Source organism: Macaca mulatta, chromosome 8 (genome assembly GCF_049350105.2).
Source record: "Macaca mulatta isolate MMU2019108-1 chromosome 8, T2T-MMU8v2.0, whole genome shotgun sequence".
In the NCBI taxonomy this organism is placed as follows: Eukaryota; Metazoa; Chordata; class Mammalia; order Primates; family Cercopithecidae; genus Macaca; species Macaca mulatta.
Window position 1 is genome coordinate 64,249,521 of NC_133413.1, and position 243,793 is coordinate 64,493,313.

The window sequence follows — 243,793 nt, forward strand, 5'->3', positions numbered from 1 at the left end:
AATACTACACTCTCTGGCATACGCAGCTTGGCGCTTTTTTTTTTTTTTTTTGAGATAGCGTCTTGCTCTGTCACCCAGGCTGGAGTGCAGTGGTGCGATCCCAGCTCACTGCAACCTTTGCCTCCCAGGTTCAAGTGATTCTCCTGCCTCAGCCTCCTGAGTAGCTGGGACTACAGGCTACAGGCACACGCCAACACGCCCAGCTAATTTTTGCATTTTTAGTTGAGACAGGGTTTCACCATATTGGCCAGGCTGGTCTTGAACTCCTGATCTCGTGATCCCCTGCCTTGGCCTCCCAAAGTGCTGGGATTACTGGCATGAGCCACTGCACCCAGCCTGCAGCTTGGTAGTTTTTAATAGCAGATAAAAGAGCACACTGCATGGCTTGTCTTATAATGCAAATTTGCCAAGCTCGTGGCCTCAGCCTCCGGGAAATCTATCGTTTCAGAAAAGTCTTTCTTCGTTCTTGAGAATGATAGTGACTTCATGTGTTGCATCCAGATATCTCTCTTGGTCACCTTGCAGCTTCCTTGTCCCTGGCTCAACCTGTCTTTGGCCATCATTCCTCCTGTCCACAAATCAGCCTTAAACAAATAAAGCTCTATTTTGAGGGATATTGCAGGAAAAGTCTACCAAGTTGCTTTATGAGGAAAATGCCAGCAAATAATGATTTAGATAAATTTCTTAAAACGGGACTGTAGACAATTTTGCACTCAAAAATGTTAGGGAAAGAGGGGGAATAGGGGCCAAGGGGAAGATCTCTAGGAAAGGATTTTCACTGGCCAACCCCTCCAGGACCTCTGCGATTAAACGGACACCCAACTCAAGTTGACACGTGGACCGCCTCCCTCAACATTCGTGAGTTTCTCCGAGTACCTTCAGGACATGGGGTGCTACTGCAGAAAGCACAAAGGAAAGGCTTCATTAAATCACAGCCTTTGAAAGTGACTGGGGAATGTAGAGACCATCCATCCAAACCCTTCATGTCACTGGTAGGGAAACAGGTGTAGAGAGGTAAAGAGACTCACCCAAGGCCACAGAAGTAACTGGAAAAGATCATAGATGTGAGTTTCATCTTGACCGTAGGGGTTGGAAGCTCTGCCGAGCCACCTACACATTGCCAGACTCAATTCATTTCAGTTGCACTTTAGCTCAGCTACAGCTCCCAGCAGCAACTTGGTAGCACCTGGGAGAAACAGAGAGAAGCTAGCAGAGATTACCACCCCCTCCCCCGCCATCGTCTACCAAAGTCAGCCAAACTCTTAGAATAGAGTCCAGAGGATTGCACCTGTTTTTCCTTGTTTTTTTAGACATCCACTGTTTGACCTAATATTTTCTGAAATGGCTGTATTTTATCTCTGTCCTTTCTCATTCTCTTCGGTGAGGTCACTGAGGCTGTCAACTGGATCACAGCACCTTTCTGTGAACACTTAGCACACAGTGTGGAGGAAGGAAGAAGTGCTTGTGACTCTGAGCCACCCTAGCAAATGGGCAGTGCTCTAACTCAGAAGTCCAGAAATAAGTGAAATTTGAAGACCACAGAAAGTGGCCCAAGGAGAAGGACAAACATAATTGGAAGGAAATGAGCCAGCTGAGAACAGTCGGAGAAAATGGGGAGTGCTCTATTCTCTATTGAAATATCAGAGCCTACAAGGACTCCAATAAATGCCTCCAAGTTGTATTGATGGTAATGGGAAGCTATTTCTCACTCCACTAAGAACGAAGATAGAGATGTGAAAAGAAATAGGAACTGAGATGAAGAGGGAGAGAGGACTGAATGGAGCCGTATGTCTGTGTCTGTTTAGAGTGGTTTTAAAGCTGGCTGCTACAGCGATTTGGAAACTATTGCCCTGGTTTCAGAAGTGAAGGAGGTCAAGCTCCAGGGCATGCTGTATTAACCTAGACTCAGAGCCAGCCCTGGCTCAGCAGCTCAGCACCCAACGCCTTCTGGAATCTGTCAGCTGAATTCGTCCTGCTGCTCCACGCTATGCACTTAGTCTCTCTCTCTCTCAGTCTCTCTCTCTCTCTCAATCTCTCAATCTCTATCTCTCTCTCTCTTTTTCTCTCTCTCTCTCCCTCTCACCCCCCAACACACACACACACATACACACACACACACACACACATGCTCCTTGGAAACTGTTGCATAAGAATAACAGAATAAATTCTATTTTTCTGAATTGTATTTTTAAAGACACAGGAAAAAAGATAAGATTCGGGTACTTTTATATCCAACAAGTGATTTTATAAAGAGTCAAAATAAAAATGAAATGATTTTCAAGAAGAAATATCTGATGGAATGAATGAATTAGAAGGGAATTGCCAAAGGAAATGCTGATTAGAACGATCCCCTAAATCCAGGAGCGGAAATAATTAGCCAAGATATGAGCTGAGGTAGCTCCATTGGGAGATTCAGTTCATAGTCACGAGAAAGTACACAGGGGTCGAGAGCTCAGTATCACCACCCAGGTTGGCATATTCTTGGAGAAATGGAAAAAGTGGTGAGGAAACAAGGATAGAAAATCTCAGATTTAGAAACAGAGTGTTGACGCGGCAGTTGACATTTTCACTTTTGATGACTAACTTGAGCCACGTGTCATGAGCAGGGTGGGCTGTTAACACATCTATCTGTAGGTTTGTTTTTAATTTTTTTCTTCAATTCTTGCATCAAAGGCTTATCAGAAAGTAGTATTTGATTAATATGTGTCATTTCAGTAAAGATGCTTATTTTCCTGGAAAAAACAGGACCCCCGTTGGTCTCAGTTACTGTCCTGAATTGAGCCTACCTCGGAGCTCACACATGGCAGGAAGGGCACCAGCACTATGCCCCACGTGCAAGCTGGTCACCCACCACAGCTGGAAGGAGAGAGCACTAAACAGTGGTGTTTTCTGGAACAGTTTTCTTCCTTCACTCTGCTCAGCTAAATTAGACTCACCCTTCCAACTCCAAGCAAGTCCCACCTTTCCCAGAAGTGTTTCCACTCCGGCACACATTGAACCTTCTTTCTGTAAACCTCAATACACGTACGAAACTCAGAATGTCCTGGGAATGCTTAGCTGTGAGGAATCTCATCTTCCCCTCAGTAAGCCAGTTCCCTCAAAAGGCAGCGACCAGTCTTACTGATTCTTATACCCCTTGAGTATCTCCCATGGAACATGGCCTGGTGCCGAACCTGTGAATTCACAGTGAACACACACCAGATATACAGACAATACACACACCACACACAAGACTCAACACATCACATACACACCACACACCCCATATATACACACAATACACACACACCACATACACACAATATATACACACAATACACACACCACATACACACCATATATATACACAATACACACACCACATACACAACACACATCACACCAAATATACACAACACACACTATACACACAACACACACAACACACAACACACAAGACACATCACATACACACCACACAAGAATAAGACACATCACACACACCACATACACAACACACAAGACACACCACAACAACCACCACAAAAGACACATCATACCACATACACATCGCACACACCATATATATACAAAATACACACACCACACAAGAACAAGATACATCACACACACCGTATATACCCACACACTATATACACACCACACAAGACACATCAAACCACATACAACACATACCATATATACACACAATATACACACATCATATACACACCACACAAAACAAAGTGCACTGCATACACACCACACACACCATATATACACACACCACACAGAAGACATACACACCACACAAGACATATCACATCATACACACACCATGCATACCACATATACACACAACACATACATACCACACAAGACACATCACACCACACAGACCATATAAACACACAACACATACACACCACATATACACCACAAAAGACACACCGTACTACATACATACCACGCATACCATATACACACACAGCACATACACACCAAGCCAGACACATCATACCCCCTACACACCACACACCATATATACACACAACACATACACACCACATACACATCACACAAGACACATCACACCTCATGCACACCATACACACCATATATACACACAACACATGTAACACATACACATCACACAAGACACATCACACCACATACACACCACACATCATATACACACCCATAGCACATACACACCAAACAAGACACATCGCACCCCATACACACTATATGTACACACAACACACACAGCACATACACATCACACAAGACACATCACATCGCATATACACCACACACCATATATACACACAACACATACAACACATACACATCACACAAGACACATCACACCACACACACACCACATACACCATATATACACAATACACGCACACCACATACACACAACACAAGACACATCACACCACACACACAATACATACAATACACCACACATACCTACACATAACATGCACAACACACCACCTACAAACCCACACAACACATACGCACACTACACAAAACATACATGTCCACACACACCAGCCACACACATACACTCATCACACACACAAACACAGCAATGCCCCACCCCCAGTGGCTGTGATGGTTCCTGCATTTCTCTTTAGTCTGGTGCAGCCATGCAGCCCTGCAACCGGTCCTGAGCCTTACCCAGCCAAGAGATAACAGACCTGATGCCTCCGCCTCCAGCCCAGCCCTACCAACCCCAGGCAATCTCCTCAGGCCCTGATCCTGCTCCAGGAGCCCGGCCCCAGGCGGGCCGTGTAACCCCCAAGGCCCCACCGATACGGCGCTGAGCCCCAAGGCGCTCCCGACAGCCGTGCCCGCTTGGCCAGATGCAGGTGCCTACCCTCCGTGGACCCTGGGGTTGGCATGGAGGGCCCCACCTGGGCAAACTCGTTCCCCACAGTCCAGTCCCAAGCGTGATGGGGCCCAGTTCCTTCCCGGCCGGGGGCGCCAGCTCCCGCCTTGCCCTGCAGCTCGGCACCCCAAGGACAGCATCGCTCAGACGCCCGGGTCCGATGGGCTGGGCTCATCTTAGAGAAATTGCCCAGCCAGCCCCACCCCATGCGGACAGGAAATCAGGCACTGCGGCGGCGGCGCGTGACTGGTGGATGCCGTGGACGTGAAGGCGACAAGGCACGGGTGACGAGTTCCCTGGTGTCGGAAAGGATTGCTCCGCTCACGCCTGATGGCTGTGCTGCGCTCTTGCAGCCAAGCTTCCCAGCCTTGGGGGTGCGGGTCTGCCTGCGATTGCCTCTGCCCACTCGGATCCTTCTTGAAGGCCAACCTCGCCAGCACTGGAAGCATCCTGAGCACGATGGAGTAAGGGATGAACCCAGCCAGGAAGCTTAGGACTCTTGGTCCAGCTTAGCTGGCGCTCCTCTGCTCAGCCTGCCCTCACTCTAGGCAGGGAGGTCCCCAAAGCTGCGGTCTGCTGCGCACGGCCTATTTGACAGCTCTTCCTGTGCCCTGGAGAGTCACCCCATGCCCAGTATTTCCGGCCATCAGAGAGAGGGCCTGCCCCTCAGGGCAGTGTGCACCAGCCCCAACCCCCGCATCCCAGTGCTGCCCACTCCACGCCCCGCTAGTGCAGACCTCCTGAGCTGAATCCCTTCCTGAATCAGGCCCTCATCCCCCAGCTTTCTCAGATGGTTCTACTCGTCCAGTCTCTGTTGGGCCCTGCCTTTTCTCCCATTCTCAGTGGCTGTGCATCTGGGCAGCACCTCAGCTGCAAGGACAGGGGAGAGCAATATGGTAGAGGCTCTGGCTCTGAGCTCAGACCTCTGGGGTACAAATCCTGGATCAACTAAATAATTCTCACTGTGTTGATTTGGGCAAACCATATAAACTCTCTAGATATCAGTATCCTGCAAAATAGAAGTATTAATAGTACCAACTCCATTGAGTTATTGTATAAATTAAACCATCAAATTCACATAGAGCATTCAGCCCTGATAACTAGTACTGTTATCACCAGCTACATCTTGACTTGGGGCACACTAATGTCTGTTTTTATCCCTTTCTCTCCCTTTCTTCGCCTGCTTGTATGTCCCCATGGCCAGGCCTCCCTGTTAATGTCCCCATGCCCTGGATCTTTCAAGAAATCCACCCCCACAGTATAAATGACCTGCTCAGAACCTGACCCTCTCACATCCTGTCCTGTGCTGTTTTCTTCTTAGCTGATAAGTGGACCTCCAATGAGGACGTTCATGGCTGACGACAGAATGTTCTGATCTGCAGTATTTTCAGCTAAAGAAGTGCCCGAATGAGCCATAACATCGTCACCCTGGCTGCGTGTTGGCCCCATCTGGAAACTCTTAAAAGCATGGATGACTGGGTTGTAGCTGCAATTTGCAAGTTCATTGGTATGGATAGCAGCCAAAGTGTCAGTAATTTTAAAGATTCCTCAGGAGCTTCTAATATGCAACCGAAGTTGAGAACCTGTACCTTAGCTCAGAGGGTGGATCACCTGGAAAAGAATTCTGAGCACAGTGGTAGCTGGGCAGGGTAATATCCCTTCCAGGCCATGAGTGTGCAGGGGAAAGGTTTGGTATCGGGAGACCTGGCTCTTAATCTGCTTCTGTTAATTATGAACAAGTTACTTCAGCTATCCAAGCCTCAATGTTCTCATCTAGAAATGGGACAGTAACACACACTTCATTAGAGTTTGGGGAGGTTGCATTGAGCTGATGCACACGAAGTGCCTGGCATGGTGCGTGGGCCTGAGTGGTCTCTGGAATATAGTAATTTTTTTACTTTTTCCCTTCTCCTACAAGCCACATGATTGCAGCAATGCCATCTCTATGAAGGTTGCAAGAGCCAGTCCACAGGATTTGAGGTCTAGTATGCTAATCCATGGGAAAATAGACTTCACCCTTGTTTCTTGCCATTTGGCCCTCACTGCCTGCAGGACCACGCTGTGACTTTACTGCTCATGGCCGTGCTCTCCTTCCCCATCTGATACTTCTTAGACTAACTTGTGTTCATCTAAAGATGGTCCCCTGTCCACTCATCTACCATTGCACATCAATCATTCTTTTCCTTCCTACAGTCCAAACTTTCCCTCCCATGATTTACAGCACACTTTCTGACAAGTGCACTGTCAATCAATTGTCAAAACTCACAAAGACAGACAATCTGTGTCTTTGTTTGTGCTGCTATAACAAAACACTGAAGACTGAGTCATCCATAAATAATAGAAATTTATTTCTCACAGTTTTAGAGTCTGCAAAATCCAAGATCTAGGAACCAGAAGGTCCAGTGTTTGGGGAAGGGCTGTTTTCTGCTTCCAAGAAAGTGCCCTGAATGTTGCCTCCTGACAGGGCAGAAAAGCAGAAGAGAGTGAACCCATTCCCTCCAGTCCCCCCACCCCCACCCCGCCTCAGCTTTTTTTTTTTTTTTTTTTTTTTTTTTTTTTTTTTTTTTTTTTTTTTTTTTTTATTGAGACAGAGTCTCGCTCTGTCATGAAGGCTGGAGTGCAGTGGCATGATCTCGGCTCACTGCAACCTCCACCTCCTCCACCTCCCAGGTTCAAGCGATTCTCCTGCCTCAGCCTCCCAAGTAGCTGGGACTACAGGCATGCACCACCATGCCCCACTAATTTTTTGTATTTTAGTGGAGACAGGGTTTCACCGTGTTTCCTGGGGTAGTCTTGAACTCCGGAGCTCAGGCAATCCACCCACCTTCGCCTACCAAAGTGCTAGGATTACAGGTGGGAGCCACTGCACCCGGCCTCCTCAAGCCCTTTTATAAGGGCCCTAATCCCATCATGAGGGCTCCGCCTTCATGACTTATTTATCTTCTAAAGGCTCCACCTCTTAATACTATCATCTTAATGATAACATTTCAACATATGAATTTTGGAGGACACATTCTGAGAGAGAGGATTTGCCTGGTTCACGGGCAATGTCTACCAAGTATCTTTTCTCTTGCCTTTCCCTGACTTTGCTTGTTACTTAGAAGAGAAACTATGCATGATTCATCGGGAACACCCTCACCTAACCAATTCCCTGCTGTAAGGTGGGAGGCTGGCTTCCACTTCTGGGCATGGGGATCACCTGCTGACCTCCAGAATCCTGTCCCACTGTCACCTCCAATCTCTCTCTCCTGCCTCTGACTTCTCTCTCCTGCTTTGAACCTTCCATCAAACCTCACACAAGCTCGATTACCCACCATCTTCAAAACGCTTTCTCCTCATCCTCTCTGCTTTCTTCCCTTTGCTTTCAAACATCTTAAGGGCACAGTCTTTCTGCTCCCTCCCTCCTCTTTCTCACTTCCTAGCTACTTCTCTATCCTTAGATTCAGGTATTTGTACCCACAAATGAAACTGTTTTCAAAAAATTCACTAAAAAAACTTTCTAGCTGCCAAACCTGATGCATAATCCTGCATTTTGGCATTTGAGCTATTGCTCATGCAGATGGGCAGAAACTTCGCAGTCGTTTTCTCTTGCATGGAGTAAGCCCTTATGGTAGGAAGAGCCAGACAGAGGCCACTGAAACTGCCCCCTCCCAGCCAAGATAATAAACCGGAAGCAATACTCTGGTTGACCATCCCCAGCCTATCCCTATTTAACTCACTTGCATGGCCCCTGCAAAAGTCAGAAAAAGTAAGGTGAGAATGGTGTGTGTCTCAGTCTGTTTGTGCTGCTATAACAAAATACCTGAGACTGGACAATTTATTCTCTTAAAAATAGAAATTTATTTCTCACAGTTCTGGAGGCTGGAAATTCAAGATGACGGCACCAGTAGGGTTGGGGTCTGATGAGGACTTGGTCTCTGCTTGTTGCTGCATCCTCTGGAGGGGATAAACTCTGTGTCCTCACATGGCAGAAGGATGGATGGGCAGAAGGGGACTAACTGGTTCCCTCCAGCCCTTTTATAAGGTTGTTAATCCCATTCATGACTCCTCTGCCCTCATGACTTAATCTCCTGAAGGCCCTATGTCTTAAAACCATTGCTTTGGGGACTGAGCTTCAAGTTGAATTTTGGAGGGAATACAAACATTAAACATTAGCAGCACACTACCATGAACTTAAGCAATAGCCCTCATCATTGTTGCTGGGCCAGATATAGCATATTTACTTAAATTGCACAGCCTCTGGCAGTTAGTACACAGCTATGGTCCAGATGAATGTGTTCTTTTCAGTCTTCACGACTAAAGGAGACCAAAGGTCATTGACATTCATGGTAATGACAGAAGTGCACATACATTCTCTTGCCCCAGGTCTGGGTGAGCTCTCCTGGCCTATCCCAAAATACTTCACAGGGACCTGGATCACCTGACGATCCACATAGCTTCTCAAGGTCCACTACATTGGCGAAATCATACTTACTGTACCTGGTGCACAGGAGTGGCAAAGCTGTAAGGGCAATGATAAGAAACATGCATTCCATAGTGTGAGAGATAAACCTCAAAGAAACTCAGGGTTCTCCCACATCTGTGATGCTTTCAGGGGTCCAGTAGCCTGGAGAAAGATCAAAGATAAGTCATTGCCTCCCATACCACTAAGAAAGAGGCCTAGAACTTGATTTAGATTTTGGAGGAAACATATACTGCACTTGAGCATTCAATTTCAGTCTCTATATTAGGTGCTCCCGGAAGGCGGCCAAGCCACAAGGGTTCTGTAGAAAGTCCAAGCTCCAGGGTCAATTCCCAAAGCAAACCATGACCTGACAAATCCAAATGGGCTAGAGGTCTCCAAGGCAGATTAGGAGACCACAAGGAGTCTCTACCAGGCCCCACTAGGAAAATCATAGCAGAGATCCCAGGCATCTGGAATAAGGCCATGCAGAGGACTTCAAAAAGCATCCCCTGTGTATCACTGGGACCTACTAAGGAGTGAGCACCTATCCACACAAACAATTGGAGCTGCCCATCATGAGCTAGGTGTTGTTGGTATTTGTTACACAGCAATAGCCATGTTTCAGTTATCTATTAGTATGTAACAAAGTCTGGCACCAAACCCTTTCTCCACCCACATCTCCTGATGTTCTCCACACTTTTCACAAAAAGCCACACTAAACTTGCCCTGTTTCCTGACAGTACATACCCCCTAAGGCCATGTCACTTGAATTTACTACTCCTTTTTCTGGAATATCCTTGCTTTAACTCTCCCCCTATAACATTCCCCAGCCCCTTTAAGACCTGTGTTAGCAATCTATGTCTGTTAGCAAACAAGTTGTCACAAATGTAACAGCTTGAAGGTGCACCCATTTATAATATTATTCCAGCACTGGATTCCAGATAGGGATCCAGATATGGCTTAGGTGCATCCTCTGCTCCAGGGTACTTCACTAGCTGCAATCAAGGTATTGGCTAGGGCTGCAGCCTCATCTCAAGGCTCAACCAGGGAAAGATCTGCTTCCAAGCTCCTGCGATTGTTGGCAGAATTCAGTTCCTTGCAGGCTATTGGAGGAGGACCTAAGTTTTTTTTGCCAGCAGTCAGCTAGAAGCCACCTTCAGCTCCTGGACACATGGGCCTCTCCACAGGGCAACTCACAACATGGCATCTTTCGTCACAAAAGCCAGCAAGAGAGAGTCTGCTTGCAAGACACAAATCATACTCTGATGTGACATAATCACAGAAATGCCATCCTATCACTTGCCATGTTCTATTCACTAGAAACGAGTCACAGGTCCTGCCTACATTCAAGGGGAGGAGACAGAGGGGCATGGACACCAAGAGCTAGGGGGCGTTGAGACCCTGTTAGTGTCCCCAACCATAGGCCCTGATTGTACCATCACTGGTATCTCCCTGAGCCACTCTGTCTTGCATCTTTACACCACATGTCTCAGATGTAGTCTTTTTATTATTATTATTATACTTTTTTTTATTATAGTTTAAGTTCTAGGGTACATGTGCACAAAGTGCAGGTTTGTTACATATGTATACATGTGCGATGTTGATGTGCTGCACCCATCAACTCATCATTTACATTAGGTATATCTCCTAATGCTATCCCTCCAGCCTCCCCGCTCCCCCACAATAGGCCCCAGTATGTGATGTTCCCCTTCCTGTGTCCAAGTGATCATTGTTCAGTTCCCACCTATGAGTAAGAACATGTGGTGTTTGGTTTTCTGTTCTTGCGATAGTGTGCTGAGAATGATGGTTTCCAGCTGCATCCATGTCCCTACAAAGGACACAAACTCATCCTTTTTTATGGCTGCATAGTATTCCACAGTGTATATGTGCCACATTTTTTTAATCCAGTCTGTCACTAATGGACATTTGGGTTGATTCCAAGTCTTTGCTATTGTGAATAGTGCTGCAATAAACATATGTGTGCATGTGTCTTTATCGCAGCATGACTTATAATCCTTTCGGTATATACCCAGTAATGGGATGGCTGGGTCAAATGGTATTTCTAGTTCTAGATCCTTGAGGAATCGCCACACTGTTTTCCACAATGGTTGAACTAGTTTACAGTCCCACCAACAGTGTAAAAGTGTTCCTATTTCTCCACATCATCTCCAATACCTGTTGTTTCCTGACTTTTTAATGATCGCCATTCTAACGGGCGTGAGATGGCATCTCATTGTGGTTTTGATTTGCATTTCTCTGATGGCCAGTGATGATGAGCATTTTTTCATGTGTCTGTTGGCTGTATGAATGTCTTCTTTTGAGAAGTGTCTCTTCATATCCTTTGCCCACTTTTTGATGGGGTTGTTTGTTTTTTTCTTGTAAATTTGTTTGAGTTCTTTGTAGGTTCTGGATATTAGCCCTTTGTCAGATGAATAGATTGCAAAAATTTTCTCCCATTCTGTAGGTTGCCTGTTCACTCTGATGGTAGTTTCCTTTGCTGTGCAGAAGCTATTTAGTTTAATGAGATCCCATTTGTCAATTTTGGCTTTTGTTGCTGTTGCTTTTGGTGTTTTAGACATGAAGTCCTTGCCCATGCCTATGTCCTGAATGGTATTACCTAGGTTTTCTTCTAGGGTTTTTATGGTTTTAGCTCTAACATTTAAGTCTCTAATCCATCTTGAATTAATTTTTGTATAAGGAGTAAGGAAAGGATCCAGTTTCAGCTTTCTACTTATGGCTAGCCAGTTTTCCCAGCACCATTTATTAAATAGGGAATCCTTTCCCCATTTCTTGTTTCTCTCAGGTTTGTCAAAGATCAGATGGCTGTAGACGTGTGGTATTATATCTGAGGGCTCTGTTCTGTTCCATTGGTCTATATCTCTGTTTTGGTACCAGTACCATGCTGTTTTGGTTACTGTAGCCTTGTAGTATAGTTTGAAGTCAGGTAGCATGTTCTCCAGCTTTGTTCTTTTGGCTTAGGATTGTCTTGGCAATGTGGGCTCTTTTTTGCTTCCATATGAACTTTAAAGTAGTTTTTTCCAATTCTGTGAAGAAAGTCATTGGTAGCTTAATGGGGATGGCATTGAATCTATAAATTACCTTGGGCAGTATGGCCATTTTCACAATATTGATTCTTCCTATCCATGAGCATGGTATGTTCTTCCATTTGTTTGTATCCTCTTTTATTTCACTGAGCAGTGGTTTGTAGTTCTCCTTGAAAAGGTCCTTTACATCCCTTGTAAGTTGGATTCCTAGGTATTTGATTCTCTTTGAAGCTAGTGTGAATGGGAGTTCATTCATGATTTGGCTCTCTGTTTGTCTGTTACAGGTGTATAAGAATGCTTGTGATTTTTGCACATTAATTTTGTCTCCTGAGACTTGGCTGAAGTTCCTTATCAGCTTAAGGAGATTTTGGGCTGAGATGATGGGGTTTTCTAAATATACAATCATGTCATTTGCAAGCAGGGACAATTTGACTTCTTCTTTTCCTAACTGAATACCCTTGATTTCTTTCTCTTGCCTGATTGCCCTAGCCAGAACTTCCAACACTAGGTTGAATAGGAGTGGTGAGAGAGGGCACCCCTGTCTTGGGCCAGTTTTCAAAGGGAATGCTTCCAGTTTTTGCCCATTCAGTATGATATTGGCTGTGGGTTTGTCATAAACAGCTCTTATTATTTTGAGATACATTTGATCAATACTGAATTTATTGAGAGTTTTTAGCATGAAGGGCTGTTGAATTTTGTCAAAGGCCTTTACTGCATCTATTGAGAAAATCATCTGGTTTTTGTCTTGGTTCTGTTTATATGCTGGATTACGTTAATTGATTTGCGTATATTGAACCAGCCTTGCATCCCAGGGCTGAAGCCCACTTGATCATGGTGGATAAGCTTTTTGATGTGCTGCTGGATTTGGTTTGCCAGTATTTTATTGAGGATTTTTGCATCGATGTTCATCAGGGATATTGGTCTAAAATTCTCTTTGTTTTGTTGCCAGGCTTTGGTATCAGGATGATGTTGGCCTCATAAAATGAGTTAGGGAGGATTCCCTCTTTTTCTATTGATTGAAATAGTTTCAGAAGGAATGGTACCACCTCCTCCTTGTACCTCTGGTAGAATTCGGCTGTGAATCCGTCTAGTCCTGGACTTTCTTTGGTTGGTAGGCTATTAATTATTGCCTCAATTTCAGAGCCTGCTATTGGTCTATTCAGGGATTCAACTTCTTCCTGATTTAGTCTGGGGAGAGTGTAAGTGTCCAGGAAATTATCCATTTCTTCTAGGTTTTCTAGTTTATTTGCATAGAGGGGTTTATAGTATTCTCTGATGGCAGTTTGTATTTCTGTGGGGTTGGTGGTGATATCCCCTTTATCATTTTTTATTGCATCCTTTTTATTCTTCTCTCTTTTCTTCTTTATTAGTCCTGCTAGCAGTCTATCAATTTTGTTGATCTTTTCAAAAAACCAACTCCTGGATTCATTGATTTTTTTGGAGGGTTTTTTGTGTCTCTATCTCCTTCAGTTCTGCTCTGATCTTAGTTAATTCTTGCCTTCTGCTAACTTTTGAATGTGTTTGCTCTTGCTTCTCTAGTTCCTTTAATTGTGATGTTAGGGTGTCAATTTTAGATCTTTTCTGCTTTCTCTTGTGGGCATTTAGTGCTAAAAATTTCCCTCTACACACTGCTTCAAATGTGTCCCAGAGATTCTGGTATGTTGTATCTTTGTTCTCATTAGTTTCAAAGAACATCTTTATTTCTGCCTTCATTTCGTTATGGACCCAGTAGTCATTCAGGAGCAGGTTATTCAGTTTCCATGTAGTTGAGCGGTTTTGATTGAGTTTCTTAGTCCTGAGTTCTAGTTTGATTGCACTGTGGTCAGAGAGATAGTTTGTTATAATTTCTGTTCTTGTACATTTGCTGAGGAGTGCTTTACTTCCAACTATGTGGTCAATTTTGGAATAAGTACGATGTGGTGCTGAGAAGAATGTATATTCTGTTGATTTGGGGTGGAGAGTTCTGTAGATGTCTATTAGGTCCCCTTGGTGCAGAGTTGAGTTCAATTCCTGGATATCCTTGTTAACTTTCTGTCTCGTTGATCTGTCTAATGTTGACAGTGGAGTGTTGAAGTCTCCCATTATTATCGTATGGGAGTCTAAGTCTCTTTGTAAGTCTCTAAGGACTTGCTTTATGAATCTGGGTGCTCCTGTATTGGGTGCATATATATTTAGGATAGTTAGCTCTTCCTGTTGAATTGATCCCTTTACCATTATGTAATGGCCTTCTTTGTCTCTTTTCATCTTTGATGGTTTAAAGTCTGTTTTATCAGAGACTAGGATTGCAAACTCTGCTTTTTTGTTTTGTTTTGTTTTCCATTTGCTTGATAGATCTTCCTCCATCTCTTTATTTTGAGCCTATGTGTGTCTCTGCATGTGAGATGGGTCTTCTGAATACAGCAAACTGATGGGTCTTGACTCTTTATCCAATTTGCCAGTCTGTGTCTTTTCATTGGACCATTTAGTCCATTTACATTTAAAGTTAGTATTGTTATGTGTGAACTTGATCTCGTCATTATGATAATAGCTGGTTATTTTGCTCATTAGTTGATGGAGTTTCTTCCTAGCATCAATGGTCTTTACATTTTGGCATGTTTTTGCAATGGCTGGTACCTGTTGTTCCTTTCCATGTTTAGTGCTTCCTTCAGGATCTCTTGTAGGGCAGGCCTGGTGGTGACAAAATCTCTCAGCATTTGTTTGTCTGTAAAGGATTTTATTTCTCCTTATGAAACTTAGTTTGACTGGATATGAAATGCTGGGTTGCAAATTCTTTCCTTTAAGAATGTTGAATATTGGCCCCCACTCTCTTCTGGCTTGTAGAGTTTCTGCCCAGAGATCTGCTGTTAGTCTGATGGGCTTCCCTTTGTGGGTAACCCAACTTTCTCCCTGGCTGCCCTTAACAGTTTTTCCTTCATTTCAACTTTGGTGAATCTGACAATTATGTGTCTTGAAGTTGCTCTTCTTGAGGAGTATCTTTGTGGCGTTCTCTGTATTTCCTGAGTTTGAATGTTGGCCTGCCTTACTAGGTCGGGAAAGTTCTCCTGGATGATATCCTGCAGAGTGTTTTCCAACTTGGTTCCATTTTGCCCATCACTTTCAGGCACACCAATCAGACATAGATTTGGTCTTTTCACATAATCCCATATTTCTTGGAGGTTTTGTTCATTTCTTTTTACTCTTTTTTCTCTACATTTTTCTTCTCACTTCATTTCATTCATTTGATCTTCAATCACTGATACTCTTTCTTCCAGATGATCAAGTCGGTTACTGAAGCTTGTGCATTTGTCATGTATTTCTTGTGTCATGGTTTTCATTTCTATCAGTTAATTTATGATCTTCTCTGCATTGATCATTCTAGTTGTCCATTCCTCCATTCTTTTTTCATGGTTTTTAGTTTTTGTGCTGGGTACATAGTTCATCCTTTAGCTCTGAGAAGTTTGATCGACTGAAGCCTTCTTCTCTCAACTCACCAAAGTCATTCTCTGTCCAGCATTGTACCATTGCTGGCGATGAGCTATGTTGCTTTGGAGGGGGAGATGTGCTCTGATATTTTGAATTTCCAGCTTTTCTGCATTGCTTTTTCCCCATCTTTGTGGTTTTATCTGCCTTTGGTCTTTGATGATGGTGACGTACTGATGGCGTTTTGGTGTGGGTGTCCTTTCTGTTTGTTAGTTTTCCTTCTAACAGACAAGACTCTCAGCTGCAGTTCTGTTGGAGTTTGCTTGAGGTCCACTGCAGACCATGTTTGCCTGGGTATCAGCAACGGAGGCTGCAGAAGATAGAATATTGCTGAACAGCATGTGTTGCTGTCTGGTTCTTGCTCTGGAAGCTTCATCTCAGAGGCGTACTCAGCAGTGTGAGGTGTGAGGTGTTGGTCTGCACCTAGTTGGGAATGTCTCCCAGTTAGGCTACTCAGAGGTCAGGGGCCCACTTGAGCGGGCAGTCTGTCCATTCTCAGATCTCAACCTCTGTACTGGGAGAACCACTGCTCTTTTCAAAGCTGTCAGACAGGGACATTTACATCTGCAGAGGTTTCTGCTGCTCTTTTTTTAGCTATGCCATGTCCCCAGAGGTGGAGTCTATAGAGGCAGGCAGGCCTCCTTGAACTGCAGTGGACTCCACCCAATTTGAGCTTCACGGGGGCTTTGTTTACCTACTTAAGCCTCAGCAATGGTGGGTGCCCCTCCCCCAGCCTCACTGCCAACTCGCAGTTAGATTTCAGACTGCTGTGCTAGCAATGAGGGAGGCTCCGTGGGCATGGTGTGGGATATAATCTCCCGGTGTGCCATTTGCTAAGACCTTTGGAAAAGCACAGTATTAGGGGAGTTACCCAATTTTCCAAGTGTTGTGTGTCTCAGTTTCCCTTGGCTAGGAAAAGGAATTCCCTTCCCCCTTGTGCTTCCCAGGTGAGGTGATGCCTCACCCTGCTTCAGCTCTCACTGGTCGGGTTGCATCTGCTGACCAGCACTGATAGTCCAACACACCCCAGTGAAATGAACCCAGTACCTCAGTTGAAAATGCAGAAATCACCTGTCTTCTGTGTCGCTCATGCTTGGAGCTGGAGGCTGGAGCTGTTCCTATTCGGCCATCTTGGGTGCCCCTCAGGCTATTATTCTGTTTCTATTATTATACTTTAAGTTCTAAGGTACATGTGCACAACATGCAGGTTTGTTACATATGTATACACGTGTCATGTTTGTGTGCTGCACCCATTAACTCATCATTTACATTAGCTATACCTCCTAATGCTATCCCTCCCCCCTGCCCCCACCCCAAGACAGACTCCATTGTGTGATGTTCCCCTTCCTGTGTAGAAGTGTTCTCATTGTTCAATTCCCACCTATGAGTGAGAACACACGGTTGGCTAGATGCAGTCTTATGTAAGCACTCTCATGGCATTCCTGGCAAAAATCCCTCAGCAGGCATCTTTCTGCTCACTGTAGATATCCTGCACAGTGGCTTTTCATGTTAGGGCAGGGAGGACGCTGGTACAACCACCCTCTTCCAGGTATGCCTTCACTTTCCAGAGCAGGAGTGGATGAGAGGTTTACAAAGGTGGATTTCTATAAATTTATAGAAATAAATTTTTTTATAGCTTTCTGCTTCTCATAAGAAAAATACTTGTAGATTAGACAATCCAACCAAAAAATTATTCTGTTTGAAACTGAAATCAAGGTTTAGGTTTTATCAGTACATAGTATCATGTAACTTACATGCCAAAACATGTAACTTACATGCCAAAACAATTTTAGCCATTCTTTCCACTGAAATTTTTAGCCAAGGGAAAATAGATGTCATGAATTTCTGTGCACAATACTTCAAATCGCCATGAACTCCCTGTAGAATAAGCATTATTGCCTCTATTTTGCAGATGAGAAAATGGAAGCTCAGTTTAACTAATTTGTTCTTGACAGAATCAGAACTCAACATTTGAGTCCCAGATCCTTCCATCATTATACCTGCCTCATACTCAGTGCCTATTAGCGGCTCAAGGTCAGGGGGTGCATGCCCCCACCCTGCTTCTCCACGAATGCATACATACCTGTAGCCATTAACTGCAACACAATCTCCCATGGCTCCTCCAGCCACCATTGGAGTATTGTTGCCAGCAGACTGGGAACATCTCAGCCCCTCCAGCACAGCAGGTGCATTACCTCAAAGGGCCAGAAAACAGCCATGAGCCTGAGTTAGAGTGTGCAGCTCAGGAGTGCTGAGCTAAGCCTTGGCCCCCTGAAACCATCCAGAAACAAAGCCAACCAACTAAAGCCAACTTATACCAGTTAAACCCTCAAGGGCATAAAAGAATATAAAAGCAAAAAGCCCCATCCAAAGAACAGCAACTTCAAAGATTAGAGAAACATCATCCCACAGAGATGATTAAGAACCAGTGCAAGAATTCTGGAAACTGTAAAAGCCAGAGTGCCTTCTTACCTCCAAACAACCACACTAGCTCCCTTGCTATGACTTTTAACCAGATTGAAATGGCTGAAATGACAGACATAGAATTCAGAATCTGAATGACAAGGAAGCTCAACAAGATACAGGAGAAGGTTGAAATCCAATACAAGGAAACCAGTAAAACAATCCAAGAGTTGAAAGACAACATAGCCATTTTAAGGAAGAACAAAACTGAATTTTTGGAAATGAAAAATTAAGTAAAAGAATTTCATAATGCAATTGGAAGCATTAACAACAGAATAGACCAAGCTGAGAAAATAATCTCAGAGCTCAAAGACTGCTCTTTCAAATCAAGACAGGTAGACAAAAATATAGAAAAAAGGATTTTTTTAAATGAACAAAACCTCAAAGAAATATGGAATTATGTAAAGAGGCCAAACCTACAACTCATTTATATACCTGAAAGAGATGGAGAGAAAGCAAGCAACTTGGAAAACATATCTGAGGATATTATCCACAAAAATTTTCTCAACCTCATTAAGAGAAGTCAACGTGCAAATTCAAAAAATTCAGAGAACCCCTTCAAGATACCGTACAAGACGTCCATCCCCAAGACACATAGTCATCAGATTCTCCAAGGTCAATGTGAAAGAAAAACTCTTAAAGGCAGCTAGAAAAAAAGGGCATGTCACATACAAAGGGAACCACACCACGCTAACAGAACTCTCAGCAGAAACCCTACAAGACAGAAAAGATTGGGGGCTATGTTTAACATTCCTAAAGAGAAGAAACTGCAACCAATAATTCCATATCCAGCCAAATTAGGCTTCATAAGAGAAGGAGAAATAAGATCCCTTTCGGACAAGCAATGCTAAGGGAATTTGTTACCACCAGACCTACCTTCTAAAAGGTCTTTAAGGGAGTGCTAAACGTGGAAATGAAAGACCAATACCTGCCACCACAGAAACATACTTAAGTACAGAACCCTCTGACACTAAAGCAACTATACAGTTAAGTCTATATAACAACCAACTAACATGATGACAGAATCAAATCCTCACATATCAATATTGACCTTGAAAGTAACAGGTTAAATGCCACTTAAAGGCACAGAGTGGCAAGTTGGATATAAAGCAAAATGTAACTGTATGCTGTCTTCAAGAGACCCATCTCACATGAAATGACACACATAGACCCAAAGTAAAGGGATAGAGAAATATCTATGAAGCAAATGGAAAGCAAAAAAGAGCAGAGGTTGCTATTCTTTGCTATTCTTATTTCAAACAAAACAGACTTTAAACCAACAACAATCAAAAGAGGCAAAGAAGGGCATTACGCCATGTTAAAGGGTTCAATTCAACAAGAAGACTTAACTATTCTAAATATATATGCACCCAACATTGGAGCACCAGGATTCATAAAAATAGTTCTTAGAGACCTGTGAAGAGACTTAGTTAACCACACAATAATAGTGGGAGACTTCAACACCCCACTGACAGTGTTAGACAGATCATTGAGGCAGAAAACTAAAGAAGATATTCAGGACTTAAACTCAACACTTGACCATTTGAACCTAACATATATCTACAGAATAATCCACCCCACAACAACAGAATATACATTCTTCTCATCTACACACAGCACCTACTTTAAAATCAACCACATGCTCAGCCATAAAGCAATTCTCAACAAATTCAACAAAACTGAAATCACACCAACCACGTTCTTGGATCACAGTGCATTAAAAATATAAATCAATACCAAAAAGACTTCTCAAAACCATGTAATTACATAGAAATTAAACAACCTTACCCTGAATGACCTTTGGGTAAAGAATGAAATTAAGGCAGAAATCAAAAACTTATTTGAAAACAATGAAAACAAAGATATAACATACCAAAAATCTCTGGGACACACTAAAGCAGTATTAAGAGGAAAGATTATAACACTAAGTTTCTATATCAAGAAGTTAGAAAGATTTCAAACTGACAACCTAACATCGTGCCTAGAGAAACTAGAAAAACAAGAGAAAACCAACTCCAAAGCTAGCAGAAGAAAAGAAATGACCAAAACCAGAGCTGCCCTGGGCAAAATCGAGACAAAAAAATCCACACTAAAGATCAATGAAGCCAAAAGCTTGTTATTTGAAAAAATAAACAAGATTAATAGACTGCTAGCTAGATTAATAAACAGAAAAAAAATTAGCTCCAAATAAACATAATCAGAAATGACCGAGGTGACATTACCACCAATTCCCCAGAAATACAAAAAACCCTCAGAGATTATTATGAACAACTTTATGATTAGAAACTAGAAAACCTAGAAGAAATGGATAAATGCCTGAAAACATAAAACCTCACAAGATTGAACCAAAAAGAAATTAACACCCTGAACAGATCAATAACAAGTTCTGAAACTGAATCCATGACAAAACACCTATCAATCAGAAAAAGCCCTGGACCAGATGGATTCACAACCAAATTGTACCAGACATTCAAAGAAGAGCTGGTATCAATCCTAGTGAAGTTATTCCAAAAAATTAAGAAGGGACTCCTCCCCAACTCATTCTATGAGGCCAACATTATTCTGATACCAAAGCCTGGCAGAGACACAATAAAAAAAGAAAAATTCAGACCAATATCCCTGATAAACATAGATGTAAAAATCCTCAATAATACACTAGCAAACCAAATCCAGCAGCACAAGAAAAAGCTAATCCACTGGGATCAAGTAGGCTTTATTTCTGGAATGCAAGGTTGTCTCAATGTATGCAAATCAACAAATGTGATTCATCACAAAAACAGAACTAAAAACAAAAACCATATGATCATCTCAATAGATGGAGAAAAAGCTTTTGATAAAATTCAACATCTCTTTATGTCAAAATCCCTCAATAAACTAGGAACAAAAGGAATATACATCACAATAATAAGAGCCATCTATGACAAACCAACAGCCAACGTCATACTGAACAGCAAAAGCTAGAAGCATTCCCCTTGAGAACCAGAGCAAGACAACAATGCACACTGTCACCACTCCTATTCACCACAGTATTGGAAGTCCTGTCCAGGGCAATAAGGCAACATAAATAAATAAAAGGCATCCAAATAGGAAGAGGGGAAGTCAAACTATCTCCCTTTGCAGATGATATTATTTTTACCTAGAAAACCCCGTAGTCTCTGCCCAAAGACTCCTAGGAAACCAGTAAAACAATCCAAGAGTTGAAAGATGACATAGCCCTTTTAAGAAAGAACCAAACTGAACTTCTGATAAACAACTTAAGTAAAGTTTCAGGATACAAAATCAATAGACAAAAATCAGTAGCATTTCTATACATCAATAAAGTCCAAGCTGAAAGCCAAAACAAGAATGCAATCTCATTCACAATAGTCACAAAAAGAATAAAATATGTAGGAATACAGTTAACCAGGGAAATGAAAGATCTCTACAATGAGAATTATAAAACACTGTTGTAAAAGAAAAAATGGAAAAATCATTTCATGCTCATGGATAGGAAGAATCAATATTGTTAAAGTGGTTCTACTGCCCAAAACAATTTACAGATTCAGTGCTATTCCTATCAAACTACCAGCCTTATTTTTCACAGGATTAGAAAAAAACTATCCTAAAATTCATGTAGAACCATAGAAGGGCCCAAGTTGGCAAAGGAATCCTAAGTAAAAAGAGCCAAGTTGGTGGCATCACATTATCCAACTTCAAACTATACTATAAGACTATAGTAACCAAAACAGCATGGTACTGGTGCAAAAACAGACCCATAGACAAATGGAACAGGTTAGAGAGCCCAGAAATAAAGCCACACACCTACAACCATCTGATTGTCAGCAAGGTTGACAATAACAAGCAATGGAGAAAGGACTTTACTCAATAAATGGTGCTGGGATAACTGGCTAGCCAAACACAGAAGAATGAAACACGACCCCTTCTTTTCACCATGTAAAAGACTTAAATGTAAGACCTAAAACTATTAAAAACCCTGGAAGAAAACCTAGGAAACACCAATCTGGACATAAGAACTGGCAAAGATTCCATGATGAAGTCTCCAAAAGCAACTGCAACGAAAACAAAAATTGACAAGTGGGACTTAACTAAACTGAAGAGCTTCTCAGAGAAAAAAAAAATTATCAAGAAAGTAAACAACCTACAATATGTAAGAAAATATTCATAAACTATGCATACAACAAAGAATCTTCAAGGACTTAAATCAACAACCAAAAAGAAGCAAACCCATTAGAAAATGGGTAAAAGACATGAACAGACACTTCTCAAAAGAATATATACATGCAGCCAAGAAGTATATGAAAAAAGTGTTCAGCATCACTAATTATTAGAGAAATGCAAATCAGAACCATAATGAGATACCACCTTGTATCAGTCAGAATGCCTATTAGTAAAAAGTCACAAAATAACAGGTATTGGTAAGATTGTGGAGAAAGGGAATATTTAGACACTGCTGGTGGGAATGTAAATTCATTCAGTCACTGTGGAAAGTAGTTTGGAGATTTCTCTAAGAACTTAAAACAGAACTACCATTTGACCTGGCAATCTCACTACTGGGTATACACCCAAAGGAATATAAATCATTCTACCAAAAAGACATATGCACCCATATGTTCATCACAGCACTATCCACAATAGCAAGACATGGAATCAAACTAGGTGCCCATGAATAGTGGACTGGATAAAGAAAATGTGGCACATATATACCATGGAATACCATGCACTGTGGAAAAGAAATCGCATCCTTTCCAGCAACATGGATGCACCTGGAGGCCATTATCCTAAGGGAATTAATGTAGGAACAGAAAACCAAATATTGCCTATTCTCACTGATAAGTGGGAGATGAACACTGAGTTCACATGGACACAAAGATGGGGACTACTTGAGTGGGGAGGGTGGGAGGAGGAGGGTGAGGATCAAAAAACTACCTATTGAGTATTATGCTCACTACCTGGATGAGGAAATCATTTTTACTCCAAACCCCAGCAACACACAATTTACCCAGGTAACAAACATGCACATGTGCCCCCTGAATCTAAAATAAAAGTTGGAGAAAGAAAAACGATCAGAGGGTGGCTGCTGGACAAGGAGGGGAGCTCCCAGGCAGCTCTGATTCCACATCCAGGCAAACGTGCAGCATGGTGGCTTTTAGCTCCAGAAGCTTCTCCCTGGGAGCTCAGCCGCCCCATCTGGCGGGGCGGAGTGGCCTCAGGTGTAGCCACAGGGCCAGCGAGGACACTGCAAGGGGAAGCCAGGGCAAAACTCGGGGTCTAGAGAACTGTCACTTGATTAGCTTAAGAGCTCCTCTAATATCCCAGGTGCTAAATCAACGTAAGAACTCTCACCAAATGAAAATTTCCTTGAAAGCCTGCTTTAGTCAACTGCATTCATGACATCTGTGTGGCTTCCCCATTTTGCCTCAAAGACAATCACTTTCCTCAAAAATGCCCAATTACATGCAAAATCCTGGCAACTACCAATTTACTGTATTCAGGATCCTCCTCTTGGCAACCCCAACTCTAACAATCAAATCACATTCCTGTGAGTCTACCAGGAGAAGCAGGAGACACGGAGCCTCATCTCCTTCAGGGGGATTTCACAGCCAGTGGGTGGTGAGGGCCACTGGGCATGGGGTCTTTCTGGGACAGAAGAAGGCAAGGGAGCCCTCAACAATAATGTGATTAACCTAGGCTCTGTCTCTAAGTATTATCCCATAGAACTCGGTTTACCACTATCAGAAAAATTTTGTTTTGTGTAAAATGCCCTCACATGTCACTAGTTCATTTGTGAATGATTCATTTTTTTCAAAAATGAATCCTTACTGCATGCCTGCTTTTCCCCAGGGCTCTCTTCCATCACAGACTTCCATCATCTTCAAGTTCCCTCCCTGATGAAGGGGTGTGATGTACTAGAAAGTGCAACAAACCATTCTTCAAAGTCTCCACTAACAAGGTGCACGGCTCTAACTCTAACGCGCTTATTTCAGTTCTCCTGGCCTTAGGACAATGAGAGGAGGGAGAGAGAATAGATGGTCCCAGGGTTCGTTTCCACTCCTGAAGGGAAGTAAATTGAATAATCTTTAAGCAGCTTATTTTACCAGCTTTAAATATGACTTTTACTAACTTGCCTTGGATTAAGTCCCTCCAGGAGGGCACTTGAAAAAAGAAGCAGCAGCATAACTGGGCACAGTGGCCTGGGCCTGTAATCCCAGCTACTCAGGAGGCCCTGGAGGGAGGGACACTTGAGCCCAGGAGTTCAAGACCAGCCTGGGCAACATAGTGAGGCCCCCATCTCTAAACAAAATTAAAATATAAAACAACAACAACAACAACAAAACAAACATAAGAAATAAACAAGCTTAGCCTTTTCTTCAGAAATCCCATGTCATTTCTCCCAAATTGTTTCTGTTTTATGGGTACCAAAACCACCTGTCAGTGTGTCCTCTGGGCTGACTGTAAGTATGCTCAGCCAAAGTATTTATAACACACAGTATCTTTCAACATTACTTCCCCTACTCTTATTGTCTTGTCCCCTAATTTCGTCTTTTATCTTACATTTCTAAGCCCCCACAAGACAGGTAATAAAGTATTTTATCCAAAAAAAGAAAAAAGAAAGAAAGAAAGAAATCCCATGTCATTGGGAGTAGCTGAAACTGGTCTCTCTCAAAAATGAATGAAATAGGTTTGTATGAACTCTAAGGACGGGCTGGGCTTGGCGAACCCTGCCCCAGCGCTGTGCTTTGCTCACACCAGAGACTTGAGGGAGCCCTGGAGCAGCGCCCCAGGAGCGCAGGGCACAGCCCCACACACGCTGGGCGTTCGGTAGCATTCCTTCCACACAGACCCTGCACCAGTGACATGCGCGGGTCGCTGCTTTGCTCTCCAGAGAGAATCCCAGAGGCCTAGAGAGAACCCGAGCCACTCCGCTGAGGCGGGCGAGACCTCGATCCTTTGTCTTCAAACTGCAGTTCTGGAAATGTTCACCTAAAAAGACGAGGATCCTGGGAGTGAACCCTGCAAAGCCAGGGAACCTGGCAGTGTCCGCGGGTGCACGATGTACGAAGAGCCTCTGTGCCCCACTACCTGCCGCCCAACGCCAGATTCACGAGCTCATCTGCAGCCCAGGTCATGCATTACCCTGGAGCATGAAGGGGCCAAGGGGTCAGGAGAGATGGCTCTGGGTCCGTGGTGACCTGACTTTCTGAGGCATGGGAGACAGTCCCAATGTCACAGCAAGAAGCTCCTCAGGCCACTCACCCTGAAGAGGGAAACGGCTCCTAAGGGAGAAAAAAAAGGAAAAGTCAGTTAGGTAAATAGTTAAGACTGGGCCCTGAGAAGCTGCCTACCTGAAAAGTCGCAGCTGCTGCAGCTGCACAGATAAGCTGGGACAGGTAAGCTGGGCCGGATAAGGAGCCAGCAAAGCACAGAAGCCTTTTATTCTTTGTATAATTAGTGAGCTCCCAGGAAAAAGTTTCCTCCCTTTTTCAGGAATATACACGGTGGGCACTGTGGGAACTTTCACAGGGAGGAGGGGGCTTACCTAAAACAAACCCACAGTTACACAAACCAACACAAAAAGCTGCACTTTGTACTTGCCTAGAGACATACCCACAGCAGCATAAGGGGAGGTGCACAGACAGTTTTACTGGTAAGAGAAGTTACTCAAACTGCTAGAGATGAGAAGAGTTTCTTATAAAAGTTTTTGAATTCAGCAGTAACCCAGCAATCCACTCAGACTCCCTTCTTCACTGAGGAGAGCTGTCTTCTTTTGCTTATTCAACTTTCGCTCTAAACCCCTCCTTGTGTCTGCACTCCTTAATTTTCTTGGACATAGGACAAAGAATCCCAGGTACTAGTTCAGACAATGAGAAACTGCTACATTAAGGTGCATTGGCCAGACTCACTGTGTCCCCAGCTCCAGCTCAGGGAGCATCCAGGGAGCCAGCCTTCTCAGCTTTTTCCCTTCCCAACCACAGACATTGAGAACATGCCTCAACTCTGTGCCTCTGCTTCTGCATCTACAAATGGGAGTCATAACAGCCTGATTACAGTAAGAGTTGCATAATTCAACATGCATGACATGCTAGGGACAGAGTCTGCAACACAGACTGTGCTCAAAGCCTGTTCGCTGGTGCCTGGTGGCACTGTCCAGGGAACCTCCAGGAGCGGGGAGTCCGGGCACCACTGAGAACAGGCAGAAACATAGTGTCTGTTGGATACTGTGGTTTCATCTTACCCCATTTCCATGAAAAATGTTAGCCATTAGGAAAATGCCCCCAACCCCCAATGGGGGAATTAAAATTGCTGTCATTAATCCTAGAGTTCCAAGAAAAGAAACAGAACTGGCATCCATGCACCCAAACTTAGCGTCAAAACCTTAGCTCCCAGGGAATCTGTGATCCAAAGTTCTCTGACCAAGCAACAGTTTCACTGCTTCTGTCTAATCCTAGGTACAGATATTGTATTTATTGAACAAAATGACTAATCAGTTTATTTCCTTAATAGGCATAGTAAATGGCCAACAAATATTTATTAATTAAATCAAATAAAAGAAATCAATGGATACTTGGTGTTTTTGCAAGGTATTTGGAGGGAATAAAATTTAGAGAGACAGAAACAATGTGTAATCTATTTGGAAAATAAAATTTAATATATAACCAGAGATTATATCTGGAAAGACCCTTGAGTTTCATAATGTAGTCTTTACCTCTCCCCCCAAATTAGTTTAAACTATTTTAAAGATTGTTGGGAACAGGCCCCCAGATCTGGCCATAAATTGGCCCTGAAACTGGCCAGAAACAAAACCTCTGCAGTACTGTGACATGCTCGTGATGGCCATGACGCCCACACTGAAGGTTGTGGGTTTACCAGAATGAGGACAAGGAACACCTGGCCCACCCAGGGTGGAAAACTGCTTAAGGTGTTCTTAAACCACAAACAATAGCATGAGCGATCTGTACCTTAAGGACATGTTCCTGCTGCAGATAACTAGCTAGAGCCCATCCCTTTATTTTGGTCCATCCCTTTGTTTCCCGTAAGAAATACTTTTAGTTAATCTATAATCTATAGAAACAATGCTTATCACTGGCTTGCTGTCAATAAATATGTGGGTAAATCTCTGTTCGAGGCTCTCAGCTCTGAAGGCTGTGAGACCCCTGATTTCCCACTCCATACTCTATATTTCTGTGTGTATGTATTTAATTCTATTCACACTGCTGAGTTAGGGTCTCCACAACCAAGCTGGTCTCAGCAAAAGATGTAAGCATGTTCAACACACCATAAACACATTTGTCCTCTGGATTGGGAAGACTGCAAGTTGGTGAGTGGGGACACACAGAGGGGACACACTGGGCACAGAAGCTATGGGTTTGCTGAACTCCAGAACTGAAAGCAGACAGAAGCAGCCAGGCATTCTATCACTGCAGGGTCAGCTAGAACCAAAATAGTTCCCTGCATGGCTATTCCCAGAGCCATGCCCCTCATAAGAAACCAGGAGCTGAAATAAGAATTCCACCCCTAAGAAATGATACCAACATATCTGCAGCAATCGCTGCCCATGGCTGTGCCTAAATAGAATCAAACTAAATAGAACCAAACTGGGATCAAACCTCTCATTTCTCAATCTATGATCTCTCCCACATCAGCCCCAGGCAAGGATCCCAAAGCCGCCAATACAACAGCTGGTTGCAGACCAGGCTTCCAGGGAGATGAGAGGAGGCAACCGCACAATAGCCTCTTAGAGAGAAGAAAATTTCCCACTCAGGATAAAGCTACAAATCAAACCTCCAAAGCGCATAAGAAAACATTTGTAAGAGACAGCCAGCAAATGCAACAATCATGATATAAATTTACTGCTCTTAAAATCCAAGTAGAACAACCCAAAAATGACTTTAAATAAGTATAGGTAATATTCTTAATAGTAACATAGAATAATAAAAATATGATTAAAATAAAGTTATAATTAAGAACAGATGGATATGAAAAATGTGAAAATAGAAATTCTGAAAGTAAAAATCAGAAACATTAAAATAAATGGCCCAAACAATAAAAAGAAAATAAATAAAAAGATAGAAAAAAAATCTTTAAAAGAAAGAAAAAAATAATAAATAATAAATGCCTCATTAGCCAGCCATGTCTAGACTGGATTCAATAAAATAGAGAATTAAAGTTTACATAAAGACAACATATACTCCAGTGTTAAGTGATATTGACTAGAAAGACTATCAGAGCCCAGAGAAGGGAGAGATCTCTGTGGATTGAAGTAGCTTCAGGGAGTTTCTGGAAGAAGTTACTTGAACAAGTCCTAGATGCTCCTAACAGAAAGGCTCCTAAAACTGAATGAATTACAGGTCTATGTTCCAGAATGCTGCCTGCCATCCCAACCATGGTTTCACAGATCCTTTGCAAAAAATCCTCTAAGTTCAAAAAGCAAGAACACTCCTTAAATTAGAAAAGAAAATGCACAGAAGTTTAGGAAAAATTGGAACCCTGTGCATTGCTGGTGAGAATGTAAAAAGGTACAACCACTATGGAAAACAATATGACAGTTGCTGAAAAATATTAAACATCAATCACCACATGATGCAGCAATTCCACTTCTGGGCATACACCCAAAAGAATGTTAAGCATCAACATAAAGAGATATTTGCATGCCAGTGTTTATAACAGCATTGTTCACAATAGACAAAAGTTGGAAACAATCCAAATGTCCATCAACACATGACTGGGTAAACAGCATGTGGTATACATACAAAGGAATATTGCATAAAAGGAAGGAAATTCTGACACATGATATAACATGAGTGAACCTTGAAGACACTATGTTAAATGAAAAAAAAGAAACAGATACAAAAGAACAAATATTCCACTTATATGAGGTATGTAGAGTAGTCAAATTCATAGAGACATAAAGTAGAATGATGGCTGCCAGGGATGGGGAGTTGGTGTTTAATGGTACAGAGCTTCAGTTTGGGAAAATGAAAAAGTTCTGGAGGTGAATGGTGGTGATGGTTGCACCACAGTGTGAATATACTTAATGCCACTCAAAATGTATATTTAAAAATATAAATACACTGGGCCAGGTGCAGTGGCTCACACCTATAAACTCAACAATTTGGAAGGCCACGGCAGTAGGATTGCTTGAGGCCAGAAGTTTATGACCAGCCTGGGCAACATAGGAGACCCCCCATCTCTACAAAAACAAAATTGTTGTAATTAGTCTGGTGTTGTGGTGTGTTCATGTAGTATTAGCTACTCGGGAGACTGCGGCTGGAGGCTGCAGTGAGTTATGATTATGCCACTGCACTCCAGCATGGGTGACAGAGAAAGACCCAGCCTCTAAAAAACAAAAAAAGAAAGAAAAAAATGTACACTTAATATACACTTAAAATGGCTAAAATGGTAAATTTTATGTTATTTATATTGTACCACAATTGTGCAAAAAAAAAAAAAAAGAAAATAGAAAATGCCCACAAAAAATCACTAGATCACAAATAATTCTAAGTGATGTGCACCGAGCTACCTCCCTCATCTGCCTCAGCGGTCTCATGTTCATGAACCTGACTTGCATCTCACTTAAGCCAGCATCAGTGAAACATTTACTGTTACAATAAATGTCAAAGGAGGCCATATGTGAAAAAGCCTGCTACAGTGTGGAATCTTAACACTTAGTTATAAGATAACAGGTAGAATCTTAAAATTTAATATGATATTCAACACTTGTATAAATTTTTATTACATACAGTGTGTACATATTTATACCTCATATCCTGGACATGCACAGTCTAAAATAAAAATGAAAGTTTATTTTTGGGCAGAAAAATAAAAATAGATGTGCTAGATATTGTATATAAAAGGTAGATTATTCTTTAAGATTGTAACCAGGACAATTGTGGCACAGTGAACAGAACTGTCTGGAAGCAGCTCTGAGCGCTCACTCTGAACCACAGCCAGCTGGAACCTGGAACTCTCCCTTCCCCCAGACAGAGGGGTCAGAGGTCAAGCTTAGCTTCCCACATGCCATCAACTGGGTGCTGGTGCCCCTCCAAAATTCCTCTGTTGCCATTCTAACCCCCAAAGCGATGGTATTAGGAGGTGAGTCCTGTGGGAGGGGATTAGGTCATAACGGTGGAGCCTTCATGGATAGAATCGGTGTTCTCATAAGCCTCCAGAGAGCCAGCCAGCCCTCTCTCAACTAGGCTAAGATGCAATGAGAAGGCAGCCATCTGTGAACCAGGAACAGGGCTCTCCCCAGGACTCAACCCTGCTGGTACCCCGATCTTGGACATGCAGCCTCCAGAACTCTGATAAGTGTTGGAATCCCGCTCAGCCTATGGTCTTCAATAATAGCAGCCAAAACATACCAATACACCAGAGAATCAGTGGCTCCTGTCTGCCAGCAAATGACCTGCTCATTCCCAAGGACACTGCAGACTCCAGTTTCTGGATAGCTAGTAATCCAGATGATAATCACTGGGGAAATTCACAGACCTCAAGCTTATCCTCTAAAAAGGTCAAATAAAAGGGTAAAATCCCTCCCCTGAAACACAAACCCAGCCTGGAAAACGCACTGCGGGCCCAACTCGCTGAGGAATGAGAGGACACACAGGTCTCTTCTTTTCTTGCTGGGCCTTGGTCTATTCACACATCCCTTTCTCCTAATCTGCACCTCGTGACCGCGGAGCTCCTCCCACTCCCAGTGTGTGATGCTGAGCTTTTTGGCCCTTGACTCTCTCCTCTGTCAGTATTATAGGTTGGGTTCAGAGACAAGGAGGGACACTGTGAGAAGAAGTCCTGCAAGACAGCCACATCCCTGCTTGCAACTTGCTGAATCTAACACACACTCACTTGGCATTATAATTACACCAGAACTTGAAGAGAATACTAATAATCTCAAATTCCAACATAATTACTGCCGACTCCTCTCCTACTTTTCCTTTACTTGCCATCAGGCTTAAAATTAAGAATATATTGAAATAAACATACCATGGCTCCTAAGAAGAAGGGAGAAAGACCAGAAAAAAAGAAAATATTGACTATTAATTATAAGTCAAAAAGTAAGACATATTTTCATTATTTCTTTGTTACTAGTTATAACATATATGCAGAAAGGCACATAACAGAATAGCAGTTTAAAGAACAAGCTGTTTCTTTAAACTGTAAATACTGTATACTATATAATATATAAACTGTAACCTGTAAATATCCAGCTTAAATAATAATCATAAAGCAAATCCCTCTGTAACTAACACCAGGTCAAGCAATCCTGTGCCAGGGCCCAGAGCTGCCCCTCCCTCCTGCGTCCTTCCTAGATGACCACTGCTGTCTTCTTTCCCTTTGGAGGTTGCCCTCCCACTAACTGTTATGATAATGGCTTTAGTTTTACCACTTCTGTATATATCTGTAAATAAGGTACTCCAATTTTGCCTGGTTTTGAATGTTATATAAATGGAATCGTACCGTGTGAGTTTTTTGGGTGTGCTTGTGTTCCTATGTGTCTTGCTAGTTTAACATGGTATTATGTTTATACATTCATCCATGTTGCATTCATATGGTTTATTTCTTAACTATGTAATATTTCATTGGAGAAATCTATGAATGAATTTGGATCTTAGATATGAATATATTGAACTCCAGTAACCAATGATAAATTATTTTTCATAGTAGTTGCATACATGTTGCCCATCATTCAGCAGTGTATGAAGTTGTTTCATAATCTCATCAACACTTGGAATTGTCAGTTATTTTAATGTTGCCCATCTGGTGGGTATGTAACGGAATCTTACTGTGGTTTGAATCTGCATTTTCCTGATTCCCAAAAAGTTGGATTTACTTTAGTCTCTACTGGTTATTTGCATATCCTCTTTTATAAAATATCTATTCAAGTCGTTTGCCCATCTTTTCTTTGGCTTTTCTTTCTTTTTCCTTTTCTTTTTTTTTTTTTTTTTAAATTGAAACAGAGTCTTGCTCTGTCGCCCAGCTGGAGTGCAGTGTCATGATCTGGGCTCACTGCAACCTCTGCCTCCTGGGTTCAAGCAATTCAATTCTTCTGCCTCAGCCTCCCAAGTAGCTGTGATTACAGGCGCCCACCACCAAGCCTGGCTAATTTTTGTATTTTTAGTAAAGACAGGGTTTCCTCATATTGGCTAGGCTGGTCTTGAACTCCTGATCTCAGGTGATCTGCCTGCCTTGGCCTCCCAAAGTGCTGAGATTACAGGAGAGAGTCACCTCACCTAGCCTCCTTTGGGTTTTCTATCTACTGATTTGCAGGAGCTCATTACATATTCTTGATACAAGAATATATAATGATAACGATATAAGTTCTTTCTCAGATAACATATGTCACAAATATCTTCTACTGGCTTATCTTTTCAGTCTCTTTAATGGATTCTTTTGACGAAATTTGCACCGAATTTTTGTGCATTTATTTTATTTTATTTTTTGAGACAGGGACTTTCTCTGTCACCCAGGCTGGAGAGCAGTGGCACAATCATAGCTCACTGCAGCCTCGAACTCCTGAGTTCAAGGGATCCTCATACCTCAGCCTCCCAAGTAGCTGGGACTGCAAGTGCACACTACTGTGGCTGGCTAATTTTTAACTTTTTTGTAGACACAGGATCTTGCTATGTTGCCCAGGCTGGTTTCAAACTCCTGGCCTCAAGCAATCCTCTTGCATCAGCCTCCCCAAGTGCTGGGATTACAGATGTGAGCCACCACATCCAGCCTTTTTACTAAGGTAAATTTTATTTACCAATACTTTCCTTTATGGCTAGTGGATTTTGTGAAATTTTTTATGAAATTATTAAAAAAAAAACTTTTTATGAAATTATTCCCTGTGTCCTGGGTTATGAAGATTCTCACTTAAGATTATTTTTGACCCTTTTTTTTTTTTTTTTGCTTTTTTCATTTTGTTGTTTAACCAACCCAGAATTTATTTTTCGAATATGGTGTGAGTTGGAGTCCACTGGGCTATCCAACTGCCCCAGCATTATTTGCTAAAAACAATGTTCTTTCCCCACTGCTGTGTAGTACCAACTCTGTCATGTATCAAGTGTCCATAGTGCCTTGGTCTCTTTCTGAGCCCCCTAAGTCTAATTTTTACCCCAAGCCTGACCCTGCACTGACACTTTCCTTACCACTTACTGTGCCTTTATAATCTCCTAACATCTGGTAGGGCCAGTCACTCCACCTCCTCTGCTTCTCCATGTGTGTCTTAGCTATTCTTGATTTTTGCATTTGTTATGAATCTCAGAATCAGCTTGCCAAATTAAAAAAAAACTTCTGCTATATTTTTATTACAATTACTCCAACCCTGTATCAATATTGCGTCTTCTGATCCACAGCTGTAGCATATCTTCCCTCTGATCTAAGTCACTTTGGACCATGTCTCATACTTTTCTGCATGGAGGTCCCCCACATCTGTTGCTGGATTTATTTAAGTGCCTTCACACTCTTAATACTTTGACATATGACACTCTTTGTTATTTAATTTTCCAACTCTTTAATCTGGTAGAGAGAAAATAATTGATCTTTAGAACTGTATTTCATATGCCAGGAACTTTGAAAACCTTCTATTTCTGATGATTATTGTTAGATAAAATGTTCTCTCATAAACACAATAAAAATATATGAACAGCTATATACATAATTTGTTTTTAATATGATGGAAGGTGCTAGCTTTAACTAGTAAGTCTCCTGATGGTCTAATGATGCCAAGGCTAATGTGCTACATTGTTAACCACTTTCACAAAAATGTCAGGTTACATACACATATCACATCTTACATAATTTAACTTTTCTTTATAATGAATGTGGCCTGCTAATCAGCTTTTTATAATAATTGAGCATTCTTCCCCACCTGGCAACCATAGTTCATTTGGAGGGTTGGTAGAACAAGCATCAACTGAGAGCCTATGATATGCCAGGGACATCGCATGCCTCCTCTCATTTAATTTTAACAACAATCAGACGAGGAAGCAACAATAAGATGAAATACATTTATGAGTAAAGAAATTGAGGCTCAGAGTTAGAATATAACTTGCTTAATGCCTCAAAGCTAGTAAGTGGCTAGGTAGGATTTCAGCTACTAATAGCCCTAATCCTCTTCCACCATCATGAGCCTCAGAGGAGATGGCACCTATCAGCTCCTTGGCAGACCAAGGCAGAGCCGCTGTGCCCAGCTCCCTGCCCCACTTTCTGGATGCACTGCTGCATGTCAGTCTTTCTACACGAGGTATTAAAGGACATGCTAACTTTGAATGGTATTTCAATGTCCTATCCCTTGAGAGAGAGAGAGAGAGAGAGAGAGAGAGAGAGAGATGTATAAAATGATGTTTGAACTTAAGTGTAGGTTTCATTATTATTCAGGTATAGTGAGGTCAATAGACCAGGAGATGATTGCCATTGAAAAGGTAGTTTATTACTCACAGACCCCAAGAGGAGGGGGAACACCACCATGGGGTGGGGATGGGCCACAGGAGGAGGCACCAGGGTGGGCCAGGAGGCAGAGGGAGAAGGAAACTGTGGGTAAGAGTCTTTACTGTGGTTTCCAGAGGAATGAATGAGAGAGGCAGCATAAGCAGGCTGAGGATTGGCTGACTTGAATAATTTCGGTGGACTCTGGGGCATAGAGGCTGTCCTTTGTTGTCTGTTACCTGGCCCACAAAAAAAAAAAAAAAAAAAAAAAAAAAAAAAAAAAAAAAAAAAAAAAAATTTTATTGTGTTTCTTTACGAGAGAACATTTTATCTAACAATAATCATTAGAAAAAGGTTTTCGGCCGGGCGCGGTGGCTCAAGCCTGTAATCCCAGCACTTTGGGAGGCCGAGACGGGTGGATCACTAGGTCAGGAGATCGAGACCATCCTGGCTAACACGGTGAAACCCCGTCTCTACTAAAAAATACAAAAAACTAGCCGGGCGAGGTGGCGGGCGCCTGTAGTCCCAGCTACTCAGGAGGCTGAGACAGGAGAATGGCCCAAACCCGGGAGGCGGAGCTTGCAGTGAGCTGAGATCCGGCCACTGCACTCCAGCCTGGGCGACAGAGCGAGACTCCGTCTCAAAAAAAAAAAAAAAAGAAAGAAAGAAAAAGGTTTTCAAGGTTCCTGGCATATTAAATACACTTCTAAAGATCAATTATTTTCTCTACCAGATTAGGATAGGGGAATAGTGGCCCAGAGTATAAGAGCTCAGTAAAGGATGTGATTGGGGTGTGGGCACTGGATTGGTTAGCTTGCATATGAAGAGCGAGCTTGCAAGTGAGTCCTTTACTCTTTCTAGGAATTGGCTACCCTAAGAGGAGCAGTCTGTCCAGAGTCAGCAAGACTCCAGATGTGTCAAAGCATTAAAGCATCAGCCAGAAACACAGGATTACTGCAGGTTTATACGCAGAAAAGGGTTACCATAGTAGGCCTGACTGCTGTCCTTTGAAAGATCTGCTTATGAGATTGGCCCTCAGCTGGTTTCTGAGAACTTGGATTTTAGGGAAGTCAGGGTTCCCATTGCCCTAATTAATAAGGGATCACTGTGGACCACTGTACAATGTGGTTTGTGTGGAATACCTGCTTTCCTTTTAGAAGTCTGAGATTTTGACATGTGCTAGGCAGCACATGAACACCCTGGACACTGAGTCTCTAGTGAGCTTCCCTGGTAGGCAACACTTTACATGTGTTGTCATAAAGCATCATAAAGGGGAGTTAAGTGCATCCCCCATGACTCCACTGGGACAGGATTCCTGGAAGCTCATGCCTGCTTTCCCCAAAATGTTGCCCCATATGCCTTTTCCTTTTGATGATTTTACATTGATCCTTTCACTGTAATCCATTATAGTCACGAGTATCACTGTATATGATGTGAGTCCTCCTAGGAATCAGAACCCAGGGATGATCTGGGAAACCCGCAACATAGCCTGTGTTTCCATCCAGGGAATATTGAAGCACAATTGTATTAGTCCATTTTCATACTGCTATGAAGAAACACTCAAGACTGGGTAATTTATAAAGAAAATGAGTTTTAATGGACTCAGTTCCGCAAGGCTGGGGAGGCCTCACAATCATGATGAAAGGTGAAGGGGAGAAAGTCACATCTTTCATGGTGGCAGGCAAGAGAGCAAGTGCAGGGGAACTCCGCTGTATAAAACCATCAGATTTGTGAGACTTATTCACCATCATGAGAACAGCATGGGAAAAACCCACCCCCATGAGTAAATTACCTCCCACCAAGTATCTCTCATGACATGTGGAGATTATGGGTGCTACATGCAAGATGAAATTTGGGTGGGGACACAGCCAAAGCATATCACCAATATATTTGTTAGTGTCTTTGTTTCTAAAGAATCAGGGTTGTTTGTTTGTTTGTTTCTGAGACAAGGTCTCTCTCTGTCACCCAGGCTGGAATGCAGTGGTGCTATCATGGCTCACTGCAGCTTCGACCTCCCAGGCTCAAGCAATCCTCTTGCCTCAGCCTCCCTGTGGGAGTGCCTGTGGGACTACAGACACACTCCACCATGCCCAGCTAATTTTTAGATTTTTGTAGAGATGAGGTCTCACTATGTTGCCCAGGCTGGTCGTGAACTCCTGAGCTCAAGGGATCCTCCTGCCTTGGACTCCCAAAGTGCTAGGATTGCAGGGGGTGAGCCACCATTAAACCCGTCGTAGAATCAGGGTTTTTTAAACGATAGCCACCATTAAATTTTTGATGTATGAAATAAAGGTTACTCTTCCGACAGGCTAACCTGTGAGGGGTCGTAGTGCTTATTCAGTACACGTTGCCCCTACATCTGTTTTGAAGGCAGGTTTAGCTTTCTTGTGTCAGAGGCAGGGCTCAGTCACCCCCAAAACAGTCCTCAGCTCTGCACCACACCCAAATGGCCTTAGCCGGTGGTCAGAGATGAGAACACAATGGCAGGTCTTCCACCTAGTGGACTGGCTCCTGGCTTTCCCCACCACTCTCTTTAAAGGCTCCATTTGAGCATTTGCCTGTGAACATACCATGACCCACACCCTGTTCCCCAGTATATACTGCTAGTTGCCACACCTTTTCCCTCTGTCTCCCTGCCTGTGCTCCCAGCATGCAGTGTATGTCCCATGGGCCATAAGTACTGGAAACTCTTAAACTTTCCTATTGCTGTTGTGTCATTCAAGCTATGCCTGCCATCCAACTCCTGCCAGCAAGACCACCCCAAAGGGGCCCATGCAGGTGGATCCCCTCCTGAGGCTCTTAAAGAGTTTCAATCAAAGCCACCACATAGCATGATGAAGCCGTTGTCCAGCTCTCTGAAGCCTTAGCTTTTATCCTTCATTAAGCAACTCAAGGGAGTTCCTTTCATGCCCCTTCTCTCACAGCCTCCTTTGCTCCATCCACACTTTTCTCACATCTCTGGACTTTGTAGAATGTTAGTTGACTTTTAAATGTTTTTCTGATTCTTTGTCTATCTCTTTTCAGATAACTATATACTCTCATGCAGTTCTAAGACATAATACAGAGAGGCCCCTTTTACCCTTTATCCAGTTTCCCCCAGTAGTAACATTCTGCAAAACTGTAATACAATATCACAGTCAGTATCTTGACCCTGATAGAATCCACTGATCTTATTCAAATTTCCCTAGTTTAATTCGGACTCTGTGTGAGTATTAAATCCTATGCATTTATATCACCATTATAGGTTTGTGTATCCACAATTACCAAACAGTTCCAACTCCACAAGAACCCCTTGTGTTGTCCGTTTATAACCATGTCAATTTCTCTTCTCTGGCAACTATTAATCTGTTCGCCATTTGTGAACTGTTATACAGCATGTAACCTCAGACAGTATGTAATCTTTTACATTCAGTATACTTCATGAAAATTCATCCAGGTTGTTTCATGTATCAATACTTCATGCTTTCCTTGCTAAATAGTATTTCGTGGTACAGCTGGACCACACCATTCACCTACAGAAGGACATCAGGTTCATTCCAGTTTGGGCACTTAGAAAGAAAACTCCTTTGAACATTTGTGTGCAGACTTTTGTGTGAATACGCATTTTCATATCTCTAGATAACTGCCCAGGAGTACAATTACTGGGTCAGACCGAAGTTGCAGGTGTCATTTGCTGAGAAGCCGCCAGGCTATTTTTCCAGTGGGAGTGATCCACTTACTTCTCCTATTGACTTTTAGACCAGATTTCCATTTTGAGTGACTATGGAGGTAGTTACAAGACACCCCAAAACCGTGTTCCTCCTCTTGAAAACTTACCTAAGTGCTTCTAAATGGGTCTAACATAAATATAGAACACAAGATACCATGACCTCTCCCATGCCATTGCAAACACCATCTTTCTATTTCCTCTCTGCCCCCACAAATCCTTGACCATTGCTTCCTACAGGGAACTGTCTGAGACCCCTTAGACCAGGTGAGATGTTTCAACTCTGCCCCACCTGTCCTCACACAGCATTGCCCCTTCTATTGGAATTATTGAATTAATCGTCTTCTTTATCACACTTCAAATTCTCTGAAAGCAAGGACTGGGATGTTCTATCTGCTATCACACCCTCAATGTCTAACTTGGCACCTACACATAGTAGGTCCTCAATTAATATTTTTGTGGCTGAATGTGCAATCTGAAAAGCCCATTCAATATAGTATTCCAGGTACCCCTTGCTAATTAAAGTTGAAAGACTAGGTCAATAAGAAGGCAACATTCACTAATTGTGGTTGACATGAATCAATGTCTTTTAAATATTTCCAACTAATACATGTTAATGAATTAATCATTTCTAGAAGAGCAAATGGGCTTATTGTGTGCCTTGTTTTGCTTGCTGTGAGAAAATCAACCCTTTATTACGATTACAGATGCAGACAGAATCTGAATACATTCACACATTGACCTGCAATGCTTAGAGCTCCACGCATGCTCTAATAACCTAATTTAACTGCTTTTTAAAAGTCCCTAGAATTAGTAATTTCTAACACAATTGTTGCCTGGATTTTCATACCCCATTTTATGTTATTAAGTTCCTTTTAATGCTAGGAGACATTCTTATATTTCCAAAGGAAATAATTCAATATCGCCCTAGAGGTGTACATAATTGAATGCACAATCTAATTTCTTCCCAGGGACTTGGACACTTCTAATTAGTCTGAGTTTCTAAACCCCAGGCCAGTAGTTCATCCAAGGCAAGATCGGGCCAGGCCGCTACCTATGCCTTCCAGAGAGGGCTGTGTCCTCCCTCTCTCCACTGATCCCAGAAGGTCTCAGATCCCTGTTAGGGTAAGATGAGCTAATACCCACAAAGTACCTAAAAACTGACCGGAAGATAGTAAGCGTGTGTATTCATCTGGGGTCTCCAGAGAACCAGAACCAATAGAATGTGAATATAAACAGGGAGATTAGTTTTAAATAACTGGCTCATGTAATTGTTGGGCTGAGAAGTCTGAATCTGCAGGATAGACCAGCTGGCTGGAGACCTAGGGAAAATTTGATGCTGCAGCTCAAGTGTGGAGGCAGAAGTTCCTGTTCCTCTGGGACCTCAGACTTTTCTTTTAAGGCCTTCACCTGATTGGATAAGGCCCATCCACACTATGGAGGGTAATCTACTCAAAGTATACTGATTAAGACATTATTCACATCTTTAAAAATATCTTCACAGCAACATGTAGGCTGGTGTTTGACCAAACACAAGATACCATGGCCTAGCCAAGTTAACATCAAATTAATCCACACACCATGGTATAGGTGTAAGCAAGTGATATCTTTCCTGTGGGATTCTCTGGGCATACAATTTGCTATAGGTCTCAAAGTCCTAAATTTTTTTTTGCACTAAGGTATCTACATTTGTAGTTAACTGTATAAATATGTACTATTTGATTTATAAACTGAGGTTGGGATGCATATTTTATTAACCTGTATAGCCATCAAAAGCTTAGTTTCTAACACAACACACATCATTGAAATAACTGTAGTTCCCTCTTTTTCACTCTTTTTTAAGACCTTTTTTTTCTTTTTTTTCTTTTTCTTTTTTCTTTTTTTTTTTTTACTTTAAGCTAGGCATACATGTGCAGAATGTGGAGGTTTGTTACACAGGTATACATGTGCCATGATGGTTTGCTGCACCTATCAACCCGTCATCTAGGTTTTAAGCCCTGCATGCATTAGCTATTTGTCCTAATGCTCTCCCTCCCCTCACCTTCCCCCCTCCCACCCACTGACAGGCCCCAGTGTGTATTGTTCTCCTCCCTGTGTCCATGTGTTTTCATTGTTCAATTCCCACTTATGAGGGACAACATGCAGTGTTTGATTTTCTGTTCCTATGTTAGTTTGCTGAGAATGATGGGTTCCAGCTTCATCCATGTCCCTGCAAAGGACATGATCTCATTCCTTTTTGTGGCTGCATAGTATTCTGTAGTGTATTTTCTTTATCCACCCTATCATCGATGGGCATTTGAGTTGGTTCTATATCTTTTCTATTGTGAATAGTGCTGCAATAAATATACGTGTACATGTGTCCTTATAGTAGAATGATTTATATTCCTTTGGGTATATACTCAGTAACGGGATTGCTGAGTCAAATAGTATTTCTGGTTTTAGATCCTTGAGGAATCACCACACTGTCTTCCACAATGGTTGAACTAATTTACATTCCCACCAACAATGTAAAAGCATTCCTAATTCTCCACTGCCTCGCCAGCATCTGTTGTTTCTTGACTTTTTAATAATCGCCACTCTGACTGGCATGAGGTGGTATCTCATTGTGGTTTTAATTTGCATTTCTCTAATGATCAGTGATGTTGAGTTTTTTTCATGTTTCTTGGGCACATAAATGTCTTCTTTTGAGAAGTGTTTGTTCATATCCTTTGCCCACTTTTTGATGGGATTATTAATTTGGTTTTTTTCTTGTAAAGTTGTTTAAGTCCTTGTAAATTCTGGATATTAGACCTTTGTCAGATGGATAGATTGCAAAAATTTTCTCCCATTCTGTAGGTTGCTTATTCACTCTGATGATAGTTTCTTTTTCTGTGCAGAAACTCTTCAGTTTAATTAGATCCCATTTGTCAATTTTAGCTTTTGTTGTAATTGCTTTTAGCGATTTCATCATAAAATCTTTGCCTAGGCCTATGTCTTCAATGGCATTGCCTAGCTTTTTTTCTAGGGTTTTTGTAGCTTGTGGCTTTAAGTCTTTAATCTATCTTGAGTTAATTTTTGTATAAGGTGTAAGGAAGGGGTCCAGTTTTGGTTTTCTGCATATGGCTAGCCAGTTTTCCTAGCACTATTTATTAAATAGGGAGTCCTTTCCGCATTTTGCTTGTTTTGTCAGGTTTGTTGAAGATCAAAGGGTTGTAGATGTGTGGTCTTATTTCTGAGGTCTCTGTTCTGTTGTGTTGGCCTATATGCCTGTTTTGGTACCAGCACCCTGCTGTTTTGGTTACTGTAGCCTTGTAGCATAGTTTGAAGTCGGGTAGCATGATGCCTCCAGCTTTGTTCTTTTTGCTTAGGATTGTCTTGGCTATGTGGGCTCTTTTTTGGTTTTATATGAATTTTAAAGCAGTTTTTAACAATTCTGTGAAAAATGTCAATAGTAGCTTGATGGGAATAGCATTGAATCTATAAATTATTTTGGGCATTTTCACAATATTGATTCTTTCTATCCATGAGGATGGAATGTTTTTCCATTTGTTTGTGTCCTCTCTTATTTCCTTGAGCAGTAGTTTGCAATTCTCCTTGAAGAGGTCTTTCACATCCTTTGTTAGCTGTATTCCTAGGTATTTTATTCCCTTTGTAGCAATTGTGACTGGGAGTTCATTCATGTTCTGGCTCTCTGTTTGTCTATTATTGGTGTATAGGAATGCTTGTAATTTTTGCACATTGATTTTGTATCCCGAGACTTTACTGAAGTTGCTTATTAGCTTAAGGAGCTTTGGGGTTGAGATGATGGGGTTTCTAAATATAGTATCACATCATCTGCAAACAGAGGCATTTTGATTTAATCTCTTCCTATTTGAATACCCTTTATTTTTTTCTCATGTCTGTTTGCCCTAGCCAGAATTTCCAACACTATGTTGAATACGAGTCATGAGAGAGGGCATCCTTGTCTTGTGCCGGTTTTCAAAGGGGATGCTTCCAGCTTGTGCCCATTCAGTATGACACTGGCTGTGGGTTTGTCATAAATAGCTATCATTATTTTGAGATATGTTCCATCAACATCTAGTTTGAGAGTTTTTCATGTGAAGGGATGTTGAATTTTATTGAAGGCCTTTTCTGAATCTTTTGAGATAATCAAGTGGTTTTTGTCATTGGTTTTGCTTATGTGATAGATGACATTTATTGATTTATGAATGTTGAACCAGCCTTGCACCCCAGGGATGAAGCCGGCTTGATGGTGGTGGATAAGCTTTTTGATGTGCTGCTGGGTTCGGTTTGCCAGTATTTTATGGAAGATTTTCTCATCGATGGTCATCAGAGATATTGGCCTGAAATTTTCTTTTTTTGTTGTATCTCTGCCAGGTTTTGGTATCAAGTTGATGCTAGCCTCATGAAATAAGTTAGGGAGAGTTCCTCCTTTGCAGTTGTTTGGAATTGTTTCTGAAGGAATGGTATCAGCTCCTTTTTGTACCTCTGGTATAATTTGGCTGTGAATCCATCTGGTCCTGGGCTTTCTTTCATTGGTAGGGTATTTATTACTGCCTCAATTTCAGAACCTGTTATTGGTCTATTCAGGGATTTGACTTCTTCCTGGTTTAGTCTTGGGAGGGTGTATGTGTCCAGGAATTTACCCATTTCTTCCAGATTTTCTAATTTATTTGTGTAGAGGTGTTTATAGTATTCTCTGATGGTACTTTGTATTTCTATGAGGTCAGTGGTGATATCCCCTTTATCATTTTTTATTGTATCTATTTGATTCTTCTCTCTTCTCTTCTTTATTAGTCTAGCAAGTGGTCTATCTATATTATTAATTTTTTCAAAAAAAACAGATGCTGGATTCATTGATTTTTTTAAGGGTTTTTCATGTCTCTATCTCCTTCAATTCTGCTCTTATCTTAGTTATTTCTTGTCTTCTGCTAGCTTTTGGACTGGTTTGCTCTTGCTTCTCTAGTTCCTTTAATTGGATTTTTAGGGTGTCAATTTGAGATCTTTCTAGCTTTCTGATGTGGGCATTTAGTGCTATAAATTTTGCTCTTAATGCCACTTTAGCTGCATCCCAGAGATTCTGGTATGTTGCCTCTTTGTTCTCATTGGTTTCAAAGAACTTCTTGGTTTCCACTTTAATTTCATTATTTACCCAGGAGTCATTCAGGAGCAGGTTGCTTAATTTCCATGCAGTTGTGTGGTTTTGAGTGAGTTTCTTAATACTGAATTCTAATTTGATTGCCCTGTGATCTGAGAGACTTTGTTATGACTTCAGTTCTTTTTCATTTGCTGAGGAGTGTTTTATTTCCAATTATGTGGTCAATTTTAGAGTAAGTGCCATGTGGCACTGAGAAGAATGTATATTCTGCTGTTTTGGGGTGGAGAGTTCTGTAGATATCTATTAGGTTCACTTGATCCAGTGCTGAGTTCAAGTTCTGAATATACTTGTTAATTTTCTGTCTCATCGATCTGTCTAATATTGACAGTGGAGTGTTAATGTCTCCCACTATTATTGTGTGGGAGTCTAAGTCTCTTTGTAGGTCTCTCAGAACTTGTTTTATGAATCTGGGTGCTCCTGTATTGGGTGCATATATATTTAGGATAGGTAGCTCTTCCTGTTGCATTGATCCCTTTATCATTATGTAATACCCTTCTTAGTCTTTTTTACCTTTGTTGGTTTATAGTTTGTTTTGTCAGAGATGAGGATGGCAAACCCTGCTTTTTTCTGCTTTCCATTTGCTTCGTAAATTTTTCCTCCATCCCTTTATTTTGAGTCTATGTGTGTCTTTGCACATGAGATGGGTCTCTTGAATACAGCACACTGATGGGTCTGGATTCCATCCAATTTGCCAGTCTGTGTCTTTTAATTGGGGCATTTGGCCCATTTACATTTAAGGTTAATATTGTTATGTGTGAATTTGATCCTGTCATCATGATGCTAGCTGGTTATTTCACACACTAGTCAATGCCATTTTTTCATAGTGTCATTGGTCTTTATATTTTCATGTGTTTTGTAGTAGCTGGTACTGGTTTTTCCTTTCCACATTTAGTGCTTCCTTCAGGAGCTCTTGCAAGACAGGCCTGGTGGTGATGAATTCCCTCAGCATTTGCTTGTCTGAAAAGGATTTTACTTCTCCTTGGCCTATGAAGCTTATTTTGGCAGGATATAAATTCTGGGTTGAAAATTCCTTTTTTTAAGAATGTTGAATATTGTCCCCTTCCTCTCTTCTGGCTTGTAGGATTTCTGCTGAGAGATCTGCTATTAGTCTGATATGCTTCCATTTGTAGGTGACCTGGCCTTTCTCTCTGGCTGCCCTTAACATTTTTTCCTTCATTTAGACCTTGGAGAATCTGATGATTATGTGTCTTGGGGTTGATCTTCTCTTGGAGTATCTTAGTTGTGTTCTCTGGATTTCCTGAATTTGAATGTTGGTCTATCTTGCTAGGTTGGGGAAGTTCTCCTGGATAATACTTTCAAGTATGTTTTCCAACTTGCTTCCATTATCCCTATCTCTTTCAGGTGCTCCTATCAGTCATAGGTTTGGTCTTTTTACATAGTGCCATATTTCTCAGAGGTTTCATTTGTTCCCTTTCATTCTTTTTTGAAAGACAAGATTCTAATCTTGTCTACCTGCTTTATTTCAGCAAGATAGTTTTCCATCTCTGATATTCTTTCATCCGCTTGGTCGATTCAAGCAGCTATTGATACTTGTCTATGATTCACGAAGTTCTCGTGCTGCGTTTTTCAGCTCCATCAGGTTACTTATGTTCCTCTCTAAACTCATTATTCTAGTTAGCCGCTCCTGTGACCTTTTATCAAGGTTCTTCGCTTCTTTGCATTGGGTTATAACATGCTCCTTTACCTCAGCAAAGTTCTTTATTACCCACCTTCTGAAGCCTACTTCTGTCAGTTCGTCCATCTCATACTCCATCCAGTTCTGTGCCCTTACTGGAGAAGTGTTGTGATCATTTGGAGGAGAAGAGGCACTCTGGCCTTTCGGGTTTTCACCATTTTTTCATTGTTTCTTTCTCATCTTCATGAGTTTGTCTAGTTTCAGTCTTTGAGACTGCTTGGATGAGGTTTTTGTGGGGACTTTTTTTGTTGATGCTGTCATTGCTTCCTGTTTGTTTGTTCTTTCAATAGGCAGGTCTCTCTTCTGTAGGGCTGCGGCGGTTTGCTGGGGGTTCACTTCAGGCCCTATTCATCTGGTTCGCTCCCACACCTGGAGATGTCACTCAAGAAGGCTGGAGAACAGCAAAATGGGTGCCTGCTTCTTCCTCTGGGATCTCTGACCTTGAGGGGCACCCAGCTGATGCCAGGAGGAATGCTTCTGTATAGGATGTCTGACAGCCCCTGTTGGGGGGTCTCCCCCAGTTGCGTGGCACGGGAAGCAAGACCCATTTAACAAAGCACTTTGGCTGTCCCCTGGTGGAGGGCGTGTGCTGCGCTGGGGGGAAACCTAGGCATCTGGGCTGCCCGGATTCCTCAGAGCTAGCAAGAGGAAAGACTAAGTCTGCTGGTCCGCTGAGACTAGAGCCACCCCTCCCTCTAGGGGCTCAGGCCCAGGGAATCATAGTTCTGTCTCTGAGTCCCCGACTGGAGTTGCAGTTGGTGCAGGGAGACCCTGCAGCAGCACTGTTGGCTGCAGCCCCTCCCCAAAGGAGTTGGGGATGGTTTAAACCACAGGCAGCTGCAGCTGTGGTGATGGGCGCCCCTACACCAGGGGAATTCGGCAGGCTTAGGCCGATTCTAGCCCAGAGGCTGATGAGAATCTGTGCAGCTCTGTGATTGAGACCCAAGGCCCCAATAACATGGCCTCCCAAGTGGGATCTTCCGATCCATGGGTTGCACAATTCCGTGGAAAAAGCAGGGTTTCCCAGGCTGGGTAGCACGCTCATGCGCCGCCTCCTTTGGCTGGGGGCTCCCTTGTCCTGTGTGACTCTCAGGTGGGCTGCAGCACCACACTGCTCTTCTTTCGTCTGGGGTCACGCCAGCCGCCTAGTCAGTCCTGGTGTCAGAACCTGGATACCTCGGTTTCCGGAGCAGGATTCGCATGCTGTTGTGGATCTTTTCCTTGGGAGCCTCTGACCGCAGCTGCTTCTAGTCAGCCATCTTGTCCCTGCCCCTCTGTCCTGAATTTTATACTCCTAACCCAACTTCCCTCAGCTCTCCTCTCCCCAAGACCTTTCCACCAGCCCCCTACTCCAAAGCAAATAAACACCAGTAAATCCATTGTCCAAAGTCTCCCGTCCCCACCTTTTCTCCACTGAGTCCCAGCTCCCCTGGTAATCCCCCCAACAGGCCTCTGTGTCATTCCTGTGTGTGCGCCAGTGCCCCACAGGCCTGCAGTGGGGGATGCCTGAGCCTTCTCTGTCACTCCTCTCCCAGGCTGAGACTCCCCCACCCTCAGTGAAAAGCCTTCTTTCTTTTAGGTTCCTGCTATTCAGCTATACCACCTCCTCCCTCCACCCCAAAGATTTTTTTTTTTTTTAGATTGAAGGGGTGGCATGTGCAGGTTTCTTATGTGGGCATATGGTGGAATGCTGAAGTTTGGCCTTCTAATTATCCCATTGTGCCAATAGGGAGCATAGTACCTGACAGACCGTTTTTCAACCCTTGCCCCACTCCCTGCCTCCTCCTTTTAGAGTCTGCAGTGTCTACTGTTTCTATCTGTGTCCATGTATAGCCATTGTTTAGCTTATAAGTGAGGATATGTGGCATTTGTTTTTCTGTTTCTGCATTAATTTGCTTAGGATAATGGGCTCCAGCTGCATCCATGTTGCTGCAAAGGACATGATTTTATTCTTTTTTATGGCTGTGTAGTATTCCATCCAGTTTATGTACCACATTTTCTTTACAAAGATTGAGACATGAGCTCAGAACCTCTCTTAACCTCAGCCCCTCCATCCTGCTGTACCTCATGCTGTGGGTGTGCACGAGGCCAGCCATCGGCAGGCTTCTCAGTACTCTAACCTCCTAATTCCCAGCCCTTCCCTCTTCTTCCACTGCCATCCGCATGAGAATTGTCGACACTTGAGACAATCCTTCTTTGGAACTGTAGATTGATTAGAAGTTCTGACGGTGTGAACTTCATCTCCATTATTTCCACTGCACCTCCAGGATGCTAACCGCTTTCACTTTAATCCAGTCAATGAATCCCCTGCCAGCTTCAGCCCCTTCTTTGTCCAGCCACATCCTTATTTCAACCCCTCTGCTGTAGCTCCACCATCTCCCTCCTTCCCCATTCTTAGCTGCCTGCCTTCCCTCACCTGCTGAGACAGAGCCACCACAGGGACGTCCCTCGCCTCACCTGGCCCTGCAGCCCTGCCTGGGGGAGCTGTGTGCGTGCCCTATTTGCACAAGATGCAACTGATTCATGTTTCTCTTGCCCAGTTTTCCATTTGCATAGATTCTTTGTTGATGTACTGTTTTTAAGTTATATTTCTCTCATTTTTAGAAGTTTTGTTTATCTGCTTATCACTGTTGATTGTTTATGAAATTTGGTGTCTAATAGAAACACGCTGAATTCTCCCTAAGTCAATTATCAATTCCAAGTGAGAAATTAAGAACATCTGGCAAGCTCAGGGTCCCAGAGTTTCAATTTAACACATTATCATGTTACAATGTAGCCTTGTACAGGACAGCCACACTTTCTCTGGTTGACTCCACATGTGGAAAATTTAAGTTGGGAACAGAAATTGGGAGGGAGGGAGAGCAAGCAAAATGTGTTGCAAAGTTACATAAAAATGTAAAGTTGCCAAACTATCCAAAGCATTGCAATTATTCTGCTGTTGTCGCCCATGGTCCTTTCTGTAGAATCTGAGGAAATGATTAACCTTGAGAACTCTGATAAACTCACAAAAGATGAAAAAGCTCATAGGTAGTATATCAAAGCTACATGAATATTTGAAGATAAGTATCACCAGGACTACTGTAATTAGAGCAATCAAAAGAAATACCCCATCTGCAAGAAGAAAGAACTATCTGATGTGCTTCAAGGGCAGTGAAAATATCCAGGTAAAGTATTTTACAAGAGTTCTCGCTCTCTCTCTGTCCCTCTCTCTCCCTTTCCCTCTCCCTCTCCCTGTCTCTTTCTCTCTCTCTAGATTTTTCAGCCAGAAATCGCATCTGTTTTGGGCAGGAGGCAGCACTACACAGTTTCCACAGGATGGAATGGCCTTTACACTCCTGATGAAATGGGCGCGAAATTTGCTCTCAACGTAGCAGGTTGTGTTTCCTGAATCTAGAGGATGCCAATAGGAGGTATAATTCCCACAGGGGTTAGTAAGCAGAAACCAGACTCTTGCATTTTCATGGCCGTAGTCACCCACTCCTGGTGATGGGCCGGTCTGCCCATGACCTTGCTCCCTCCAGCGGGGCTTGCTCCAGCTGTGCTGCTCACAGCTCTCAATTCTGTCTCTATAGAGAGTGGGTTCTTCTCACACTGTGAAAATGCCTCCCGTAGCCTGTAAGACAGCAGACACCCATGGGTCATATGAATATGACCTCCTGAATTATTTGTAAATCATAGAAATGGACTTTCTCTAATTCAGAAGGAATTTAGCAAATGACATTGAGATATTCAAAATGTCTCTCGGGGTCTAGAAAGCCAGCGGCTGAGGTTACATAGCCAGGCAAAATTACAGCACAAACTTGCCCTAGGGAGCCCTCCCCGCTACCATCTCCAACTCCAGACTGTGGACACTGTGCTAGAGGTCCCTCCCCCAACCAGCTGTCCCCAAGAGTGGTCACCACCCTTGCTGTTGTCCTCAGCAGTAAGGAGTCCCTGCAGCCCCTGCTTCTTTAAGACACCAGCTCCTGAGCCAAGGCTACGCAGGTGCTTCTGATGAAGGGAACTGGGTCACTGTGATGGACAAGTTTGCTGTGAACTGGCCAGGCTACAGTACCCATTTCAGTACCTGCTCAAACACCATCTATAACAGATGTTGCCTTGAAGGTATTTTTTACATGTGATTAACATTTAAATCAGTAGAGTTTGAGTCAAACAGATCACCCTTAATCACATGGACGGGCCTCATCCAACCTGCTGCAGGCCTTCAAAGATGAAGGTTCCCCGAATATGAAAGAATTCTGCCTCCAGACTGCAAAGTAAAAATTCTGCCTGAGTGTCCAGCCTTCACACTCAAGACAGCAACCTCAGCTCTTACACGAATCTACAGCTAGTGCAATCAGTTGAGCCAATTCCTTAAATTAAATCTCAGTCTCTCTCTCTCTCTCTCTTTCTTTCTCCCTCTGTATAACCTATTGGTTCTGTTTCTCTGAAGAACCTTGACTAATACAGTCGCTTGCCTGTGCATAGCTGCAAGGAGGGTTGGCTTCCCTTAAGTGAGAGAGTCAGCCTGTCACCAAGATTCTGAGAAGAGAAGTGTGCTAGCAGCCAGAGAGAAGAGCAAATTATACTACTTTTATTCTCATATACTTTTTATATGAAAAAAGCTCATAATCTTTTACTTTGCAAGGTTTGCAGGTACTGCTTTTAACAAAGTTTCTAGAGTGACCAAAATGAAGGATTGTCATCTTTCTCGAAGCACAGGTGTGCATCCCCACGAGGCTGCAGGACTGACTTGCACAGTGGGGAGCATGGGCAGGCCAGTAAGCACATGCCACGTTGGCCTACTGCTGTTTACCAATCGCCAGACTCAGTGACCCTTCTGAAGGAAAATTTGGTTTCTTTATGAAATTACCTTCAAAAGAAAACCAACTTCTGGCTGATGATGGAAAAGATGAGGTTTTGTAGTTAGATGATTCACAGTTTAGAGAAAATTGAAGCTTTAAATAAACTAATAAAATGGGATTTTGGCATTGACCATGACTTATAGTTCTCCCCTAAACATAGTCACCACATACTCTAGAAAGACAAGAAAATAGAATTATTGAACTGGATCAAGAAACCCTCAAGCCAAAGAAAAACCTGCTTATCAAATGAAAGATTAAAACATCAGAGAAACTTGAAAAGGTCATCAGTTGGTGATGTAAGGGAACATGTGACTCCCAACTGAAGTGTGATTCTGACGAAAGTCAACCATGTGTTATGAAATGTGGGATGAACAAGTGTTCCGGTGCATTATAATCAGAGCTGCACACCAGACATAGTGCTATGGGCTTCACTTGGGTTCACCCACATAAGCCTCCCAGCAGACATGGGGCAAATATTACTGTCATCATCATCATCGTCATCATTTCTGATAAAGGATCTGAGGCTCAGAGAAATTAAGTCAATTTCCCAAGATCGACTGTAAACTAGTTCAACCATTGTGGAAGATGGTGTGGTGATTCCTCAAGGATCTAGAACGAGAAATACCATTTGATCCAGCCATCCCATTACTGGGTATATACCCAAAGGATTATAAATCATGCTGCTATAAAGACACATGCACACATATGTTTATTGCAGCACTATTCACGATAGCAAAGACTTGGAATCAACCCAAATGTCCATCAACGACAGACTGGATTAAGAAAATGTGGCACATATACACTATGGAATACTATGCAGCCATAAAAAAGGATGAGTTCATGTCCTTTGTAGGGACATGGATGCAGCTGGAAACCATCATTCTCAGCAAACTATCACAAGAACAGAAAACTAAACACCACATGTTCTCACTCATAGGTGGGAATTGAACAATGAGAACACTTGGACACAGGAAGGGGAACATCACACACCAGGGCCTGTTGTGGGGTTGGGGGAGGAGGGAGAGATAGCATTAGGAGATACACATAATGTAAATGACCAGTTAATGGGTGCAGCACACCAACAAGGCACATGTATACATATGTAACAAACCTGCACGTTGTGCACATGTACCCTAGAACATAAAGTATAATAAAAATATAATAAAATAAAAAGCAGAATCATAAAAAAAAAATTTCCCAAGATCGTGTAGCTAATCAATGGTAGAGTCTAGATTTAAACTCAGCCAGTGTACACTCTGACAGCCACACTGTACAACCTCTTTCAACACAAAGGATCTCTAGAGAATGTCTATTGCAGCCAGCTTTCTGGCTCATTTTGTGTGTCTGTTTGTTTGTTTGTCTCATTAAATGTAATTGTTTAATGACTACTATCTAAGTCAACTTTGGTGTCAGCTATTTAAGTTTTGATCCCAAGTTATCTGAAGTTTATGCAACACTTCTCAAGGTATGCAAAAATGACACTTCACAACTCTGAATGCATCTTGACACTCTGAAATCAAAGGTGTCTATCATCATAGGTATGTCCTTATACATATATGTGTAACCAAGCCTCCACCATATGGATAGATAGGTAGGAAGGTAGGAAAGTAGGTATAGGTAGAAAAGTAACCTCCCAACATTATTTTCAAAACTCCATCCACGTTAGAAGGTGACCTTTATCTATGGAAAAACTTTATCTTTGTCCTGAGAGGGACCATTTTTATAAGTAATTTTGCCTATACAGGTATAAGCTTGTCTCTAACTTTGTTTTGTTTTGTTTTTTGGAGAGCGGATCTCACTCTGTCATCCAGACTAGACCACAGTGGCATGATGACAGCTCACTGCAGCCTCGACCTCCCAAGTTCAAGTGATCCTCTTCTCTCAGCCTCCTAAGTAGCTGGGACTCCAGGCTTACTCCACCACAACTGGCTACTTTTTAATTTTTTGTAGATATGGGGTCTCACTATGTTACCCAGGCTAGTCTCAAACTCCTAAGCTCCAAAAATCCTCCAGCCTCAACCTCCCAAAATGCCGGGATTACAAGTGTGAGCCATCATGCCTGGCCTTGTCTTGAACTTTGCTGAAATTATCCAAATGCAGATGCTTCTATGTTCACTTTATTATGATTAAATACAGGAAAAGTTCCCTCTATTATGGGTGGAATGTGTCTCTGTGGGACAATTATGAGGTAAGGGATTTGTGGTTCCCAAATTTGGGGTTCCCACTAACAAGCTTGCAATCATAAAATTTGGGGTCCTAGTGTTCTGTGGGGAGGAAAGACATGAGTCAGGAGGTGCACAGCCCATCCCTGCCACCCCCTAAGTGCCCTGTCCCCCAGGAGATGCAAGTCAGTAACATAACAGGAGGATAGTGAGGAAAAGGGGATCTTGGTAGGCGAGGACTCTGCAGGGTGCAGGCAATGCCTATGAGGCTAGCAAGGTGTAACCTGTTTCCTGTTTTGGGTTCTAATTCTGCTCTCACATCCTGGCCTCCACACCAACTTTGTGTTCGTTTGCTCTGTCTTGTGAGCTATGGGGATATCGTTGTTTCAACATTTGAGTTGAGGATAAAATTCACAATAACAAGCAGAGTCAGTGACATTGTGCATGGCCAGAGATGGCAAATAGTAGAAGCCACTTGAAGCAAGCCACTTGAAGCAAGAGGAAACAAGCAAAAACCAGGTGGGGGTCATGGGGAGGCAGACTAAGAAGAAAGCAGGATCTTCAGAGGCACCCTTAGGGTCTCAAACTCCAAGACAGGGTCTCACTCTGTCATCCAGACTGGAGTGCAGTGACTGTATTATACCTCACTGCACTTGAACTCCTGGGCTCAAGGGATCCTCCTGCCTCAACCTCTTGAGCAGCTGGGACCACAGGCACCCACCACCATTCCCTGGCTTATTTTTTTATTTTTAATTTTTGTAGAGGCAGAGTCTCCCTATGTCGACCAGGCTGGTCTCAAACTCCTGGCCTCGAGGGATCCTCCCACCTTAGCCTCCTGAGTAGCTGGGATTAGAGGCATGAGCCACCATGCCTGGCTAATCTTTTTAATTTGTTTTGTAGAGACAGGGTCTCATTATGTTGCCCAGGCTGGAGAGACACTTTTTGGTAAACGGATTGATTTGCTGCAAATCATGGAAGATAAGAGCTCATTATTTTGGTTAGATATTCAAGAGGAAGGTGACTCCCAAGGGCTGGAGAGTTCAAGGACAGAGACTCCGAAGTACATATAAAGGATGAGTTTTTAGGGAGAAAGCTAATAATTGTAGTAACTAAAAGTTGACAGCCAATTCTTGAGAATAAAAATGGTAAGACTTAACATATTTTCAGATGTGCAAATGGGAATTAGCTTTTTAGAATTAAATTTTCTCTAAAGCAATAATACTATACCAAAACTCACTGCAAGAACAAAATTCCCTTAAGTTATTGCTTTATTAAAGTACAATGTATACCCCTGAGGAAATCTACAATGGGATTATGGCTAAAATATCCATTTAGCCCTCATTTTCATTTCACATTAATGAGTAAGGCTATGAGATCTATACTGTATAACTTGAAAAGATTATGACTAGTCATTCTCAATTGTTTTAGTAACATATCAAGACAATATATGGAAATAAGAAATTAATTGACTTTTTGTCTAATCTCCTCTTCACCCAGAAGGCCTTTGACTTGGAGATGACGAGTTAAATAGTGGGTAGTTCACCCAATGTCCTTTTAAAGTGGGAAGCACAGTGGTTTCTAAAGCACAAAAAATAAAAATAAAGGAGAAAAGAAAAACAGAGGAAACTGTATTTTCAGAGGACAACATGTATACCTGTGTAAATAGACAAGCGTCCACCGCATTGTTACTATGCAGTCTTTAGGAAAGCTTTACATGTGACAGATCTTCGTTTGGAAAGGTCTTTGAAATGAGGACATGAAAAGCTATTGAAGAGTCAGTGATTTCAGATTTCAAATTTAAGAAGACAGCTACACAGTTTTTCCCATTTTCTGCTGAACACTTCTTCACATTGTCTCCAAGGCTCCTGGTCTCCTTGTTTCTCTGGCTTGACCCCTGCCCTGTTTAAGGCACTCATAGTCAAGAAACCTTTGCCCAAGCTCTGGCTTAAAATTTCCCTCCAAACTGAGCTCTTCAGAGCACCAAGTCCTCTTGCTCCATGTCAATATTCCCTGGTATCCCACTTCCTCAGTGTGGCAGCCAAGATTGGAGACAGGAGCAGGGGCTGCCCCCAGACCACATCATGCAGCAGGAGTGTCTACATGGCTTCCATTTGCCACCTCCTGCTCTACCCCAGGACATCTGCACTGATTGTGAGTTAGTATCCATAATGACTTAACCTCAGCTCCTACTTACTTGCTTAGAGCTCTCAGCAGGACTGTCTGCCCCCACTGTGAGCTACCAGAGGTCTTTACACAGGCTTTTCGCATAAGAGGGCTTAAGGTAGCTTTAACATGACTCCTTTTAACGGTTAGATACTGAAAAACAAATAGGGCTAGATATCACCTACAAGGTCATCGTCATGAGTGTACTTTGAGGTTTTTAAACCTATTATTCCTTTAATAAACATAAATATTTTATGCATACTTCCTCTCACCTCCCCTGGGTTAGAAATCACTATATATTATTGGAATACTATAGTCTTCAAAACTAAAAGGCAACCTAAAAGCATCCTAATGACTTATCCACCATCATCCGTGTCTTGGCTGCCTGCCTCCCACCATCTCTTGGAATGCTGGTTTCCACTCTGCTTCCTGTTAGCCCTTCCAGAGGAATGGGGAAGAAAACTGCTTACATAGTAAGGTAAAGGCAAAGGGCAGCCCATGTACAAGACCCCCCTCCGTCACACTGTGCTCTCCTTATCCAGTGTGGAGCGGCTTCACAGACTTAATTGGTAATGTTCACTGTACCTTCTGAGTGGCCAAGAAAAACAATGTAATACCATATGTATGAATAAATGCTACCAAAGGAAGCATTTACATTTTATCTATACTGAGCAAGTTAGGGAGAAGTAAATATTGATGGATTTGGAATCATTGAGAGAACAGACCCTTTCATCTTAAAAAGAGGTCTTAGTAGCTTATAATATTAAAATATAGAACTGATTTTTACACAAAAATGTCCATCTGTGAACAAACAATTTAAATCTCTCAAAAGGCTAAGAAAGACTTCCTGTTTGCTTAAACAGAAAGGAGTTTTTAACCCATTTTAATGGGTGCATTTCAAAACCCAATAAGCAATTAGATGGTACTATTTTCTTGATGAGCATTTTCCAGTACAAACACAATACAAACCGTATGTATAATGAAATTTTCCAGTAGCCACATTTTAAAAAGCAAAAAGAAGCAGGTAAAATTATTTTTAATAACTTAAGTAATCAATATAATCAAAACATTATTATTTCAATACGTAATCAATATACAAATTATTAGTAAGACATTTTGCTTTTCTCATACTAAATCTTTGAAATTGGTACATATTTTACATTTGCAAAACATCTCAATGTGACCTTAATGGACCAGCCAAGGTCCCAGTACCCAGTAGCCACATGTAGACGGAGGCTACCTATTAGACAGTACAATTTTAGGTGATTAAAACAGAAAGATAATATAGACTTCATAAAAGTGCTTGATTCTTAGCTACAACTGTTAGTTACCTTCATTACACAAATATGTTGCTTTTGTGTAAAACAGACAGAAATAATGATTCCTGAAATGGCCATTTTCTCAACTATAACATGCATTTGCATTGAGAATATTCAATCCTAACAGATTAATAAATTTGTAGTTTGTCAAACATAAGCAAAACTTTTTAAGATGTTTTAAATGGATAAGAAACTGGAAAGCAAAAATATTGTTGAACATAAACAGAACTCATAAGATGTGTTAAGCACAAGATTAGCAGTTAATCAGTAGACCATGTGTGCTAAACATAGACAGAAGGAAGGATCAAAATATATCTAATAATCATAAGGCACCACTTGGGTACTAAATAGTCATAATGTAAAAAGTATAGAAGAGACACTAGGTATTTGGGATATGCTAAAAATACACGAGTACTTAATATTCATGAGTCTTCATTTGGCCACCCACGAATGACACCCATTCAGGTCTCAGATGATCTGACATTGAGTGCCCCAAGATTCAGAGAGGAATCCTTTCCTCTTACTGCACCTCGCCCCCAAGTGTGTTAACTGGCCCTTCTCTTCTCCTTTGCTTCTCACTGTGTGATTTCAATTAAGTTAACAATACGATTCGAGCATTTTAATTGGGTCCATGAGCCCATCTGATCTGTGTGGTAGAACAGAACAGCCTGCCTGGTAGTATACCTGAGCGATTTTCCACACACCACAAGCTGTGCTTACTCAGCCAACGCGGGATGGGAATGAACACCACTTCTGATGTCTGCTACACACAGACCCCAACTTAAAATGGTCTGACTTTACAATGGTGCAAAAGCAATACACATTAAGTAGAGTACCCACACAGCCATTCTGTTTTTCACTTTCAATACAGCATTCGATAAATTACATGAGCTATTTAACACTTTTTCATGAAATAGGCTTTGCATTAGATGATTTCGCCCAGTGTGAGCTAATGTAAGTGTTCTGAGCACATTTAGGCTAGACTAAGCTATGATATTCAGTAGGTTAGGTGTGTTAAGTGTATTTTCGACCTATGATTATGTAGGATGGATTTATCACGACGTAACTTCACCATAAGTTGAGGAGCATCTGTACTAAGGTAGTAAGAAAACAGCTGAAATCAGTTTGAAATTATGGTATCACTGCCACTTTTTCAAGGAATAAATCAGTCTTCTTCCTAAAGTACTGTATAGCAGATAAAATACTGTTGGCATTAAATAAGTCAGAAAGATTTATAACAATTTGAAAGCCTACATACAAATAAATCCCAGCCAAAATTCCATTAGAAATGAATGACTTTTTTTTTTTTTTTTTTGAAATGGAGTTTCCCTCTTTCACCCAGGCTGGAGTGCAATGGTGAGATCTCGGCTCACTGCAACCTCCACCTCCTGGATTCAAGCGATTCTCCTGCCTCAACCCCCCAAGTAGCTAGGATTAGAAGTGCGCACCACCAAACTCAGCTAATTTTTGTATTTTTAGTAGAGATGGGGTTTCACCATGTTGCCAGGCTGGTCTCGAACTCCTGACCTCAGGTGATCCACCGGCCTCAGCTTCCCAAAGTGCTGGGATTGCAGGCGTGAGCCACCATACCTGGCCCAGTGACAGCCTTATATAAAAAATAAATATTGTGTCTTCTCTATTTTCCCTTTTTCTTCCTAAACCCCCACCTGGTAGAATGTGTGTGGTGCCTGAGTCCATGAGGGTGGCATAGTGTTGGCTTACCTTCCCAGCAAGCTGCGGGACCCTGAATGAGATCCTTACCCCTCCTACGCCTGAGTTCTCAGCTGTGAAAGTATAGTAACTACTTCCTAAGACTGTTCTAAAGATTAAGTAATAGAAAGTTCTGGTATTTTAGTAAGCTCATTCATCTATAACAACACAATTAAAAATTAACATGTTATCTCCATTTATTGAGGTTTTCTTTAATGTATGTCAAAAAGGTTTTACATTTTTTGTCATAAATAAGCAATTAATGAATCAACACTAAATTTATTCTTCAGTATACTAGCTAGAACAGCACAAATTTAAGAAGAGATATGTGGCCAGGCACGGTGGCTCACACCTGTAATTCCAGCACTTTTGGAGGCCAAGGGGGGCGGATCGCTTGAGGTCAGGAGTTTGAGATGAGCCTGGCCAACATGCTGAAACCCTGTCTCTACCAAAAATATTAAAAAATTAGCCATGTGGTGGTACATGCCTGTAATTCCAGCCACTCGGAAGGCTGAGGCAGGAGAGTCACTTGAACTCGGTAGGCAGAGGTTGCAGTGAGCTGAGATTTCGCCATTGTACTCCAGCCTGGGTGACAGAGCAAGACTCCGTCTCAAAAAAATAATAATGATACATTTTTTTTAAAAGAAGAGATATGTGGCTGTACTAAGTTTAGGGAAGACAAAGAAACCAGAATTCATACACCGGTGGTTTAAGTATAAATTGGTACATTCATTTTGGAAAACAATTTGGCAGTATTTTGGAAGTTGAACAAAAACACAACCTACAATTCAGCAGTTCCATTTCTAAGTTTGTACCCTAGATACCGGCTGTCAAAGCGTGTTCTACAAAACTCTGGGGGGCCCCTAGAGATATTTTTTGAGTAGTCTACCAGGTCAAAACTAATTTTTTCTTAATAATACAAATACATTATTTGCTTTTTACATTGTGCTGACATTTGCACTGATGGTGCAAAAGCCATGGTGGGTAAAACTGCTGGTGCTTAGCATGACCCAAGGCCATGGCACCAAACCACACTAGTAGTCATGTGGCCACCACCACCAAGCGTTTGCAGCTAAAAAATAAACAGCCAGTTTCACTTAACCATTTCACCCCAGTGAAATTGAAATTGAATTGATTTTACAAAATCTAGGGCCTGATTACATGTCTTTTTAATATTCTGTGTGGCTAAATAGGAAGTACAGGGCACCAGCGTGTGCACAATGATTATATTGAGGAAAATTCTCTGTGCAACTGTTTGAGCTATGAACTGAACTAGGCCTTTTTTTTTTTTAAACTAACCGTTTTTTTCATTTTTTCATTTTAGTTGACAGAATGACTGGCATCTTTTTAAAAACCACCCAGCGAGCTCATCCCTTAAAAAAAAAAAAAAAAAAAAAACTGGTGGCCAGGTGCAGTGGCTCACGCCTGTAATCCCAGCACTTTGGGAGGCCAAGGCGGGCAGATCACGAGGTCAGGAGATCGAGACCATCCTGGCTAACACAGTGAAACCCCATCTCTACCAAAAATACAAAAAATTAGCTAGGCGTGGTGGTGCACTCCTGTAATCCCAGCTACTCGGGAGGCTGACACAGGAGGATCGCTTGAACCTGGGAGGCAGAGGTTGCAGTGAGCCGAGATCACGCCACTGATCCCCAGCCTGGCAACAGATAGTGGTTACTGAAAAAATGGGGGAGGGGCAGGGATTACAGAGCGGCCAGGGAGCCTGGGAGGGCCTAACATGAGATTTTCCTTAAACAGGTGGGGATAGAGGGAAGTGTCCAGGTGTTCATTTAGTGATGATGAGGACTACAGTATTATTTATATCTTTATAGATGCAAATGTGTTTTAGTAGGTATCCAATATTTCATAAACAAAAATGTTCCAGGTTCGAAAACAGAGAGAGACAAAGAGACACACACCCCATGCTGTTGAAGGTGTTGTGTTGGTTCCTAGCACTTCGGCTACATCATTAGGAAGGCAGAAAACATTAGTGTCTTCTGCTCGGCTCCCTTGACAGCAGACGTCCTGGCCTCTTGTATTGCAGACCAAGTGAGAGGGGTCGGGTCGTGCTCCATGAATGAGGCTGAACCCGCAGGGAGGAAGCGCAAACCCATCTGACTGATTACCCGCACGCTGTGCGCAAGTGCCCGCGGGGGCTCCTGCCCTCGGTCGGCTCTGTGCATTTGAGAAAACAAATATTAGAACAGTGGTGAACACTATCCGTCTCTTTCGACAGAGAAGGCGGTCCCCTGGGGGCTGCAGAAGGAGAGGCAGCGCCAAGGTGCGCCCTACGGACCCCCTTGCAGCGTCGGAGACGCGCACAGTGAGGACAGACTGAGGCAGGCTCAGCCTCGGGGGTCCGCCACGGCTGGGGCAGTTTATGCAGAATCCGAAATAAAATGGTTGCCTTGCAGCTTTCATTTGTGTTAAGGCCCCAAGTTTCTGGGCTGAAAACCTTTTCCACAAATTCATCAAAGGACCCTTCCCCGCACATCCTACCAGTCAAACTTTCGGGACTTCTGGGATGAGGGCCACACCAGCAAGGCGCTTGCCGCCCTCCCTCTCGCTCTCGCCAAGGCAGCGGCAAGGAAAGGAGACCCTCAAGAGAAGACGAGGCGAGAGGCTGATCTGGGAAGGCTAGGGCAGCCCCCCACTGCCTTAGGCGACGGCGCAGCTCCCACCCGGCTTCCCCTCCGCAGAGCTGGGACCGTCCCCCCATCCCCCATCCCCCATCCCCCATCCCCCATCCTCACTCTCTGGGCGCCGCCTGCACTCTCTGTAGCGCCAGGCTCTGCACCATGTGGGGCTGGGACCTTTCGCTCCCCTTGGCCGGCTCTCTCCTCCTTTGTCATTTGTCTTTGTTCGCTGTGTGTGTCTGGTTCAAAGGGCACTCCTACCGAGCTGGATGGAGTAAAGAAAGAATCAGAAAGAGAAAGCGCTCAGTGCGTGTTGCTTAGCAGCACAGACTCAAAACCAGACAAAGCAATTAGAGAAAATTATCACGGGCGGAAGGGGCGGATCGGTCCCCTGAGATCTTCAGATCATGCAGACAGATTACCCATTGGAAATGGGATAGAGACACACAGAAACGGGAGGGAATAAAACGACTGCTGGAAACACAGCCCTGGATTCTGGGGCTGTAGGAATAAAGAACACAGCTTTATCTCCCGGTGAAACTCAGATTTTCCGCTCAGGAGGCTCACATTTCTTCTGCGCTGGAAGTGCCTGCTGTTATTGATGATGTTGTCTGTTTGATTATACTTCAATCCAAAAACTGGCCAGGACATAGGCACTAATGGATGGGATGTATTTAACACGTCTACAGCTTATTACGTGCTGAGCTCTATTCTAAGGCCATATCTCGCGTGAGATTCCTAAAACAGCCTACCAGTTAGGTACTCTTGTTATCACCATTTTACAGAAGTAGAAACAGTGGCACAGAGAGGTCAAGTTGCTTGTCTAAGGCCTCAGAGCTGGTGAGTGAGGGACAGAGCCAGGACTTCTGCCCAGGCCCTCTGTCTCCCTAGCACAGGCTCTGACCACACCACAGAGTGTGGTGATGCAGGTGACAGGGAGAGCGGGAAGATGGTCTTCTCACGGCCCTGCAGGTGGCAAATGCTGGCCACCTGCAGGGCTGTGAATCACAGGACATTAGGGATATTAAGCTGTCTGAAGAGGCCCAGGATCTCAGGGCTCACTTTTGTGCATGCTCCTGAGTGTTTCCGAGTGGTTACAGTGAGGAATCCCTCGCACAAAGCAAGTGAAGCACATCTAGCTGAGCCTCCCTCCCTTGGCTGCCCAGAAACACCCTGGTCTTGAGCGTGCAGAATGTTTTGCATTCCAGCTGCTGTGACCTGGGAAGGACCGCTGGCCCCATCCTGGCCTTTTGAGCACAGCCATCCCACTCGCCCAGATCCCACAGCAGCCTCCAGGGTCCATGCCACACTCCACGTGTCCCCTTTCTCCGCCCTAATTATCAGTCTCTTGGCTTCAAAAGCTGAATTTCCTAGACATGTTTCCCTGACACTTTAAAGATCCATTTAGACACCATTCCCTGGCTTTATGATTTCTGTTATCCCCTAAACCCACTCCCCTGCCAACACACACACACCAGCTTTACCTAATCCCTTGATTTATTGTGGCATCTTATCCATATCCCAGACCTCCCCACCACTGCCCTGGAGTCATCTGTGCTCACTAAAGGAATCAATGAGACAACCTCCAAGATACCAGAGATGCCCCGGAAACACTCTACAGCACTGAGGATGGGTGTGGTGGCCTGGATTTTATTTTGATGTTAGAAATTATTTCATGTGCTGACTCATAATTTGTCTTTATGAGTTGTTTGCTAATGAAGTTACAAGAGCATTAGCTAAGAATATCAAGCCAGAACAAGTGATTGTGATTCGGCCAAGAACCTGCCGTCTTTACCTCCACCTTCGTCCGTCCTCATGTCTTTCACAGGAAAATCTGAAGGGAACAGGAACACGACTCAGCCAGACCGTTTCTTACATTGGTTTGCCCCAGTTTTCTATCTGTGCTGCTCACAATTTTTCTTCCTCTACTGTGAAGATTGACTTAACAATTCGAATGATGTTTATATTCAATGCACCTTTGAAAATTGTAAGAAAATGCTGCTTTCCACTCGGCTTTCAACTTGTCCGGATGCACACATAAAAGCAAGAAAGCAAGAGCACAGAGTGTCATTCCATTGTCTCTCTCACTGAAAGGAATTGCAGAGGCGTCACTTGTGGGTCAAAGTTCCAGAACAAAACAAACCTGCTATTGGAAATGACATTTCACAATGTCCACCCACGAATTAGTGACCAAAACAAGGCCATGATATTCACTTCCAGAAACCCATTTGCATTAATGGAAAATTTAAAAAGAATTCTTTTGTGTTTTTTCACCTAAATTAGCATAGCAACGGTAATTGCCGAGGGGTATTCAAGAAGCGGATATTGATTGGCAGGTAACTTGGAACCACTCTTTTTGAAAATTTAGGGCAAGAGGAAAGTATGGACAATCAGAGGCCAGTGAATGCTTCAAGACAATGGCTCCCAAACTGGATTCTAGCTTGAATTGTACAGCACAATTCCCATCCTGGGAAGCCTCTCTTTTGTAGGGAGATGACCCCACAGAATTTGTTCCTGGTTACTGGAGTAAGTAAGTGAGCACTGACTTTGCGTCAGGACCTGTAATAAGCCCCTAACTAAAATACCCGATCTTATTTCATCTTCCTATCAAAGCTGCCAAACAGGCACTATTAACACCATTTTATAGATGGAAAAACTGAACCTCCAAAAAGGGTTTAGCAGTATGAACCACGGCTCCAATGTAAATCATCACCCTTTATCAGGAGGCATCCCACCAGACCCTGGCACTGCCTCCCAGGCCCTCCTTGCGTGCACTCTTGAGGAAATCAAGCAACTCATTCCCTACCTCTTGACTACTTTTTTAAAAGGCTGATTTAACCCCAAAATGCCTTTTACTTTTCGTGGCTCAACCCTCTGCTATGCCATAGCCGAATTTGTCCATTCTTCTCCAGAGCCCAAGGGCCTTGGGGCGCTGAAGGAGCTCAGCTCACCCTCCCCTCACTCCCACCCAGGAGCCCACGTGCCTGCAAGGACCACCTCCACCCGGACCTTTCTGTGGTTCTGCAAGGGACCTGCCCAGAATCCTGGAATCCGTCCTCCCTTCATTGAAACCTCAGGGGGCGGGCGTTCTTTTCTTGGCCTTCCTTTTTTTAAGGTTTTTCTCTGATCTCAAAATTAATAAATTCTCGTTGAGAAAAATTGCAACATACATAAATGTATAGACAGGAAATTAAAATCAGTCCTGATCCAACCTGCCAGAGACCAGTGTTGTTGAACACGCTTACCAAGGCCTCGCCAGGGCCTGTTTACTGTCCACTCCGTGTGCACATTGTTCACACACACATTGAGCATCTATTATTTACCAGGCGCTGCGTGAGGAGCCGGGTGCAGGGGAGTAACTCTGGCTTCCTCTGATTTGCCTTGGGGAGGCCACAAGGTGAGCAAAGAACCACAATAAAAACCTCATAAACTGTCATCAAGTTTCTGAAGGAAGGGTATGAGAGATTGCTGTGAAGGAGAAGAACAAGGGAATACCAGTTAGATGCGGGTCAGAGAAGGCCTCTGGGAGGAAGAAGTAGACTTCGAGGAGTCCAGCGCTGAGGCCAGGGTGCCTGGCAGCTGACCCCAGGGGAGACGTGAGAGGCACGGGCCACAGCGTGGAAGGAAGCTCTTCAGCCCTGAAGAAAGCCCCCAGGCCAGGTCCACCAGCCCAGAGTCTGTGCTCCTCAGCCGAGGAGGCTTCCTGGGGAAGTCTGGGCGAGGAGTGGCCTGCGCGGAGCCCAGATTCAGAAGGTTCCTGGCAAACGTGAGGAACAGGAGAGAAATCCCGCGGGAGGAAGAGGTGGGTGTGGCCACCAAGAGGCCACATCCCAGATACATTTTGTAGGTAAAATATCACGGGATGTAGATGTGCATAAAGAGGGAAACATGAGCTCCAATACTCGTTCAGCCTTGGTTTAAATCAAGCTTGTCCAACTCAGCCTGTGGTCCCCTTGCAGCCCAGGATGGCTTTGAATGTGGCCCAACACAAATTTGTAAACTTTCTTAAAACATTATGAGATATTTTTGTGATTTTTTTTAAAGCTCATCAGCTGTTATTAGTGTTAGCGTATTTTATTGGTGGCCCAAGACCATTTTTCTTCTTCCATTGTGATCCAGGAAAGCCAAAAGAGTGGACACCTGTTATTTAAATCATCATTAAAACCCGAGGCCACAAGCTCCAAAAGCAATTACAGTGGAGTTTTATAATTTTGAGGGTGCCAAGTGCTGACCTACCCATTAGAGAAAAGAGGGAACCTGGGAGAACATGAGAAGAGGCTTTGAAGACACTAAAAATTATCCGATGAGCCAAATCCAGCAAAGATTGTTTGAAGTCATGTGTATTTTGCATTTTCCACCATGAAATGGAGTGATTTATTTACAATCAATACCACTGTGAGTTTATACTGTAGTCAAAATGGTTTTTGTAAAACCCTTGATCTTGAGACTATAATACCTGTTCTACTTGTTTGTGAGAAATTTTATTTATTTATTATATAGGGTTATTAAAATTTAAAATTACTATGTAATTGAGTCCAAACTCATTCTGCTCACTGCACCAGCCAAAAATTGAGAGACAAAAGTTAAAGCAAGGAAGGCAACTTTATTTTGACATGCCAGCAAACTGAGAAGATGGTAACCAATGTCCTAAAGTAACATCTGAAGTCAGTACAATTTCAGGGTCGTCTTATGTTATAGGCAGGGGGAAGAGGAGGAAATTGGGATTGCAAGGTAATCGATGACTGCAGACATCTGGGCTCCAGCGAGGGTCCGAGGAGGCTGGGAAGTTTTTTGTTCTTCGTCAGGTCACAGTGCACCCATAAATCTTCAACAAAACATTGTTAGTCGTTTACATACTTCCCCTTTAATCCCAGAGTTAGCTCCAAAAACTACGTAATTGCTGTTTCTGCATTTTTTCTCAGTGCTCTTCAATTATCCTAGCCTACGTGCAGCGATGAGTAAAGGTTCCTTAAACAAAAATGGAATTAGTTATGTTCATTATTTTGCTGTTCCACTGTGACACCTGTGAGACATGCAGTACTTAATTCAACTTTGACTTTACTGGCCTTGTTTTAGTTGATCCAAATCAGAGTATGAACATGTATAGATTATCTTAAAAGTTATGAAAACCCATTTGTGAGGTTTTTTTTCTTCCTAACGTAGGATTTATAAGTAAAAGTAACTAGTAATCATAGCACATACAAATTTTACATACAATGCATTATTGTACTTAAGATTTTAAAGTAAATTATGATCTTAATAGGCCTAAATTTTAAATACAACGCAGAAACTTGTTATTCTACAAATATATATATATAAGCATATATCAATTCACCTAATCAAAATTATAATTTATTTTATCCTTTTTTTACTTAAAATATCTTGAAAAGTTGTCTTGTATCATTAAGAAATCTTAACAAATTGACTTCCAATGTCATCATAGTAGCCTTAAATATAAATGTGTCTGACTGATGTATTAATTTTCTCATTAATCATTTAGAGCATTTTTCCAAACTATATTGGTCTAGCTATTCCCTGAATAGTTACATGAATCTCTGGGAGCATCACTTAGGATTTAATTAAATTAGACTCCTGTAAATGGAGTGACAATATTAGAAGGTATATTTTTAAAGATCTTGAAACTTATTGCTATATTGCCTTTTAAAACAGGATCATTTTACATATTCTGGATACTAAATCTTTGTCAGATGCATTGTTTACAAATTTTTCTCTCATTCTGTGGGTTGTCTCTTCACTCTTGAATATTTCCTTTGCTGTGCAGAAGTTTTTAGTTTGATGCAATCCCATTTGTCAATGTTTGCTTTTATTGCTTGTGCTTTTGAGGTCTTATCCAAAGCATTCTTGCCCCATCCAATGGCATAAAGCATTTTCCCTGTGTTCTTTTCTAGTAGTTTTATAGATTTGGGTCTTAGGTTTAAGTCTTTAACTCACTTTGAGTTTATTTTTGTATATGGTGAGAGATAGGGGCCTAGTTTCATTCTTTTTCATGTGGCTATTCTATTTTCCCAGCACATTTATTGAAGAGGCTATCCTTTCTCAATGTGCATTCTTGGCACCTTTGTCAAAAATCAGTTGGCTATAGATGCATGGATTTATTTCTGAGTTCTCTATTCTGTTCCATTGTTCTATGTGTCTGATTTTGTGACAGTATCATACTGTTTTGGTAACTATAGCTTTGTAGTATATTTTGAAGTCAGGTAGTATGATTGCTCCAGCTTTGTGTCTTTATTTATCAAAAGAAGACATACAAATGGCCAACAGGTATATGGAAAAATGTTCAACATCGCTAATCATCAGGGAAATGCTAAACAAAACCACAAGGAACTATCACCTCACTCCAGTTAGAACGGCCATTATCAAAAAGACAAAAGATAACAAGTGTTGGTGAGGATGTGGAGAAAAGGGAACCCTTGCACACTGTTAGTGGGAATGCAAATTAGCCTTTATGGAAAACCATATGGAGGTTCCTCAAAAATTAAAAATAGAACTACAATATGATCCAGCAATCCCACTTCTAGGTATATATCCAAAGGAAATAAAATCAGTACTATCTGGCTAAGAGTTACCTGCACTCTCATGTTTATTGTAGCACTATTCACAATAGCCAAGATTTGGAATCAACTTAAGTGTCCTTCTACAGATGAATGAATTAAGAAAATGCAGGACATATACACAATGGGATACTATTCAACCTTAAGAAAGAACGAAATTCTGTCATTTGTGACAGCATGGATAGACCTGGAGAACATTATGTTAAGTGAAATAAACCAGGCACAGAAAGACAAATAGCACATGTTCTCACTCATATGTGGAATCTAAAAAAGTTGATCTTACAGAAGTAGTGAATAGAACAGTTGTTGCCAGACCCTGGTTAGAGTGGTGGGGTGTGAGAGGTTGGTCAATGGGTACAAAGCTACAATTAGGAGGAATAAGCTCTGATGTCCTATTGCACAGTAGGGTGAAAATAGTCAACAATAAGGTATTGTATATCCCAAGATATCTAGAAGAAAGGATTTTGTACGTTCCCACCACAAAGAAATGATAAATGTTTGTGGTGATATGTAGGCTAATTATCCTGATTTGATTATTACACAAATAATCAAATATACAATGTGATAATTACACAATGTAGACATGTATCAAAACATCACACTGTACCCCAAATATGTACAATTATTATGTCAATTAAAAATTTAAAAAATTATTTCAAAATAACATATATATTTAAAAATAAAAAAATCAGAAAGCATTAAACATTTTTGATAAACAGGGTCACCAATTAACCCTACCCCACCCCACCCCAACCCTGCAGTCATGAGCATCAGCTCATCTTGCCCTTGCCTTCTCCTCCATCCTCCAAGCTGCTGGTGCTTCCTTCCATCCCCTTGGTGCTGTTCTGGTGACAATGAGTAAGTCTCCCAAGACCTGGTTGTTTAAAAGTGTGTAGCACCTACCCCCTCTTCCTGCTCCCTCCATGTGATGTGGCTGTTCACCTTCACCTCCCACCATGATTGGAAGCTTCCTGAGGCCTCTGCAGAGACAGAACAGATGCCAACATCAGGCTTCCTGTACAGCCTGAGGAACCCTGGGCCAATAAATCCTCTTTTCTTTATAAATTACCCAGTCGCCGTTATTTCTTTTTTTTTTTTTTTTTTTTTTCAGGATTTTTTTTTCATTATTCCTTTATAGCAATGCAAAAATAGACTAATACATTGACAAATCCCATGAAATAATAAATGTGTGTGTGTGTGTGTGTGTGTGTGTGTGTGTGTGGCATTTTGGGGGGAACAGGATTTATAAAATCTATGCTATTTTCAAAGGGGTCTGTGACACCGTAAAATGCTGAGAAGCCCTGATTTAGATCCATCAATTCTGTGTCTTTACTAAATGGGACGACTTGCCTGAAATAGAAGGGGCAGATAAACAACAGATTTAGACAGCAGAGATGAACAGACAGGCTTCAGAAAGTTTCCACAAGCTGGGAAAGAGGACCAGGAGCAGAGGGAAGAGCTCAGATGGCCCTGCCTCCTGCGCACCCGTGAGAGGAAGGCCCAGCCCCAGCAGGGTGCACAGAGGGTGGAGGCTCCGAAGGGAAGAACCGGCCCCGCCATAGGCTTGCAGGATCAGAGAGAAAGCGTTGCTCATGAAGGGCTGCCGGGGGTGGCAGGTTTGCAGGGAAGCTCTCTGCCCTCCATTTTGCCTAAAAGCAGGACAGAGATTTACAAAGCTAAAGATGGCCCTTCTCTCCACCCTCCACCTCCCACCTCCCCAAGATCAAAGTTTAACCACTGAGCACAGCTTTGGACCTTCATTGCCTGGAGACAATGTCTGGAGATGATACCAGAGGACTCTACATTAACTAACCTTTATCCACCTTGTGTCTGCCTCCTTGGGTGTGGGGCAGCAGGACTGCCATGGCAGGAAAGGGATTGCACAGCCCAGACATAGCGCAGAAAGCACCTAAGCGGCTCATTGCCCAGCAATGAAGAAAAAATGAGTACCAAAAATGGGACTCCATCACAGTGACAGGGAGGGCCGGCAGGCTAGGGTGGCCGCATCTGAGGACCCAGAGTGAGCAGGACCACGGCCCCTCTCCGCAGATGCCAGCACAGGAGGAGGAGATGACCACTGCTGCCCAGGGGAGAGCAGCTCCAAAGGGAAGGAGAAAGGGGATCCCTGCACGGACCTAGAAAGCCTGAATGAATGGCCTTGAGCTGAATTTAATTTTCTGCCTTCAGTAGAAGAAAGGCTCAAAACAGAACTGAGTTGAGTTATTTTACGAGTGCAGGATTTACACCCCGAGTTTGTGGCCTGCGAGTGGCCAGCTTGGTCCAGACCCTCACCACCACCCCTTCCACGCCACAGAGTGAAATAATTAGCAATCCACATCTGAATCTGAGATTCTTATTGTACCGGAGAAAGGTGAGTGCTGGGAATGTCAAATGATTTGCCCAAAGTACATTTAATGGCACAGCGAGAATCTTTTACTTGAAAACTAACAGCGTAATGCATGCAATCTGCAGGTCAGTGCAGGCCAATTATATCCCATCTCTTAATCCAGAGACCTATCCTGTACCAAGCTTCTCTGAATGTCATTAACACAACCCAGAACCTAATGGCCCACTTCAGTCTTCAGGCTCAATTCCGATTCGATTGTCTAACCAAAGAGTCTGGCATGTAACAGACGTTCAAGAAATGTCTTAAGGAATGAGTGAATGAATTTTATACAGTATTTTTTTACTATAATTTTCCTCTTTTCAGACCTTTATTCCATATACGGCATTGATATCTGGCTGTCCAACGACACTGCAAAGAAGTCGAGTTCCAAATGCATATCTGGAAAAGCATCCACTGAAGATGGCCAGGGCGTCACTGTGGAGAGTGCAATGACAGCCCACAGCGCGTGCATGCTGTGTGCTCACTTAAGTCTCACAGTCACCCTCTGAAGTCAGTACAATTATTATCCCCTAAGTTCTAGTAGACAAAAGGAACTTCTCACAAAGTGAAGTGGCTTGCCTGAGGTCACAGCCTGGGAGTTGCCAAACAGAGACTCGGCCTCAGGCCAGTCTGTTTCTGAAGGCCGCCTTCAGGCTGCCATCCCAGTTGGAGCTCTTGAAATTACATTATGGTCAAGTACGTTCTGACTTCATGCGCAATTGATGCTGCGGACTACCTGCCCTATACTGCAAGGCACCTTCAGTGGCTGGCCTTCTGACTGTTTCCAGTGGAGAGAAACTGCACCATCAGGAAGACAGCAGGGGACCCAGTCTTGTTGGGTGTTTCCTGCTTTCAGCAATCTATGCTGCAGTTCTGCATCCTCAGCACAAACAGCCAGGAATCCACTGTATCATACGAGAAGGATTAGCAGCCAGTTTTTTTATTGTGATATAATACACATAACATTTTACCATTTTGACCATTTTTAAGTGCACCATTTAGTTTTTACTTTTATATGTAGATAAGCTGCTTAAATGCCCCTTACCTTGAGCAGGTTGACTCCTCATAGCAGAGAGAGAGACTCAACCTCACTTCTAGTTTACAGTGTAGAGGACAAGCCAAAAAAAAATCATATCCCATAGAGATGTCAACGTAGCAAAGTCCACTGAGTTTAGGAGGAGCCAGGAACTCCCCTGCGTGGTCCAGCGTCGGACTGAGCACAGCGCACCGCAGAATGGTCCCCAGAGGTGGGAGAACAGTTACCTGCTGCCTGCAAGGGTCACCTCCCGTGAGTTCATCCAGCAGGCCTCAGAGACGTCACCAACAGATGGGAGGCTGAGGGATGGCGGATACCCCTCCATGCCATTCTTTCCAAACAGTTCATGGGTTTCGCTGTTTTTAAACTTGCAGAGTAACCTAAATTCCAGTTACTTTTTCTGATAAAGTTTGATTCTGGAATTTGTACCATCTCTCCTTGAGGCTACTATAAAGTTAAGAATAAACTTAACTTTATATGTTATAACTTATAAATTATAAGCTATATAAGTTAGAGTTGAGAATGGGGTTAAAACTTTTCTTAACTAAGACTATGCTCTTATCTAGCCTCCTTACTCTTACTGCAAAAAGAGATAAAAGTAAGACGTGTCCCATAATCCTCACAAGATCAAGATGAATCTTATGTGTTGCAAACATGCGGGATGAAATGGCTCATGAGGAGTGTAACACTTAGTACCTCCAGACGAAGCTACAACTTATTAAGAGAGAATCCTAACAAGCTATGTTCTTTATTTGGAAGGTTAGGAACCGGAATCTTCACTTTAAAATTCAGGAAAGATCTACACCGCTCACACCATCTGCATATGAATCTAAAACAATCCCTCAAAGCTTCCTTGACTTGGGGATTAATCAAGGAGCAAAAGGATGCACTGAGAAGCTAGAATCCCCACTCAGGGTTTTACATGCTTATATTAAAGGAAGCAAAGAGCAGTGGTTTGCCAACATTTTTGCTTACACACCTCCTTCTTCATTTGTTTGTGGTGCTATAACAAAATAACTGAAACTGGGTCATTCATGAAGAGCAGATATTTAGATTTCACAGTTCTGGGGGCTGGAATTCCAAGATGGAGGTGGCAGTAGGTTTGGTGTCTGGTGAGGGCTGCTCTCTGCTCCCAGATCGTGCCTTGTGCTGCCTCCTCAGGAGTGGGGAGAATGCTGAGTCCACACACGGCGGAAGGCAGGGGGTGAAAGGGAGAAATTCCCCCTCCAAACCCCTATGAAAGGGTAATCCCATTCACAAGAGAGAAGCCCCCATGGCTTAATCACCTCATAAAGGCCCCAACTCTTAATTAACGGTAATTAGTTTTCTGAAGTTCAAGCCTAGTTCATTATATCCCAGACTGAGTATGGGAGATGTTTTGCCTCTAACTACATAAGGAGGTCTGCTCTTAAGAGTATAATTTAGGCAGGGCATGGTGGCTCATGCCTGTAATCCCAGCACTTTGGGAGGCCAAGGCTGGTGGATCACTAGAGGTGAGGAATTCAAGACCAGCCTGGCCAAGATGGTGAAACCCTCATCTCTACTAAAAATGCAAAAATTAGCTGGGCATGGTGGCAGGCGCCTGTAATCCCAGCTACTCAGGAGGCTGAGGCAGGAGAATCGCTTGAACCCAGGAGGCAGATGTTGCAGAGAGCCCAGATCATACCACTGCACTCCAGCCTGGGCAATGGAGCAAGACTCCGTCTCAAAAAAAAAAAAAAAAAAGGAGAGAGAGAGTGTAATTTAATCTTCTCTGTGGAAATAAACAGCAAAAAGAAGAGGTACTACCGTGTTACAAGTAGCTATGGAACTTATAAAATATGTATTAGTAATTCTTATTAAGTGCAATATACTCACAGTCTCCAATAACCTGGCAAACATGAATGTAAATATTTTTCCCTTGGGTCTGAATAAAGGTTTGTGAAAATATAAAATAATTATGTATATGTGCTCTACGTGGCTTTTCTTTTTTTGCAAATTTATAACACCAGAAGTAAACATGAATCTTTTCACGTCCTCCTCTTTGAAACCATGCAAAATTGGAACTGAGTCACAGTCCAAGAAATAAGCCCATGAGAGGAGTCTGTCTCATGTCTGAGGGGAGGAATTACTGAGGGCTCCTTTGGGGGCAAAGAGATGCTTCCTTGTGTGCTTTTTACCAATCTTTAGTATTTGATTCCACAGATACTTCAAAAAAAGCCTGGAGCTTTGCTGTGAGCCTGTATTCGGATGGATAAGTGCCTTGCCCTCATGGCCTTCATGCTTTTACTGATACTCACCAAGCTTTGCTGTCAGCAAACTGTCCCGAAAGATGGATGCACTGCTCAGCAACAGTCAGGGCAGTAAAGATGAGATCACAGAATCAAAAGTGGCTTTCTGCACTGAACCACTGGGCAATATCTCAGAACTCAGAACCTCCCAATAGTGACCAAATGCTGTTTCTAATGTCTTCTTTACTCTGAACAGAAACATGTTTAAGACAGCAATGCAGATGACAATATCTCAGATTGTTCCTTTGTTTTGTGAAGTGGAAGAAAGGCTGTCCTTACAGGGGCAGGGAGAACGAAGAACAGCTGTGACTCTCAAAGCAGGACCCGTGTGAAGGGTGCTGCCCTAAAGAATTCAGGTAGATGCCAAGACACCTGCTGGTTCCTCCTCCCTAGGGAACTATTTGCTCTTTCACTTGTTGCTCTGCTGACTCAGTCTGAACCCCCTTCTGTGCGTTCCACGGTGGCCCCATCCCAGGTGATCTGGTCTGATCTCTGGAATGCCCATTTCTAGTTGATACATTTTTTCTAGGTGCCATTTTTCATAGCTGCAGCTTTGCTAAGTGATCTCACGAGTGGCTCTGCGAGGCTCCAACAGTACGTCTTTCTCTCCTGAGTGGGTGGGAAAGTCTCATCCTGGTGGGACCAGAGACAAAACTGAAAATGGAGCATCCTTCAAAGAAAGCAGGGATAATGAAGTCTGGTAGATAAGGACCAACAAGTACCTGTTGAATTTAGCAGCAAGGTAAAGTATTTGAGAGCAGTTACGTCCCAGGAGTGCCACAGGAGGCAGCTGGCAGTGAGCTGAGCATGTGCTGAAAGATCCCTGGAAAAGCTGTGTGGATCTCCAATCTCATCCTTTCCTCTGTGAAACTTTCCCCAGTTTCTCCAAACCACAGCAATGCATCAGTCCTGGAAGCCACATGAAATATTTTTAATTTTTCTTAAAATATTCATCACATTTTGCCTTATGTTGAAGCCATGATTTATCTCTCTTCCTATATCATGAACTCTCCGAAGACAGAAAGTAGCATCAATCACAGATTCTCTTATTCACCCATGACACACACACACCATACACCACACACACATATATATACACACCACACACCACAAACACACACACACTCTACATTTATATGCATACGCACCACACACATCACACCACACACATATACACACTACACACACTCTACACCTACACACCACACACCACAACACATCACACACACTACATACACATACACATCACACACACTCTGCATATAAACACACACTCTACACATACACACCACACACACGTTACACACACTACACATCTCACACATACACATTGCACACACCACATAGCTCACACACACGGCATACACTATACACACACTACACTCATACATACACAGCACACACACACCACAAACATCATAAATACTGCACATATAGACATACACACCTCACACATACAAACCACACACACACACACAGACAACAAACTTACACAGGCATAAGTGCTTGAATTCATTCCAACACACAGTAGTTGGTTTAAAATGTTAATTTAAATTGAGTGAAAGTACTCTACCGTTTTTTAAAATACTCTATGCCACTGGTTTATTGTTGAATTATATACAGCGGTGATACAGAAACTCCTTTCTGATCATTTGATTTCTTTCCATCTCAGTGTCATGTCTTCACCTCTAAATAAAACTCGATTTGAATAAATCGACACCCAGCATTAATCGTGTGCTTACTAAATATTCTTTGGAAGCGTGGATATACACAGCATGTCTTTTAGAGCTCAATGCTTGAGTTAGTTTTCACTTGGGATGTCAAGTGAATTTTAACATCCTTGGCAAACAGTGACTCCGTGTATAATGTGAAGATTCATCACACACGTCTCAGCTTGGAGCAGAGCTTTGTCAAGGCAGACAGGCCCCTCCTAGACTGCACCTCTCTTGGGTACCCATCTGCTCCTCAATTTTCAAGTCCCAGAGCCATGATATTACCAAAACACTGAAAGCTGATCAGCTTTTCAGATGCTCTGCTGAACAGAGTGTCATGTAAGCAAAACACTAATTCACCCATTTAGGAAGTGAGTGGCTGTCCGGGATGCCACACCCACGCTGTCTGACCAGCACACATTGCCCAGCACAGAGGAGCCAAGACACCAGGAAGTGGGATGTGCCTCAACTGCATCTTCCAGATCTCATCTAACGGGAAATCCTCATTCTCATCCAGAGCACTGGCAGCAGGTGTTTTAAATATAGTCTATTAATAGAAAATCTGAGGTATAGTAAGGCCAACAGATCAGGAAATGATTGCAGTTTGGAAGATTGTTTTTCACTCACAACTCCCAAGAGGATGAAGCATGCCATGCCATGCAGGACCAAGGAGAATAACACTGAGGGTGGTCAAGGGTTGGGGAGTGGGAACTGTGGGCAAGAGCCTTTATGGTGGTTTTCACAGGAAGAATGTGCGAGGCAGGGTGAGCAGGCTTAGGGCTGAATGGGTTGAACAGTTTCAGTAGGTTCTAGGGGGATAGGGACTTTCCCTAGCTGTCTGAGGTCATTAGGGTAGGTAGATAGTGGCCCAGATGTGAGATCCCAATAAAGCGGGCCTTTGAGGTGTGAACTCTAGATTAGTTGGCTTGTATTTGAAAAGCATTCTCATGGCAAGTGGTTTGCTATCTCTAGGAAATGGCAAGCCTGGGAGGGGCAGTCTCTCCAGGTTCAGCAAGGTTCCAAATGCCAAAGCATCAGAACACACACACAAAAACAAAAATCAAAAAATATGCTGAACACAGCAGGGAGTCTGGAGAGGGCAGCTTGGGCTTTCCAACCTCTGACATGAGGACACAGTCGGCAGTCTCAGTGGATGCTGAAGGCCAGGGGACCTGCTCGATGCAAGACCCTTTGCAAGGCTCAAGGTAAACACGACTCTCGTGCTCAGATACTCACAGGCAAGAAAGAGACGAGAGAAAACAGCACACAACACTAATACAAGGCAAAGTGAGACAAGGGTCACTGAAGTGACAGAGGTTCCTACATGAATTACTGAAAGGAGTGAGCACACTCCACTGCGGGGACCAGGAAGGCCATGGCAATCGCATCGAGCTAGACTTTGACAGATTGGTAAGATTTGAAAGAATGAGGACAACAGGAATTTCAGATGACAAGAAGAGGCAGTGAGGGGTTAAAATAAGAGTGTCCTTTGACTCATAAGCTGGTATGAAAGAAGAGCATGGACTCTAGGCCAGATCTAGAATTTGAAAAAATCTTCTAACAACAGCATCCGGAATTGACTGGAGCAGTCAATTCAGACACTTCTGCAATTAACCAATTGACAGGTCATGAGACCCAAACTATAAGAGTGGCAAGTGAAATGGCATTTATAAAGACAGGCTGTTTTTTAAGTTGAAATAACAGATCTTGGTGGCCAGACTAGGAATTCTTCATAGACACGATTAAGTCCTGTGTATCTTATTAATGTCCCTGCTTTGCGCAGTGCCTGGGGAAGAGAGGCAAGATACTGTAAAATAGGATCTACATGACTTGGTAAGTTGAAGACATGTTGACAGTGAGTCACAAGGTTGTGAACCTTAATGGCAGAATGCTGTGCTCCCGACTGTGGTCGCAGGGAAGCCACAGGGATGTCTAGATGAGAAGTGAGCCTGACTTGCTGAGATCAGGGGAGTAGCAACACTCATACTAAACCTAAGAAAGATCGCACTCAACAGTTTGGCGGCCAAATATGAAGCAAGAAACAGAGAGTAGAGGGAAGCTTTAGAGTACAGCCTTGAGGTGAAGGAAGAGGAGGAACCAGGAGCAGACAGAGCCAGAAGAGAGCCTGGATCAAGCAGCATCCTGGAAACCAGAATCTGAAGGCCAAGAAAGACGTCCTGTACCATGTCACAAAAGGCTTAAGGGACAGTGGGGAAAAGCAATTGATTCTGTGCCTGGGAGGTGATTGGTGATGTCTGAGGGAGCACTTGCAATAAAGCAGTAATCCCCAACCTTGCATTGTTCACTGTATTCTCTTGGAAATTTAAGAAGTTTCATGCCTCAAGTCCATCCCATCCCTCGTGTAACAAGCCTGGGCTAAGATCTGGACATCAGGATTTTTAAAGCTTCTCAGGAAATTCTAATGAGCTGCCTGGCTAAGGTTGAGAATCATAGCAGTAGAATGTTGACAGAAGAAGCCAAATTACCTGAATTAAGAAGAATATATCGGGAAGGTGCCGGCCTTGTGCAAAGCAGTGCTCCTCAGATGCGAGGGTGCATCAGAATTACCCGCAGAGCTTGTCCACCACAAAGGGCTGGGCTTCAGCCTCACTCACCCAGAACTTCTGATTGAGTAGCCCTGAGTGGGGACCCAGGAATTTGCATCTCTAACAAATTCCTAAGTGATGCTGATGCTTCTGGTCTGGAAATCACACCATGAGACTCACTGGTATAGAGATTATGCTTTCAAAAACTTTAGTAGTGAGAAAATAAGAAAAACATTGTAGTCAGTGGATGGGAAGATTGACTCAAAAAATTTACCTCTGTAAAACAGCCTAAAATCTGTTACTCACTAGTTCAGCAGACTGAGGGAAATCATTTCACCCAGTCCCGTTTGATGCTGCCTTACCTCACTATCACCTGGGAAAACTCAAAGACATGCCCATGTTCAGGCTTCACTCACAGAGATTCTGGTTTTCTGACCTGATTTGGGATCCAGGGTTTTATTTATTTTTTATTTTTTATTTTTAGAGACACAGTCTTCCTATGTTGCCTGGGCTGGAGTGCCGTGGCTATTCACAGGTGCTATCATTGTGCACTGCAGCCTCACACTCTTGGGCTCACGTAATCCTCCTGCCTCAGCCTCCCCAGTAGGTAGGACTTAGAGGCACATTTCACCATGCTTGGTGGTGTTGGACATTTTTTAAAGCTCATTAATTCAACTTACCAGTCTCACTTTTCTTGATGAATAATAAGAATCATATCACTCTGTGGTCAATTTTCTTATTTAAAAACTAAAGGTAAATTATACTTAAGGGTGAAATATTCCCAAGAGTGGGAACAAGACAAGGACGTGTGCTGTCCCCACTCTTGTTAACAGAATGCTTGACATTCTGGTCGGTGAGTAAGGCAAGAAAAGAAACTAAATAGCATATATATCAGAAAGGGAGAAATAAAATTGTTTCTATGTGCAGATGACATGACTGTCTCCATAGAAAATCCCAAGAATTCTTTTCAAAACTATTAAAACTAATAAGTGAGTTCAGCAGGATTGTAGGATACAAAATCAACATTAAACATTAATTATATTTCTTCATACTAGCAATGAACATATGGAAACCAAAAATTAAAAACACAGTACCATCTATATTCACCCAAAGAAAGTGAAATACATAGGTAGTATAAATCTAACAAAACATATATAGATTCTTATGCTAAAAATTACAAACTGCTAATAAAAAACAAATAAGACCTGAATAAATGAAAATACAAATTACGTTTACAAATTAGAATACTCAACATCATAGAGATATCCATTTTCCCCAAATTAATACACGGGTCTAAAGCATTTTCTATCAAAATCTAAGCAAACTGTTGTAGATATTGACAAGATTATCCTATAATTTATATAGAGAAGCAAAAAACAAAAAACCTAGAATCTCTACAATTTTGAAAACAAAGAATAAAGTAGGGAAAATGAGTTTACCCAATTTCAAGAATTACTGTATAGTACTGATAATCAAGGTTGTGTAGTATTTGTGAAAAGATAGACAAAGATCAATGAAACGTAATTTAAAAAAAAAAACAAATGTAGGCCTAAACAAATGAGCCAATTTATTTTTGGAAACGGTGCAAAAGTAAATCAGTGGGAGAAAGATAGTCTTTTTAACAAATTGTCCTGGAGGAGTTGGACATTTATAGACAAAAAGAAATCAATAACCTCAATATAAATCTCACACATTATACAGAACTTAACTCAAATTGGATCATGGACTGAAGTGTAAAATGTAAGAAAAAAATAGAAGAGACATCATAGAAAACGGTGCAGTAGAGAGGACCAAGGTTTAGTTTCCTCATTGAAGCAACCATTAAGTTGGCAAAAAAAAAAAAAACTGAGAGAGAAAGAGAGAAACAAGAGAAACAACTTTTTCAGGACTTAGTAAATCTAATTTTAAAGAGTCAGGTGGGGCACGGTGGCTCACGCCTCCCTTTGGGAGGCTGAGGCGGGTGGAACACCTGAGGTCAGGAGTTCAAGACCATCTTGGCCAACATGGTGAAACCCCGTCTTTACTAAAAATACAAAAATTAGCCAGGCATGGTGGGTCGCACCTGTAATCCCAACTTGGGAGGCTAAGGCAGGAGAAGCTCTTGAATCCAGCAGGCAGAGGGTGCAGTGAGCCAAGACCACTCCATTGCACTCCAGCCTGGGCAACAGAGCAAGATTCCATAAAAAGAAAAGAAAAAAAATACAGAGAAGTCTGAAATAAATAGAAAATGGTTACTAAATTTTGGCATTGGGGGAAAACTCTGTTGGGTCACAAACTTACTGCTAAAATAACCGAAAAGAGATCAGTGACTACAGATGACAAGGAATGCAATCTTTGCCAAAATAGTTTAGAAAGGTCATTAAACAAATGGACTATTGCAGCCCTCAACAAGAACCAACAGCAAATGATGGGGAGGGCAAAAATCTGATTTCCATACTTACCACATGATAACATTCAAAATGTCCAGTTTTCAGCAATTACAAGGCATAAAAAGAAACAGAAAAGTATGACTCGTATGCAGGACAAAAATCAAAAAGAAATGGACAGAAACCACTCCTGAAGAAGCCCAGACATTGGACTTCTGAGACAAAGACTTTAAATCAACTGTCTTAAACATGCTCAAAGAACTAAAGCGAACTAAAGGCAAATAACCAAAGGAAACAAAAAGAATGATGTGTGAACAAATAGATAATATTAATAAAGGGAACCAAATAAAAAATGTGCTAAAAAGCACAATAACTGAAATTAAAAAAAAATCTGTAAAGAGGTTTAACAGCAGATTTGAGCAGATAGAAAATTCAGTAAACTTAAAGATACAACAATTAAAATTATCCAGTCTGAGGAGCAGAAAGAAAAAAGAGTGAAGAAAAGTGAACAGAGCCTGAAGTATCTGTGGGAAATCATCAAGTACATCAACATGCACATAAAAAGAGTCCAAGAGGAGAAGAGAGAGGAAAACAGACAAAATGAATGTTTGAGGAAATAGTGGCCCAAACTTTCCCAAATTTGATGAAAGATGTGAATCTATACAACCAAGGAGCTCAACAAGTTTCAAGTAAGATAAAGTCAAAAAGAAGCATACTGACACAGGTTATAATTAAACTGCTTAGAGACTAAGTCAAAGAATCTTGAAAGCCACAAGAGAGGAGTGATTCATCACATACAAGGGATGCTCAATAAGATTAACAGCTAATTAATCTTATTTAATTAAGATTAAATAAGAAACAAAGGAAAAACAAACCTGTCAACCAGGAATTCTATCTCAGACAAAACTATTCTTCAAAAATGAAAGACAAATTAAGATTTCCAGATATAACCTGAGGAGGTTTATTACTAGGAGATTTGTCTTACAAATAATACTTAAGAGACTCATTCAGGAAGAAATGAAATGATACTGGACAGTTACTTGAATCCGTATTTTTTAAAAAAATACCAGTAAAAGTAACTATGTAGGTAAATATACGACCAGTATTATTGGATTCTTTGTTTTTAACTTCTTTTTAATTTTCTATATGATTTAAAGAACAAATGCATAAACAGTAATTATAAATATGTCAGCTGACAAAATGTATAAAGATATAATGTTTGACAACAAAAATACAAAGAGGGAGTGTATGGAGTTGTATAGAAGCAAAGTGTTTACTGCTACTGAAAATAAATTAGTATTGATGCAAACTACATTGCTATAAATTTAGAAAACTAACTACAATTCCGAGAGTAACCTCTGAAAAAAAAACACTTAAAATATACAGAATGAGGAATGAGGAGAGAATCAAAACGGTATACTATCAAGAGAATCAATCAAACACTAAATAAGGCCATAATTGAGCAATTGAGGAACATAAAAGATAAGACACACAGAAAACAAATAGCAAAATGGCAGAATTATGTGATTCCTTTTCTATAATCATTTTAAATGTAAATGGTTTAGACTCTGCAATTTAAAGAAAGACATTAATGGAATGGACAATAAATATGATCCACCTGTAAGCTGTCACTGTAGATCCAAAGACATAAAGAAGTTGAAAGTAGGCCGGGCACGGTGGCTCACGCCTGTAATCCCAGCACTTTGGGAGGCCGAGGCGGGCGGATCACAAGGTCAGGAGATCGAGACCACGGTGAAACCCCGTCTCTACTAAAAATACAAAAAATTAGCCGGGCGCGGTGGCGGGCGCCTGTAGTCCCAGCTACTCAGGAGGCTGAGGCAGGAGAATGGCGTAAACCCAGGAGGCGGAGCTTGCAGTGAGCCGAGATCGCGCCACTGCACTCCAGCCTGGGCGACAGAGCGAGACTCCGTCTCAAAAAAAAAAAAAAAAAAAAAAAAAAAAAAAAAAAGAAGTTGAAAGTAAAAGGATGAGAAAAGTCTTTTTCCACGCAAATAGTACTATTTTTTTACTATGAAAATAGTAACCGAAATGAAGTTTGAATAGCTATGATAATATCAGACAAAGTAGACTTTTAGTCAAATATTGTTACAAAAGGTAAAGAAGGAACATTATATATGGATAATTATAAAGTTACATACATCAAACAGCAGAGCCCGAAAATATATGAAGCAAACATTAGCAGAATTGCTGAGAGAAGCAAACAATTTTAAAGAAATAGTTGGAGACTTCCATACCTCACTTTCAATAAATGGATAAAACATTGAACCAGAAGGTCAATAAGGAAAATAGAAAACGTGAACAATATTATAAAACAACTAGACCTAACAGTCTGCTATAGAGCACCACACACCAAGAGCAAAATAAACATTCTTTTCTTTTTTTATTTATTTATTATTATTATTATACTTTAAGTTCTAGGGTACATGTGCATAACGTGTAGTTTTGTTACATATGTATACTTGTGCCATGTTGGTGTGCTGCACCCATCAGCTCGTCAGCACCCATCAACTCATCATTTACATCAGGTATAACTCCCAATGCAATCCCTCCCCCCTCCCCCTCCCCATGATAGGCCCCGGTGTGTGATGTTCCCCTTCCCGAGTCCAAGTGATCTCATTGTTCAGTTCCCACCTATGAGTGAGAACATGCGGTGTTTGGTTTTCTGTTCTTGTGATAGTTTGCTGAGAATGATGGTTTCCAGCTGCATCCATGTCCCTACAAAGGACACAAACTCATCCTTTTTTATGGCTGCATAGTATTCCATGGGGTATATGTGCCACATTTTCTTAATCCAGTCTGTCACTGATGGACATTTGGGTTGATTCCAAGTCTTTGCTATTGTGAATAGTGCCGCAATAAATATACGTGTGCATGTGTCTTTATAGCAGCATGATTTATAATCCTTTGGGTATATACCCAGTAATGGGATGGCTGGGTCATATGGTACATCTAGTTCTAGATCCTTGAGGAATCGCCATACTGTTTTCCATAATGGTTGAACTGGTTTACAATCCCACCAACAGTGTAAAAGTGTTCCTATTTCTCCACATCCTCTCCAGCACCTGTTGTTTCCTGACTTTTTAATGATCGCCATTCTAACTGGTGTGAGATGGTATCTCATTGTGGTTTTGATTTGCATTTCTCTGATGGCCAGTGATGATGAGCATTTTTTCATGTGTCTGTTGGCTGTATGAATGTCTGCTTTTGAGAAATGTCTGTTCATATCCTTTGCCCACTTTTTGAAGGGGTTGTTTGTTTTTTTCTTGTAAATTTGTTTGAGTTCTTTGTAGGTTCTGGATATTAGACCTTTGTCAGATGAGTAGATTGCAAAAATTTTCTCCCATTTTGTAGGTTGCCTGTTCACTCTGCTGGTAGTTTCTTTTGCTGTGCAGAAGCTCTTTAGTTTAATTAGATCCCATTTGTCAATTTTGGCTTTTGCTGCCATTGCTTTTGGTGTTTTAGACATGAAGTCTTTGCCCATGCCTATGTCCTGAATGATACTACCTAGGTTTTCCTCTAGGATTTTTATGGTATTAGGTCTAACATTTAAGTCTCTAATCCATCTTGAATTAATTTTCGTATAAGGAGTAAGGAAGGGATCCAGTTTCAGCTTTCTACTTATGGCTAGCCAATTTTCCCAGCACCATTTATTAAATAGGGAATCCTTTCCCCATTTCTTGTTTCTCTCAGGTTTGTCAAAGATCAGATGGCTGTAGATGTGTGGTATTATTTCTGAGGACTCCGTTCTGTTCCATTGGTCTATATCTCTGTTTTGGTACCAGTACCATGCTGTTTTGGTTACTGTAGCCGTGTAGTATAGTTTGAAGTCAGGTAGCGTGATGCCTCCAGCTTTGTTCTTTTGACTTAGGATTGTCTTGGAGATGCGGGCTCTTTTTTGGTTCCATATGAACTTTAAAGCAGTTTTTTCCAATTCTGTGAAGAAACTCATTGGTAGCTTGATGGGGATGGCATTGAATCTATAAATTACCTTGGGCAGTATGGCCATTTTCACGATATTGATTCTTCCTATCCATGAGCATGGTATGTTCTTCCATTTGTTTGTGTCCTCTTTTATTTCACTGAGCAGTGGTTTGTAGTTCTCCTTGAAAAGGTCCTTTACATCCCTTGTCAGTTGGATTCCTAGGTATTTTATTCTCTTTGAAGCAATTGTCAATGGAAGTTCATTCATGATTTGGCTCTCTGTTTGTCTGTTACTGGTGTATAACAATGCTTGTGATTTTTGCACATTAATTTTGTCTCCTAAGACTTGGCTGAAGTTGCTTATCAGCTTAAGGAGATTTTGGGCTGAGACAATGGGGTTTTCTAAATATACAATCATGTCATCTGCAAACAGGGACAATTTGACTTCTTCTTTTCCTAACTGAATACCCTTGATTTCTTTCTCTTGCCTGATTGCCCTAGCCAGAACTTCCAACACTAGGTTGAATAGGAGTGGTGAGAGAGGGCATCCCTGTCTTGTGCCAGTTTTCAAAGGGAATTTTTCCAGTTTTTACCCATTCAGTATGATATTGGCTGTGGGTTTGTCATAAATAGCTCTTATTATTTTGAGGTACGTTCCATCAATACCAAATTTATTAAGCGTTTTTAGCATGAAGGGCTGTTGAATTTTGTCAAAAGCCTTTTCTGCATCTATTGAGATAATCATGTGGTTCTTGTCTTTGGTCCTGTTTATATGCTGGATTATGTTTATTGATTTGCGAATGTTGAACCAGCCTTGCATCCCAGGGATGAAGCCCACTTGATCATGGTGGATAAGCTTTTTGATGTGCTGCTGAATCCGGTTTGCCAGTATTTTATTAAGGATTTTTGCATCGATGTTCATCAGGGATATTGGTCTAAAATTCTCTTTTTTTGTTGTGTCTCTGCCAGGCTTTGGTATCAGGATGATGTTGGCCTCATAAAATGAGTTAGGGAGGATTCCCTCTTTTTCTATTGATTGAAATAGTTTCAGAAGGAATGGTACCAGCTCCTCCTTGTACCTCTGGTAGAATTCAGTTGTGAATCCATCTGGTCCTGGACTTTTTTTTGGTTGGTAGGCTATTAATTATTGCCTCAATTTCAGAGCCTGCTATTGGTCTATTCAGGGATTCAACTTCTTCCTGGTTTAGTCTTGGAAGAGTGTAAGTGTCCAGGAAATTATCCATTTCTTCTAGATGTTCTAGTTTATTTGCGTAGAGGTGTTTATAGTATTCTCTGATGGCAGTTTGTATTTCTGTGGGGTTGGTGGTGATATCCCTTTTATCATTTTTTATTGCATCTATTTGACTCTTCTCTCTTTTCTTCTTTATTAGTCTTGCTAGCAGTCTGTCAATTTTGTTGATCTTTTCAAAAAACCAACTCCTGGATTCATTGATTTTTTGGAGGGTTTTTTGTGTCTCTATCTCCTTCAGTTCTGCTCTGATCTTAGTTATTTCTTGCCTTCTGCTAGCTTTCGAATGTGTTTCCTCTTGCTTCTCTAGTTCTTTTAATTGTGATGTTAGAGTGTCAATTTTAGATCTTTCCAGCTTTCTCTTGTGGGCATTTAGTGCTATAAATTTCCCTCTACACACTGCTTTAAATGTGTCCCAGAGATTCTGGTATGTTGTATCTTTGTTCTCATTAGTTTCAAAGAACATCTTTATTTCTGCCTTCATTTCGTTATGTACCCAGTAGTCACTCAGGAGCAGGTTGTTCGGTTTCCATGTAGTTGAGCGGTTTTGATTGAGTTTCTTAGTCCTGAGTTCTAGTTTGATTGCACTGTGGTCTGAGAGACAGTTTGTTATAATTTCTGTTCTTGTACATTTGCTGAGGAGTGCTTTAGTTCCAATTATGTGGTCAATTTTGGAGTAAGTGCGATGTGGTGCTGAGAAGAATGTATATTCTGTTGATTTGGGGTGGAGAGTTCTGTAGATGTCTATTAGGTCTGCTTGCTGCAGAGATGAGTTCAATTCCTGGATATCCTTGTTAACCTTCTGTCTCGTTGATCTGTCTAATGTTGACAGTGGAGTGTTGAAGTCTCCCATTATTATTGTATGGGAGTCTAAGTCTCTTTGTAAGTCTCTAAGGACTTGCTTTATGAATCTGGGTGCTCCTGTATTGGGTGCATATATATTTAGGATAGTTAGCTCTTCCTGTTTAATTGATCCCTTTACCATTATGTAATGGCCTTCTTTGTCTCTTTTGATCTTTGATGGTTTAAAGTCTGTTTTATCAGAGACTAGTATTGCAACCCCTGCTTTTTTTTGTTCTCCATTTGCTTGGTAAATCTTCCTCCATCCCTTTATTTTGAGCCTATGTATGTCTCTGCATGTGAGATGGGTCTCCTGAATACAGCAGACTGATGGGTCTTGACTCTTTATCCAGTTTGCCAGTCTGTGTCTTTTAATTGGAGCATTTAGTCCATTTACATTTAAGGTTAAGATTGTTATGTGTGAACTTGATTCTGCCATTATGATATTAACTGGTTATTTTGCTCGTTATTTAATGCAGTTTCTTCCTAGCTAAATGGTCTTTACATTTTGGCATGTTTTTGCAATGGCTGGTACCGGTTGTTCCTTTCCATGTTTAGTGCTTCCTTGAGGGTCTCTTGTAAGGCAGTCCTAGTGGTGACAAAATCTCTAAGCATTTGCTTATCTGTAAAGGATTTTATTTCTCCTTCACTTATGAAACTTAGTTTGGCTGGATATGAAATTCTGGGTTGAAAATTCTTTTCTTTAAGAATGTTGAATATCGGCCCCCACTCTCTTCTGGCTTGTAGAGTTTCTGCCGAGAGATCTGCTGTTAGTCTGATGGGCTTCCCTTTGTGGGTAACCTGACCTTTCTCTCTGGCTGCCCCTAAGATTTTTTCTTTCATTTCAACTTTGGTGAATCTGGCAATTATGTGTCTTGGAGTTGCTCTTCTCAAGGAGTATCTTTGTGGCATTCTCTGTATTTCCTGGATTTGAATGTTGGCCTGCCCTGCTAGGTTGGGGAAGTTCTCCTGGATGATATCCTGCAGAGTGTTTTCCAACTTGGTTCCATTTTCCCCCTCACTTTCAGGCACCCCGATCAGACGTAGATTTGGTCTTTTTACATAATCCCATACTTCTTGCAGGCTTTGTTCATTTCTTTTTCTTCTTTTTTCTTTTGGTTTCTCTTCTCGCTTCATTTCATTCATTTGATCCTCAATCACTGATACTCTTTCTTCCAGTTGATCGAGTCGGTTACTGAAGCTTGTGCATTTGTCACGTATTTCTTGTGTCATGGTTTTCATCTCTTTCATTTCGTTTATGACCTTCTCTGCATTAATTACTCTAGCTATCAGTTCTTCCACTTTTTTTTCAAGATTTTTAGTTTCTTTGCGCTGGGTACGTAATTCCTCCTTTAGCTCTGAGAAGTTTGATGGACTGAAGCCTTCTTCTCTCATCTCGTCAAAGTCATTCTCCGTCCGGCTTTGATCCATTGCTGGCGATGAGCTGCGCTCCTTTGCCGGGGGAGATGCGCTCTGATTTTTTGAATTTCCAGCTTTTCTGCCCTGCTTTTTCCCCATCTTTGTGGTTTTATCTGCCTCTGGTCTTTGATGATGTTGACGTACTGATGGGGTTTTGGTGTAGGTGTCCTTCCTGTTTGATAGTTTTCCTTCTAATAGTCAGGACCCTCAGCTGTAGGTCTGTTGGAGATTGCTTGAGGTCCACTCCAGACCCTGTTTGCCTGGGTATCAGCAGCAGAGGCTGCAGAAGATAGAATATTGCTGAACAGCGTGTGTACCTGTCTGATTCTTGCTTTGGAAGCTTCCTCTCAGGGGTGTACTCCACCCTGTGAGGTGTGGGGTGTCAGACTGCCCCTAGTGGGGATGTCTCCCAGTTAGGCTGCTCAGGGGTCAGGGACCCACTTGAACAGGCAGTCTGTCCCTTCTCAGATCTCAACCTCCGTGTTGGGAGATCCACCACTCTCTTCAAAGTTGTCAGACAGAGTCGTTTGCGTCTGCAGAGGTTTCTGCTGCTTTTCTTGTTGTTCAGCTGTGCCCTGTCCCCAGAGGTGGAGTCTACAGAGACAGGCAGGTTTCCTTGAGCTGCTGTGAGCTCCACCCAGTTCGAGCTTCCCAGCGGCTTTGTTTACCTACTTAAGCCTCAGCAATGGTGGGCGCCCCTCCCCCAGCCTTGCTGCTGCCTTGCGGTTAGATCGCAGACTGCTGTGCTAGCAATGAGGGAGGCTCCGTGGGTGTGGGACCCTCCCGGCCAGGTGTGGGATATAATCTCCTGTTGTGCCCATTTACTTAAAGCGCAGTATTGGGGTGGGAGTTACCCGTTTTTCCAGGTGTTGTGTGTCTCAGTTTCCCTGGCTAGGAAAAGGGATTCCCTTCCCCCTTGCGCTTCCCAGGTGAGGCGATGCCTCGCCCTGCTTCAGCTCTCGCTGGTCGGGCTGCAGCAGCTGACCAGTACCGATTGTCTGGCACTCCCTAGTGAGATGAACCCAGTACCTCAGTTGAAAATGCAGAAATCACTGGTCTTCTGTGTCGCTCACACTGGAAGTTGGAGACTGGAGCTGTTCCTATTCGGCCATCTTGCTCCGCCCCCCCCAATAAACATTCTTTTCAAATGCACATGAAGCATTCTGCTGAATAGCCCATATGTTAGGCCACAATACAAGTCTCAATAAGTTTTAAAAGACTGAAATCATACAAAGCATGTTCTCCAGCCACAATGGAATAATAAAAGAAGAAAAACTGGAAAATTCAAAAATGTGTAGAAATTAAACAACAGACTCCTAATCAACAAGTCAAAGAAGAATTCACGACAAATTAAGAATATACTTAGAGATGAATGAAAATAAAACACAAAATCCTGAACTTATGGAATGCCACAAAAGCAGTGCTCAGAGGGAAGTTCATTGCTATAAATACCTACATTAAAAAGAAGAAAGATATTGGATCAACAACCTAACTTTATTCTGTAAAAGGAGAATAAATCTTGGGGCCCTCAAATCACTAAGCTAAAGGGAAAAGTCAGGCTAGGAACAACTAGGGCAAACCTGCCTCCCATTCTATTCAAAGTCATGCCTGTGCTCACCAAGATAAATGCATATCTGACTGCCTCCTTTAACAAAGCTAATCAGAAACTGAAAAAAATACAATTTGTCTCTTATCTACCTATGACTTAGAAGCTCCCTCCCTACTTTGAGTTGTCCCGCCTTTGCTTCAAGTTGTCGAACTTTCCAGACCAAACCAATGTTAAACTTACACATATTGATAGATGTCTCATATCTCCCTAAAATGTATAAAACCAAGCTGTGCTTTGACCACCTAGGGCACATGCTATCAAGACCTTTTGAGGCTGTGTCACGGGTACACATCTTTAACTTTGGCAAAATAAGCTTCCTAAATTGACTGAGACCTATCTCAGATATTTGGGGTCACAATATCTTAAGAAACTAGAGGGAAAAGAGTAAATTAAATGTGGAGCCAACAAAAAGAAGGAAATGACAAAGATTAGAGGAGCAGTAAATGGAATAAAGTATAGAAAAACAACACAGAGAATCAATGAAACCAAAAGTTGGTTCCTAAAGAAGATCAACAAAATTGACAAATTTTAATGAGACTAATTTAAAAAAATAAGAAAGAAGACACAGATAATTAAAATCAGAAATGAAAATGGGGACATTACTATAAATAATACAGAAATAAAAAGAATTATAATAGAATACTGTGAGCAATGCTACACCAACAAATTGGATAACTTTGATAAAAGAGCCATATTCCTAGAAACACACAAATTGCCAAAAGTGACTCAAGAAGAAATAGAAGATCTCAACGAACCTATAACAAGTAAAGATATTGAGTCAGTCAAAAACTCTTCTGACAACGAAAAGTGCAGGATCAGATGGCTTCTTGTGAATTCTACCAAATCTTTAAAGAATTGACATTGATTCATCTCAAACTCTTCCAAAAAATAGAAGGGAGAATACTTCCTAGCTGATTCTATGGTACCAGTATTACCCTTACATCAAAGGCAGGCAAACAGACCATATGAAAATAAAACTGAGACCAATATCCCTTACAAATATAGATGCAACAATCCACAACAAAATAAGAGCAAACTAAATCCAGCAGTATATTAAAAGAATTATACAATATGACTAAGTGAGATGTATCCCCAGAAAGCAAACATGGTTCAACATTCTAAAATCAATGTAATACCACCACATTAATAGAATGAAGGGGTTAAAAAAAAAATGACCATCTCAAATGACACAGAAAAGGCATTTGACAAATTCAACAGCCTTTCATAGGAAAAGCACTCAGGAAACTGGAAATATAGAAGATCTTTCTCACCATGATAAAGGGAATTTATGAAAACTAACAGTTAACATTGTACTCCACAAAGAAAATTAATTCCATTTACTTTGCTTATACAGTATCAAAAATAAAATAAAATAAAATACCTAGGAATGAATTTAACCAAGGAGATGCAAGGCTTATACACTGAAAACTATGAAACACTGATACAAGAAATTTTAAAAGACCTAAGTAAATGGAAAGACATTTTGTGTTTATGAATTGAGATAATAAATATTATTAAATTGATAATACTCTTCCAGAAAACAATCCCTACAGAGTTAAGGCAATCCTTACCAAAATCCAACTGTTCATTTTGCAGAAATAGAAAAGCTGATCTTTAAATTTATGTAAGCATGTAAGAAACCCTAAGTAGCCAAAATAGCAAAGTTGAAGTTTTCACACTTCTCGTTTTCAAAACTTACTATAAATCTACAGTAATCAAGACAATGTGATACTAGTATAGACATAGATATATAGAGCAATGGAGTAGAATTGAGAGCCCAGAAACCATACACCATGGTCAGTTGATTTTCAATAAAGGTGCCAACACCATTCAATGGAGAAAGAATAGACTTTTCCAACAAATGGTACTAGGACAACTGGATATATCTGCATGCAAAAGAAAGAAGTTGGACCTTTATGTCATGTGATACATACAAAATAACTCAAAAAGTACCAAAGATCTAAATATAAACTAAAACCGTAAAACTCTTAGAAGAAAGCACTAGGCAAATCTTCATGACCTTGAATTTGCCAATGGTTTTTTTAGACATGACATCAAAAGCACAAGAAACAAAAGTAAAAACAGATAAATTGGACTTCACTAAAATTAAAAATTGTTTTGCCCCAAAGGACACTTTCAAGAAAGTGAAAAGACAACACACAGAATGAAAGAAAATGTTTGCAAATCACATGTCTGATAAGGACCTAGTATAGAATATATAAAGAACTCTCACAATTCAACAACAAAATAACAAACAACCCAGTTTAAAAATGGCCAATAAGTACATGAATTGAAAGCAGGTATTCAAACAAATACTTGTACACAAATGTTCATAGCAGCACTACTCATAATAGCCAAATGCGGAAACAACCCAAATGTCCATCAATTGATAAATGGATAAAGAAAATGTGGTACACCAACATGGCACATGTATACATATGTAACAAACCTGCACATTGTGCACATGTACCCTAGAACTTAAAGTATAATTAAAAAAAAAAGAAAATGTGGTACACCCATACAGTAAAATGGTGGTCATAAAAAGGAATTAAGTATGACACATACGTCAATATGGATAAACCTTGAAAACATTATGCTAGGTGAAATAAACCAGACACAAAGGCCACATATGATATTATTCCAATTATATGAAGTATCTGGAGTCGGCAAATCCATAGGGACAGAAAAAAGATTAGTGGTTGCCAGGGGCTGGGGGAAATGGCAGTGGAGAGTGACTGCTTAATGGGCATTGGGTTTCCTTCTGGGGAAATGAAAATGTTTTGGAACTAGATAATGGTGACAGTTGCAAAACATTGTGAAGGTACTAAATGTCACTGATAGTACATTTTATATTATATGTATTTTAATTGCACTCTAACCACCCCCAATAAAATAAGAGACAGCTTCAGGATCTAGGCCTAGGCAAAGAGTTCTTAGACATGACACCAATAGCTTAATTTATAAAGGGAAAAAGTAATAAATTGGACTTGATCCCAATGTAAAATATTTGCCCTGTGAAAGACCCTTTTAAGAGGTGAAAAGACATGCAACCATATACCTGTCAAAGGACTAGTATCTAGAATATATAAAGAACTCTTAAAACTCAAATTGTTCTTTAAAATCCAATTAGAAAATCAGTAAAAGACATGAAGACATCTCATAGAGAGACTGTACAGATGGCAAATCAGCACTTGAAAAATGTTCACCACCACTAGCCATTAAGGAAATGCGAATTAAAACCATGATGAGATAACACTTACCCACCTATTATTAAAGTGTCTAAATTCAAAAACAGTGACAATACCAAAAGCTGATGAGGATGTGGAGAAACTGGGTCACTCACACATTGCTGATGGGAATGTAAAATGGTGCAGCTATTCTGGGAGCCCGTTTGGCAGTTTCTTAAAAAAACTAAACAGGCAACAACCATTTGATCCAGCTATCAATTGCACTCTCCTAGACAATTATCCCAGAGAAATGAAAACTTATGTTCATACAAAAATGTTTGCATGAATGTTTAGAGCAGTTTTATTCAAAATAGCCCCAAACTGGAAACATTCCAGATATCTTTCAATGGGTAAACAGTTAAAGAAACAAAACTATTGATACATGCAACAACCTTTATGAATCTACAGAGGATGATGCTGAGTTAAAAAAAAAAAAGAAAGAAAAAAAAAAAGCCAATCCTGAAAGGTGACTTACTATATGACTCCATGAAATGCAAAATAAAAGGAATGGAGAACAGATTAGAGATTACCACAGGTTAAGGAAGGAGAATGGAAGGAGGTGCGTATGGCTACCTAAGGAGGGATCCTTCAATGGTGGAAATGTTCTTGACTATATCAACGTCAATCTCCTGGTTTTAATATTGTACTAGAATTTTTCAAGGTGTTATCCTTGGGGAAAACTGGGTAAATTGTACACAGAATCTCTCTGTATTCTTAAAATTGCATATGAATCCACAATTGCTTGGGAAAGAAGTTTAGTTTAAAAAAAAAAAAAAACCCTTCAGCAGCCTGGGCCATTGAATTCTGACCTCCTCAGCTGCTTTCTAGCTTTCTCCACCTGAGCCCTCTTGCACCACTTCTCACGCCCATGAAAACAACAAGATTATTAAAAGGCACCTAATTCAGAAGTTTTTCAAACTTTGCACAGGTAAGTCCTAAGGATTTTCAAAGATGCTCGAGGTTCAGGCAGCATAGGGGGCTGGGAAAGAAGGTGGGGTTATATCCTGTTAATACAGAGCAAGTCCACTATTGTCTGTGATAAATACTGGGATTCCACTCCCTTAAAGTCAGGCTTTACTGCACTATAACCTTTGAGAGTTGCTCATTCCATAAAATTTGATATTTATTTTGACTTTAGAACATCTTTGACATGTTGCTATCCCTGATTTTCCTGATCCCAACCAAGTAATTGTGAAAGCTAAATTCAAATCCTGTCAGCTTGGGCAAGTCACATCAGCTTGCTAAGACCCATTTCCTAATGTCTAAAAAGAACATCAGAATCATCTGCTCACAATACAGCTGCTCTGAGCTTTAAATGAGATAAGGCATTTAAAGCATTTCATACAGTGCCTCCCACAAAGTAGGACTCATTGTATACTAGCTAATTTCAGAAATACTACCTCTCAGCAACACTTTATCCTACACAACTCTAGTAGAAATTTCTTTCTTTACATAGGGCCAAAAATCTATTACCTGACAATACTGAGGAGTCCAACCTTCCCTAATTTATTTCGTCCCCTTTCGTATGACCCAGTTTTAAGTGCTGCTCTCACATCACTCAGTGTTCTCTGGTTTCCAGGGTTTCTCACAAATCACGATGCCCAAGCCTGAGCAGTGTGCTCCCAATGTTACCATGCCCGTCTTCGGGACGCCAGTTCCCTCTCCTTCTGCATCCCGCATGATCTACTGCACTCGTGCAACTTACATGGCCTGTCGTTGACAGCCACGCGCCACTGCTGATCCATGGCGGGAACGCTCTTCTTGAAAGTCCCTGAGCCGGTTTCCCACATCTCACTGTCAAGACACATCAGCCCAGGCCAGGCGCGGTGGCCCACACCTGTAATCCCAGCACTTTGGGAGGCTGATGGAGGGCCGATCACCTGAGGTCAGGAGCTCAAGACCAGCCTGGCCCAGATGGTGAAACCCCATCTCTACTAAAACTACAAAAAAAAATAGCCGGGCGTGGTGGCAGGCACCTGTAATCCCAGCTACTCGGGAGGCTGAGGCAGGAGAATTGCTTGAACCCAGGAGGCAGAGATTGCAAGTGAGCTGAGATCGCGCAATTGCACTCCAGTTTGGGCAATGAGAGCGAAACTTTGTCCCCCCAAAAAATTAATAAATAAACACATCATCCCAGTTACTTAAGTTGCTGGGAATTCTTGGACTATGAGTCTCAGGTGAGGGCCGCAGTTAAAGGTAGAAAACAAAGCCCACTCCACACACTTAACTTCTCCAGCTTCATCTTACATGTCCCCCAGTCCACCTCACTTCTTAGGAAGCTTGCACACAAATAGGGCCGTTTCTTGACCCCAGGCCCTTACACCATAATGCTCTCTCAGGCAATAAGAGTCTTCACACCCTCTCTCCTCTCCTTTTGGCTGGTGAATCTCTGCTCATGCGTTAAGGTTCAGGTCTGGGATCGTGCTTTAAAAAGCCTTCCCTGAGCCCCAGGCTAGGTTAGGGGTTCCACTTCTGTTCTCCCATTGTAGGTATTCTTCCTGTAGGTATCTTTGAGGGCCCTGATAAATGACATTCCTTTCCCTAAAAGATACTGAACGCATTGAAAACAAAGCCAAAAATCATGCTGTTGTTGGCTTTAAGCAAGAAGCTTCACAATTCCAAACTCCAGACCTTGGCGGGCTCATCCCCAGTCATGGCTGTGATAAGCCAACTCCTCCCAACACGGGCAACTTCCCTACAAGCAGCTTCCTCCAGTGAACTGGAAAGGAAGAACCCGAGATCCACATGCCAAGTTTCTCCTCCCAAATTCACTGTTAGCTAAATCACTCCCTCTCTCCTGGGTGAAGTGAGTGAAGGGCTCAAGAGAGGCCAGGTGAGTTATCACTCGGAAGAAGTGCCTTGCTTGGTTTTCCTCTTAGCAAAACTAGTGTAAATTTTCATCTACAGCTGACTCTTCTCAATGGACTGTAAGCTACTGAAAGACAGAGTGCCCATTGTCTATGCAGGCCACATAGAGGGAAGTTGCCCAGTAAGGGTTTACTGAGCTAAACAGGGCTGGATTCCCTCCCATTGAGATTTGTCTGCATACCCTCTGCTCACTGATACTGATCAGGGATCCTCCAGGTGAGCTTACCCCATCCTTAACGAGAGAAGGCTTGCTACCTAGGAGATCTTGTGTCCACTTTGAAAAGGGCAGCAAAGTAAATAGACATTTATATGTGATGGTAACAGTTAAATTATCTGGAGATAAATAACGTGAGTCATCATCGCAGGGCAGGCAAATAACGTCGAGGTAAAATTCTACATGCATGACAGTTCCAATGGTCATTGAGATCCTACTTGCTTAATCCAGTTTGTCAAAAACATAAAGCCACATTGAAATGCAACCTCTGTACATGTGATTATTGTGTTCCAGATCAATGGTAAAAATGAGATTGCCTTGGGCGGTGTGGTCACTTACGTCTGTAATCCCAGCACCTTCTAAGACTCCAGAGGGAAAGTTAGGAGCTGCTGTGGTTTGAATACATGTGTTTCCTCCAAAATTTATGTGTTAGAACCTAAACTCTAATGTAATAGTATTAAGAGGTGTTGGTATCAAGAGGTGGCGACTTTAGGAAGTGATTAAGTCATGAGGGTAGAACCCTCACAAATGAGATTAGCACCCTTATGAAAAGGCTGAACTAATGAGGCTCCTTTTGCCCTTCCATCTCCGCTGCTGTGCGAGGGCACAGCGTTCCAGCAACAAGGCTCCATCCTGGAAGCAGAGACCAAGCCCTCACCAGACTCCAATGCCGGTGCCCGATCTTGGACTTCAAGCCTCCGGAGCTGTGAGAAATCAATCTCTCTTCTCCACAAATGACTCCATCTCTGGTATTCTGTAATAGCAGCACTAATGGGCTAAGACAGGAACCAGTGTAGGAACATAAGCTCTGGGCCCAGCCTTTGAGGTGCTAAGAGGGAGCAAGGCATGCAAAGGAGGGGCTGTGGTTCCTGTGGTCAGAGGAAAATAAGTACACTTTAAATACTCACTCAGAAATGTGATGGTTTCAGGTTTCACATTCAGGTCAATAATTTAGTGTGAGTTCACTTTTAAATAGACGAATATCCAATTGCTCCAGCAATATTTGTTAAAAAGATTGTCATGTCTCCACTGAATTGCCTTTGCACTTTGACATATCAATTGCCATATCTGTGTGGGTCTGTTTCTGGACTCTCCCTAAGAATAGAGATTTTTAAATTGCATTGATTTCTATACTTACTCTTATGCCAATACCACCCTGATCAATTGCTGTATCCTTAAAATAAGTGCTTACATCAGGTACTGTAAGTCTCCAACTTTGTTCTTCCTTCCCAAAATTGTTTTGACTGTTCTAGGTCCTTTGCATTTCCTTATAAATTTTAGCATCAGGTAGTCATGAGTTCACTCTGTTTCCTAACTTAATATATTTTGTTTTCCAAACCCTGCCTTTCATATAGTATGTGTGTCATTGATTGCTAAGACTTTAACATGAGTTTCATTGATAGCTAAGACTTTGACATGAGTAATATCGAGGAACTTTTGAGTTCATGGTACTATGCAAAAGGCTGTGTAAGTACCATATTAATCTTTTTGATAATGTGTACTCAAAATCCAACTCACCTAGCATTTATTATCTCTTCCATGCCAGGTATTTTGCATGTATGATCTCCTTCAACCCTCAGAACAGTCATAAGCAGCTATCATAGTGGCACTGCTTATCAAAGGTAATGTCACAAACCCAGCGGCAGTAAGTCTGTGCCTTGCAAAGCTGGCCCCAACAACTCAGGCTAGGGGATTCCCAAGGTGGAAATGAACCTTTACAGAGCCAGTGGATGGCTTTCAACCATCCTCCCCCTGCTCTTCTGCCTGTCCTCTGGCTGTTGCAGACAGGTTGGCCTTCGTCAGGATGGTGTCCATGACCCTGGCCACACAGGCAGCTTATCTCACCTGTGTCCCCAAACCTCTCATAATCATAATCATCTAGGAAGCTTCTGGCAAAATAAAATTTAAAAAGAAACGGATTCCTGGGCCTCAGACCAAATCTATTAAGTGTGAATTTCAGAGAATGGAATACCCGATCCTAATGTAACTCCGGTACTGAAGGGGAAATATTGCTATAAGGGATATTAAGTCAAACTAAAAAACTTAGATAGGGACAGTAAATCAGATAAAAGTAAATACACACTTATTTAATTGGTCATTGTACTGTGGTTATATAAGAGGATAATCCTATTCTTAGGAAATACACATTGTAATATTAAGGTCACCATTAAATGGTTTAGGAAAAAAATATATTTGTGTGGAGGGAAGGAAAGAGAGAAGAGAGACAATGTGCAAATAATAATTAAGCAAATGGAGTAAAATATTTTTACGAGGTGAATCTATGTATAAAGGTTCCTTGTACTATTTTTGTTTTGGCAAACTTGAAATTATTTCCAAACAATTTTAAAAATTAATTTCATGTTAATTTTTAACACCCCTTTGCATCAGTCAAGCTCTTCACTCTGAATAAACTCAGAATCCCTGGGAAATGTTTTCCATCCTAAAGGAATTAAACGGAACCACAAGTTCCTGTGCAATACACTTGTATAAATAGAACAGTGTGAGGTTACTAAGCAACTCAAGGCACCTTGCACTCACTCTATTTAAAGGCTAAGCCAGGTTTTCCTTTTTAAAACCTGTTTAAATAGAAACCCAACTGTTTTTGCACTTCGATTCTTTTTCTTATTTTCAAATCCTCCAGAATTCTTCCCGAGGGCTGATTTGCAGATACACATCTCATAAAAACCACCAATATTTACTAAGCGACTAGTCTGTGTAGGATATCGTGCAAGGCGCTGGGAATACGAGGCCTCTTTTAACAGTCCGGCGTGCACACTCTGTGAGGAGACCTGCTCGGAGGGCATGCTCGCGCGCCTGGACAGTCAGGCCTGGAGGACAGGGACAGGCGTGCAGACACACTCACACACACACACACACCCCGTCGGAGAGTAAACTTGTGCAGGGCTCGGAGGACCAGCACGCTCCATCATTTACTAGAAAATCCTGGAAGGGCCTTGGCAGCTCAGGAGGGAGCCCGGCCTAGAGCACCGCAGGTGGGACCTGGGAGCGGACAAAGACCAGCGCTCCCTGCGCATGCGCCAGGCTCTGAGCTTATTCCTCCCTCCTGGCGGTCACCAGCCCTGTCTCGTTGGAACGCGTTTTGGGGACCAGGTCTCAAAGCTGATGGGTGGGTGGGGGAGCTGGAATTTCAGTTTCTCTCTATCTGACCTCGACAGTCATGGCTTGGTTTTCTCTTATTTTTATTTTAAGAATTACCCTAAATATGTCACCATGAATACTTAACATAAAACTTAAAAGTTAAGCAGCATCAATTTCCTCCTTCCAAGCAAAGCGAGGACCTTAGAACACAAAGTCAGAACACAATTCTCGAAAATCGGTCTATTGTTGTCTGATTTTTTTTTTTTTTTTTTTTTTTTTTGACAGAACCTCGCTTCCTTGACAAAACTGGAGTGCAGTGGCGCACTCTCGGCTCACTGCAACCTCTGCCTCCCAGGTTCAAGAGACTTTCATGCCTCAGCCTCCCGAGTAGCTGGGATTACAGGTGCGCACCACCATGACCAGCTAATCTTTGTATTTTCAGTAAATACAAAGAATTAAATGCGGTTTCACCATGTTAGCCAGGCTGGTCTCGAACTCCTGACCTCAAGTGATCCTCCTGCCTTGGCCTCGCAAAGTGCTGGGGTTACAGGTGTGAGCCACCACACCTGGCCTCCATATAAATTTTAAAATCAGCTTGTCAGTTTCAAAAAAAGAAAAAAAAAACAATGCATTTCTATTGAGATTGTATTGAATCTATAGATCAATTGGGGAGAATCAGCATCTTAAACCTACTGCATCTTCCAATTCATGATCATGATATAATATCTCTCTTCATTTATTTTATCTTAATTTGTCTCAGCAATGTTTTATGGTTTTCAATGTAAAGGTTTTGCATCTATTTTGTTGAATTTTGTTGAGCATTTCATATTTTTACACTCTTACATTTCAATTTCTAATTAGCAAAAATAAATGCATTTGATTGTTATATATTGACCTTATATCTCATGTATAAGTTCTAGGAATTTTTAGACATTACTTCAAATTTAAAATTTTTTTTGCTTTCCAACCTACATGCTTTCTTTTTTCTTGTCACCTTGTGCAGGCTTGGACTCACATTATGATGTTGAATAGAACAGCCATCACTGACTTATTCCTAATCTTAGGGGAAAAGCATTGTTTTTCACCATTTAGTATAATGTCAACTGTAGGTTTCCAGCATGTGTCTTTACTAAGTTGAGGAAGTTTCCTTTTATCCTTATTTTGCTGGAAGTATTATCCTTTTTATAGATGGTTGGATTCAGTTGCTAAAATTTTGTTAAGACTTTTATATCCACATACATGAAGGATATTAGCCTGTAGTTTTCTTTTCTTGTAATTTTGTTTTCTGGCTGTATGTCATGGTAATTTGGGGCTCTGAAAAATGCACTGGGAAATGTTCCCTCTTCTTTCTTTGCCTGGAGAAATTTATACAAAATTGGCATTGATCTTTTTTCTTAAATTATGGTACATAATTTAATTATTTCTTCATATTTTTACTGTCTCCTCTCCTCCTCATACTTTATGACACATATGTAGACCACTTGATATTAACCCACAACTCATTGAAACTTATTTTTTTAGTCTTTTTTCTCTCTGTGCCTTGTTTTGGATACTTTCTAGTGCTATATTTTCAGGATTATTATTCTTTTCTTCTGCAGTGTTTAAACTGCTGTTAAGCCAATCAAGTGCATATTCATTTCTGATTATATTTCTTTTATCTCTAGACATTCCTTTTGAGTCTTTCTGAATATCATTTATTTGTCTTTTCATTATATTCATGTTTTCCTCTACTTTCTTGAGCATTTGGAGCACATTCTAGTAGTCGTTTTAACCTCCTTGTCTGTTAATACTCTCTTTTTGTCATTTCTGGGTTTGTTTTCCTTGAATGATTTTTCTCACAATTGCGGGTCATTTTTTTTGTTTTGCTTCTTTTCATGCTGTATGATTTTTAACTGGATGCTAGACATTGTGCGTTTTATATTTCATTGTATTCCTTTAGAGGAAGTTGGCACACAGGTTACTTAGGAACAGCAATCTTTTCAAACCTTATTTTTAAGCTTTGTTAGGGCAGGCCCAGGGCAAGCCTTTAGTCCTAATTTAGTCCCACAACTGAGTGTCATTTTCAAAAACTCCATCTGATAGTCCATGTATTATGAGGTCTCTCTGTCCTACTGGTGGGAACACAGACTCTTCTCAGCCCTGTGTGAGCTCTGGGGATTGAGTGTTCAGCCTGCTGCTCTTCAGCTTCATGGAGGTTCACTCCATGTGTCCACAAACCAGTATTCACCAAAGATTGCAAGGGATGCTTCTTTAGATTTTATGAGTTAGTTCCATAAAGGTCCTAAAATTCTAGCTGCTTTGGTCTTTACAAATGCTAATATATTTTTCCTCAACTATGCAGAATCACTAGTGTCTGCACTGTGACCTGGACCCTGCCTCCAGGTTGTCAGCCAGTACAATCCTTTCAGGAATTGCATGCCGGCACTGCCTATTGTCCAATGTCTGGAAGAGCTGTTTTACAGGTTTTGTCTAATTTTCTAGTTGTTTACAGTAGGGAACTATGACAGACAGACTCTAGAGTGGCCCCAGGACCATCATATCCTGTTGTCCCCCTATAGCATGGATTATCTCCCCTTGAGTGTGGACAGGCCCTGGGACTTTTTTCTAACTAATAGAATTTGGCAAAGGCAGTGGGTTGTATGTGATTATGTTACATAAGATTGTAATCCTCATCTTGGGTGGAGTCACTCTTCCTTGATGGCTTTGAAGAAGCAAGTGGCCTTGGTGTGAGCTGCCACATGGAGAGAACCACATGCCGGGGAGCTGAGCATAGCCTCTGGCCACAGCCAGCAAGGAAAGGAAGCGCTCAAACCAGCACCCTGCAAGAAACCGGACTCTTCCAATAACATGTGAGTTTGGAACTGGATCCCTCTCCAAACTTCAGATGAGCCCACTGCCCTGGCCAATATCTTGACTGTAGCTTTGTGAAGCCCTAAAGCAGTAAAACCAGCTAAGGTATGCCCAGACCTGACCCACGGGAACTGTGATGTAATAAATGTGTGTTGTTTAACCTGCTCAGTGTGCAGTGCTATTGTTATGCAGCAAGAGAGAACTAATACAGAAGGCAGTTCCCATAACAGTTAATACTTCAGGGGCAGAAGCAGAAATCCTAGTCTATGAGTCCATAAACATATTGCTTTCTATAGAAGAGATCATGAGCGTCATTAAAATAAGAAAAACAAATGTGAGAGAATGAGTGATGGCTACTCCAGACATCAAGATCCTTTACAAGGTGGGGATTAAGAACATCCTGACTTGAGTTTAAATGCTGGCCTTGCCACCGGGGACTTGCTGCTCCTTACCTCTCTTGGCTGTTGTTTCTTCATCTGTACAGTGAGACTAACACCTGAATCACAGCATTCCTGCAGGGCCAGTGCAAGTAAAGTGTTTGTCACTGTGCCAAGCACAGAAGAGTTGAAGACATTTTAGGCGCTATATTTGTTATTTCAGTGAAGTGAGCAAGATTAAATAACACTTTCATAACCTCTAGTGACCAATAGCAGGGCCAGTGGCGTGATGTCTCACGACTGTAATTCCAGCACCTTGGGAATCTGAGGCAGGCAAAACGCTTGAGCCCAGGCGTTTGAGACCAGCCTGGGCAGCATAAGGAGACTCCATCTCTGAAAAAAAAAAATAGAAGGGTCAGGACAGATCCTGAAGAACCTTCTAAAACAGCCATGCAGCAAATATTTACCAAACTCTACTTTGTACAGGACTTCAATAAATACTCTGGCAAATAAATTAGACGTGGTCTCCAATCCTATGAGGCTTACGATCTCATGTGGAGAACATTAGATAGGTAGATACATAGATAAGAATGTGATTGGTTCGGTTGAGGAATCCTACTGAAATACATATATTAATTAATACTATTTTTCCAGAAACTATTCTTATATTAATTTGCTTCATCAAATTCCTCCTTTCTCTGAAGTGAGTGCCCTTAATGACCTTTCAGTCTGATTCCATGTTTTTCAGTCACTTTTAATTATTAAAACAACCTGGTCAACATGTCGATCTACTCAATTAAAATTACTCTCAGTACAAGCTTCAGTTAGACAGGAGAAATCAGATTTAGTGATCTACTGCACAGCATCATAACCACAGTTAATAATAATGTGTTGTATATTTCAAAATTGCTAAAAGAGTAGATCTTAAATGTTCTCAAAACAAAAGAAATAAGCAGGAGAGGTGATGGATATATTAATTTGTTTGATTTAATCTCTCTACAATTTATAACCATATCGAAACATCACTGTGTGCCCCATAAATATATAGTTATCATTTGTCAATTAAAAATAATAAACAAGGCCGGATGTGGTGGCTCATGCCTGTAATCCCAGCACTTTGGGAGGCCAAGGTGGGTGGATCACCTGAGGCCAGGAGTTCGAGACCAGCCTGGCCAACATGGTGAAACCCTGTCTCTACCAAAAGTACAAAAATTAGCCAGGTGTGGTGGTGGGTACCTGTAATCCCAGCTGCTTAGGAGGCTGAGGCAGGAGGATCGCTTGAACCTGGGAGGTGAAGATTGAAGTGAGCTGAGATTACCCCATTGCACTCCAGCCTGGGGGATAAAGTGAGACTCTATCTAAAAAAATTAAAAATAATAATAATAAATAAGTAAATACATGTTTAAAAATGACTCTCTCTTCTCCGCAGCATTCACTCCTGTTGCATGGAGCGCTGCTGTCGCCAGGAGCAGAGAGGCTCTGCTTTGCCTCTCACACACCTCCGCTTGCCCCTTTGCCGTTGGAAAAAGGATGAAGAAGAAGATGCTATTTCCCTGCACGATTCTGCACCTGCTGAGTTTACCAAGTTGGCTATAACTGCTAATCCAGTGTATAAGCAAGAACATGGTGAGAATGAGGCTGCTGCCGTGTTATTATTGATTATGATTGTCTAAAATTAGTTCCTTGTGTGTAGAGTTGATGAGGATGGGGCCTCCACCAGACCCACTGACAGCTGAATCCCAAGCCGCCCTCTAATGTCTGAGAGGTGACTTGCAAGAGCTGGTGTGTCTTTCAGCTGGCCCCACCTGGTGGCATCATGCAAAAATTCTCAAATGTGTCTCCTTATTTTTCCCACGCTGAGATGCTCTCCAGTAAACCTACAGCCTCCAGTCTCACCCCCTCCCCAGCCGAGTCCCTCTCCCTGAGGGAAATCTGGCTCGTCCTACGCTGTCTGACAGCGGCCTGTCACTCCATCTCTCACCATGCACTTTCCCCGGGTCCAGCTGCCAAAGGGCAGATCAGCCAGCACCGCAGCTCAGGGAACATCCAAATAGGAACATCCAAATGGATCGCCACTATCCCCTGCTTCCAGCATCCACACATTTTGGAGCCTCATCTAACTCGGCTTTAGGGAGGGGAGCTGGTTGAGGGAGCCCTTCATCTGTCCTATGGGCCTGCCTCTTTTCATAAATACTGCAGTCTCCCTCAAGGTCACTTGTCTCATGTGACTTCTCATAGCCCCCGTTTTCCTCTCTTAAAGAGTGAAGCATGTACCCTTCCTGATTGCCAAGGTAGAGGAAGAGATGCTAGAGCTGCTCTGTCATGGGCTTTGCACAGCCTCAGCCTGGAAGTGACATCCGTCACTGCCCCTCAGCCTACTTTGTGTGCCCTCTTCAACCTGGGAGGGCTAGCAGGGGCAGCCTTCAAGGGCCCAGAGGGGAGAGTAGTGTCCACCTCGCAAAAGACAGGAAGGTGCTTGTTCCATGGTAATGGCCCTGAACCTTTCCAATTTAGGTGGCATTTAATGGTATCCTTAAACTCAAATCACGATTTCCAGCATTCTAGAATAGTTCTACACCTCTTACTGGGATGCCAGAGATGTGTGTCAACATAGTTGCAATCTTTTTCAGAAATACAGATTGCCTATTTTCCTTTGCTTTGGTTGTAGGTGATTCCCCTTAATATGAGGGTTCTCAGTGTCCTGCCAGGTAAGGTTTATCCCATCCTCTGTTGATGAAAATGCCCAGATGTGCACCAGGGGTTGGGAGCAAGCACAGGAAGCAGACCCCAGAAAGCATAGAAAAAGGCAAGGACTTGAGATCCAGAGAAATGGACAGAACAAGGAAAGCATGGATGGTGGAGCACCCTTTCCACATCCACGGCCAGTGAAGCATCTCCTCCCATAGCTGCCGGTCAACATGGGGCTTCATGCCCCTAAAGGGCCCATCAGCCTGTCAGAGAATGAACCAGCCATAAAAAGATCCTAGTCAACAATCTTTTATTTTCCTTAATTCATGGCTTTTCCACACCATCAATTTTCCTAGGGAACCATGGCCTGGGGAGCGTGCAAGTGGGCATTGCTTCTGAAGCAGCTAATCACTTCTAGTGGGAGTTAGGTAGGAGCTCTTGGGCAGTGCCTTGGACCTTTGGAGCATGGTTTTTTTGCTAACAGATGCTACTAGTGTTATGATCCTTGGCCTGGTGTGGACCAAACCCAGACCCTTAAATAATGGAATTCCCAAGGAATTGTTTTCCCACTTTTACATTTAGTAAAAATATTAAAGCTGTTATTGTCTGAGAGGTTAGGTGACGTGGAGGTTTACTAGGACAAAAATAAGAGAGAGCAAGAGGGGCAGGGACTTCAAACTGAATTGATGTTGAGACTTCTGAGCTGACAGCAACACTGACATCTCCTTACTATTAGCAAGGGTATGCAGAGCGGGGCCCTGGTAGAGCTTCCTGCAACAATTTATGAGTCAACCTGACTCCCATTTAGGGGCCCCACAGCTCTGTGTGATTATACGGAGCATAGCCTCAGCGGTAACCTCTTGACAAACTTGAAATATGTGTTGAAACCTGATTTTTAAAAATTGACGTGTAATTGTACATATTTATGGGGTACATACGTAGCAAGTTTCAATGCATATGCAGGTAAAGTGATCAAATCAGGGTTATTAGCATATCCAGCACCTCAAACATTTGTCATTTGTTTGTGTTGGGAACATTCAAAATCCTCTCCTCTTGCTCTTTCAAAATACATAATAAATTATTGTTAACTATAGTCACCCTACAGTGCTATAGAATACTAGAATATATTTCTCCTATCTAGCTGTAATTTTGCATCCTTTAACTAATCCCTTCCTATCCACCATCTACCCTCCCCTTCCCAGCCTCTGGTAACCACTATTCTACTATCTAGCTCGATGAACTCAACTTTTGAAGCTTCTGCATATGAGTGAGAACATGTGGTATGTATCTGTGCCTGGCTCATTTCACTTAACATAGTGTCCTCCAGGCTCATCCCTGTTGCTGAGAATCACAGGATTTTCTTTTTATGGCTGATTAATATTCCATTGTATACATATATACCTGTGTTAGTTTACTTTTCATTTTAAATTTTTTTACTTTTAATTTTTATGGGTACATAGTAGGTGTATATATTTATGGAGTACATGAGATATTTCAATACAGGCATACAATGCCTAATAATTACATCAAGGTAAATGAGGTATTTACCATCGCAAGCATTTATCATTTCTTTGTGTTACAAACATTTCAATTATATTCTTTTAGTTACTATTTAAAATATAATAAATTATTGTTGTCTGTAGTCACCTTGCTGTGCTATCAAATACTAGACCTTATTCATTCTACCTATAACTTTGTGCCCATTAACAATCCCACTTTTCCCCCCACACCTTTCACAACTACCCTTCCCAGCCTCTATCTATTCAGATCTTTTGTCTATTTTTTAATCAAATCATTAGATGTTTTCCTAATGAGCTGTTTGAGTCTGGTTATTAATTGTTTGTCAGATGGATAGTTTACAAATATTTTCTTCCATTCTGTGGGTTGTCTCTTCACATTGTCGATTGTTTCCTTTGCTGTGCGGAAGCTTTTTAATTGGCTGTGATCCCATTTATCCATTTTTACTTTGGTTGCCTGGACTTGTAGGGTATTATTACTCAAGAAATTTTTGCCCAGATCAATGTCCTGGAGAGTTCCCCCAGTGTCGTCTTGGAGTAATTTCATAGTTTGAGGTCTTAGATTTAAGTTTTTAATACAGTTTGATCTGGTTTTGTATATGATTAGAAATAGGGGTCTAGTTTCATTCTTCTGCATATAGATATCCAGTTTTCCCAGAACCATTTACTAAAGAGACTGTCCTTTCACCAATGTATGTTCTTGGCACCTTTGTCAAAAATGAGTTTACTGTAGATGTATAGATTTCTTTTGGGGTTCTGTATTCTGTTCCATTGGTCTATATGTTTGTTTTTATGCCAGTACCATGTTGTTTGGGTTACTATAGCTCTGCAGTATATATTTGAAGTTATCTAATTTGAAGTTAGATAATGTGATTCCTCCAGTTTTGTCCTTTTTCTCAGATATCTTTGGCTATTCTGGGTCTTTTTTTTTTTTATTCCATATAAATTTTATGATTAATTTTTCTATTTCTGAGAAGAATGAATGTCACTGGTATTTTGGTAGACATTCCATTGAACCTGTAGATTGGAGTAGCATGGACATTTTAACAATATGATTCTTTCAGTCCATGAACATGGGATATCTTTTCATTGTTTTTGTGTCCTCTTCAATTTCTTTCATCAATGTTTTATGGTTTTCATTGTAGAGACCATTCACTCATTTGGTTAAGTTTATTCCTAGGTATCTTATTTTATTTGAAGCTATTGTAAATGGAATTACTGCTTGATTTGTTTTTCAGATTGTTTGCTGTTGGCATATAGAAATGCTACTGATTTTTTGCATGTTGATTTTGTATCCTATAATTTTACTGAATTTGTTTATCAGTTCTAATAGGTTTCTTGTGGAGTCTTTAGGTTTTTCCAACTATAAGATCATATAAACTGCAAATAAGGATAATTTGACTTCTTCCTTTCCAATCTGGATGCCCTTTATTTATTTCTCTTGTCTGATTGCATTAGATAGGCCTTCTAGTACTATGTTGAGTAACAGCAGTGAAAGTGGGCCTCCTTGTCTTGTTCCAGATCTTAAACAAAAGGCTTTCAGTTTTTGCCCATTCAGTATGACACTAGCTGTGTGTCTGTCAAATATGGATTTTATTATGTTGAGGTATGTTCCTTTTAAACCCAGTTTTTTGAGGGTTTTTATAATGAGTTTTATCAAATGCTTTTTCAGCATCAACTGAAATGATCATATGGTTTCTGTCCTTCAATCTGTTAATACAATGTATCACATTGATTGATTTGTGTATGATAAACCTTTCCTGCATTTCTGGGATAAATCCCACTTGGTCATGATGAATGATCTTAATAATGTGTTGTTGATTAAGTTTGCTAGGATTTTGTTGAGGATTTTTATATCAGTTTTCATTAGGGATATTGGCCTGTAATTCCATTTTGTTTGTTTGTTTTTTGTTATTGTTTTTGTTTTATGATATGTCTTTGTCTGGTTTTGTTATCAGGGTAATACTGGCTTCAGAGAGTTAGTTTAGAAATATTCTCTCCTCAAGGCGGCATGCCCAAGATAGCCAAATAGGAACAGCTCCAGCCTCCAGCTCCCAGTGTGAGTGACACAGAAGACAGGTGATTTCTGCATTTTCAACTGCAGGACCAGGTTCATTTAACTGGGGCATGTTGGACAGTTGGCACTGGTCCATTCACCTGGAAAGCACAAGGGGTAAGGGAATTCCTTTTCCTAGCCAAAGGAAAGTGAGACACACAACTCCTAGAAAATCACGTAACTCCCACTCTAATACTGCACTTTACCAAGGGTCTTAGCAAATGGCACACCAGGAGATTATATCCCACACCTGGCCCAGAGGGTCCCACGCCCACGGAGTCTCCCTCATTGCTAGCACAGCAGTCAGATCTAACTGCAAGGCGGCAGCGAGGCTGGGGGAAGGGTGCCCGCCATTGCTGAGGCTTAAGTAGGTAAACAAAGCCACCAGGAAGCTCAAATTGGGTGGAGCCCACCACAGCTCAAGAAGGATGGCCTGCCTCTGGAGACTCCTCCTCTGGGGACCATGCATGGCTAAACAAAAAGCAGCAGAAACCTCGGCAGAAGTAAATGACCCTGTCTGACAGCTTTGAAGAGAGCAGTGGATCTCCCAGCATGGAGGTTGAGATCTGAGAACGGACAGACTGCCTGCTCAAGTGGGTCCCTGACCCCTGAGTAGCCTAACTGGGAGACATCCCCCACTAGGTGTAGACAGACACCTCATACCTCACACACGGGGTACACCCCGAGACAAAGCTTCCAGAGCAAGAATCAGAGCAACACTCACTGTTCAGCAATAGTCTATCTTCTGCAGCTTCCGTTGCTGATACCCAGGCAAACACGGTCTGGAGTGGACCTCAAGCAAACTCCCACAGACCTGCAGCTGAGGGTCCTGACTGTTAGAAGGAAAACTAACAAACAGAAAGGACACCCACACCAAAATCCCATCAGTATGTCACCATCATCAAAGACCAAAAGCACATAAAACCACAAAGATGGGGGAAAGCAGTGCAGAAAAGCTGGAAATTCAAAAAATCAGAGCACATCTCCCCCTCCAAAGGAACGCAGCTCATAGCCAGCAATGGAACAAAGCTGGATGGAGAATGACTTTGACGAGTTGAGAGAAGAAGGCTTCAGTCGATCAAACTCCTCAGAGCTAAAGGAGGAACTAGGTAACCAGTGCAAAGAAACTAAAAATCTTGAAAAAAGAATGGATGAATGGATAACTAGAATAATCAAAGCAGAGAAGACCTTAAAAGAACTGATAGAGATGAAAACCATAACACGAGAACTACGTGACAAATGCACAAGCTTCAGTAACCAACTCGATCAACTGCAAGAAAGAGTATCAGCGATTGAAGATCAAATGAATGAAATGAAGCGAGAAGAGAAGTCTACAGAAAAAAAGAGTAAAAAGAAATGAACAAAGCCTCCAAGAAATATGGGATTATGTGAAAAGACCAAATCTACATCTGATTGGTGTGCCTGAAAGTGACGGGGAAAATGGAACCAAGTTGGAAAACACTCTTCAGGATATCATCCAGGAGAACTTCCCCAACCTAGTAAGGCAGGCCAACATTCAAATTCAGGAAATACAGAGAATGCCACAAAGATACTCCTCAAGAAGAGCAACTCCAAGACATGTAATTGTCAGAGTCACCAAAGTTGAAATGAAGGAAAAAATCTTAAGGGCAGCCAGAGAGAAAGGTCGGGTTACATACAAAGGGAAGCCCATCAGACTAACAGCAGATCTCTCGGCAGAAACTCTCCAAGCCAGAAGAGAGTGGGGGCCAATATTCAACATTCTTAAAGAAAAGAACTTTCAACCCAGCATTTCATATCCAGTCAAACTAAGTTTCATAAGTGAAGGAGAAATAAAATCCTTTACAGACAAGCAAATGCTGAGAGATTTTATCACCACCAGGCCTGCCCTACAAGAGATCCTGAAGGAAGCACTAAACACAGAAAGGAACAACAGGTACCAGCCATTGCAAAAACATGCCAAAATGTAAAGTCCATCAATGCTAGGAAAAACTGCATCAACTAGCAAGCAAAATAACCAGCTAACATCATAATGACAGGATCAAGTTCACACATAACAATATTAACCTTAAATTTAGACAGACTAAATGGTCCAATGAAAAGACACAGACTGGCAAATTGGATAAAGAGTCAAGACCCATCAGTTTGCTGTATTGAGAAGACCCATCTCACATGTAGAGACACACATAGGCTCAAAATAAAGGGATGGAGGAGGATCTACCAAGCAAATGGAAATCAAAAGCAAGCAGGGGTTGCAATCCTAGTCTCTGATAAAACAGACTTTAAACCATCAAAGATCAAAAGAGACAAAGAAGGCCATTACACAATGGTAAAGGGATCAATTCACCATGAAGAGCTAACTATCCTAAATATATATGCACCCAATACAGGAGCACCCAGATTCATAAAGCAAGTCCTTAGAGACTTACAAAGAGACTTAGACTCCCATACAATAATAATGGGAGACTTTAACACCCCACTGTAAACATTAGACAGATCAACGAGACAGAAAGTTAACAAGGATATCCAGGAATTGAACTCATCTCTGCACCAAGCAGACCTAATAGACATCTACAGAACTCTCCACCCCAAATCAACAGAATAGACATTCTTCTCAGCACCACATTGCAATTATTCCAAAATTGCATTAAAAAATCAGGAAACAACAGGTGCTAGAGAGGATGTGGAGAAATAGGAACACTTTTACGCTGTTGGTGGGACTATAAACTAGTTCAACCATTGTGGAAAACAGTGTGGCGATTCCTCAAGGATCTAGAACTAGAAACACCATTTGACCCAGCCATCCCATTACTGGGGATGTACCCAAAGGATTGTAAGTCATACTGCTATAAAGACACATGCACACGTATGTTTATCGCAGCGCTATTCACAATAGCAAAGACTTGGAATCAACCCAAATGTCCATCAGTGACAGACTGGATTAAGAAAATGTGGCATATATACACCATGGAATACTATTCGTGTCCTTTGTAGGGACATGGATGCAGCTGGAAACCATCATTCTCAGCAAACTATCGCAAGAAAAGAAAACCAAATACTGCATGTTCTCACTCATAGGTGGGAATTGAACAATGAGATTGCTTGGACACAGGAAGGGGATCATCACACACCGGGACCTATTGTGGGGACGGGGGTGAAGGGATAGCATTAGGAGATATACCTAATGTAAATGACGAGTTAATGGGTGCAGCACACCAACATGGCACATGTATACATATGTAACAAACCTGCACGTTGTGCACATGTACCCTAGAACTTAAAGTATAACAAAAAAATAATAATAATAAAAAGAAATATTCTCTCCTCGTCTGCTTTTTGGAATAGTTTGCATAAAATTGGTACTAGTTCTTCTTTAAACATTTGGTAAAATTTGGCAGTGAAGCCATCAGGTCCCAGGTCTTTCTTTCCTGAGAGAGACTTTTTATTATTGGCTCCAATCTCATTACTATTGGTCTGTTCAAGTTTTGAATTTCTTCTTTACTCAATTTTGAAGATTGTATGTGTCTAGGAGTTCATCCGTTTTTCCAGGTTTTCCAATTTATTGGCACATAGTTGCTCATTGTTGTCTCTAATGATCCTTTGAATTTCTGTGGCATCCATTGTAATGTCTCATTTTTCATGTCTGATTTCATTCTCTCTTTTTTTCTTAGTCTGGCTAAAGGTTTGTCCATTTTGTTTATCTTTTAAAAAAACAACTTTTCATTTTTTTCATCTTTTGGGTTTATTTCATTTCAATTTCATTTATTTCTCTTCTGGTCTTTACTATTTCTTTTTTTCCACTAATTTTGGGTTCAATTTGCTCTTGCTTTTCTAGTTCTTTAAGATGCATTGTTAGGTTGTTTATTTGAAGTTTTTCTGCTTTTTGATGTAGGCACTTATTGCTATAAACTTTCCTCTTATTACTGCTTTTGCTGTATCCCATAGGGTTTGGTATGTTGTGTTTCCATTTTCATTTGTTTTAAGAAATTTTTAAATTTCCTTCTTAATTTCTTTTTTGACCCTTTGGTCATTCAGGAGCATACTGTTAAATTTCAATGTGTTTGTGTAGTTTCCCAAGTTTCTTTTTCTCTTTTTCTTTTTTTGTTTTTTTAAGAGTCTCACTCTGTCACCCAGGCTAGAGTACAGTGGCACAATCTCAGCTCACTGCAACCTCTGCTGAGGCTCAAGTGATTCTTCTACCTCAGCCTCCTGAATAGCTGGGATTACATGTGCCCATGACCACACCTAGCTAACTTTTGTATTTTTAGTAGAGACAGGGTTTCACTACGTTGGCCAGGCTGGTCTCAAACTCCTGACCTCAAGTGATCCGACTGCCTTGGCCTCCCAACATGCTGGGATTACAGGTGTGAGCCATCACACCTGGCCTTTTTTTATGATTTCTACTTTTATTCCATTGAGGTCAGAGAAGATACTTCTCTGAACTTCAGTTTATTTGAATGTCTTAAGACTTGTTTTGTGGCCTGACATGTGATCTATCATTGAGAATGGTCCATATACTCAGGAGAAGAATGTGTATTCTGGAGTTATTGGATGAAATGTTCTGTAAATATTGATTAGGTCCATTTGGTCTATAGTGCAGAAGAAGAAACAGTATCTGATATTTTTTCATCTGCACTATAGACTAACTGGACCTAATATTGCAGATTGAGAAGCTGATGTTTCTTTGTCGATTTTCTGTATGGGCAATCTGTCTAATGCTGAAAGTGGGGTGTTGAAATCTCTAGATATTATTGTACCAGGGTCTATCTCTCTCTTTATCTCTAATAATGTTTGCCTCCATCTGGTGTCCCCTCCTTCCCCATGCTGTGCCCACGGTTGTGTGAAACGAGCATTCCAGAATGGAATCCAGGCCAGTGATGGGGGGATTGTCCTCGAGGAAGCCATCGGAGTCGCACCTGCCAAGGACAGTATGTGTCCTCTTTGCATAAAAGGATGTTAAGAGCCTAGTCCAGTGAAATGTTTAACGTTGATGGGTTATATTCCCCTAACCTGAAATGTTACCACTGAGTTGCTTCCCAGAAACCTGGGAATTGATTTTCCTCAGTATAAGTGCACTTTGTAAAAGACCTCAGACCAGTATTTTAAAAAACAAAGTCTCCAGCCTGGAGACACACAGCCCCTGCCCAGCAGGGGCATTCAGGGAGCACCCTTCTTGGGGCCACGTGTTGGTGACAGGCTTAGGGAAAGCAGGCAGGGCCTGTGGAATCTGCTTCTAGGGCACCAGCATCAGCTTCTGACTGTGCTCACAAGGGGACTCAGTCTTCCAAGGCCCAGGGCGGGTGTAGTCATCTTCAGGGTGAGCTGATGTGCTGGACCCATGCCCATTGCAGGGCTCTCCTTCCAGAACCCCTTCCTCCTGCACACCCACACTTCACTCTCCTAACCCCTGGCTCCCCAACAAGCCACCCCGACAGAGAAACCAAGGAGGAGGTACTTTAGGGGAGTCCAACAGACCCAGACAGGCAGACTCACACTGAAAATCCTGTGGGATTTCTTGCCGGAGATGAATACGGCATGTACTGAATGATTATAAGCATCATTACAGAATAGCGATTTCATCTGACTTGCTGCCAACATAGGCTTGCTGGGGAAGGGCTGGAGAGCACATTGGCGTTCCCTTTAAGTAGGAATTGTTTTGGTGCTTTTCTTACACTGGCAATGGTGTACATCCCAATCCTGGCCTCGCACAGAACCCTGACAGAGGCCCCGGTTCCTTCCAGTCCTCCAAGGTCTCTGGGAAGTCACCCTCTGCGCCACCCCAGAGTCGGAGGGGCTTGTGGATCCAGCTCTGCTGCCTTGGGCTTCTTTGCTGGTGGAACCCTGCTACGTTCAGGCACCTCCGCTCCTCCACCTGCGTCAGAGGAAGGTGGTGCTTGGCCAGATCCCGACTGATACGGTTTGAACGTGTGTGCCCGTCAAATCTCATGTTGAACTGTGATCCCCAACGCTGGAGGTGGGCCCAATGGAAGGTGTCTGGGTCGGGGTTGCAGGGGGTGGGTCCCTCATTATTGGGATGGTGCCGTCCTCTTGGTAATAAGTGAGTTCTTCCTCTAATCGTTACCGTGAGAGCTGATTGTTAAAAGGAGTCTGACACCTCCTGTCTCTCTCGGACACTCTCTTGCCATGTGACACACCTGCTCCCTGTTTGCCTTCCACCAGGAGTAAAAGCTTCCTGAGGCCTCACCAAAAGCTGAGGAGATGCTGGTGCCTTCAGAACTTGCCTGTATAGACTGCAGGACTCAGAGCCAAATAAAACTCTTCTCTTTATAAATTATCCAGCCTCTGATATTCCTTTATGGTAACACAAAACAGATTAACCCACCAACTGTAAAAGCGTGCAAGGCCATCCTATTTAACCTCACTGCCCTGCCATTGACCGTGCACTGCTTTCCGCCCATGAGAAGCAAGTGGGTGGCTGTAGGGACCTGTAGATAAAAGACATGGAGAGAGGCTGAGGCCTGGTGTCTGGGCCAGAGGGGAGTTGGCTGCAGCACGCAGTCACAGGGCTGTGGGCCCATGTAAGAGTCCAGAGACTGACATATCTGGGCTTCTTGTAGGGGACTCAGTTATTGTCTTTACGTTACTTTCAGTCAAGTTTCCTACTGCTTGCAGCCAAAAGTATCTTAAAGATACACTTATGTAAGACTTAGAGGACTAGACTTCATCACTCAACACTAAATACTCTGCAGGCCAAAGCTGTTATAACAAACCCAAAATTCCAATTCTGTTTACTATAGCCTTACTGACAATGAATTGTATAATAAAAAGCGAGATGAATCATAAAATTGAAGTTCTAACCAGGTTATATGTCTATTTATATGTCCCTGGGTTACCTTCATCTATTTATATGTCCCTGGGTTATCTTCATCTATTTATATGTTCATGGTCTGGTATTTTAATCAACCACTTGGATAAGGACATAAAATTTATAGTTATTAAATACAATGCAGATTGGCCAGGTGCAGTGACTCACGCCTGTAACCCCAGTACTTTGGGAGGCTGTGGAAGGAGGATAGCTTGAGGCTAGGGGTTTGAGATTAGCCTGGGCAATACAGCAAGACCCCATTTCTACAACAAAATTTTTAAAAATTAGCCAGACATGGTGGTACACACCTGTCATTCTAGCTACTCAGAAAGCTGAGGCAGGAGGATTGTGTGAGCCCAGGAGTTTGAAACTGTAGTCAGCTATGATTGTGCCACTGCACTCCAGCCTTGGCAACAGAGTAAGACCATGTCTCAAAGAGTAAAACACTAAATAAAATAAATGGGCAAGTGGCCAAAGCTGAGAGGCATTGACAATCCACTAATCATAGATTAAGCATTTGAAAATATGAACAGAATTTATTTGTATATTATAATAATAATTTTCCATGAGCAAATGTAATTTATTCCACAACTGTAAAGATATCTTAGTATTAGGAAGTTCATAGATTAATTTAGAGGTCACCTTAGGAGATTACATTGATAAGTCAAATATGAACGTCTACAGAATTATTTCAATAGATGCCACAAGAGCACGGAAAGAATTCAACATCTATCACTGATGGGGAGAAAACTCAAGAGTAGACTGGGAGCAGGTATATCCCTCCTTCACATAAATATCTCAGACTGACAGTCGTATCTTGCAGAAGAGTGAAACACATGGGCATCACCTTTAAATTTAAGCCCCACAAAAGATGCCCCACTAAGCAGCAATGTCCTGTGAATTCAGACTAATACGATAACTAATAAGGAACATTTTAAGTGCTTGTTATTTATGTACAGAGAGTTCTTCACAACTCTATGACATAGGTACTGTCGTTTTTCTATTTTACAGGCAATGAAGCTGAAGTCTAAACAAATGTGACAGTATCGAATTCACAGTATGAGGCAGAGTTTACTGAGCCTAGATCTCTCTGTTACTGACATAAAACAGAAGTGAATTGCATTCCTATTGGAAAGGAAATAAAACTGTCATTACTTATAGAATATGTAATTATATAGCCAGAAAAAAAAGACTAAAAACTGTTAAAGTTAATAATAATGTGGTAAAATGACTAGATACAGGATAACTATTTACATATAATTATAAATAATGTTCCTATATGCTAGCAATAGTGGTTAGAAAATATAATGGAAACTCCTTTCATGACGACGACAAAAAAATTAAAATACAAGTAGAAATCACTTTAACAAGAATTTATGGAATTTGTATGTTGAAACTCCAATAACTTTAGACACATTGACTAAATGCAGAGACATTCAATTTTTTTGGATGGGAAAAATTAGCACTATAAAAGTCTTCCCAAATTAATGTACAGATTTAAAAAACACATCAAAATCTCAATGGAATCTTTTAAGACCTGAAAAAATGATTCAAATCTCATCTAGAAAAAGGAACTGACAAAAAATAAAAATTCTAAAAAGTGTTAAGGGGAAAAAAGTTATTACAGGTGGGCCTACCAGATCTTACAAGTTCTCATAAAACAACAATAAATCCAGCATGGACCCAAGTAGAGGCACACGGGAGCTCTTCTTACTCTTCTTGCTACTTTTCCGTATGTGTGAAATAACATCAAAATAAGGAATGACATCGTATCAAAGTCAATATGGGTGCCCACAGCACCTGAGTCTATTACACCAGGGGTCCCCACCCCTACCCCCGCCACGGATCGCGGCCTGTTAGGAACCAGGCTGCACCGCAGGAGGTGAGCAGTGAGCGAGCAAAGCTTCATCTCTATTTACAACCACTTCCCATTGCTCATATTACTGCCGGAGCCTCACCTCCTCTCAGCTCAGGGGCGGCGTTAGATTCTCACAGGAGCACGAACCCTGTTGTGAACTGTGTATGTGAGGGATGCAGGTTGCATGCTCCTTATGAGAATCTAATGCCTGATGATCTGTCACTGTCTCCCATCACCCCCAGATGAAACTGTCTAGTTTCAGGAAAACAAGTTCAGAGCTCCCACTGATTCTACATTATGGTGCATTGTAAAATTATTTCATTATGTATTATAATGTAAAAATAATAGAAATAAAGTGCACAATAAATGTAATATGCTTGAATCATCCCAAACCATCCCCCTCCTGGCCAGTCCATGGAAAAATTGTCTTCCATGAAACCAGTGCCTGGTGCCAAACGGTTGGGGACCACTGTGTTACACCACAGAGACTTATATCTCTGAATAGATCCCAATTGCAAGTCCCTAGAAGAGAGTCCACTGAGGCCCGGTCACCTCTGGGCAGGGTGGCAGGCCCTGGGAGGCCAGGGTTTCTGTCTCAGGTGGGGAGGGCTCCTGGAGAGAGGGACCTGGAAGTCAATTCCTTGGAGTGTTCAACCAGGCAAGGCTGACCACACACTCACTGGGATAAAGCACTGTGTTCAGGAGTTAGGTCAGAAAGTCCACCTTTTAATCAGCCTAAGAAGACTGGAGGCCAACAAGTTCATCTTCACAATCACTGAAATGTCTCTGAAGCACTGAGGTCTCAGCAGCAATAAAACAGAACTGTGATAAGATGATGCTAGGGAAGGATGAGTGAATGGACAGATGGACGGGCAGATGGGCCTGTAGAAAGAAGTGTGGATTAACAAGGGAATAAACTTACCTGGATGTCCAGGAAGGATTTGGAACTTTTTCTACTCTGACCTTGTGTAGTTCACTCTCCTTCATAACTGGCCTGACCCTTCCATTTACAAGTACCAAAAACGTTTTTCTCAGACAAGCTTGTCTCTTCTTTCATCACGCAGGCTTCACTGCAGCACTTTCTCTTCTGCCAGTGGGAATTAACTCCATACAAAAGGCATTCTGTGTGTATCTTTCAGGGGGCCACCCGAGATGACGGTCAGCATCTCCTGTTTGCTGCCTGTGGGGGGGTCAGGATCCAGCCAGCAGTGCAGGCACAGAGGGCCACAGAGCAACCCGGGTGACATCGCCACACAAAGCCCAGCCAAGCCCACTCCTTCAAGGGCAATGAAGGGCACGGCTGGCCGCCAGTGGGCTGGCCCTCAGAGGGCCAAGTCCAGCACACAGGTGTTGTGTTGTGTGATAGTTCTGCAGCAAGCAGCCAACTCAAAACCTCACGTGTGTGATCGTTTCTCCAAACACTTCGAGAGGCGGGTCACAGCCACACGGTCTGATTGACATCACATGACACACATTTGCCTCACCTCCTTATGCCAAAATGAGGCATGTTCAGTTTTATCTCCACTAATGGCTCTTCAGCTATACCTTGTAATTTCAGTTTATTGTTTAATGGTTGCTCTAGATAATTAAATATGCATCCTTAACCTAAAATGTTTAGCATTGAAATAGAAACATTTTAAATGACAAAATAAACAATTATTGTTTTAGAATAAACATTTTTTAAAAGTAGACTCTGAAGTTTAACCCTTGTTCTATATTCCAAAGGTAGGATTTGGCTCAAATATTGAAAATTACAAGAAAGTGATGCTGGTTCAAAATGAGAAACATTCTGACTAGACAGGTTGCCTGTTGCTGGTATCAGTCAAGTAGAAGCAGGATATTCACCTGCTACATGAAATAATCATGTTAAACTACGTATAATGGTTACAATTTGTTTGTAATCCTCAACTTATACTAATTCTAATTCTCACAACTGCAGATGCTAAGGATTGTTACAATGAATGGCCTTTATAATCTTGTCAACTGTGAGTCCATATACTCTGGTACATCTGCCCCCCTTATTCCCAAATTTAAACTATGCTTATTCTAATATGGACCTTATACATCGACAATGATTAAAAATACCACCGTAGAGGCTGGGCGCGGTGGCTCACACCCGTAATCCCAGCAGTTTGGAAGGCTGAGTTGTGTGGGTCACCTGAGGTCAGTAGTTTGAGACCATCCTGGCCAACATGGCAAAACCCCGTCTCTGCTAAAAATACAAAAATTAGCCGGGTGTGGGGGCAGGCACTCGTAATCCCAGCTACTTGGAAGGCTGAGGCAAGAGAATTGCTTGAATCTGGGAGGTGGAGGTTGCAGTGAGCTGAGATCATGCCACTGCACTCCAGCCTGAGTGGCAAGAGCGAAATTCCGTCTCAAAAATAACAAAAAATCCTTTGGGATTTCAGTTTAATCATGATGAACTAAACACACATACTCATTTCTGCTTCCTCTGCAACCCCAACTGAAAGGCTAGAAGGGATTTTTTAAAAAAGGTTGGGTGGGACAAACAAAAGGAATAAGCCCATGAGGACAAAGAAAACAAGATGACAGCAAATGCTATCAGGAAAATTTTGGTAGCAGGAGAGTTGGTGGACAAATGATAACTTAGGTTTCTGCTTTTTCCACTCTATTAGCAGCCAGTGAAGAGGTGGGCGTTTGGGAGTGGTGACAGAAATAAGCCATGTAGCACGCCAGAAAACGTCCTCTCCACAAATCTGAGACCTAGAAGCAATGAGTTTCCTGGAGGTGGCCATGCTGAAACACTTAAAATTCTGGATGCGTAAGGGCAGGAGTCCTGGATCCTTGCCACTTACTGTAGCTATTGTTATTGGTGGACTTAAAGTCTACTTCATTGCTACTTATCTTTTTTTTTTTTTTTTTTTTTTTTTGAGACTGAGTCTCGTTCTGTCGCCTAGGCTGGAGTGCAGTGGCGCCATCTTGGCTCACTGCAACCTCTGCCTCTCAGGTTAAGCAATTCTCATGCCTTAGCCTCCCAAGTAGCTGGGATTACAGGCGCATGCCACCTCGCCTGGCTAATTTTTGTATTTTTAGTAGAGACAGGGTTTCACCACATTGGCCAGGCTGGTCTTGAACTCCTGACCTCAGTCTCCCACAGTGCTGGGATTACAGGTGTGAGCCACCACGCCCAGCCTCCTTGCTACTCATTTTCTATGTGTCTTCTCTCTCCCATGTTCTTCTCCTGCACTCTTGTGGGTTAATCAAGCATTTTTTGTATTCAATTTTATCTCCACCAATGGCTCTTTAGCTAGCTATACCTTGTAATTTCAGTTTGTTTATTGTTTCAGTGGTTGCTCTAGGGAATTAAATACGTATCCTTAACTCATCACAGTCTACTTCATATTCCTGTTATATCACTTCCTATATGATGTAATCAGCTGTCTTACAAGAGCAGAAGTTCGTTGCCTCACCATGCAACCTTTGTGCTATTGTTTCAAATATTTTATTTCTACATGTTAACAAACTTTATTATTTGGTGTTCTTTGTAGATAGGTTCTTTCAACCAACTTCCTGGATACATTTTTTCTTCCTTTGTAAAGGGAAAAAGACACAGGTCTACATAGTACTGAAAGATAAAAGCATCTCAGACTAGTATTCCTTCAATCATGGAAGTGTCTCTTCCACTTTTATCCTATTTTTAGAAGAGTAATCAACACTCTAAGAACTAAAAGAGAAGGGAACTCGTGTCAGATTTGCATACAATGTGGAAGGAATTTAAAATTATTTATAGCTCCTTTTTCTTTCCAACTGACTTTTTCACTGGAAATTTGTTCAGAAAGTTAAAGGCACATCTCTTAACCAGAACAGAACATTTTGTACAGCAAAACAAGAGAGAAATTTCAAACTAAAAAGAGATTTCATCACAAGGTTCGTATTTGGGAAGTCACTTTGCCACCTACCAACTTTGAGTGGTTTCAAGATTTAGTCTAAAATATTCTTATTTTCAAAGGCAAATAATGAGAACAGAGAGCTTTTAATTTTTGGATAAATCAAAAGCATCAAAATTTGGATCTGTGCTTTCCAAGATTTAAGAGCTAGAGGTTAGAAATTATTTAAATTTTAATTATATGAAAATTAACACCAATTACTTTGATGCAACTGGAGACATTCTGTAAATTTAATATTTGTGCCTGGCTAGGAACGATGTGTGGGAATGAGCTTCACCTGCCAACAGGAGGTGCGTCTTTTTAAAAATTAGAGTCAACAAGACCCAAAATAAGAATTTTCCAAGAAATTAAGATATAATTTCATTCTCCCTTTAATGAGAATGTCTATACGCTTCTCAAAATCTAAAAATCAGAAGTTTTCTTTTTAAAAATTACGATGTATGCCTGCTCAGATTGGATATTTTAGCAATTGGTTTATTTAGTTTGGTTTCTGGAAAACTTTGTATAACCTATTATGCCGTCAACAAAAAATCCAATAAAGCAATACCTCAACTCTACATTTTTTTTCCCAATTTTTTTTTAGTGACATTATTCCTGACAAATTGAGAACAGAGGGTCAATGAGACACAACAGGATTTTAAGACAGAAAGGGGAGAGATTGCCTCCTATTGGAAAAGGCATTCAACACTTAAATTAGGGTTTTATCTCTCTCTGAGATGAGCAACATTCAAGAACTTAGAAACCTCCCTCATACACCAGGTTGCAAAAAAGAGACATGTAGGTAACAGATTCAAACCCAGTTGAAGAGCATGGATTTTTAACTCAACTGACAAAAAAAAAGGGGGGGGGGGGTGGGGGGACGGGTGGGAGACTGACCACAAAAAGAAATGTACTCCACCAGCATCTGGATGGTCACACCCAGGTCCCAAGACTGCCAGTCTCAAGGTTTGTTGTTTAGTCCCTGCAAAAGCCTCACATGGTCACCACAAAGTGTCACCCACAGTTCCATGATCCATAGCAGTTTTACTCCACTAACCATGGCTGGCCTAAAATGCCCGGTCTTTGTCTAGATTAGGTGAGGACTTATGAAACCAAGGAAAATGTCAAAATAAGTACAGAGAAAATGAAATTCAACAATCCTATACTGATTACATTGTGTAAATGGTGTTTATACCTAGGTGTAATAACACATTTTGTAATAACTGGGCTCTTTGTTCAGGCTGTTTTAAAGATGCTTAAAAATGCTTAAGAGTATTTTTACTACCTGTATCCCTAGGTAGAGTTACCTGTATTTGACTCATGAGCAATTTCTAAGATTTGGTTTGTCATATTTATAAGTCTGCTCCATTAGGTGTTTGCAGTTTAATTGAACATGTAGGTGGTATTATAGTTTAAGGAGGGTTTAAGCATTGAATGTTAATCAAAAACATTGATAAGCAAAGGAAAAATGAAAGTGACTGCTTTCATAATTACTATATGCTCTATAAGTTGAGTGTAAAGGTTTAAGGCAGAAAAAAGGTACCTCGAAGGAATTAATTTTAATATACAAGATAATAATTAAAGCATGATTACATGGGAGTATTGCTTCCCATGGACAAAAGCACTTCTTAGGAACAAAAGCACTAATACTTTCTACAAGAGTGATTGTCACTGATTTCTACTTTACAACTATAGGGCTGTGCAAAATGAAACTAAAATCAGAAACTATGACACCAAACAATCAATGCATTCTTATGAAATTCAGAAGATGGCCGTGTCTCTGGTTACTAGGACTTCTAGAAATTGAGTGCCTTAAAATCCTAAAGATTTTACAGACCATTAATATATTAACATGAAAACTGATCTTCTGCTAATGCAGTGTCTGTAATTACTATGAGAAAAGCTCTATTTAATGATTTTCCACGTTTCGAAAAGTGAACTACATATAAGCAATGTTTAAACTTTTAGTAGAAGAAAAAATTAGTTTGATCAGACTACCTCTTTTCTGGCAAACATGAACCCCTTTAAGGAAAATCGAGTCACATGAACCCACTGACTAGTTTATCCATAATTTTAACTAATTTCTCCCACAGGATTTCTATGTTGAAAATGAAACAATCTTTGATTCTTAAACAGGAGATGGATTCTATGAGTGGCTTTCTATAGGAGAAAAAACTTACTAGAATAAATGTTTTATTAGCTTTAGCACATCTACTCAATATTCATAGAACTGCTAGGAATAAAAAGTGAAAATAACATGAAAATGAATGAAAAATGAGACTCAGAGAGATCAGCTGATGGGGTTAAAAAAACAAAAGCCTCAGAGGAGGCCTGCATGCCACATATGTACTGCTAAAGGGACATGGTTCTAGAAACAAAAGGGGAGAGAATAAAGTATCTATTGGCAATGCTTAAACCAAAATGTAATAAGACAAAACAAACTTCAGGCACTAAAAACCAAGGATAAAAGTATTGAAAATAAATCTAACACTAAAACTTTTCATTGAACTCCAAAAGGAAGTCTTTTGAACCACAGTATCATGTTAAAAACTAAGATTTTAAAGCTATGCTACCACTAAGGAATAGTTGCAGACTGTGTGTGTGTGTGTGTGTGTGTGTGTGTGTGTGTGTAGATACATAGATGATATATAGATGAACAGAGAGCTGGATAGAGACATAGATCGATAGAGATTGATAGGTCGATAGATTTTAAAAATTTATTTGCCATTCACTACTTGGCAACAATTCTCCCAATTTGGTTTGAAAAGAGACAACAGGTGACTTTTGTTTAAAGTCCAAGTAAAGAGAGAGGCCGTGTTTGGAGTGAGAATCCTTTAATAACTATATTTATTTCCAGAGAACAATAAATACAGAAATTGCAAGCAGTATATGTAACAGTAATATCTTCTTTAAATATAGAATCACCTACTTTTATACAACTTAACAGGCAAACATGTTTTGTCGTTGTTGTTGTTTGGAAATTAGCATTGGGAAAAGCTACATAACAGAGGAAATTCCAGGTAAAATCAAACAGTGTTCACTCTTAACTCTAAACACAGTGCTCCCACTACTGGTTCTGCATCGAGGCGGAGGGGAAGGCCAGAGGCAGGCTCAGCTTCGGGCGGCAGCGGTCTGGGGCTGCTCGGATTGGAGCTGCTTGCCAAGGTATTCCCTAAAAAATAAGAATGAAATGAGGAGAATGAGAATTTCAATAGCAAAGAATCACTTCCAAAATTGAAACACACTATGCACTGTCATACATACTTACTTTAACATCCAAAAATAATAAAGTCCTACAAAATTAAACTTTTCCAAATTTCAAAAGTACTTGTACTGTATGACTTCTACTTCATGTATCATACACAAGTTATGACGACGACAAACTAGTCATTCTTGTATTTTTATGAATAACTTGTAAAGTTATTACAATTACACAAACAGGTGATTACAAGGAAGTGTAGTTACTTCCTGGGGAAAGACTACTTTCCTGTTCAGATAAAGGGGTCTTGTTTACTGCTACTGCCACTGCTGCAATCTAAGAAGTTCAAAATCGCCTCAATTACGATTCTGAATGACCTCATAAATGAAAAACAAATGTCCTGCTGTTAGAGAATATGTGTATCTTCACCCTGGGATGACACAAGAGTACATGAAAATAAATCACCAAAAGTAGCATTGGGAGTCCCCACACTAACAAGAGCTACTGGTCTGGGGCACTCACTCTGCCCCAGCACAGTCTAAAACCCGCACAGAGACGGTCAGGCCAGAGCCACAGAACAATTCCAGGAGCTGAGCAGCAGCACTCACTCCACAGGTAGAGCAACTGGGGCTCAGAGCAGTGGTCCCCAATCCTTTTAGAGCACTCACCTTCAGAAAATAAGCATGCGCCCACAGTATGTGCACGCTTGGCTCTAAAGTACACACAGACACCACTGTGAATTCCACGACAGAAAACAATCTTGTCCCTATTTTCCTTTGAGGCACTTGCCCAAACTTTTGTTTCAGAACCAATTAGGAAGAAAAAGAGGCTTTTCAAGAAAAAACTATTTAAAAGTTTTCCTCTTACAAAAAAGCATGAGTTTGGAATAGAGACGTGGGTTTACATTCCAGTTCCATAACCTCCCAGGTATTCTCATGGGGGCTCTAGGAGGCGCTGGGTGTGGAGGCCCTGGCTGGGCTGCAAGCAGCAGGTGCACTGTCGATGACATCCTCTCTTGCCTATCGTCTATCAACTGTGTGAGCGTTGCCAAGAAACCACCTTTGGGGGCCACCGATGTCCACAGGTAAATGTGACTCCGCCTCTCTCCACAGTGGTCCAGAAGAAGGCAAGCATTTCGCCTGCGCTGCTCTCCCCCTGCTACTGCAGCCTAGGCCAAAGCTGCAAAGATTTTAAGACAGAAAAGACAAACACTGGGAATGTGGATGAGAAGGAAATGTCACGCAGTGGCGTAGCAGCAGGGAGGAGGAACTGGTGGCCCAAAGCATGTGAAGTGCTACACCCCCCGCCCCAACCCAAAGGCTGCTCACTTTCTAATACCGTGAGACTGAATGAAGCATCCCAGGACATGAAAGTGGGTTATGATCTTTTCCATCCCTCAAAGAAAGTTCTTATAACTTGACTCATTAATTTTGGATGTCATATTAAAGTGTTTAATATTCTTGTGCTACCAGGAACTGCGCTGACACAATTTAGACAATGGGATCTTATTTCCAACCAGAAGTTAAGTAAATAGTCATGTCTACTTCATGCAAAGGCTGAAAGGGAAGACATCCTATTATCTTTGTTAGACAGGAAAAACAAGAGTTTACAGCCACTATCTATGCTGCTACTCTGAGAATGCCTGCAACTTGGGAGCATTTGTGGTCACACAGATTTGTTTTCTTGGTAGTGGAGGTAATAATATTTATGGCAGATTTCCAGATCTTATATTTTTCCTGCATATATGTGAGAAATCAAGCCTGAAGTTAGATATGCTTCATTTTAGAGAGGTCTTCAAATATTTCAATTTGACTATTTAGTGTGGAGCCTTATAAAACATTTTAAAAGTGTACTCAAAGACACTGTGCCACTCTTCAATGACAGTAAGACATGGTTCTCTCCCTAAAGGACTGATGTCAAGGACCAAGTTCTAAATGTAAGTTTTCAGAAATGACTAGTAAGAATGCACGACAAAGCCTCCACGAGCTCAGGCAGGGAACTGGTAAGTTACCACAAAGGGTCTTGTGCATCTGGTCACAGACAGGTTCCCAGCCTGCTCCATCCCTTCCAGAGGCATGAGGGTAGTTCATTCCTCATATCACACTTCACTAATACTTAGGAGACAACAAGTGGTGAAGATAATTATTTCTTCACAAAAGAAACACTCTCGTAGGGCCAAAGTAGGACAGTAAAACCCGGCACAGGTGGGCTGTTCCAGCAGAGAATGAAAAGACACACATGCAGTCACGGTTTCCACCCCACCATCTTCCACTCGTTTTTTGTCTTCCTGGTCAAAGATATACATTACGGGTAACATCCTCTCCTATACAATTTTTTTTTTTTTTTGAGACAGGGTTTTGCTCCGTTGCCCAGGCTGGAGTGCAGTGGTGAGATCACAGTTCAGTGCAGCCTTAACCTCCTGGGTTCAAGCCATCCTCCCACCCTAGCCTCTTGAGTAGCTGGGACTACAGGTGCTCACCACCATGCCTGGCTAATTTTTTTACTTCTTGTAGAGACAGGGTTTCGGCATGTTGCCCAGGCTGGACGCTAACTCCTGGGTTTATGCCTGCCTCAGCCCCTAAAAGTGCTGGAGTTACGGGTGTCAGCCATCACACCCAGCCAGGCTTTCACTCTCGTTTTTTCGTACATACAAGGTAGCCCAGAGGCATCCACTTCTTCCTGACCGAAGTATGTGACACATAGAAAAATGAGCCCCTCCTTTCTTCTGCCTAGTTCAGGGTTTATGTAATTTGGATTTGGGGGAAGAGCAAGGACTCATATAGATGAAAAAGGGTCCAACTAAGAACTTGCACATCAGCGGCCCCAGGTGGAACTTTGTGAGCCTGGCTTGAGTGTTTTAGGTCAAAATGCCAAAAGCCCAGCAAGAGAAGAGCCCAGACAGGATTCATGGAAAGAATCATCCAATTTCCTCCTCAAGCTTTCCTGAAATTGCTGTTTGTTATGGCATGTGGGGTGTCAGATGGCTTGCTAACATACCAGGAGGAACTGAACCATGGCTCTACTGAAAAGGGTATTAAAAACACCTAGCCTATACGAACTTTGGGGAAAATCCACTCCTTTGAACTTGGCTTTTATTTATTTTATTTTATTTTATTTTATTTTATTTTATTTTATTTTTTGAGACTGAGTCTCACTTTATTGCCCAGGCTGGAGTGCAAAAGGAAAAACTAGTATAGATTTTACCTCAGGGGATAATAATGTATCTAGAACAAAGGATGCAAGGAGATCTTTTGTCAATTAATCTTGGTATTGAGTCAGCCTTTCTCTCTACACATGAAGATCAATACAATAAAATTTCACCTTATAATTCAGTCAAAAGGTGCCTGACTTGTACAAGCAATCCATAGGAATGTGACATTAAATCTTTGCTGCTGCTACCTAAGATGCAAACTTTGTGAGGTGCAATATTTTTCTTCTCTTTAACTTCATCCACACCTGAAATCTCCTGAGATCTCAACATCTCTGCAACTGAAAAAAGGGCAGTCTGAAAACCTACTCCCCTTTTTAAAAGCCCAAGTACATAAACAGCTCACAAAAGAGATCATACTGCTGCAATAGAGTTTACATCTGATGGAGAAACCCTGAAAAACTGACTTCCACTTCCCACAAGGCACCACTGAGGCGGTGGAGAATTGATGGGGGCATTCTGAAGGCGACTAACTATCTAGGTTCTATTCTGTTAGGAGCTAGGAAGCACTTACTTAGCTATAGTAACTCTTCAAACAACAGGAAGACCATTACCCATTCTAATCAAATGCCTCACAGTCACAGTATATTTAGTTGCTTAAAGACTCAAACATTACAGATGTTTCTTTCTTTAAAACTGTAATTGAAGACACTATAATAGTATTTCAACATACTAACTTTACCTACGTAACTTGAAACACATGGTAACTTCAGCTGTGTAATTTAGTGACAGGAAAAAAGTGATTTTTCTACTGACAAATATATTAATCAATGAAAACTACTAAGTCTCTTTTATTTTCCTTTATTGGCCTTGCCTGCCCACAAAGTCAAGTAGAAAACCCATTGTTAGCAGCATTTTTGTACTGTTTGCTCTGGTCTTCCTTTGGTATGCAAATTTTTCATAACTAAAACCATAATGTTCTTGGAATTCTACAGCCTACTTCTTTCAGTAGGTTTGTCATAATGATCATTAAAACTACATCTGAGTCATAATTACATGTTTCTTACTCTTTACCTATCCTGTTTTGGAAAACAAGTTGGTATAAAATAAATCATTAACAAACTATTCTTTTCTAAATATATAAACACAATTTCCCTTAGAAAATATAAACTTTATAGTTGTTTATAATACAGATTTATATTTGGTAAATGGCAAAAATAAATCATCAATAATTTTATATAGCTCTGCTTTCTTTAATGCTAACTCACTATAGTTTAGTTATAAATTCAGCGATTCCTCTGGCTTTTATCATCATTTTGAACACAAAGCAAACTTTGTTTTATGAACCGGAAAAAAAAAACAATTTTATGAAAAAAATTTTGTTTATATGAAAACTGCAGTGCCCTCTCTCATCTGTATATAATTTACAAAAACATTTAAATTCCAAGAGTAAGTACTATATAGTCCAACTCTTTCTACAGTATTTTGATCTCAGCCTAGGAAAAACAGTATTTAACATCACAACAGGTACCATTTTTTAGTGCCTGCTAGTGACTAAGCACTGCACTAGCTGCTTGACATACATTTTCTTATGTACTCTTCACAAGAATACCCATAAAGGTACAGAAGAGCCCCATTTATGGATATGTAACTCGAGTTTAGCAATGATAACTAACATGTTGTAACGTTAGGACAACTAGATTAGTGGGGAGTGTATTGGTACCAAGTCTGATTTCAAAATTCACAGTTTTAACAACTAATAGTACAACCTCATGGTACATTATTCTTCCTCTCACTGGCTGGAGATACATTATTGTACAGCTGTGAGAATAAAAAAGATAAAGAACATCACAGTGCAAATCCTCAATTTATTTTCTCAAACATATTTTCATGATCACTAGACACTTCCCTTTCTAACAGCATCTAAATTCAAAGACTAATTATATTTTTGTTCAAGAGAACAGTAATCAGAAGGATAGGTTCATCTAATGATGTAACAGAAACCCCAAATACCATGACTTAAATAAGAGAGAGATTTGTTGTTATCTTACATCCCCGGGTGGGCTGGGCAGACCAGAACTAGACAATGCGCAGAGATCCAGCCTCCTTCAGCTCAGTGCACTGCCATCCCTTGGGCATGGCCTGGTCCTCTTGGCTGTCAGGGTGGCAGGAAGCCAGGGAGCGGGGGGGGGTCTTCCAGGCTGTGGGGAGGCTCCTGGAAGTTGTCCTTCAACACTTCCACCTTATACTGTATTGGCCATTACTCAGTCTTCTGGCCATGCGTAGCTGCAAAGGAACTGGGAAATGAAATCTTTCCTCTGATAGGCTATGTGGCCTACTAAGATGAAAGGGTTCTGTTACTGAGGAAGGAGAGAAAAAGGATATTGGGGAACATTAGCGATCTCTTCCCCAGGAGTTATAAATCTGTACTCATCTGTACTAAATTATAAATAATTGCTTTGATTTTAATTCTTAGGTTTTGGGGGGCCATATGACCTACTTCCACTGGCAGATAATTTAGAATGCTGTGGTTGTGCTTGGGTTTCTGGACCTTTTAACGTCCCTCTTCCTTTCAGAGTTTGAGAAAAGTCTTGTAATCCGTTGTTTGTAGGTTTTTGAAAGTTAATATTTGGTAATTCTGATGGCATAGGCATTGCCAAGAAATTTTGTTTTAATGTTTGAAATGTTTAAGAAATTAAAACAACTGAAGTAGTTATACTACTTTTATTAGCTTACTTAGAAAATAAATTGTAGATCACATTTAAATGAGATTTAATTTAATTTAAAAACTGGTTTTTGACAGAGAGGGTTGGTGATAGTAGGTCCATTCATCACCTCCTTATAAAGTTTATATTGGATTTACAAATTTCAACATGTCTAAATTTTCTGTTTACCATTTTGGGGAAAGCTAGAGAGATCGATGGTTCATCCCACGGTGAGGCAGCAAGCGCATGCTGTGTTGTGACCCCATGGGAAGGACGCACAGCTGCGTGACCACATGGAGAGCAGGCTTAGGCCCAGGAGGGTTCTGGGCAGAGAGGAGATGGTGTCCCATTTATCATCTTCCAGTTTTCAGATCAGTCCCTGGTATAAACTAAGAGATCGATGACTGTTGATAGTTGAAGAGTCCTCCAGGAGAGTTAGACCCGGAAAAGGACGCATCTTTCTCCTAAAGGAAAATGTGCTGCAACACTGTAGAGCCAGTCTTCATCAGTTAAACCTACCAACTACTCCACAATCTAACTGCAGAATTGCTCAAACAAAATTTAAAAGTTATTTTTAATTAGAATCTGCATATAACATAAGAAAGCTCAACTAAATCTACAGTAAAGAAATATTTTAGAAAATTAGTTCAATGTTTTAATGATATGTAGTAGAAAATGAATTAAATCAGCTTTATAATTATACTTGAAGGATCTCCTAGCCTACAAAATTATTCTTTAGAGAATCCATTTTCCCATAAGATATGCAAAAACTAAAATAACCAAAACACGTGGGCCAGATGTTTCTTCAATATGAATTAAATCACCTGAAATGAGTCTCAGAGCTATTTAAAGAATAAAGCAGATTACACAACTTTGGCACACTACATAGAAGGTGACAGAGGTTTTTGATTTGTGTGTGTGATTTTGTTTGGTAACTAAAAACGTCAAGGATAAACCTGGGAAGTCGCTGGCCGCTTCCCTCGGATTTCTCCTCCACATCCAACTGGTATCCAGGTCTCACAGATCCTCTCTCCTCCATACACTGAATCTCTCCCACCCTCCTCACCCCTGATCCCGCCTCTCACCATGGCTGGATTGGATCTGCAGCCTCTATACTGGTCTTTGCCCTCTAGTCTTTTACAATCGAAAATCCAGTACCCTCCCCACAACCACTATCTCTAAAGTGGCCTTGCTAAAATGACACAGTTATTTTACCTCTCGCTGGTTTTCTACAGCCTTCAGGAAAGAACTCAGAACATCAGAGCAGAGATGGTTTATTGTGATGTGGCCACTTTGCATGTCTCCTACTTTATTTTGGCTTCATAACAGACTCCAGCTGTCTGGTAATTCCCCAGCTGGGTGAGGATCTCCCTACCTGGATGTGTTTGCATGCACAGCTCTCTCCCCCACTTCTTCCTTCTGTTCGCAGTCCCCCATCTCCTCTCTGCCCAGAACCCTCCTGGGCCTAAGCCTGCTCTCCATGTGGTCACGCAGCTGTGCGTCCTTCCCATGGGGTCACAACACAGCATGCGCTTGCTGCCTCACCGTGGGATGAACCATCGATCTCTCTAGCTTTCCCCAAAATGGTAAACAGAAAATTTAGACATGTTGAAATTTGTAAATCCAATATAAACTTTATAAGGAGGTGATGAATGGACCTACTATCACCAACCCTCTCTGTCAAAAACCAGTTTTTAAATTAAATTAAATCTCATTTAAATGTGATCTACAATTTATTTTCTAAGTAAGCTAATAAAAGTAGTATAACTACTTCAGTTGTTTTAATTTCTTAAACATTTCAAACATTAAAACAAAATTTCTTGGCAATGCCTATGCCATCAGAATTACCAAATATTAACTTTCAAAAACCTACAAACAACGGATTACAAGACTTTTCTCAAACTCTGAAAGGAAGAGGGACGTTAAAAGGTCCAGAAACCCAAGCACAACCACAGCATTCTAAATTATCTGCCAGTGGAAGTAGGTCATATGGCCCCCCAAAACCTAAGAATTAAAATCAAAGCAATTATTTATAATTTAGTACAGATGAGTACAGATTTATAACTCCTGGGGAAGAGATCGCTAATGTTCCCCAATATCCTTTTTCTCTCCTTCCTCAGTAACAGAACCCTTTCATCTTAGTAGGCCACATAGCCTATCAGAGGAAAGATTTCATTTCCCAGTTCCTTTGCAGCTACGCATGGCCAGAAGACTGAGTAATGGCCAATACAGTATAAGGTGGAAGTGTTGAAGGACAACTTCCAGGAGCCTCCCCACAGCCTGGAAGACCCCCCCCCGCTCCCTGGCTTCCTGCCACCCTGACAGCCAAGAGGACCAGGCCATGCCCAAGGGATGGCAGTGCACTGAGCTGAAGGAGGCTGGATCTCTGCGCATTGTCTAGTTCTGGTCTGCCCAGCCCACCCGGGGATGTAAGATAACAACAAATCTCTCTCTTATTTAAGTCATGGTATTTGGGGTTTCTGTTACATCATTAGATGAACCTATCCTTCTGATTACTGTTCTCTTGAACAAAAATAACTATCCTTGAGACATAACCTTGGCTGGAAAAACAACAACAACAACAACAGCACCTATACTAGATATACACTGGCTTTAGTGCAAGTATATGTGACTAGATCAGTCAACCTGGGATTTAAAATATATTTAGGTAACAGCTTCCCTACAAACTTAAATAAATCTAGACATATGACAATAGAACCAATATTTTTTTCCCCAAATATTGGAATTCTGAAACTTTCTGCTATGGTTTGAGTATCTGTCCCCTTCAAAACACGTTGAAATTTAATCCCCAATGTGGCAGTATTGAGAGGAGGGGCCTTAAAGAGGTGACTGGGTCATGAGAGTTCTGCTCTCATGAATGGATTAATCCATTCATGAATTAATAGATGAACGACTTTTCATGAGAGTGGGACTGTGGCTTTATAAGAAGAGGCTTGGCACAGTGGTTCACGCTTGTAATCCCAGCACTATGGGAGGCCGAGGCGGGCGAATCACGAGGTCAGGAGATCGAGACCATCCTGGCTAACACAGTGAAACCCCGTCTCTATTAAAAATACAAAAAAAAAAAAAAAGAGGAAGAGAGACCTAGGCTAGCATGAGCGGGCGCTTAAGCCCCTGGCCATGTGATGCCTGTGCCACCTCGGGACTCTGCAGAGTCCTCACCAATAAGAAGGCCCTCAACAGACGCAGCCCCTCAACCTTGACTTCTCAAACTCCATAATTGTAAGAAATAAATTCCATTTCTTCAGATATTATCCAGTTTCAGGTATTCTATTACAAGCATCAGAAACTGGAGAAAGACACTTTGCTCAGTGGTTTGTCTGAGCATGCAGCAGTCTTGACACCATTTCCACCTGACAGCTCATCTGTCATCTAGGTTGCCCCGTCTAATTCCCTTACACAGCGATGGGCAGAAAGGCAGACTGTGATATTGGGCCAGAACCAACAAAATCAAGTGTAACAACATATGACAGAGAAAATCTTGAGTACCCAAAAGGACGGTCAACAAGGTTGAAATACATTAGGACCATATAATACTATCTTCTACCCCAACTGGGAGACCAGCACAATTTAAACAAAGAGAAGGAAGAAAGGAGAGGGAGAGAGACAAAAACAGCTGGGAGAAAAATGCCAGAGTATGATGACTTGCTTGTATGTTTCTCCTTTATGAAGAGCTCTAAGTTTCAAACTGCATGTTAATGATGTTCCTAAAAGCATAATATATGAACAATTTGGTCTGAAGGGCACTGACCATTGACAAGAAATCATTTAGTGGGAAAAAATTAGGCAAAATTTTTAATCAGGAAAATGTAAAATAAATCAAAATTCTGAAACATTTTGGATCACAATTTATACTCAAAACTATCCAAAAATTATTCCATTAAAAAACGTTAATACAAGCCACTCTAATAGTCCCCTATTCTTTGAAAAAGTTGTTACTCTTTCCAGTGCTATGCTGCAAATAAAAACACTTTCAACAACAGTAAATAATCTGTTGTACAGACACCCCTATACATTTACTTTTATATTTAATAATCAACATTGATTATATACCCATACTTTATATTTGCTCTCATTTAACATGACATAATGGCAAAATAATTTCTAACAATTTTTTCCAAATTGGAAGCTTTTTTCTCTTAAAGCTTCAGATTAAAAATTTATTTCAGGAAACTAACTGGTCCTTAGCTGCCACAATATAAAAAGACTATTCTTATCTAGTAACAATTTTTTTAAGTATATAATATTTTAAATCTAAGGTACTTCACATTTTTTATTTTGACAGAGATTTCAACAAGGTTTCAACAAGATTAAAGTAAATCATGCCTATCAAATTCTGAATAGATACTATTCTACCCCGCTACCCAGAGGAACTTCAGAACATTATTTGAAGAACAGAGATTCAAACAACAAATATATTCTATCACCGCCAAGTTAGTTCTGTATATTTGAAACCCTAAGGCATAAAAAAGGAAAGGATCTCTAAACAGGAGAACATCTACCCATCTACTGTAGAGACGTGTAAAGATTCAAAAGATAACATCCCTCGTTAGTGCCTCCTTAGTGCCTCAATAATCCGAATTCTCTTCCCTCCCATTATCTGAAATAGGACTGCCTTCCTCCGCTCCCTCCTGCTATCTGTGGCACACAAGATCATGGAGAAAGACCAGGGAATACTCTGACCATGTTTAAAGAATGGTTCTGCTTCCTCCCCACTATCTAGCCCCACTTCCACTTGCAAATCACTAGTTTGGACCATAACAAGTTAAATATTTAGCTATGAGGAAAACATTTATTCAGCATGAATTAGACACCTCACCCCACCCCTGAATTAGCAATTCCTTTCAATAAATATGTATTTGCTAAGTCAGTCGATCTGAGCTAGTCTGGACAGATGTTTTGGTCTCACTAGCAGAAGGAGTATCGGCAGGAAAGTTTTCTACATTTTTAATGGTAGACAGTCCCACCTGGTTACTTTCCCTAAGTAACCATCCCATCCTGGCTCTTCAGGGCCTTGCCTCCATCAATTACCTGGCCCATGTGGCCAATGGCCTTCTCGCTGCCACACCCATTGCATACTTTTCAGTCCTCCCTTCCTCGTCCTCTCAGCTTATTTTACACTGCTCACCACTACTCTATCCTTCCTGAAATATACTTGTTTTCCTTTCCTTCCCTAACAGCACATGTTCCTGGTTTTCACCTAATTTTCCAGCCAGTTCTCCTTAGAGTTAAGCAGTTAAGGTCTTTAACTGCTACTATCCCACCCTCCCTGGGTAAAATCTACTCCTTTTCTGTCAGCCCATTCCATGTTTTGTCAGAGTCCATGGCAGCAGGTGGTTCTTAGCCTTTCTTGGATCACACAGCTCTTTCAGACTCCTGTGGAAAGCATGGGCTCTTCCCCTACTGCGTACAATTTCAGGGAGTTAATCCAAAACCTCCCCAGTGAAGAGCCCCTGTTCTACACACCCTTTTTCAGGTAATCTCATCCCCCTTCCACGACTTCCACTCTCACTTGACTGATTACTTTAAATCTCTCAATCTAGCTTATATATCTTACTCCTGAACTCTAAACCTACATTTCCAGCTTTTGAATTTCTCCTCGGCTAGAACACAGAAACATCAAATTCAATGTGTCTAAAAAATGAACTCCTCAGTGCCACCACAATCCTGTTCCTCCGTCTACATTCCTGCGTGAGTCAATGGAAAACATCCAGCTGCAGGTCGGAAGCCAGACTGCCAGTCTTGATGTGACTCATTCGCCACCAGCTCCATGCAATCATTAAGCCCTGTCACTTCCATATTTTTCATAACTAAAAAAACTGGTCTTTCCTCTGTCTTTGCTGTCACCATCATTACCTAGGGAACAACTGCCTCATCTCTAGAGTGATCTAAGAGTTCCCACCTGGTTTTCTTGCCTCTAAACTTGCCACGCAGTAGGAAGGGTGATGTTAAACACAAGCCTTCTCACAGTAGCCCCCTTGTTCAGTCCTCTGATTGCTTCCATTATTCCGGGAAAATGTCCACACTCCTGAACGTGACAAGGAAGGCTCCCCTACCTCGGCAGCCACATCTCTCCCAACTCGCCCCTTCAGCCTCCGTCCTCAGCCTCACAGGGGCCAAGAGCCACTCGGCATGGGTGGCTACTGAACCCCAGGAATGGGGCACATGCAGACTGATCTGTGCTGAGTGTGAAGCATTTGCCAGATTTTTCAGACTCAGTGTGAAAAAAATGGAAAATGTCTCATTAGAAAATTCTACACCGATTACTCGTTGAAATAATGTAGATATAGTGGGTGAAATAAAACATTATTAAAATTAACTTCACTTTTTTTTAACTTTTAAAAATATGGCTACTTGAAATTTTTGCATTTCTCCTGTGTCGCTTGCATTAAATTTCACTGGGCCGTGCTCCTCTAGGCAACAGAACTCCATGCAGATCCCCTGCTTTGTCCCTTCTGGCAATACCATCCACTCGACAGTATTTGTTAGGTGCTACCCTGAGGTGGGCACCAAATGTGAGCTAAGAGAGGGCCAGCAAAGCATGAAGCCCCGCCCTCCCCCTCGCCATCACATGGGTCAGCCCTGCTTAGGGCCTCAGCACAGGCTGCTTGCCTCCAGGAAGACAGTCCTGACTTCACCAGAACCAAGATAAACGCTTCACTCATCTTTCCCCAATGAACAAATAAATAATTAATACAATTAGTCTTGTGGTTCCAGTTCTGCTCTTGGCTGATGACTGACAGCTGGAGATTTGAGGGCAGAGGCTGAAAACCTTTGGGCCAGAGCAGCTGCCCTCCTCAAACCTCCCCACACCAAACATAAGAGATTAGCACCACATGATTTTTTTGGTCAGCCCAGTTTTTTTTCTTTTTTTTTAAGTTATACTTTTTGTCTTTAAAATTAGGACAACCAGACCAGAAAAAAATAAGTTGATATTTTGGAAGAGAGGAAGAAGAAAATATGAAAAGTTCACTGTGCACTGGTTACCAACTTGGCTGAATTTGGAGAAACAGAACAGCCACATATAAGAGGCTATATGAAGCCGATTTATTACTTACAGATAGGCAGCAAGGGACAACAGAGGCCTGGGATCCATGGCAAGCCAGTCCCCAAAACGTGCAAGAAAGCAGCCCAGGGCAGATGAAGTCTCATCTGTGCATGCCTCACTTGCAAGGCAGCTGAAGGACCCCAGGAAGTAGTCCACCCTGAGTTTTACACCCTGGGGGCCACGTGATGTGTTGGGCTAATGTGCTGAAGCTCACCCTGTTGCGGGGAGGAAGGGAGTATGGAACGGAGCCCAGGCTATTCCAGGCTGTCCTTCCCTATCTGAGGATATTACATTCCCAGCATATCTAGTTATTCTTGTAAGCTGCAAGTGAGAAAGGAGACAGAATTGGGTCTGTCCAAGGCCACCAGAAGAACTGCCCTGCAGACAGGGCAGAAAGTCCAGCCGCAGCTCTGTGGAAGTCCTTCAAAGTCCTCTGAGGAATGGGCCTCACGCACTGTACTAGTCAGGTCATCCTCCCACTCTGGCTTCACTCAGCAGGTAAAGGGGAGACAACCAGCCAATGAACAGGCCAGGCAGGAAGCAAGGGAGCTTCCCGCACCCAGGAAATTGGAAGGACATATCCAAACCATGCCAGCTGGATGTGGAAAGCTGAGCTAGAATGTCATGATGACACACAGCTCAGCCTGCACCTCTCGAGCAATCATGACAGTCTTGGGCAGGAAAAGCAGTCTACAGAGAAGAAGTGAGCAGCCTGGCTATGAATGTGAGAAACCACGTGAGAATGGGAGGTGGAAAACACTGCTGCCTGCCTCACTTCCCGCCAACTTTCTGGTCCCCAGTTTCAGTGGACTGTGTGACTTCACTTAACTTAGATTCTGTGAGCCACCTGATATCCTTGCCACATGTCTCCTTATATTTAAGCTAACTCGGGTAGATATTTGTTTCTTGTAAACAAACTATTCTTGGAGAAGAACAAGAAAAACATGTTTAGACTTAGTTTAACTAAGGTATTCTCACTAGCAGAATCAATTACATTCCTGTTTTGTTCTGATGGATCTTCTAGTAGCTACCTTGTTTCTATCATTTACATTATTTCTTAAGGTATAGCTTCTTGAGTTTATTAAAATATTGCAAAGTTTTTTTAGATTATCATTTAACAATCAATTTTACCAAAACCATGAGTCTGAGTAACCACAATATCACAATATATTGCATCAATGGACCTCAGTTACATAAGAGAATAAATATCCTACTTCTGAGGAGATCCGTGCCACGTATTCAGGGCTGCAGGGCCATAACGTCTGCCACTTACTCTCAAGCAGCTCAGAAAGAGAAAGAGAACACACACAAATGCAGCATGTCAAAGCTGGTGACTACAGATGAAAGCAGCTTTCAGTAGTTAAAATTCTTTCCAATTAAAAAACTCAAAAACAAAGACTCATGAAAACATTTTTTCTTTCCACACTTCCCTTTTCCACCTCAACCAGGAGGACAAAAGTGCCATACTGGGGGGAGGGGAGCAGCAGGGTAAAGGACTCTGGGTTTTTTTTGTTTTTTTTTTTTAAGATGGAGTCTCACTCTGTTGCCCACGGTGGAGTGCACTGGCATGACCTCGGCTCACTGCAAGCTCCGCCTCCCAGGTTCACACCATTCTCCTGCCTCAGCCTCCTGAGTAGCTGGGACTACAGGCGCCCGCCACTAAGCCCAGCTAATTTTTTTTGTATTTTTAGTAGAGATAGGGTTTCACCGTTTTAGCCAGGATGATCTTGATCTCCTGACCTTGTGATCCGCCCACTTTGGCCTCCCAAAGTGCTGGGATTACAGGAAAGAGCCACTGTGCCTGGTCGACTCTGGCTCTTTCATGATTTTGTTGGGCTCTGGACTCACTGATATCCACAGTCCACATGACATGAGAAAGATAAGCCTCTTACTTAGTAAAATAAAATCCAAAAAGAAGTAAAATTAACATTCAGGTGACTGTAATTTTATTAAGCCTTCACATGACTTCAAAGGATGCCTTCTGATGTTAATTTCACTACTGCTAGAATCCAAGTTCCGCTTCTGACAACACTGTTGTGACTCCCTACATACAGCGTGCTCACAGGGCGCCTCTGCCTGAAGTCCTCCTGGTACCCCAGCCACATCTCCACCAACTCACTCCTTAACCCTTAACACCTCTAGCACTGCCTGCTCCCGCCTGTTCCCAAGCTCCTGTGACACCTACATACACTTCTGTCACAGCTCTCACGATAAGGAAAGAGACTACCTCTCTTATTGTCTCATACCTCAGAAAAAGAAAGAGGAAGTAAAAGCTAAAGAAAGGCAAAAATGAGATCAATAGTCAGACAGCCCGGTGCCACACCCCAGGCCTGGTTTGGTAGTTAAAAATCAACTCCTGATCTAACCGCTTGTATTAGCTATAGATTCCAGGCATTGTGTAAGGAAGCACTGTGAAACTTTCTATTCTGTTCTGTCTTGATTACTGATGCATGCAGCCCCAGCCACGTACCCCATGCTTGCTCAATCGATCATGACCCTTTCACATGGACCCCCTTAGAGCTGTAAGCCCTTAAAAGGGGCAGGCATTTCTCTCCCAGGGAACTCAGTTTTGGGACACAAGTCTGCCGATGCTCTCGGCCAAATAAAGCCACTTCCTTCTTTAACCTGGTGTCTGAGGGGTTTTGTCTGTGGCTCGTCCTGCTACATTTCTTGGTTTCCTGACCGGGAAGTGAGGTAAATAACAGATGGTCGAGGCAGCCCCTTACGTGGCTTAGGCCTGCCCTCTGGAGCATCCCTGTGGGGACTCCAGCCAGCTTGAGCGACGCGGATCCTGAGAGCGCTCCCAGGTAGGGATTTGCCCCAGTGGAATACCTCATCACAGCGGTGCACGGCAGGCCCCTGCGGAGGATCAACGCAATGGTTGAACACTGGGAAGGAACTGGTGCTTGGAGTTGGACATCTGGAATACAGTAAGACGGTCTTAGGAACTTGGCGACTCCATTTGAGTGGAAGCGTGGCCTGATCACCCACGGCGTGCCTTTATTGGCACTTTGGTTTTGGTTTTGATTTTGACTTGGCTTGAATTGCTTGATGAACAGGCGTGCCTTTATCGACACTTTGGCTTTGGTTTTAATTTTGATTTAGTGTGAATTAGACAAGTGAGTGACCTTTTACCCTTTCCTTCTCTTGTAGTGTGAGAGTTGTTTTGTCTCAAAAAAAAAAAAAAAAAAAAAAAAAAGTTACACTCAAAGTAAGCCCACTCCGCTAGGAACTGTGTTAAAAAACATACATATATAAAAAAATAAGAAAAAAAGTCATCGAAACATCCAAAACTTACGCTATTAAAGTGCATGTTACAGAACCTTAAAAAACGTTTTGCAGGGGATTATAGAGTTAAGTTAACCCCCAACAGATTGAGAACTCTCTGTGAATGTAAATCAGAATTGCCCTCTTTTGGCGTTGGATGGCCAACCAAAGAAACTACAGACAGGGAACAACTGGCCATGTATTTCAGGTGGTGACAGGGGTTGGAGGTAGCCAGTGTACCCAGACCAAATTCCTTTATACTGATTCATAGTTAAATATAATATAGACAAAACCAGCATAGATCCAGCCCTGTTTAACGGCTTATTGCGGGAAAAAAAAAAAAAAAAAAAAAAAAAGGCCACAAGTACAAGTAAGAGCAGCTTCGCCAGCAGACACAGAGTTAAAAGAAGAAATCCCAGAAACAGCAAAAGAAACCAGTTTTGCAGGAGCCGCCAGAGGTAACAGAAATTCTTCCTCCATATGTCCCAGCCTACCCCTCCTTTACCGAGGCCAACAGCACCCCAGGAACCAGGTTTAGGAGCTAACACGCCCCACGTCTCACCTCGAAGGGGAGGATCAGAGCCTTGAGAGGCCAGGGAAGGAAGTCAAGATAGTCAAGCGGGCAGTCTCAAATCTGGCCTTGCTCAAGCTATGCAAATGCCCCTGAGGAAGCAGCGATATACTGGGGTAGACGAAGACAGGCATATGGTAGAAAGGTGTGCCTTTGTGTATCAACCCTTCACCTCTGCTGATCTCCTCAATTGAAAGAATACCCCATCTTATACTAAAAAGCCTCAAGCCTTAATTAATTTGCTTCAAACTATTATCCAGACTCATAACCCTACTTAGGCTGATTGCCACCAGTTGCTCATGTACTGAGGACAGCTGGTTCACCTGCCTGGACCTGAAGAGGACGCTTTCTTTAGCATCAGACTAGCTCCTGACAGCCAGAAACTGCTTGCTTTCCAGCGGGAAGATCCAGGGTCAGGTGTCACCACTCATACACTTGGACCTGGCTTCCCCAAAAGTTCAAGAACTCCCCTACTATCTTCGGGGAGGCCCTGGCTCAAGACCTGCAAAAGTTTCCCGCCAGAGACCTAGCCTGCGTGTTGCTCCAGTGCGTCAGCGACCTCCTGCTGGGAGACGCCACGGCAGTCGGGTGCGCCAAAGGAACAGATGCCCTGCTCAGGCACCTAGCGGACTGTGCGTATAAGGTCTCCAAAAAAAATGCTCAGATCTGCAGACAGCAGGTACACTACCTAGGATTTACTATCCAACAGGGGGAGCGCAGTCTAGGATCAGAAAGAACGCAGGTCATTTGCAACCTGCCAGAGCCTAAGACCAGAAGGCAGGTGAGAGAATTCTTAGGAGCTGTAGGGTTCTGCAGGTTATGGATCCCAAACTTTGCAGTACTGGCCAAACCTCTGTACCAAGTCACAAAGGGGGTTGACCAGGAACCTGTTGAATAGGGGTCTTAGCAGCAAGCCTTCCGTGAGTTAGAAGAAACTCATGCCAGCCCCAGCCCTCGGTCTGCCTGACCTGACAAAGCCATTTGCACTATATGTGTCAGAGAGAGAAAAAAATGGCAGTTGAGGTTTTGACTCAGACTGTGAGGCCCTGGCTGAGGCCGGTGGCCTACCTCTCCAAACAACTAGATGGGGTTTCTAAAGGTTGCCCCCCGTGTTTGAGGCCCTTAGCAGCAATTGCCCTGCTAACACAAAAAGCAGATAAACTGACTCTTGGGCAAAAGCTGAACATAAAAGCTCCCCAATGCTGTGGTGACTTTAATGAATACCAAAGGACATCATTGGCCGACGAATGCTAGACTAACCAAGTACCAAAGTGTGCTCTGTAAAAATCCCCACATAACCACTGAAGTTTGTAACACCCTGAACCCCACCACCTTGCTCTCGGTATCAGAGAGCCCTGTCGAGCTTAACTGTGTAGAGGTGCTAGACTCAGTTTACTCTAGCAGACCTGACCTCTGGGACCAGCCTTAGGCATCAGTGGACTGGGAGCTGCATGTGGACGGGAGCAGCTTCGTCAACCCACAAGGAGAAAAATGTGCGGGATATGCAGTGGTAACCCTGGATACTGTCATTGAAGCCCAATCACTGCCCCAGGGTATTTCAGCCCAAAAGGATGAACTCATTGCTTTAATTCAGGCTGTAGAATTAAGTGTAGGTAAGACTGTGAACATCTATGCTGACTCTCAGTATGCCTTCTTAACCCTCCAAGTACATGGTGCATTATACAAGCAAAAAGGCTTGTTAAACTCCGGAGGAAAAGACATACAACATCAGCAAAAAATCTTGCAACTACTAGAAGCAGTGTAGAGGCCCCAAAAGGTGGCAGTCATGCACTGCAGGGGACACCAGCGAGCTTCCACTAGAGTTGCTTTCGGGAACTCCCAGGCTGACTCAGAGGCTGGGACTCAGAGGAAAGCTGCATACCGGGTGTCAGTCACAGCCCCCCTTCTCCCTCAAGCACCTGACCTTGTACCTACTTATTCTAAAGAAAAAAAGGACTTTTTCCAGACAGAAGGAGGACAAATAATAGAAGAAGGATAGATCCGGTTACCAGATAAAAAGATAGCTATGCCACAACTGCTAGGAGCCACAGCTGTACTGGCTGTGCATGAGACCACCCACCTAGGTCAAGAGTCACTTAAAAAGTTGTTAGGCCGCTTATTCTACATCTCACATTCATCAGCCCTTGCCAAAACGGTGGCACAGCCATGTATTACCTGCCAGCAGCACAATGCGAGGCAAGGTCCAGCCATTCTGCCCAGCATACAAGCTTATGGAACACCCCCTTTGAAGATCTCCAGGTGGGCTTCACAGAAATGCCAAAGTGTGGAGGTAACAAGTATTTACTAGTTCTTGTGTGTACCTACTCTGGGTGGGTGGCGGCTCATCCAACACAAACTGAAAAAGCTCATAAAGTAACCCGTGTGCCTCTCCGAGATCTTATTCCTAGATATGGACCGCCCTTATGAATCGGCTCAGATAATGGGCCAGCGTTTGCAGCTGACTTGGTACAGAAAATAGCAAAGGGATTAAAGATCACATGAAAACTGCATGCCGCCTACCAGCCGCAAAGTTCAGAAAAAGGTAAAAAGCATAAACTGGACACTCAAGCAGCTACTGAAGAAATATTGGCAGGAAATTCATTTAAAATCAGGTTTTTGCCTATGGTCGTCCTCCAAGTCAGATGCACCCCCATCAAACAAACTAGGTATTTCCCCTATAAGATTTTGTTCAGTCAACCACCCCCCAAATCCTAAGTCCCCAAAATTAAAGGTAATCTCCAGGAACTAGGGGAATTGACCTCAAAAAAAAGCAAATGCAGGCTTTAGGAATAGCCATACAAAGTGTTCATAATTAAGTACATAAAAATGCCTGTAAGCCTGACACTCCTTTAAATCTGGTGACTCTGTTTAGGTTAAAAAGTAAAATCTAATTTCTCTAGGATCCATATAAGATAGGCCCTATATTGTAATCTTGTTCACTCCCACTGCTGTTAAAGTTGCAGGTGTTGTGTCTTGGATCCACCACAGTTGACTGACACTGGCAGTTCAGGACAAGTGAACCAGCCAGTAGGACTCAGATCATCCAACCCGGCTAATCCTAAGGCGAGACCAAGCTGCTGCGGAGGAAACAACAAGCCCTGCTCTAGTCACACACCAGAAGCTAACTAAGCACTGCTGAGTTTGACGACTCATCAAACAAGTAATGTAGTTAGACATCTTAGGACTAGTATACTAAGACATCTTAGGACTGTATACTGTTTTACTATTGTTCTGTCACTGTACTCAATCTTTTTCCCAGGTAAGGACCTCTTTTGTCCTTGCTAGCACCTATATAAAAGTGTCCCCACTGTACACATACTACTTAGTCAAAGAACTCAGACCCGTCTGGCCCAGCAGCATTTCCAAGTCTTTAAGTCATTCTTTAAGTATATAAACCAAAAGTTACCAGAGCCTCCTCCCTTAGCTAAAAACATTGCCAGCAGCCTAGGCATTTCCTCACGTTATGTTTGTAGAAAGACTAACATAGGAGACCAATGGCCTTAGGAAGCAAAAAAGTTAATGCCTCAAAATAACTTTACTCTGACTAACTCTTTCCCCAAACAGACGCCCACAAGTTCAAATGTCTACCTCTTAAAAACGTCTATTATTAAAAGTCAAACCCCCAGCTACATGCTCAATTAAATCATACAGTTGCAGGCCGTCTTAGAAATAATCACTAATAAAACTGGCAGAGCTTTGACCATTTTAGCCTGGCAAGAAACCCAAATGAAAAATGCTGTCTATCAGAATAGACTGGCCCTAGACTATTTACTAGCAGCTGAAGGAGAAATGTGTGGAAAATTCAACCTAACCAATTGTTGTCTGCACACAGATGATCAAGGGCAAGTAGTTGAAAATATAGAGACATGACAAAGTTGGCACATGTGCCTGTACAGGTGTGGCATAGGTTTAATCCTAAGTCTTTATTTAAAAAATAGTTTCCAACTATAGGAGAATTTAAAACCCTCATCGTATGTGTATTGCTAGTAATAAGAACTGGCTTGCTGCTCCCCTGTGTATTACCCTTGCTCCTTCAAACAATAAAAAGTTTTGTTGCTATCTTAGTTCATCAGAAAACCTCAGCACAGATGTATTACATGAATCATTATCAATCTGTCTTGCAGGAAGACCTAAGTAGTGAAAATGAGAATGAGAACTCCCACTAATATGTGAGATTCTCAAAGGGGGGAATAAAGAGGAGCCTACTTCTCTTATTGTCTCATACCTCAGAAAAAGAAAGAGGAAGTAAAAGTTAAAGAAAGGCAAAAATGAAATCAATAGACAGCCTGGCACCACACCCCAGGCCTGGTTTTGTAGTTAAAAATCAACCCCTGACCTAACCACTTGTATTATCTATAGATTCCAGGCGTTGTATAAGGAAGCACTGTCAAACTTTCTGCTCTGTTCTGTTCTGTCTTGATAACTGATGCATGCAGCCCCAGGCACATACCCCATGCTTGCTCAATCGATCATGACCTTTCCACATGGACCCCTTAGAACTGTAAGCCCTTAAAAGGGCAGGCATTTCTCTCTTGGGGAGTTCAGTTTTCGGGACGCAAGTCTGACGATGCTCCCAGCCGAATAAAGCCACTTCTTTCTTTAACCTGGTATCTGAGGGGTTTTGTTTGCAGCTCATCCTGCTACGACAGTGTACTGAAACTGTGTGCTATGCCTTTATTTTCTACTTCTTATTTCTCTACTTTAGCACAAATTGAATTTTCTAACAAGTATTCCTGTCCGTAACTAAATTAGAGACAATTACAGAGATAAAAGTAAACACCCCCATAACTCTCTTAACTGAGAAAAGAGCTGGATACAAATGGAACAGCATGGTGTTCAAACCAGACACTGAAATGTTTTCTCAGAATACATTTTTGGGATATTTAGCAAGGCAGGAAAAACTGTCATCCAAGAGACTGTTTTCATTTCAGGCTTCTGAATGCCTAGCCCTTAAGGAAAATAAGGCAAGAAGAGCACAGCTCCTACTAGTGTGAGAGGTGCCTCTAGGAGAATGTGGTACAGATCTGATACAGTGTGGTGGGAGAAATCTGGTCTTTTAGGAAAACCTCTGGCCCTACACTAACACTTTGGCACCTTTATGCTGAATTCCTTTTTTAAAACAGAAGTAAAAACAGATGATAAACTTCATCTAATTCATCTAAGAGGATTTAGATTTTAAAATGTAACTGCTGCACTGCTGCACAATTCTTTTAAAATTTAAATGGAATAAAAATTCAATTAAATAATATTTACATCAAAAGGTACCTTTCTTAAGACAATAGGCTGATACTTCTCCCCCTCTTTTTGGTCAATTCCTTAGGTTTTTACTAAAGACAAAAACCTGTCAATTCATTTCGATTAGCTATGAAACATTTTTCCCCCATCAAGACGTAACACCTGGGTGACATACATAAAGGGACACTGAGAAAATAATTCGAAAACTTAAATCTCTTAGAGAGTGAATATAAAGTTTGCTCAATCTTAATTAAATTTTTAGTATATTCTGCCAACCATTCTAGTGAGGTTTATTGGATTTAAAAGATGTGCCGTCTCTACTAAAAATACAAAAAAATTAGCTGGGTGTGGTGGTGGGCACTTGTAATCCCAGCTACTTAGGAGGCTGAGGAAGGAGAATCGCCTGAACCCAGGAGGTGGAGGTTGCAGTGAGACGAGATCGCACCACTGCACTCCAGCCCAGGCGACACTGCAAGACTCTGTCTCAAAAAAAAAAAAAAAAACAGATGCGTGCATGCGCACACACACACAAAGCCCATGAAATGAAATATGCCAAGTGACCACAAATGTAACTGCTCCACTCACACAGAAGGAAGAGAAAGCAATGAAAACCAAAGCAAGTTAATTCATTTTTCTCTACTTCTCCTTACTAGACCAGCCTTTTCTTCGTCTATGCTTTACTGATCCTTTAAATCCCACTTCAGGTACCTGTTTGTCTAAGAAGCCAATCATAAGCAAACAAAACCAAAACATGAACTAGATCCACAGATCCCCACACTTAGTCATGTGCACCTATGTGTGAAACCTGTAATTGATTTTATGTTTAATTATGAAGTCCATAGACTACATTATCCATCAGGGGTTTTCTTTACTGTCAAAATGCTTATTTTCCAGCTCTTCTAAATGTTTACTTAGGCTGATACTTTGCAACAATCTGAGATTTATGTTATGCTGGCATTTCCAAATCAACTGTAATTCAGTGGTGCATAGTGTCCAGAAAAGTTAAAGTTAATACAGTCTTAGGAAACATTTCTAACTTGCAAAGAAGCAGCAACCTTCGATTGGGAGGCTGAATTACCAGTTGATAGTGAGATAACAGCTGTAAAAAATTCCTCTTTACCTGGAATTAGTTTTCATATTTTAAAAAATCCAGTTATATTTGTTTTTTTCAAATATACAAAACATATGACATTAAAAACATTTTCATATGTTCCTCCACTAAAAATGTCATAATAATGTGGAAAATTCCAGGTACCCAGAAAGAGACCAGGTACCCAGAAAATTTCAGCTACCTAGAAAATTCCAGAAACCCAGAAAGAGAATCTAGAAATTAATTTAGAAATTAGAAATTAATTATGGAAAACATTAAATCTAGAAATGTTATGTTTATTGAAAATCATGTGGAATGTTTTGGTAACTTGATTATTATCCTAAAAGTTAGCTAAAACACATAAGAGGTTTTTTTTCTCTCTTTAGTTCGTAACTCTTCTAATCACTGTATTTATGCCTCTGCACTTACAGAATAACTAAAATATGCAAAGCTGATAAAAATACCAGAGAACAAAGTAGTATCATCCATACCCTCAGCCTTGCTGAGTTTTTGTTATATTAATTTACCTAAGCATAAAAAATCGAGATGGTAACATTCTTATAACTTATTATGCTGCTTAAGAAAGGGCTGAATAAGAATCTAGAGACAAAAATAGAAAATTCTACATGAGATCCTCTACCTACAAACGTCAGTGTTTCTTTCCTGAAGTCCTGAGCTGTTCTTATGCACATATTGCTGCTTCTGCATTAGAGGCTGATTACATTTAAAATCATTCTGTAGGAGAAAAACAATTGACATTTTATGATGTTAAATGGATGAATTAGGTGTATATACACAAGTTCTCTAAGTTGTCACTGTTTATATATTCTGCCAAATTTATGAATATAAAAATCCAGCACTGCACAAAAGAACAAAGGGCACACCAGGAATGCCATGGTGGGCACAAAAAGATGAGAGCTGTGGAGGCCCACGAGTAGGACTGGCCTGCTCAGGCTTCCCAGCTGAGGGCGCCCAGTGGGTGCCACTGTCCCCTCCCTCCCCAGCAACTTTATTCCTCCCCCACCGCTCCTCACCCACTCTCAGTCAGGGTTATTTATAATCCATTGTTCCACAGAAATACAGATGTGATGTGGAAGGGGAGAAACGCTGGTATTCTAACACCTACAATTCAAGGATACAGTTTTGAAATCAATCATAAAATAATTAAATAAGTATTTTCCCATTATATAACTCTATACTCCATGTGATATAAACTCAAATGTATCTCTACATTATCAAGAAACTTAATATTTAACTCCTTATAACAGAATCAAAATCAAAATCCATATCTGAGCCAGTTCCATGATTTCTTTTTTTTTTTTTTTTTTTTTTTGAGACGGAGTCTCGCTCTGCCGCCCAGGTTGGAGTACAGTGGCCGGATCTCAGCTCACTGCAAGCTCCACCTCCCAGGTTTATGCCATTCTCCTGCCTCAGTCTCCCGAGTAGCTGGGACTACAGGCGCCCGCCACCTCGCCCGGCTAGTTTTTTGTATTTTTAGTAGAGACGGGGTTTCACCGTGTTAGCCAGGATGGTCTCGATCTCCTGACCTCGTGATCCGCCCGTCTCGGCCTCCCAAAGTGCTGGGATTACAGGCTTGAGCCACCGCGCCCGGCCCCATGATTTCTTAAGTAACATAAATTACACTTAAAATATAATTTTGAAATTATACTTAACATTTTTTAAATTCATAGCAGAAAGTAATAAATGTTAACTTTATTGTATCCCAAGTTACAATTTAATCTGATAAACAAAAACTTCAGGAATAATGCAATATCAAAAACCTAAAAATCCTTTAGGGCAGAAAAGCCCAGGGATGCAGGCAAAGTGCTGCTGCTGCTGCCTGTTACGCAGACCTTCATGCTTTCATCTGTGCTTGCATTTTCATTATTTTCAAATAACTATTTCACTATGGAGGGCTAAATTACACTATTTACAATAACTCGTTTCCATTTAAATCAAGCCAGTGCTAAAAGAAAAACTCCACTGTATTTTCAAATTTTCACTTGGTACAAAAGAAAACAATTTAGAGAAATTTATAGATTCTTTAGAACCCCAGTAACATATTGTAGTTTAAAAAGCCCCTATTTTAGGCAGGTAGAAAGGTAGTCTTTACAAGTATAGTTTAGAATAGACAACTAGGTTACCTGAAAAAAGGTATTGATCCAAACCTCTTTTACATTTGGGGATGTAATTTGCAAAAGATTACTTTCCAAATGGTATTCTATTTAGTCTCATATTAAACTGGTATTGTAATAAATTGTTATTACTTGAGTAACTTTCATTCTCTGGCACACAGAGCCACAGAAATTTATAAGTCACAATCAAATACAGAGATCACAGGTGAATTTTAATCTTCCTTTATATAAAAATTTCTCTATGAAGGAAGTGTGGGAAAATACTAACACTAAGCTTCTCCATTAAATGCAAAGGAAATAATCATAGCTAAAACATTAAAATTTTAAAAGTTTGGCATATAATTAGAAAGATAAAGGAAAAAAGAATACTCTCTCATAAAGAGCAAATAAAATAGTATTTCCCTGTAAAGACAGAATACTCTTCCTCTTATAATCATACACGGAGAAAGGTACTATGAGACTACACCAAGTTTCTAAATTCAAGAAAAAAGTCAAATTTTAAATATTTCATCTTCAATACATGATCATCTGAACAACAAAAATTCTCAACCAAAAAATTTCCTCCACTGGCAAACATCCTGTTTCACACACATCTTGCCTTTCATATTAGGAATATACATTTTTTAAAACAAGAAAACCACTAGATCCAACAAGAAAGATTTCAAGAGAAATAAACTAATAAAAGAATAATTATATTTCAATAGCCCTAATTTCGACACGATGGGAAAATAAAACTTTGACTTTCATAGAAACTTTAGAAAAACATCTGGCAACTATAAGTTCATTGGTTGCAACGGCCTCAAATTCTATTAAATGCCAACATCCTTTAAATTAAATTCCTGTAAGAGATATAAAACAAACCATAAAATATGAAATTACTAAATAATTGATTTATCTTGAAAAATCTAGCTTGGGGTAAAGTGAAGTAAGGAGAGAAATCCAGTGGTGTATCCTAAGTTTTACTGACAGACCTGAAGTTTTTCCTCCTGCTAAACAGATAAAAACCATTCTGGGGTTTTTACCTTCTGTTTTGATCCCATTCTTCTTGCACTGAAGTTATGGAAAAAAGTAAAAACATTTTCAGCCCATCAAGTGCTGTCAGCACTAGCTCTGAATCTACCCCAAGTCCATCTACTTCTTATCTCAATGTTTATCGTCTACGCCAAGCCACCAACTATCTCAGCCCCAGACTATCATGAGAACCAGTTCAAACGCTCTTCATTCTTTCTCACTTACCCTTACACAATCCATTCTCCAGAGAGTAGCCAAAGTGACCTTTTCGAAACATAAACCACACCTTGTCATTCCCCTATTTAATATCCTTGCAATGGTTTTCAACTCATCTTACAGGAGTCAAATTATAGCCTACAATGCCCTACATGATCACGTCTCTGCCTACCTCTCCTGAACCGTATTTTTCCCCTTGTACCGTCCTTCATGTCAGAGTTTGCCCTTGACCATCCTTCATATCAGAGTTTCCCAACCTCGGCACTGACGTATACTTCTTTAATGCTGGGGACTGTCTGCATTACAGGATATTACCAGCACTCCTGGTCTCTATCCACTAGATGCCAGCAGCACCTCCAACCCTGAGTGTCACAATCACATAAGTCCCCGCACATTGCTTTAAACAAGCCAAGTTCATTACTATTTCATGGCCTTTTCACCTCTCATTCCCTCTACCTAAAATGCTTATTCACCCCAGTAATAGAGCTGTATGGCTGGTTCCTTTTCATTACTATCATCTTAGCTATGTGGCCTACTCAGGGAGGCTTTCTCTAATCATCCTATATAAAGTTGCACTCACTTCCATCATACCTAACATCATTTAACTTATCAAGGTACAAATTTGTACACTTATCAGAGTACAAAGTGCTCAAAAAGCAGTTGTCAGAATTTACATAAATGTCACTATTTATGATAAAAGTGTTAAGTGGCAGGAACATAGTATTTAACACATGATACCACAGCAGCACTCCTGGATAGTCTCCTACACTGTATTTGCCTGCATCCTCAAAATGCACCCATGCTAATGCATCATTAATCCTCTCCTTTGGAAGGGCTGGTAGCATTACTGTCAGTTAAAAGCAATGTATATTTGTTCCTGATGCCTTAACAAAAATAGTCCAAAACAGAGCATCCTTCCAGAGGCTGGGGAATGGAGAGGCATTTGAACTGTTTAGGATAGTGATGAAGGCACTGAACACCCAATCTACAGCTAAAAGCAGCTATGCCAAGAGGAATCTTCATTTCTTCATTTCTTCTATTATATACACAAAGGGCTCACCAGTATTATGTCTAAGTAGTTACTCTTTAATTGATCTTGTTTTAAGTGGATACAAAAAAGTCACTAATTTTTATTTTAAAAATAAAAACAGGCAACAAAGAAGCACAACTTTAGTTACTTCAAAAGCATAAACTATATGAATGAAATGTGAGAGCTGAATCTGAGTTTCATCAGCTTTTAGGGTTTTTATGTGAATTGGTAAAATTCATTCAATTTACCATATGCTGAATAGTCAAGCCTTGCAAAATTGTGGCGTCTCTAAAGGAATCAGTAGTCCAACTGCATTCAACTCCAAAAAGGACTGACTGACTTATGTCACAGGATCCTTTGAGTTACCTCTGGAGTTGTTTTTGAAATTATTATTTTGAATATACACTCAAGACCTTGAGTATCTTTTTAAAACTATTGTGTTATTGCTCTGAATTACTAAAATATATTTCTACATTTTGAATCAAACTCACTGATTTTAAAAATGGTCATTCAAAGCATTTACATAAGAACTTTTAGAATGGCAAGTGAGAGTTTGCAGACTAATGTACGAGTGTGAGCAAAAAGCCATGGCATACCAGTTGTGCACCATGAGCTTCTGCACGGCCAGCAGAGCGTTATAGCGGACCTGCTGGTCTTCGTGATGCATGTGGTTCATGACCAGCTGCTTCCCACCGAGCTGCTCGATGACCCTGCAAACGGGAGAGACATGGTGAGGAAGATGCAATTACTCTCAAATTCACAGTTTATAAACAGGCATCTCAAATACCAAAATGCTAAAAAGGAAAGTAACAATGTACGAAAATAAACCAAACGTGTCTTTTTTTTTTACATCATTTTCCCTGAACCACAGATTTACAGTATTCAAATATTTTTTTTTTAATTCCTAATGATAAATCCAACAGCTGTCCTCATTTCTCATCTCTAATCCAGAAAAGTATGATCTGCCCAGATACCACCCAGTCACCAGCATTTTAGATCATGGTTTTCTAAGTGGTTGAGTATTAACGTTTTTATTATCAGTATTTCTTGCTTGTTTAAAATCAGTATTGAACACCATCTAATTTTCATAATATACAATCAATATCAAGCCCACCAGTGACTGTGCTGTGTGACAGATAGGGGCTTAGAGGTAGACAGCAGGGAACAGAGGGTTAAAGAGCACCCATGCTAATTTCCTGGAAAAGACTACTGATTTTAAGATATCCACCGGTTTCTCAGAACAATGGGATATGCCATGTGACTTGGGCAGTGAGATGGAGGAGAACATTCATATCTTCGAGAGCACCGAGATGACTGACAACCGACACTGCTTTCTATCACCACACTTCCAACACCCTGAAAATCCACTTATTACATACACAAAGGAAAGTAAAAATGGTTATTTTCGTCATGCATAGAAATAGGTCCTCTGTTCCTTTGCAAAAGTGTGGTTACAGACAGAGCTGTGGAGTCTCAACTTCCACAAAACAGTATGGACTGCCCTGTCCATTCTTCAGCCACCAGTCCTGTCTAGTGGAGGATACCTATTATATAGTCAGTGACAAGTGGCACCTTAATACAGTACGGTGTTTGGTGGTTTAAGACAATCTCACAGATCAGTAAGGTTTCTGGGGTCAGAAAGAAATAAGTAGATGGGGTCGGAGTGAAAGGGAAGCTTTTATCTGCATACCTTTTTATATTTTATTCTTTAAAGCATGGTTTTTTTAAAAAAATGTATTGAACTGAGGGGAACAAAAAAGAACATAATGTAAGTATCATCAAACATTAACTGAGTGCTTACTGCATGCCAGGCACTGTACTTTAAAACATTATCTAACAAATCAGCTCAGCCATTTATCAAACATGTTAATTAGACAAGTCCTTTACCTGGTAAATTCCTCCCTGACAAATAGGGAGGACAAGGACATCTTTACAGCGTTGCTGTGATGATTAAAGGACATAAAGCCTATGTCCCTGCAGGACACCAAGCCCAGCTCTGCAGCGATGATGATACAAGATGCTCTCCTGCCTCCCATTCTCACTGTAGCCAAAGGGATCTTAGCAAAACTCTGCATATTATTTTTACTACTTAAAATTCAGTGGCTTCTACTTCTCTTAAGAAAAGGACCCAGGCCAGGCTCATGCCTGTAATCCCAGCACTTTGGGAGACCAAGCTAGGACAAATTGCTTGAGCCCAGGAGTTCGAGACCAGCCTGGGTCACACAATGAGATGCTGTCTCCACAAAAAAATTAAAATAAAAAATTAGCCAGGCATGGTGGTGTGCACCTGTAGAAACAGCTGTTTAGAAGGCGGAGGTGGGAGGATCACTTGAGCCCAGTTCAAGGTTACAGTGAGCTATGATCGCACCACTGCACTCTAGCTGGAACAACAGGGTAAGACCGTTTCTTAAAAAAAATAAATAAAAATAAAACAAAGGACCCAAATCCTTAAAATAGCTGACAAGGTCCTTTCACAGTCGGCTTTGGAGCCCCACTGAGCTTCACAGAGCACGGTCACAGGCTGCTTGTTCTCTAGACTCCTCTGAGGCCTGAGCTAGCAGCCAACAGCACCATAGCTCCTGCCTGAAGGAAGCTTCTCTAATGCACGAGTTTTCTCCACAGGCACGTAACAGCCCCTTCTTGCGCTTAGGAACATTATACACCACTCCAGCAGAAGGTCTGGGGCAATTTTAAACAGCAAAATCGCCCCCACACACACACAAAAACCCCACAAAACTGCAAAAAAAAAAAAAATATGGCACTAAACAGACCACGTAAAGGATGCTTGTTTCTAGCGTAAAACAGAACACAGGATGGCGGAATGTTGCCTTGTTCCCCCACAGCTGCGGATGTGTCCATGCGCGACTCCAATTATTCGACAATTCTATACATGTCCACGGATAACTGCGAAAGCGTCTCTAGTATTGGCACGGGTGTTGAAAATAAACTTTTTAGGAGGTGGGCAAATTCACAATTCTGGAACCAATGAATAATGAGGATCAAAATACAATCTCAGAAAACTGCCATGTTGTGAGCAAAATACGACTGAATCCCGAAGTGCTGGGATTACAGGTGTGAGCCAGCACGCCCAGCGATCCTTTCTTATGACTCAAGAAGTCTATTCTTGATAACTTGGTAAAAGTTCAAAAACAAAATAATTCTAATACTTGACATGAAAGAATTACGTAATTTAAAATGCTTGAGTATTATGATTAATCTTTTAGAAAACGTAGTTCAAATTGTTGGTCTGCAAATCCACTGAACATCCATAAAGTTTGGAAAACAAAAAAAAACAAAAAAACCTCCTATAACCATGAGAGAAAACACTGTTTTGTTTTGTTTTGTTTTGTTTTTTGAGAAGTTTCAAAAAGCAGAGTCTTAATGAAAGGAGAAAATAATTCGAAAACATATCTCAAAGCAGAAGGATCCGGAGCTTGCAGAGAAAATAAGTTATGCTGGTGAGAGGCTTCAGAATAAAGAATGACTATATTAGTCCACGATGTAAATATAAGCCACTGGAAGGACGTAGAAAAGAATTAGCATGGCCACAGTTTTGGGCCCAAAAAGGCTATTTCAGGAAAAGCACGGAGGATCGACTGCAGCGGTTACTGGTGATAGGAAGTCTAACGAAGGTACAGCATGGTGGGAGAGATCATCCTTCTTAGGGAGAAACAGTAAAGCAGGAAGAAAGAAAGGAACGGAGCAGTAGAGCAGAATTACGTGAAGGCACAGCAGGCTTCGGCCTTGGCAGCAGGTCAGGTGTGCACAACATAGCCAAAAGGTTCCATTTGAAACACTGGCTGGCTACTGAGGCAGTGCTGTGAGAAGATAAATTCTTCAACAAGCTTTTCACTTTCAGGATTTTAGAAAAATCATATTTTTATCTTCATTTGCTTTTTAGCACTTATAAATCTAAGAGGGCTCTATATACTATCGATCCGTCTGTTTTTCATGTTTAACACATTTTAGATGAGTTACAGATTGGACTATTAGCTACATTCATGTTTGCCTTATCTAAAGATCTTTAATTTTCCATAGAAAAACAGATTATTTTGGAATGATATTAATTTTGGACAGCTCTTGATATTACAGTGTCAAGAACTATGAGGGTCCTAGTTTTTACCCTACTTGCAGCTAACAAGTTAGCCTGCCACAGTTTCATGGATCCTGGTAGAAGACATGAGACTCCTAGGTCTGAGACAAAGGATAGTTTATTGTTCACAGCAACAGAAATAGCAAGATATTGGCATTTTAGTGCTGGTCCCCCAAGCCTCAATTTCCACAAGCCAACATAAAGGGAGCCAGATGAGCCCTGCACACTGTATAAGAGGAACCCTAAACTTAGAGAAACCCCAATCTCTCATATGGCAGTAAGCACATCTGCCCATTGCTCTTAGGCAGACGAACCTCTCTGTAAAGCACATTCAGTGCCTTGTCTTGCAAGAAGTTCAGAAAGGTGAGAGACAGAAGTCCAAAAGGCTTATCGGGAACAAAGAAAAACGAAAGGCATGACAAATGTCTTCGTACAATATCAACCCCTCATTTTTACACCATCTTACCTTCCAAAAAATTTATCCATGAACACAACACTTGTGGGTGGTTCTGATGAATTTGGCTGGCACAGGCTGGGACCAGGTCCACTTAATTAGTTTTATATGCCATTTCATTAAGGTTACTTACTACCTACAAGACTCCAAGCACCAGGATAAGGCCAACATGCAGCAGTGACCTCACCACCCATGTCCCGCAGGGTCCTGAACTCAACCACCTAAACAAATGCAATGAATCATCAGAGTCTACAAGGACAGCCTCCTTTTACAGAGCTCTCCACAATTGTCTGATGACTACGCAATCTACTGGTAGTGTTTCCTGAAATACTTCAAGGTTCCTTATGACCACCCCTAAAGTGCAAGTTACTGTCCCTTTAAGAGGCAGATGAGTTAATGCCTGGCTTCCATAAAGTATAATACCAGGGTACTCATCGTGCCCCTGGAAAGTGGTTTATCATTGCTGGGGCCACCCAAGTGAGACCTTCATGAGTTAGGAAACAGGCTGGGTGACCTCCTGGCTGGATGATAAACCTTCAGAGTCTGAGTTCAGTTCAAATAACTGAGTCCTTATTTTAAGGAGAGACTGGCCTATTTGTCTATGCACCAGTCAGAGGACATTTGTCCATACCATGGGATGGCTGAGGGATAGCTTTAGAATTGGGGAAATGGGAGAGACATACAGAGTTGCTGACAGGCATTTTGCTTAGGAGGTGCAGGAGCCACCATTATCTCTTCTGTTTCCAATAAATTTTTCAGTAAGGTTAAACGGAGTGGCCATGGTATAGCAGTGAAAGCTATCTGGCAGTTGGTGACAGGCCCAGCACTCAGTTAAACAGAAGTCACTGGCAACAGCTTGGGAGATTTGTGTGTTTTCCTTTGAAGAAAGCTCTAGAGGCAGTTCACTGGAAACAAAGATCACTGACGTCCCTCCCTCCCCTGTATCTCCAGGTTCTGAGGAGGTATTCTTCAGATGCTGAGGTTGCTGCTATCCTTCCACTGCTACAAAATCTATGTGCCCCATTCCAATAGCTAGCCTCACTATTTTTTAACCATCCCTTAATTGTATCCAGATATTTGGTCTGAAAGGGCCAAGTACAAAAGGGACAACCACATTTCTGCGAAACTTGCAGAAATCCATTAAGTTTCCGTCTTAGTGTGCGTGAGTCACTACAGAGGGACTTGGCAAGCACTAACCAAGCAGTCCTTTTCCTTATGATTCAGGTTACGTACGGGGGGTGGCAATTCTTTTCCTAAGGGCCAGATAAGTAAATATTTTACACTTAATTCATCTCTGTAAGTACAAATAGTAGACAAAAAATAGCCAGTGCTCGCAAAATGGCTACTGAATTAAATCATACAAACCAAAGAAAATCTTTAACATGAAATATCTAATGTGATCTACACAGTAGTATTATACAAGTGTACTTATATTTTTATACTACTTTTTTTTTTTTTTTGAGACAGACTCGCTGTCACCCAGGCTGGAGTGCAGTGGTGCGATCTTGGCTCATGGCAACCTCCGCCTCCTGGGTTCAAGCAATTCTCCTGCCTCAGCCTCCCGAGTAGCTGGGCCTATGGGCGCGTGCCACCACGCCCAGCTAATTTTTTTTTTTTTTAGTAGAGAAGAGGTTTCACTGTGTTAGCCAGGATGGTCTCAATCTCCTGACCTCGTGATCTGCCCACCTTGGCCTCCCAAAGTGCTGGGATTACAGGCGTGAGCCACCGCGCCCGGCCTATACTACTCATTTTTAACTGGGTTTATCATAATTCTCACTACTGTGGCAAACTTGATTTCATTTACTTTGTTAGTTCCTTTGCTAACCTACTCCATTTTTGATAAGCACATTATTTTAGACTCTACATTGAAGGTTTCAAGAAACCAAATGAAATGGCTTTCTCTTACCGTTTGCCTCGTGGATAATGCCGCACATATTCTCCAACATCATGAGCAGCAACAGCTAAGACCTGGGGATCATCTGACACTTCCAAAAGTTTTGTCAAGATTCTGAAACAAATTTTATCCAGAGAGATCAAGTTCTAATTTTTCTATAGAGGACAACAGAGCACAGGTATAATGAAGATATCTTCCTGAAAATAGACATTAGTATATTCATATTCTTCTAAATATTTCACTATTACACACAAATTTGCAGTTTTCAAAGCTTCATACATACATAACAAGTTTCTTTCAGATTCACAATGTAGGCCATGCACAATTTCCAAAATATCAGGGACTCCCCGCCTCAAGAAAACTAGAAGATGAATAAAAGTTATTTTAACACAAAACGGCTACTTATATACATTTTCATAAGCCATTTGTAAACCCTAGGACCTACTGTATTTTAATGCTCAAGGGCCTAAAAATAGATGGAAAACTTCTCAATTCATTCTAAAAGCAGAGCATAACTGTGATAACCAGTCAGAATGAAGGTTTTTTAAATGGCTTGGTAGAAGACCAACATATAAAAACAACTCTTTCTAATATCCCAGCAACTCAGAAATAGATACATAAAAACCTTAACAAATTAGCCAACTGAACCCACTAGTACACTGAGAGACAATATTCAGTTTTCAGCTCAAATGTCATCTCTTGTATAAGAGGCCAGGATTACCCTAAGGCAGTACTCTCCCCATCATTCTCTTTTCCTTCTCCACTTTTCTTTATAATACTAATTACCACCTGCCATTGTAATATGTATTAAGACAGTCATGTTAAATGACTTCAAGTCATAGGAAGGAAAAATGACAGATCACAGATCAATACATTTAGTCTGATGACATGTATAAGTAATGGTATATAAAGATGTAGGTAAGGTATGTCTAGGCACCGAAAGAGACCATGGCCTGCTGATCCTAGTTCCTCCTCAGGAAGAGTCTGAGATTGAATAGCAGTGAAGAAACCGCTCCACTTTAGTTCTCTCTGCCTTCAAGATGAAACAAGACATATATTCAGTTTCTCATATATCTATTTATGTTTTTAACATTTCAAACTATGTACGTTTTTAAAAGGCTAACTTGCAAATTATTCTAAAATTAAATTTAATTCAACTGAAACATTTTGATAATTTCAAAAGATTACTTCTATGTTTTATTTCGATAATTTAAATATCAAGAAATTTTATGAAATTATAAGCAAATTACATTAACAAAAATTATTTAAAATATAACATTTGTTCTCAAGAAAAGAAAAATAGCTCAGAGTCGTCAAAGCTATGTGAAATATATAAAATTTTTCACACCCAGAAACAAGAGTGTGGGTCCAAGGGCAATTATTTAAAGGCAGTTTGTCCCTAACTGTCCCACTCATTACCCTCATGTTCCTGGAATTTGTGATACGAACATCAATGTACAGCTAATCAACAGTTTATGTCATTTTAATGTAAATTCTTGATAAACGACTTAGGAACTGCCTCTTCTTTTTCCCTTAAAAGCCCACTTGTAACTGCTACTAATTGGAGTGTATATTCAAGGCAACTTGAATCTATGCTCTCAGGTAGCCATCTTCAAGCTTTGAGCTCGAACAATCTCTGTATTTAATCTTACTTTCTAAATTTCGTTATTTAAGACTGACATTCTGAATACATCAAACCAGAAGTCAGAAAACAACAGCTCAAGTCCAAACCCAGATGCCATCTGTTTCTGTAAATGTTTTACTGGAACACAGCCACGCTCATTAGTTTACTTGTTGCCCATAGCTGGCACTGCAATGGCAGAGGTGAGTAATTTGGGACAGAAACAAAATGGTTCAAAAGTCAAAAATATTTACTACCTGGGTGGGTCTTTACCAAATCACGCTGCCAATCCCTGCCTTAAACCATTCTCAGTGACTTAAGCCATTCTCCATACGGCTGAGACCCTCCCTGATACCCAAAATACGGTGTACACACCAGCAGCATGGACATCGCCTGGTTACTTAGAAATGCTGACCACAGACCCTAATCTAGGACTACTGAATTAGAATCTGCATTTTAACAAGATCTCCATTAACATTTGAGAAGCACAGCCTTAGAGTCAAATAATGTTAGAACTGGAAGGAATCACAGACTTTCTAGTCAAATCTGCAAAATGTGGACATGATTTTAATTCTTACCCTTCAGGACCATTAAGTCCACTAAATATCTTCAGCAACAATGAAAACATCTTTGTATTATTAGCTATAAACCTGCTGAGCATGCTATTTCTGTGTCAAATAATCAATAAAAATGTTCAAAAGAACAGGTTCAAAATAAGAGATTTTATGGTACGCAATGAGAGAGTTCCCTCCAAGATGTATCTGAATACAGTTAAGTCAACAATAGATTCAACAATCACAATCCAAACCTCTATTGCCACATTAACCACAAGTCATGATTCTATCAAATAGTTCAATGGATCCAGGCAGCAACACACCACAGCTCTGTAGTTAGACCAAATGTGATTTCTGCCTCGACATTAGCTAGAAATGTAATCTTGAAAAGCATCTGTTATAATCAAATTAGAATTTACACTATTATTCTAATTGATCACTCAACAAATACGTTCATTCTCTTTCACAATGTTTTCCCTCAGTTTTAGAAACTTGTTTTCCCTCTCAGCTTTTCCTTTTCTTCTATCTCCATGGCTTCTTATATTTCAGAGTATTTCCTTATTCAAAATACATATTTATTTCAAAACTACTAACATACAAGCTACAAGGTATTTTCTCTACAGTTCAAAAGTGAGAGGGAAAAATTAACTTACCTACTTGCCAAGTCTGGAATTACCTGACGTAAGTGTGGTTATCCACAGATAAAAGGAAGACCAGTATGCATGGTGCTTTTTAAACAGCAGAATCAAATAAAGATTTCATCCAGATCTATCTTAAATGGGCAGCACTAGTACCTGTCATTGACCTCTTGCAGATAATTTGTAAGAATGTAAAGAGTATCAGGTGACATGATCAGGGGGTTGTTAAGCTGCCGCTCTAAAATAATAATTGGTTGCAGCTGGCGCCAGGGAACGACCGTTTCCCAACAATAGAAAACACCTGAAGCTGGTGATCAGCAGCTTCCCAATAGTATCTCAAGAGTGGGGTGGGCAGGCTTAAGCATGCGCATTAAGGTGCAAAATGGCCGAGTTTAACCGGTATATGACCTTCCTCTAGGAATGCTCAACCAAGGGGAAAATGCCTTCAGTGAGCATGAACACAACTTCAGTAAACATACTGTGCACCCTCCCAAGTGCTGGCAGGCCACTGAACGTGACAGGCTAGCCCAAGGGAAACATCGAGGGAGGAGAAATGGAAACTCCAGAACCATGCCAATGTATAAAACCCCAAGTCAAGGGCAGAACAGGGCACTTGGATCTCCCAAGTCACCCACCTGGCCCTCTTCCAAATGTACTTTACTTCCTTTCATTCCTGCTCTAAAACTTTTTTAATAAGCCTTCACTTCTGCTCTAAAACTTGCCCTGGTCTCTCACTCTGCCTTAAACCTATTTCTGCCCCTCAGCAGAATTATTTCCTCCAAGAAGGCAAGGATCGAGTTGCTGCAGACCCATACATATTCACAACTGGTAACACCCCAAGTGACAGAAGAGACTCCCCTTCTTGGCCAAGGGGACCCCAGAGAAACCTCAAAAACTAAGTTTCAGGCTATGATGGGAAGAGGGATCAGACAAAACTCGTAATACCCCTTCCCTTTTGGAGTTTAGGCACAACTGGCCACCATTAATGTAAAACAGAAATCAGGTACACTTTCTCAGGGCTCCGTAAGACTGTTTCTCCCAAGACGGTGGTCACTCATATTGGCTCAGAAGAAACCTCTTCTGAGGTTTCACAGAGTTTGGTTTCTCCATTAACAAGAATAAAAACTAAAGACAAACAATAATTTTAAATTTCTCATCATCATATAAACATAAAAGAAAAACACCATATATCAGCTGGGCGCGGTGGGTTCACGCCTGTAATCTCAGCACTTTGCAAGGCTGAGGCGGGCGGATCACGAGGTCCGGAGATCAAGACCATCCTGGCTAACACGGCGAAAACCCGTTTCTACTAAAAAATAGAAAAAATTAGCCAGGCATGGTGGTGGGCACCTGTAGTCCCAGCTACTCGGGAGGCTGAGGCAGGAGAATGGCGTGAACCTGGGAGGCAGAGCTTGTAGTGAGCCGAGATCGTGCCACTGCACTCCAGCCTGGGTGACAGAGTAAGACTCCGTCTCAAAAAAAAAAAGAAAAAGAAAAAGAAAAGAAAAATACCATATACCATTGTTCCTGGCTATTCAGAAAAATCACAGTGTCATACAAAGATAAAGGGAATAATCTGAAGAAGCCACAAAAATTAAAACCTAACACCAAAAACTAGAAGGTACCCTTTTCAAAAGTCTCTTTAAGTGTATCATAATAAAGATACACATAATGCTTTTGTAATAATTTGTAAAACGTTCCCCTCCATTATATTCAAGTTTTCTAAAAACTAGATTTAAAAAAAAAATCCAAGCTCTTTTTGTTGTTAAAACTCAAAGTCAAAAGGTAACAATGAAAAACTAATCCATTCCTTACCACTTCCTATTCTGTCAGTCTTGCTGACATCAAGCACTCACTTTGATTTACCACACTTCGTTTAAATAAGAATCATGTATCATTTTCAGTAATACACAGAAAATTGAGTCTGAACAACACAGACAGGTGGATCTAAAAAATGTTCCATCTGGATGCCTCATTTAAATGACAGTAGGAGGATTTCTTAAAAGTATAAATCTATAAGGAAGGACGAAATGGGAAATGAAACAAAAACAATAAAATATTGAAGCGGAAAGTCAGAAGAACAAATATTAAATATGAGAAAACCAAATACCAAGCTGGCAGGGAGGTAAGCCAAGGAGCAACCTGATTTACAACACAGAACTAATTATACCAGTATTTTTAGATACCAGGCTCAAACTGTGCTGCCTCATATGACAACCACTAGCCACATGTGGTTTGTTTTAAAGTTAAATTGGTTAAAATTTAGTTTCTCAGTTACCAAGAACATTTCCAGTGCTCTTTAGTGACAAACTATTGTACTGAGCAGAACAGATATAAACTACTTCTATCATCACAAAAAGTTCCATTGAAGTTGAGGTAGAAGGTGAAAAACTGTAATGCAATATCTATAGGAACACTATAAAAAAATCACACACAAACGAATAAATGTAATGAAAAACGGACAAGAGAGTAACATTATCCGACGGAAATCCTACATAAATGAAGGGATATACTACCATGTTCATGGATTGGAGGACCCTCCTTCCAAATTAAAATAATATCAACTCCCCCTGGAATAAACTATGGCTTCAATCCCAATCAAAATACCGGTCAAACCATTTGTTTGACAAGCTGATTCTAAAATGCGTACAGAAATGCGGAAGTCCAGAAAGCACCAAGACACCTTGGAAGAACAGGTAAGCTCATACTATCAGACACCAAGACAGAAAATAATGAATGGCAATTAACATAACATAGTATTGGAGTAAGAACAGACAAATAGATGATGGAATGGAACAAACAATTCATAAAGACATTTGCATAGGAGAGGTTCTAGCCAGAGCAACTGGGCAAAAAACAGAAATAAAAGGCACCCAGATTAAAAAAGTGAGAAGTAAAACTCTCTATTCACAGATGACATAATCTTGTACAGTTGATCATTGAACAGCACAAGTCTGAACTGCACAGGTCCACTTACACATGGATTTTCTTACACCTTTGCCACCCTTGAAACAGCAACACCAACATCTTCTCTTTCTCAGTCTCCTCAACACGACGATGAGGAGGATGAAGATCTTTACAATGATCCACTTCCACTTAATGGACGGTAAATATATCTTCTCTTTCTTATGATTTTCTTAATAATATTTTTTATCTAATTTATTGTAAGAATACAGTATATAACACAGGTAACATTCAAAATATGTATTAATCAACTGTTTATTATCAGTGAGGCTTCTAGTCAACAGGAAGTTATTAGTAGTTAAGTTTTGGAGAAGCTAAAAGTTATACGTGGCTTTTTGACTGTGGGGAAGGAGGGTCGGCATCCCTAATTCCTGCATATTCGAGGGCCAACAGCAGACAGAAAATACAAAGGAATCCAATAAAGAAAAGGGTATTATAAGGTCAATCTACAAAACTCAATTTTTTTCTATAAACTTGAAATAAATAATTTTAAAAAAACAACTTCATTTACAATAGCATCAAAAGGACAAAATATTTAGAAATAAATTTAACAAAAGACATGCCAAATTTATATTCTGAAATCTACAAAACACTGTTGAAAGAAATTAAATATGATCTAAACAAATCAGAAAACATCCCAGGTTCATGGATCTGAATACCAAATACTTCCCAAACTGACATACAGCTTCAACGGAATCCCTATTTAAGTCCAAACTGGGTTCTTTGTAGATTTTAACGAGGTGATTCTAAAATTCATATGAAATGTTAAGGGACCCAGAATAGCCAAAATCATCTTGGAAACAAGAGAGCAGACTTCTTCCAGTTTCTGGTATAGCATGTAAAGAGCTTGGAAATCATCACTCCGATCTTCACAGCAGGAAAAAAAACAAATGCTGAACAAAACAAGTCGTCTTAGATCCATCAGGATCCATCAGAGAACTGAGGTCCCAGGACAAAGCACCTCCCTGGAAGCTAGAGAGATGGGTGACAGAGAATCAAAGCTTATTGGGAGCAGAAACTGCTGTTGGATCTATCAACTGGTAGAAACACTTAAAGGGAAACTGACTAATTGCTAAAGATTGAACAAAAACTAGCTAGAGAAATAAAAACCCCAAGGAGTCTAGTCTTATGGAAGTTAGGTGGCCTTCACAGTGCTCACCTAAGGAGAAGTGGATAATCGAATAGGCCTATATCTATTAAAGAAATGAGTAATTAATAACCTTACAAAACAGAAAGCAACAGGCCTACATGTTCTCACTGGTAAATTATGTCAAACATTTAAGAAAGAAACAATACCAATTCTCTACAGTCTCTTCCAGAAAACAGAAGCAGAGGGAACAACTCTTAAATCATTCTATGAGACCAACATGACCATAATCCCAAAATCAGAAAAAGACATCACAAGAAAGGAAATTTACAGAGCACTATCTCTCATGAACACAGATGCAAAAATCCTCAACAAAAATATTGGCAAATCAAATCTAATAACATGCAAAATGAATTATTAAACTATGACCACACAGGATTGAGTCCGGCTATGCAAGGCTAGTGTAATATTTTGTAGTGTAATATTTGAGAATCAATTAATGTAGCCCATCACACCAACAGGCTAAAGAAGAAAAACCATATCAATAGAGTTAGGAAAATTATTTGACAAATTCAATATCCATTCATGATAAAAACTCTCAGCAAATTAGGAATAGAGGGAAACATTCTCAACTTTACCAAATAAAGATAGTGTGCAAAAAAAAAATCTATAGTTAACATCATACTGAATAATGAGAAACTAGATGCTTTCCTCCCTAAGATCAGGAGCAAGGCAAGGATGTACCCTCTCATCACTGTATTTACCATCATATTGGAAGTATTATTAAGCGTAATAAAACAAAAAAGGAAATAAAAGAAATAATTACAGCAAAGTCACAGGATACGAGGTAAATCTATGATTCACTTGTTTCCCCATACACTATCCCTGAACAATTGGAATTTCAAATTAAAAACACAGCACTAGGCCAAGCATAGTGGCTCATGCCTATAATCCTAGCATTTTGAAAGGCAGAGACGGGAGGATTGCTTTGAGGCCAGGAATTCGAGACCAATCTGGGCAACAGAGTGACATCCCATCTCCACAAAACTTTAAAAAATTACAAAAAAAAAAAATAGCCAGACACGGTGGTATGTGCCTGTAGTCCTAGCTGCTCAGGAGGTTGAGATGGGAGGATCTCTTGAACCCAGGAGTTTGACGTTACAGTTAGCTATGATCACACCACTTCACTCCAGTCTGGATGACAGAGCTAGATCCTGCCTCTTAAAAAAGGGGAAAAGGCCAGGCACGGTGGCTCACGCCTGTAATCCCAGGACTTTGGGAGGCCGAGATGGGTAGATCATGAGGTCAGGAGTTAAGAGACTGGCCTGGCCAACATGGTGAAACCCCGTCTCTACTAAAAATACAACAATGAGCTGGGCATGGTGGTGCACTCCTGTAATCCCAGCTACTCAGGAGGCTGAGGCTGGAGAATCTTGAACCCAGGAGGCAGAGGCTGCAGTGAGCCGAGATTGCGCCATTGCAATCTGGGCAATAGAGTGAGACTCTGTCTCAAAAAAAAAAAAAAGAGGCAGGGGGGTGGACAACAACAACAACAACACACACCCACCCACACACACACACACACAAGACCATTAGCATCAAAAAAAAAGAGAGAAAGAGAAATACTTAGGTATAAATGTAACAAAATATGTGCAAGATCTATATGAGGAAAACAAAAGTCAAATGAAAGGAATCAAAGAAAATTGAAACAAATAAACAGATATTCCACATTCACAAGTAGAAAGACTCTACACTGTCAAGATACCAATTGTTCCCAACTCCATCTATAGATTCAATACAATCCCAATCAAAATCCTTGCAAGTTATTTTGTAGATACTGACAAACTAAAGTTTGTTTCCATATATTCTAAAGTTATGGAAAAGCAAAAGACCCAGAATGGCCAGCACAATATTAAAGAACAACAAAGTCACAGGACTGACATTACCAACTCCAAGATTTACTATAAAAACAGGACTCAAAACAATATGGTATTGGTAAAAGAATAGACAAATAGATCGCTGAAACAGAAGAGAGGGCCCAGAAATAGACCCACACAAATACAGTCAACTGATCTTGTGACAGTGGAGCAAGGGCAATTCATTGGAGCAAAGATAGTCTTGTCAAAACCCACAGAGCTACATACAAAGTTGAAAAGTTCAGAATGAGGAAACTATACAATACAAAGAGTGAATTCTAATGCAAACTATGTATGAACTTTAGTTAATAACATATCAATATTAGTTCATCAATTGTAACAAATGTACCACACTAATGCTAACAAGTGGACGTTAGAAACAGGAAACGGTGTTGGTGGAGGTAGAGGTAGCATATGAAAGCACTCTACTTTTTGCTCGATTTTTCTGTGAATCTAAAATTGTTCTAAAAATTAAAGTCTATTTTAAAAGTTGTAGTAAGGTATATATTAGTAATTCTCACACTGTGTGTGACAGCAAACTCTAGTAACAATTTAAAATATCTACCAATTAGAGACTCATTAAAGATACACTCTTTTTCTCATAAAAAGAAAAAAGGTAGAAAGTCATACTTCCTGTTTTCCAAACTGACAATAAAGCAACAGCAATCAAAACAGTGTGGTACTGCTATCACAGTAATCTTATTGACCAGCAGAGAGTCCAGAAATAAACCCAAGTCTATAGTCAACTGATTTTCAACAAGGATGCCAAGATAATTCAATAAGTAAAGAATAGTCTTTTCAACAAATAGTACTTAGGACAACTGGATAGCCACATGCAAAAGAAAGAAGTTGGACCCTTACTTCATGCCATATACAAAAATTAACTCAAAATGGATCAAAAACCCAAATGTAAGAGCCAAGTCTATAAAAATATTGTGAAAACATGGGAGTAAATCTTCATAATCTCAGTTTTAGCAACACACCAAAAGCATGAATAACTAAGGAAAAAATTAATTAGACTTGATAGAAATTTTAGAATTTTTGTGCTTCAAAAGGACACTGTCAAGAAAGTGATAAGATAACCCACAACATGAGATAAAATATTTACAAATCACATATCTGAATCTGGGACCTGTATCCAGAATATATAAAGAACCCTTACAACTAAGTAATAAAAAGACAACCCAACTGAAAAATGAGCCAAGCATCTAAACAGACATTTCTCCAAAGTAGATATACAAATGGCCCACAAGCACATGAAAAAGATGCTTGACATTATCAGCCATCAGGAATACAAATAGATACCACAATGAGATATCACTGCACACTCACTCAAGGTGGCTAGAATCAAAAAGTCAGGTCATAACAAATGTTGGCAAAGATGTGGAGAAATCAGAACCCTCATTCACTGTTAGTGGGAATAGCAAATTGTGTAGCCACTTTGGAAAACAGTCTGGCAGTTCCTCAAATGGTTAATCACAGAGTTAACATATGACTCAGCAATTTCACACCCAAGTATCTAACAGCAAGACAAATGAAAACATACCCACACAACTTGTATCACAACTATTACTGGCAATATTTATAATAACCAAAAGGTGGAAACAACCCAAAAGTTCATGAACTGATGAGTGCATAAATAAAATGTGGTCTTATCCACATAATAGAAAATCATTCAACCATAAAAAGGAATGAAGTAGTGATAAATTCCACAACATGGATGAACCCTGAACACATTACAGTACGTGAAAGAAGCCGGTCATGAAAAACATACATGAATCCATTTACGTGAAATTTCTGTAACAGGCAAATCCAGGTATCAGTGGTTACTTAGGGCTAGGTAGATGGGTGGATAGAGAGGTGATGGCCAAAGGATATGACGTTTCTTTTTGAAGCAATGGGTACAAATATCTGAATATACTATAAACCACTGAATTTTATTGTTTAAACATATGAATTGTATGCTATATAAACTATATCTCACTAAAAAAAGAAACAAACCTACACATATCAGTCATCTTATTATGACAAAAGTAAACCTGGAGAGCACTGGGGGAAATGTTTTCAACAAATGGAGCTGGTTCAATGAAATATCTATGGAAAGAAAAAAATAAATCCTGTTCCCTACTTTATGCCTTACCCAAAAATCAATTCCAGATGGACTGGGTATCTAACTATAAGAAGTTAAACAATAAAGTTTCCAGGAGATATCATATAAAGACATTTTCGTGACCTTGAGTAGGCAAAAACTTCTTAACCAGGACACAGAAAAGCACTAGCCAAACAGGGAAAGACTGATGAATTGAGCTACATCAAAATTTAGAGCACCTCTTCATCAAGACACCATTAAAAAGTAAAATGGCATGTGACAGAGTGGGGACAAAATGGCTGTGATGAAAATATACATATGAGACAACAACCTCATGTTCAGAATACATATAGAACTCCTGTAGAAGGAAAGAAAATAGACTTGAACAGGCACTTCTCCAAGAAAAGATGTCCAGATGGTCAAATGGATATGAAAAGGTATTTAACCACATTAGTCAGGAATAAAATACAAATTAAAACCACAGAATATCTAAAATTTAGAGTGACAAAAACAAGTGTTGGTGAGGATTTGGGATAACAGATATTAAGAGTGTAAAGTGGAATAATAAACTTACTTCAAGAGTTCATAGTTCTTCTCATTTAACCTCACGGCATTCTCTCTCCAAAATTTCTCAGATTTGTGCACAGGACTCCATTCCAGCCTTCCAGATTTAAGTTCTGAACTGTATTCATCAAATGAACTATAAAAATGTTTAAAGAATTCAAGGTTTATAAGAATCTGACACTTACTCCAAAATTAAGCAAAATAAAATGTCTTCACTTATTATTTAATTACAAAGACTGACCATCCTTTGTACATTAACAAACTACCACTAAACGAACTTTAAACAATTTAAATAATCTTTAATAAATCATGTGAAATGTTATTCAGTGTAGTAAGGTCCAACTCTCCTGTCAAATTTGAATGCTGGGTATGAGACATAAAAATCAACACTTGCTTTCAAAATCCTTACTCCAATATATACATGAATGTGTATAAGAAAAAAATTGATAGATCTATCAGAATTTCTACCATGACACTTGAAATACTTTATTTCCCAGACCAATAGGCAAAATAATATGTTACGTAAAAGCATAGTACTTTAACATAATAAACTCCATTATACTATAAATATCATAAACTATAATAATACATCACAAAAACAAAATCACACGTATTGGCACAATATTTTACAATGTGATGACAAAGAGTATAGACAGAAATAATTGAATTAATCCATTACGGACTAAAGACAAAAGCCTCTGTACATATAACAAACTGCAATTCACCTTAATTTAAAAACCATTCACTGGAGAGTAACTTGATTACTCCAAGCTTTACAGTATGAAAATTTTTAATGTGGTTAGCCAGTAGACAAACACACTGTCAGAACATACTTGGACTTTCTCTCAAGTAAAAATTTAAAAAAGATGCAACCATTCAAATACTAATAGTAATTCAGTATAACCAAGATGTACTAGATAAACTGATCAGAGGGTACCATTTGAATAAAGCAGTAAAACACTTTAATGTAGGGCCAGTTAGTACAAGAAGTAAACTAGTATTTTTAATATTCGTATCCTAATCCTATAATAGCAAAAACAGAGACCAGCCTCTTTTAGCTGCGTCCATCACCCTATTAGCTTTATGTAAATAGTATTTTTCAAATTACCAAATTCAAGGTGAAAAATCAGTAATAATTAGCTAAAATGGATTAAATCATTTAGAAAGCTATCACTAATCTTATTTTTTACAAAAACAGGCCTTAAATGATTATTACAGAGAACCAGTCATCAGTTTTTAATAAACATAGTAACAGAATGTATAGCTGTGAAGCCTATTCCTGGCCTGCCTATTATAATCAATGTATCCATATTTGAAATATTTGAAATTCTAGAATAATAAAAATCATTTTTCTTCCTCCACAAGATCCATTACAAACCACTGATACAGATAACACCTCCCACCTCTGGGAAATCTTTGGGCCTTGGGATTATGGCTGCACTGAATCATCTGGTAAATACATTTCTGGAGCACATACTATGCTGAAGGCGTTTGCAGAGCAGACGGAACCTCACAACAAATCCTGCAAGGTTAACATTTTTATTACTGTTTTACTAAAAGAAAAACAGACTTGAAAAACTCAAGAAGCTTGTGCAAGGTCACACATGGAAAAAGTAGCCAAACAATTCCAAGAATCAGCCTGGCTCCAAACCCTAGTCCACCCAAGACAAGTACCTATTTCCAGAGAGTAACCCTTTAAAAAACGTGCCAATGGTAATTTAAAAACAAAGAATACGAGTGTTAATGGAAAAGATCATCAAGATATGATGTACGAAACAGAAAAAGAACAAGATCCAAAAGAATATGCAGAGCCCCATTTGTGGGTTGTAGGGGGCAGGCAGAGAAGGGCTAGAAGGCTTTTTAGAAGCCAACACAAGAGACATGAGGGAGAGTGAGGCGAGGCAGTGAAGATGGTGGGAGTGGCATGCAGTTCCTTCCATACTGGCTAATTCTTTCCCTGTATATACATTATTTACATTACTTTTAATATTAAAAAATGAGACAAAAGTCCTTCAAAAAGCAGGAAAACAAATACTTTCTCCATATACAGGCAAACCTCCTCCACTAATTAACAAACTACTGTTGTTGCTTAAAAAGACTCTAAGAGAAGACTCTCGAGGAGCTCCAGGGTGGAGTCACATCCTGAGGGAGTAAAGCTGGTCAGAGTTTAGACAGCAAAAAACAGTGGGAATCTCCCCAAATTAGAAGAGATAACACAGTTCTGTCCAACTGTTGCCATGTCAGAATGATGTCTTCCCAGGAGACATTAATGTATTTTAGTGAACTCTCTTGATTTGTATAGGTGACAACAAATTCAGGTTTTCTTAAAATGCTATGCAAGTCGAACAAAGTCCAACAGATCCAGCACATGAGAATTAAAAAGAATAACACACCTAAGGTCCTGGACACTCTCTCCAAGTTTTTCCAAAAGAAATTTGATATCTTCGCTGATATCTTCATCATCGTACTTCTGCTGCTCCAAGTTCTCCAACTGTTTCAGAACTTTGCACTGAATCATAGCCAGGGCATATTCTTGGCGAGTTTCTCTTTCAGTTGATTTTTCTAAAAAGTTCTGGGTTAGACAAAGTGATAGTGAGAAACTACATAATTTGTCATGTGATGTTCACAGACCTCTGCACATTCTTTTATAGTCTCTCTCCTCCTCCTATTCTCAAGTTTAACTATCACCTTGAAGTGGATGACTCTATCTCAAATCCTTACTTCGCTCCTGAGTGTCTGTCCCATATCAGAAGCCTACTTCTGATCACTTTTGTATTTCCTGGATTACTAAACATCTTTAATTATTGACCCAGATGAGCCCTACAACACTGAACACGTTTACAATGAAATCCACCAGAATCCTTTCTCATGGCCTTGCTCTGGCTGTGAGCTCTCGTTTGTTGCCCACCTAAAGCACACAGGATACTAAGAAAGAGTGTTTCTTCAAGTTCGCAGTCAAGCCAAGTTCTCCAGTTCCCAGTCTGTCACCATTTTCCCACGTCTATAATAAAATTGTAAGTGCACAAGGGACAACAATTTTTTAAACTCCCTTGTTTGAACAATTATCAGAAAAGTTTTGCAACATTCAGGCAAATTCCTGAGTTCTCTTCTAGGATTTTCTATTTCTAAGAGTACTTAAGAAAACAACAAAAGAATCCACAAATTTGTAAAAATAAGCTGTCATGGAATTAAGCAATGTTTCTAAGTAAGGACCAGGCTAAACTCTTGGAACAAGAAGCAACAACACAGACCTCTATTTTCAAAAAAGTTACTTTCACCAAGCTGGTTTAAAAAGCCTGTCAAATTAAAAAAAAAAAAAAAAAAAAAAAAAAAAAAAAAAAACACACACAGTAACAATTAACTCCAATTGTAACAAAATTTGAATATTTTTCTTTTTACAAGTAAGTTCTATCCCTAATAATGAGGCTGAACAAATGCACAAAGTGATTTAGCTTAGCATGTGGAAGTCAGTGAAACCAATGCCCACCAACCTTCCCTTTATGTTTCTACCAGATTTTAAGTACCCTGAGAGTAGTTTGCCTTATTTTTCTTTCTAGCACAAGTGCTCAGCTCAGAGTTGATATTTAATAATAAAATATTTGTGAACCTAATATTCCTCCTCAGTGCTTACATCGATAGATATGAGAAATTACTTGCAATCCTCCTTATTATGAATAGATGAGTAGAGTAACAGCAACAGTATAACTAAATTAATTTGCTTTTAAAATTACTTCAAAACTAAAACATGAACGTCCACTCAGGTATGATGGATTTAAGAACCTACTGAACCAACCTCTCTCTGGCAGAAAACAACTATAAAACCTGAACAGACTGAAAACGCAACTACTTAAAAAAAACAGTAAATAGAAGCAGACAGACTCTGGTATGAAGTTCATACTCACATACAGTAGGGAAGTCAAGGAACAATACAAGTACGTTCCTGTCACTGCAATTTTTATCCTGAAGCTAAGGCACAGTGGCAGAGAAGCCACAGAAAAGCCAAAAATAGTCTTTCTGCCCTGGGGAACCAGAAAAGTGAAGCTGGAAAAACATGAACGCTGAGGGGTAAGGCTGGGGGGAGCCCCAGAAAACAAAGAGCAATAAAGGAGACCCAAATCCTGTCTGAATACAGCTCCAGAATGAACCAGATACTAGAACAAAGACTTCAAAGCAATTATTATAAAAATCCTCAATGAAATAAAATGCTTTCAATACATGAAAAATTTCAAACAAAAAAGGTATAAATTATTTAAAAAGAAACAGAAATCCTAGAAGTAAAACTACAATTTCTGAAATCAAAAAATCAGCTGATGGACTTAAGAACCAAGTGGAGATAAAACAGAAAAAGAGTAAGTGAACTTGAAAATAAGTTAAAATTATCCAAGGAGAAGAATGAAGAGATAAAAGATTTTTTTTAACAAATGAATAGAGACTCAGTAATCTGTTACATATTATCAAATGACCCAACACATGAGCAAATGGGATACCAAAAGGAGAGGTGGAAGAGAATGGGGTTGATATTTTATTTGAAGAAATAATAGCTGAAAGTTTCCCAAATTCAATGTCAGAGAAATTTTCAGACACAAGATGTCCAGTGAACACCAAGCCCAAGGAAAGGCATAGCATTGTCAAGCCAACAAAAAGTTTAAAGAATATTTTTGTTGCCTATAGAATTCTGAGTTTATAATTCACAAACAGACAAAACTAAAATATAAGAACCAAAGTGATCCTGGTAAACTTCAAGACTATTGAAGTTAACAAAGCTTCCATCTACTTAAAGTCGAAAGTATTCATTTCAGAGAGAGAGGACAGTTCAGTTTGAACTGTTATCTTCAGTCAGAAAAACAAAACTACGATTCTGTGATTTTTTCATCAGGTTACTTCTGAATTTCTATCATGTTACTGTTTTATCCTTTCATGTAAAACATTGTGAACAAAGTGTATATTTACTGGTTCAATTTTAAATATATTCCAGAGACTCCATTTCCAGGAATGGTAAAGTGGCTTCTATCGGATCAACCCTTCCATAGAAACCAACTATAAAATCTGGATGAAATATAAAAGATTACCTGAAGGAACAAAAGGTAGCAGAAACTAGAATGGAGTCTAGATATGAAAAAAAGAAAGGAATGACACTAGGAAAATTTCTAGTTTTATATATGGCTCTCTTCCTGAAGATAGGCTCCACTCAGAAAAATGCAGGTAAAACTCAAGACGGAAACCACAGCCTCAATTGCCTAAGGAGACAGAGGACAGTTCAGAGTGACGATAGCAGCTAGAAAGTGAGAGGTGAAATCAGAGAGAAACATAAAGGAGACCCAAATTCTGCATATGAACTCTGCCCAAATCTCTAGCTGACCAGGGACCTATGCAATGCAAGGACAAACTCCCAGCAGCCCAGCTACATCTAAAAGAACTGAAAAAATATTTAAGCTGCTTCTCACCACAGGAAGAGAGAGCTTGGAGTTGGAGCCCAGCCAAGTTAACTGCCTGCTAAAGAACCTCAATGTCCTATGGAGGAACATAACAGAAACCAGTTCTAGGATGTATGATTTACAACATTCAGAATATACTCCCAAATTAATAAGCATATGAAGAAACAGGAAAATGTGACCAACACTCAAGAGAAAAGTCAGAGAAAGACCAACCCTGAGATGAATTAGATATCGGAGTTTGCAGAAAAAGATTTAAAGTAAACATTACGACTATGACCAAAGAAAAAAACGGTACCAATAAAAAAGCAAAAAAAGAAAGTTCAGTGGAGACACAGACACTAAATTCCCAAATGGAAATCCTAGAAATAAAAATATAGATGATTTGAAATTTTAAAATTTACAAAAGAGCCTAAAAGTAAACTGGAGATGACAAAGGAGTCAGTGAACATGAAGACACAACAATAGAAATTATTCAATTTCAGAGACAGATAGAAAAAAATACTGTTTATTCCCTCCCACAAACAAAGTGAACAAAGGCTCGGTGACTTGCAGTGCAATATCAAAAGGTCTAACGTAAGTGGAATTAGAATGCCAGAAGGCAAGGATAATTAAAAAGGTGCAAATGTATACCTGAAAATATAATGGCCAAAATTTTCCATCTTTAGCAAAAGATACAACTCTACAAATCTGTAAGTTCAGTAAATACTAGGAAAGGTAGATACAAATAAAACTAAATCCAGACACATCACAGTCAATCTTCAGAAAACCAAATATAGTAAAATTTTCATAGCAACCAGAAAAAGATAACACATTATATACAGGGAACAAAAATACAAAGGAAAGGTGACTTCTCGTCAGAAATTATGGAGATAATTCTGCTGAGAGAGAGTATTAAAAAAAGAGAGAGAAAAATAAAGGAGAAATGTCAGAAGAAAGTGGATGATATCTTGAAAGTACTGAAAGAAAAAAAAAATTATATCCAGCAAAAATATCCTTCCAGAATAAAGGTAAAATAAAATCATTTTTTATAATAAAACTGAGATAATCAGTCACCAGCAGACATACGCTGGAAGATATCCAAAAGCAGGGATTGGCTAACATTTTCTGTGAAAGGCTGAAGAGTAAATATTTTAGGCTTTGCAGTCTGTCACAACTGCACAATTCTACTATTACGGTGCAAAAGCAGTCATTAAAAAACATAAATGAGCAAAGCAGTGTTCCAATAAAGCTTTATTTATAAAAACAGGTGGACCACATTTGGCCCATAGGCTTCCAAAGTTTGCTGATCCCTGGGCTAAAGAAAATTCTGCAGCTAAAGGAAAGTGATACCACAAGCGGAAAGCTGAGTGTCCAGAAAAGAAAAAAGAACTGCAGATATCATATTAATATATAGCTGGATAAATATAAAACACTATTTCTCCCTTTTTACTTCCATAATATACATGAGATTGCTTAAAGCACAGGTTAAAACCCTGTATTGTAGGGCTTATAACATGTAAATACAGTAATATGACAATTGTAGCATGAAAGACTACAAGTGCTCACATTTTCCATAAGCTAGTACAATAGAAAGGATGTGGACTTTGACTCCAAAATCACCTCTAAGAAATAAAATAGTGCAAAAAGAAACAGTTAAAGACCCCAAAGAAATGTTATGATAATTTTTTTAAATTTATTAATATATAACAGATGGACCTATTTGGGGAGTACATGTGACATTTTGATACAATCATATATAATTTATAATTATCAAATCAAGGTAATTGGGATGCCCACCACTTTAAACATTTATCTTTTCTTTATGTTGGGAACATCTAAATTATTATCTTCTAGCTATTCTGAAATATACAGTAGATTACTGGTTACTATCAACCTGCTGAATTGTACATTAGGTCTTATTTCTTCTATATAACTGTATTTTTGTACCCATTAACCAATCTCACTTCATCCCCTCCTATCCCGGTACCCTTCTCAGCCTCTGACAACTGAAGATTATTCAGCCATAGAAAAGAATGAAATTCTCTCATCTGCAGCAACATGGACAGAACTGGAGATCATTACGGTAAGTAAAATGAAATTTTTAAAGGATGCACTTAACCCAAGAGAAAGCAAAAATGGAAGACAGAAGAACAAAAAAACAGATAAGCAAAGAGAAAACAAAGAGTAAAATGGTAGGCCTAAATCCAATCATATCAACAGTTATTGTAAATGCCAGTGAACTAAATACTCCAGTTAAGAGGCAGAAATTATTTGAATAGATAAAAATGTAAGACCCAAGAATGTGTTGCCTAAAAGAGACAAACTAAATATGACACAGGCAAGTTGAAACTAAGAAGGAAAAAGATATAGCATGCAACCGTAAGCGTAAGAATGCTGCAGTGTGATATTAACTTCAAATAAAGTAAACAAAGAGCACTACCAGTGATAAAGAAGGATATTTCACAATGATACAAAGGCCAATTCACCAGGAAAATGTAACATTCGTAAGTGTTTTAATTACAGAGCTTCAAAATTCATGAAGCAAAAATTGACAAAACTGAAGAAAGAAATAGACAAATCCACAATAATAGCTAGAGATTTTAACAGCTCTCTCAGCAATTGATAGAACCACTAAACAAAAAAATCAGTACACAGATCTAAATAACACTGTCAACCACCCTGACCTAAATGACACAGAACACAACTCCACTTGCAAAATATGCATTCTTTTAAGTGCACTTGGTACATCCACTATGACAGACTATAAGACAAGCCATAAAATGAGTCTCAAATTTCAAAGGATTGAATTCTTACAGAATATGTTCTTAACCATAACAGAATTAAGCTAAAGACCAGTAACTTTCTACTTGGAAATTTAACAATGCACTCCTATGTAATCCAAAGTCAAAGAAGAAATCATGATGTATGACACTAATATTATTACATGCTTGTCTCCTTTATTAAAATGTGAGATCCTAGTAAATAGGACATACTAGATATCACAGATTATGTTTAATTCTTTTCTTAATCCCCAGTTCCTTGTATGACTACTTCTACAAACTATTCTCTTTCAGAACACCTGTTATTTCTTTCTAAACAAATTATTTTCTGAGACCTTCAACTATGGGGAGGCGTAAATCTGTTAACCTCTTACTCTTTTTTTTTTTTTTTTTTTTTTTGAGACAGAGTCTCGCTCTGTCGCCCAGGCTGGAGTGTAGTGGCCGGATCTCAGCTCACTGCAAGCTCCGCCTCCCGGGTTCGGGCCATTCTCCTGTCTCAGCCTCCTGAGTAGCTGGGACTACAGGCGCCCGCCACCTCGCCCGGCTAGTTTTTTGTATTTTTTAGTAGAGACGGGGTTTCACCGTGTTAGCCAGGATGGTCTCGATCTCCTGACCTAGTGATCCACCCGTCTCGGCCTCCCAAAGTGCTGGGATTACAGGCTTGAGCCACCGCGCCCGGCCAACCGCTTACTCTTATAAAACTCTTCCTCTCTTCCTTCCCTTTTGTGAGATTTCACTTATTTTTCTACTAAACTTTCTACGGTCTTTTCCAGTTACTTTTCCTATTACCCTCTCTTCTAACTTTAGAAACATATCACAGCTCTTTTGTTTATGTCTTTTGTTAATTTCATTACATGTATTTGTTGACCAGAGAATTAAACTCCATCTTTAAGATATTATCGGCTGAACGCGATGGCTCATGCCTGTAATCCCAGCACTTTGGGAGGCCAAGGCAAGTGGATTACCTGAGGTCAGGGGTTCTAGATCAGCCTGGTCAACACAGTGAAACCCCATCTCTACTAAAAATACAAAAATTAGCCGGGCGTGGTGCTGCATGGAAGGCTGAGGCAGGAGAATCGCTTGAACACAGGAGGTACAGGTTGCAGCAAGCTGAGATCACACCACTGCACTCCAGCCTCGGCAACAGAGTCAGACTCTGTCTCAAAAAAAAAAAAAAAGAAAAAAAAAAACAAGATATTATCATAACTAATGGCTTCAACTATAACTTCAACACATTCAATAACTAATGTAGAACAGCCCTATGGTATTCTTCTAAAACGAACTTCTCTTTCAAATGCTGTCCAAAATAACAGCATTTCAAAGATTAGTCATTTTTGATTCTCCCTTTTTCTTCAACTGCGTGAAATCAATCATTAAGCCTTCTCTATTCTTCTTTAAATACATATTCTCATTTCATTGCTTCATCTTACTATAAAAAATGAAAAGAAGGAATAAATGGGTTATAAAAAGTAGTTAAGAAACTGAATCTGTCAGAAACAATCTACTTAATCTGGCAGCAACACTTTCTTTGAAATACGTTATTCTTTCTCTAAAAGTAAATGATATCTTCACCTCAACAAAAGCAAAAGTGACCAATCCAGTATAAACATCATTTTTGCCTTTGGCAAATTAATGGTGCAGAGGGATGTTGACATCTCTAAGAACAAGGTGGAATCAGGTGACAATTCAGATCTTTCTGTCAGCAAAACTGAATTGCTGGCCTTGTAAAATATATGTGAAAGCAGTGCTTTAAAAACCATCGGTGGTGAAGACCGGTTTTGCTTGTTTTTTGATTTTTCAATCAGTCATGAACAAATACTTTTATAAAACACAGTAAGAATGAATTTTAAGACATGTAAAATACAAGTTCAATTTTCCTATAAAATTCAATAAACCATTATTCTGTCAAATTCCCACAAGTTTCTAAATGCTGACTTTCACTTTCTGTACTTATCCATTGCAGGTTACTAAAAAACAGTTCACTGCACTGCACTGATAATGTGGACCACACTTTAAAAAAATGCTGTATTAAAGGACTCACCTCAAAATTTAAAAAGTCTCAGTCTTACGAGACCTCATCCAAACCTAGTATCTACTAAGCAAGATAGAGGTTAGGCAAAGAGGTTGAGGCAGAATTCCTGAAACAGGGGATAAGGGACAGACTCCAGAATAAAATTTCTTCCCGGCAATACTTCCATGCCATAGCCGTGGCCAGAACAGCCCCACACACTCAGCCTAGAGCTAGCCTCTTTGAAAGAGTTATTACTATGAACTGCCTGCATGGAAAAATGCATGTACATGTGTGTGCATGTTTATGACTAGTGAGTATACATGTGTAGATGTGAATTAAACATCATGATTAATCTATCTAATTTGGCTGTAATTCTTAAGCCTTTCTGATGAAAAGCGTATCACTGTAAAAATATGATTCACTTTATCTGACATATAATGTAGGCTTTTGACTAAGCAGAGCCCAAAAGAGAAATCAAATGCACAACATACAGATGTAAAACTCCAGGCAACAAAGATGATCTTCAATGTCTTTATCAGTCACAGCCCCAAAACATCCTAATTTATTTTAGGACCTAAAGACTGACAAATCAATTTAACCAACAGCAGTAATATATGCAGAGACCTGGAGTTCAGCATGTACTATGAATAAGTGAGATGGACATTTTCAAAAATAAAATTCATCCAGCCAAATGGAAAAATAATAATAATCATTTGCAGCTGCTAGATTTGTTCAGCTCACAGTAGCTCAGCAAGCTTTCTAAAGCCTCCCACAAAAAAATATTTCCCTAAGTTTTAGGATGTATCTGTACTATCTTCAAATAACCTCATCAGTAAAATCTTTTTTAAAGGTTATAGGAACTTGAAAATTACTTTAAAAATCATCATTTTTAAAATCAGTTTGATGGTATAAATCAAATGGCTTCACTATATCTTTATGAATGGCTCAATTTTAGTTCCACTGTGCATATCAAAATTGTGGATGTCTAAAGATGTTCTTCTTTCTGCTCTTAGCATATTCACATAATGATTGCATTACCCCAAATTTAGCGTACGAGGGCCGGGCGCGGTGGCTCAAGCCTGTAATCCCAGCACTTTGGGAGGCTGAGACAGGTGGATCACGAGGTCAGGAGATCAAGACCATCCTGGCTAATATGGTGAAACCCTGTCTCTACTAAAAAATACAAAAAACTAGCCGGGCGAGGTGGCAGGCGCCTGTAGTCCCAGCTACTCGGGAGGCTGAGGCAGGAGAATGGCGTAAACCCAGGAGGCGGAGCTTGCAGTGAGCTGAGATCCGGCCACTGTACTCCAGGCTGGGCGACAGAGTGAGACTCCGTCTCAAAAAAAAAAAAAAAAAAAAAAAATTTAGCGTATGAGAATCTAAAAAAAACTAGTGTTTCTGCCATTGGATTGGGTCTATTTTAAATATTCTGAAACCCCAAATTAGGCAATAGAAGCCCATAAATTATTAAATTCTATGCATTATAGGTAAAAATTTGAAATTATAAATATAGTTTAAATAAGATTTTTAAATCTTTCTAAATATTAGTAACATATTCATGCTGTCTCTTTTAAAGCAAACAAAACAGCACTAGATCTTTACCTGGGCTTAATATTAACTTAGCAAGAATCCAACTTACAGAGATAAAGAGGAAAATGTTATTATTCCATGATTTTATGGAGAAAAAAGGCAGGGAAATAAATACATATTGTATATTTACTATTGCAGACACTTTAACTGTTATTTCATGGATTCCTTACCGAATGTTTAAATGAGTTTAAATGAGTTAAGTACCATCTACCACCTTTCACCATAAAGAAACTAGCTCTGGGAGTTCAAGCCACTCTCCCAACACTAAACAATCAAGTGCTGGAATTCACACCTAGGTCTATGCACTCCAGAGAGACTCCTGTCTATCCTTCTACTGCACCATTACGAAAGAGCTACTCTACTCTATTTCTCAAATTTCCATAAAAGTGCATAATTAATTCAGAAAGCTCCCAAATTAGGTCAAAAGAAAAAAAACTTAGGAATCTCAGTCTGGCTCTACACTTATGGTGACTTTTTGAGCTTTGTATATCGTAAACACAGTGACTTCATCAAGTTACTCTATCAAAACAAAGGTTTAAACAAAATGCAAAGGTTCCGAGAAAAGGTATTCTATCTTATGCATCTTTCCACACACTCAGTAACCAACAAATTGCCTTACACATATTGGTCTTCAATAAACATTTGATGCACTGATAGATGAATAAATACAAGAGGAAAAATGGAAGAGAAAAGGAGAAGGAAGAACTTAAATCAATTAATATCAACTAACATCTCTCTTCTGTGATATTACAGTATTAGATATGTGCTTCCAATAACCTTTTATTTTAACTAATGATTCAAAATGAAAAATAATGGAGGGGAGGAGGAACTAAGTGGGGACAAAAAAGTAGGGTATGTGGGAAGCTTAGATAGAATATCATATAATGATTAAAGCAGCTTTTGCTGGGCTTTAGATTAAATCTCAGCTCACTATTAAAAAGTAGTACCTGGACCAGGTGCAGTGGCTCATGCCTGTAATCCCAGCACTTTGGGAGGCTGAGGCGGGCAGATCACTTGAGGTCAGGAGTTTGAGACCAGCCTGGCCAACATGACGAAACCCCGTCTCTATCAAAAATACAAAAATTAGGTGGGTGTGGTGGCACATGCCTGTAGTCCCAGCTACTACGGAGGGCTGAGGCAGGAGAATTGCTTGAACCCGGGAGGCAAGAGGTGGCAGTGAGCCAAGATCATGTCACTGCACTCTAGCCTGGGCAATACAGCAAGACTCTGTCTCAAAAAGAAAAAAAATTATTAGTACCTGGTTTTTCATAGAAACTTGCAGTACTTAAAGTATTTTCTAAATAATAAGTCATGTAGTCTCTTGAAACTGAGAGAAAAAGATATAAGGGAAAGAATATTCTTTGAAAAAACAGGACAGCTAAAATAAGACCCCAACTTCTATTACAGCTCTTCCCCACACCTCTATTTCACCTTAAATGGACAAGTTATTAATGAATTATCAAAAGCCTATAACAAGAAATAATTATAAATTTTTACAATCTTTAACAATTTGAAAAATAGATATTTTAACTTCAAAAAATATATAACATACAGAAAAGAACACGTAGAGGTAAATGCCACATTAACTACTTAGGAAACAGCTGACCTTTCCATTGCCCATCAGTGAAAGTCACACAAAAGATAATAAAAACAATAATAATTCATCTTTCTAAGATAATCTAATTGCAAAGACATTGAGTCAAAGGTTACCATCTTTCCTAACAGTTTAGCAATTATAAAATCTATCTCCTTTTCTGAAAAAAGCTTTCAGTACCAAGTTTATTAACAGCTTCCAATTTAGACAAAAGTCCATGCACTAACAGAAAATAGGGACCCTCTCTCTCTAGTCTTGCTTTCTGTGATACGCTCATCAGATTAAGTAAACATGTTTTTACTTCTCTCTTAATTTTTAAAATGTGAACATTCAGTAACTGGGCCAGTCTTTACTTCCAGGTAACTTTTTCATTGGATCGCAATTTCCTTGTAAATAACACACTTTCATTCCAAAAGGCTTTCCACTATTCTTTCTGTCTAGGTAACATCCAAAGACAAACCCCACAGAGACAACTATGTGAACCCAGTGTTCACATAACCTGAAGTAAGTTCACCATGACTGCTGTAGCCCTGGTGCCAACAACCAACCCACGACCAGCTCTTTATAGTCACAAATATTTACTGAGGGTCTATTAGGTGCCAAAGGTTCATTTAGCACATATTTTTCAAAGGGTATTATCATGTGAGCATCAACAAAGTAACAGATGTAGGAGAGATGATATTACTCTCACAGGACACATGAAAAAAACTAAAGCACGGAGAGGCTAAGCAACTTGGCCAAAAGCCTGGAGGCCAGCCCAAGAGCCCAGAGAACCTGACTGCCACTGCACATGCCAGGACACTCACTACAGGCCTGAGTGCATACAGACTTTGTAGTGAGGAACGTCAAGCATGATCCACCCAAATCATGAAGAGATGAGATGTCAAAGACTCCTTCAGCTATTCAGTGCCTACTGCAATTCACCCAGAGTTGAAGCCTAGTTGTATGTAGTAAAGGAACAGAGATAAACTGCAGGTTTTAAAACATCAAGGGGGCTCCATATGTGGGAGTGATATTGTGGGTAATTTACAATTTTACTTAATATTTTTCTATCGTATCTTTTTAACTATAAACCATATTATTTTTATAACAGTAAAAGATCAAACTAGCTCTATTTTTGCAAATGGTAGATGCTTAATTTACACTAGAACATTTTGACAAAATAAAGGCTCCTGTGACAACTGTAGAATTAAAAAAAGGAAAGACCAGGGAGAAACTCAAAACTAAGACAAATGGAACAGAAGGAGCATTAAGCCCTCAGAGAACAAATTTATTGAATTGAAAAGATGCAATATCTATTGTGCCACAGTGAACAAATTTAAAAGAGGAATCAGATATTATTCCATGTTCCCTCAGAGCAGGAGAGTACAGAATAAAGTGCTAAAAGTAGATCTGACGAAGGGTCTTATTTGAAGGTGCCATGCTTGGTGAGTGATGCCCAAGAGTGTGAACGCAAGTTAGTGTCAGGTGATAACCAGGATGACTGAAATATTCATGTTGGCCCCACTAGTTCTATGCCCAGAGTGGTAGGGGCAAAAGATCCATTCACAGAACAAGTCTGTGCCTTCAGAAAGTAAACAGCCACAAATCCCAGGATTGCATCTTCAAGAGCCAGATTCATATGCTGTATTTACTCTCTCAGAATTCACCTGGGTCAGGGAAAGGAGTAACAAATCCTACAAGAACAAATTACTGATGATTCTAGAAGATTCTTTCTTCACTTGTTAACATTCAACCTCTCCCCACCATTGCACTTCCAAGATAACTATTCCTGGTTCAAAAGGCCCCTTGAGCTCTCTCTTCTCCTCACACCCCCTTTCAAAAGGCCCCTCGGGCCCTGTCTCCTCCTCATACCCCTCTCCTCTGGCTGTCCGTCTCTCTTCTACTGCCTTTCCTCCCTTGGTCACTCATCACTGCATTGCACTGGCAGTGCTTATTCATGTCGACTGTCTTCACCAAACCATAAGACCTTCGATGTCCAGCTCTATCTTGGTCATCTGTGTCCCCTAATAATTAGCATAGCCCCTGGCACATACATGGAATCCACAACTGTTTTGTGATTTAGGAGAGATTGGCAAAAGACTCCATTTCTGGAATTTTTTACTTTAAATAAATAAGAATATGGATAATGAAGCACTTGAGTAGAAGAAAAAAATACATTCAGTTTACCTACTAAAATACTTCAAAGTAAAGCCTTATTAATACAACCTTAATGACTTAAGAACTGATTATTATTTTAGCTGGACTGAAATTTACTGTGACAACTCATGTGGACAGTGTGTGCAGGAAATACGAAGAGCAGAGGCACCATGGGGAGGGAGAGAAGCAAGGAGGCTCCGCATTTGCCTGTTTCTCAAGAGTGAACTTCAAGGACCACAGAATGATTTTTATAGGAAAAAGAGTGTTACTTTCATAAATAAACATAATCGAAAGAAAATCTAATGCCTAGCCCAACACCTAGTCAATAGCTGGTCAGTGATTATCACACCCAGCAGGCCACACCTGGATCTCACTGTACAGTCTCCCAGAATCCACACTGAGCACCACTCCTCCATGCCATCACTCACTCACTCAGCCCTTGCAGGCAGCCAGGAAATACACGGGGCTCAACACATCCAGCTGGTATTTTAAGCAAAGAAATCTTCCCCTGATGTTAGCTTCGGTTTTCCTTTCCACGTTTCCCCCTTTATAATGCCAGTCTTAAGGTTCCTGAGAAAACGCAACAAGACAAGAAAAAAAGGAGATGGCAGGGTGGTTAAGAGGACAGCTTTGGAGCTGGGAAGATCTCAGTGAAATTCCAATCCTTTCACTTACTGAGGAATTATCTCCGAGTATTGGTTTCCTTATCAATAAAATAAAAATAGTAATAGAACTTATTGGGTAATCATGAAGTTTAAATAAGGCAATGCATAAAAATTACTTAATAAATTTTAACAATTATTATTCTCTGCATCAAAGACAGATTAGCATGATGGTTAAAAGCATGCATCATATTGCCTGAGTTTAAATTCCTGCTCTGCCACTTCCTAGCTATTCTGGCAAATTACTTAACCTCTCGTGTCCTAGTGACCACTAAATGGAGTTCCTGGGACAAGTATATATGGAATACATTTAAAGTAATTAGGACAGTGCCTGACACAGAATAAGCGTTCAGTAGACATTAGCTGTTATTAACTACAGACATCTAGAAAAGAGTTCCTGCACATCAAATTTTAAAATTTGGAAGGTGACAAATGCTATGAATAAGCAATTTATAGAAAGAATATAAATGGCCAATAATATTAAAAGATGCTCAGCCTCATTCATTATTAACGGAATGCAAATTTAAAACAATGATTTAGTTTTCCAACCAAGATTTTGTAAAAATTAAAAGGGTAATATTAAATCATAGTGAGCAGAAAAATATGCACTCCCAATATATAGTTGATGGAAATGTAAATCTGCACATTTTTGAAAACTGTATGATATTATCTATCAAAAGTGTAGGCCAGGTGCTGTGGCTAACACCTATAATCCCACAATTTTTGGAAGGCTGAGGGAGGAGGGCTGCTTGAGCCCAGCAGTTCATCATCACCTTGGGCAACGAAGCAAGATCCCTTCTCTACAAAAGATTTTATTTTTTAAATTAGCCAAGCTCAGTGGCATGCATCTACAGTCCCAGCTACTTGGGAGGCTGAGGCAGGAGTATCCCTCAAGCTCAGGAGTCCGAGGTTGCAGTGAGCTATGATCACGCCACTCTAGTCCAGCCTGGGTGACAGAGTAAAAATCTTGTCTAAAAAAAAAAAGGTGGGGTGCAGTGGCTCATGCCTGTAATCTTGGCACTTTGGGAGGCCAAGGCAGGTGGATCACCTGAGGTCAGGAGTTCGAGACCAGCCTGGGAAACATAGTAAAACTCTGTCTCTACTAAAAACATAAAAATTAGTTGAACATGGTGGTGCATGCCTGTGATCCCAGCTACTCAGGAGCCTGAGGCACGAGAAATGCTTGAATCCAGGAGGTGGAGGTTGCGGTGAGCCGAGATTGCACCACTGCACTCCAGCTTGGGCAACATGGTGAGACTGTCTTAAAAAAATAAAAATGAAAAAGTATAAAAACACATTCTTTTGACCCAGCAGTTCCATCTCCAGAACTAAATCCAAAAGAAATATTCATCAAAGTGGGCAAACATATGTAAAAGAAACTAGAAACACCACCACATGGCCATCAACAGAGCACTGGTTAAATACACAGCTTTACACCAACACAGTGGAAAATAGCCATTAAAAAAATACTGAATATCCACATATACAGAAATGAAAACATATTCACTATATATTAAGAATAAAGTTATAGACAAGTATAACATGTCATTTTTATTTCTAAATATAAAACAAAATTACACATCTATTTATTTATCTCTGTGCTTAGAAACATCTGAAAGATGCTAGTAATTATATTTGGCAAATGTGATATTTACATTATTTAAATTTTTGCAATACATGTGTACCACTTTTTATTTTCATTTTTTTTTTTTTTTTTGAGACGGAGTCTCACTCTGTCACCCAGGCTGGAGTGCAGTGGCACGATCTCAGCTCACTGCAACCTCTGATTCCCTGGTTCAAGCAATTCTCCTGCCTCAGCCTCCTGAGCAGCTGGGATTACAGGCACGCGCCACCATGCCCAGCTAATTTTTGTGTTTTTAGTAGAGACGGGGTTTCACCATGTTGGCCAGGATGCTCTCGATCTCCTGACCTCATGATCCGCCTGCCTCGGCCTCCCAAAGTGCTGGAATTACAGGCATGAACCACCACACCCAGCCCCACTTTTTATTTTTTACTTGTTTTTTAAAGAAAGTATAAGAACAAAAATGGTTAAAAGCACAGATTCTACAGCCAACATTCTGGATTTGCAAGTCTGCTACCTATCAGCAATGTGACCTCTATGCCTCAGTATTCCCAATGTATAGCAATGACACCTATACGTTAACAGTAACAACGGTAACTGTTAAGTTACAGAGCTCTGGTGAGCATTAAATGAGTTAAATGGAAAGATCTTAGAACAAAGTATGGCAGAGGATAGGCACTATATGGGACATGTCCACTATTACTAACCTTGAATAGCATTCTTAGATTACTTCAACCAAGCCATCCCACAGAAGCCCATCTAAAGTAACCAACAAAATTATCAGTAGACAATGGGCACAGCAAATACACTGGCTCTCGGTAGTCAATTAGCAATATGAAGTATTAAAACCGCCTGGCAACCTAGGATTTCGATTCTAGCTAGGCTTTCTCTTGTCCTCAACTTCCTCATCTGTTCAAAGGAAGAAGATGACTTAGATAACTGACAAATCTAATATCCTAAAAAGTTTACTGTTTAAATAATGATAGATTTTTATAGTTGCCTCAAAAATGTACTCCAGTCAGTAGGTGCAGAACCTGAAACACAATTCCATACTAAAATACATGCTCCATAAGAGAGAAACTCCTTCAAGAACAGTCTCTTGGAATACACTGCAGCAGAAAAGGACTTCCTCCACCTGAACATAATCTAACTGCATTTCCCTACAAGCATACTATATAACTCACATATTTCATTCACTTAGATGGTTTCCTCTCACCTATCCCACTGCCCACACCATAAATACAAATTAGTGATATTTTACTCTATATTCACCAAGACACTATGGTTTCATAACCACTAGAAGAACAAGTAACTGTTTCCCACCTGGTAAAAACTCAAATATACTGCAGTCAAAAATGCCTCACATACACACAAACCAACATAAAATACTTACACGAAACGCTGCAAGAATGATTCTCGTTACTTTCTCTTTGACAGACTCCTGAAGGATATCAGACAGAACTGGAATGATATTATAGCGCCGCAGGTGTTCACACATTTGAGGACTGAATGCCAGGAGCCATATTGAAAAAATCATTTGATACTGGAGCTGAAAGCCACACTTGTTACTCAACACTCCCATTATGCTGGAAAAAAAACACACACACACATACACACATTTACAAAACATTTAATATGATAGCAGAAGAAAGAAGAAATAAGCAATTATTCTCTTTTTGCACTAACGGAACAGGTCTCTCTGAATTACGTCGTTTCCTTCCTACCAGCAATAACAAGCAGCTAGATTGTTACTCACAGAGAACCATTTCCAGTACAGCTCCACTTAACCCTCTCTCCAAAAGTCACAGGACCTCAGGAAGCAGGAGCTCTTGCTGTGCGGCAAGAAGGGAACAAAGACAGGCAATATGGCAACAGGAATGGAAAGAGCAAACGGACAGACAATAGAGCCAAAAGTTACATGGAGATTTTGAGTCCAGGCAACCAATAAGACCACTGATAGCTTTAAAATATAGAGGAAACAGAGAAAAGAAGGGATGAGTTTGGTGAAAACCTGTGATAGGTTCAAATTTGACATAGCCAATTACTGAATTTGGGGGTCAGGAAAAACCTCAGTTTGATCAAGAGATCAAAAACTCAGTTTGATCAAACTTCTAGTTTGATCTCTTACTTTACTGATAAGGAAACTAGGAAAATGACATGGAAATGAAGGAGGTTACACCAAGACAGATAATATATACAATAGAAGAAAAGCTAAGGAAACTGCCCTGGGGAATACCTACATTCAAACAATGGAGTTCAGAAATCATCAAATTAAAAAAAAAAAATCATCAAATAAGATCATTAAAAGTAACCTTCATATTGGAGCAGAGCCTATTTAAAAGAAGACCAGAGGGGTAAAGAGCTCGAAGACCACAGAATGTACAACACAAAGAGTGAGTCCTAATGTAAGCTATGGAACTTTTTAATAAAAATCTATTAACATTGGATCATCATTTGGAACAAATATACCATACCAATGCAAGATGTTAATGATAAGGGAGTTTGCGGGGGCGGGGGGAGGGGAGGATGTAATGGGAACTCTCTGCACTTCGGTTTTTCTGTAAAACTAAAGCTGCTCTAATAATATAAATGTTTAAAATGCTATGCCTGATTTTACAATCTAATCCTACTGTAACTTACTGAAAGGCTTTTATCTGTGTTATTTCTCCATTTGTATGATTGTACATAGTTCAGTTCACTAATTGTTTTTAATGTTCTCATGCATGGGTTTTGACTTGTCTTCTCTATTTTTGGTTGTTATGCAAAACTTGCTTTTTAATTAATATTGACATTGGTATATAAGCTGCTGTAAAATCATGTCATTTTATACTGTAAAAACCCTAGTCCCTGGTTTCCTTTGCTCTCTGTTCCAGTTATTAAGCCAAGCCTTCTGCACTTGGCTTTGTGTTGCTGAGACCCTGAAAACCACATTTCTGTTCCACCAGTTGGCTCCCTGTTAGGCTATGCCAAGAATAGGAGCTAGAGGCTGACTTCAAGGAAGGAAGAATGGACTTCCTCCTGTTGGCTTCCTGATCCTGAGAGCATTACCCCAGTAACACTCCTTCAACCCGGCAGCAGCAGTTCTTTCCCATGGCAGCAGCCAAAAACAGTTTGCAGTTTTTCAGCTCTAGCAGAACAAGCCTCATCACATTTCCTGAGACATCAGCACTAGCCAGCTGGCTCCCCTCCCCAGAGTCCTGGGTTCTAAATCCACGAGGCTTTTCCTCGGAGTTCAGAGACACCAACATCAGCTGGGCAAAACCTCCTACTCAAATGTCTAAATTTCAGCTGTACCATCGGCCCCTCCTCCAAGCATGCAAATTTTAATGATTCCAATCTCTTACCACTGCACGCCTACTTTACATCCCCCACCCCGCCTTATGGGTGGTATCTGCACTTGCTACGTTTCTGACACTCAAGAGTCATTTTTGTTTGTTTGTTTCATTTTAAACAAAATTAGTGGCTGGGCATGGTGGCTCAAGCCGCTAATCCGAGCATTTGGGGAGGCCAGGGTGGGTGGATCTCTTGAGCCAGGAGTTTGAGGCTAGCCTGGGCAACATAGCAAAATCCCATCTCTATCAAAAATAATAATAATAATAATATTACCAAAAGATTTCCCAAAAAATACAAAAATAGTTAGCAAATGTATACTTAGTTAATAATTCTTCATATCAAATTATGTTAAAATAAAAAAGAATGCCGATGATAGTTGAATGGGAATAGCACTGAATCTATAAATTACTTTGGGCAGTAGAGGCAATTACTCCCAGCAAAGGCCCACTTATAGCTCCAATATTTAGGAAGTTAACGTTAACCTTCAGACTTTCCTGTGAGGCTAACAATATATAGCACAATATAATGTAAATTTTTTTATCTTATATAGGTATACAAATACTCAAACAGTGTTGTATTATGTATATAATAGGCTTTTTAACAACAAAAAAGTCAGCAAACTATATAGATTAAAATGTACTGAGTTTTTTTAAGACCTCAGTTATCAGCCAGGCGAGGTGGCTCATACCTGCAATCCCAGCACTTTGGGAGGCAGAGGCGGGCTGATTACGAGGTCAGGAGTTCAAGACCAGCCTGGCCAACATGGTGAAACCCCATCTCTACTAAAAACACAAAAATTAGCCAGGCGTGTTGATGCATGCTTGTAATCCTAGCTACTCAGGAGGCTGAGGGAGGAGAGTTACTTGAACCCAGGAGGTGGAGGCTGCAGTAAGCTGAGATTGCACCGCTGCACTCCGGCCTGGGCGACAGAGCGAGACTCTGTCTCAGAAAGAAAAAAAAAAAAAAAAAGACCTCAGTTATCTTCTACTCTTCAAACGAGCTATACTTGAAAATTTTTCTCCTCACATTATTCCCATTTGCAATGTGAGAAACACACACACGCACACACAAATTCAATGCTAAGCAAAAACTCAAAAAGTAGAAAGTACATATTTCTGAAAAAATGAAAAGATTAAATGACTTTTTGAAATTGCTATACTTTCAGCAAGTTATTATACCTTTATTAATGCCCATTTCTCCACCTAAAGGTTTAATCTGATTACTGCTAATCTTATTAGTGGTCATTAGCATATCAAAATATATTGGTTGAACATGAAATAGTCTAGATCATATTTATGCCTGATCTTGTTGCTGTTGAATGGTTAACATTGCTGAATAGTCTCTAAAATACTAAGGTACTAGTCATTAGAACAGCAGCATTTGTTGTACTCAGTATACCATGAGAGTTCAGAGAGACCAAATTTTGGTATTTGAGTTTATTTTATAAGCAATTACAACTATTTGTAGAGATTGCTATTTCATGACTTTGATTCTTTCTTATAGGTCCTCCATAGGGGGAAAAAAAAATCTAATTTTTGGTTGGTAGAATTAAAATTCATTTTATCTTACAATTAGGGCAGAGCACTCATGAATGGAATCAGTACCCTTCTAAAAGGGTGCTGAGAAAGACCCCTGTCCCCTCTGCCATCTGAGTTTACAGTGAAAAGATAGCCATCTATGAATGAGGAAACAGACCCTCACCAGACACCACATCTGCTAATGCCTTCATCTTAGACTTCCTAGCCTCCAGAAATGTGAGAAGTAAGTTTCCACTGTTTATAAGCCACGTAGTATTTTGTTAAAGCAGCCCAAATAGATTAAGACACCTACTTTCTTTCAGGAGTCTGAAATTTTGGTGTGTTTTAGGCAGAGTGTGTCTACATAACTAACCTCTAATAAAATATTGGGAGCTGAGTCTCTGATGGGTTTCCTGGACAGAAACCTCACACAAATGTTGCTGCATTTTCAATGCTAGGGGAAGATACTCTGTGAGACCCCTCTGGGAGGAAGAGAGCATAAGGGAGCCTGCACATGGATTCCTCCACACTCTGCCTGTGTCTTTGTCCCTTATGATACAGTTGTGTGTCCTCACTGCATCTCTGTAATAAATCTTATCTGTGAATATCTGTGAATACAACTATATGCTATGTCGGTGAGTCTAATGAACCTCCTGACAAGTGTGAATTTTTTATTTTCTGCCTATAATAATGACCAACAGAGGAAAGTGTTTCACAATTATTAGATTATTCAGAAGATGAAACAAGAGATAGACTGCACTCTATTCTCTAACAATAACAGTGAAATGGGTCAAATTAAGTTAAATCTTAAACTGTGAGTCTCTAGATATCTATATTATAAATGAATTTTCTCAAACTCAAGAACTGATAAATGAGGAATATATTTATAAGGACAAAAAGGAAATATAGTATTCTCAACTAGTTAGCCATTGAACATAAAAGACTTCCAGACAGTACTTTGCGACAAGAACCTAGACCATTTCGCTCAAGGACATGTGATGATTTTCTGTCATCTTTTATGATACTTGTGTTATAAGAGGCCTTAACCTCTTATAAACTTTTTACAAAAAGGTTTGCTATATTTTAATTTTTATTGAAATTTCTAACAGTTGTTTTTCACTCTCTTTATTCTTAGTTCCGTCAATTTTTCACAAAATGACTAAAAATATATTTTTAAAGGGTCTGTTGGACCCAGATGACAAACTGTGATGGCTATTTTTCCTGGCAAACTGACGACTAAATAAACAAGAATGGACTGAAATTTTACAGATTAATAGAAAAATAATTACTGAATTGATGGATCTTGAATAGTTGTGACAATTGGAATACAATTCCTAAGAACAGCTATTTGCAGAAGTAACCCATTCTAAGGAATTGCATACAAATACTGACTGAAAAGATCTAGAATATTTGGGTCCCTTCACAGGTATATCCTACACTGGAGATACAGGTAAGAGTCCAATGCTTGCTTTAAATCCTCACCCACCAAGCAACTTACTGTCGATAACCTAAATTCCTCTGTAGATTTTCTAACAGAGAAACAATGCCTTGCTAACTGAAAAGAATATTTGGTTTAAGAGCAGTTAGATCTCTCATTATGAACAAATAAGTTGATGTTCTGACAGTAAAACAAGATTTCCATTGTTTTGGAGGTTTTCAGTTGCTTGTCTATATAAGCCTGAACAGACAGCTCCTCAAAGTTTCTATACCTGCAAATTAGGATCCCACAAAGACTGGGTTAAATTATATGGCATTAGAAAGAAAGGTTTATATTCACTCTTAGGTAAGAACTTTTCTTGTTGATTTTTGCCTACATTCATCATAAAATATTTTTTTTAATTTTTTTATATTCTGAGTACCTGGAATCTGTCCTGTTAAGCATTAGGTTCTTAAGAGGCCTTAACCTCTTATAAAAGCACAGATCAAGCAAGGAAAGGGGCTCAGTTTGATAGCTACAGACTTCTAAGAAGGTTAGTATAGTCAACTGTTAAACAGATATGAAAAAAATAAAATATTTCTTTTAGATGATTACATATTTCTTTGAAAATGTCAAGGAAGGACGCTTGTAAATGCTATTTTACATTAAAAGTAAAGGGCACTCACCAATTTACCCCATCTGCTTCCACCCAAGCAAAGCGGTACTCATTGACCCGAAGCATCAGCTGCAAACACCCGGCCACACACTGCACATACTGTGAACTCTGCACAAGAAGAAGTGTTGAGTTTTTTAATTGGAAAGCATTTAAAGTCATGCGATCAGATACACATTTCTAAACGAAAAGTCTGATTACTTACTGGAATTAGCATCTGAGCATCCAAAATTCCCTAATCTCTTTTCAAAAGTTAATCCTCATGTTTGCTTTAATCTCTACCTCTTAGAAATGAACCAGATTTTGTCTCCTGAATTAAATCTACACAAGTCAAGACTACTTAACACACAGTTAGGGAAATCTGGAACAAAATAATTTATATTTGATACAGTTTGATAAATAAGCATATTGCCTTACAGTGTTTCACATATCCCTGAATAAAGATACTATAGAGAGAGAATACTGTTCCACATAATTACAGAACTATCAAAGAATAAAATTAACAAAAAGAAGAGTAAATACTTCAAGATAGGCCTATATGTAAATGACCTCAGACAAGTTACTGAACTTTTTCAATATGAAATTTCTTCATCCTTTTGAGAACAACACTGCCAAGCATCCTGAATACTGTTAGATTTAAGAAAAATAATTCAGGCCAGGCACAGTGGTTCATGCCTGTAATCCTAGCACTTTGGGAGGCTGAGATGGGTGGATTTCCTGAGCTCAGGAGTTCCAGGCCAGCCCAGGCAACATGGTGAAACCCCGTCTCTACTAAAAATACAAAAAATTAGCTGGGCGTGGTGGCGCACACCTGTAATCCCAGCTACTTGGGAAGTTGAGGCATGAGAATTGCTTGAATCCAGGAGGCAGAGGTTACAGTGAGCCAAGATTACACCACTGCACTCCAGCCTGGACGACAGAGTGAGACTCTGTCTCAAAAAAGAGTAAATAAATAAATAATTCATTTCACAACACAGCTAGACAAACACAGGAACTCAATAAATAAAAACTTTATTAAAAAACCCATATGGCATATAAAGTCTAATTAAACACTTGAAAAAGACTATGATTTTTAAAACCATCAGTTCAATAACACTGTCCCTTACAAATTGTGCTTAAACCTGAAACTTAAAATAAACAGGAGTAATACTTCCAGAAAGTTGCAAGTCCCTTCATTTTACCAAAGCTAGTGGGAACATCTGACCTGGGCTTTTCCTTAATTATATACAATAAGCCTTAAGACTTTAAGAAGTAGAGAAAGGAGGCTGGGTGCGGTGGCTCACGACTATGATCCCAGCACTTTGGGAGGCCAAAGCGGGCGGATCACTTGGGCTCTGGAGTTCAAAACCAGCCTGGCCAACCCCCATCTCTACTAAAAATACAAAAATTAGCCAGGCATGGTGGCGCACACCTGCAATCCCACCTACTCAGGAGGCTGAGGCAGGAGATTCGCTTGAACCCAGGAGGCAGAGGTGGCAGTGAGCCAAGATCACGCCACTGCACTCCAGCCTGGGCGACAGAGCAAGACTCCATCTCAAAAAAAAAAACAAGAAGTAGAGAAAGCAAAGGAAATTTCAGACAACAGCCTTCAAAATGAACATGCTAATTTCAAAAAAAAATTTTTAAGGAAAGAATCATGGGTGTTATATAAATTCACAGAACCTAACATACATGATGCTACTAAACTTTGTTCTAATTTAAATAACGTTCATAAAAATCTAACACTTCAAAGAAATTCCAGGCACTTTAATACAGAAACACAACAATATAAGTACATTTGGTGGAACAGTCACATGTATCAAGAAAAGGTTATCTTGGGTTGTACCTAAAAAGCAGTTAATTTAGTTCCACAAAAAAAACACAATAAATCTAGTAATATAATTTGCCTGAAAACTCAAAACATTAGCAAAAAATTAAAGACAGATAAATAGTGCATTTTCAGCTCTAAAACAATATTCCATAATGAAAAAAACATATATTTTTTCCAATTAAGTCATCAGGTAGAAACTTTTTCTAAAGAAGAGGAATCCCATATTTCCTGTTTAGAGAGATAACCCAGCAAGATTTCTAGACAAATGAATAAAAAGGCAACGTTGAGCACCCTCTTCTCTCCCATCTACCATCAGTTTCCTCTCATCACAAAAATTCTTTGTTTCAGGGTAAGTCTTTCTTTTCTGTGGCTACTCACCATGCTATGTTGAAATACATAACAAACCACAAGAATGGATTCTTGGTTGTTATTTATAGCTTCAGTATTCCCATTACAAATGAGCATATAAAAAGTGCTGGTCCTAAACCTGACATACTCTCTCCTATTGCACACTATCAGGCAGTAGCCGTACCATTCCAGAGATTACTTCAGAGTACAGAAAGAATCAGCATGAAAAATGATTAAATTATTGCCTTCAATTATGCAAAGTAGAGTGCATTACGTCCTTGTCTTTCACTTAAATTGAAGTTAAAGGTGAAATAAAAATTTCCCCTTTTATGATACCAACAGCTGATTATTACAATACTCATTTTTTCAGAAGAAGAACCCAAGACATAAAAAGGTGATATAATTTGCTGAAATGAAAATACTGAGTTGGCCAAGCACAGTGGCTCACACCTGTAACCCCAGTACTTTGGGAGGCCGAGGAGGGAGGATCACTTGAGGTCAGAAGTTTGAGAACAGCCTGGCCAACATGGCAAAGCCCTGTCTCTACTAAATATACAAAAAATAGCTGGGCATGGAGGCAGGCACCCGTAGTCCCAGTTACTCAGGAGGGTAAGGCAGGAAAATCGCTTGAACCCAGGAGGCAGAGGCTGCAGTGAGCAGAAACGGCGTCACTGAACTCCAGCCTGGGCAACAGAGTGACACCCTTTCTCAAAAAAAAAAAGAAAATAGTGAGTTAATCTTAGATTGGCACTAGAAGTCAACTCTCTTCACGCTTGAGCTAGTATTCTTTGTACTGTGCCAAGCATTCTGGGCTAAGAACTTGCCACAACATGCACTTTCTATGCGGCAAACCTCAATGGCAGAGAAAAACACTATTTTCACTTCTCAACACATTTAAGAGAATGTCATTTAGACAAATTCTTCAATGTTGCTGAAAATGCAAACTCTTACTATATTACAGTGAAAGTCACAGCACAAAGAAAATAGCAAATACAGTATTCACCTTTCTGGTGAATGTAGTCTCAAAGATCCATACACTAAAGAATTACAAATTCAATAACTGAGGAACTGCAAAATAAGTAGGCAATAAAAGAAACATAAAAACATCAAGGATAGTGTATGTACAAAGTAAAACTAATGTTATAAAAACGTTTACAAATTTTCAATATTCATCTTCATAATGCTAGGATTTCAGTGCAAACTAAGTGAAAAAGAATAAAGAAAGTATTCATCTACATTCTGGAATTGTCAGCACTTGAGAAAACAAGTCTGCTTGGAATAAAAGGCATCTGTTCCACAGATACATGATGAAAAGGCACAGCACATTGGTATCAGTGAAGCACAAAGATGAACTTTTCAAATACACAATTGACTAAAATAAGTCCCAGAAAGCAGTTTTAAGTGAAATGAAAAGATGCTGATCAAAGTTCTAAAAGTAATTAATATGTTTCGTGACTATTAAACTTTTTTTTTCTCTTAAAACTAAAAGGCGATAGTATACATGTGTATGTGTGATTTTTACTTCAATACCGACACTTAAAGAAACACAGGACAATATCAAGTGTCAGTAAAGAAATGAAACAAATGGAATTTTCATACTTTGTTGAAGGGCACACAAACATAAAACTGGCAAGACTCACGAAAACTAAATTTACATACACCCCATTAATCAGCAATTCTATTCTAAAATTAGGTGCTGCAGACATAAAGGTATACATCTGCAAAAGATATGTACAAGAATGTTCACAGCAAAATTATTCACAAGAGTCAAAAAACTAGAAGCAACCCAAATATCCATCAATAAGAGAATGAGTAATATTCATATAATGAAATACTATACTGTAGTGAAAAAGAATTACTGCTAAATGCAACGAACAAATTTGATAGACACAGTATTAAGCAAGAGAGTTCAGACACATAAGAGTTTATACTGTATATGATTCCATTAAATAGAGTTCAAGATTAGACAACACTACTCTATGGTAATAGACGTCATAATAATGATAAACTTTGTGTGAGTCGAGGTGAAGGCAGTAGGAGGCATTATGAGGTATAAATGTATCCCGCTGAACATTTAACATCTTTGCATTTTCCTTTATGTAAGTTATGACATAATTTAAAAAAAGAAATAGAGAAAAAAAAGTAAAAGAGGACTAGAGAGGGAGAAGGACAGAGTGAACACTGCAACAGGAACCAGAAGTTTTATCACATAATGTTGGGCAAATCACTTAACTTATTGAAAATTGTTTTCTTGTTAGCAAAGAAAAAGAAAAATAATATCTCTACCACTGGGGGAAAAAAAACTGCTATGACACTGAAATCAATTGCTATAAAACACTAAACAATTGTAAAGTATACTATTATCATCAATATTCAGGAACTAAAATACAGATATACCCCAAGAATTCTCTTGAAGTTGGTTGATTAAAAGAGATCCTCTAGTCAGCAGTCATAAAATATCTAAATTAAGATACAGTTTTACCAAAAAAAAAAAAAAATTGTTTTACTAATGTTTTACAAATTTATAAATCTTCAAAGTATTGCTTTCAATCTAATGTGCTTAATCTAGTAATTCAATTACATGACTAGTAGGAATCTTTATTACAGAAAAAAAATTGTTGGCATAACTAAAAAAACGTGATCTTCTTTATAAATTATTGCTTTGTATGCAACTTCCAAGAACATAACTAATAAATACATAGTATTAGGTTAGCTTATTGTTGTTATCAGTGCTATACTTTGAAAATGACATGTAAAAGAAAGTCTTATACTTACTTTACCAGTTAATTTTCTTTTGCATTGCAGAATATATCTGCAGGCAATCCTTCCAAAAATCAACACAAAGCCCATTTTATAATAAAGTGTTGAACAGCTCGTGTAATTTATTGAAGACGATGCTGAAAGTGATAATCATAATGGTCGTATGGATACCTGATGTACTATTTCTACCAAATGTATACGGTTTTCACACAATTGTAAAGTTGAAAAATCGTAAGTTGGACCATCGTAGGTCAGGGACTGTCTGTAATTGCCTGTGAGTTACTCCAGGTCCCCACAAACTTCACAACTCACCAGCTAGAGCAGACTACAATTTAAGGACAGGCCTGCAGTATGTGAAGTCTGTAACTGATGTGGCCCACTAATTTCTGCTACTTAATCAGCACTTTTGATGGTCTTATAAACAAAGCAGTAAAGAACTAAAGCAAAGAAGTCTTCCACCTCTTCTGAAGGGGTGACAAGTATTATATCAGCACAGCATTAAATTAAAAACAAAGCCAAAGCAGTGAAACTAGCCTCCCATTAACAAGAATATTAGAACTGCCACAGAAAACAATTTAAGGAATCTGGTCAAAAGCCAAAAAAAACCTAAGTCCTGGGCCAGGCATGGTGGCTCACACCTATAATCCCAGCACTTTGGGAGGCTGAGGTGTGCAGATTACCTGAGGTCAGGAGTTCAAGACCAGCCTGGCCAACATGGCGAAACCCCCATCTCTACAAAAAAAAAAAAAAAAACCTAAGTCCCTTTTCCTCTCAATCTAAAATACTGTTACTGCATGCTAAAACACGGATGAATCTTGAAAACATTATGCGAAGTGAAGGAAACCAGTCACAGAAGACCATGTATGATTTCATTTACATGGAATGTCCAAAAGAGGCAAATCCCAAGACAGAAAGTAGGTTAGTGGTCGCCAGGGCTTGGAGGCAAGAACAGGAATGGGGAAGACTGTTAATGTGTACAGGGTTGGTTGGTTTGTTTTTCTGAGATGTTAAAATGTTATGAAGTTAGACGGTGGTAATGGCTGCACAATTCTGTAAATACATTAAAAACCACTGAATGGCAAAATGATGCATTTTATAGCATTTGAAATATATTTCAATAAAGCTCTTTTTAAAACTAAATAAAATTGAAAATTTACTTCCTCACTCACACCGGCCACACTTCCAAGGGATCCAGAACCACATATGGCTAGGGGCTGCCCTAAGGGACAGTACAGCTATCGTGAGCATTTCTACCATCACAGAAGATTCTACTGGACATGACTGCTCCACTAAATCAAGAGGCAAGATGAAACAAGCAAGAAGGACCTGGCAACTTAAGTCACTACCAGTGACACCACATTCATCTAGCAACTACTCATGCCAGACTGATTCTGCAACACAAATCACAGAGAACAGGACACAGACACATGGAGGGCTCCCTTATCAATCGTTCTCCTGCCTATGCATACTGTATGAAGCTAGGCAGAGGAAAAAGGAAAACCAAGAAAGAAAGAAATCTCCAGGTTCTTTCTAAATCTTCCAAAGCTTGTGAAGCAGTTAAAGGAGACCACCCCTCATATTGTCTTATGCCCAATTTCTGCCTCCAAAGAAAGAAGTGAAAACTAAAAGGCAGAAATGAAATCCACAGGCAGACAGCCCGGCGCCGCACCCTGGGCCTGGCAGTTAAAGATCGACCCCTGACCTATTGGTTCTGTTATCTGTAGATTACAGATATTGTATAGAAACGCACTGTGAAAATCCCTATCTTGTTTTGTTCCAATCTAATTACCGGTACGCGCAGCCCCCCGTCACATACCGCCTGCTTGCTCAATCAGTCACGACCCTCTCACATGCACCCCCTTAGAGTTGTGAGCCCTTAAAAGGGACAGGAATTACTCACTTGAGAGCTCGGCTCTTGAGACAGAAGTCTCACCGATGCCCCCAGCCGAATAAACCCCTTCCTTCTTTAACTCGGTGTCTGAGGAGTTTTGTCTGTGGCTCATCCTGCTACATTTCTTGGTTCCCTGACCCGGAAGTGAGGTGACTGGCGGATGGTCGAGGCAGCTCCTTAGGCGGCTTGAGCCTGCCCTGTGGAACATCCCTGCGGGGGACTGCGACTAGCCCGAGTGATGCGGATCCTGAGAGCTCTACTGGGTAGGCATTTGCTCCGGTGGGATGCCTCACCACAGCAGTGTGTGGTAGGCCCCCGTGGAGGATCAACGCAGTGGCTGAACACCGGGAAGGAACGGGCACTTGGAATCTGGACATCTAAAACTTGGTAAGACTAGTCTTTGAAACTTGCCCACTCCGTCTGAGTGGAAGCGTGGCCTGATCACCCATGGTGTGCCTTTATCGGCACTTTGCTTTTGGTTTTGATTTGGTTTGATTTGCTTGACAGGACCGGTGATGGGAACTTGCCCACTCCATTTGAGTGGAAGCGCGGCCTGATCACCACGGTGTGCCTGTACCGGCACTTTGGTTTTTATTTTTGACTTGACTTGGATTGCTTGATACTTTGGTTTTGGTTTTGACCTGGTTTGGATTTCTGGATACTCTGATTTTGGTTTTGATTTTGGTTTTGTGTAAACTACAAAAGTGTGTGTGTGCCCTTTTTACCCATTCTTTGTTTTGTGGTGTGTGTGTGGTGTGAGCGTGGTGTTTTGTCTAGAGGAAACATGGGTAAGGCACAAAGTAAGCCCACCCCACTAGGAACTATGTTGAAAATTTTCAAAAAAAGGATTTAAGGGAGACTATGGAGTACTATGACACCAGGAAAACTTAAAACTTTGTGTAAGATAGACTGGCCAGCATTAGAGGTAGGCTGGCCATTAGAAAGAAACCTGAACAGATCCCTTGTTTCAAAGGTATAGCACAAGGTGACATGCAAGCCAGGGAACCCAGACCAGTTCCTGTACACAGACACTTGGTTACAGCTGGTTTTAGACCCCCCGCCCCCAACACACAGTGGTTGAGAGAAGAGATGCATAAGCGGCTGGCAGAGGCAAGGAAAGACCAGCAGAGAGAGAGAAAGGAAAGAGACAGAGAGGAAAAGAGGCAAAGAGAGAGAGAGGAAGAGACAGACAAAGAGGGAGTCAAGGAGAGAGAGAGAGAAGAAGAGAAGAGGCAAAAGGAAAGTCCAAGAGAGACAAAGTCAAAGAAAGAGATACACAAGTAGTTAAAAAAAAAAAAGTGTACACTATTCCTTTAAAAGCCATCATACCAATTCTAATTTGGACAAAACAAGGTCTTATTAATAGCAAAGGATAATTAAAATCCCAAACTTACAAGGTTTTCAACAAAGTAAAGTTTGCTAAGTTAACAGTGTAACATGTATTATAGTAACTTCTATTTTTGGGGCCTTAGACAGTCGTAAAAAAAGGTTCGCTTTGGAAAAGAATGGTTATCACCTTTGAAAAAAAAAGGGAAAAAGGGGGGGAGGGGCGGAATTTATATAAAAAGAGTGTTATATGGTAAATTCTTGTCCTGAAATAAATTAACTGGTTGTTTAAAAAGAGAAGTATTTGTAGTAAGTCAGAAAGTTAAGGCATGTCGAAAAATTGCCTGTAAAAGTCGTAAAAGAAAAAAAAAAGGTTATAAAAAAATGTGTGTTTAAAAAAAAGGATTTATGCAAAAAAATGTTGTATAATTTAAAAGTAACTAGGCCTCCTGAATGTAAAACTATTGAAAAAAAAAAACCGAAAAATTTATGTGCAAGGTGTATAAGAAAAGCAAAATACACCTTTGGTAAAAGAATTTTAAGGAGGCAAAAGAACATACATTTTTACCTACATTAAAAAGTTTTAAAAAATTATTATTTTGAAGGTTTAAGCAAGTTTTAAAATGTTAATTGTAAAGAACATTCTGTGTGTAAACATATTAGCTAACGTTAAAGAAGTATCATCCAGTTTTTCTGTGAACTGGACATTAAAGTAAAAGCATAACAGGTTTTTCTTAAAGCACCAACCCGCTCTTTAGCAAAAATTATAAGAGGCTGAAAAGAGTCTATAAAATCTTACCTTAGGGTCAAATATTAAAAATTAAATAAATATGTCTACAAGGTTTTATTAAAATTAGGTTTCACATTAATAACACACTAATATAAAGATAACATTTAGCTTATCTGGTATAAAAATCATACGAGAAGCAGTTAAATGTAAAAATGGCATTTGGCTTTCTTTGGTTTAAAAACTAATAAAAATAGGTGCTAAAGGAAATTTCTCAGTAAAAAAGGCACTAAGGACTATAAAGTCCACTGCCAAGATCCCCACATTTAAAACAAAAGGTCAGTTTCTTAAAAATTACATACTTGGTTTATTTTCCACTTTCTTTTCTCGCAAAAAAAAAAAAAACTAAAAGTCTTTTAGCACATGTACCACCCTTAGAATTTCCAGTAAACCAGCACCGGCCTGAAGATCACGTGCTCATCGAAAGGTGGAAAGAAGAAAACCTCGAGCCAGCCTGGGAAGGACCCTACCTTGTGCTGCTAACCACCAAGACTGCTGTACATCCTGCAGCAAAAAAAGGATGGACTCAACACATCCGAGTCAAGAAAGCGCCACCCCCTCCAGAGTCATGGGCCATAGTCCCAGGGTAAAACCCTACCAAACTAAAGCTAAGAAAAATTTAACTCTTTTCATCTATTCTATTACTCTTTCTTCTTTCCTCGCTCTATTGCTGACCATCTAGTTACTAATATAACCAAGTCAATTTCGCCTCAAACTATTGCATTTAATGCTTGCTTTGTTATACCCTGTGAAGACTTGCCAAGTCAAAGATAGCTTTCTACTTCAGAAAAGTACTTCTGTCCCTCCTGACTCTCCTCAGACTAGACATTAGTAAACTAGGACCATTTAATCCGGGGAGATTTCGATAAAGACCCCAGTGCCAACCAAGAGTGTTGCTCCCCCCGATATAGAGCTTTCATGCCATAGTTGGTCCAACATTCTGTGGACCACTAAAGAGCAAGGATGGACTGCCCCAACCAGTTTTTGTAATTTCCCTAAAACCATACATTCATTTTACTAGAGGATCATAGAAGTTAAAGACTTAAAACAAACTTTAGCAATTAAGACAGGATACCAAGATACAAATGCCTGGTTAAAATGGATCAAATATTCCATCTGCACGTTAAACAAAAGCAATTGTTATGCTTGTGCACATGGCAGGCCAGAGGCCCAGACTGTCCCCTTTCCACTAAGGTGGTCTTCCAGTCGACCAGGCGTAGGCTGCATGGTAGCTCTTTTCCAGGATTCTACAGCCTGGACTAATAAGTCATGCCAAGCTCTCTCTGCTATATCCCAAAGTTCAGCACCCTATGGTTCAGCCCCCGAGGGCCATCCAGCTTCCGTCTCCCAACACTAAGTTCACTTCGTGTCTCTCATGACAGAGAGGAAACTTAGCATTCCTTAGAGACCTGAAAGGATGCAGTAAGCTTAAGAATTTTCAAGCACTTATCAATCAGTCAGCACTTGTTCATCCCCGAACGGATGTATGGTGGTATTGTGGTGGATCTTTACTGGGCACGCTGCTGAATAACTGGAGTGGCACTTGTGCTTTGGTCCAATTGGCTATCCCTTTCACCCTGGCATTTCATCAACCAGAAGGAAAAAAATAAGACATCGTCAAGCGAGAGAAGCCCCTTATGGGTCCTTCGACTCTCCTGTTTATTTAGATGCAATTGGAGTCCCATGAGGAATACCAGATTAATTTAAAGCTTGAAATCAAACAGCTGCAGGATTTGAGTCAATATTTTAGTAGGTGACAGTTAATAAAAATGTAGATTAGATAAACGACATCTATTACAACCTACAGCAAGGAGCTTTTCATGAGTTAAAAGAAAAACTCATGTTGGCCCCAGCCCTGAGGCTACCTGATCTGACAAAACTCTTTACACTCTATGCGTCAGAAAGAGAAAAAATGGCAGTTGGAGTTTTAACCCAGACTGTGGGGCCCTGGCCAAGGCCAGTGGCCTATCTCTCAAAACAACTAGCTAGACAAGGTTTCCAAAGGCTGGCCCCCAGGTCTAAGGGCCCTAGCAGCAATGGCCCTGTTAGCACAAGCAGCAGATAAACTAACCCTTAGGCAAAACCTGAATATAAAGGCCTCCCATGCTGTGGTAACTTTAATAAATACCAAAGGACATCATTGGTTAACAAATGCTAGATTAACCAAGTACCAAACCTTGCTATGTGAAAATCCCCACATAACCATTGAAGTGTGCAACACCCTAAACCCCACTACCCTGCTCCCAGTATCAGAGAGCCCAGTTGAACATAACTGTGTAGAGGTGTTGGACTCAGTTTATTCTAGCAGGCCCAACCTCCGAGATCATCCTTGAACATGAGTAGACTGTAAGTGGTACATGGACGGGAGCAGCTTCGCCAACCCCTGCAAAGTGACTCTAAAGACGGCGACAAGCCCTGCTCCAGTCACACCCGGAAGCTGACTGGTCCACGCACGGCCAAAGCACAAGGAAACTCATCGCGGGACTCATTTTCCTTAAAATTTGGACTTGTACAGTAAGGACTTCACCTGACCTTCCTCAGATTGAGGGCTATTTCCAGTGTATACATCAAGTCACTGAGGTAGGACAAAAGGTTGCTATGGTCCTACTATTTTACAGTTATTATAAGTGTACTAGAACTCTAAAAATAACTTGTTTGCATAATGTTATTCTATACAAGGTATGTAGCCCAGGAAATAACCAATCTGATGTGTGTTATGACCCACCTGAGCCTCCCATGACCACAGTTTTTGAAATAAGATTAAGAACTGAAGACTGGTAGGGGCTCATAAATGATACGAGTAAAGTGTTAGCCAAAACAGAAGAAAAAAGGGTGCCCAAACAAGTCACCTTAAAATTTGATGCCTGTGCTGTCATTAACAGCAGTAAGTGAGGAATAAGGTGTGGTTCTCTTAATTAGAAAAGAGGCTATATGGCAGAAAATAAGTACATCTGTCATAAATTAGGACTGTGTGGAAATAAATGTAAATACTGGTCTTGTGTCATTTAGGCCACTTGGATTAAAAAAAACAAAAAAAAAGATGAAAAGGATCCAGTCCACCTTCAAAAAAGGAAAAAATGGCCCTTCCTTTCCTAAAGGACAATGTAACCCCTTAGAGCTAGTAATAACCAATCCCCTTGATCCTCACTGGAAAAAAGGGGAGCGTGTGACCTTAGGAATCGATGGGGCCGGACTGGATCCTCAAGTAAATATCTTGGTTCGAGGAGAAGTTCACAAACGCTCTCCTGAGCCAGTGTTTCAAACTTTCTATGATGAACTAAATGTGCCAGTACCAGAAATTTCAGGAAAAACAAAAATTTGTTTTTGCAATTAGCCGAGCATGTAGCCCAGTCTCTCAATGTCACTTCATGTTATCTATGTGGAGGAACTGTAATAAGAGATCAATGGACATAGGAAGCCTGAGAATTAGTACCTACAGACCCAGTTCCTGATGAATTCCCAGCTTAAAAGAATCACCCTGATAATTTCTGGGTCCTAAAAGCCTCAATTATTGGACAATATTGCATAGTTAGAAAAGGAAAAGAATTCACTCACCCCGTAGGATGACTTAGTTGTCTGAGACAGAAACTGTATAACAGTACCACAGAAACAGTTACTTGGTGGAGTTCAAATCACACAGAAATTCATTTAGTAAATTCCCAAAGTTGCAAACTGTGTGAACCCATCCGGAGTCCCACTGGGACTGGACAGTCCCCACTGGATTATACTGGATATGTGGGCATAGAGCTTATGCCAAATTACCTGACCAGTGGGCAGGTAGTTGTGTTATTGGCACTATTAAACCATCTTTCTTCCTACTGCCCATAAAAACAGGTGAACTCCTGGGCTTCCCTGTCTATGCATCCCGCAAAAAGAGAACATAGCTATAAGAAATTGAAAAAATGATAAATGGCCCCCTGAGAGAATCATACAATATTATAGGCCTGCTACTTGGGCACAAGATGGCTCGTGGGGATATCGGACCCCCATTTACATGATCAACCGAATCATACAGTTACAAGCTGTCTTAGAAATAATCACTAATAAAACCAACAGAGTCTTGACTATTCTGGCCCGGCAAGAAACTCAGATGAGAAATGCTATCAAAATAGATTAGCTCTCGACTACTTGCTAGCAGCTGAAGGAGAGGTCTGTAGGAAATTTAACCTTACTAATTGCTGCCTACTCATAGACAATCAAGGGCAAGCAGTTGAAGACATGGTTAGAGATATGACAAAACTGGCACACATGCCCGTGCAAGTGTGGCATAGATTTGATCCTAGGGTCATGTTTAGAAAATGGCTCCCAGAGCTAGGAGGATTTAAAAATCTTATAATAAGAGTTGTAATAGTAATAGGAACCTACTTACTGCTCTCTTGTTTGCTACCTGCACTTCTTCGAATGATAAAAAGCTTCATTGCTACCTTAGTTCACCATAATGCACAAGTGTGCTGTATGAATCACTATTGATCTGTTTTGCAAGAAGACATGGGTAGTGAAAATGAAAGTGAGAACTTCCACTAATAAAATGAGTGAGAGTCTCAAAAGAGGGGAATAAGGGAGGAGACCACACCTCATATTGTCTTATGCCCAATTTCTGCCTCCAAAGAAAGAAGAAGTAAAAACTAAAAGGCAGAAATGAAATTCACAGGCAGACAGCCAGGCGCCACACCCTGGGCCTGGCAGTTAAAGATCGACTCCTGACCTATTGGTTCTGTTATCTGTAGATTACATTGTATAGAAACGCACTGTGAAAATCCCTATCTTGTTTTATTCCGATCTAATTACCGGTGCATGCAGCCCCTAGTCACCTACCCACTGCTTGCTCAATCAGTCACAACCCTCTCACATGCACCCCCTTAGAGTTGTGAGCCCTTAAAAGGGACAGGAATTGCTCACTTGAGGAGCTCGGCTCTTGAGACAGAAGTCTTGCCAATGCCCCCGGCCAAATAAACCCCTTCCTTCTTTAACTCGGTGTCTGAGGAGTTTTGTCTGTGGCTCATCCTGCTACAGACTCACAGTATTCTTTCATCAGGGCATCAGTACAACAATCCACTTCCACGCTATCCTGCCTTCCTCAGAAGAAAAGACTTACAATTCACGTTTAAGAATCAGTCTAAAGTAAGTACATATAATCTGATGTCTATTTTCACAATTAGGAGAAGAAAAATAATAGACTTTAAGGAAATTCCACTTATCTAATGTCATTTAAATAAAAATGTTTCACTGGGCACACTGGCTCACGCCTATAATCCCAACACTTTGGAAGGCCAAGGCGGGTAGATTGCCTGAGCTTAGGAGTTCAAGGCCAGCCTAGACAAGATAGTGAGACCTTGTGTCTACCAAATACAAAAAAAAATTGGTGAGGCATGGTGGCTCGTGCTTGTAGTCCCAGCTACTGGCGGGACAGGGGTCAAGGGTTGGCGGTGGTGGTTGGGCTGAGGTGGGAGGATCGCTTAAGCCTGGGAGGCAGAAGTTGCAGTGAGCTGAGATCGCGCCACTGCACTCCAACCTGGTGACATAGTGAGACTCCATCTCAAAAAAAAAAAATGTTTTTAATGATCCACTCAACTTAAAATGATGCTTCTGAGGTCATTTTGAAAAGACTGTTGAATCATGTTTATTTCACATTTTGCAGTGTAAAACTTGTTTTATACTGACATCAAGTGGCAATAATTTGTAATGCAGTTTACCAAACTGCTTTTCTCCACTCTGAAAAGATATGATTTAAATATATGATACTGATACCTTAAAAAGTCTGAGTAAACAATGTGACTTAAGGAATGCCTAAAGATGCAATTCCAACTCAGTTGCCTCACAAGTAATTCCCTAAGCAATCCATTTCTTCAGAGTCTCTGTGTGACCTCGGGCATGTTGGTATGTTTTTCTGTTTGGTCTCACTACTCATCCATAAAATGTGGCTAATGATACGACATATTGAACAGGGAGTGTAAATATTCAAGGCGATGTAAATGTAAAATGAGTAAGTGCCAGGCATAGAGTAAGTGCTCAATGAACATTAGCTGCTAGATTAAGATTTCCCTATGGAAATACAAGAATCAAAGGAAGGGCTGACGCCCTACTCTCAACACATGGAGGTCTGCTTTTCAAGTAGACAGCCATCTAAAAAAGTAAGAACTTCAGGAGGAGTCCAAAAATATGTTCAGGGTTAAGAGTCATTAAAGGGAAGAAGGTAGGAAACCAAAGGCCATCTTTTCCTAACTCACAATCACTCCTGATGTGAATTCCATTTAGGATATATATGAATCTACCAGGTAAACCACTTAGACCAACACACTGCCAACTCAATTAATTTTTTTTTCTAACACATTGCACAGAAAGCAGCAAAATAAGGATGTCATGTCAGCAGAGTTTGCATTTCCTTATTTAAGCTTTTAATAACTTAAAATGCTTTGACAATCGCTTAAATAAGTTTATATGTCTAAAATATGCTAAATAATTTTTCAAGCTGGTAGAAATTCAAGTCACATGAAATAAAGATTCCCAATTTAAGCAAAATAAAGATTCTCAATGTAAACATCTGCTTCTGACTGAGAAACAAGTCTTACCCATCATTTCCTCAGCCCACCATGGACCCAAGATGGCGCATCTAGTTCCATACCTTTTTCTGATTCCACTTCAGAAGGCTAATAGCCATTTTCTGACCTAACATATGAGTCATCAAACACTTCAACCCATGCTCCAAGAGAAGCCCAGCTTCAAAATGGATTTTGCTGCCATCTATGGTCTTAGAACATACATACCCGTGACATTCATTCAGATTATGGAAGTACCAGTAACCAATAGGGATATTAAATGGCTCCTACAGAGCTTCACTTGGGTCTATTACAGGCAGATTACAGAAACTACCCTCTAAAGATGCTTCCTAGTTTCCTAGAGATACTTTCAGCAAAGGAAGCTAGACACACTTCTGTTTCTGTCTCCATTTTCCCTGTCTTTCTATTAACTGGCTCTCATCATGAACATTGTTAACTTGTCCAAACTTACTTCCAATTCCTGAGCTATTCCTACAGCACAGCAAAGTTAAGCCATTCCCAAATGGAAAACATAACTTTAGCCAAGAAAGGAACTTGGGGAGCCATAATTAGTTTTAACCTTTAACCTTTTGGCTCTACAAAAATGTGGAAAGAAGGCCTGGTGTGGTGGCTCCTGCCTGTAATCCTGTAATCCCAGCACTTTGGGAGGCCAAGGCGGGCGGATCATGAGGTCAAGAGATCGATACCATTCTGGCCAACATGGTGAAATCTCGTCTCTACTAAAAATACAAAAATTTGCTGGGTATGGTGGCGGGCGCCTGTAGTCCCAGCTACTCAGGAAGCTGAGGTAGGAGAATTACTTGAACGTGGGAGGCGGAGGTTGCAGTGAGCTGAGATCACACCACTGCATTCCAGCCTGGTGACAGGCATTTAAAAAAAAAAAAAAAGTGGAAAGAGATTAGTCAAAAAAGAAAGTAGAGCAAGGGGCTGGCTACCATGTAGCTCCACATAAAGCCTTGAGCTTCACAGTATAGCAGTCAGTTTTAGTGCCATCAAGGAACTGAATTTCTTGGCCAGGTGCGGTGGCTCACACCTGTAATCCCAGCACCTTGGGAGACCAAGGCAGGCAGATTACTTGAGGCCAGGAGTTCAAGACCAGCCTGGCCATCTCTACTAAAAATACAAAAATTAGCCAGACGTGGTGGTGCATGCCTGTAATCCCAGCTACTCGGGAGGCTGAGGCAGGAGAATCACTTGAACCCAGCAGGCAGAGGTTGCAATGAGCTGAGATTGTGCCACTGCACTCCAGCCTGGAGGACAGAGCTAGACTCTGTCTCAATAAATAAATAAATAAATAAATAAATAAATAAACGAACGTAACCGAATTTCTTTCAAATGTTTGATGCTTTTGTTCACCTGTTGATTAGACAGATATTAGACAGTTTAATCAGATAATTGAAGTTTAAAGGAAAATTTTATGATTATTTGCTCCAGTTGTGCTTCTGAATTCATATTTTTGCTTTGATTCTCAGGTCTGAAACAAAAGTCACCTGGAAAAAAGAGCAACAGGGAAGAACAAGTCTTATGACTACCACAGAAAAGATGATCCTCATAGACTATCAATATTTATATATAGTTTATATTACAATTAACCTAATTGGAGGTGACCATGGATTTATAGTTGGGGAACTAGTAAACACCTTCAAAATTTTAAGTGTATATTGACTCAAAATAATTTATTTTGGGGATGTTTAGGAGGCCAGTGAAGGAATATACTTACATCACTTGAAGAGACTGTTCCTGTTTCAACAGCAACACCGCTACCACGCAGTTTCTATTACGAAATAAATAACTCATTATTTAGTTTTGTTTTGTTTTGATTTTATCCTAATGTATCAGCTTACAAAAGGGAGCTAAGCAAATTTTTCCCCTAATTCTATGTAATAATTTTTCCCCTATAATTTTATTCCTAATCCTAGTCAATAAAAAGCAAGGGGATGACATAAAATGTTCTAAATATCGTTACGCTCTTCCAGATAATATATTTATCAGTAAGTAGCTAAAAATGGAACAATAATAAACTGACTACTAAGCTCCAGGTAAATTTCATGGGTAAAGCCAGTGTAAATTTCCAAGTCTTAAGATTTACTTACTGAATTGTTTTTCCAGTAAGATGACTGCCTTAAATTGAACTATCCACACTATATTCTGTAGCAAAGCTTTCAAAAACAGGTGCCTGATGTCAGGAAGGTACAATATGCGACTTGGTTATCCACAGCAAAGCTAACGAATTACAATGACCAATCAAAATCTCAAATGTCATACAGAAATGACCAAAGAAAATTTAAAGACAGTCAGAGGCTGAAAGTGCAAGAGAAAAGCAATAATGAATTTCTGAAAGGAAATTTTGTATTTATTCAATAACTACTATCTGCGAAGTACAGGCATGAGTCCCCACAACCCAAGTGCAACACTCCAAACTACCCAAAAAGGCTTCAAAGGCCAATATAAGATCAAAGAACAAAACATCTAAACTTGCAACTTGGACTTTTGAAAGTTTATTTCTATTAGAATCAGGAAATTGTGGTACTTTTTGTGAGAGAGAAAAACACTTGTGATAGAAAAAAAAGAGACACTCCAGACATAGCACTATCACATGACAATTGAGAAAAGTAGCAAGTAATATCAGAAATAATTGTTACTTTTTAAAACGAAGAGTCTGGATTTTAATCATGATAGAAGGCTACGAAGAAGTACCTGCCCGCAGCAAGAGGGACAGTGCAATGAGAGCCAAGCAGAAGCAGTAGCCAGACTAAGAAGCAAGGCCAGGCTAAGCCTGGGTACCCTGAAGAGGTCCCCTGCAGCAGAAGGACCCGCAAAGCAGAGGCATTGCACAACTTAAAGTCCACAACTTAAAGCCAAAGACTCTGTGATAAAAAGAGTGCACTAAAAAGATGCAGAAAATTCTTGAAGAGCATTTATCTATAAAAAGCTCAATTCTAATGAAAACTATTCTAGACATTGAAATATTTACTTCCACTAGTGATGAGAGAAATATTCCACCCAGTTGTTGGACATCGTCACAAGCATGGTCAATCATTCCAGAAGTGACAGTCACCTGAGAGGCACAACGTATATGTTATTCCTAGGAGGAAAAGTCTAAGGTAAAAGTGCCCAAAAAGCTAGGAGCATGCCACAGCATCCATTCTTCCCTACCAATTTTCACTTTATGAATTCAGCTACAGAGCCTTATTACCACTATACTTGAAAGCTAACATTACCCCAGAATGAAGTTTTGTTTTTCTGGGGATTTTTTTGTTGTTTTTTCTTTGTTTTTGAGACAAGAGTCTCATACTGTCAGGGTGGAGTGCAGTGGCGTGATAACAGCTCACTGCAGCCTCAACCTCCTCAGGCTCAAGTGATCCTCCTGCCTCCTGCTGAGTAGCTGGAACTACAGGTGTGCACCACCACACCCAGCTAATTTTTCTATTTTCTGTAAAGATAGGGTTTTGCCATGTTGCCCCAGCTGATCTCAAACTCCTGGGCTCAAGCAATTGGCGTGCCTCAGCCTCCCAAAGCGCTAGGATTACAGGCATAAGCCACCACACCAGGCCTGGAATTAAGTTTATTAAAGGGGAGAGATCATTTCAAAGTAGGAAAAAAGGGAGAGGTGTATCCTATTTAACTAACATTCTGATCCCAAATGATATGCTACATTTAGAAATTTTAAATCTCACTTTCACAAGCTTGTTTCTTACGTTTTAAATAGCTTGTTTTTTAAATACCTCACAAACTCAATAAAATGGTGGCTCTTGTAAAAACACTTTTTAAAACCAAGCCCCAAACCAGTTAAAATTGATGTTATTAACATAAAAAAGATTTTGATCAAAAAACTCTAAAATATCTCTATCCAAATATAAATGGCAATTAGGCTCCCCTAAAAAAGGCAGGCAACAAGACAAAAAGTAAATCTAAGCAAAATATGGTGTCTTTCTTATGCCTCAAACTAAAATCTGTTAATAAAGTCACCTGAAATCTAAATAGCAACTTTCAAAAAATTTCGAATAGACATTTATTTGTAATCTAACAACCTACCAATATTGTTTCCCCTGGTCCCATTCCTCCTCTAGGTCACCCTCACATCAAAATCTCATTCCCTTCTACCTTTTCATCTCCAGAATCCTCCTCCCCTGTCCACCTTTAGTTCTCTCCTCTTCTGAGTATCAAACACACCTCTTCATACCTACTACACTTCATCCCCGTAAGCCTGAAACTATCATTCCGCAGAACCATCATTTGTGTCCTATCTTTTGCCCTATCCTGAGGAAACATGAAGACAAAACAGAAAACTTGTCATTTTCCAAGCCATCACACCTGCAGGCTATTTTCCTCCCGAAGACAGAGAGCTAGAAAGGCCTGCAAGCAACCAAGATGACCAGTAGGCGTGCTTCAAGTAGTTCGTTAGGCCTAACTAATCCCACCCTGAAACTGGGAAATTGTGAGAACGAGCCACTGTGTGGGACACTGTCCTCTTGCAGCTGGACTGGACAGCTCCAGGCTCACCCAGGGGGAGCTGGAAGCATGGGAGGGACTCGGCCAGACAAGGACAAGCAGGTTAGCTAATAAAGATCTAGAACATGCTGTTTGCAGTTTAAAATGCCCCTGATGGCACCCAGGACCAGTTTGTTTATTAGTGTAATCGGTTAGACAGCTTAGCCTAGTTATGTAACCAAAAGGGCATAAAAGATCTCACTCGAAACTTTCAGAGAGCTCTCCCAAAACCAAGATTTCCCGCACAAATCTTGGTGGTTCACAATCCTGGGGCAGCCGAGGGAGCTGCACCTGGAAATCTCTCGGCCCGAGGCATGCTCTCTCCTGCTGTACCGTTTCTTTTCCTTTATCGAAGCCTCACACGCACGTGCTCTTTGGAGCTGTGTGGGTCCTTTCAATTCTCCAGCCTGTATCATCTTGGCAGTCACCTAGAAGAAAGGTACTCCCTGACCCCTGAAAAGCATGAATAAGAAACCCCAAGTGGCAGAAAAGACAGAAAGGATTGAAACGAAGCCAGTCAAAAGAAAGAAAAAGCAAAGCACACTACCCATATCTGACAGTAGTTTGGTTTGTCAAGTTCAAAATGGCATTATTTTAATAAAACATTTTTGTAATTTAACATATTTACTATAAATAGCTTAAAAGAACATGGATGTTATATTCCCTTCAAAGGTACTTTAAAAAAATTTCTTTTACCTGTGAACTCAGCTGAGTTTTTATCCAATTGAAATAGTAATTTAAGTCACTGCCTTCCATCAATTCTTTTCCCCAAGCTGCTAACTTGGCAATAATTCTTGCTGCCTGAAAACAAATAAGAAATACATTTGAACGCAACATTAATTCTAAAAATCACATCATATACCTTAAAAAAAGGATTTGTAACAATTTTGCTACACAATTTCTTAACACTCAACCACTCTAAAAATAATAGTTTTTATATTTCATTTTTTAAAATATATTTTGAAACAAACATTAAAAATATATTTCTAAATATTTCCATCAAAGTGAACCCAAATTAGCTGGGTCTTAGGAATTTCTTGACACTCCCTGAATTATTTTGGGTTTCAAAAGTAAGATTGGAATTCATTATATGACCAGCAAAAAACAGAACACAAAAATCTGTCTTAGAAGCAGACTGTCACCAAACCACTTGCCAGAAATCTAAACAATCTCTACAACAAACTGCCAGGCTCTCCGACACTCATTCCAAGCCACTTGGGAGTTCTAACACTTAAAAATCCATTTCTAGGCCGGGCGCGGTGGCTCAAGCCTGTAATCCCAGCACTTTGGGAGGCCGAGACGGGCGGATCACGAGGTCAGGAGATCGAGACCATCCTGGCTAACACGGTGAAACCCCGTCTCTACTAAAAAATACAAAAAACTAGCCGGGCGAGGTGGCGGGCGCCTGTAGTCCCAGCTACTCGGGAGGCTGAGGCAGGAGAATGGCGTGAACCTGGGAGGCAGAGCTTGCAGTGAGCTGAGATCCGGCCACTGCACTCCAGCCTGGGCGACAGAGCCAGACTCCGTCTCAAAAAAAAAAAAAAAAAAAAAATTCCATTACTTAGGATAATATACATCATAGGTATTAGTCATCTCTCCCAACATAAATAAATATCCTTTCTCCTCAAAGATCTCTCCATTTTCTTCAAGCTATAAAACTAACCATTTTTTAAATTAAATAGACAATATAAAGTACTAGTTCTCCATACACAAACCAATTTAATAAATATTCTATCAGAACTGAAAGCAAATCACTGTCTTAAAACTCCAAATCATTCAGCAATAATTCATCCCAGTAGAGAATGAAAGGCTACACTAGCTAACCTCAAAATAATTTCCCATGCTGGTAGACTCATGTTTGTTCTTACATTTGAATACAGCAAACCAGACTGACAGGTGCACTTCCAAGGTCAGAACGTTAGACACTTAAGTGTTCTGGTGTATTTGAAATTCCACAACATAGGGACGAACAGGGGCGCCTTTACTTGCTCATTGAGTTGTGACATGCTGAGGTTTTCACATGCCCAGCTAAATGAATTTATAAATACAGTATCTAGTTTAAACTCATCTTACTGTCACAAAATAGACAACTGACTTAAAAGGATTACTGTTAGGAGGCCAAGGATTGAAAATATCATCAGCAGTGCATGCACAAGACAAAGGAACAAGAGCATAAGCTAGCATAAGCTCTTTATCAGCACATGGTAAACCAATGGGAGTCTCCCTCAGAATGTGAAAGATTGGCCAAAAGTAAATGAAATCATCAAGAAGTTAACATGGATTTGGCCGCACAGTAATAATGAACCATTCCCTAAGTGTATATTTGTTTAATGTATTTGTCAGTTTTGTTGTTATACCATTAGGAGGACATTTAAACCAGTGAAGACAACAAACCTCTACAATTTTAAAGAGGGAAATATATTACTGGCTTTTAAAAAAATATTCTTTAAAATACAGTGTATTTCATCAGTCCTCCTTAATTTCTCTTTTTATAGATATTTCATAATGTCCACAACATATAAATATACTATATGAATACAATATATATACAATATATAACTATGCCATATGAATACATATACATGTGGAAGGAGGGAGGGAGGGAGCGAGACAACATACATGTTCAAAAATGTTTCACTGCCAGTGGCCTGATTTGAAAACTTTTAAAAACATCTACTGAAACAAGCAGCCTCTGGAGCTACATGCCCCCCAACAGCTCCTGCCATCCCCAGCCTGTAGCCCACTCCCCAATGGAAATAGAGAACGCCTGTTTGTACAAAGGTTTATTCTCTCAACCCTGCTTTCAGACTCCACGAAAGATTCTTCAGTACTATGGCTTCCAAACATAGCCTACGTTTAAAACAGGAATGTATGCTGGGTGTGGTGGCTCACGCCTGTAATCCCAGCTTTCTAGGAGGCTAAGGCAGATGGATCACAAGGTCAGGAGTTCAAGACCAGCCTGGCCAACATGGTGAAACCTTGTCTCTACTATAGATACAAAAATTAGCTAGGCGTGGTGGTGCATGCCTGTAATCCCAGCTACTGGGGAGGCTGAGGCAGAAGAATCGCTTGAACTCGGGAGACGGAGGTTGCAGTGAGCCGAGATCGCGCAACTGCACTTCAGTCTGGCAACACAGTGAGACTCCGCCTCAAAAAAAAAAAAAAAAACAAGAGTGCATTTTAGATATTGAAAAGCAATCAAGTAATTACTTAAAATAAAAATGAAACACAGTAGCTGCTTCAAAGTAAAATTTAATTTCTATATAGTAAAATGTGGTTAACCCCACTACAAACACTGTACATGTGAGAATTCTCCACAGGCTTTGATGCACTCCTTGCAGTCCACAAAACCTTAACTGCGTCAGAGCAACCCTATCTCCTTCCAACTCCCAATGTCCTTTCTCTACTGAACAGCAATACGGAAAGCTAATGTCATAGTAGTTACGCCTATGGGAACGGACAGGTTACTATGTCATAAAGGGCACAGTAGTTACTCCTACGGGAACAGACATAAAAGGCCCAGGTTTCTTTCTTACCTAAATGAGAATGTAATCACAATTCTGTCAATTTTAAACAAAATTTTTTAAATAAAAACCTTTCTTCTTTGTATTTAAAAAAAAAAAAATTCCAGTTGGGGGCAGTGGCTCACACCCGTAATCCCAGCACTTTAGGAGGCCAAGGCAGGTGGATTGCTTGAGCCCTGAAGTTCAAGACCAGCCTCGGCAACATAGTGAGACCCTCTCTCCTTAAAAAAATTTTTAAAAAAGAATCCAATCAATTCAAAATTTACCATATAAACAGTAAAGGGATCCTGGCGATTCAACATTGGCAGAAAGTAGGGCCACGCAGTGTTCTTGCTACGTCTTGCGTAGTCAAAGAAAATGCTAACACGCTGATGATTTTCCTAAAAAAGAAAAGAAATGGTATCACCAATCAGAACACATTTTGCTAAAGAATGTAACAATTGTGCACCACTTCTCAACCTCCCATCATTCTGTGTTCTTTCTCTTTTCAGTGTATGTGTATGTGTGATTTGCCTGTCATTATTACCACGGGGCAGGGGGTAGGGATGGTAGTAGGGACAGATATTTTTCTTAAAAAATCACCTATAATGATTATGATTATTTTAAATCACAAAGTGTAAGACTACAAGTTACACTTCTCGGCCTGCACCTCTGACCTGTTACTCCCAATGTAGCAGGTCTACACCCACCACCAACACCCAAGTGTGAGCACCTGGCTGCCACACAAGGGAAATCAAAATCGGAAAGGGAGCAGGAAGAGCGCAAAGTAGGTCTAGATACACCTTGAATTACTAACAAATAGGCAAGGGAAACAGAAAATTAAATGAATCTTAAATGTTCAAGTTACTTCTTAGCGTATCACGGTAGAAAACTTGGGATAAATAAAGACAGCAGAAAACAGCACATACTACCAGTGGACATAGGATCTGAGTAAGAGAAAATTCTTAGTTCCAATTATTAAAACTTCACCACTCACTTAAATTTTCTCTATCACTGGCTGAGATCCACCTTCTGGTTCATTATGTGAATACAGTTGTTAAATAGCAATACTTTTTTCAAAATTCTTTTACTACACCACCATATCAGCAATAGTAATACTTTTTCTGATTAAACTTTTATTAATGTATTTATTTATTTTATTTCCCTAGGTTACTGGGGAACAGGTGGTATTTGGTTATGTTAAGTTCTTTAGCGGTGATCTGTGGGTCTTAATACTTTTTAAAAGCACAAATAACCACATAAACAAAAAATTCCTATTTTCAGATTAACATTTAATTATTTTTAAATATAGTGTTTTTTGTTTTTTGGTTTTTTTGGTTAATATTGGTCTACACTAATAATTACCTATTCGAGGAATAGCCTACTATCTCCTTAGGTAATGAGTCATTATTGTTTAGAATAACAATTTGAAGGAGTTGTGACAATGATTTTATCAAGGAATCCAAAATTCAGATGAGCCATCATTGCTTCATTGGTAGAGGTACCCAGGTTACAGACCTTTAAGAGAATAAGGGTAAAGAAATCCTTCTGGTCAGGTACACTTAGCAACTGCTGTTGTCATCCAGGCAAAGAAAACAATTTAATCCTCAAAATCATGTGCTAAAAACTAAGCATGTGAGGAAACATAAGCAATTCTGTCAAAAAGCATTTTGTTCAGAAGTGATAAGGATGAAATGATAGGATTAAAAATAGAAAAAGAAAATTATTATAAATAGCACAAGGAATTGAATGATAAAGGTATATATAAACTTCTCCATGTAACTAAAATTTTACAAATAAAATCAATTGCTAAACTATAATGAGGGCCAGGTGCAGTACCTCACACCTGTAATCCTAGCACTTTGACAGGCCAAGTGGGAGGGCTGCTTGAGCCCAGGAGTTCAAGACCAGCCTGAGCAACATAGTGATACCCCATCTCTACAAAAAAATAAAAAATTAGCCAGGTGTGGTGGCACACGCCTATGGTCGCAGCTACTAAAGAGACTGAGGTGGGAAGATCACTTGAACCCAGGAGTTCAAGGCTGCAGTGAGCTGTGATCACACTACTGCACTTTAGCCTGGGTAACAGAGCAAACCCCTGTCTCAAGAAAACAAAAATAAAATTAAAAAAATAAAAATATATACATTGGGCCAGGCACAGTGGCTCACACCTGTAGTCCCAGCACTTTAGGAGGCTGAGACAAGCAGATCACTTGAGGTCAGGAGTTCGAGACCAGCCTGGCCAACATGGTGAAACCCCATCTCTACGGAAAATGTAAAAATTAGCCGGGCGTGGTGGCATGTGCCTGTAGTCTCAGTGACTTCAGAAGCTGAGGCAGCAGAATCGCTTGAACCTGGTGGGTGGAGGTTACAGTGAGCCGAGATTAGGCCACTGCACTCCAGCCTCAGCAACAGAGTAAGACTCTATCTCAAAAAAAAAAAAAAAAGCATATATATACACATATATATATAAAAAACATATACACACACACATTGTATATACAAAGTGTATATATATACACACACTTTGTATATATACACTTTGTATATATACAGTATATATATACTTTGTATACATAGTGTGTATATATGCTTTGTTTACATGCTTTGTATACATGCTTTGTATACAGTGTATATATATACTTTATATACAGTGTGTATATATACTTTGTATACACAGTGTGTATATATACTTTGTATATAGTGTGTGTATAGTGTATATACGCTTTGTATACATATATACTTTGTATACATAGTGTATATATATACTGTGTATAGTGCATATATATACTTTGTATATAGTGTGTGTATAGTGTATACACAGTGTACATATGCTTTGTATACATACATACTTTGTATACATAGTGTATATATATACTTTGTATATAGTGTGTGTGTGTGTATATATACACACATACATATACATACATTGAATTGGTAGATGAGAATAATACCAGTTACCTAAATCTGAATCTCTCCACCGATCTTTCATAAATAAAGGTTAACAAAAAGATCAAATAAAAAACTACACGAAACCCATGCCCTCAGGATAACAAGACAGAGAATCCACATTTGTAATTAACCATAATAAAAGAAACACAAAGTCCCAGCAAAAGCTATCTCTCATACTCCACCAAAAGCTTTTGTGGATGATAAGATGCATCTGAGGCCGGGCGCGGTGGCTCAAGCCTGTAATCCCAGCACTTTGGGAGGCCGAGGCGGGCGGATCACGAGGTCAGGAGATCGAGACCATCTTGGCTAACACGGTGAAACCCCGTCTCTACTAAAAAATACAAAAAACTAGCCGGGCGAGGTGCCGGGCGCCTGTAGTCCCAGCTACTCGGGAGGCTGAGGCAGGAGAATGGCGTAAACCCGGGAGGCGGAGCTTGCAGTGAGCTGAGATGCGGCCACTGCACTCCAGCCTGGGCGACAGAGCAAGACTCCGTCTCAAAAAAGAAAAAAAGATGCATCTGAAAAATGTGTGTAGAAGGAAGGATATGGGCATAGAAAGGAAGAAGTTCTAAGGTGGATCTACAATTACCACCATAAAATAAAATAAACTCTAACTACAAAGAAACTGAAAAAGACTACTGGTAGACCAGAGCACAGGCTACAGGGAGCAGGGAGCAGTCTTGAAAAGGCATCATTTTTGAGAGATAATAAAGTATAAAAAAAAAAAAGAAGAAGAAGAAGAAAAAGCATCTTTAGGAGATTGGGTGGCAGAAAAAGAAGCAAAAGAGGAAACTTCAGGGTTCTGCAAGACAAAATGAGACAAAAAAAAAAAAAAAATCCAAGGACATACAATCTGCCCCCACCAAAAGAAAGTCATCTATTAAAGAAACTGCCAGCCTTGGCATATAATGAGACTCTTATCTCTACAACTAAAACATTTTTTTAATTAACAAGGTGTGGTGGTAAGCGCCTGTAGTTCCAGCTACTCAAGAGGCTTAGGTGGGAGGATTGTTTGAGCCCAAGAGTTCAAGGTTACAGTGCACTATAATGGCACCATTGCACTCCAGCCTGGGTGACAGAGTGAGAGCTTGTCTCAAAAAAAAAAAAAAAAGAAAACAAAACAAAAGAGGCCGGGTGCAGTGGCTCACACCTGTAATCCCAGAACTTTGGGAGGCCAAGGCGGGTGGATCACCTGAGGTCAGGAGTTTGAGTCTAGCCTGGCCAATGTGATGAAATCCTGTCTCTACTAAAAATACAAAAATTAGCCAGGCATGGTAGCACACGCTTGTAATCCCACTACTCCGGAGGCTGAGGCAGGAGGATTGCTTGAGCCCAGGAGGCAGAGGTTGCAGTGAGCCGAGATTGTGCCACTGCACTCCAGCCTGGATGACAAGAGCAAAACTCTGTCTCAAAAAAAAAAAAAAGAAAGAAAGAAAGAAGAAAGAAAAGAAAGGAAGGGGGGGGAGAGAGAATAAAACAGACAAACTGCATCTCACCAGAAAAAAAAAAAAAGAGAGAGAGGCCAGGCACAGTAGCTCATGCCTGTAATTCCAGCACTTTGGGAGGCAGAGGCAGGTGGGTAACTTGAGGTCATGAGTTCGAGACTACCCTGACCAACATGGTGAACCCTGTCTCTACTAAAAATACAACAAAATTAGCTGGGCAAGGTGGGGCATGCCTGTAGTCCCAGCTACTCAGGAGGCTGAGGCAGGAGACTCGTTTCAACCCAGGAGGTAGAGGCTGTAGTGAGCGGAGATCATGCCACTACACTCCAGCCTGGTCAATGAAGCGAGACTCCATCTCAAAAAAAAGAGAGAGAGTGAGTCCGGGTGCGATGGCTCACACCTGAATCCCAGAATTCTGGGAGCCAAGGCAGGGAGATTTCTTGAGGCTAGTATTTCGAGACCAGCCTGGGCCACATGGCGAAATCCCACCTCCACTAAAAGTACAAAAATTAGTTGGGCACGGTGGCACAAGCCTGTAATCCCAGCTACTACTCTGGAGGCTGAGGCATGAGAATCACTTAAACTTGGGAGGTGGAGGTTGCAATCATTGCTGAGATTGCACCACTGAACTCCAGCCTGGGTAACAAAGTGAGACCATGTATCAAAGAAAAAAAGAAGAAGAAAAAAAACGGTACTCTTGAGTGAGGAATATTATAAACCACCCAAACCCATGATATGAATAGATGAAAGAACCCCACACAGATACAAAACTACCATAAAAAGAAACCAAAAGACGCACATCAAAATATCGCAGGTGATGAAATTTCTCTCCCCCAAAAAAATTGCAAAACAAAACTGTAACATAACAACGCAAACTGAATTAAATATCCTCAAACATCTGGAAAAATAAAATACCACCATGAATCAGAAATTCAAAACCAAAACTGAGAAATGTGCCCCTAATAAGGGAAAATTTAAACATAGCTGATGGAACTCAGGAAAGAAATGAAAGAAAAGAGCAAAATGGTCTCAAAATTTAAAACTAAATTATACGGTGTTCAACAGAGAACAGACTCAAAAGTCAAAGAACTGTGAACCAGAGATCCTGTATCAGCCAAGCTGCTCTTTAAGATTACAGGAAAAAATTTTAATGCAAAAATTTAAAGACTACTGTACACATAAGACATTCTTGAGGAACCTACTAGCAGATAAGCTTCATCTAATCAAGAGATCCCTGGGAAAACTTTGGCAAAAGACTCAGTGGTGAAAATTTAATATAACAAAACAAAAGTGGGAACAAGGGTAGAATAGTAATAAATGTTGTATGTCCTGACAAAGTAAAAAATAGCCACTAAAAATGAGAAGAGAGGAAAAGTAGAATAAATTCATTGATTGTTGCAAATCAAAAAATACTATTAAAAATGACAAATGAAATTATAAATGAATAAAACAGGGATTAACCAGCATTAAAGGGATATAAATACAAAGATAACCAATAGAACACAGAAAACTTCCTAAATGCCAAAAGTTTAATACAAATGCAAAAAAAACACATAATAAAGAATAACATAGTAATGCACACAGTAATTATAACACAGTATGACAGTTGAGATCGAATTTCTTAGTAATATTCATAAATGTGGATGGTTTAATTCACCTATTAAAAGAAAAAGGGGTTTCAACTCACAAACAAGACCCAAATCTATACTGTATACAAAAGACTTACCTAGAACAAAATGATTCACCTAAAAAAGGGACAGGCAAATAAAGATATGCAGACAAGTAGAAACAAGAAGCCATGAGTTGCCATACCAGTATTAAAGTATAATTTAAGCCAAAATGTATTAAGTATGATAAAAGGGACACTTTTAACGATAAACACCACAATTCACTGTAAATATAACACTAATGTGTATATATGCACTACATACAGCATCCACCTTTATAAAGTGAAAACTACAAAAGATATTAGAATAGTAAAAAATGCATTTATAAGGGGGAGACGTTTAACATACCACTCTTAGTACAAAAAAAAGCAGACCAAGAAAAAAGTAGACAAAAAGTAAAGGTATAGAAAACGTGTATCCTAAATAATAACATCATCAATAAAGTAGATCTGATAAATATAAATCAAACTTACACCCCTTCAGAAAGAATACATCTTCTCAAGTACACCTGGTACATTTATAAAATTGATCATATACTAATAAAAAAAGTATCAGTAAATTCCATAAAGTAGAAATGTTTTTAAAACATGATAACGTTTGAAATCTTTAACAAAATGTTTTAAGCATTTCTGCCTGAAAATTAAAATATAAATATTAACCCTCTGTGAAAGGGAACACAGAAACTGAATTAAGAAAATCCTAAATCACTACATATCAGAGCTGAAGGGATATGCTTTAAGCAGTAATCAAAGGAAAACGCATATATTTAAATACTTTTCTTTTGGGGGGGTTAGAGTTTCTCTCTTTTTGCCCAGGCAGCAGTGCAATGGCACAATCTCGTCTGACTGCAACCTCCACCTCCCAGGTTCAAGTGATCCTCCTGCCTCTCAGCCTCCCAGTAGCCGGGATTAGGCGTGCACCACCACACCTGGCTAATTTTGTATTTTCAGTTGAGAAGGGGTTTCACCATGTTGGCCAGGCTGGTCTCAAACTCTTGACCTCATGACCCACACACCTCAGACTCCCAAAGTGCTGGGATTACAGGCGTGAGCCACCATGCCCAGCCAATAATTATTTCTTCTTAATAGAAGAATTGAAATAAGTTAAAACTCCCAGTTCGAAATGCTAGAAAAAGAACAAAGTAAACAACAAAAAAGAGTAAAGGAAGAATATAATAAAGGCAAAAACAGAAATTAAGGTAGAGAACAGAAAAACTATAGATCAGTTAATATGAAAATCCTGACTCTGAAAAAAATTAACAAAACGGGGGAGAAACACTAATTAATCAAGGAATAAAAAAAGCAGAAAGCACAAATAAACAAACTAAGAAATGACATGGGGACATAATATGGAAATAGAGAAAGAAAATTTGAAGCATAAGATTTAATAAGATTACACTCTTCTATGAAAATAAATGTAAAAGCTTCAATACAATAATTCCCAGAGAAAATACAGATTACCAAAATTATCACCATTTGAGATAGAAAGCCTCAAATGACCAATTTCTGTAGAAGACATAGAGAAAGCTATCAAATAATTACCCCACCAAAAACAACAGGTTCAGATGTATTCACAAGGGAATTTTGCCCAAACTTAGAGCTTGTAGTGCTAATGCTAAATAAATTGTTGCAAAGTATAGCAAATAAAGAAAAACTGCCAAATCCTTTTTATCAAGCAAGTATAATGCTGATACATAACCAAATGAAGAAAACAAAAAATAAAATAAAATTATAAACCAATTACACATATGTACACTGAGGCAAAAATCCTAAATAACAGAAAAGAAAATTCAATATCATATCAAGAAAATAAGACACATGACCAAGTGGGATTTAACCTCAAATGCAAGGTTGGTTCAGTATTATAAAATCCATTACTATAATTCACCATATTGATATATCTAAGGAGAGGGAAAAAAAGTCACTCAATTATCTATGTAGATACCCAGAAAATAATAGCCTTTGACAAAACTCAACACCTATTCTTAATAATAGCACTCAAAAACTAAGAATTGACAAGTTATTATAACCCATAAGAATTAAAAAAGTAATATTATCTGTTTCATATCCCATAAGAATTGAAAAAGAAGTAAAATTATGTTTTTGCAAAAAGATAATTATAAAATTTTAATTAAAATTTTTTAATTAAAATGTTATAAATTTATAATTCACAAATTTTATAAATTAGAGAAAAATTCAATCACAAAATTAATTCAAATAAAAGAATTCACTAAGGTACCAAAACAGAAAATATATGGAGATCAACGACTTTAATATACATTAACAAACAAAAGTTCAGAGATAAAATGGAAGAGAAATGCTGTTTTTAACAGTAATAATTAAGATAAAATATTAAGGTATAAACTTAACAAGAAATGTTACAAAACCATTATGTGAAAATTACAACACTCCTGAAGACACAGACACACCTAACAAATGGAAAGGCATACCTTGTCCTTGGACAGAAAAATTCAGTAATATAATGATGTCATTTCTCCCTAAGTTAACTTATAAATTTATTATTAGTTTTTTAAATAGAGACAGGGTCTCACTATGTTGCCCAGGCTGGTTTCAAACTCCTGGCTTCAAGCGATCCTCCCACCTCAGCCTCCCAAGGTGCTAGGATTACAAGCACAAGCCAGTGCCAGGCCTTGTTTTGATTTTTTTTTTTAATAGTAACTTAAAGATTTAACACAACTTAGTAAAAATGCCAACAAACTTTTTCATAGATCAAATAACCTGACATTCCATTTCGTATTAAAAAAAACAACATTCAAGAATACCTGGTAAATTCTGGGGGGAAAAAAACTGCAAAGGGAACTAGCTATAAGATCCTCTATCATTAAACCGGGTGGTGCTGGAACATGAATACACAGGCATTCCAGAAGCAAAGTATAAAAAGTACAGAAATAAACCTAGTTATACAGGGAGGTTTAATGTTAAAGGCAGCATCTCCAACCACTATGGCAACAACTGAAAATGTAATAAATGGTCAACTGAATGGCCATTTGGAAAACATAAAATTAGACACACACCTCTATAGACAAGAACCAACTCTAAGCAGGCCAAATGTCTAACTAAAGATGAAACTATACATGTACTAGAAAAAAACCTTGGTGAATTCCACTGTAAACTCGGGTATAAGGAAAAAAGCTTTCTATTACTCAAAATCTAGATTAAAAAACATTTGATAAATTAGACTACATAAAAAATAAAAATAAATTGTGTCACCCTGTGAAAAATGTTATAAGCTAAGACAAAAAGGGAAATAACAAACTGGGAGAAAATATTTGCACTTTGTATCAGAGATATATGACTCATATATAAAGAACTCTTAAAAATAAAATGGGCAAAGACATGAGCAAATAATTCAGGGAAAAAAAATGTAAAAGCAACCTTTAAGGTCATCTGAAGATGTTCAACCTTGGACATCATTCTGACAGGCAAAAATGTAACAGCTTGACAATGCCCTCTGTTGAGAAGGTTACAGGGAACCAGGCACTCACACCCTGCTGATGAGAATGCAAAATGGAACATCTAGCAATATCTTAACAAAACTATATATGGAGTTCCCTCTTACCCAGCAATCCCATTTCTAAGAATTTACCATGAAATATACACCCAACACAAAAATATATTTGCACAAGGTTATTCTTTGCTTCATGATTTCTAATTCTAAAATTTGGAACCAATCACAATGTCCATCATTACATCAGAGGCTGAGTAAACTATGGTACATCTACTAATGGGGTACCATGTAGTGGTCAAAAACAGAACAGGGAGATGAGATCTCTATGAACTGACATGTAATGATTTCTGGCATATTCTGTTAAGTTTTAAACAAGCAAAAAATAAGAGACTATATCTAATAAGTGTTTTATAGAAATAAGGGGGGAAATAAGAAAATATACATGGGTCTGCTTGTCTATGTTCACAGAAAAAAATCAAAAACCAATGATATTGGGCTGAGCACAGTGGCTCACACCTGTAATCCCAGCACTTTGGGAGGCTGAGGCAGGCAGATCACTTAAGGTAAGGAGTTCAAGACCACCTTGGCCAACTTGGTGAAACCCCGTCTCTACTAAAAAAAAAATACAAAAATTAGCCAGGCATGGTGCCGGATGCCTGTATCCCAGCTACTCGGGAGGCAGAGGCAGGAGAATTGCTTGAACCCAGGAGGCAGAGGTTGAGGTGAGCCAGGGTTGCGCCACTGCAGTCCAGCCTAGGCAACAGGACGGAATTCTGTCTCAAAAAAAAAAAAAAAAAACAATGATATTGCTGACCTACGAGAGGGAGGTGGGAATGGGCTAGGATTAGTGACATTTCTCTAAGTATATCTTTCTGTATAGTTTTGACTTTTGGAAACACGTTAATGTTTTACATACTCAAAAATAAAAAACAGGTTGGGCATGGTGGCTCACACCTGTAATCCCAGCACTTTGGGAGGCCGAGGTGGGCAGATTTACCTAAGGTCAGGAGTTCTGAGACCAGCCTGGCCAACATGGTGAAACCTCATCTCTACTAAAAATACAAAAATTATCTAGGCGTGGTGACAGGCACCTATAATCCCAGCTTCTCGGGAGGCTGAGACAGGAGAATCACTTGAACCTGGGGGGCAGAGGTTGCAGCAAGCCGAGATCACACCACTACACTCCAGCCTGGGTAACAGAGCAAGATCCTGTCTCAAAAAAATAAAAGTAATAAAAATAATAATAATGAAATGCACAAGGATGAGGAAAAAACTAAAATAGAATACAACAGAAATGACTTACAGTATTTCATGAAAAATACTCACTCTGAAACTTGAACATGGTATTCTGACTATATACCCTGAGTTTAAAATAAAAAACTGCAAATACTGAACACTAGGTAAAAGGCTTGTTTTTCGTGTGTACGTGTTTTTTTCAACTCTTATTTTAGGTTCAGGGGTACATGTGCTGGCGTGTTGTATCGGTAAACTCATGTCAAGAGGGTATGTTGTACAGATTATTTCATAATCCAGGTACTAAGCCTAGTACCCAATAGTTATTTTTTTCTGATCCTCTCCCTCCTCCCACTCTCCACCCTTGAGTAGACCCCAGTGTCTGCAGTTCCCCTCTTTGTGTCCATGTGTTCTCATTGTTTAGCTCCCACTTATAATTAAGAACATGCGGTATTTGGTTTTCAGTTCCTGTGTTAGTTTACTAGTTTAGCTGGAGGATAAAGACCTCCAGTCCATCCATGTTCCTGCAAAGGACGTGCTCTCATTCTGTTTTATGGCTGTATAGTATTCCATGGAGTATATGTACGTTTTCTTTATCCAATCTGCCACTGATGGGCATTTAGATTGATTCCATGTCTTTGCTAATGTGAATGGCACTGCAACGAACAAACACAGGCATATGTCTTTACAGTAGGACGATTTCTATTCCTTTGAGTATCCACCCAACAATGGGATTGCTGGGTCAAATGGTAGTTCTGTTTTTAGCTCTTTGAAGAATCACCACACTGCTTTTCCTCAATGATTGAGTTGTATGGGTCCACAACTCTGAAACTATTTTCTGGTATTTTAGGGTAGAACAAACAAGTAAACACACTGAGATTAAGGAACTCACAATCTCACTGTTACAGAAGAGGTACACATATGGAAAAGAGAGACAAAGAACCCTGTGGTGCCGCGCTGAAATGTAACGGGAGCTACCAGTATGTTATGGTGTTAATTTATAGATAAGAACATATGGACAGTACCTGATGATATGAGCAACCAGAAAACAGAAACTGTATGCAACTGGAAACGTTTTCAATGATAAGCAAAACTGTTCCCAAAAGGAACAAAAGCACCGAACCTCCAGGGCCCAGCACTGGCCTAGAACATATGAGCACTGAAATGTGCTGACTGATTGAATGAGAAGAAGTTGTATCATCCGTAAGTACACAGAGAGTCCAGAAAGCCTCAGGTGATATAGCAAGCTTTGTTGGCATTCAACAAAAAACTCTGAGGTATCCGGGAAAAACATATATACTGATTACTTGGTATTCTGAAAAATAAAAATAGCCTGTGTGTGGGTATCTCTGTCTTTAGCTCTATTAGCAAATTACAACCCACATAAATAAGAAAAATATATTATTATACTCTAGAAGAAAACCAATGTTCTAAGTGAAATCTCACCAAAAATGCTGCTACTGTGAGGTATGCAAAAAAATGAAGTCACCAATGTGTTAAGTAAAGAATATACCTACCTGCAGCATATCATCCACCATAGTTAGTATATACTGAACCGTCTGTTCTTTGCAGATATGAGTCATCAGATTTATAAATGTTTTAGCACACTAAAAAAAATGAAATTAAGGTTATTGTTTTTATTTGCAAATACAACATTTCAATGGAACTTCAGTAAAACATTGTTTCTCTTTCATAAATTAGAATACAAATACTATTAACTAACAAATTTTACTTACAGAAAACATATACCTCTTACAAATATTGTGATGAAGTATGGGAAGACCTTACTAGACTTGCATCAGCTTGTTAATATTTCTAGTGATAAGTTTCAGAATGTTTACTATATTTAAATAGATACACTGAGCCACTAATAACTCTTGATTACCAATGACAGCATAAAGTTATATAGGCAATCAAAAATTACAACTGGTTTTGAGTATTTTATTTGTTGTACTTAAAGGGAACAGAACACAAGAGCAACAAGAGTACGGGAGATTGGAATCAGAAGGCCCTGACTAGTCTCCATTCTACAGCATATCAACTACATGACAACCTCTCCTTAATTCAATAAAAACTGGAGCCAACAATGTATTACCTACCAACTTCCCCAGGATTGTTGTAAGAATCAGACCAATTTGTATATGGACTCCTTTAGCCAGTGAGGCCTCCCTGATAGGCAGCAGAATTGGACCTTATTATGGGGCCAGGCTCTAAATTCAGCATATAAATCAAATAGGGTACAAATCAAAACATTCTATAAAATTCCTTAAATCACTCCCCAAAAAACATAGTTTTAAGTACTCAACATCATTCAGTAATAGGTTTGGAGTCATACATTGAAAAACTTCCCTACCCTAAGGATGTATAAATTGAAGTGTATTTCACTTGGTATTCATTCATTCATTCATTCATTCATTCAATAAATCCCCAATGTAACAAACAGTATGTGATAAAAATCATGCTATAAAAAAATAGAGACCTTATCAAAATCATACTCATCCTACAACTTACGCCTATCTATGAAACATGTGCTCCATGGATAGACAGCCCACTCACCACACTGAATATAAAAAGTTAACAGTAACAAATAATTGGGTTTTTTAATCAAAACATTAAAGTGGAAACACTTTAACCTCTTTAAGCAAAAATAAAACAAAAAGATGTAAGTGGCCCAAGGTATTACTGTCAGAACTCTTCAGATATACTGCCATTTTGTTAGGATAAAAAGCTTCCTGGCAACTGCCGCATAAAAGGCCCATCACACCAGACACTGCTATTAAGAAATAACTGTTTTTGTACACTTACTAAGAAACAAGTTTAAAAAAAAATGAGAAAAAAAAAAAAAAAAAAAGAAAGGGCTGTTTTAACTCCTAACTTCTTAAGGGAAAAGTCTTGTCTTATGAACATACATCCCCAGTCTCACCAGGCACATGGCAGGGACTCAGTGTGCATGTGCTGAACAAACAGTGAATGAGCTGCATGTTCCATTACACATGCAGTCGGGGTGGGGAAGCTTTTTCAAAGGATGACACCAACAGCAGACATCACAAAGGAAAGGAAGAACTAGATCTCATCGTACAATGTAAACTTCAATATGGCAAAGAGCCCCATAAACCAAGTTAAAAATTCAACAAACAAGCTGAGGAAATATGGCATGCACAAAGCTGGTACACTTAAAACACAAAGGAATCTGACAAATCAGTAAGATTCATAAACACTTCCATAGAAAAGTAAATAAAAAACATACAGCCATGTGTCGCTTAACAACGGGGAAAGTTCTGAGAAATTCATCATTAGGCTATTTCCTTGTTGTGTGAACATCCTAGAGTGTACTTACACAAACCCAGATGGTAGTGTCTACCACACACCTAGGCTATATGGTAGAACCCATGGCTCCACACCTGTACGGTATGTAACTATCCTGAATACTACAGACAACTGTAACATAATGGTAAGTATTCTTGTGTCTAAACATAGTTAAACATAGAAAACGTGCAGTAAAAACATGGTAGTATAATCTTACAAGACCACTGTTGCATACACAGTTCGACACTTACCAAAACATCCAAAACATCATTATGTGGTCAGTGCATGACAGTATAGAAGCAATTGATATGGATACAAAAGGTGCCAAAAACCATCTGAAAATGTGTAACACTATTACGTTAAGCTACTACCTTTTACCTATCGAAATGACCAAAAGATGAATGGCTAGACCCAGAGTGGGTGCTGGAGCAGGGGCATGGGCCCTCTCACATACTGCTGGCAGGATCTGCAAACTGGTACAATCTATCAAGAGGGCATTTTCATTATGTCAAAACTCTCACATGCTCAAAGAGTTTAATCAATAATTACACCTTTTTTTAAATATATATTTTTAGTAGAGACGAAGTTTTACCATGTTGGCCAGGCTGTTTTCGAACTCCTGACCTCAAGTGATCTGCCCGCTTCAGTCTCCCAAAGTGCTGGGATTACAGGTGTGAGCCACTGCACCCAGCCAGATAATTGCACTTCTCAAATTAATTAAAAAGAGATTACTAACTATTCATCTCAAAACAGAAAAAAAAAGGAAGTAGCCAAAATATGCAACAGTATAGAATTAGTTTAGATCACTATGGTTCATCCATTAAATGGAAAATTACACAATGGAACTTCCCATAAATGGGAAATAATAATAAATTAATTATTTTAAATACCAGAGAAATATCTTTACAGGCATGGTAGGAGAGGGAAGAATATACAATCAAATGAAAAGAATAAAGATATGTACATATCACCCCTTTTTGTAAAAAGTTCACATTTATAGAAATAAGTGTGTAAGTTATTTTACACACAGAAAAATATTTAGAGAGGTATACACTAAATGTTAACAAGCCACCTTGAACAGAGCAATATCAGGTAGAATAACTTTTTTCTTTTGCTTAATAGTATTTTATTTTTCTACAATAAACTTACCATGAAAGAAGGTAAAACATCAACATATGTAACTAAACATTTTAAACTACTGTATAAAAAAAAAAACTCCACAACACTTCAAAGATACATAGTAAAAAAGGAACTATGTTTGCTATAAATGTGGCACAGTAATAGATTTTGATGTAAAAAGACTGTTTATCAAAAAGTAACTAAACCTTATAGATTAAAATAAAAAGAATGCCCACCCAAAAACATTTTCAAAGGACATAAAATACTTAATAAATCAATGGGAAAATAACGTAATCCCATGTCATCAAAGTGATATCCCTTTTAACTTAGCAAATTCAAAGATTTTCAATTATATTAGGTATTTCAAACATTACTAGTAAGAATACCAAGTGGAAAAAATTCCCTAAAAAAAGTTAAGCAACTTTTAAAACTTAATATACTCTGAAACAGTAATTTCCTTTCCAGAAATCTGCCTTCTACGTGTATATGCTAATAAAATATTCAGAAATACAGAAAAGGATGAAGGTAAACATACTCAATATAACGTTTTTTTCCAAATTAACAAAAAAACTGGAAGTCACTTATAATCACTAAGATTTTTCTAAACTTTTGGATGACACGGGGAAGTATTCATTATATAATGTTTATTGATCACCTGGCTGCCTTCAGTTTGAAGCATCTCTTGCTTCTCTTCAGGGCTTCGTTTCATTTCAAACCTCTGAATAAACTCACAATCTTCAGCAGAAATCATCTGTCCCCTAGAAAGTAAGAATAAGATATTTCGTTCAGTAAGAGATCAATATGTAAGCAAGTGATAGAGGAACTTTCAGTCTTTCTCTTCTCTCCTTGGCAGCAAACCACAAGGGCTGACGCAATGGCCCTGGCATCAGACAGACTTGGATTCAATGCTTAGTTTCACCACAAATAAGACAGTGTGAACTCTCTGGAACCTGAGATAATTTATCCACAAAATGCGAACAACAATCACATTGCCTCTAAGGGGCTGTATTGAGGATAAAATTATATTCACATAAGGTGGTCAGTAGCATGTGGCAAATAGTAGGCACTCAGTAAAATGTCACCTCTCAGCATTACCCAGTGTCTCACCGTTATTCCCCCTCTCAAGCCAAACAACTCACATGGCTATCTAATTTATCAAGTTCAAAGCCACTTTATATGCATTTCTATGGCCATTTTTCTCTAGTATATTCTTTCCCTCCAGACGGAAAAAAAAAAAAAAACTGATTTTCCTCCTCTCTGGAAAATAACTCTCCATCCTGACCCCACACTCTCCTATTTTCCTCCATCTCTTCCAGGGGTCACTTCATCACTGGCTCTTCACCCTTCAAGGTTCCTCCCCAGCACTCAATCACTGAAATCTTGCTTTTGATTTCCAAACTCCTTCCTGTGAGAGATTCAATCAAGAGTCCCATCTACCCTCCCTCCCAATCATCTCCACTGTCTTCTACCTCCAGAGATAGTCTTACCATTTTCAAATTCAGCATCATCTTCCTGTCATCTTCCCTGTCATCCCCAGTGAAGATGATATCCTGCTGTCATCTTCCCCAGTGGTGATGATGCTGAATTTGAAAATGGTAAGACTATCTCTGGAGGTAGAAGAAACACAGCTCAACCTTCCCAACTTCTCCACTCCTCAGGGACTCAAACTACCATAGGCAAACCCCCATCCTAATCTCTAAATACAAACCCTTCCTTGTCTAAAAGCTGTGTCAGCAGAACAGCCTTGCTAGCCCCCCGTAAGACTCTGGGCACTGCAACATTCATTCAAGTCAACTCCTTTAAGCCACCAGTGTGGTAGGAAAAGCACAGCATTTGAGTCAATATGGGGAAGAGCTCCAGTTCCAGGCGCGAAAGCTTAGCAAGTCACTATTCATCTGACCACTATTCACACCAGTAAAACAGCAACTATGAAACTACCTGCCCTAGTCCACTAGGTGGTTATGCAGATTAAATGAAAAAATATAAGAAAAAGCACTTGCTATATATTAGAACATGGGTAAGAGCAAATGTAAAATTAAAAAATTTTGTAACGTATTTTCCTGTTGAAACAACACCAATACAGTTTTTTTGGTTTTTTGTTTGTTTGTTTGTTTTTGAGATGGAGTCTCACTCTGTTGTCAGGCTGGAGCGCAGTGGCGCGATCTCAGCTCACTGCAACCTCCACCTCCTGGGTTCAAACCATTCTCCTGCCTCAGCCTCCCGAGTGGCTGGGACTACAGGCTCATGCCACCAAGCCCAGCTAATTTTTGTATTTTTAGCAGAAACGGGGTTTCACCATATTGGCCAGGCTGCTCTCGAACTCCTGATCTCGTGATCCACCCGCCTCAGCCTCCCAAAGTGCTGGGATTGCAGGTGTGAGCCACTGCACCCGACCCCAATATAGTTTTTAACTCAGTAGTTTAAAAAATTGTCCCTCCTCTCCTTAGCCCAAATATTTTGAGGGACTGGTACTCTATGAAACCCATTCAGAGAAACACTGAATGTAAAGCAGGTTCCCGCTATGCACAGTTAGGCTGGGTGCAGTGGCTCACGCCTGTAATCCCAGCACTTTGAGAGGCCGAGATGGGGGGATCCCTTGAACACAGGAGTTTAAGACAAGCCTGGGCAAAACAGTGAGATCCTCATCTCTACAAAAAATAAAGTAACAAAATAAGTTGGGTGTGGTGGCACACTCCTGTAGTACCAGCTACTTGGGAGGCTGAGGCAGGAGGATCACTTGAGCCCAGAAGGCAGAAGTTGCAGTGAGCTGAAATTACATCACTGCACTCCAGTTTGGGTGACACAGTGAGACCCTGTCTCAAAAAAAAAAGCATAGTTATAGAAGGATGGCCCACTTCCAGAGCTGTCCTGGGTCAGGCTCCCAGAGCTGAGCCCTGAGATGAAGATTCACGTACAAGTGACTTATGAAAGAAGAGCCCCCAGGAGAGGCCAGGGAAAGCATGGAGGGCACAGGACACTGAAGCAAAAAAAACTCAGCAGGATTCAAGCAAAGAACCCAGGATAGCTTTCCCTGAGCCCACAGGAGAGCCTGGTAAGGTGAGGCACTCAGAACTGTTCCCTCCCCAAGAGAAGGGACCTGAACTTGCATATGTCCTGCTACTTCTACCCTTAATCCCACCCTCTTCCAAAGAAGACCTTGATTATTACGCATTCAAAAATCTATCAGTGTCCCTTCTGGGTTTTGTACACACCACTGCTATATGCCAAATTGTTTTGTATAGTTCAAATTTGCTTCCGGACTTTATACTTCACTGTTCTGTCCTCTTATATCAATTTCACAGTTTTAAGCACTGTAACTTTGCTTTCACACATGCTTACATTTTAACATTTTTAAACTATTCTCAAGCATTTATTTTTTTCAACAATTTCTTAATTACCAACCCAAAGGAGAATTTTGTCTTTCTAGATCTCTCTGAGGCAGGTGATACTATGACTATGTCTTGACACTCTCTTCCTTAGCTTCCAGATTCTTCGCATCCCACTGAAGTCACTCATCTTCACTGCCCCCTGCGCCTCAGCTACTATGAAACGCTCTCTTCATTTCTCACTCCACCTCCTGCACTGAACTCTGGCACGATCTCCCCCAGTCCCCACTCATCTCCTCTCACAGATGGCAGAGGCACTCCAGACCCTACAGGCACAGAACTGAGATTGTTAATCCCAAAGGCTAGAAGTTGGAAGCAAAAACAGACATTTTGCCCACTTTCCATTCTGGCTAAGCACTTCACATACCAGTCAGGAAAAAAAGCACTCTGCATCCTGGGGTAGACTAAGATAACAAGGTCATCCAGTCTAGATCTGGCCCCAAAATAAATGAAATGTTAAGCATACCCATAACCCTGAACTCCCTAGATGAAAGCAATTTTACCCCTAAATTTTGCTATGCTGATATGTAAAGAGATGTCACAACCTCTGTGAAGAAAATCATGTCAAAAGGTGGTGGTTTTTCTACCATGAAGAAGGTATACCATGAAGGCTACACTTGGTAACCTTATAATTTTGCAGCTTTCTTTTCTATTTAAATAACTGTTTCTTATTTGTCAAGCCACTCGCTAACCTTTTTCTTTCCTTGTTTAAGTTATTTTCTCTCTGGGTCTTCCTTTGACATTTCCATAATCCAGCAGGTTCGGGGCTCTGGTGTCTTCTATAATGACCCACAGCTAATCAGGCACCAGATCTAATAATCTTCCCCTTAAAACTACTCTCCTCTCTACTTCCCTGCCTCTGAAGTAGCTCAGCACTAGGACAACCTTCCACCAGTGGATTTCCCTACTTCCAATCCAACCTTCTTCAAAACCATCTTCTTACCTACTACCAGGGGGCCTTCTCAAGTATATATGGGGTCATATTATTCCCTTTGGACTGTGAGTTCTACCTAGCACTTAGGCAGAGGCATTCAGTAAAAATATTTAAAATCAATTGACTAATTAAAACCTATATAATCATGCACGTGTTACTTAACCTATCTGAACAGTTATCTACTTATCTTTAAAAGAGAATAGGATAGAAGCCAGCATGGTGGCTCACGCCTGTAATCCCAGCACTTTGGGAGACCGAGCTGGATGGATCACCTGAGGTCAGGAGTTCGAGACCAGCCTGGCCAACATAGTGAAACTCTGTCTCTACTAAAAATACAAAAATTAGCCGGGTGTGGTGGCAGGTGCCTGTAATCCCAGCTACTCGGGAGGCTGAGGCAGGAGAATCACTTGAACCCGAGAGGCGGAGGTTGCAGTTAGCCGAGAATGCGTCATTATACTCCAGCCTGGGTGACAAGAGTGAAACTCCGTTTCAAAAAAAGAGAGAATAGGATAGAAAAACCTATGTCACTGTATTTCTATGAAAATGTTAAATAGGATGTTAGTGACCAAGCATGTTACATCCTTTTCCAAATACTCATCTCCACCAATTCCTGATAAGCACAATACTCCATTCATAATTTAGTCAACTAATATTAACTGGCAGCCTGCTACGTGCTAGGCACCTTTAAGAACAGTTGACACAGCAATAAATTAGAGACCCCTCTTTTGAGCCTGCACTCCAGTGAGGAAAACAGAAAATACACAAATACAAAAACAAATAATCTTGAAAACACACACACACATTATAATGCTGAGGCTGTAAATGCTATGAAAAAAAAAAAAAACCAGTCCAGGTAGAGGGTTTGTGAGATCGCCTATGCAGTCACACGAATGAAGTGAGTGAAGAGACCAAAGAATCTAAGGGTGGAACTTCTGGAGAGACAGACACACAGGTCCAAGGAGCTGAAGTTTGCTATGTGAGAAAGATCAAGAAGGCGGGAGCTAGAGAGCTGTGAGTGAGGCGGCATGATCAGACCTGTATTTTTTTGAAATCACTCTTGCAGTTCTGTGAAGAATTGCTCCTACTGAGGCAGCAAGGATAGCAGAGAGAGAGAGCAGGCAACAGGCAATAACAACAGAGCACATGCGAGGGGAACACAACAGGCACAAGGCAGGAGCTGCAGACAAAGGGGTACACTCAGATTCGAGGAATCTTTTGGACACAGAGCTGGAAGAATGTGTTGATGGGTTGAACATGGACTGTGAGCAAAAGGGAAGAAACAAGGATGGCCCCAAGGTTTCTGGCCTCCAAAGCTGGTAAATAAAGAAGCCTGGAGAGAGCCACACTGAACCACCTGAAACTCCTAAGCACTGCATGTCTTCCCAGGCCTCAGCTCCCTGCCTGGACCTCCCTTCCTGGATAACTCCAGCTGTTTTTCGGCCTGGACAACTCCTGTTACTGTCTTTTTTTTTTTTTTTTTTTTTTGAGTCAGAGTCTTGCTCTGTTGCCCAGACTGGAGTGCAGTGGTGTGACCTTGGCTCACTGCAACCTCCGCCTCCTGGGTTCAAGCGATTCTCCTGCCTCAGCCTCCCAAGCAGCTGGGATTACAGGCACCTGCCACCACACCTGGCTAATTTTTTTGTATTTTTAGTAGAGACGAGGTTTCACTATGTTGGCCAGGCTGGTCTCAAACTCCTGACCTCAGATGATCCACCCACCTTGGCCCCCCAAAGGGCTGGGATTACAGGTGTCAGCCACTGTGCCTGGCCTCCTGTGAGTGTCTTTATGCCTGAGTGTCTGAGAAAACTCCCCGAATACTCCCAGCATTTATTAGCTCCCACTTTTTGCTGTGTATTTCCTTTTGTTGTAAATATATATACTTTATATATTTCTCTATCTTAACATTTAGCACAATTTGTTATTTAATGTGGTAAAAGTCTGTTTCCTCATGAGATTTAAACTCATGAGCAAGGATGGTATTTTATAATTCTTGTATCCTCAAGGTATAGTTTTACCAGATTCCAGTTTGACTAGAACACAGCCATACACATTCATTTATGTACCATCTATTTATTAAGAAAAAGTTTAATCAAATATAAATGCATGTTTCAAATATTGTATTTTCATAATAATATGTTAATTTGCGAAGGGCAAAAGTATACTGGGCTCTCGACACTGGGGGATGCTTCCACAGGTCTTATTATTTCAGTATAGACTGTGATAGAAGATTCACTGATTCTCCCTGTGTTGGTTCCAGCCCCCAACAATCTGTAAGCTCTTTTACGAGAGACACATTTCACACCCACTAGTGCTCACACATCAACAGGCTCAACAGGCCCACAGTTAACATTTGGCGAACACTTGCCCACAGACCTACAGAGTGGAGGGGTTTTACAAAAGAAATTTGTGAGATGGACAACAGAACAAAAGACAGATACATAGGAAAAATGGAAAATACAACATAAGTCATAGACCATGGGTAATGAAGAACAGAAATAAACCAATTTTTAAAACTCCATGTAACTAAAAACATTCCAAACACCAATGTTGGGGGAGCTCTGGCCAGTCCACCAGTGCTTTATGATCAACAATATTATTCTATGTAGGCTATAAGCAGATCCAGACTTTATAAACATAAAACTCCCTGTCCTCTAGTCTAAATGCACTCTGGACTAAATAAATTAAGAAACAGAGCTCAGAATCCTAATTTCACAGGGAATTTAAACAATTACACAGACGGTGATGAACAGAGAAAACATCAGTAAGTCTCCCCGCTCCTGTCCTTCAGTCAGCGGCCCCACAATAACCCAGTTCCTTAAAGTAGGAATCTAGAAGCCATCCGAGACTTCTCTTTCACCCCCACACATCAAATCAATCACTAAGACTCTCAAATCTATCCAGTTCTGTCTATTCCAATACCTTAATTACTCTAGGCTTATCACCTACAAACTCAACTCACCCTTTATGCTGCTGGTAGAACAATTCAATCAAGAGGCAGATATGGTCTTCTAACTCCCAGCTACAAGATTCATTGGTTTCCAACACCTACAGCTCCTTGGAAAATGGTGAATTATCTCAAAAAGAGGGCTCTGGGACACACACTCCTACCTGCATTCTATCATTTTCATCTCTTTTACATGCTGACTTCACATCAATCATGGGTTTCACAGCTTAAAAATCAGCTTGAAAAGCAATGACTGACAGGATCAAGTCCAAACTCCTTCCAACCACACACCCACACACAGCACCTTCATGATCGGCCGCTGGCTGCCTCTCTAGCCTCAGCTCTCTGCATTGCTTGCCTCCAAAACATGTATGACTCCCACCCAGTGTGCTGTTTTTGCTTCCCTGCCTTTGCTCACAGTATCTGTTCTATTCCCAAGGCTGCTCCTACTTGCCACATGGCTAAACACCCGTCATCCTCAAACACTCAGTTCAGGGACCAGCCCCTTCAGGAAAATTTCCAGGGGGTAGAATTAGTTGTCTTTTTTATGTGCACTTGCCAGTCCCTGTGCATCTTTCTATTACCGCAGTTAACACTGAATTAGGGCCGGGCGCGGTGGCTCACACCTGTAATCCCAGCACTTTGGGAGACGAAGGTGGGGCAGATCACGAGGTCAGGAGTTTGAGACCAGCCTGACCAACATGGTGAAACCCCGTCTCTACTAAAAATACAAAAAAATTAGGCAGGCGAGGTGTCTGGTGCCTGTAATCCCAGCTACTCAGGAGACTGAGGAAGGAGAATCACTTGAATCCGGGAGGCAGAGGATGCAGTGAGCCAAGACCACCCCACTGCACTCCAGCCTAGGCAACAGAGCGAGACTCCATCTCAAAAACAACAAAAAAATACTGAATTAAAATGATCCATTAATATATCTGACTTCCCTACTAGAGCTTTAGTTCCTCTAGGGATAGTACTCTATATAGAACTTTTGTAGCCTCAAAGCCTGGAAAAATGTCTCAAACTTGGTAGGTAATCAATAAATGTTTGATAAGTGATTAAATTAACAGAAATTAAAGGATCATTTTTGTACATTATACATCCCTCCTACAACAATACAAACTACCCAGCACTTTGGGAGGCCAAGGCGGGCGGATCACAAGGTCAGGAGATCGAGACCACGGTGAAACCCCGTCTCTACAAAAAATACAAAAAATTAGCCGGGCGCGGTGGCGGGTGCCTGTAGTCCCAGCTACTTGGGAGGCTGAGGCAGGAGAATGGCAGGAACCTGGGAGGCGGAGCTTGCAGTGAGCCGAGATTGCGCCGCTGCACTCCAGCCGGGGGACAGAGCCAGACTCTGTCTCAAAAAAAAAAAAAAAAAAACAACAACAACAACAACAATACAAACTATTAATACTAATATAAAATTAACACTAATATAAAACTACAGATTCCTCAATCTGTTTTTCAAAATGCATATGCAAATCTGAACTGAATTCCTTGGTAACTCAATTATAAATATACCAAAATAAATATGAAGTCAATAAAATATGGTCAAGAATGGCTGGGCGCGGTGGCTCAAGCCTGTAATCCCAGCACTTTGGGAGGCCGAGACGGGCGGATCACGAGGTCAGGAGATCGAGACCATCCTGGCTAACACGGTGAAACCCCGTCTCTACTAAAAAATACAAAAAATTAGCTGGGCGAGGTGGCGGGCGCCTGTAGTCCCAGCTACTCAGGAGGCTGAGGCAGGAGAATGGCGTGAACCCGGGAGGCGGAGCTTGCAGTGAGCTGAGATCCAGCCACTGCACTCCAGCCTGGGCGACAAAGCGAGACTCCGTCTCAAAAAAAAAAAAAAAAAAAAAAAAAATATGGTCAAGAATACATGAATGCTCACTTTACAGATAAATACAAACTACTGAAACACCAGCACATTAAATATTAACACACGAAAGAAAGAAGGGGGAACTAAAACTTATTGTATTCAACATACTAATGCTTGTATTCTACTGTGCTAATACTTTAAATACATTATTTCAGCAACAAGCCTGTGGGGTATGTCTCCCCATTTCACATTTTACTTTATTGAGCCTCAGAGAAGTGATTTGCTTAAGATCACCAAACTAATATCAAGAACCAAAACTCAAACTTAGGCCTCTCAACTCAAATATGTATGCTTCTTACTAGTTGTATGCATCACTCTAAAAAGGCCACCTGCCCCCATGCTGATTGCCAGGGCATGTAAGACCAGTCTAACAGGTTTTGCCCCTTATCCCCTTCCTCCCCCCATAGCCCAAGGACATTCCTCCTATGTTTCCCACTCATTCTAAAAGTACTTCCCCAGGCAGCCAGGGAAGGTCAAAAGCACTATGAGCAGCTCTGCTTCCCCACAAGGGCGCCAGGCTGTTTCCACCCCACTACACTTAACTCCCCAAGACAGCTAATTATTCTGAGGAGGAAGTGTTTCTTCCATATTTATCAGTATTTTCCCAGCATTTCTCTCATAGAAGCATGACCATGAAAAAGTCTGATACAAAAGCATATGACTGTCCATGATTCACAGTAAATTGGTACTTACTGAAGATAGGATTGCCAGTTCACTTTGTTTGCACGAACTTCTGCAGCCTTGGCAGCAATAATGTTGGTTGGGACAGCAGCATCCACAGCACCTCTGATATCCATTTTGGTCATCTAAACTTCGTAATCTTGAATGTCTTTCAACAAATCTTCAATTTAGATGCAAGGTAAAATCAGAATACTAGGTGTTTCTTTTTCTTACAACTATTATTATTGTGACTATGAATATCATGATCACTTTAATCTCCCCAGGCATTCAACTCAAAATATTAAATGTCCTAAGTCTGAAAGTATCATTATATTTCAAATTTTGTCCACTGCTCCATAAAAGAGTTCTTTAGGCTTTTGCTTTTCTAGAAAAAATTTTTTCATTATTGGCACTAACATTGCAGTAAGATATTTAAAGTAATCACTTAATATACTGAAATCAGAAATCATGATTAAATAGAATAGGTATAAATATGGGAAAAGCTGTAAATTTATACAATTGTGGTTAACTTTTCTCATAGAGAAACAATAAAAATATGAATAGTACAGATAAGGCTAGCTACCTTATAAACATTTACTAAGCATCATTTTGAAGTGGCACATTAAAAATTCTGAATTCTTTCAAAAATTACTCAAATTAAAATACACAAAGAACGTAACTTCTTAGAAGACAATGTTTTCCTTTTCAAATAAAATTCATAGTATTTACAAAATCAAAATTCAGAGAGAAATTTTTAGAACAAATACCTATTACAATTTAGGTAAGCCAACAATGGAGGTCTGGCCGGACGCAAGAACCTACAGTAATGTAATTCTCACTCCTAAACTTCCAGATACAAACGACTGATTTTAACACAACGCAAAATATAGGTTGCCACTTGCAAAATATAAATTCATGGCCATGGCCACAAAGAAGTTAAAATCCAAAATTCTATTCCAGGTTCCCAATGATCTTAATCAATTTGGAACTTAATCTCTGTATCTGAAGATTTGCTGCATAAACAATCCTGGGCAGTGCGGAACCACAGGGCCCAGGAAAAAACAGGCTTCAACCGGGTCAGGCTGGAACTCTGCAGCCAAGGAGGCTCAAACCCAGCAGCCCATCCTGGGGTAGCTCAAGGTGTCTCTGGACAATTACCTAAGTCCCTGAACTACTTGCACCCCCAGCTAGCCAGGGCCGTGGCCCAGTGCTGGAGAAGGTATAATTTTTACCCCTCCCCCTCCACTCTCCGGTCCGCCGCTCACGTTTCTTCCCTCTGCAAGAAAGGCTCCAGAATTTCGTTTAATAAACCTGGTTGAGGCCTGGAAGAAAAGCAATCTGGCAACCGGGGGCCGAAGGAGAGGACCAAGCGGCGAGAAACCAGCACGCACCAGGCAAGCTGGAGAAACTGCAAGAGTCGCCTGACCTGGTCTGGAGCCTGAGACCAAACAACCGAGGGAGGCCTTACCTCGCGAATTCTCGGGACCCCACAATGCACCCAAAGCTGGCACGAAGGGTAGTCAGAGGCGCCGGAGCCACAGCCGGGCTGAGGCGCCGAGTCAGAGCCAAGTCGGCGTCTCCTGTCAGGTCCGAAGGTCTGAGCAGCGGCGGGAGACTCCGGGAGCGAAAGTGAAGCGGTTCCCGCACCAAGGAGACGTTGAGGACCGCACAGGTAGAAGGAAGCCGGCGCGGCCGCAGTAGAATGACAGAGGCGCCGCTCACGTGATCGGAGGCACGTGACTGCTGCGGAAGGCGGAAGGCGGAAGCTGGGAGAGTCCAAAGCAGCCGGAGGAGGGGCGGGCGCTGCGGCGGGGCTTTTTAGGTGCGGGCAACTGGAGCGCAGGAGTCCGTGACTTGGGTCCGGGAGCGACGCAAGGCTCGGGACCCAGCCAGCCAGGGCAGGTGGGAGGCGGCGAGCGTGGCGGGCACGCTAAGACCCGCCGACCCCAGACCCAGCGCCTTGCCTAGCGGAGGCCGAGGACTTCCGTCCGGAAGCAGCTAGCAGAGGCCAAAACTCTCTTATTTTAACCGTCATTCTTTTGAAAAGTTTGATTTCGCGCTTTCAAATTAATTTCCATTTGGATTTAACAGCTCCATGAAGCAGGCGTTCTTTTTCTGATTTTAAAATAGAAAACTGGGGCTGAGAAGTGGGTCAGAAAAGCTCACTTAACCTAGGGTTGCACATTAGCAAATAATAAATTCCATTGCAGTATTTACTTTTATACTAAAAAGTTATTCGTTATATATCTAAAATTCACATTTACAGGACTTGCGGTATTTTATCCAGCAGTCCCATCTGGAGCCCAAATTTTCCCCTAGTCCAGGCCTCACCAAACTACCTTTGCTTTAAGGTAAGAATGTACTGCCCTGGAGGTGAGGTGTATATGATAGCATGTTTTCCTTAAAAAACATTGAAAGGGGCTGGGTGCGGTGGCTCATGCCTGTGATCCCAGCACTGTGGGAGGCTGAAGCGAGACCAGCTGACCAACATGGTAAAACCCCATATCTACTAAAAATACAAAAAATTAGCCGGGTGTGGTGGCGCATGCCTGTAATCTCAGCTACTTGAGAGGCTGAGGTAGCAGAATCGCTTG

The 243,793-nt window shown here is 40.4% G+C and overlaps 1 protein-coding gene across 2 annotated transcripts; it reads right to left on the reverse strand.

Annotated features, from left to right (window-relative positions):
• Nucleotides 1-122,285: 122,285 nt before the first annotated feature.
• On the reverse strand, nucleotides 122,286-242,878 carry ATP6V1H (ATPase H+ transporting V1 subunit H). Of its 2 annotated transcripts, XM_015145372.3 has the most exons (14): nucleotides 242,668-242,878; nucleotides 241,233-241,380; nucleotides 232,049-232,151; nucleotides 228,486-228,575; nucleotides 216,491-216,604; nucleotides 213,397-213,501; nucleotides 209,930-209,983; nucleotides 192,744-192,841; nucleotides 187,184-187,376; nucleotides 170,412-170,590; nucleotides 168,029-168,154; nucleotides 156,598-156,699; nucleotides 150,741-150,854; nucleotides 122,286-122,640 (listed from the first exon to the last, which is right to left on the reverse strand). In XM_015145372.3, exons 2-14 carry the CDS (start codon nucleotides 241,343-241,345, stop codon nucleotides 122,580-122,582), a joined length of 1,452 nt encoding a protein of 483 aa, XP_015000858.1. In that variant the 5' UTR covers nucleotides 241,346-241,380; nucleotides 242,668-242,878; the 3' UTR covers nucleotides 122,286-122,579. The 2 variants fall into 2 exon arrangements, with proteins under 2 accessions (XP_015000858.1, XP_015000859.1); XM_015145373.3 differs by lacking the exon at nucleotides 209,930-209,983.
• Nucleotides 242,879-243,793: the final 915 nt, after the last annotated feature.

What these genes read in the sequence shown, in the direction of transcription:
- ATP6V1H (XM_015145372.3), bottom strand. Translation starts at nt 241,345, where the DNA reads ATGACCAAAATGGATATCAGAGGTGCTGTGGATGCTGCTGTCCCAACC. An exon ending in TTCAAACTGAAGGCAGCCAG is followed by an intron (nt 228,576 to 232,048) that starts GTGATCAATAAA and finishes CATTTTTTTTAG; the next exon opens with TGTGCTAAAACATTTATAAA. An exon ending in AAGAACTATGAACTCTTGAA is followed by an intron (nt 156,700 to 168,028) that starts GTAAGTTTATTA and finishes AATTTGTTTCAG; the next exon opens with AATCTTGACAAAACTTTTGG.